This window comes from Bombina bombina, chromosome 5, assembly GCF_027579735.1.
Source record: "Bombina bombina isolate aBomBom1 chromosome 5, aBomBom1.pri, whole genome shotgun sequence".
NCBI classification, from domain to species: Eukaryota; Metazoa; Chordata; class Amphibia; order Anura; family Bombinatoridae; genus Bombina; species Bombina bombina.
In genome coordinates this window covers 300,793,600-301,081,957 of record NC_069503.1, presented here as the reverse complement: position 1 = coordinate 301,081,957, position 288,358 = coordinate 300,793,600, and the positions used below count along the sequence as shown (strand labels likewise).

General features: G+C 38.7%; 2 protein-coding genes across 3 annotated transcripts in view; both read left to right on the top strand.

Moving 5' to 3' along the window:
* LOC128660296 (serum paraoxonase/arylesterase 2) overlaps window positions 1-30,501 on the top strand; it is a 221,747-nt gene extending 191,246 nt beyond the window's left edge. Inside the window, exon 9 of the mRNA XM_053714070.1 lies at window positions 28,515-30,501. Within this exon, the coding sequence (XP_053570045.1) occupies window positions 28,515-28,676 (162 nt within the window). The 3' untranslated portion in view covers window positions 28,677-30,501. The remainder of the gene's footprint in view (window positions 1-28,514) is intronic.
* Window positions 30,502-91,250: 60,749 nt separating this feature from the next.
* LOC128660295 (serum paraoxonase/arylesterase 2) lies at window positions 91,251-243,758 on the top strand. Of its 2 annotated transcripts, XM_053714068.1 has the most exons (9): window positions 91,251-91,362; window positions 148,524-148,594; window positions 176,683-176,738; window positions 191,881-192,049; window positions 202,794-202,920; window positions 212,097-212,297; window positions 217,605-217,686; window positions 228,894-229,022; window positions 242,201-243,758. In XM_053714068.1, exons 1-9 carry the CDS (start codon window positions 91,289-91,291, stop codon window positions 242,360-242,362), a joined length of 1,071 nt encoding a protein of 356 aa, XP_053570043.1. In that variant the 5' UTR covers window positions 91,251-91,288; the 3' UTR covers window positions 242,363-243,758. The 2 variants fall into 2 exon arrangements, with proteins under 2 accessions (XP_053570043.1, XP_053570044.1); XM_053714069.1 differs by lacking the exon at window positions 212,097-212,297.
* Window positions 243,759-288,358: the final 44,600 nt, after the last annotated feature.

Genomic DNA, 288,358 nt, shown 5'->3' with positions numbered 1-288,358 from the left:
GAGAAGGAACAACAATTTCCTGATTGATATTCCTATTAGTAACAACCTTAGGAAGGAATCCAGGTTTGGTACGCAAAACCACCTTATCAGCATGGAAAACAAGATAAGGCGAGTCGTATTGCAATGCAGATAGTTCAGAAACTCTTCGAGCCGAAGAGATAGCAACTAAAAACAGAACTTTCCAAGATATAAGCTTAATATCTATGGAATGCATAGGTTCAAACGGAACCCCTTGAAGAACTTTAAGAACTAAATTCAAACTCCATGGCGGAGCAACAGGTTTAAACACAGGCTTGATTTTAACTAAAGCCTGACAGAACGACTGAACGTCTGGAACATCTGCCTGACGCTTGTGCAGTAGAATTGATAAAGCAGATATCTGTCCCTTTAAGGAACTAGCTGATAGCCCCTTCTCCAATCCTTCTTGGAGAAAGGACAAAATCCTAAGAATCCTGATCTTACTCCATGAGTAGCCTTTGGATTCGCACCAATAAAGATATTTACGCCATATCTTATGATAAATTTTCCTGGTGACAGGCTTTCGAGCCTGAATCAAGGTATCTATGACCGACTCAGAGAAACCCCGCTTGGATAAGATCAAGAGTTCAATCTCCAAGCAGTCAGCCGCAGAGAAACCAGATTTGCATGCTGGAACGGACCTTGAATCAGAAGGTCCTGTCTCAGTGGCAGAGTCCATGGTGGAAGAGATGACATGTCCACCAGGTCTGCATACCAAGTCCTGCGTGGCCACGCAGGTGCTATCAAAATCACTGAAGCTCTCTCCTGTTTGATTCTGGCAATCAAACGAGGAAGGAGAGGAAATGGTGGAAACACATATGCCAGGTTGAACGACAAGGCTACTGCTAGAGCATCTATCAGTACTGCCTGAGGATCCCTTGACCTGGACCCATAACAAGGAAGTTTGGCGTTCTGACGAGACGCCATCAGATCCAATTCTGGTGTGCCCCATTGCTGAATCAATTGTGCAAACACCTCCGGATGGAGTTCCCACTCCCCCGGATGAAAAGTCTAACGACTTAGAAAATCCGCTTCCCAGTTCTCCACTCCTGGGATATAGATTGCTGATAGATGGGAAGAGTGAGTCTCTGCCCATCAAATTATTTTGGTAACCTCTATCATCGCTAGAGAACTCTTTGTTCCCCCCTGATGATTGATATATGCTACAGTCGTGATATTGTCCGACTGGAATCTTATGAATCTGGCCGAAGCAATCTGAGGCCACGCCTGAAGCGCGTTGAATATCGCTCTCAGTTCTAGAATATTTATCGGAAGGAGAGCCTCCTCCTGAGTCCACAAACCCTGTGCTTTCAGGGAATTCCAGACTGCACCCCAGCCCAATAGGCTGGTGTCTGTCGTCACTATGACCCACGCTGGCCTGCGGAAACACGTTCCTTTGGACAGATGATCCTGTGACAACCACCAAAGAAGAGAGTCTCTGGTCTCTTGATCCAGATTTATCTGAGGAGATAAATCTGCATAATCCCTATTCCACTGTTTGAGCATGCATAGTTGCAGTGGTCTGAGATGCAAGCGAGCAAACGGAACTATGTCCATTGCCGCTACCATTAAGCCAATTACCTCCATACACTGAGCCACTGACGGCCGAGGAATGGAATGAAGAGCTCGGCAGATGGATACAATTTTTGATTTCCTGATCTCCGTCAGAAAATTTTTCCTGTCCACCGAATCTATCAGAGTTCCCAGGAATGGAACTCTTGTGAGAGGGATAAGTGAACTCTTTTTTTTACGTTCACCTTCCACCCGTGAGATCTTAGAAAAGCCAACACAATGTCCGTGTGAGACTTGGCTAGTTGGTAAGTCGACGCCTGACTTAAGATATCATCTAGATAAGGCGCCACAGCTATACCCCGCGGCCTTAGAACCCCCAGAAGGGACCCTAGCACCTTTGTGAAAATTCTGGGAGCTGTGGCAAACCCAAAGGGAAGAGCCACAAACTGCTAATGCTTGTCCAGAAAGGCGAACCTGAGGAACCGGTGATGATCTTTGTGGATAGGTATGTGTAGATACGCATCCTTTAAGTCCACGGTGGTCATATATTGACCCTCCTGGATCATCGGCAAAATAGTCCGAATGGTCTCCATCTTGAAGGATGGGACTCTAGGAATTTGTTTAGGATCTTGAGTTCCAAAATTGGTCTGAAGGTTCCCTCTTTTTTGGGAACCATAAACAGATTGGAGTAGAACCCCTGCCCCTCTTCTGTTTTCGGAACTGGGCAGATCACTCCCATGGTATATCGGTCTTCCACACAGCGTAAGAACGCCTCTCTTTTTGTCTGGTTTACAGACAATTGAGAAAGATGGAATCTCCCCCTTGGAGGAGAATCTTTGAAATCTAGAAGATACCCCTGGGTTACGATTTCTAAAGCCCAGGAGTCCTGAACGTCTCTTGCCTGAGCAAAGAGAGAAAGTCTGCCCCCAACTAGATCCGGTCCCGGATCGGGGGTTACCCCTTCATGCTGTCTTGGTGGCAGCAGCAGGCTTCTTGGCCTGTTTACCCTTGTTCCAAGTCTGGTTAGGTCTCCAGACTGACTTGGATTGAGCAAAATTCCCCTCTTGCTTTGCAGCAGGGGAAGAAGTAGAGGGACCACCTTTGACGTTTCAAAAGGAACGAAAATTATTTTGTTTTGTCCTCATCTTATTTGTCTGTCCTGAGGAAGGGCATGGCCTTTCCCTCCAGTGATGTCTGAAATGATCTCTTTCAGTTCAGGCCCGAATAGGGTCTTACCCTTGAAAGGGATGGCTAAAAGCTTAGCTTTTGATGACACATCAGCAGACCCGGACTTAAGCCATAACGCTCTACGTGCTAAAATGGCAAAACCTGAATTCTTTGCCGCTAATTTAGCCAGTTGAAAAGCGGCATCTGTAATGAAAGACTTAGCTAGCTTGAGAGCCCTAATTCTATCCAGAATATCATCTTATGGGGTCTCAACCTGAAGAGCCTCCTCCAGAGCCTCGAACCAAAAGGACGCTGCAGTAGTTACAGGAACAATGCACGCTATAGGTTGGAGAAGAAAACCCTGATGAACAAATATTTTCTTCAGGAGACCCTCTAATTTTTTATCCATAGGATCTTTGAAAGCACAACTGTCCTCAATAGGTATAGTTGTACACTTAGCCAGGGTAGAAATAGCTCCCTCCACCTTAGGGACCGTCTGCCACGAGTCCCGCATGGTGTCTGATATGGGAAACATTTTCTTAAAAGTAGGAGGGGGAGCGAACGGAATACCTGGTCTATCCCACTCCTTAGTAACAATGTCCGAAATCCTCTTAGGGACCGGAAAAACATCAGTGTAGGCAGGAACCTCTAGAAATCTGTCCATTTTACACAATTTCTCTGGAACTACAATAGAGGTCTCTAAAACCTCCCTAAGCAATAAGCGGAGGTGTTCTAGTTTAAATTTAAAAGCCGTCATATCTGAGTCTGTCTGAGGCAACATATTTCCTGAATCAGAAATCTCTCCCTCAGCCAGCAAATCCCTCACCCCCAACTCAGAACATTGAGAGGGTACATTGGATATGGCTAATAAAGCGTCAGAGGGCTCGGCATTTGTTCTCACACCAGACCTACTGCGCTTCCCCTGCAACCCAGGCAGCTTAGATAAAACCTCTGTGAGGGTGGGAGGCGGAGCGAGCGGTCTACCAAGATGGCCGCTACACATTAAGGCTCTTGAGACAGACCGGGAGCTAAGATAATAAACACTCTATTATTCAGCTTTGCTCAAGTTCTGATGGCATAACTAGAGGTATGAGAGTGTCAGGATCACACAGGTACCTCGTTCATGTTGGCAGGGCTTGGGAAAATGGAGAACGACATCGATTCTGGGAGCGGAGGCCTTAAATTTGTGACGCAGTCGGATGAGGACAACCGGCATGCTAACAACTTACTATTCTATATCTGGTGATGAGGAGGATCGTAAGAGCTGACAGACATACCAAGTTCATCATCATCTCTTGCGGTAATAACCGCTGACCACCCTCATAACCCGCTTCTGGTTGATGCCAGTCCGGAGGGTCGGAGCCCCGCTCCGGAGCGCAACTAAGATCCCGGACATACCACTCAAGGACAACGTTAAGAATGAGACGGTAATGCTACCTTAAATTGCTGTAGATCCGGAGGGGAAGTACAATTGATTTACTCAAGTATGCTTAGTACGAGGGCCACTATCTCCATACAAGAGGACATTATGTTTCCTTAAGCATTTGCAGAGCTTATTAACATTTATCTATCTGTCATAAATTTGAGAGGCACGGAATTTAGGCTGCTTAGAAATCCACTGTGTCATTAGGAAACTACGATTGCTGCGAAAGCCCACTGAAGTTAAAACCTGATAATTGACATTATGTTTAATTAAGGCTTAGGGCCTGTGAAATGATGAAAGACATATGACGCAGCTACACAGCAGTTTGCTACAGCTCCACTTATAACTTGGATATAATATTGAGGATATACAACTTTTTGATAAGTTCTATACCGGACCTACTAGGGAAAGTTTTTCTTGCTATGATCCACCTCCATAATACTGGATAGCTAAGTTACTCAGAAATACCCACACTAAGCTGCAGATCACTACAAATTCCTTGTTTCTGCCTCAGATTGACAGAGACACTAATGAGTAGTGGATTAGACGTGGGGCATTTAATTTGACACTATCCAGCCAGGCCTCCTAAGCGCCTATATAAGCCATTGCAATAAGAAACCAAAGGACATTAAGGGCCTAGTCACCTACACCTTTACTAACCATCAGCAAAGAGAGTTAGTGTAACTCTACAGTTCCAGTACCTAAATACTACTACTCACTTTACTAATCTGCTAGCAACAACCCTGCTCCCCCCCATTTCCCATTGTCCTTAGGGTTAGCGGGTCATATCCATCTCCCTTTTTCCGAGATCACTCTGTGAGAGTACTTCCCCTGGGGAGTGGGGCCTCCCATCCTCCGATAAACACATACAACACTTTCAAATCCAGAAATGTCGCAACGAAGGATAGTCAAATCAGACAAAATACCAAAGACGCCTCAAAAGTCACAGGAGGTTGTCAATGCCTTTTTTAAACAGGCGGAAAAGAATAAACAAAAAATTGGACCATCCACAATACTCCACAATGCCGCAGAGGAAAGAGAAGATGACTCTGGGAATTCCAGATGTTCGTCACCAGAAGCAAATGGAGCCACTGAAGATCCACCTATAACATATAGCGCAATTGCTGCCCTAATAGACCAAGTTAAGACCTGCATAAAGGAAGAATGCGCAGGCCTGAAAAAGGACATCTCCAACGTGAGCCGCAGAGTAGATTCTTTGGAGGAACATGAGTTTGTATTCTCGCAAAAGATGGCAGATCTAACCTCAAAGGTAACACACCAACATGAAAGTTTTGTAGAGATGGAAGATAAGATTGATCATCTCGAAAATCGCACGAGACGCAATAATCTGCGTTTCAGAGGGATACCTGAGACGATACAAAATAACAAGATACAAGAATTTCTGCAGGGTCTTTTTTCAGAACTGGCGACTGCAGAAAATGTGGAACTGTCAAATATCACTCTAGATAGAGCACACAGAGCTTTGCGCCCTAGGCCTGATGCTGATTCCCCACCTAGGGATATTATCGTCAGATTCCAAAAAAAACACAGAGAGGACATATACTCTCTAGCTAGGAAACAACAGGCGGTAGCATACCAAGGATACCGCATCCAGATCTTTCAGGACTGACTCTTCACCTTCGACAACTAAAGATCCCATACAGATGGGGCTTCCCCACCTCAGTGATCTCCACCAAAAATGGAGCAAGATATGAATGCCGAAACCTCTCTGATGTTGGAAAGTTCTGCAATATACTGGGAATCCCTCACCCTGACGGAGACCCAGAACAGTCACACCACAAGCTTTCAATGGAACGAACAGTCCCAAATCCACAGAGGAGACCCTGGCCACTGAAATCCACGAGCCAAGTCAAGAGAAAGCAGGACAGCCCGGCAGACAATGACCCGAATCAACCAGGATGATCACAATGTGGCTTCTTGTATCCAGTCCTACCATATAGGGGGCTACTATGGCTCCTACTGTTCCTTTTTGCTTAGTAAATAATCTTAGGTTGAGTTGGGATACAGCTTAACCTCCATTCAGGACATATAGCCCTTGGGTGGTTGCAGGACTGCAAGGACTAAACTGAGAGGTGGCAAGTATATTCTATGTTATTAGTATGTTGAATTATGCATAAGATTAAGTTAACTAAATACACAATGTTTAGTGTTGATGTTGTAACAGTTTGATGCCTTTGCTGTTTCATGACGTTTTGCTTCCTAAGTTATATGCTTACATAATTTATCATATACCAGAGTTCTTAATATGTTCCACTAAGCCCATGCCCATGGACATCACCAATTAGTTCTTCCGAACTAGCTCGAATACTTTACATATCCCCGTATGCCTTTATGTTTGATCTAGCTGAAGCTGAGGAGGCAAAATGGGGTGCGATCAACTAGGTGTGTCTTTAATCCCTGGAGATAGTCCAGGAAAGATAGATATACTAATGTTTATTACGTTAATAATTGTGAATGCAAATTTTAAAGCATGCCAAATTCCCCATGTATATAGGTCTGATCATCCACGAATTGAGTTGAATAATGCACTGTACTGTTAAGTATGAGTTATGGTAATCTCTGATGATAGGAATACTATTACTCACTTGACACAAGGCTGAGGATCATGCTAACCATTTATTTAGCTACCCGGTGTGTTAATATGCCTCCACTATTGTTGTTGAAAAGTTTTTTTTTCCTAAAGTTCAAAAAATTTGATTTGTAAATCAATCCATTTTTCTGTTTAAGGTATCCTCAGATAATACAATCAGTTATATCCCCCCCTGAGTGTTTGATCCACTTTTCCCCTCTTTTTCTCTCTCTTTTTCTCTCTCCTTCCCTCTGATTTTCCTTCCCTCCCCTCCGGTATAGGACCCTGAATATTAGACAGAAATATAGGGACAAATAAAACCAGTGCTTTCGTATACGCCCTCTAGACTGTAACGATGGTCACCATCACAGTAGCGAGTCAAAATGTTAAAGGATTCCTATCCGCTGAAAAACGTTCAATAGCATACTTTGACTTCCATAAGAAGGGCACAGATGTAGTAATGCTTCAAGAAACCCACTTTAAGAAAAGAAACGAACCCCAATTGGCCACCCGATATTTTGACAAACACTATCTTAGCTCAGGGCAGGGTAGGAAAAATGGTGTATGTATCTCAATTAAAAGAAATGTCCCCTTTGAATTGCTCCAGAAACATTCGGACAGAGAGGGTAGACTGCTGATTTTAACTGGGCTGCTATATGGCGCCGTAGTTACCCTGGTCAATGTATATGCCCCAAACAGACCCACGCCCCTCTTTTACAGATCAGTTATCAATAAAGTATTGGATGTTTCAAGAGGCCCAATTATCTTAGGGGGGGATCTAAATTTCACGATGCAACCTTCCCTGGACAACTCTACAGGTACATCTTATATTAGTAACAAAATTATAAAGGCTAATTGTTCCGCTTTATATTCAACTCTTTATTGGACACATGGAGAGTTGCGCACCCTACACAGAAGGACTACACATTTTTTTCTCACCCCCAGCATTCCTACTCTAGGCTGGATTACATAATGTGTAGCCAAATGCTTTTAACTAACCTAACACAATCCAAAATCACTCATACCCCATGGTCAGATCATAGTATGGTTATATCTACATTCCAATGGCCTTCCAAGCCAAAATATACTTTAAATTGGAGACTGGACGAGACCATTCTGACAAACCAAACAACCATAGAAGAGCTGACTAAAGCAACTGATGAATTTTTTCTAAATAATAAACTAGAAGATACGTCTACCAGTAACAACTGGGAGGCATATAAATGTTACATTAGAGGTCACTTAATAAAGCATACGGCTAACATTCGGAAAAAAAGATTGGCCCACTATATATCCCTGACTAACACTCTGGCTAGTGCAGATAGGTTACACAAAAATGACCCTACCTCCACCCAAAAACTCGCAGACCTCACATCAGCGAGAGAATGTCTTAATAAGTTTCTTATCCAAAAAGCACATTTAAGAGCATTAACTACCAAGGCTAAATTTTTTGCAGAAGGTAACAAAGCCGGCCGCTTACTGGCAAGATCACTTAAAAAACAAAAATACAACTCATTTATCAGATCTATCTCGCACCCATCCGGTAGATTAGTAAGCAAACATGATGAAATATAGTATCCTATTACACAAAACTGTACAACCTAAATCCCAACATCTCACAAGATAAAGCTGATGACATTTCCTGTTACCTTAATACATTAAAGACCCCAAAAGTCCCAGAGGAGGATAGTCATATACTAGATGCCCCTATAACGATCCAAGAAATTTCTAATACTATCAAGACACTTCCAAATGGGAAGTCCCCTGGCCCAGATGGGTTGCCAGCCAAATTCTACCAAATTTTCCAATCACAATTAAACTCTCCCCTACATGCGCTCTTCACATCAATAGATAAAGGTGATGTCTTCTCTACTTCCCTACTGGAAGCAACTATTACAGTAATTCCAAAAGCTGACAAGGCGGGGACCCTGGCGGGTAACTATAGACCTATTTCACTCCTCAATATCAACATAAAGATATATGCTAAAATTCTATCGAATCGCCTTAATAAAGTGTTGCCCAAGATTATACACCCAGATCAAGTGGGCTTTGTCAAAGGTAGGGAGGCAAAGGATAATACGATTAGAGTCCTGCATACCCTACAGACCTCAAACAAAGATAAATCCCCTCTGGTGCTCCTATCAACGGATGCAGAGAAGGCCTTTGACAGGGTCAGCTGGCAATTTATGTGGGGGGCCCTGTCAAAGTTTGGCTTTTCCGAAGCCTTTGTGGCCAGAGTTCAGGCACTGTACTCTGGCCCACAAGCCAGAGTGCAGGTGAATGGCACTACTTCCCAACCCTTCCCAATAACAAATGGTACCCGCTAGGGGTGCCCGCTATCACCTCTGCTGTTTGCTATTACTATAGAGATCCTAGCAATTAATATCAGAGCTAACAAAGATATACTAGGATTACAATATAACCATATACATCAGAAATGCTAACTTTTCGCAGATGATGTCATTTTTACCCTTAAATCGCCCTCTACTACCCTACCAGCGTTGCTTAAGACTTTAGATGACTATGGTCAGGTCTCTAACTTCTCCATTAACATGGAGAAGTCTGGGATACTATTATTGAATTTGCCCCAACGAGATACCGACTTTGTAAAAAATCAAACATCATTTTGAGTTGCTGACAGACTCCAATATCTAGGGCTAATATTACCACACAATTATCAGGATTTATTTCAGTTTAATTATATTTCCCTCCAAAACTCAGTTAAAACCCTATTGGAAGGCTGGCACAAGCAGGGACATCTATCTTTGCTAGGAAGGGTCAATACCATAAAAATGATGATAATTCCAAAATATCTATTCCTCCTTCAGACCCTGCCAATGGCCCTGCCAATCTCTTACCTGAGAGGCCAACAGAAATTGATTAACTCCTTCATCTGGTCCTATAAAAAATCTAGAATTTCCCAACAAACGCTTCACTTACATAAAGATGATGGCGGACTTAATGTCCCCAACCTCTTAAATTATTACAGAGCTGTACACATGGCCAGGGTGGTCACCTGGACACACTCCTCTCAATCTGCCCTATGGGTGCAGGTTGGAAAGCTCCCTATTAAAGGGTAAATGCATGAGGGACTTGGCATGGACTCCCAAGGGCCACAGGCCATCCCTAGCATATGATAATGACTTCATCAAGGCTACCCTCACCGTCTGGGATCATGTCTTAGCACACAGAACAGGAATTTCTACTCCCATTTCACCTCTTACCCCTATACTAGGCAACCAAATCTTTCTGCAGACTACTAATTTCACTCATATTAATGAGGTGGAGCACCTCCATAATCTACCAATCTACCTATTGATAGACTCAGGACGGATCAAAGACAGAACACAGTTAAATGACGAACTGGGGCCACCTTTCCATAATTGGTATTCGTACCTACAGATACGACATGCTCTCTATGACAACACACTTAAGACTGACACACTCAGACCGTTAACAGCATTTGAGAAATTATGCATAAACCCCGATATCTCACGAGCTCATCTCTCCCTAATATATAAAATGCTAAGGGGGTCTTTCCTAGAGCAGCGCCCTACCTTCACAGGGAGGTGGGAGGTGGAAATTCCAGAGATAATCACAGATGACGACTGGAAGGTTAGCTTTAAGATGTCACACTCAGTATCCGCCTCAACTTCCCTGTCTGAAATGAATTATAAGATACTGACTCGCTGGTATCTGACACCTGAGAGGATTAGGTACATTTATCCCACTGCATCTTCAGCCTGTTGGAGGAGCTGTGGGGAGGTGGGCACCATGTTACATATCTGGTGGAATTGTCCACTCCTATCCGAGTTCTGGAAGCAAATTGAATACAGTGACAACAAAATACTAGGCCTCCATATTGCCTTTGGCCCTAAACTAAAATTTCTGATGTTTAAATTTGCATGCAAATTAGAATTAATCATTTTCGGCTAGATTTAGAGTTCTGCGGCCAAAGGGGTGCGTTAGCTACGCATGCTTTTTTTTCTCCCGCACCTTTTAAATACCGCTGGTATTTAGAGTTCACAGAAGGGCTGCGTTTTCCGTGCGTTAGGCTCCAAAAAAGGAGCGTAGAGCATAATTTACCGCCACTGCAATTCTAGATACCAGCAGTGCTTACGGACGCGGCCAGCTTCAAAATCGTGCTCGTGCACGATTCCCCAATAGAAAACAATGGGGCCGTTTGAGCTGAACAAAAAACTAACACCTGCAAAAAAGCAGCGTTTAGCTCTTAACGCAGCTACATTGTTTCCTATGGGGAAACACTTCCTATGTCTGCACCTAACACCCTAACATATACTCCGAGTCTAAACACCCCTAACCTTACACTTATTAACCCCTAATCTGCCGCCCCCGCTATCGCTGACCCCTGCATATTATTATTAACCCCTAATCTGCCACTCCGTATACCGCCGCAACCTACATTATCCCTATGTACCCCTAATCTGCTGCCCCTAATACCGCCGACCCCTATATTATATTTATTAACCCCTAATCTGCCCCCCACAACGTCGCCTCCACCTAACTACAATAATTAACCCCTAATCTGCCGACCGCACCGCACCGCTACTATAATAAAAGTATTAACCCCTAATCCGCCTCACTCCCGCCTCAATAACCCTATAATAAATAGTATTAACCCCTAATCTGCCCTCCCTAACATCGCCGACACCTAACTTCAAACATTAACCCCTAATCTGCCGACCGGAGCTCACCGCTATTCTAATACATTTTTTAACCCCTAAAGCTAAGTCTAACCCTAACACTAACACCCCCCTAAATTAAATATAATTTAAATCTAACAAAATAAATTAACTCTTATTAAATAAATTAATCCTATTTAAAGCTAAATACTTACCTGTAAAATAAACCCTAATATAGCTACAATATAAATAATAATTATATTGTAGCTATTTTAGGATTAATATTTATTTTACAGGCAACTTTGTAATTATTTTAACCAGGTACAATAGCTATTAAATAGTTAATAACTATTTAATAGCTACCTAGTTAAAATAAGTACAAAATTACCTGTAAAATAAATCCTAACCTAAGTTACAATTAAACCTAACACTACACTATCAATAAATAAATTAAATACAATGCCTACAAATAAATACAATTAAATAAACTAACTAAAAGACAAAGAATAAAAAAGAACTAAGTTACAAAAATAAAAAAATATTTACAAACATTAGAAAAATATTACAACACTTTTAAACTAATTACACCTACTCTAAGCCCCCTAATAAAATAACAAAGCCCCCCAAAATAAAAAAATGCCCTACCCTATTCTAAATTAAAAAAGTTCAAAGCTCTTTTACCTTACCAGCCCTTAAAAGGGCCATTTGCGGGGCATGCCCCAAAGAATTCAGCTCTTTTGCCTGTAAAAAAAAACATACAATACCCCCCCCCAACATTACAACCCACCAACCACATACCCCTAATCTAACCCAAACCCCCCTTAAATAAACCTAACACTAATCCCCTGAAGATCTCCCTACCTTGTCTTCACCTCACCGGTTTCAGCGATCGGTCCAGAAGAGGGTCCGAAGTCTTGATCCAAGCGGCGGCTGAAGAACTCCATCATCGGGCTGAAGTCGGAAGTCCATCATCGGGATTAAGTCTTCTATCAAGCCACATCTTCAATCTTCTTTCTTCCAGGACCGGAGCCATCTTCTTCCCAGCCAACGCGGATCCATCCTCTTCAACTGACGCCTACTCGCCGAATGACGGTTCCTTTAAATGACGTCATCCAAGATGGCGTCCCTCGAATTCCGATTGGCTGATAGGATTCTATCAGCCAATCGGAATTAAGGTAGGAATATTCTGATTGGCTGATGGAATCAGCCAATCAGATTCAAGTTCAATCCGATTGGCTGATCCAATCAGCCAATCAGATTGAGCTTGCATTCTATTGGCTGATCGGAACAGCCAATAGAATGCGAGCTCAATCTGATTGGCTGATTGGATCAGCCAATCGGATTGAACTTGAATCTGATTGGCTGATTCCATCAGCCAATCAGAATATTCCTACCTTAATTCCGATTGGCTGATAGAATCCTATCAGCCAATCGGAATTCGAGGGACGCCATCTTGGATGACGTCATTTAAAGGAACCATCTTTCAGCGAGTAGGCGTCAGTTGAAGAGGATGGATCCGCGTCGGCTGGGAAGTAGATGGCTCCGCTCCGCTCCGGAGGAAAGAAGATTGAAGATGCGGCTTGATAGAAGACTTCATCCCGATGATGGACTTCCGACTTCAGCCCGATGATGGAGTTCTTCAGCCGCCGCTTGGATCAAGACTTCGGACCCTCTAGTGGACCGATCGCTGAACCCGGTGAGGTGAAGACAAGGTAGGGAGATCTTCAGGGGATTAGTGTTAGGTTTATTTAAGGGGGGTTTGGGTTAGATTAGGGGTATGTGGGTGGTGGGTTGTAATGTTGGGGGGGGGGGTATTGTATGTTTTTTTTTTACAGGCAAAAGAGCTGAATTCTTTGGGGCATGCCCCGCAAATGGCCTTTTTAAGGGCTGGCAAGGTAAAAGAGCTTTGAACTTTTTTAATTTAGAATAGTGTAGGGCATTTTTTTATTTTGGGGGTCTTTGTTATTTTATTAGGGGGCTTAGAGTAGGTGTAATTAGTTTAAAAGTGTTGTAATATTTTTCTAATGTTTGTAAATATTTTTTTATTTTTTGTAACTTAGTTAGTTTATTTCATTGTATTTATTTGTAGGTATTTTATTTAATTTATTTATTGATAGTGTAGTGTTAGGTTTAATTGTAACTTAGGTTAGGATTTATTTTACAGGTAATTTTGTAATTATTTTAACTAGGTAACTATTAAATAGTTATTAACTATTTAATAGCTATTGTACCTGGTTAAAATAATTACAAAGTTGCCTGTAAAATAAATATTAATCCTAAAATAGCTACAATATAATTATAATTTATATTGTAGCTATATTAGGGTTTATTTTACAGGTAAGTATTTAGCTTTAAATAGGAATAATTTATTTAATAAGAGTTAATTTATTTTGTTAGATTTAAATTATATTTAACTTAGGGGTTGTTAGTGTTAGGGTTAGACTTAGCTTTAGGGGTTAAAAAATTTAGTAGAGTAGCGGTGAGCTCCGATCGGCAGATTAGGGGTTAATACTTGAAGTTAGGTGTCGGCGATGTTAGGGAGAGCAGATTAGGGGTTAATACTATTTATTATAGGGTTATTGAGGCGGGAGTGAGGCAGATTAGGGGTTAATAACTTTATTATAGTAGTGGTGAGCTCCGGTCTGCAGATTAGGGGTTAATTATTGTAGGTAGGTGGAGGTGACGTTGGGGGCGGCATATTAGGGGTTAATAAATATAATATAGGGGTCGGCGGTGTTAGGGGCAGCAGATTAGGGGTACATAGGGATAACGTAGGTGTCCGCGGTGTACGGAGCGGCAGATTAGGGGTTAAAATTTTTTAATATAGTGGCGGCGATGTGGGGGGGCCTCGGTTTAGGGGTTCATAGGTAGTTTATGGGTGTTAGTGTACTTTAGAGCACAGTAGTCAAGAGCTTTATGAACCGGCGTTAGCCCAGAAAGCTCTTAACTACTGACTTTTTTCTGTGCCTGGAGTTTTGTCGTTAGATTTCTAATGCTCACTTCAGCCAAGACTCTAAATACCGGCGTTAGAAAGATCCCATTGAAAAAATAGGATACGCAAATGGCATAGGGGGATCTGCGGTATGGAAAAGTCGCGTCTGCAAAGTGAGCGTTAGACCCTTTCCTGACTGACTCCAAATACCAGAGGGCGGTAAAAACCAGCGTTAGGAGCCTCTAACGCTGGTTTTTACGGCTACCGGCCAACTCTAAATCTAGCCGTTTATTTGTCCAGTTACTCCTCCTTGAAGTCTTAATCTGGTCTTTTTAGCCAGTTGACTTAAAGAACATATTCTTATATGTCTGTTGTGGATCTCAGGAAGGCAACTAAATCTGAGATTCTTATGAAAGTTTCATTACCACTAAGCCTGCTATACAGCTTGATGATCAAAAATTTTCCAGCATGGAGAGAAATCATGAAAAATCTTTGGGGGCTATTTTCTCTCTTTCACGTTGATAACCCTGAATAGCTAGATGAACAGCTCACATGGTAAAATGTGCCTTTCTAATATTTTTTGTGGGACCTTACAGTAGTAAGATTATTGGGCTTTAGTCTGGGTGTCACAGTTTTACAAACCTATCTATTTAAACCAATGGCAGCGGGTGTGAGGCATTCTGGTGCTAGGAGGATGTAACGTGTTTGCACTTAGCAGTAGTGTCCCCGAGAAGACCACCGGAAAGCACTCTGTATCTCTGTATAGGCCCGGAAGATCACCTATGTGTATACTTCTTGCTTACTGGAGTGATTATCACTGTTCTTTTACTGTGTCAGTCACTATTTAATTGTGATTAAGGGACAAGGACTACCTTAATGGAGCTGACATATAGAAATTTTATGAATGTCTAACTTTACTGAACCTCTGTTTTTTCCATCTTTCTTCCACAACAAGACCAAAGAATATTTTATGCCAAGATAACTTGTCTTCTTCTTTTTGCTTTATCTACCATTTTGAGTATGCCTTCAAAGGCAATTTTTGGCAGGAAAGTTCTGCAGGTCACTGTGCCAGATTACTTATATACCTGCCTTATCTGTTTACACCCCTAATTGTATGATGTTCTTGTGGACTTCACTGATTTAGTATAAGATCCCACATGTAATGATCTTGCGGACTCTCAACATCATATGAAAGAAAAGACAATTTATGCTTACCTGTTAAATTTATTTATTTCATGATGGTGAGTGTCCACAAGCCCCAACCTTTTTATTCTATACATTTGGTGGCAGGACTTGTTTGCCCTTTATTTGCTCTGATTTGCTCTTTCTTGCTTTTCTGGTTTACTCTCTACATGGCCATATGTATGACTAAGGGATTCTGGGATAGTGGGGGGCTCTGGAATGTATTGGTGTATTTGCTTTTTCTTAGTGGATTGTAGTGTAATTCCACATGTAATGATCTTGTCAACTCTTATCATCATAAAAGGAGTGAATTTATCAGCACAAAAACACACCAACAGAATTGAATTTGCTGTAAACTGAATTAAATGTCAATAAACTGTGGAACAGCTGATAGATGCAGCATCAGATCACCAACAAAAAAAATCTTCATAATTCACCACTGGTACATAGGCCTGTATGAATAAACAGTCCTTCCATTCACTTTGTATAATAGCTTGTGATGTTCATTCTGGTTTAAAAAAATGTTTTGTTCATGTCTACAGACTCATTTTCACAAGTGAGATATGGCTTGATAGCCATTAAACCTCTCCTTCACAGTAGGTTTCATATCAATCACTGCAGTACTCATGGCTGTTAGCAGTATACCAAATTATTACAATATTTATAAAATACATAATAAAATAATATTTATATCAATGTTTACTCATAAAGTTACTTAGAAACAATATAAACTTAAAGGACAATTAAATACAGTAGAATTGCATAACCTTCCATTTCTCTGCCCGTATATGATGTGACGGCAATCTGCAAAAACTTGTACTAAATATTATAAATATATAACATTATTAACCCCACAGTGTAAAGGACAACACACCATCCTTTTGCACTAAGCTCAGAGATATTGGGGACCCTCATGCACTGCAACTGAGGAAGGCACTGCAGTCTCCTTACCCATCTTAGGTTTTAGTTGGAATTCCTGTGACATTTCTACGCATGTGTGTGACGGCATCACAGGGATCTGTTAGTTATGGCTGGGGTTAAGAGATTTAAAAGCCTGTATATCAGCTTGCAGATGACTTACATGGACAAGAGAACACTCATTTAAAAGCGGGGGGGACCATTCTTTCAAATAAGAAGCACCATGCCCCATAAAAAATGGTGATAACCTACAGCAGCAATTAAGGTGTTGTTTTCCATGAGGGGCTATCTCATCCCTCTTTATGCTAGAGAGACAAGTGGTGATAATGCTCTTTCATATGAGGTGTCACTTGTTGTTAATACCAATGATCCCTTGTTATACTAGAAAACAGATTGATTAATGAAATCACTCCTATTAAAAAGAGAATTCCCCTCTTTTAAATGAGAATCCACACTCCCCCCTCTAATTTTCTAATTTTTAATTAATAACCATGGTAATAGTGAACACCTGCCTTAACAAATCATCTCTTCTGGGGGGGGGGGGGGTACTTTTAAAGACCATGTTACTCATAACACAGAAAAGGATACAAGATCTTAGTTTTGGGAATACAATAACAATCTAATACATTTAACAATCAGGGTTTTCCAAGAAAGTTGGCAACCTAACCAGATTTTTGGAATCATCCCAGGATTACTTTGGACAGCTCTATTTTACAGAGAAAACATTTGAGTAGGATAGTTGACCATAAAGCTAAATATCAGTGGTCCAGGTGTTGGTGTTGAGAGATATCATCTACAGCCTATTCCTACTTTTCTATGTTATTATATATTTTAAAACTCCTTGCTCCCTTTGTTTTCTTCTCTTCTTGCACTGTATAGAGCACATGTAGAAAAGCACTGTTCATGGCAACTGGTATGAGGTTCGAGCGAGCATAATACCACCCAACACTTTGGAAATTGCACAATTCAGAGATAATTAAATTAAAAATATAATTTAAGTTGAGTTAGCCTTGGTACTCTCTTCAATCAAATATATTTATTTTACATGAATATGGAACATAACATATGAGATACTTTTAATCTTCTAAATCCCCATACAAATCATTATAATCCTAATTTGCATATATTGTTTATAAGTTTAATTTAATAGCAGTAAAACTGTATAGGACCAGTTATTGCTGGTCCTTCAGATAATTCCAGTATATTTATTAAATGGATAGCCAAAAGCATTGTTACTCTGTCCAGCATCAACTGTGACTTGAATTTCAGTGCAGAGTGAAAATGCTTCTAGTAACATATTACCTTTTAAAAACTTTTTGTACTGTGCTAACATTAGATAGACAGAGAGCACTGTAGATAAAAAGTAAAAGTTTAAAAAGGCTTTCTAGTGTTCAATTCAGTCTATATTTTTTGCACTCCTTACTAGAGGAAAAAAAGTATTATTAAAGAGACAATGCATAGTTTCCTGGGCTATAAAGAATTTTGAAATGCCGCACTTCTAAAGGCTTTCTTCTACAAGATACGACGAGTCCACGGATTTCATCCTTACTTGTGGGATATTATCCTCCTGCTAACAGGAAGTGGCAAAGAGCACCACAGCAGAGCTGTATATATAGCTCCTCCCTTCCCCTCCACCCCCAGTCATTCTCTTTGCCTGTGTTATACTAGGAAGAAGGTAAAGTGAGGTGTTAGTTTTATTTTCTTCAATCAAGAAGTTTTTTATTTTAAATGGTACCGGTGTGCACTATTTTCCTCAGGGGGTTATAGAAGAAGATTTCTGCCCTGAGGTTGATGATCTTAGCCGCTGTAACTAAGATCCACGTTGGTTCCCACAATACTTCTGAAGGTAACCATGAGACATCTTCAGTGTGGAGACCGGTTTCATGCTACAAGCAGCATTAAGGTATGTGCAGCCCTTTATTTCTGAAGAGACTTGATATATCAGAACTGGCTGGCATTTATTTCCCTGTAAGGGAATGGGGTAAGCAGTAGACCTGTTATACAGAGGGGTGTTACTGTAGTCCCTTGTTTTTATTTTTCTAAGTGACATTATAAGGGCATGATATGACACTCTGGGAGAGGCATAAAGGCAGTAAAACGATTGGTGTTTTTATTGTATAACCAGCATGACTTGCTGGGATGTGTTTGGGGTGTTTTAGTTTTCCACTTAGCTTGTGTGCAAAACCGCTTCTCCATGCGGTTGTGTTTGGGCCTACTCCAACATCGTCCATAAGGGGCGGGGCTTGTTTTTGCGCGTTCAGATGCGCACTTCCTTCTGACAGAGAAGCAGCAAGCAGTAACTCCAGTTGCTCCTGGACAGTGGTTCTCTGGTCCGGAGTGTTGGCTAAGCATTTCGAAGTACCCTGGGGGCAGGTAGGCGCAGGGGGGTATTTTTGTGTAAATTGATATTTTTTCTGATATAAGTCACTTTAGAGCCTTATTTCTCCCCTTATTCCTGGGGTGCAGTAATTTTTGGATAAACCAATAACTTTAAGTACATTTTTGAGACAAATTAACGTTATTTAAGCAGTTTTGGAAAAATTGTAAACTTTTTATCTCTTAAAGGCGCAGTACACGTTTTTCAAAATGTATTTAAAGCAATAAATAAAGTGTTTAAACGACTTCTGTGGTTATTACTAGTCTGTTCAACATGTCTGACATTGAGGAATCTCATTGTTCTATGTGTTTAGAAGCTATTGTGGAACCCCCTCTTACATTGTGTACCTCTTGTACTGAAAGGGCCTTACATTGTAAAGACCATATTTTAGGTCAAGAAAGTGTGCCTAAGGATGATTCTCAGTCTGAAGAGAATCAGGATATGCCATCCAATTCTCCCCAAGTGTCACAACCTTTAACGCCCACACAAGCGACGCCAAGTACCTCTAGTGCGTCTAATTAATTTACTCTGCAGGAGATTGCTGCAGTTATGTCAACTACCCTTACAGAGGTATTATCTAAATTACCAGTGTTACAGGGTAAACGCAGTAGGTCAGGTGTTAATGTGAATACTGAATCCTCTGATGCTTTATTAGCTATTTCCGATGAACCTTCACAGTGTTCTGAGTTGGGGGTCAGGGAATTGCTGTCTGAGGGAGAGATTTCAGACTCAGGAAATGTGTTACCTCAGACAGATTCGGACGTTACTTCCTTTAAATTTAAGCTTGAACACTTCCGCCTGTTACTTCGGGAGGTTTTAGCGACTCTGAATGATTGTGACCGTATTGTGATACAACCAGAGAAATTGTGTAAGATGGACAAATATCTAGAAGTGCCTACTTACACTGATGTTTTTCCGGTTCCTAAAAGAATTTCGGAAATTATAAAAAAGGAATGGGATAGACCAGGTATACCGTTTTCTCCCCCTCCTAATTTTAAGAAAATGTTTCCCATATCAGACACAATTCGGGACTCATGGCAAATGGTCCCTAAGGTAGAGGGAGCTATATCTACCCTGGCGAAGCGTACAACTATACCCATTGAGGACAGTTGTGCTTTCAAAGACCCTATGGATAAAAAATTAGAGGGTCTCCTAAATAAATTATTTATTAATCAGGGTTTTCTTTTACAACCTACAGCTTGCATTGTTCCAGTAACTACTGCAGCAGCTTTTTGGTTTGAGGCTCTGGAAGAGTCTCTGAAAGTTAAGACTCCGTTAGATGACATTTTGGATAGAATTAAGGCTCTTAAGTTAGCTAATTCTTTTATTACTGATGCCGCTTTTCAAATTGCTAAATTAGCGGTGAAAAAAGCAGGATTTGCTATTCTAGCACGTAGAGCGTCGTGGCTCAAATCTTGGTCTGCTGATGTGTCATCAAAAACTAACGGCTAGATTTAGAGTTTTGTCGGTAAAGACCCACGTAGCTAACGCTGCTTTTTTCCCAGCGCACCCTTAAGACAACGCTGGTATTTAGAGTTGTCTGAGTGACTGCATTAGGCTCAGAAAAGGGAGCGTTGAGCCTAATTTAGCTCCACATCAACCCTCAATACCAGCGTTGCTTACGGTAGCGGTAAGCTGGAAAAACCCCATAGGAAACAATGGGGCAGTTTGGGCTGAAAAAAAAACCTAACACCTGCAAAAAAGCAGCGTTCAGCTCCTAACATAGCCCCATTGTTTCCTATGGGGAAACACACTCTAAGTCTGCACCTAACACCCTAACATGAACCCTGAGTCTATTTCCCTTAACCTTACACTTATTAACCCCTAATCTGCCGCCCCGCTATCGCCGACACCTGCATTAAACTATTAACCCCTAATCTGCCACTCTGGACACCGCCGCAACCTACATTATCCCTATAAACCCCTAATCTGCTGCCCCTAACACCGCAGACCCCTATATTATATTTATTACCCCCTAATCTGCCCCCCCCAATGTCGCCGCTACCTTACCTACACTTATTAACCCCTAGTCTGTTGACCGGACCTCGCCACCACTATAATAAATGTATTAACCCCTAAACCGCCGCACTCCCGCCTCGCAAACACTAGAATAAATGTTATTAACCCCTAATCTGCCCTCCCTAACATCGCCGCCACCTACCTACAATTATTAACCCCTAATCTCCCGCCCGCAACGTCCCCGCTACTATAATAAAGTTATTAACCCCTAAACCTAACTCTAACCCTAACCCTAAAACCCCCTAACATAAATATAATTTAAATGAAACGAAATAATATTCCTAAATCTAACTAAATTAATTCTATTTAAAACTAAATACTTACCTATAAAATAAACCCTAATATAGCTACAATATAACTAATAGTTACTTTGTAGCTATTTTAGGATTTATATTTATTTTACAGGCAACGTTGTATTTATTTTAACTAGGTACAATAGCTATTAAATAGTTACTAACTATTTAATAGCTACCTAGTTAAAATAAGTACAAAATTACCTGTAAAATAAATCCTAACCTAAGTTACAAATACACCTAACACTACACTATCATTTAAATTAATTAAATAAATTACCTACAGTTAGCTAAATTAAAATACAATAAAATAAACTATTCTAGAATACAAACCCCCACCCACTAAATTACAAAAAAATAAAAAAGAATTACAAGAAGTTTAAACTAATCTAAGCCCCCTAATAAAATAAAAAATCACCCCAAAATAAAAAAATGCCCTACCCTATTCTAAACTACCAAAGTAATCAGATCTATTACCAGCCCTTAAAAGGGCTTTTTGTGGGGCATTGCCCCAAAGTAATCAGCTCTTTTACCTGAAAATAAAAATAAAATACCCCCCAACATTACAACCCACCACCCACATACCCCTACTCTAACCCACCCAAACCCCCCTTAGAAAAACCTATCGCTAACCCCCTGAAGATCTCCCTACCTTGAGTCGTCTTCACCCAGCCGAGCCGAATTCTTCATCCAAGGTGCGAAGAGGAAGTCCTTGATCCGGTAGAAGTCTTCATCCAAGCAAGGCAAGAAGAGGTCCTCCATCCGGTATAAGTGTTCATCCAGGCTGCGTCTTCAATCTTCATCCATCCGAAGCGGAGCCATCTTCAAAGGAGCCGACGCGGAGCCATCCTCTTCAACCGACGACTTCCCGACGACTGAAGGTTCCTTTAAGGGATGTCATCCAAGATGGCGTCCCTTCAATTCCTATTGACTGATAGAATTCTATCAGCCAATTGGAATTAAGGTAGAAAAAATCTGATTGGCTTATGCAATCAGCCAATCAGATTGAAGTTCAATCCGATTGACTGATCCAATCAGCCAATCGTATTGAACTCTGTCAGGATTTATGATAAGAATCTTCAGTAGTGCTCTCCAAATAATATATCAGCTTATGGAAGGGTTATAACACAATATATTTAAATAATTATCCTTTAAAATAAACCCTCAATCAATATGCATCTACTAGAAACCATACAATTAATATAAATACCTGAATTCTTTTATTTAGTTAATATCCATGAACATTTTGAAATATATTTGTAATACCAGAATATGAAACACTATTATACACGTTAAAACCAACTATTAAGATATGCTATCCTTCTTACAAAGCCCAGAAGAATGTACCTTTAAAAATCCAGCCTTATTTACAAATAGCCTTTCATTCAGTTAATACTGGGACTAAAATAACAGCTACTACTATTCAGCAATACAATTAACAGTGCTAATAAACAATAGAACAATATATATATATTCAGCTGTTTAACTGTAATTTATCCTAATTCAATTTTAATTCACAACATCAGAAATTTCACAAAAAAGTTACTTAACCTACGAGATATAAATTTAACACTATACAGGGCTATGGCTATCAATTTTAAAATACAATTTATTTATTTAAATCTGCCACACACAGCAACAATGAATTTTAAATGTTTTGCATATAAAAAGGCAAACTAAGAATTATTAAAAACTATGAAACACAGTCTAAAAATATAGTTTGCTCTTTAAATCTATTTGTTACAGTAATTTCTCAATACGTTACCAAGGTGAGCACCAACCAGTATCCAATATCTCTTAACAGGAATGATCTAACCTCAGAAGACCAAGATTGGGGGTATCTGCATATGGAGCATATAGATAGCCGTTTGCTTTGTAATAACTGTTGCAGTTATTTTCCTTCAGGGATAGCCAGAGATAGCAGCAGCCAGCCTCTTGCAGCCTCTATGCTTGGGGTTAAATCATCTGCTTTCACCCTTCCCCTTTTTTGATCATTACCCATCATTGGTTAGATTGGAAACGCCCAAAACGGAAGCTTGTCTCGGATTGGATATCTAATCGGATTGGCCCTTAACGGAGCTGAGCATGTTCACCATGGGAACGCCTCTTTTGAACAGCTAAATCCTTTAACTGTCATATTTGGTTTTGGCCCATGGGTGGCAGCAGACATACAACACAGCAATACATTTTTAACATTTCTAGCATTTAAAATATTTCTTTAAAGTGTGTAATAACTGCCATAATTTCTTGCATTAGTAGGTTATATGTATTGTATTATATCACATTATTTATTCTGATCAATTTGACATGAAACACAGTATGTCCTTAACACCATACCATATCAAAACAATTATACTGCTAATTTTTCCAGATTGGTAGTATTTAAAACTCCTGATATATTGCATTTATTCAGATACAACATGTTACATTTCTGTGTATTTCTTCCTGAATACATGAATCCTGTCTATGTAGATCTGAAATAAAAATAAATGTTAATAATCACTTCTCTTCAGGTCCATAAACATCTATTCATGTTCTTAAACACACAGAGGCTAAGATATTTTATGCTTTCAAAATATGCATGCATATACATAATACACACATACACACATATATATATATATATATATATATATATATATATATATATATATATATATATATATATATATACAAGGCCTAAACAAGAGAGATATAATTATGGAATTTCGACAAATTTCATAAAAAGAAAAGGGATTTCAGCACTCTTTTAGAGAAAAGTCATATAAGTTTATTTCAGAAAAAGATCCAACAAACAACGGACCCCTGTCTCATCCATGAACAGAGTACCTGTACATGATGATTAAAACAGATGCATTAGACACTTATGACTGGCCAGTCCTATCTAGCGATAACCCAATCAGATTAGAGTTACTCTTGAACAGACAACATAATGTTAAAGACACTGCCTGCTCAAAAAAGCTATCTGAATAAAACAGCTGATTATCAACCGTTCATAACGAGTAACAAAATATATCTCTATGGCATTATTACACGAAAATAGAGACACTAAACTGATTATGTACACAGCTGGTTATCACAACTTTGTTAAAAGGAATAGACAGTCCCACAGATATCTAGCATGTAATTTCAGTGAAAGTCATTAGAACTCCCCATGCTAGCATGACCGACGTTGTTGGTATATACACACACTTGGCACCATTTGTGGAAACAAACATGTCCCGTAAAGCAATAAAGATACAGCAAACAGTTCACTTTGTCACATCAATATCCTCATTCAGTATCACTCTTAACTTTTTCGTTACTGGCAAGTTGTTATGCTGTGAAGACAGTGTATCATTGTTACTGTATCATCTGCTGAGTCGTCTGTTAACTCTCCTGGTATACATACGCTGCGCTTAGTCCAGCGCTACTCCGCCTCTTCTAGGCTGTATGTCTCTCCGAGGTAGACTGTATGAAGCAAAGTGCACACATCCAGGCCGTAAGCAGTGATGTCCAAACCCTATATCTTGGGGTTGTCCCTGAGATGCCACACTGATTGACTTTTGGCAACAAAATCCCACAGACTGGATTGCACCACTAAACTAAGCACCCGAAGTAGTGGAAAACAACACCTGTTCACAAGCGTGAGTCAGTTCCTGATTGTAAGCAGCGCACACCTGAGCATCCCACAGAATGAGATGGCGGAGGAGGAGTGAGCAATCTGTTTGCTAGTCCTGGAAAGATCCCTGCCTGTGCAGCGAAAGTATTCACAGGAGCAAGATATAGGGTTTGGACATCACTACTCACGGCCTGGATGTGTGCACTTTGCTTCATACAGTCTACCTCAGAGAGACATACAGCCTAGAAGAGGCGGAGTAGCGCTGGACTAAGCGCAGCGTATGTATACCGGGAGAGTTAACAGACGACTCAGCAGATGATACGGTAACAATGATACACTGTCTTCACAGCATAACAACTTGCCAGTAACGAAAAAGTTAAGAGCTATACTGAAAGAGGATATTGATGTGACAAAGTGAACTGTTTGCTGTATCTTTATTGCTTTACGGGACATGTTTATTTCCACAAATGGTGCCAAGTGTGTGTATATACCAACAACGTCGGTCATGCTAGCATGGGGAGTTCTAATGACTTTCACTGAAATTACATGCTAGATATCTGTGGGACTGTCTATTCCTTTTAACAAAGTTGTGATAACCAGCTGTGTACATAATCAGTTTAGTGTCTCTATTTTCGTGTAATAATGCCATAGAGATATATTTTGTTACTCGTTATGAACGGTTGATAATCAGCTGTTTTATTCAGATAGCTTTTTTGAGCAGGCAGTGTCTTTAACACTATGTTGTCTGTTCAAGAGTAACTCTAATCTGATTGGGTTATCGCTAGATAGGACTGGCCAGTCATAAGTGTCTAATGCATCTGTTTTAATGTGTGTCCATCATGTACAGGTACTCTGTTCATGGATGAGACAGGGGTCCGTTGTTTGTTGGATCTTTTTCTGAAATAAACTTATATGACTTTTCTCTAAAAGAGTGCTGAAATCCCTTTTCTTTTTATGAAATTTGTCGAAATTCCATAATTATATCTTTCTTGTTTAGGCCTTGTATATCTAAATTCTGAAGGGTCTGCACCGCATGATTTGACTGCATCAAATGATTAATTTTATATACTATTGAAACTAGTGGTATACGTGATATCTCTCCCCTCTTTAAAAAAAAAAAAAATTGTGTATATATATATATATATATATATATATATATATATATATATATACATACACATCCACTTCTATGTAGTATCTTGTATTTATTTTCCTTTAGCCTCATCTGAAAAAAACAGGAAAATATGTTATATATATGTAATTCAAATATGGGATTATTACAAATTTCATTCAATCTATACAGATTTCAATCTATCTCCCAGATATATATTCAATATAGTCTGGGGCATTATTTGATATGTTTATCTGCAAAATTATCAATGTAGTTATTATTTATTTTTCAAAATGTATTTATCTTTATTTATGCTGTCTTTTAGCAATGGTTCCCAAGAGTATAATTTAAAGCATGTGTTTTCACTGTGTGTTATCCCAACCCAGACTCAATATCTACATTTTGTATATTTCAGTGTTAGCATTGCACAGCAGGGGTCATTTAACAGGTAGCTCTCAACAGCCATGATTTCCTTAATATGCCTGTATCTTCAGCTTTTTTTCCCCAGACACTTCGTCTTCACACACTGCATGGGGCAGAGAGTGTTATGCAATTTTGCATACTAAATGGGGGAAGAGCTGAACATGAGTTTGCACTTCCAATTAAGAGCAAATGTTGCCTTTCGAATAACTTTACATACTCAGTGGGGGAGAATTTAAACATGATTGAAGTCAGTTTGTCTGAAAGAAATGAATAATTTTCTACTGACCAGTCAGATCTGAATAAATATATATGTTTATTAACCTTAAAATATATGATTAAAATATATATTTATTAACCTTACATATACCTTGACAACTCGCATTCTATTGGCTGATCCGAACAATGATCCAGGAGGGTCAATATATGACTACAGTGGACTTGAAGGATGCTTACTTTCATATTCCTATCCACAAGGATCATCATCAGTTTCTAAGGTTTGCCTTCCTGGATAAACATTATCAGTTCGTGGCTCTTCCCTTCGGGTTGGCCACAGCACCCAGAATCTTCACAAAGGTTCTAGGGTCTCTTTTGGCGGTTCTCAGATCACGAGGAATAGCAGTGGTGCCTTATCTGGAAGATATTCTGATCCAGGCGTCAACATATCAACTGACAAAATTTCAGACGGACAGAGTATTGTCTTTCCTGAGAACTCACGGTTGGAAGGTGAACATAGAGAAAAGTTCACTTGTTCCACAGAGAAGGGTTCCTTTCTTGGGAACAGCCATGAAAATATTTCTGACAGAGGTCAGAAAATCAAAGATTCTAAATACTTGCAGAGCACTTCAGTCCATTCCTCGGCCATCAGTGGCTCAGTGTATGGAGGTAATTTGTTTAATGGTAGCGGCAATGGAGATCATTCCGTTTGCTCGCTTTCATCTCAGACTGCTGCAGCTGTGCATGCTCGGACAGTGGAATGGGGATTATGTGGATTTATCTCCTCAGATAAATCTAGATCAAGAAACCAGAGACTCTCTTCTTTGGTGGTTGTCGCTGGATCATCTGTCCCAGGGGACTTGTTTCCGCAGACCCTCGTGGGTGATAGTGACAACGGACACCAGCCTTCTGGGCTGGTGTGCAGTCCGGAATTCCCTGAAGGCTCAGGGTGTTTGGACTCAGGTGGAGTCTCTACTTCCAATCAATATTCTGGAACTGAGAGCAATATTCAGTGCGCTTCAGGCATGGCCTCAGTTGGCTTCAGCCAAATTCATCAGATTCCAGTCAAACAACATCACGACTGTGGTCTATATAAATCATCAGGGGGGACAAGGAGTTCCTTAGCGATGAGAGAGGTATCCAAGATAATCCGTTGGGTGGAGGCCCACTCTTGTCATATGTCAGCAATCTACATCCCAGGAGTAGAGAACTGGGAAGCGGATTTTCTAAGTCGACAGACATTTCATCCGGGGGAGTGGGCACTCCACCCAGAGGTATTTGCCTCATTGACTCTCCGATGGGCAGACCGGAATTGGATCTGATGGCATCTCGACAGAATTCCAAGCTTCCAAGATACGGATCCAGGTCGAGGGATCCTCAGGCCGAACTGATATGGGTAAGAAGTGAAGACATTGTTGTTGTAAATATATCTGTATGGGTAAGAAGTGAAGACAATGTTGTAAATGTATCTGTTTGGGTAAGCAGTGAAGACAATGTGGCCGATTTATCAATGTCTGTCCGACATGATACGCTGTTTGATTTGATACACTGTTTGTAGAGTATCATGTCTGACAGACATTGCTGAATGCCGACAACATACGCTGTTGGCATTTAACATTGCAAAAGCAGTTCTGGTGAACTGTTTGTGCAATGCTGCCCCCTGCAGATTCGTGGCCAATTGGCCTCTAGCAGGGGGTGTCAACCCGATCGAATAGGATTGGGCGGATTGATGTCGGCAGCCTCAGAGGCAGGGGACCAGTTAAGGAGCAGCGGTCTTAAGACCACTGCTTCTTAACTGCTGTTTCCGGCGATCCTTGCACGGAATCAGGGGCATCAGGGGCCATTTAGCCCTTGATAAATCGGCCCCAATGTTGTAAAGAAGGGAAGACAGTGTTGTAAATATTTTTGTATGGGTAAGAAGGGAAGACAATGTTGTTGTAAATATTTCTGTATGGGTAAGAAGTGAAGACAATGTTGTAAATATTTCTGTATGGTAAGAAGTGAAGACAATGTTTGTGATGTTGTTAGATTAATTTATGAAAGTGTTATTCACAAAGTAGAACACTCACCAAATATGTATCTTTTTATATAGGTTATTCGTATTCAGAACATACTTTCAGATGACCCTATAGTGACTCAAGTGTATGTGAACAATGGTTCTGTCATCCAAGGAACTTCATCAGCATCTGTCTTTGAGAGGAAGCTTCTTGTGGGCAGTGTGTTCCACAAAGCTTTATACTGTGAACTAGATTAACTGTGAGCACTATACATAGTTGTGACTGCTTGACAGATGTGCACTATGCAGTAAGATGAACTCACTTACCAATGCCAACATTTTCTTGTGCATTAGACCCAATATAATTTGGTTTTGCTATCAGACAAACAAATATAACTAAAATGCATTTGACAGTTCAACTTGGTTGCTATCAGGAGATCTTCTGATTGTGGCAAAAGCTTTTGATAACTCTAGTGGACTATAAATCAGTTTCAAAATGATTAGCAAATGAAATAAAGTAAGTACATTATATTAAAGATAACTGAATTTATAGAGGCACTTGCAAAAATCTTGTCATTTTTTCCTCATTTTAAATTATATTCTGAAGGTTTGGGTCTAGAGTTACTAACAGGATCTCAGTTTTTTTTTTAAATTAACCATTCACTAAACCAGAGGGGTTGCTAGGAGTCAAAGCATAAGGGTCTTCAGCTAATGCTTTTCTCCACAATTCTTTTAAACCTTTACCCTATAATCCAACAAAACCATTAATAACTTACAACTTATCAGTACATTTACCCCCTTGGCTAAAAGTTATCACATTTATGCTGTTACTTTGCTTTCAATAACTGCTATTAACATTTATAAAATCCGTTATTTTAATCCTATTGTTTGCCCAAAAAACACACACACAGAGAGCATTGATTTGACCACTTGGCTGCCATAAGCTTAAAACCAGCCGTGATTTTAGTGGACACATCAGTAATTTTAGCCCAACAATGCTAAAAAAAAGCTAGCACATCATTTAAACATATAAAGGTTGATCACAATCTATCATTTGATAATTATCAGAATGTTAAAGGAACATTAAACTTGAAATACATATTATAAGCAAAGTATTGAGGTTACTCCTCGCGTCCCTCGAGTCATGGGTGTTGCCATGATGAAATCTGTCTTTCACTACATTCCAGTGCTGACCTGTTTGCAGAAACTCTCCTTCAGATACCTGCAGTGAAACCTAGGTTACATAATGGTAGCATTCATGATTATAGGGAGGTGCATAAATGTTCTGATGAGCAATTTTTGATGTTGACATGATCACAATTAGGGTGACACTCTCTCACATTACCCATACTGGATGACATTAAACAGCAACATCACAAACACAAAACAAATACAGATGCTTTCTGCATGATAAATTGAAAACCCCAAAAACACACATGCCAAACTGTTATGATAATGGCCTTGTTTACAACTGGAGATGTGTATTTGGAGGTTTAACGAACCTCCGAATGCAGAAAAAGGTGACTCTTCGTGCCTCTTGGCTCTTTTCGTTGCCAAATTCATTTTTGTGTAATAGCAACACGCTAAAATCTGGATGTTGCTGTTGAACAAGAATGCATTTGGCAACGAAAATGTGAGAGAAAAAAAAAGAGAAATCAGCTTTTGAACCCTGAATCAGATGTAAATTCTCCAAATTAAAACTGAAAATAAATATTACAATTTTCTTTAAAAGTAAATTAACATCTATAATGAGGAGGACACTGACTTGTAAATTTTGTCAGAGGGAAGCCCACCGCCTAGACTATCCCATACTCAGGGCTTTAATGACCCCCAGCAATACCACTTCACTAAACCTTATGTAGCACTAATTAGTTTGGTGAGCGTTCAGGTTAATGTCATCTGTACATAATGTTACCATTTTTATCCTTAGCAAGTGCAGCAGCTGTTATATATTTGAAAGAGATCATGTATTTTAACAAATGACTATTCTAAATGATCAAACAGTTTCTTTTTGAGGGTTCATCAACAATACGTGTATTTGTTTAAATGTGAAAGCATAAAATGTTTACTTGCCACACTGAAATTTTGCATCTGTGTTTTCTTTTGTTGTCATATTTTTTTTTTTTGTTTTATAAGTTTTTATTGAGGTTATTGTCAAAACATTTTCAAATAAGCATGTTACATATATATTCAGAAACACTCTCTTATATTATGATATTACAAAAGAGTACATGAGTATGCTACAGTCACATATAGTTAAAAACTTTTCCTTAGAAGACATAAAGTGAAATCTCTATAATCATATGTAACAGGCTAAACTGAAACCTCATTTTATACTTTATTTTTTAACTCCCTCTCCTATTGCAATACGCCACTCTTGGGCTCATGCAATCTGAAATGGTATCTAGAGGGAATAGAGTGATAAAAATGGTCTCTCTTGGACCTATGGTATTTTAAAGTATGATTCTCTCATCTTAAACAATTAAGAACATTCAAGCAAAATACATTATTCATAGCCATATTCAACAGTATTTTAGGGATTAACACTGTAACTTCCCATCTCACCAGAGCTAAATGTGAAAAAAAAATTACGATGCTCTTCCACCTATAAATGTTTGTCAAAAGTATTATATATACATAGTACTATTTTTACAAAGTGTTAAAGTGAACAACTAATCAGGAGGACCAACTCATAACATCAATAAACTCATAATAAGTCTTGTAATCTGTGTCCTGAAAACCAATGCTGAATATGTAGTCTTTATTCAACACATATGTTTCTCAAAATAACAGTACAAAGGATATCCTCACTTTCACATCTAGGACTGAGAAATGTCTAGAACCTTCCTTATGAATCTAATACACATATGTTGAAATAAAATATTGATAATATGATTAAGATGCGATAAGCAATAATCTTGCTATGTACTTGTAAGTTATCTGGTAATAATAGGTAAATGAGATGTGGAATTGTTAGCAGAGAGGGTTAACAAAAACTAATCCTAATCTACAAACTTTTGAGTACCATATCTTTATAATGAATATGTAGCTGACTTAGAAGTTATATTACTTATACTGAATAAGTATGAATAGCCAGCCCACAGAACCACCCTACAATTATGGGGATACAGGTCACTATGCAATTCTAAAGCTATATATACTTTAAACATTACAGGATCAGTTTAATTTTCAGACTGGTAGTCTTCATATAAACACATCATCTATATGGAACTCTAAGTAGTAGCTGAACACGAATATGTGAACATTCCGATATTAAAAGGTTGCCGTGGGAAAAGTTATATTTGCCTTTTATCTAGCGAATCAAATTCACATAAAGTCCCGCCTCACAACATCTTTATCCGACCCCAACTTTGATGAAAATTGCCCCTTGTCAGTATATTTATAAAAATCTTCAGTAATTTTAAAACAACATTGCAACGTGTGCTGTTTAGCTGGTCAAAATTTTTTTTTTTTACTGCCTCACTATACAAATAAGGACTAATTTACACGTCTATGCTAATCACTGTGTATTCAGAATTTTACCTGTTTATCCCGTTCATAGGCCCAGAATGTGTCTCCGTGCAGAGCAGAAATCATTTACAAGTCTGTGTTAATTATCAGTTCCTTGGATTTTGACCAGCTTTTCCACTGCTGATTACAGACTCAGCGTCTCTCTCACCACAGCATGGGGCAAAGAGTGCTCTGAATTTTTGCACTTCCAACTAAAGAGCAAATGCTTTAGCGTCAAAGTCTCTGGAGACATCCTGTCTGCAATTGAGTCCTGAAATGTGTATTCAACTTGTGGGGGTTTTGTGAATCAAATCCTGACATCAGAATTTCAACCCTATTTCAGTAATATCTGATAAAATATGGCTTCATACATAATGCAATAACCCTAAATTCCCTTTTTTAGGATAAAGGTATATATGTAGATATTCCTATTTATACACTTCTCAATGAATAATGAGAACTGATACCTCTTAGGAATAACAATTGTAAATAATAAGCTGGTGTGAGATTGGAGTCACAAGTAATAAAGTAGTATATACTTGGACAATTATTACTCACAATTTGGTGAAAAGCAATAATGTTGTATTAGAATCTTCTCTAACATCAGAATTAGCCTTCTTCTCACATGTGTTAGTTATGTGAGTTTTAGTCTTTGTTAGTATCAGATAAATCAGAGGATTCAGGATTAACAGGATAAAGTAAGTATGAATGCAATTAAATTCAGTGCAGCTTATAACTCTCAGCATTTATAAGTCTTTTCAGAGATTAATACTATCATCAGAAGTAAACAGTTTTTGTAGGGAAACCGTTTGAGAGGAGATAGAGCTTGGCTGACACAGTATACAAACAATTAGGTTAGATGGCTAACGGCAGTTCGGCTGTTAATATAGTCAAGTAGGAAATGCAGACAGAGTAACTGTGTAAGTTAAAGTCTCAAAAGTAAATGATACTTGCGATTTTCCTGTCTTGTTCCGGTAGCGTAGGATGGCTAACCTTAGATCCGGTGTTTGTTTAGTTTACCCGCTGTGAGCGGTGCTTGTACAGACAGGTTGTCACGTATTCAGTCTCCACACGCTGTCTGAGTGATGACGTCAGCGCACGCTGGAATCTCCTGTTTGATAGGGAAAGTATCCTTGAGAGAATATGCCTTTACACACAAGCGGTTTGGTTTAACCTTTTAGTATAATCTGTTATACGTTAGAAAGGTGGGAGTTGGTGACTCTGAGTTAGTTTGTCTATAAATTCCTTAGGGTATTACAAGTTTGAGTAGAACTTAGGAGTACGGTATCTAATAGTTTCAGGGAGAAGTTGATACCACACACTTGCAATAATCAAGCAATTGTAAATTGCTTGAGTCCCTCCTTAAATAGATGTTCCGGTTTGCAGCAGAGGTATTCTTAAAGGGGCAGGTTATACAAATAGAATATGTCTTAAAGGGACAGAGAATATGACAGATCCCACCAGTCAGGATGCCCTTCACCGTTCCGCAATCCCTGGTTTATTCGGATATTTGGTATGAAAATCTGAAAGCAGTCGTGGAGCGTGAATATTAGTGTAAGGAACCCAGGAATCCTCCTCTGGACCATAACCTTTCCAGTGTACAAAATATTCAACTCTTCTCCACCGTATACGGGAGTCAAGGACCTTTTCTATTTCGTAATCCGATTGATCTGGTTCGGTCATATCAGGAGGATTTGCATCCATGACTTGTCCGTTGTCCTATCCAAGATAGGGTTTCAATAGCGATACATGGAAGGAAGGGTGTATCCGCATTGTAATAGGAAGTTTCAGGGTGACAGCATTAGGATTAATGACCTTTATGACTGTATAGGGACCAATGAATTGATTTGCTAGTTTTTTACAAGGTACTGTGAGTTTAAGGTTTTTTGTGGAAAGTAGGACACAATCTCCAACCTTGAATGTAGGAGGAGTACACCTTTTGGTATTGTAGTATTTCTTTTGTGTGGCTTTGGCCTCTTCGAGATGACTTTTCAGAAGATGAAGAGAGGACCTAATGTTTTGAGTGTATTCCGAAACAGTGGGGTTGATGGATACGAGGTCTCGGCCTGGAAGAGATTTTGGATGGTATCCGTAGGTGCCATAAAATGGTGAAGTTTTCGTGGAAGTATTCATAGAGTTGTTGTATGCGAATTCCGCGAGTGGTAACCAATCCACCCAATCATCCTGGAGATGGGAGATATAACACCGAAGATATTGTTCCAGGGTTTGGTTGGTACGTTCAGTCAACCCGTTGGATTGAGGGTGGAATGCAGTAGTAAGTCTTGATGAGATTTGAAGAATTCGGCACAACTCCTTCCAGAATCTGGAGGTAAATTGAGTTCCACGGTCTGACACTATGGAAGTGGGTAATCCATGGAGTTTCACAATTTGTGAAATGAATATCTTAGCTGTGGTGATGGTAGTAGGTAGAGATTTCAATGGTACGAAATGAGCTAATTTGGTAAGATGATCTACTACCACTAGAATGGTTGTAAACTGGTTAGAGGGTGGTAATTCAACGATGATGTCCATGGCTATCATACTCCATGGAATCTCAGGGATAGGTAACGAACACATAAGACCAAATGGTTTATGGTGGTCTTTTTTATTTCTTGCGCAAGTGTTACATTTTGTCACAAATTCCACTACATCTTGATTTAGACGTGGCCACCAGAAAGTTCTTTTAAGGAGTTCCATTGTTTTAGTAATGCCAGGGTGTCCAGAAAGGGGTGAGTCATGGTAATGTCGTATGAGTTCTTGACGTAGCGATGCTGGTATGTAAGTCTTACCGTTATATAAGTAATATTCCAGAATTTTAGTCTTGTTCACAGAATGAAGGAATTTCTGTGTCTGAATTTAGAGCTGTTATTATATCTGTGAGTAATGTAGTAGCAGAAGCGACGATTTTGTGGGGAGGAATGATATATTTTTTCAGTGATTGGTACAAGCAATCTGGAGAGAGCGTCGGCCTTTATATTCTTTGATCCAGGTCGGTAGGTGATTAGGAATTCGAATCTGTCAAGGAATAGAGCCCAATGGACCTGTCTTGAAGAAAGTGTTTTATTATTCCTGAGATATTGAAGGTTTTTATGGTCAGTAAAGATGTAGAATGGTTTAGAGGTGCCCTCAAGTAGATGCCTCCAATGTTTTAGAGCACATTTAATTGCTAACAGTTCTTTGTCACCTACAGAGTAATTTTGTTCAGCGTTTGTGAGTGTTCTTGAATAATACGCAACAGGATGTAGGGTTGGATTAGTCAAACTTTGTTGAGAGAGAACAGCCCCAATTCCAGTATTGGATGCATCAACCTCTACTGTGTATTGGTAATCTGGGTGTGGAAGCTGTAGGATTGGAGCGGTTGAGAATTTCCTTTTTAACATTTGGAAAGCATCTTGAGCTTCATTGTTCCATGAGAATTTTTGTTTTCCTGTTAATCTTGTTAATGGTTTGACAACTATGGAGAAGTTTTTTATGAATCGTCTGTAAAAGTTGGCAAACCCCAAGAATCTTTGTAAAGACTTTACAGATGTGGGGTTTGTCCAATTGATTATGGCCGAAACCTTTTCTGGATCCATAGTTATACCAGTAGGTGAGATTATATAACCTAGAAATTTTATAGTCTTTACATGGAAGCAACACTTCTCCATCTTAGCGTAAAGTTGATGCTCCCTCAGTCTTGCTAGGACCCACCTAACGTGTTTAATGTGTTCAGTTAAATTACGAGAGTAGATTAGAATGTCGTCCAAGTATATCACTATGCACACATCCATTAGGTCTTTAAAAATGTCGCTTATAAAATATTACAATGTGGCTGGAGCATTCGTGAGACCGAATGGCATGACGTTATATTGGAACAACCCATAACGGGTCCTAAAAGCCGTTTTCCATTCATCCCCGCTCTTCATCCTGATAAGGTTATATGCACCTTTTAGGTCTAATTTGGTGAATATTTTAGCTTAACTTAACCTTTCATGAAGTTCTGGGATGAGAGGAAGGGGATATCTATTCTTAATGGTTATAGAATTGAGAGCTCTGTAGTCAATAATGGGACATCTTGTGCCATCTTTGTTTGTGACAAAAAAGATGCCAGCTGCTGCTGATGAAGTACTAGGCAAAATAAAACCCTTACGCAGGTTATCATCTAGGTATTCCCTCAAATATTGTAATTCTTTTTGTGATAGGGGGAATATCCTGCCGAATGGGATGACTGCACCAGGTTTTGTGTCTATTGGGCAATCATATGGCCTGTGAGGAGGTAAATTCTCTGCTTCTTTTAAATCAAACATGTCAGAGAATTCTGAATATTCTGGTGGTAAAGCTTTTTCAGCATGGTTAATCTGTATATATGGAAAACAGGTTTGTGAACAATAGGAAGAATCAAATTCTATTTTGTTATTAGACCAATCAATTGTGGGGTTATGTTTTTGTAACCATGGGTATCCCAGGATGATGGGATGTATAGAACCTGGAATAATGTCATATGTTATATATTCTTTGTGGCCAGTTTTAGTTGTGGTGAGAAGTGGAATGGTGTGATGTGTAATGGGACCTTTTAAATAGTTTGAACCATCAATAACCTTAACAAAGACAGGTATATCTTTCAACACACACAGAATTTTATTTACAGTGACAACTTTTTGGTCTATGAACATTCCGAAGGCTCCGGAGTCAATCATAGCCTCGCTCTGGTAGAGGTGTTGGTCCCACTGTAAAGACATAGATATGGTCAAATGGGTATTTTCATTTGTTGAGATATTGGTAATACAGTGAAAAATCTTACCCTTCTTCTGACGAAGGAGAAGAGGACATGTAGACACACCATGATCTTTATTTGCGCAGTACATGCACAGGTTGGATAAACGACGTCTTGTCTTTTCTTCTTGAGATAATGGACCTTTTATAGTACCGATTTCCATAGCAACTGCAGGAGTAGTGGGTTTGTCATAATGTGTAATGTAATGTTTTCTCCCATAGGCTTCAGGGTGTTGTCTTTCCAACTTCCTTTCCCTGTAGCGCCGGTCCATTGAGATACAAACTTTTATTAAAGCATCTAGGGTTTCGGGTAACTCTATCCTGGAGAGTTCGTCTTTGAGGTGTTCCGATAACCCCAACCTGAATTGATTCTTCAGGCTAATTACATTCCATTCGGAGTCAGCAGCCCAGAGCTGGAATTCAGCTATATAGTCTTCTACCGCTCTTTTACCCTGTTTTAAGGATCTCAAGGCTTGTTCAGCGGTACTTTGTTTCTTGGTATCCTCATATAGGGTAGACATAGCTGTGAAGAAATTGTCTAATGAATCCAATATAGGATCCCCAGACTCGAAGAAACAATCCGCCCAAGCTCTGGGTTGCCCACTCAAATATGAAATAGTCGTACAGACCTTAATTCTCTCAGTACTGTACGTTTTATTTTTCATGTTAAATAACATACATGAATTCTTAAATTCTCAGTATTTAGAACGAACCCCTGAGAATGGGTGAGGTGGATTAATTTGGGGTTCGGGATGATCAGTAGGTTTCTGTGTAAAGTAATCATTCATCAAACGTTTGAGAGTGTTATTCTCAGTCTGTAGTTCAGTTAGACCTTGTGCAAGTAATTCAACCTTTTGATTAAGGGTGCCATTTTTATTGGACATTTGTGCAGGATGCATAATAATTCTTAAGGCTTGATTATTCTGCAATAACCCTAAATTCCCCTTTTTAGGATAAAGGTATATATGTAGATATTCCTATTTATACAATTCTCAATTAGTAATGAGAACTTATACCTCTTAGGAATAACAATTTTAAATAATAAGCTGGTATGAGATTGGAGTCACAAGTAATAAGGTAGTATATACTTGGACAATTATTACTCACAATTTGGTGAAAAGCAATAATGTTGTATTAGAATCTTCTCTAACATCAGAATTATCCTTCTTCTCACGTGTTAGTTATGTGAGTTTTAGTCTTTGTTAGTATCAGATAAATCAGAGGAAAAGTAAGTATGAATGCAATTAAATTCAGTGCAGCTTATAACTCTCAGCATTTATAAGTCTTTTCAGAGATTAATACTGTCATCAGAAGTAAACAGTTTTTGTAGGGAAACCGTTTGAGATAAGGAGATAGAGCTTGGCTGACACAGTATACAAACAATTAGGTTAGATGGCTAACGGCAGTTCGGCTGTTAATATAGTCAAGTAGGAAATGCAGACAGAGTAACTGTGTAAGTTAAAGTCTCAAAAGTAAATGATACTTGCGATTTTCCTGTCTTGTTCCGGTAGCGTAGGATGGCTAACCTTAGATCCGGTGTTTGTTTAGTTTACCCGCTGTGAGCTGTGCTTGTACAGGCAGGTTGTCACGTATTCAGTCTCCACACACTGTCTGAGTGATGATGTCAGCGCACGCCGGAATCTCCTGTTTGATAGGGAAAGTATCCTTGAGAGAATATGCCTTTACACACAAGCGGTTTGGTTTAACCTTTAAGGATAATCTGTTATACGTTAGAAAGGTGGGAGTTGGTGACTCTGAGTTATTTTGTCTATAAATTCCTTAGGGTAATATAAGTTTGAGTAGAACTTAGGAGTACGGTATCTAATAGTTTCAGGGAGAAGTTGATACCACACACTTGCAATAATCAAGCAATTGTAAATTGCTTGAGTCCCTCCTTAAATAGATGTTCCGGTTTGCAGCAGAGGTATTCTTAAAGGGGCAGGTTATACAAATAGAATATGTCTTAAAGGGACAGAGAATATGACACATAAACACATTTCCCTGTCCTATTGACATACATATATATATATATATATATATATATATAAAAAACTGGGTATGTTAAGGAGAAGGTATAAAAAATTTTTTTTTGCTTTATATTAATTAGTATCGGGTGCAGACCCTGTAAACAAATATTTTTACAGCTTTTAAGGAAGAAAAATCTGAAGAGATCACAGTAGTGTTCTCTCCAAAAAAGGGCAGGGATTTCAGCACTCCGTATAGTTATTGTGTGCTATACACACATATAATGATTATTTAAGAAATAGGTGTTACAGGCCTCCACGCAAACAATCAACTTCTGGGTCCCCTAAACCAAAACCACACAGTTTAGTTAAGAAAAAAATAATTTTATTTATGCAGACAAAAAATAAAAAGTATAAATTAAATCAAAAATATATTCAGTACAATAAGTACAAAGATAAAGCTGGCCAGCTCTCTCAGGTTGATATGATGCAGGTACAAGCCATAATATAGACTTTTGAGTTATTAAGCAACACCCCTACCAGGGGGTAGCCCTGTCAGCCAACAGGAATCTGCTACCATGGATAATACTGGGGATCCATGCGTAATCACTCATATGATACACAAAACGGAAATGACAACACCTATCTCAGAGGGTAACACTAAACAAGTCAGGAGTCTTGTTACCTTGAGAAAGAAATTAGGATCTATGCCAGTTACTTTTGTGCTTAAATATAACAATGTAACAAAGAATTACATACTTATATATTTACACATTAGTATTGAGATCACAACACCCTGACCAGAGGGTAGCACCAATGTTAACAGAGGTTCCGGCTACCTTAGTACTCAATAGGGATCTATGTATCTCTAATAAAAAATGTGTAATCACAGCGTTAGTAAGAATACTTATATAGTGCAAGCAGTATATACAATGTATTAAATGGAACTTGTCACATCCTCCATGATTGTATTTTAAAGCTTAAGTATATCAACTTAAGTGCATTTTCCAGAAATGTACATTCCATTGTAGACTCGTAAGTCCATGAATACTTTACAAATCACTTTGTTGCGTCTGTAGACCTTCTCCTTTTAAGCTTGGTGCCAGATCCGGATGCGGTGCTTGCTTGCTGTAGTTAGAAATGCTGTGTGCTGCATCAAATATCAATCAGGGGCTGGTTCTCAGCTGTGCAAATGACGTCACACGCCGTGTGACGTCATTTGCACAGCTGAGAACCAGCCCCTGATTGATATTTGATGCAGCACACAGCGTTTCTAACTACAGCAAGCAAGCACCGCATCCGGATCTGGCACCAAGCTTAAAAGGAGAAGGTCTACAGACGCAACAAAGTGATTTGTAAAGTATTCATGGACTTACGAGTCTACAATGGAATGTACATTTCTGGAAAATGCACTTAAGTTGATATACTTAAGCTTTAAAATACAATCATGGAGGATGTGACAAGTTCCATTTAATACATTGTATATACTGCTTGCACTATATAAGTATTCTTACTAACGCTGTGATTACACATTTTTTATTAGAGATACATAGATCCCTATTGAGTACTAAGGTAGCCGGAACCTCTGTTAACATTGGTGCTACCCTCTGGTCAGGGTGTTGTGATCTCAATACTAATGTGTAAATATATAAGTATGTAATTCTTTGTTACATTGTTATATTTAAGCACAAAAGTAACTGGCATAGATCCTAATTTCTTTCTCAAGGTAACAAGACTCCTGACTTGTTTAGTGTTACCCTCTGAGATAGGTGTTGTCATTTCCGTTTTGTGTATCATATGAGTGATTACGCATGGATCCCCAGTATTATCCATGGTAGCAGATTCCTGTTGGCTGACAGGGCTACCCCCTGGTAGGGGTGTTGCTTAATAACTCAAAAGTCTATATTATGGCTTGTACCTGCATCATATCAACCTGAGAGAGCTGGCCAGCTTTATCTTTGTACTTATTGTACTGAATATATTTTTGATTTAATTTATACTTTTTATTTTTTGTCTGCATAAATAAAATTATTTTTTTCTTAACTAAACTGTGTGGTTTTGGTTTAGGGGACCCAGAAGTTGATTGTTTGCGTGGAGGCCTGTAACACCTATTTCTTAAATAATCATTATATGTGTGTATAGCACACAATAACTATACGGAGTGCTGAAATCCCTGCCCTTTTTTGGAGAGAACACTACTGTGATCTCTTCAGATTTTTCTTCCTTAAAAGCTGTAAAAATATATATATATATATATATATATATATGTCATTTACCTGTACCCTGACATAATTTCCCCTTTCAAATTCAAATATATGTAGGACACATGTATTTGATCAAAGTCAGTGGTACTCGGTGAGGATGTTGGCCGTATACATCATAGACAGTCTTTCATGCAGAGTGTCCGTCATTTTTGAGCTTTCATGTTTATCAGTTAGGCATCTTTAAGCTACAATATGTCTTTATTTCATTTGGGGGTATGACACTTCATTCTCCCTCTGACTTGTAGTTGGGACCTAGGATGACATGCTCGCAGCTGATTGATATGGACCCATTTATCTATGAAACTTCCATTTTTGGGGATCCGTATTTTATAGGCCACTGGAGATATTTTGTCAGTAATGACAAAAGGACCTTTTCATGGTGGAAGAAATTTCTTCTCCCTAACCTGATCTCTTCCAAAGTTATAAAGATAAACTTTATCATTTATTTCATATTCCTTTTTGGACGTTTTGAGATCATAATAGGTTTTAGTGGCAGTTGCAGCTTTCTCTAAATTCCTTTGAGCAAATGCAAAGGCATATTGCAGGTGCTTTCTTAGGTTCTCCACATATTTATGTGTATTGGCAGCTTTTATCAAATTTTGGTCTGATGTACGGTATAGCAGATGCTGAGGTAGAACCATTCTTCTACCAGTCATCAGTTCAAAAGGTAACATCTTGGTAGCACTACTTGGAGTTGCTCTTAATGCCATTAGGATTAGAGGTAGTTTTACATCCCAGTCATTACCCGTTTCACTCACAAACATTTTGAGGATTTTCACAATGGACTGGTTGTAACGCTCTACACCACCACTTGAGGCAGCTCTATAAGCAATATGGAGCTTTCTTTTTACCCCTAGTATTTTCCACATTTTGGTCATCACTTCGCTAGTGAAGTGGGTTCCCTGATCTGATTTGATTCTTTGGGGTAAACCAAATCTGGAAAATACGTGGTTGATGAGCAAAGCCACGCATATTTCAGCACTATTGTTAGGTGCACTAATGCAATCTACCCATTTAGTGAACAGGCATGTCACTGTTAACATGTATTTGTTACCTCTTGATGACCTTGTTACTAGACCAATAAAATCAGTTTGTATATCTGACCATGGCATTACCATCCCCCTTTTCTGCAATAGCACTCTATGCATTGGCGCAGTGGGTTGGAACTGTGGACAGATTCAACAACCTTGACAGTAGGTTTGAACATCTTTCAACATGTGTGGCCAAAAAGCATAATCACGCAATATTTCATATTGCTGAATGCCAGTTTTTGAGGTTCTAATTAACAAACCATCCTGTAACTTGAATTGTGATCTGGATTTCATTAAGATTCTAAGATTTTCTTTGCCAATACAATCATCTTTTGAGATGGTGTTGCTTTCAGGATCTTCTATGTGTTTATAGAAGGTGCCTACAATGAGGTCTTCTTTTTGACTAGTGATCAGGTCCTCACTAGGAGAATCCTGACTCCATTGTACCAAGTTAGGCTCACTCTGTTGTTTTGCCTGATTTCTGGTAATGGCTTCTACCTGAATTGCACCCATTAAGTGGTCAATATTAAGGAGTTCTCCAGTTATGGCTCTTTGTTTGGCTAATGAATCCGCAAGATCATTGCCTTCCTTATCTGGGCCTAGAACCCTGGAATGACCCTTGGTCTTTTTCCAGTGTATGGTTAAATCATTGGATACCACCAGATTATCAATCTTGTAGAACAACTTGCCATGCTTGACTGGCTTGTTATTGCTTTTCTGCATGCCATTTCTTTTCCAAGTTGGCAGGTATTCAACAAAACTGTCACGCACATAATTTGAGTCAGTTATGATCACAAATTCATGAATACCATGTTCAATAGCCATTTCAATGGTTTTGAGAACAGCAGTGAGTTCTGCAACTTGACTGGATCTTGGTCCAATGTTAAAACCTAAAGATATATTTTAGAATCCACTTGCCCAAGTTATACCAATGCCAGCGACTAATCTGCGCTCATTATCAATAGTGGCATGGTAAGAACAACCATAAGACATACACCCAAGGTAATGTTTGGCAATTTTCCTCATTGTACATTTTATATGGGGAAAGCAATTGTTCCTCCAGGAAATCATCTTCTGATAATTCTTCCCCAGGATCTCTATCAGTACAGTCGTGGAGCTCAGCAAGCCCCTGTGCGACTGGGTTCTTTTTATTCTGCTTATAGCGAATTTCTACGGGCCAGCCTTGTAAGGAAAGAGTCCATGCTGTTATGCAGCTATTAGACAAATTCCCATCTCTTATTCTCTCACTTTGCAAATATATCAAAGGCTGGTGGGCCGTTTCTACAATAATTTTCTCGCCCTGTATATAGCTGCGGATATTTTGTAGAGCCCATACAGTAGATAAGAGGGCTTTTTCGTAATCGCTAAATTTTATTTCTACTGGGGATAGAGTTTTGCTCGCATAAGCAATGGCTTTGCTTAAATTATCATGCTTTTGGTATAAAACAGTACTCATGCTTACATCTGTGTAACCTGTCTCTAAGAAGAAAGGTTTACCACCTTCAGGGTATGCTAAGCAAGGTGCTTGTGTGAGTTTGCTTTTCAGCTCTTTTATGGCTGTCTCTTGAGACTCACTCCAGTGCCATTTCACTTCCTTCTTTAGAAGAAGTAGTAGTGGTTTAGCTAATTCTGCATAATTATCAATGAATTCGCGAAAATAATTTGTCATACACAGGAAGGATCTCAATTCCTTTAGGTTAGTTGGGTTTTTAGAATTTACTATAACTTCCACCTTTTTCTTCTGAGGATTTAGTCCTTCAGAAGTAACTTCATGTCCCAAGAAGTTTACACGAGTGCTGCACCATTGAGCTTTCTGTAGGGATAATTTGACACCTGCCCTTTTAAGTTGGCTGAGGACGTGTTTAAGCTCTGCTATGTGTTTTTCAAAGTCTGTGCTTTTGATCAAAACATCATCAACGTAAGATAAGGTCCCCCTTTCCAGTGCATCAGGCATAGCCTTATGCATAAATACAGCAAATTCATGTCCAGAATTTATGTAACCAAAAGGGAGTCTCTGAAATGCATATTGTACTTTTTGAAATGAGAATGCCAGCTTATACTGGTCCTCCTCATGTACCTTTATGGTCCAATATCCCTGTGCGCAATCAATGGCAGTGAATATTTTGGATCCCTGCATTTGTGCAAGGCACTGGTCAATGTATGGTACAGGCCAGCCAGATATGTACACTCGTTTGTTTAGCTGTCTTAAATCAGCACATAAACGCCATTGTCCATTGGGCTTAAGAACACCTAGAATAGGATTGTTATAAGAGCTGTGCACCTGTCGTATGATACCCCTTTCTTCCAAGTTCCTTATGATTTCTGCAAGAGAATCATATGAGGCTAAAGGAAGTCTGTATTGTTTAACAAAGACAGGTGGTGCATCAGGATCTGTTTGTATTCTTGCAATGTGCAAGTCTGTAGTACCACAGTCATAAGACTCCCTAGCAAAAATATCCTTGTACTCCATCAGGAGTTCTCGCAGCTGTAGGCGTTCATCATTGCTGGAACAGCCATTAGCTAAGGATATTTGCTCTTCGACTATTTACTGAAATCCTGGAAAGATTTCAGGCTGTCCTATCTCATAGGCCTCTTCCAATCTAGAGGTGAGATCCCATTGATTATACAGGGAGTGCAGAATTATTAGGCAAATGAGTATTTTGACCACATCATCCTCTTTATGCATGTTGTCTTACTCCAAGCTGTATAGGCTCGAAAGCCTACTACCAATTAAGCATATTAGGTGATGTGCATCTCTGTAATGAGAAGGGGTGTGGTCTAATGACATCAACACCCTATATCAGGTGTGCATAATTATTAGGCAACTTCCTTTCCTTTGGCAAAATGGGTCAAAAGAAGGACTTGACAGGCTCAGAAAAGTCAAAAATAGTGAGATATCTTGCAGAGGGATGCAGCACTCTTAAAATTGCAAAGCTTCTGAAGCGTGATCATCGAACAATCAAGCGTTTCATTCAAAATAGTCAACAGGGTTGCAAGAAGCGTGTGGAAAAACCAAAAAAAACTGCCCATGAACTGAGAAAAGTCAAGCGTGCAGCTGCCAAGATGCCACTTGCCACCAGTTTGGCCATATTTCAGAGCTGCAACATCACTGGAGTGCCCAAAAGCACAAGGTGTGCAATACTGTGAGACATGGCCAAGGTAAGAAAGGCTGAAAGACGACCACCACTGAACAAGACACACAAGCTGAAACGTCAAGACTGGGCCAAGAAATATCTCAAGACTGGTTTTTCTAAGGTTTTATTGACTGATGAAATGAGAGTGAGTCTTGATGGGCCAGATGGATGGGCCCGTGGCTGGATTGGTAAAGGGCAGAGAGCTCCAGTCCGACTCAGACGCCAGCAAGGTGGAGGTGGAGTACTGGTTTGGGCTGGTATCATCAAAGATGAGCTTGTGGGGCCTTTTCGGGTTGAGGATGGAGTCAAGCTCAACTCCCAGTCCTACTGCCAGTTTCTGGAAGACACCTTCTTCAAGCAGTGGTACAGGAAGAAGTCTGCATCCTTCAAGAAAAACATGATTTTCATGCAGGACAATGCTCCATCACACGCGTCCAAGTACTCCACAGCGTGGCTGGCAAGAAAGGGTATAAAAGAAGAAAATCTAATGACATGGCCTCCTTGTTCACCTGATCTGAACCCCATTGAGAACCTGTGGTCCATCATCAAATGTGAGATTTACAAGGAGGGAAAACAGTACACCTCTCTGAACAGTGTCTGGGAGGCTGTGGTTGCTGCTGCACGCATATTTTGTATTCTATGGGAGAGGCTAATTAGTGTTTGAGAAGTTTTTAATTTCTGACCTCTCTTTACCTGTAAGGGTAAAAGAAATGTATTAGCCCCTGCTGGAATTACAACATCTTTAGACACCTGCATATTCACAGCATATGGCAATTGCTGGTTTGATTTCAGGGCTGCATTTTCATCCTGAAATACTTCAGGGTCCCCCTTTAACCTGCTCCAGCGGCAAGAGTTAATCAAATCTATTTGTATGGCATATCTATGTAAGATATCATTGCCAATGTATATTTGATTATGGGGAGTATTTAAAACTAAAAACAGGTGCTTCACTGACTTATTACCTATAGAGACAGATAATAAGCATTTAGTTGTGACGTTATAGCTTTCAGACCTGTCATCCAGGTTGTGTACACAGTGGTCTCGGGAAGAAAGATATTTAAGCACTTTAGGTTCGGCTATCTGCGCTAATAAGCCTTCACTTATATAGCTAGCTTCCTGTTTTAAACTCAATTTGGCATATTTTGTTGTACCAAGGTCATCCATTTGTATAGGGATAAATAGATCCTCTTTAACTCTCTCAATCCCTGTGAGGTATTGAGCATGGCCTCCCCCCTTAGGAATTTTATGATCCCCCTTGTGGAGTGATAGGGTTAATACATCGCCATCTAAGGAAATATTCACAAGCTTTCCAGGCGAAATTTTAAAAGTAATACCATCAGAGCCACTTAAAGGAGTCTGATCATCTATTTGTAAAATAATAATTTCAGGTACAGAGTTATTCCTGAAATTAATCTCCACAGCATCTGGTTTCTCTTCCACCACGTGACAGCTATGTCAGTTGCGAGATATACCGGATTGCTCATAATTTATTGGCCGTTTTAATTGTGACCAAATTACATTATTTATGCAATCAATTATGGTGCTTAGTCGCTTCAGGAGATCACTACCAATAATTAAACGATCAGTTGGCAGGTCTACTATAATGACAGGGTGTCTTATGACCCTGTTCCCCAATTTAAATTTTAACCAGGCAGTACCGTAAACATTTAGGGAGTCAACCCCAACTCCTATTAGAGAACCATCAAATTCTTTTATTTTAGGTTTGTGGGGGTGTTAGCTCATTTAGCTGTGTGTAGTACCTGTGGGATAAGATAGTTGCCTGAGACCCAGTATCAATTAATCCCATGATAGGGTTGGAGGCTGAATCTTGCAGCTCAGCTAACGCATAATATCTTCCTGCAGTTTCTACCATTTCACACATAAAGTTTGCATTATTGTACATCATGTGCAGAAGGACTTTCATACCTACTGGTCTCCTTTATGACAGGGTTGGCTGGATTCTTGTGTACTGCATCTGTGGAAATAAGGTTAAAAGGACACTGCAAATGCAATGATTGGTTAATGCTTTCAGGCCGAGGTTGGTCGTCATCACAGCTAAATCGTCCATTTCCGGTCTGTGGGGAGAGAACATGGTTAGTATCATTGATATTTATTATTACATTTTGTATATCTCTCCCCTCCCTCTCAGGTGATACTGCAGTATTTATGACTGTGCCTGTGGTCCACTGCTGACCACTGGCTGTACCCCTAAAAAAGTATTGTTCAGTTGCTGAGCCGTAGAAGGTTGACTCATATTAGCTAATTGTTTGCTCAACTGATTTAACTGGGTAAAAAGCATATCTACCTGATTGTACAAGTTACCTCTACCCCTAGGCCTATCTCTTGATACCCTATAATAGTGATTCCTGGACCATTGGGTCCCCTCAGAATCAGGGCCGCTATTTCTATTTTGGCGTGGTTGCCCCTGGGGTTCAGCTTGTTCAGTATTATTACTTTGGGGAGCATTATATACTTGGGGTGTCTGGTTACCCTGAGAATATCTTCACCATCTATTGTATCTACCTTTGCGTGGGTACCAATTATTTGGTGAGTATTCTCTTTGTGAGTAATTATTCACCTGATTATGTCCCCCACTTTGGTTATAGTCTCTCTGCACCTCAACCCTTGTAGGGGAAAGGGCAGAGATAAACCTCTGTGGAGATGGCCCGTTTTTGACTGGCCACCTCCGCGTAGGTTTTCTTTTTAGACTCCAAATTGAGGGGGCTAGGTGACACCCTAGTTTCTGCTACAATTTTGGGTTTTGATTCCTTTTAACCCCCTGCTCACTGGACTGATGAATAGAGTATAATTTTGTACTCTCTTTGATCAGCCATTCCAATGAGCAGTCCTCGTCAAAATCTCTAGCTAAGTTAATTTTGATGGGTGTAGGCAGTGCTTCAAAAAATAAATTTACAAATTCTGAGCAATCAAATCTGGGATTATCTTCAGCCATACTATACGCATTTTTCAATTCAGAAAGGAATTCGATTGGACTCTGATTCGCACTACATTTTAAACCATATACCGCTATTTTTGCTGCAGTTTTAGTGCGATTCTTTTCTGCATTGTCGTTTTATTTCACACCAGGAATGAATGTTCATATCCTTTAGTGAAGTAAAGAATTTGTGATGTTTACTGTCAAATACCCAGGGCAGAAATTCAATTTTTAATTTCTCACTTGTTACATTCATTATAGCTAATGCATTTTCAAAAGCCTCTAAGTGATCAATTACAGATTTTGTTCCTTTATTGGAGAATATAGGTACTGCACCCTGTATGAAAGTAATTATTTTATGGGAGTCGTAGACCTTATTAGACTTACTTTGGGATTCTCTATTAGTTTCCCTCACCCTCACCGGCTGAGTTACAGCAGTTTCCTGGATTTACATCATGAGGTGACTGCCTATTTGGGAAATCTATTTCTGACCCATTAGGGGTCATTTGTCTATACTCTTCCATATATTTTTGCACTTCGTCCCTGACGCATTCTCTAAGGGAGTTAACATTATCTGCATTATTCTCACTATTAATATAAGGGTTTTCATTATGGCAATATGACCTTTTTAAATCACTTAATTCTCTCTGGCTTTGCGCAAGCTGTTTATTTAATTCTTGTATCTGTGCGAGTAAGTCTATGTTATGCTTATCTAAGGCGGTTAGGTTTTGGGCAAATTCATCCATTTTATTTTTGGCTATTTTTAAATCCTCTTCGCATCTGCATGAGGAATGATTACTACTTTCTAGCTCCTGTATCTACAATTGTTTGTCTATGTCACAAAGCGACATTTCGTCAATAATGCATATCATTAGGGGCCAAGATTTTAGTATTAGTTCGTCTCGCTTTTTGAGAGTCTTGCATTGATTAATCATTAATAATTCTAGGAAAAATTCATTGTTTTCATTCCACATATTATTATTAACGGTAATATTTTTAGCCCTAATTTCAAGCATATCCATAAAATCATTTAATTCACCCGCAATATTAAACTTCTCTTTAATGTGAATTATGATATCTTTCTTAAGGACCTGACCTCTAGTAATGGGTATTGTGATGGGACCGTTTTCAACGCTGTGTACAGAATTAAATGAGTCACTTCTGGCTACAGACATTATTATATTGGTTTAGTATTTAGTTAAATTAAAATGCTAATAAAATTTACAAATAAAAAGAGAGAAGAAAAAAAATTATATTTAAAAAAAAAAAATTAATATTAATTTTGAATTATGAAAAAAAATAATATTTTTATTAATCTTGAAATATGAAAAATTAATATTTTTGATTAATTTTGAAATATGAACAATTAATATTTTTATTATTTTTTCAAAAATTAATCTTTAACAATATTTCAAAATATCAATATCAATCTCGAGATATGAACATCAATATTTCAATCTTCAAAAAAAAAATATTTTCAAAATATTAATTTCGAAATATGATTTTTTTTTTCTCTTTTATAATAATTTCTATTTATTGCAAATATATGATATCAATATGATAAATATTAATAAATCTCATGCAAGTGCCTCCATACAATATGTCAGTATATTTATAAAAATCTCAGCAGTGCCTCCATAAAATATGTAAGTATATTTATAAAAATCTTCAGTAATTTCAAAACAATATTGCAACGTGTGCTTTTTAGCCGGTCAAATTTTTTTTTTTTTTTTTTTTACTGCCTCACTATACAAATAGGGACTAATTTACACGTCTATGCTAATCACTGTGTATTCAGAATTTTACCTGTTTATCCCGTTCATAGGCCCAGAATGTGTCTCCATGCACAGCAGGAATCATTTACAAGTCTGTGTTAATTATCAGTTCCTTGGGATTTTGACCAGCTTTTCCACTGCTGATTACATACTCAGCATCTCTCTCACCACAGCATGGGGCAAAGAGTGCTCTGAAGTTTTGCACTTCCAACTAAAGAGCAAATGCTTTAGTGTCAAAGTCTCTGGAGACATCCTGTCTGCAATTGAGTCCTGAAATGTGTATTCAACTTGTGGGGGTTTTGTGAATCAAATCCTGACATCAGAATTTCAACCCTATTTCAGTAATATCTGATAAAATATGGTTTCATACATAAACACATTTTCCTGTCCTATTGACATACACACACACACATATATATATATATATATATATATATATATATATATATATATATATATATATGTCATTTACCTGTACCCTGACACCCTTTTTTGAAAGCTTTTACAGGAGTTCATGCCAGACCCGGTAACCATTTGCTCTGGCTTAATGAATGATAGTGGCAAGTTCCGTGGTCGTGATAATTGTTAGGCCCACACAACCAGCCAGATCGATGATAAGTGTCTCTGTGAACTCCCAGACTGTAGTTGGGAACATTGCCTCCAGACCATCCCCAGTGCGACCGGCCGCCTCGCCCCGTGCAATAGCCGAAGACCACTGCTCCCCAGCATCACATTTCCAGGTCTGTAATGGTATTAAATAATTTCCAATGTCTGCTTGTTTAGATTCTCCCGATATCTCCTCTTGGACCTCCGTCATCGGCTCTGGCAAGCATAAGGACTCATCATGCTGTCTCGGAATGTCTTGTTTTATAGCCTTATTGTCTGAAAATCTCTCTCCGGGAAGTGGAGCTTGGCGACTGACTATATTGCGGCATAGTGCTGTGAGGTCAGCAAACCCACTGTCCAGCTTATATTCCAAGTCAGCCAATAAGGTCTGTAGATTTATATGTAATTCCTACATGATGAGGTATATGTAGAATAGACACAAGCTCACAATGATTGTTATACCCGGCTCACCGGGATGGGGGGTGTCGAGGAGACTATGTTTGTCCACTGCCTAAGGCCTCGACAGTCCGGTCCAGAGCCCAAGGTTCATAAATACAGCAAAGGAAGTATTTTTTTTGTTCTCTTGAGGATAAAGCAATGATCTCCTTCAATTATGTTCAGTATTTCAGTATTCCTGTCATAAGCCTGTTTAAATTGGCGGATTTAACAGGGTTCATCTGGAGCTTCTGAAAATGCGACTTTACACCGCCATTGCCCTGACACGCCCCGGTGTTGTCATATTTTAAAATTAAAATTTATGGATATGAGAAATAAAAAAAATAAAAAAATAAACTTGTTTCTTTTTTCCACCTTTACTTTCTGATTATTGCTAACTTTCACCTAGATTACAAGTTTTGCGTAATGGCTGTGCGCAAATAGCGCATGCGTAATGTTCATTGCGCACTCTTCATAATGTAGGTATTACAAGTCTGAAAAGAACATTGTTATGCATTGTGTTAACACGAATACCGTGTTTATTTCACTTGCGTAATCACAGCCGGGTAATGGATTCCCCTATAGAGATCAATGCAAACTGAAAAATAATCTGATTTTTTATCTAACACTCGATATCGCGAGAACTACACATTGCTCTGTCACATTACACATACAAATTAATGGGCACAAATAATAATCATGTCAAATGTACAAACAACAATCACTCACACAACATAACATTATACAAAACGAGGATTAAAAAAAAATAAGTTTGGAACTGCATCACGGAGCAAAAGAACAAGGAAAACTAATTACACACTTATACACAAACCAAACATTTGCATTGGAGATTAGGAAAGAGTTTTACAAATAAACATTAAGAACATTGTAACTTGTACTATCAGTGTATATAACAACTAAAAAAAGTACTATTTTATACATAAGTTTGTTGGAAACATTCAACACTCAATTCGGATATAAAATATTTGAAGGATTATAAGACTGACCGCAACAAACAAATATTTTTGCAGCTGTTGAAATTGTAATTTCTAAGTGTGGAGTAAGTTTATATTAAATGGATTAAGAACCGGCTTATATTAACAAAGTATCGCAATGTATTTCACAAAGACCACTGGTTACTAGCAGTGTTAGTAAGTATTTTCGTAGATAGCTTTGACAAATATGGTAGCCAATAAGGGAGCAGCAACAGGACACACACCCCCTTCCACGCAAGCAGCGGGAAGTTTAAAAAGGAAGCCGGAACGAAACACAATACTCGCCTCTGATCAAAAAGCTCTGAGTAGCTTTGAAACGCGTCAGGTGTTTTTGGGTGTTGTGTTCCGGCTGCTCACCTATTTTTTAAGCTAATTTGTTTTATAATATTACCCTTGGTTTTATACAATATTTGCTACCTTATCATTTTTATTTAAACCCTGTGTTTACATATACGACACGACATACAGACAGTGGTCCTTAAACACTGAAAACATCACTCTGCCTGTATATACGCAGTCCTTTGATTGCACACAACTGAAATAACTGTTGTACTTGGAACAGAACACAATTCATTATTATCAACCGCCTATGTGATACCTCATAGTGATTGAGGTTACTCTTTGTAAGTAGAACTCTGTATGTTAAATAAATAACTGATTATAACAGAGTTACACTATGTTGCCTTTTCTTTTGTCCCACTACATACTCTGAAAACTAACTTGATGGGAGAAAAATAGTAGCTATATGAAGGTTTTACCACACTCCAACGGAGCCTGTCAAGAAAGGATCAGAACCTCATAGACATCTAACGGAGGTTATCCGGGAGGAAATCTAAACTGGAATATCGAGCGGTGCAACAAACTTACCTCATATGATTGAGGTAGTCGGATGTAAGTAGGATAGAAGCCCAATAAGGGATACGTCATTTTGAAATCCAAGCAAGCTGTTTTACTGATTGTACCTGTTTAACACTGGACATTTTTTTCCCTTGCCTGATACAACTGTTTATCCATTTAAGTGTCTATCTAATTTCAGGCGCTGTCGAACACTCTAGTATTTCAAAACTATTTTAAGCGCATAAGATTGCTAGCATTGATTTACTCTACATATGAAGTATATGAGAGGAAAAGTCTGTTTTATTGCTTTTTAATACCTCTTCATTCCACAGTATATACGTTGTTTCTCAGGAGGGCAAAACATCTCTAGCTATATATATTCAACCCCGGTTTTAATGAATATATTATTATTTGCATAACTAGTAGTGATTTTGCATCTACCATCCTAACATTATAGGTGTATATATAATAGGTTATAGCGCAGTGAAGTGTGTCAATCTTAATTTACATATAACGAACTAGTGACAGATAGGAATAAGGGATTATCCGTTCAGTCACACTTATACACATACACAGCAGCTTTACTCTGTGTACAAAATTTTAAAGCGCCTCCCAGTGGTTGTTGAGAGGCAACTCCCAACTACCATTTAAATAATTCCTTTTCGTTTTTAAACATTAAGAACAGTTAACAAATACGATACGATCAAAAATCATAATTTGGATATTGCAATACTACATTATGATAATGTTATGCAAACTATCACCATGACCTCATCGCATTATACACATTCCCTAAAAACATATGTGGATTTAGAAGCTTATTATGAGCATGAGCAAATTCAAACAACTACTCCACATTGCACACATAAAAAATCTTCACAAAAGCACACCTGGACCTCGTTTACTTTGCAAACCAGTACATTATTAAGCATTTATATATGCTATATAAGCAAGCTCTGAACATGGCTACCTTGACTGTATTGCTTTTTTGAGATGGGTACAAGTCTAGGCGTTGGAGGTCAGAGAGAGAGAGAGAGATAGTGAGAGAGAGAGTGGGAGAGAGAGTTTGTGTACGAATCTGTCTAGGTGAGTATGTGAGTTCTCCTTTGTTTTTCATTCCTTACACATAGTTAAACATATTTACTTTCATTTACACGCAAACACATTCAATACAAACATACAAATAGCAGTAAAACTACATACACACACATACACTCCATACCCCATTCCCTTTAAACCTATACCCATCCCATAGTTATATTTTTTTCTTTTTAGACCAACTTATTGTTTACACACCCTTTAGTCCTTTTTTAATATGTTTGTCTGTTTATTACTAGCCCTTACCCTATTTTCTAAAACCCATTCACACTTTGAGCACTTTTTACTTTTATTTCCTTATTTTGACCCCCTTTCATTTTTTCACTTTCACCTTCTGAAAAGGTATGGCGGGAAGGAGGAGTAGGGAAGAGATTAGTGATGTGATTAGGGAGGAGATTAGGCAGCAGATAAGGGATGAGATGAGGCAGGAGATTAGGGAGAAGAGGAGGAGAGGAACTATAGAGGAAAGGGGAGAGGTCAGGGTGGGTGGGCACAGCCACATTGTTGTAGACGAGCAAGTGGCTGGGCCCAGTGGGACAAGGCAGGAGGGCAGAGAGGGCGAAATACAGCCTGGAGAACAGAGGCTCACATCACAGGGGAAGCCCAGGCAGAGGGAGGAGAGGTATACCAGGGAGGAGAAGGAGGCCCTTATAATTGCCTATATGAAGAGGGCTAGGAGGCTGCAGGCACTGAAGGTACCCCCTTCAGAGAAGAAAAGGTTGTGGCTGGAGATCAGGGATGCTGTCAAAGCAGTGGGGGAGTTCAGGAGGGACGTAAAATCTATACAGCACCGCTACTGGAACTGCAAAAGCGAGCTCAAGAAAAAAATGTTGAGGGAGAGGCAAGCCAATACCGGGACCGGCGGCGGGCCAGAGCAGACATTTGTCTACAGCCGCTGGGAGTCCCAACATCTCCGAGGTGGTCCTAGTCAGGATCGAAGGAGGGATCGATACCGGGAACCTGCACTTCTCATCTGCTGGTAAGCACATTTAATAATATCTTTCCATCCATCTCATTACTCATTTACACTCTAAATAAATAAATTATGCTGTTTTGAACATTATTCTGAAAACGCATTCAGAATTAGCATAAAAAATAGAATTGACCAGGAGCGCTAAAAAAAGCTAAAAGTGATATCCTAATACTAAAGTGCCAAGTGGTAGTGCAAATGAGTATGTGCAAAAAGTATTCTATCGAGTGAGAAAAAATTCAAATGTGAAAAAAATGTGTTCAACCAGGGTTATATATCTTAATATAAGCCTAAGTAATATATAAGTGGTCCAGATACGTCTGAAAAAAACTTTTTCAAAGTGCACAAATGTGATCCAGACAGGTCTATATATCTTAATATATGCCTATAAATACTAATGTCTCTAAAATTTATTTCTTAAAGTGCAAGAGTGTAAAAATGGTCCTCTGACCCAGCGTGTGTAGAAACCAGAACAGTAATTATCAAAATAATTCTATGAAATAGTGCAAGTGTAGGATATACATAAAAATTTATTAATACATGGCCAAATATGCAAACATTATATGCAATAAAAACAGAATATAGAAAATAGAATATAAAAAACGGACGTCTCCGTATAAAATCAGGTGGCCACCACACAAGATTTCCTAAATGCGTATAGTCATTCGAAAAAGCTTTCAGTTTTTGTGTAAAAAGTCACTTTTCTTAAGGGAAAGTTTTTTATTTGAAGGGAAAACCTTTTAGCTTACCCCCAGCAGTTCAGTCAGATCAGTCCGTCAGTGTGGAATTACCGCCGTGGCGGAGTGACGTCACTCTTATAGGCGTTGTCCTCAATCCGTGATCCGATTGGTCCTTAGATCCCAGCTCAAGTTTCTAAGCTGCCGTGTTCAGTAAACAATCGTATCCGCTCTTTAGTGCTGAGTAGCACGCAGGATACTATTTGTAGTATGCAGACAGTTAGAGTAAGTGCTGGAACTCCTGATTTCACTTTAGAGTTTAGTGGGCGCTATATCAGTGTTTAAGCGCAAATTCCAATAGGTTTGTGAATGTTCATCTGCCAAGGTATTAATATGACAGGAATAGGTCCACAGCTTAAGAAGAGTATTCAGCAACAACAGTACATAGCATCAACGCGTTTCTCCCTATACAGGGCTTTTTCAAGATCATTCAGCATTCAGAATTACCTTGAGAAAGTTGGATTTGAAGAAAAGCTATCACGTTAGTATCTAGTCTCAAGATTATGTGTGCATTTAAACATATTTAAGACGCACACAAAAATACATTAATATTGACCATCTAGATATCCGAAAGACGGGTTTTCAAATACGTAAATCGTATTGATTTCTTTTAGATAAAATTGAATTACTAAGGCAGACTTATTAATACACTTTCAAATATAACATTTAGATCTTTATTTGGAACTGTGCTAATATCTCTTATTTCTTTCATTTTAAAATATACAGAGTGTGAGGCTGGTGTGGAAGAATAACAGCAGGAACATGCTCCTCCTTTACCCAGGCATGAGAGTGGTGCAGAAGGTGACACGCCACCTTAGAGAGAACAGGAGGATACCCCTGCAGAAAATACACCTGCAGAAGCCCCCTGTGCAGAAGATATCCCTGCAGCAGCCCCCCGTGCAGCAGCCTGCCGTGCAGCAGCTCCCCCTGATGAGAAGATTCCCCCCACAATGCCCAAGGTGGAGTTGATGAGGGTCTTCCTACAGGAAATGCAGGACTCATGGAGGACACAACAGGTACACACACAGTTTATGACCAACGCAGTGAACACCCTGATAGAAGGTCAAACTAATATTGTAAATGTTCTAAAAAAACATATTTCAGGTCCTCCGGGAGGTGGCAAGCAGACCATATCCAGAAATGGGAAGACCATAAGAGCCTGGACCATCAGCTCCTGGATCATCAACTCCTGGACCATCATCTCCTGTGCCTCCTCCATCTCCTATTCTGCCTGGTCAATCCCCAATCACTCACAGTACTCCTCCTCCCCCTCTTCCCCAACCATCTCTAATGAGGACACGTCTGAGGAGGCATTTGACCACCTTAGAGCCCCACTGTCGTGGGAAGGAGAAAGAGGTAATTATGTTTATATATTATTTTAATATAAATATATATTAAAGTTAATGTGTAAAGAATAATTATGTGATGATGTTGTCTTCTTACACTTGTGGAGCACACTCTGTATATAGTCTGCTTCTATGGGACCGGGTCCATGGAGGCAGAGTGTTTGCAGAGTGTGTTTTACAAGTGTGTTGCGACAACATCATCAAATGCTGTCCTTGTTTATTAGATTGATTGTTTTTTTGTGATGTGATGTCCAAACGTGTTCTCCTAATACAAACCAACGACCATTACAATTATACATGATGGGATATCACTGTGTTGATGCAAACAACATAGCTTAAACAAGAACATATGCTAACATATACTCATTCTTATGGCTTATTGGTATATCAACATGTGCTTGTTAAATAAAGCAAATATTGATATATATTTTTTATCCCTTTGCGCGCTAAGTACTTTCCCACCTGGGTGAAAAGATTTTTTAATGTTTTTATTTTTTTTAACTTTTTTTTTATTTTTTTCATACCCCCAAGACTTACACATTTGGAAAAGTTAGGCGATTACCTTTCCAATGGTGGGTATTGGGGGTCTGTAGCTGCTTAGATGCCTGAGATACAGGCTTCTAAGCAGCATGCCCCCTGCTCCTATACTTAACATTGTTAAGTATAAATAAAGTTGCGCGTTAGCACTCAAGGGGTTAAAGCCTGTATGCCATATTTCTCTCGATGTGTTGACAACATTGAATACGTAAAATAAAGTGTATTTTTGGCAAGCTAGTTTAAAGTGTGTTACTTATTTTGGAAATCTATTTCATTTAAAATATGCATGAAAGCAGAAAATTCTCTTTCATGATTTTGACAGAGCATATAATTTTAAGCAACATTCAAGCTTACTTATATTATTTAATTTGCTCCATTATCTTGTTATCCTTTGCTGAAGGGTTTTTCTAGGAAGGCTCAGGAACCTAGTTTCTATCTGCTGATTGGTGGCTGTATATATATATATATATATATATATATACTGATTGTCATTGCCTCACCCATGTGTTCACTTAGAAACCAGTAGTGTATTGATGCTCCTTCAACACATAAGACCAAGAGAATGAATCACATTTGATAATAGAAGTAAATTTGAAAGTTGTTTTAAATTGTATGTTCTACATAACTAATGAAAGATACATTTAGGGTTCCATGTCCCTTTAAGAGTTACATTTGAATTTCATGCTCACAGTGCTATATTATTTGGATAAAAACAATGTTGAATCGATACATGACACATAAAATTTAACATTTAAATTAATAATAAATATCAGGACATAACATCTCTAAAAAGTATACATGATTTATTATGTTACAAAATTCAAATATCCTTTATATATCATATGATATAGGTGAATGGCATGTATATTGAAAAATAACTTCAAATACAAATGCGCATGTTTTGGAAATGACAAATTAACCACAACATATAAATTATTTGTTAATGAAAAAATATTGTTGCCAAACATATTAAACAGTATAGAGTATATTCATCGCTGAACATTCATGGATTATTACTTGCCTCAAAATATATTCGGGATCAACAACACATTGACTTAATTTGTTTCTTCCACGAGACAGCCATCAATCGAAATATTTGAGATCTTTTATCATCTATGTTTCAACAATGTAAAAGATTGACACAATCTATAAACTCAGAAAATCGTGGTTTTAAAATTGTGTTCTCATTCGCAAACATGGCACATCCAATATCACGGAACAACGCGATCCAATCAAATTACGGAATTTACACCTTTGCATGTGACGTATTACGCAACATGGCACATCCGATGTCGCGGAACAACGCAATCCTATCAAATTATGGTATTTACACCTTTGCATGTCAATAACAATTTTATTTCTATTTAAAAAACTAGCATGTGCTATATTGTTAAATATCAAGCGTTTTTGTTCTATGTAATTCACATCTTCACATAATCTAACGCTAGATAACATAATAATGTGATATGTGTAATATAATCCATTGTTGTTAATATATATATATTTCATTAGAATAGTAAGATTAGGAAATATTTAGGAAGCATCAAGGTTTAACATAGAAATAATGCTACTATATACATCATTAAAATGTGTATTGTTTATACATTATATGTTACCTATAGCAATATATCGTTTGATAATTAAATATAATAAAACATCATAGAAAGAGATTATTCATCTGAAATATGTGTGCATTACACACAGGGATTACTTATGTTCTACTACTACAATAAGATTTAATGAGTATTGGAATATATGTGCTGTCAACATTCAGATTGTCTGTTTTAAATATATTAGATGTGTATGTTGGTTAAAACTCAATTAGATATTGGGGGGGCTTCCGGGCGGCGGCCATGCATAAACACAAAATTTTGAGCTGCTCCAGTAGTCCTGCTACATCAAAATAATATCTTAACTTGAACTCTCCATCTGGACATCAATTTGCTGGCAATTTGAACTACGGAGGATTTCCTCTTAGCAGAGACTTTTCTTTTCAGGATTGCTGCCTGCTCTCAGAATCAGGAGCTTTTTCTCTGAGGTTTAGGCCTCAATACAACCCCCACCCCCCAGTGATATGTGAGCTGAACAGTAACAAACTTGGATACCAGCACATAGTTAGACATAGAGATTTAATATGGAGACTGCTGCGTATGTCTTAAAAGAATTGAGCCAGCTGCTCGAACGCTATCAAGCTGCATTCGAGGAGAAGCTAAAAATGGCACCCAGCCCTCTCAGTACTTGCTCTCCAGAGCGATTCCTCCAACCAGAACCTATCTGCTTAGAAGGGGAGAGGGATGAAGCTTCTCATCCCCAGTGCATAGTGCCTGCTACTAGACATCCCCTCACGCTCATAGATGCAGATCCTAAAACTGAAGATAATGCAGCGCTGAGGGAGATTCACAGCTCCTCTACGGTCGAGGGAAGATCTGTTCCTACAGCAGGAACGAAGGCCGTGATACCAGTATCCACAAGAGCCACAGCTAACGGCACTGTTAGACCGAATAACAATAATTGGCTGTTTACACTTTCATTACCTGGATCGGATGACTCCCGGAGTGGGCGAGACTTTGCTGTGAGTCTGTTGGTTTGCCCGCAGCCACCCTTTGCTCCCATGTTCACGGAGATGCTGAATACATACAGGGACTCAGGTACTGTTTTTCCATCTCCCCAATGACCCTATCTAGAGCAAGACATGCTCTATCTTGCTTTCTACTTTGTTTTTGTGTACTTATGAAAATGCATGTAGCTATGAAGAATGTAATCTGATTTCATGCCTGTAAACCATTTATTTTTCCTCAATAAAAAAAAAAAAAAACACAATTAGATATTAAAAAGTACCTTATAGTTGCATATCCATAAATTAACTGTTGTTAGCATCACTAAAAGGGACACAGAACCCACATTTTTTTCTTTTGTGATTTAGATAGAGCATGCCCTTTTAAGCAACTTTCTAATTTACTCCTATTAGCAAATGTTCTTCATTCTCTTGTTATCTTTATTTGAAAAAAAGAATGTAAGTTTAGATGCCGGCCCATTTTTGGTGAACAACCTGGGTTGTTCTTGCTGATTAGTGGATACATTCATCCACCAATAAACAAGTGCTGTCCAGGGTTCTGGAATTTTTTTTCAAATAAAGATAGCAAGAGAACAAAGAAAAAATAATAGGAGTAAATTATAAAGTTGCTTAAAATTGCATGCTCTATCTGAATCACAAAAGAAAAAAAAAATGACAGAACAGAATTAAAATATATCAAAGAGACATTGTACTAATTTAAATATAAATCATGATTATAATAAAATACTATTTCGAAGAAGAATTACTCATTAAATATGTTCTTCATAGATAAAACATTTAGATATAAAATAATCTATCGCCAAATCATTATTTCTTTAGTTTATGATACACAGGAAAGGGGATGTGATTAAATAAAACCAAAAATAAAATATTTTTTACATATTTGATATCCGAAATATAGACTATATCATTTTTAAAATAAAATAATGTTTAGATAATTTTAAAGAATGTAAATATGAAACATTTACATTCATATCAGAATAAAAAGTTTTAGAAATGAATGTTTTGAGTATAACTAATTTTAGGGATAATTAGATCAGTATAATGTCCCTTTAAGAATGTATGGTCTAATGTTGATTTGTAATGATACTTACATCTGTGGCTGTGAAGGAGACCAGGATACACAGGCCGAGGAAGGTGAGGATCAGGCAAAATGGGTTGTCGGGGAGGATGGGCGTGGCAAGGTGGGGCACGTTCAGTTGTGGAAGGTTTGGCCTGCTCATTTGGGGCCAACACAGGTGGGGAAGGTAGGGCCTGTGCAGTTGGGAAAGGAGCAGGACAGGAAAGACTGGAATGATGAGAAGATCAGCGAGGAGGGGCAGGAGGAAAGGAAGATGTGGCAGGGTGATGCCCAGAAGTGGATAGTCCATCTGAAATATATAATACAATTGTTTCAATACATATATTATCTGAAAATGCATTCTTTACATTTTAAATTAATATTCATCATCATTTGAAATATGTAATTATTTATTTTGCTCACAATTTAGACAAAGTCACAATAATGACTATGTTTAAAGGTATCAATTGGTTTGAATCAAGTCTAATTTCAAATATTTTGTTTGCTCACTGGTACTTTTTTCTTGAACGTTTAATAAATACATTCAAAAGCATATGTTGCAAAGTCTCCATTATGTGCTAATCTTTATGATTTTAAAATATTACATTTCTCTTTTTGATAATATATATCAGTACACATGTATGCATTTGATATAGAGAAGACATAGAGGTCCGTCTTATGTGATGTAATTGTCATTGGATCACATCTCGAGTGCATTATTAAATGTGAACAACATTTTTTAGACACATGCCCGTGGATTGACTTATGAGAGTCCACTAATTGGATAATATGGGAGTGTGTCATATGAGCAAATATAAATGGCCACTCCACCCACATAGGCTTTGAAACAAGGTAATCACTGATGACTAAATAGATTAAGATGATTGCCTTGGTAATGTTAAATATAATTATTTTAAGCTTGATGGTTCAATAAATTACTATTCCAAACATTTACACAGTAGACAGTGCCTTTCCTATTAACTATTAACAATAGAATGCTATCTTACATTACATTTCCATAGTATTTATTTTTAATATATCTTTTACATTCGGATTAAATGTATGTCATCCCAATATTAATAGACACATTCAGACTTAAACATTTTAGGTTATCGAAATATTAATGTTTGTCTTAGTGAAATTGACGGTCAACACATAAATCATGTTAAAAACCCTTTACTGATCATACATCATGACATTAAACCAATGAATTTTAACATGATTATGTTTTATGTATACTTAGAAATGGCTGACAAGCTCAGAACAATGATGACATAATGAGCTGGTCTGCATCTAGGCACTTATGCAGCGGGAATTACAAAAAAGAGGATGAATAGCAATGACTGTCTGTACAATTATAATATGATTATTGTGTGATTGGATGTAATATGCATGTGACATCATGATGTAATTTATGACACTTTATACCAAAATAAAAAATATATTCTGAATTTCTATGTTCATGCTGCATGATATAGAAAGGGGGCAGTAGTTTATTTGAAACTTAATGTGATAATATTTTTGAACACGACCAAGGTGTAGACTTTTTTTTATTTTTATTCAAAATTAATATTTCTAAACAATACATGTTATATAAATGTTGGCATATATATTTAACGTACCATTAGCCTCCAAGGGAACCACATTTTCCTCCATCCCACATATAACATCCAGATCTGTAAAACATAATATGTTGTGTACACGTTAAAATCTAAAATTAAGGACTTCCGGTGGGCGGGCATTGCGAGCGGCAGCAAGGGAAGAGAGCTCCGTGCTTCTATCCCCATATAACATCTACTGCCGCTCGAATCTAGCCCAACAAACATCCCCCTAGGCTTGGGGAAAGAGCCGGGACAGCGGAGTGACCGTTGATGCTGTTGGAGGCTGTGTTACACACCTCAGCTACCGGAGACGACATCGAAAAAAGGTCGCGACTAGGCCTTAACTACGCAGTAGTGCGTGCAAGAGTGCCTACACATCCACGCAAGTAACCAATCCCAGTAAAGAAGCCCAGCTCAGCATAAAGCAGCCAAACCTCTGTGATCCAGACTAAAAGTAAGGTGAGGGAATAACTCGCTCCTCGTGAGCACGGCAGTGGGGAACGTAAAGATCAGAATAAGAAGAGGCCACGCACTATACCCCATAGAACTCTCTGGGCCTATCCTGCAAGCGAAATTAAAGGGCAATTTATAACTGTTTACCCGATCCTCCATAATCGACACTTATGTACATCCCTGCAAGTAAAAGAAACATATCAAAGGGAGACTCAAGAATGTGATATAATTGTGTTAATAACAGATCACTCTGTAGGAGTCAGTAATAAGCATGCTGAGAGTAGCACAGTGATGTCGGCCATTACACTCAGAAAGACTGAATCGATTTGAACTTATGTCTGTGACTAAATAAATAAAACACTCGTTAACTGGAACACCCTCTTAGCTCTTAGACATTATTGTATTACAACTGCAATACTGGTGACTTGGTTTTTTTTTACTCAGCACACATTTCCCACTTCTGCATGCGCAAATATTATAACGCATACATTAAACTGACTGATAAAATGTTGCATAGACAAAAGCAGAATGAAAGGAAATCTAAACACCACTCGGACACCTCAGGAACAGAAAAGATCTCTACAGATCAGGATAACCCTGATTATTCAGACACACACCCTATAGTGTCGGAGCTTTCAGCACTATTTCTGCCAAAAATTGAACGACTTCAGACTGGAATAGACACTATGAGCTCGGAGTTCAAAAAATTTAATACGAGACTAACCCATGCAGAAAGAAGATTGTCTGATGTGGAGGACAGGCAGCAGGAAAGCAGAATTGCGGTGACCAACTTGCAGAAACAGAATAAAATTCTTATGGACAAGGTTGATGACCTTGAAAATCGGTCCCGCCGTAACAATATAAGAATTGTGGGGTTGCCTGAAACAGTACCCAGCTCAGCATTACTAAATTTTGTTGAAAATATACTTCCTAAACTCCTAAAGATCCCAGAAGAAGATACTCCCTGTGAAGCAGAGAGAGCGCACAGGGTAGGTGTTCGAGGATGACAGCTCAATATAAATGGCCCACCAAGACAAGTGATGGTTAAATACCTCAACTTTAAGGACAAAATACAGATTCTTAGGGCATACAGACAATCACCTGCGCTGGAATATGAGGGTAAACGCATATATCTCTTCCAAGATTATTCAGTGGAGATCACAAGAAGGCGCAAAGAATTCTCCCCCTACTGCAAAAGTCTGCTAGAAAAAGGGCGCACTCTCACCTTACTCTTCCCAGCGAAGCTGAAACTTCAAACTGCAAAAGGACCTACGTTTTTTGACTCACCCAAACACCTACAGAACTATCTTGAGAAAGACGAAACTGAGACAGGGCATCCACGCACTTCAGATCAACATGTAACCTGAAACACAGGAGACTTTGCTGCTTTCTTCCTTTATGTCCGGAAAAGGAACTCTCAAAGGATACTCACAGAGAAGACGCTGGAATTTTCAAAGTTTATAAATGGCCAATGTAACCTCCCAAATTCCTATAAGAGGGATCGAATGGGCTGGAAAGTCCTATCTAGACAGCCCTGAATCAAGGGGCATTACTGGAGAATGTTCTCTTTATGTTTATTTGTTGTTTTGTCTGTATGTTGGTTTATATGTTTGTAATATTATTTTTGTTCGAGGCTTGCAAAAAAGTAATAGCCTTATATACCTTGGCAAAATTCTGGTTTAATACTATGTTTCTCCCACCTTCTAGACTAAGTCTGACCCATCACTCTGACTCCCGAGGAAAGGAATAAATATATTATGGGCAAAATACTTGGAGTACCCAGTACGTGAGTTATATATTCCCACACCACACACCTTTTCTAACACCGACACTTAAACACCACACCTACAATACCCACCCATGACTGGTTGTACAAGTAAAATAGTGGCGTGGAATGTGGGCGGCATTACGTCGCCCATAGAAAGAAAGGCCATCTTGAGGCACCTGAGGTCACTACACACTGATATAGCAATACTTGAAGAGACTCATCTAACCACACAGGAACATCAAAAATTAAAACAAATGTGAGTAGCAGAGATACTTCACACCACATATGAGACACGCAGAGCGAGGGGTGTAGCTATATTGTTTTGTAAAAACCTAAACTATAAAATACTCAAATCAGAATGTGATCCTGAAGGAAGATATATCATAGCACACGTGACCTTAGAAGGCATGTCCATAGTGTTGGTAGGGGTTTATGCTCCTAACGACAGAAAACAGGAATTTTGGCAACACCTACAGCAAAAATTAATTGGTACCCAAATAGATACCATTATCTTGGGAGGTGATCTCAACATAGCACCTAAAGTCCCTGCAGACCGCTTTAGAGACCCCCACTCCACTTTAAGCAAGATCCAAATCCCAAAATACCATAAGAGAGACTCTAGAATACTAAGCAAATTTGCCAACACACTAAACCTTAAAGATATATGGAGGGAGCGTAATCCAGATTCCAAAGACTACACGTGTCACACCACAGCTAAAGACACTTTATCACGTATTGATCTGTTTTTGATAGTGGGGAGACTATGTAATAGAATCAGAGATGCTAAAATTCAGCCTATTACCTTGTCGGACCACGCCCCTATTTCACTCCTCCTCTCCACAGATAAACACACAACATCCAATTTGAGATGGAGATTCCCTGGTTTCCTACGCACAGACGTTAACTTACACAGATACCTCATCACACATTGGCAAACCTTTCATGCAGTCAAGGCTCAACATTATAATAAACCACTCCTCTATTGGGAAACGGCTAAGGCGGTCCTAAGAGGGGTTATCACATCTTATGCAGCGGGAATTACAAAAAAGAGGAAAGCTAGGGAAACTACTCTCTTGAGGCAGACGATTAATGCCTACAACAGATACCTAAGAAACCCAACAACACAAACTAGGACTAAATACATATAGGCAAAAACTAATAGAGATTCATTTATGAATCAAAAGGCAGTGTGCTCCCTTTCGTACTCTCAGGCCAAATTTTATAGATTCGGCAACAGGACAGGTAAATATCTAGCAAGGGCCGTAAGACTCACATGTAAACAAACTCAAATCCTGGCAATCAGAGAAAGGAACCAAACACTGACGGAGGTAAAAGACATACAAACCGCATTTACCAACTACTACACAAAGTTATATGACGACTGTCATGTCGATGTGATCTCAAAACAAAAATTCTGGAAAGACCTGACTATACCGCAATTGACTGAGGAACAACAAAATCAATTAAATGCGCCAATAACATGTCAGGAGACAGACCAGGTTATTAAAGACTTGCCGACCGAAAAAACACCAGGACCTGACGGTATGCCCGGGGAATTGTATAAAATAATACGGACAGAAATAAGAGAAACTCTAGCCAAACTATTTAACCATCTCATGCAGGAGGGAGCAGAAGTCTCCCAGAGGTTTACGGAAGCCACTATAACTATTATCCCAAAACCAGGTAGAGACCCACTATCCCCTAGTTCATACAGACCAATTTCCCTGCTCAATACAGACTACAAGATTTTCACCAAATTACTAGCCAATAGATTAGCCCCCATACTCCCCTCCCTGATACACCCTGACCAAACAGGTTTTGTTAAGCACAGATCTTCAGTTTGTAACGTGAGAAAAGTACAATTAATCCTCTCATACTATGAAAAATGCAGAAAGGAGGGAACTGTGCAAAACCTCCCAGAAGCTTGCCTTCTTCTGCTTGACGCAGAGAAGGCTTTTGACAAAGTCTTATGGGAACATCTTTACACAGTATTAGAAAAATCTGGGTTTAGGGGACAATTTGTATCTGCTATACAGACACTTTACACAAACCCGACAGCTTCTATAATTGTTAATGGGGACACTACCCCTTACTTTCCCCTCAAGCAAGGGACAAGGCAGGGGTGCCCATTGTCCCCCTATTGTTCGATTTAGCAATAGAGCCCCTGGCTATTAAGATCAGAAACACAGTTCCGGGACTGCGTTTGGGGAACACTACATTACAGCTCTCACTGTTTGCCGACGATAAGATACTATATATCTCTAACCCCCAAATCAATACGCCTAAGATCATGTTCTTAATAGAAAACTTTTGAAACATCTCCGGTTATCAAATTAATAAAACCAAGTCGGAGCTCTTATGGCTTACCCCGACTCATATTCAAACCATTGAAGATTTTGATTTTAAAATAATTTCGGAAAATTTTGAATATTTGGGAGTGAAACTGTCTGCAAACACAAACACCTGGTACGACTCTAATTATAAACCTTTAGTGAGGAATATAGTCGCTTTACTCAAGACATGGACTATTTTGCCCCTGTCCCTTATGGCAAGAGCCAACCTTATTAAAATGATAATTTTTCCTAAATTGCTATAATTTTCCCCCGCACCTTTTAAATACCGCTGGTATTTAGAGTTCGCAGAATGGCTGGGTTTTCAGTGCGTTAGGCTCCAAAAAGGGAGCGTAGAGCATAATTTAACGCCACTGCAACTCTAGATACCAGCGGTGCTTATGGAAGCGGCCAGCTTCAAAAACGTGCTCATGCACGATATCCCCATAGAAAACAGTGGGGCTGTTTGAGCTGAAAAAAAACCTAACACCTGCAAAAAAGCCGCGTTCAGCTGCTTATGCAGCCCCATTGTTTTCTATGGGGAAACACTTCCTACGTCTGCACCTAACACTCTAACATGTACCCCGAGTCTAAACACCCCTAACCTTACACTTATTAACCCCTATTCTGCCGCCCCCGCTATCGCAGACACCTGCATATTTTTTTTAACCCCTAATCTGCCGCTCTTAAACCGCCGCAACTTACATTATACCTATGTACCCCTAATCTGCTGCCCCTAACACCGCCGACCCCTATATTATATTTATTAACCCCTAATCTGCCCCCCACAACGTCGCTTCCACCTGCCTACACTTATTAACCCCTAATCTGCCGAGCGGACCGCACCGCTATTATAATAAAGTTATTAACCCCTAATCCGCCTCACTCCCGCCTCAATAACCCTATAATAAATAGCATTAACCCCTAATCTGCCCTCCCTAACATCACCGACACCTAACTTCAAACATTAACCCCTAATCTGCCGACTGGAGCTCACCGCTATTCTAATAAATGTATTAACCCCTAAAGCTAAGTCTAACCCTAACACTAACACCCCCCTAAGTTAAATATAATTTAAATCTAACGAAATAAATTAACTCTTATTAAATAAATTATTCCTATTTAAAGCTAAATACTTACCTGTAAAATAAACCCTAATATAGCTACAATATAAATTATAATTATATTATAGCTATTTTAGGATTAATATTTATTTTACAGGTAACTTTTTATTTATTTTAACCAGGTACAATAGCTATTAAATAGTTAAGAACTATTTAATAGCTAAAATAGTTAAAATAATTACAAAATTACCTGTAAAATAAATCCTAACCTAAGTTACAATTAAACCTAACACTACACTATCAATAAATTAATTAAATAAAATACCTACAATTAAACCTAACACTACACTATCAATAAATTAATTAAATACAATACCTACAAATAAATACAATATCTACAAATAAATACAATGAAATAAACTAAGTTACAAAAAATTAAAAAAGAACTAAGTTACAAAAAATAAAAAAATATTTACAAACATCAGAAAAATATTACAACAATTTTAAACTAATTACACCTACTCTAAGCCCCCTAATAAAATAACAAAACCCCCCAAAATAAAAAAATGCCCTACCCTATTCTAAATTAAAAAAAAGTTCAAAGCTCTTTTACCTTACCAGCCCTTAAAAGGACCTTTTGTGGGGCATGCCCCAAGAAATTCAGCTCTTTTGCCTGTAAAAAAAAACATACAATACCCCCCAACATTACAACCCACCACCTACATACCCCTAATCTAACCCAAACCCCCCTTAAATAAACCTAACACTAAGCCCCTGAAGATCTTCCTACCTTATCTTCACCTCGCCGGGTAATCACACCGATCCGTCCTGGCTCCGAAATCTTCATCCAAGCCCAAGAGGGGGTTGGCGATCCATAATCCGGCGGCTGAAGAGGTCCAGAAGAGGCTCCAAAGTCTTCATCCTATCCGGGAAGAAGAGGCGATCCAGACCGGCAACCATCTTGATCCAAGCGGCATCTTCTATCTTCATCCGATGAGGAACGGCTCCATCGTGAAGACCTCCAGCGCGGATCAATCTTCTTCCGAAGACGTCCAACTGAAGAATGACGGTTCCTTTAAGGGACGTCATCCAAGATGGCGTCCCTCGAATTCCGATTGGCCGATAGGATTCTATCAGCCAATCGGAATTAAGGTAGGAAAATTCTGATTGGCTGATGGAATCAGCCAATCAGAATCAAGTTCAATCCGATTGGCTGATCCGATCAGCCAATCAGATTGAGCTCGCATTCTATTGGCTGTTTTCGATCAGCCAATAGAATGCGAGCTCAATCTGATTGGCTGATCAGATCAGCCAATCGGATTGAACTTGATTCTGATTGGCTGATTCCATCAGCCAATCAGAATTTTCCTACCTTAATTCCGATTGGCTGATAGAATCCTATCAGCCAATCGGAATTTGAGGGACGCCATCTTGGATGACGTCCCTTAAAGGAACCGTCATTCTTCAGTTGGACATCGTCGGAAGAAGATTGATCCGCGCTGGAGGTCTTCACGATGGAGCCGTTCCTCATCGGATGAAGATAGAAGATGCCGCTTGGATCAAGATGGTTGCTGGTCTGGATCGCCTCTTCTTCCCGGATAGGATGAAGACTTTGGAGCCTCTTCTGGACCTCTTCAGCCGCAGGATTATGGATCGCCAGCCCCCGCTTGGGTTGGATGAAGATTTTGGAGCCAGGACCGATCGGTGATACCCGGTGAGGTGACGATAAGGTAGGAAGATCTTCAGGGGCTTAGTGTTAGGTTTATTTAAGGGGGGTTTGGGTTAGATTAGGGGTATGTGGGTGGTGGGTTGTAATGTTGGGGGGGGTATTGTATGTGGTTTTTTTACAGGCAAAAGAGCTGAATTTCTTGGGGCATGCCCCGCAAAGGGCCCTGTTCAGGGCTGGTAAGGTAAAAGAGCTTTGAACTTTTTTTAATTTAGAATAGGGTAGGGCATTTTTTTATTTTGGGGGGCTTTGTAATTTCATTAGGGGGCTTAGAGTAGGTGTAATTAGTTTAAAATTGTTGTAATATTTTTCTAATGTTTGTAAATATTTTTTTATTTTTTGTAACTTAGTTCTTTTTTATTTTTTGTACTTTAGTTAGTTTATTTAATTGTAGTTATTTGTAGGTATTGTATTTAATTAATGTATTGATAGTGTAGTGTTAGGTTTAATTGTAGGTAATTGTAGGTATTTTATTTAATTTATTTATTGATAGAGTAGTGTTAGGTTTAATTGTAACTTAGGTTAGGATTTATTTTACAGGTAATTTTGTAATTATTTTAACTATTTTAGCTATTAAATAGTTCTTAACTATTTAATAGCTATTGTACCTGGTTAAAATAAATACAAAGTTACCTGTAAAATAAATATAAATCCTAAAATAGCTATAATATAATTATAATTTATATTGTAGCTATATTAGGGTTTATTTTACAGGTAAGTATTTAGCTTTAAATAGGAATAATTTATTTAATAAGAGTTAATTTATTTCGTTAGATTTAAATTATATTTAATTTAGGGGGTGTTAGGGTTAAAGTTAGACTTAGCTTTAGGGGTTAATACATTTATTAGAGTAGCGGTGAGCTCCTGACGGCAGATTAGGGGTTAATACTTGAAGTTAGGTGTCGGCAATGTTAGGGAGGGCAGATTAGGGGTTAATACTATTTATTATAGGGTTATTGAGGCGGGAGTGAGGCGGATTAGGGGTTAATACATTTATTATAGTAGTGCTCAGGTCCGGTCGGCAGATTAGGGGTTAATAAGTGTAGTTAGGTGGAGGCAACGTTGGGGGCGGCAGATTAGGGGTTAATAAATATAATATAGGGGTCGGCGGTGTTAGGGGCAGCAGATTAGGGGTACATAAGGATAACGTAGGTAGCGGCGCTTTGCGGTCGGCAGATTAGGAGTTAATTATTGTAGGTAGCTGGCGGCGACGTTGTGGGGGCAGATTAGGGGTTAATAAATATAATATAGGGGTCGGCGGTGTTAGGGGCAGCAGATTAGGGGTACATAGGGATAACGTAGGTGGCGGTCGGCAGATTAGGGGTTAAAAAAATTTAATAGAGTGGCGGCGATGTGGGGGGACCTCGGTTTAGGGGTACATAGGTAGTTTATGGGTGTTAGTGTACTTTAGAGCACAGTAGTTAAGAGCTTTATAAACCGGCGTTAGCCCAGAAAGCTCTTAACTACTGACTTTTTTCTGCGGCTGGAGTTTTGTCGTTAGATTTCTAACGCTCACTTCAGCCACGACTCTAAATACCGGCGTTAGAAAGATCCCATTGAAAAGATAGGATACGCAATTGACGTAAGGGGATATGCGGTATGGAAAAGTCGTGGCTGGAAAGTGAGCGTTAGACCCTTTCCTAACTGACTCCAAATACCGGCGGTAGCCTAAAACCAGCGTTAAGAGCCTCTAACGCCGGTTTTGACGCCTACCGCCCAACTCTAAATCTAGGCCTTAAACTCTATTATCACCGATTTTGTGTGGAAAAAGAAGAAAATAGAATAGGCCTTCGCAAATTAACTATATCACCCATGAAGGCAGGTGTGGGACTCCCTAACTTACAATTTTACAATTGGGCAGCTCAATTAAAATATATTGTGGACTGGTGGTTAGATGTGGAAACCTTTACAATAAGGGACCTTGAAAGAGAGATGGTACAACCATGGTCGCTATCCTTCCTCCCTCACTCATCGCCTAGCAAATTAGAGCAAAAGATTCAGGGACTCATACCTTTTGTAGGTCCAATTAAGACATGGCAGAGAATATGCAAACATTTTAACATTCCCCCTCAGAGATCTAAATTCCTACCTCTTAGAGGTAACCCCGACTTTATCCCTGGGTTTACGACCCAGACTTTTACGACATGGGAACAGAAAGGTTTAAGACACATACAGGACATGCTACTCCCAGACAGCAGCACATTGCTTCCATTTTCCGACCTGATGAACAAGTATGATATTCCAAAACAACATCACTTTGCCTATCTACAAGCCAAACATTACATCCACACTTTAAAGAACCCGCAATTTTTGAGTTTCAATATAGACATAATTGACAGGATTGTTTCTTGGGCCAAACAGGGCAATCGCTTATTACACCTATTTATAAACTGATGCAGGACACTTACAGTACCAAGATGGTAGCAGACTTGACAGTAGACTGGTCAAATAGACTAGGGTCTGAGATCACAGAAGACTGCATTCTGAAGAGTTTTGAAATGAGTAGGAAGACCACATTGTCAATGGACATGAGGGAATCACACACAAAACTAATTCACAACGCACACATCACACCTAAAGACTTTAAAAAATGGAGCTCTAAAGAACCGCAATATTGCAGTAAATGCAGACTTCTAGGACCAGATCTTGTCCACATGCTGTGGAAATGTCCATGATTACAGAAATTTTGGCATATGACGGCACATTGGGTAGGCACACTAACCCACACCCACACAATATTTACTTTGGAAAAGGTGATATTTCTAGATTTGAGAGAGTACGCAGGTACAATGAGGAATCTAGTGGGTAACATTATACTAACAGCGAGGAAGCTCATCCTGTGTCACTGGTTAAAAGATAGACCACCTACACTAGCGAAACTCAAACACACTTTAACTACTCAACTATTTTGTGAGCAAGCTGACTCTTTGGGGGACATAATGATCAGAACAGCCAATTTTATTAAAAAGTGGGAACCATACATAACTTCCTTACCCACTTCGACTCAAAAACAAATCCTAACCCCCCTCAGAAACACAGAATATATTCTCAATGCACAACTCAGGGGAGAATGGAGGCTGTGGGACTGACTCTTTGCCATAGGGAGGGAAATACCCTTCGTCTCTCATAATGACAACATACGAATTCTCGGAGGTACTCGGGAGATCAGAGTGATTGGGATGTAAAGATGATAAGGTATCAATAATAAAACGACTAAGTAAAAACATTGTTTGTGAGTTTTGTTTAGTAAATGTTTTGTTCTGTTTTAGTTTAAAAAAAAAAAGAAAATGTTGAGATTGTTGGATATACAGGACTCACAAAAACCCCTGCAGATAGACTATATTACTAAATTTGAAGAAACCGCAGGAAATGATAGGGGGATCCGTTTGGAGACCACTGTGATTTTCATGAACTATTGAGCTCACATATATTGTATCACTGTAACATGCAAAGAAAATTGTTTTCTATCTTACTTAGCTTCTCTACTTGTTGTTACAAATGTAATTGAAGACAATCTAATAAAGATAATTATTAAAAATAAAAAATCTAAAATTAAAATGTGTTACTTTTGCTCAAGTACACACATCAATGTTGCATTAAAAAGATAATGAACAAAATTAAATGAATTTCATTAGATGGAGCATGCAATTTGAACTAAATATATAATTTTCAAAGATTAATATTTAAATGTAATTATCTCTATTTTGTAAATCATGAACCAAAGCATAGTACACATGTAATGCTTATCATGTGTGTATCGCTTGATGATTGTTCTCTAAATTTATACCCAAATCACCATGTGCTATCCATGTTCTGAAGCACAAAAGTGTAGACTACGAAGCTTTGAGATTTTAATATTAAACTAATAAAATAAATATATATAATTAGAGGAGTACATTATAAGATTATTCAAATTGAATGCTCCATCATAATCATGATCATCAAATCTTTGGGTAATATACATTTTAATGATATATGAATGAGTAAATTGACATCATCCTGCTCATGCAGTGCTGGACTGGTGCCGGATCCCTCAGGGCTTGTCAAAGTAACTTCAACTATTAATGATATAAATATGAATTATGTTACACAATTTGTACATATGATTTAAAAATACTTATTTTGCATGGATAAAAACTTATTGTAAACAAGTCTAAATAATATCTACCAAAATGTGAAGACTAGACCACTAATATGAAAATTAAATCTATTAGTTCATCAAGGTATTTGGAAAGAAAATGATTTCTTGCACAGATGTACTATTTCTTCAAATATTATACATCAGATTCTTATCATATTCATCTATGGAATATTTCAAAAGATCGATTAGTCCCTGTTTCAAAATCAATCCAGACAGACAATTAACACTTTGAATAACAACTGGTGACAACTATAGGATAATACATGTGGGACATATAAATAACTTTGTGCAATGTACAGAAATGTTGCTGACACAACACATATTGATCACAATGCAAGACATAATATATATTTAACACTATGTTATCATGGTGCTTTTAGAATATGCTTATATATAGGTAATCCTAGAGGGAAAGATGCTGTTTAAATCACAGTATTGTTTCATCAAAACAGTGTAATGGGTAAGAAAGATATTTTGCATCTTTAGATAAATACAATATCAATATTTGAGACTGTCCCTCTAAAGGAATAGTCTATTCCATATGTTAATGTAATGAATCGGATAGAGCATGCAATTTCGATCGAATATATAATTTCCTCCTATCATCATGAATATTTCATTCTCTTTATATCTTAATTAGAAGACTAAAAGATGTAAGCATATGAGATGTGTATTTTTATATTCAGCACCTGTGTACCAATTTCTGATTGTAGTCTAAATGTAGCCAACAACTGTCAAGGACTACCCAGGTACAGAATACAAAATTGCCCAGCCGTTAAGATTACATTCAAGTAAAGATAGCAAGATTATGAATTAATAAATTCTGATTTTGATTACAATGTAATTCTATATCAGAATCATGATTTTTTCTTTTAAATACACTTTATAATTAATTAAATTGTCCATGTTCATATAGATCAATGTGAATGTATTAGGCAATGTTATGTACAAAGTTTTAAGCCAAGAGTGAAGTATAATGAGCCATACCAGACTGGGACAAACCCGAGGTTGAGGGTCCAGCACTAAGATCCATATCTGTAAAATATTCAATCAAGATTTGATATCATTATTAAAAATCATAACCTTAACACGAACAATCATACATTTTTAAATATTTTGACAAGTTAAACCATATTCTTAATGGATGCGAGATCATTGTTTTGTAAAATATATGTATAAATGAGCAGAGATGATTTCCTAGTTTGTATTTGCCATTAAGTGATAACATAAACACAACTATTATGAAAATGGTATATATGTATATGAATGATTGATATTTACAATTTCAATCAATGATTTAAATCTCTGTTTGATCCATTTATCAAGGACCTATCAAACTAGAAGGTTGAATCAATGACCCCATGTGTTAAATTGACAGTGAATCAAAGAATACTATATTTTTATTCCAATCATTATTTTGATTTCTATATTTTAACTACAATGGAATTTGCTTAAAGGGACACTGAACCAAAATTTTTTCTTTTGTAATTCAGAAAGAGCATGCAATTTTAAGCAACTTTCTAATTTACTCCTATTATCATTTTTTCTTCATTCTCTTGCTATCATTATTTGAAAAAGAAGGCATCTAAGTGTTTTTTTGGTTTCAGTACTCTGGACAGCACTTTTTTATTGGTGGATGTATTTATCCACCAATCAGCAAGGACAACCCAAGTTGTTCACCAAAAATGGGCCGACATCTAAACTTACATTCTTGCATTTCAAATAAAGATACCAAGAGAATGAAGAAAATTTGATAATAGGAGTAAATTAGAAAGTTGCTTAAAATTTCATGCTCAATCTGAATCACAAAAGAAAAATTTTGGGTACAGTGTCCCTTTAAGAATTCTTATTTATTTATGTTGCTATCAGGAATTGCAACATAATCCAAGGTAGTCTCACATGTTATTTTATTATTATTTGAAGTGTGCCTCTTATGTTAAAGGGACAGTTTATTCAGAATCCATTGTTCATTAATTACATAGGGAATGCAATTGTGACATAATTTGAAGTTCACTTGTAACATCAAATTGTGTTTGATCACTTGTTATTCTTTGTTGAAAGCTAAAACAAATTCTGATCATATGCTATCATCAATATCCTTGAAATGGATTTCAATTAATTTTGCACTTTTCAACAGCTAGAGGGCGTAAATTAATGTGTGCCATTTAGATAACATTGTTACCACGCCCATGGATTCACAAGGGAGAGGGCACTGATTGGCTAAATGCTAACCTGTACAAAGGAAAAAAAAGTCTGCAATGGCCTAGATACAAGCTAATCAGATTTTAAAAATAGTTACAAAAAAATATAATTTTATAAATAAAACAGTATTTAGAAATAAAGGGATCATGTATGTTTTTAATTATTCATTTTTGTTGGTGACTGTCCCTTTGAATCATTTGATGTATTCTTGCATTGATATCAGTTGTTAGACATTTATCTGTGATTATTTATTTTCTGATTCCTAGTATAGATAATTTCTTTTGGAATCTTGAAACTCATAATACTGTAATTGTAACATTTATCAGAATTAATGTTTACATTTGAACAACATGTCTAAAGTAATGCCACTGTAACAGCAAACTCATGTTTATGTCTCTGCATTGTTTTTTATCGATGATGAGCATTGTGTAATAATTAAAAGCGTAATTGCGCATTCGTGATTATGAATTTATTGGCATCTAGTGTGTTGCATATATTTTCTAACTTTTTAAAATATATTAACCATTTTGTGTATTACGATATTCAAATATAATAATTGTAAATATTTAATCATGCAAATTAATATTTCAAAGTTATGTATGAATCAATATTCAATGGATAAAATGGCGGAGGAGTGGGAGTTCCGGAATGCGCACTTCCGTTTTATCTCTGTGAAGCATAATTGTAATTGCGCAATAAAGATCATTATTCCTATATGATGGTTGACAAATCTAAATTCAGATGTATAAATAAAGAATAATAATAATAATTGAAGCGACATAATTTATTTTTAAAACCATTTTATTGTCATTATTTACCAAAAAAAACAAATAGAGCAGGTATTTCTATTAAATATTCATATATACTTAATTTTAAAATGTCATTCTGATGGTGTATTTTATTTTAAGGAGCAGATATGCAATCCTGTGATGTATCTGAAGACATCTGGCTAACTATTGCAACTATGCATTGTTGGCCACCCACAAATAAGCAGATAGCTCCCAGTAATGCTTTGCTGCTCATGAGCTGATGTAGATTGGTTTCTGAACTTAGGATAGAGAATGAAACAAATATGATTATCAAAGGTAAATGTTTGACTTTGTAAAATTTGCTCTGTCGGAATCATGGAAGATTAACTTTGGGTTGCATGTCCCTTTAACTACAAATGAAATAGCCATCACAAGCTATTAACAACAACTAAATAGTTACATATTTACTTTTAGAATATTGTTCTTATGATTGATGAATGCATGTAATACACACTATTCTAATAGTAAATATGCAATGGTAATGTTTGAAGAAAATAAGATTTAGATGCAGTCATGTCTAAATATAAGAATACGTTTAACTATATTAGTCTAGACACCATCAAAGGTTATATACATTTAAAGGGACAGTCTCCACCAAATAGATATTTACTTTATTACCCATTCCACATTTTGGCCTACTCGACCCTGTTATATGATTATACATTGGACCTTTGTGAGGACCTTGTATGTAAGTCTATGTAAACTGGCCACTTATCTCTTAAATGGACAGTATACTATAAAATATTTGTCCCTTAAGATGTTTCAAATTACTGTTTATCAGCAGCAGAGTATAAAATGTATGAGATTTGCTTTCTAAGGTTTTTATTGTATTTGAATTATCTGCTTTTGGTTTTGAAGCCACAACCAAATAAAATGTAATAAAGTGGTACATAGTTCTGCATCCCTCCCCCTAACACAACTATTTCCTAAATTGTAATTAGCAATAGTTTACTAAGCATATGTAGCCTCTTCTGTGTTATGTTATAACAATCAAGTGGGAAGCTGAGTCACATACATTGTGCATACTCAACCTCTGATGTATGACTTTAGAGCATCCCTTTATCTGGTATCTGTGGCATTCATCCCTTTCAGACTATCTAACATCTAATAAAGTCTAAAATGATTAATACATGTAAACTAATTGTGTGCCATATGAGGGATCAGTGGCCCAAATACCCCCCCCCCCCCATACATTGCGGGGCCATAGGGAGACTTTGCAACTACACACTAAGTTAATCCTATAACTGGAAACCAACATTCCTAATATTTGTTCAAATTTTGGACTTAATTCTGTATCCTTACTGAGGACTATATAAGAGTGTATAAACTTATTATAATAAGGCAACAAAAACATAATTATTCACCTGTTAATACACTAGCAACTAATCAACACCATATATATTGCCTAGTATTTTGCATATAACACAATATAGTGCACACTTGTGATATGCATTTGGGTTTGTTAAAGGTGGATGCCGTATAAGTTTTTATTTGTTTCTTATTTGTATTACAAAGATGACTGGTCATATAGCAATATTGCATCTATGTATACTGCATTTTTTATAGATTTTTTAAAGGACTAAAATAAATATTTTATTTTGCATAATAAGCCATATTACATTGAATAGTACATAGCCCATAAAGTTAAAGAGTACAATCTACTTTATTTCTACACATCATTCCCTAGCTGTTAGCGCACATATACATCACTTTTCTATTATATTTATATCTATTTTTTCTGTTTTTTGGGAGCAGATTAGTATATGTGCAGGGGCCTTAACTTGCGCATCACTTAACCCTGTTTGTTTTGTACTTGATTCAATGGGGCCTATTTATGATGGTGCAAGCGGACATGATCCGATATTGTGGATCATGTCTGCTGCACATCGATAAATGCCGACAGCATACACTGTCGGCATTTATAATTGCTAAAACAAGCAGAAATGGATACAGCACCCACTACTCACAAAAGCACGGAGGGGCTTACCAAACCCAAGTAAATCAAATGAAAGGATAATCTCCAGCTGTAGTAAGCAAAGTGACATTTTTTTATTTTTCATAGAAGGTCAAACACAGCAACATTTCGGGCTAACAATAAGCCCTTTTTCAAGCATGACATTAAGTGAATAAAACAGTGTTTAAATAGCCTTATTGGCGCCAAACAATTGTGATAAATGCACAAATATCGCCCTCTGCTGGTGAAAGACGAATATTGCATATAAAATACAGAACATTATTTCATAAACTACACTGTTACAAAAAATACAATGTTACAAAAATTGTAATACAAAATGTGTTACTTCATATATTGCAAAATTCAAAAATCACCTCCTTAGTGCCAAGTGCCAAGTGATCCTATAAAATAAAATAAAATAAGTGTCAAATTCTAAATTAAAGTGCAATGTGAATATATAGATCATATAATTCAATATTAAAAATATTTAAATTATGAATTTTCAATTAGTCACAATACTCCTTATATTATAACATAATCAAATCTTTATTTTTTATATAGAAACACAATCACCTGAATGGATTATAATAATAGATTTAAAAATTGATATATATGGGGATCCTTCAACAAAAGGATACCCATACCTCAATATGTCAAGAAAATTTAAAAACTAATGAAAACTCAGTTTATGAATGGGATAATGCCAAGTTTATGTCTAATATTATTACATTAATAGATTCCAAACTATTAGGACATAACCCAACAGGATACAAAATTTAAATACATAGGTAAAGTAATGCATACCTTTAAACCTACCAAAGTAGAGTAAAACACTTCATTTCTAAATCCTAAATGTTGTCCAATTACATTCCCTGTTAAGGCCTTTAGGCCATAAGGTGTCGAGTTCATTAATCCAAAACGCCTCCCTTTTGTTTAACAAAGCCTCTCTATCGCCGCCTCTCCTGGGCATGTGTACTTTTTCCAATATTTGAAAGCGGAGTTGGGTGATATTATGATCAACTTGTAAAAAATGAGAAGACACCGGAGCATCCTTACCACATCTGATATTTGACTTGTGCTCAGAGATCCTCTCACGTGCCTCTCTAATCGATTGTCCAATATATAACAATGAACACGGGCATTTATAATATTTATATATATTTATATATATTCTGGTGAACTGCTGGTGCAATGCTGCCCCTGCAGATTCACGGCCGCTAGCAGGGGCTGTCAATCAACCCGATCGTATTCGATTAGGTTGATTTCTGTCCACGGCCTTTAGAGCAGTTGGACAGGTTATGGAGCCGGGGTCTTTAGACCGCTGCTTCAAAACTTCTGTTTCCGGCCAGCCTGAAGGCTCTCCGGAAACACGGGACATTAAGCTCCATACGGAGCTTAATAAATATGCCCCAATATAATCTTAAACTGATAGCTCAAAGCGATAGTCCACCTAACATTAAACTGTATGTAAACATAAAATGTATTTCTTCTTCCTCTTGAATTTCTTTTTCAGTAAGAAATGTCATCTTATATGCCAGCCTATTTTATAACACCTGTGTAGGGGTGGTTTTTAAAACTATATAGTAGATTGCAATCATAAAGGGTTACACAGGTACAGAGAGAAAACTGGCCCAGCTCTTAAAATATCTATTGATTGCAAATAAATTCATATGATACCATGATTACACTATATACATATAGTGGTATAAATAAATAGAGATATGAAAGACAGCATTGTTTAGAACAAAAAAAAGATTAGCTTTAGAGAAATGTGCTTGTTCATAGACAGTAATGAAATGGTATAAATAATGTTGGGAAAAACCCGAATAACAGTGACATCCATAACTGTTAGTTAACAACAGTCCAATGCTCTTTGTACCGTACTTGACACGCGTGTTTTTCACGACTTTGATAAATAAGGGTATTGTATTCAGATCTACATCAGCGATGTCTGGCAAGCATATTGACGCCGTTGAATGCACTGAAATTGACGCTTTAATAAATTGGCCCCAGAGTGTACAATTAAAAAAAAAAAATCAACACACTTTTATAATCAAGTTTTCTTGGTATCCTTTGTTGGAGAGCATGTAGGAAAGCCCAGTGCACATGTCTGAAGTACTATATGGCAACAGCTTTTCAAGGATGCTTTTAACAATGTTATAATTTTTTGAAGATACTGCTGATATCAAGTGCTCAAAAGCATTCTTTATTTATTATTATCATTTATTTATAAAGCACCAACACTTTACGCAGCACTATTCAAAGTTATATTACAATCATGAGGGTACAATACAATAAAAACTTACAATGAGACATTATGTAAGACTGTACATTACTACACTGACAAACTTAAGTAAAGGAGAGGATCATCCTGCCCTTGAGCACATTCAGTTATAGATGCACTTTATACAAAGTGAACTACAGTTAGAGAGGCTCTCAAGCTTTCAATCTAAAGGAAATACCTAGGGAAGTTGAGGGAGAGAGAAACATAAGTAGTAGAGACATCTTAAAGTTTTATGCGTTTTTGAACATATATGTTTTTTAGGAACACTTGGGGGTATATTTATTAATGTGCGAGCAGACATGATACAATGTACCGTATCATGTCCGCCGCACATCGATAAATGCTGACAGCATCCGCTGTCGCATTTATCATTACACCAGCAGTTCTTGTGAACTGCTTGTGCGATGCCGCCCCCTGCAGATTTGCGGCCAATCGGCCGCTAGCAGGGGGTGTCAATCAACCTGATCATATTCGATTGGGTTGATTTCTGTCTGCCGCCTCAGAGCAGGCGGACATGTTATGGAGCAGTGGTTTTCAGACCGCTGCTTCATAACTTCTGTTTCCGGCGAGCCCGAAGGCTCGCTGGAAACAAGGGGCATCAAGCTCCATACGGAGCTTGATAAATCGGCCCCTTGAAGTTTATGAGACTAGAGGCAAGTCTGACTGAGTGAGGCAAAGAGTTTCATATGATAGGTGCAGTTCTAGAAGAGGCTTGCAGCCGTGAGGGTAAGTACTGAGAGATGAGGAAAGAAGAAGGTCTTGGGCAGAGTAGAGGAGGTGGGTTGGAGAGTATTTACAGACAACAGAAGAAATATATATGTGTGCAGTTTTAGTGAGGGCTTTGTAAGTTAGGGTAAAAATTTTGAATTTTATTGTTGAGGCTAAGGGCCACCAGTGGAGGTGTTGGCAAAGAGGTGCAGCAGATGTGGAGCGACGCTTAAAAAAAGAATGAGCCTGGCAGAGGCATTCATGATGGTCTGCAGTGGGGACAGGCGGTAGCTTGGGAGACCAGAGAAGACAGAATTGCAGTAGTCAAGGCGGGAAATGATGAGGGAGTGAATAAGAAACTTAGGGATAGTTTCTATTGAGCTGGTAAAGTGTGGAAACTGGTAACTTAATTTATCTCCATTAACTTCTATGGAGATTTTTTATTTTATCCCTGGTTTCCACAATTTACCACCTCAATGGAAATGATCCTGTAGTTGTGTCTTGAGTTAGGAAGTGATGAATTTTAGAGATATTTTTAAGGTGGAATCAGCAGGAGTTAGCTAAGTGCTTAATGTGGGGAGAAAAACAAAGTTCTGAGTCAAGTGTGACCCAGAGGAAGCAGGTTCACACTTGACTCAGACGATTGACTTTTGCAAAATTGCTGCAATATAGTACTCTAGAAACATGCAACTACTGACCTTAGTATTCTCTTAATGAAAGAAGGCCATGAGAACAAAGTACATTTAATAGTAAATTGGAAACTTATTTTTTTAATTGTACTCTCTCTATCTGGGGCATATTTATCAAGCTCCGTATGGAACTTGATGCCCCTGAAGGCTCGCCGGAAACAGAAGTTATGAAGCAGCTCTCCATAACTTGTCTGCCTGCTCTGAGGCAGCGTACAGAAATCAACCCGATTGAATACGATTGGGTTGATTGACACCCCCTGCTAGCGGCTGATTGGCCACAAATCTGCAGGGGATGGCATTGCACCAGCAGTTCACAAGAACTGCTGGTGCAATGATAAATGCCGACAGCGTATGCTGTCAGCATTTATCAATGTGCGGCGGACTTGCTACGCTACTTCATATCAGGTCCACTAGCACATTGTTAAATATACTCCTCTGAATCATCAAAGAAAGAATTAGAGTTTCAGTCCTTTAACTAAGCAACAGAATTATAGGCAAAACATGATGGGATTATAAGACAAATTTATTACATATCTAGTTTTAGGACAGAAATTGCAAAAATATGTTTTTTGCTAGGGAAGAGGTTATAAATGTAACACTCTAAGAACAGTAAATAAATAAACTGTATTTATAAATTTGTCAACTTGCCTTAGGCATAGGGAGGAAACTTCAAAGGGTTGGAGGTATTCACTTGTGAGTGTACATTTAAAATGTGACCTTTCTGTCCCTTTAAGTCTTGTGCTAAATGCACTTATAGCATCACACTTTTAACCTATTTATAAAATGTTATTGTGGTAAGCTCCAATTCTGTTTCTCATAGCAGTTACCTAATTAATATGAGTTTCTGAGTTGTAAACATAGTTTTTTTGAGTCACATTTTGCCCTCCATAAAGACTTAGGGGTAGATTTATCATACCCTGGGCGGACATGATCCGCTATATCGAATCATGCCCGCCCTGCATCTTTAAATCCCGACAGCATACGCTGTCGGCATTTAACATTGCAAAAGCAGTTCTGATTAACTGCTTGTGCAATGCCGCCACCTGCAGATTTGTGGCTAATTGGCCGCTATCAGGGGGTATCAATCAACCGGATAGTATGAGATCAGGCAAATTGCTGTCAGTCTCCTCAGAGGCGACGGACAAGTTAATGAGCAGCGGTTCTAAGACCGCTGCTTCTTAACTCCTGTTTCTGGCGAGCCTAAATACTCGTGCGGAAAACAGTTATATTCAGGGTCATTCGGCCCTAGATAAATCGGACCCAAAGTGTTGTTTTTTGGTACTGTCTGAGTTTTTCCCTAATGTCCTCTCAAAATCTCATTCAAGCCAGGATATTGTCTGACCAGCTTCCAATCAATATCAACTATTTGTAAAAGACAGACATTTGTACAATCTTGATAAGTTGTTTCAAGGGAACTAACACCTGTACTGTGGCATGCCGGAGGGGGATCCATGGCAAAACTCCCATGGAAAATTACATAGTTGATGCAGAGTCTGGTTTTAAGCCATAAAGGGCATTCCTAAATTGTTTGGAATAACGTGCTTTAAAACATCAGATATGATGTTGTATCAATCAGGTAGTGTAAGGGTTACGCCCGCTTCACAGTGACAGACCAAACTCCCCGTTTAAAGGGACAGTCTACACCAGAATTTGTATTGTTTTAAAAGATAGATAATCCCTTTATTACCCATTTTCCAGTTTTGCATAACTAACACATTTATAATAATATACTTTTAACCTCTGTGATTATCTTGTATCTAAGCCTCTGCAAACTGCCCCTTTTTTCAGTTCTTTTGACAGACTTGCAGTCTAGCCAATCAGTGCCTGCTCCCAGATAACTTCTCGTGCACGAGCACAGTGTTATCTATATGAATTACGTGAACTAACACCCTCTAGTGGTGAAAAACTGTTAAAATGCATTCTGAAAAGAGGTGGCCTTCAAGGTCTAAGAAATTAGTATATGAACCTCCTAGGTTAAAGGGACATGAAAGCCAATGTTTTTTTCTTTAGTGATTTAGAAAGAGCATGTCATTTTAAACAACTTTCTAATTTACTTCTATTATCTAATTTGCTTCATTCTCTTGATATCACTTGCTGAAAAGCATATCTAGATATGCTCAGTAGCTGCTGATTGGTTGCTGCACCTAGAGGCCTTGTGTCATTGGCTCACACATGTGCATTGCTATTTCTTCAACAAAGGCTATCTAAAGAATTGAGCAAATTAGATAATAGAAGTTAATTTGAAAATTGTTTAAAAGTACATGCTCTATCTGAATCACAAAAGTAAAAAATTGGGTTCAGTGTCCCTTTAACTTTGTTTGGATTCATATAAAAGTAGATAGCTTACAATGCACCAATTTAATGTTTTTGTAAAAAATTTCTTTAAAATGAAATCCATGTTATGTCCCTTTAAGCACATGATGAACCTGTAGTAATCAGAATACATATGTTACATGACAGGTGACGCAGGGTACGGCTGCAGACCATGGCTGTTACCCCCTTTGGTGCACCCCCTTACAGAGCCTCAACTCAGGTACCAGGAGGCCCACATATGGACCCGAAATGTCATCAAAAGGAGCTTTGGCCTGCTCAAAACCAGATTCCGGTGTCTGGATTTGACAGGTGGAGCTTAACAGTATAACCCCAACAAAGTGTGTTCCATTGTCAATGCATGCTGTATTCTACACAACATTGCTGTGGACACACGTATATTGGGGGACATGGAACCAGAAGAACAGCAGCTGGTTCCTGTACCTGAGGATGTGGACAGGGGGACACTGAGGGGGAATGAAGTGAGGGACTTTGTGATCCACAAATACTTCACCTGTAAGTTACTTGTTCATAAGTACAGTAAACTGTAATATTCACATGTATTATGATGTTTGACTGTACCTCACCAACCATTGCATGTGTATATATCATGTCTTGCAGAATTACATACTGCGGATTTCCACTGCATGTAAGTGAAACTACTACATCCCACCCCCCTTCCCTTAACCACCCTAAATACTGTAAATTTCACATTTGTTTAATTCATGTTTAGGTCACTATGATTTATTGACTATCATTAATAAGATGAAAATGTATGTTTATACCTTATGTTCACACCTTCTGTAAATACATTATTATTTAGATATACCCATGTATCAATTTATATTGGATGTGAGAGACCTTGATTTACATCTTATAAGTGAATATTACTATATGTACCCTTCATACACAACTATGTGATGTGGTTTATAAAACATGAATATGTCATAAACATGATAATATGACCTTTTTTGGGCCAGTTCCACACAGGTCTTATTATATTTTTTAACAATATTACTGTACTAAAACACACCTCACATGGATGTGGATGACAAATATATGGTAAATAACAGAGGACAAGATTTATGGTGAACTATAAGAATATTTATTTCTTTTTTGGCTTCTTGTATGAGGGAGCTGATGTGGCTGTAGTGGATTGCCTTGTTCTCCTGGTTTGAGAGGATTGTTCTGTTTCTGCTGGTGTGCTGGACACAAATGATAGTCTGGAGGCAGTGAGTGTTCTGCTGGTGTGTAAAGTGCTCAACCAACACACCCAAGAGTTGGTTTTGTTCCCGCCATCTGTTGTCAATCTGCATCTGCATATCAGAAATAACTCTCATCATCTGCGACTGGTTTTGTACTATACCATTTAATGATGCTGCCATGTCCCTCTGCAGCTCTATGGTGAAACCTGTGAAACCTGTGTTGGCCTTTTTGTCTGCTCTCGCAGCTTGTTATGAGCCTCCTCTGGAGTGAAATGTATTCTTCGCACAGGGGAGAATACAATGGATCTACAGGCTCTTGAGCAGCAGTGATTCTAGGTGCAGGTTCAGCTCTATCTGCTGGTGCATCATGGCCAACTTCAGCTGCTGGTGCATCATGGCAAACTTTAGCTGCTGGTGCATTATGGCCAACTTCAGCTGCTGGTGCATCAGGGACAACTTCAGCTGTTGGTGCATCAGGGACAACTTCAGCTGCTGGTGCTTCATGGACAACTTCAGCTGCTGGTGCTTCAGGGACAACTTCAGCTATATGCTCATCTGAGGATGGTGGAGCTCTCCCGAGGGAAGCGGATGGTGGAGCTCTCCCAAGGGAAGCGGATTGTGGAGCTCTCCCAAGGGAAGAGGATGGTGGAGCTCTCAGGCTGGATTGGTAGTCCCATTGATGACTAGTGGATGACCACTCAGCCTGTCCAGTTTGCATTTCTTGCGACATCCCCTGTGTGTAAAAGCCATGACTGGCCTGATATTGTGTTGGGAGGGGGGTAAAGACATGGACCCTTCGTGGCTGACTTGGCTCCCCCTCAAAGCCAAAAGAATATTCCTCAGGCCAGGTATCTTGCCAGGGGTCGTATGCCAATGGTGGTGGCATCACTTCTGGGTCCTCAACAGAGGCAATCCAACCCTGCTCATGCCTGGGAGCATACTGTCCATGTTGCTGCCTGAAGACTAGTGGTGGAGGTGGCTGCATGGCTGTGACTGGTGGTGGAGGTGGCTGCATGCCTGTGACTGGTGGTGGTGCTGGAGGTGGCGGCATGCCTGTTTGCAGCCTGGTGACAGGAGGTTCTGTGGAGGAGTCAAATGATGATAGGGATTAGTACAGTCATATATATGTCCATGTGGGCATACAATTTACATTGATACATGCTAGGGACAATACTCATTCTCATGTCAAACTGTATAACATGCATGTGCACAATGTGATTTGTGATATGCGGGATTTTAATCTGCACAGTATACAGGTATGCGTTTCATACAATAGTTATGTGTACATGTCAGTGATGGAGAAAATGTGTTCTTCAAGTGACACTATGGTCACACAATTTACTTTAGCCTGATGTAGGCACAGAACCTGCTTTCGGAGCTAAAAGTATTGTGATGGCTATAGTGTCCATTTACTGAAAACTCAACATGTGGCTTGTGGCCTGTGTTACTCTGAGACATGTTAGTATTGCACTATTCCACCTCATATCATGAATTGCATTGTGTTAAGTAGCATTAATGTGAAATATAATTGTAGATGTTTTTGTTAGTAGGCCAAATACCATGCTCCTCATTGTGTGCATGAATGTGTGACATTAAAGAATGTTATATCTCAAATAAATATAATACTGGTGTGTGGGATGTTATTCCCCAGCATGAGGTGCTGTGGTTGCAGCCCCTGAGTCACGAGCCCCTGGAAGTCCATGGACTGCTGTGATACTCAGGGAGCTGCGTATCATCTCCTGCCAGGTGTTGTATTCGGTTTCCAGGGGTGGACCACCACCTGTTCCCCTCTGGTGCATGGCTTCCTGCCCCATCTTCTCTTTCACCTGCCTCTTACAATTGTTCCAAGTTTTTTTAAATCCCTCAACAGTCCTCCTCTGCGGGGCCACACTGTTTACAGCATCCTCTACCGGCAACCATGCTGCCTTACGCCTTCGGGCAACGTCTTTGCCCTTCTCCTGGCCAAAGAGGGCACTGTGGTTGTCCATGATGGCCTGGACTAGCGCAACATTCTCATCGAATGAGAAGTTTGGGCATCTCATGTGCTCATCCTCTGTGGCCACCTGGCTTGCTCCCTGGGATGTCCCTAGTGTGGGTTCCTCCCTATCCTCTGCCTCCTCCCCCCTTCTGTCCCCATGTGCACCCTCTGTCCCTCTTCTAAATGTGCCTGGTCTCTGGGCATCTCCCCTCCCATCATACCTTCTAACTCTCCCTCTCCCCACTCCACTTACTCCCTGACGGGAACCCCGCTGCTCCTCCTGTCCGCTACAATACTCCTCTCCCTGCAACTCCGCTCCCCTCCTCCCCTCCGCCCTACCTCTCCCTGACATCCTCACACTACACACACTCACACTCACTCCCAGTTCAATCACACACAATCACAACCAAACAGCCTATTACACTGTAAAATTGAAATAAAATGTGTGAGATGTTAGAAAAAAAAAAAGTGTTGTGTATTTTGTATATGTATGTATGCAATATGTGTGCAATATGTAAAAATAAGTTTAAGTAAATGTACAAGCTTACCCAAACAAAAATCCGACTTAACTTACTATTATGCTGCGTCTCTCTCACTACTCTTACTAATACTGTAGTGTGCTGTAGCTCAATGAACCATCCAAACACACTGAAGAAAATGGTGGCTGCGCATGGGTTTATATATGACTTTTGAATAGCGTAATTACGTTGCACATTTTTAGATGGAGTCGCGGGTAAGTTTTACGAGTGTTAGCCTAATTTGCATAAAACTACACTTTATTGAGACTTTACGTGGACAAAATACTGGCGTAAGTACTTGCGACGACTAAAATGTGTATTTGCGCACTTTTTGGAACAACGCCAGTTTGTCCTACTCACGCCACTTTAGCATCTGACGGCACCGTATATTGGATACCCCGATGTGCAAGGTGAAATTACGGCCGGCGTGGGTTCCCTCGCTTGCGGCAAATACTATGCCGTATATCGGATCGCACTTCTTGTCTTGTTATAGAATAACATATCAGCCAAGTCTGACCATTTGTAAAACACATTAACATCTGGCATGCTGCAATTCTTTTTCAATAACCAAACTCCACCTACCTTTTGCCTTATTTGGAGGAGCCAATCCAGGCTTTAGTCTGCAAACAACAAGGCTAGCCATGGTCATAATGTTAGTATAAAGTAAATTGTTTTGCTATTGTTATCTGCTAAAGTAAATTAGGAAAACATATTTAGCAGGGTTATATAGCAGAGTTGATTTACTATACAAAAGTAAACATTTTGTATAACAATCTCAAGGTGTTTGTTGTCTAACAAATTCTTACCATTCTAATATTGTAAGCAACTTTTTTTCTCACCCAAACACTCCCTGGCAACCATAAATGAACATTCTGATGACACCAGTTTAGTTATAGTCAAGTTTCATAACAGTAACAACAGCCAAGATAAGCAGCTGGTAACAGTTAGACTGGCTTTCAAGGCTGTTTAATTTCAAAAATACCCAAAAACAACAATTTTACTGCAGAATTGTTTTCCTGTGGATTGGAATATTTGTGTATAGGGGATCTTAATGTGTCACAGATTCATATGAAAAGCTGTCACAATTTGGTTACTGTGAGCTTTTTAAAAACAAAAAAGCCCTGCATAAAATGCACATAAGGCTCAGCACCACACAATTCACACACCTAAGATTACGGTCACTGCATGAAAGGGCCATGAAACCCAATTTTTTTATTTCATGATTTAGATAGAGAATACTATTTTTAAAAAAGATTCCAATTTACTTCTTTGATCAAATTTGTATTTTTCTCTTGTTATTCTTTGTTAAAGAGATATCTAGATAGGCAGCATGTACATGCCTGGAACACTACATCACAGCCATCTAGTGTATGATATTGTTGCAAAATTGCCACCATATAGTGCCGCAGACACACACGCTCCTGAACTTACCGTCCTGCTTTTCAACAAAGGATAACAATTTTTTTTTTTAAAAAAGATGATCGTAGAAGTAAATTGGAAAGTTGTTTAAAATTGTTTGTTCTTTCTGAATCATGAGAGACAAAATTTGGGTTTTATGTCCCTTTAAGGGGATATAAAAGTACACTACTGGGAGCTAGCTGAACACACCTAGTGAAACAGTGACAACAGACAAATGTCTGTAGCCACCAATCACAAGCTAGCACCTAATAGTGCATTGGCGCTGCTGAGGATATGTACATATTCTTTTTAACAAAGGATATCTTTGAATTACAGTACATGCATACATCTGAATAATGCAAGTTTCATTTTTACTTTCCTATTCCTTTAACCCCTTTGCCCAATCAGATGTAGATCTGCGTCATGCACCGCCAGGCCCAGCGTACAGCATAGTGTAGATTTACAGTAGACTGATTAACCCCTTCACTGCCGGAATATGATTGTGTTTGCCAGCCAAATAGTGGCATCAAATATACCAAAATGCAGGGCCTAGATTAATACCTTGGGTTATCTACTTTAGGGGGAATATATATATATATATATATATATATATATATATTATTATTATTATTATTATTATTATTTATTTCTGTTAAATCAAATCTCTATTTCTGTTTAAATGTAGTGATAGCATAAATGCTACAAATTCTCTAGTACTTTTGTCAGGTTTTTCTCTGAAATTTCTGGTAGCTACCAAGACAACAAACTACTCAGTACTGTGCTGTTTGTTGTATCAAGAAATCCTGAAAGGAATTTTGCACAAATATTCTGATGGATTAGAATATGGCAAATCCAATGTCTCTATATACACGCACCTGGGCCATCCTGGTGTATAATGTAATAGAGCTGTAAGTCTCATGCATACTGAAGCAGAGTTCTTATTCATTAAATAATATTACAGCACTTATACAACCAGAGCTAATTCTACCAGACTCCCATACTATGTACAGTGCAGAGTGGAAATTCTCATTCTAGCTCTCATCTTGTGCAAAATAAATTAGTTCCACAGTCCCTGGAGCCGCTCCAGGTTCCTCCCTCCTGCCTGAGCCCCAGTCTCTTTTTACTCCCTGCACACAACCAGGAAACACCTAACTGTCTCTGCTTTGCAAGTATGGGGAAACTACTGAAAATAACGCTGGTTGGCATTGTGATTGCATTTATAACTGAAAGGATAGTGAGATTAAGGTAAATACTTTTAGTTTCTTTACTTTGTTTTGTTTCTCCAAAAAAGAGTTGCTTTGTAATCAGCAGCTGCAGACTATGATTCAGAAGATGACATTACCTTAAAATGTCTGTGTAAATTGGAGCTTTGTTTTATTATGTGCACTTATAGTATATGTGAATCCTCTCTGCTAAACAATCCTTTTGAACCCAGGCTTAGTCACAGTATGAGATAACTCATAACTGAGATCACAGTTCAGTTGTCTGACATGAGAGCTCTAATTATAACTGATGGTGGAATTTGTTATGACAGATAGGACACAAGCTATTTTACAAAATGTTTTCTTTTTGCAAAGCTTTAAATGTATTTCACCTTATATAATTACTTGCCTTATGGCACTTTAATATCTATTTTTATACCATATTATATTTTTTTTACACATCAAATATATATATATATCATAAACAGTATGGAATATTTGCTGGCCTAAACTAAAACTTTATGCCATACCCCAATATGGATACCTTGTAACTGTTATTGAGAGTTTGTACTTAATTTGTTATATTCAGTATATTATTTGACACCTCTGAGTTTTTTTTAGTTATTTAGTATCTCATTATATCCCACTGTGAAACACCTCTAAATTGTTTATAAAGAAAAGCAAGTTTATGGGATCATGGCGATAATATTCTGTATGCAGTGCCAGATTCCCTTTAGGCAATGCAAGCAACTGCCTTCTGCCTGTCTGTCTGGGAAGACCTGCTATAAAAAATGGCAATCAACTTCTCTCTCACATTTAAGCAACATGGATGTGAAAATTTAAAATTCCATGATCCAATTTACCAGTCACTTTAATTTTGATATTCATGTGCTGCACATTCAGTTTAGTAGAACCTAAAAAAACTCAGGTTATGCATAGACTTTTTATTGAGATACCTGTGCTCACAGGTGTTAACACTTTAATTCCATTTCCCTGGGTATAAGGAATGTTCTGTGTGACTGGTATTTCCTCTGACAGTTATTTATTTTATTGTTTATTTAGAGCAATGAACAAAGGAGTTTTTATTATTGGTGGTTTAAGTACATTATACATTTACATAAGCTGGAAATGTCCGCCTAATGTAACAATTAAAGGGGCAAGCAACTCAAAATAATACTTTTATGATTCAGAAAATTAAATTTTGTCTTAAAGGGATATGAAACCCAAATCTTTTGTGATTCAGACAGAGCATGTCATTTTCAAAAAAGTTTCCAATTTACTTATATTATTAGTGATGTCACGAACATAAAAATTTGGGTTCGCGAACGGCGAACGCGAGCTTCCACAAATGTTCGCGAACGGGCGAACCGCCATAGACTTCAATAGGCAGGCAAATTTTAAAACCCAGAGGGACTCTTTCTGGCCACAATAGTGATGGAAAAGTTGTTTCAAGGGGACTAACACCTGGACTGTGGCATGCCGGATGGGGATCCATGGCAAAACTCCCATGGTTTTAATCCATAAAGGGCATAAATCACCTAACATTTGTAAATTGTTTGGAATAACGTGCTTTAAAACATCAGCTATGATGTTGTATCGATCAGGTAGTGTAAGGGTTACGCCCACTTCACAGTGACAGACGCGCGCGTACACAGGGAGGGAGCGGGTGGGAACCGCTACACTACAGCAAATTTTTTTTTATAAGTGGGAGAAAGGGGTGCAAAATATTTAGTACTTGTAAATCTAAGTGATCTGGGAGCGGGTGGGGGATTGGTCTTGGGGGGGGGGGGGAAGCTACACTACACTACAGAAAAATGAAATAAAAAAAAAAAAAAAAAACATTTTAATTGCAAACTGGGTACTGGCAGACAGCTGCCAGTACCCAATATGGCCCCCAATAAGGCAGAGGGGGAGGGTTAGGAAGCTGTTTTTGGGGGGATCAGGGAGGTTGGGGGCTAAGGGGGGGATCCTACACAACAGCATATGTAAATATGCTAATATATATATATATATATATATATATATATATATATATATATATATATATATATATATATATAAGATAGCTTTTATTTTAGCACTGGCAGACTTTCTGCCAGTACTTAAGATGGCGGGGACAATTGTGGGGGAGGGAAGAGAGCTCTTTGGGAGGGATCAGGGGGGCTGATGTATCAGGTGGGAAGCTGATCTCTACACTAAAGCTAAAATTAACCCTGCAACTCCCTACAAGCTACCTAATTAACCCCTTTACTGCTGGGCATAATTCATGTGTTGTGCGCAGTTGCATTTAGTGGCCTTCTAACTACCAAAAAGCAACGCCAAAGCCATATATGTCTGCTATTTCTGAACAAAGGGGATCCCAGAGAAGCATTTACAACCATTTGTGCTATAATTGCACAAGCCATTTCTAAATAATTTCAGTGAGAAACCTAAAGTTCATGAAAAAGTTGACAATTTTTTTTAATTTGATCGCATTTGACGGTGAAATGGTGGCATGAAATATACCAAAATGGGCCTAGATCAATACTTGGGGTTGTCTACTACACTACACGAAAGCTAAAATTAACCCTACAAGCTCCCTACAAGCTCCCTAATTAACCCCTGCACTGCTGAGCATAATACACGTGTGGTGCGCAGCGGCATTTAGCGGCCTTCTAATTACCAAAAAGCAATGCCAAAGCCATATATGTCTGCTATTTCTGAAAAAAGGGGATCCCAGAGAAGCATTTACAACCATTTGTGCCATAATTGCACAAAATGTTTGTAAATGATTTCAGTGAGAAACCTAAAATTTGGAAAAATGTAACTTTTTTTTTATTTGATCGCATTTGGCGGTGAAATGGTGGCATGAAATATACCAAGATGGGCCTAGATCAATACTTTGGGTTGTCTACTACACTACACTAAAGCTAAAATTACCCCAAAAAGCTCCCTACAAGCTACCTAATTAACCCCTTCACTGCTGGGCATAATTCATGTGTGGTGCACAGTGGCATTTAGCGGCCTTCTAATTATCAAAAAGCAACGCCAAAGCCATATAAGTCTGCTATTTCTGAACAAAGGGGATCCCAGAGAAGCATTTACAACCATGTATGCCATAATTGCACAAGCTATTTGTAAATAATTTCAGTGAGAAACCTAAAATTTGGAAAAATTTAACTTTTTTTTTTATTTGATCGCATTTGGTGGTGAAATGGTGGCATGAAATATACCAAAATGGGCCTAGATCAATACTTTGGGATGTCTTCTAAAAAAATATATATGCATGTCAATGGCTATTCAGGGATTCCTGACAGATATCAGTGTTCCAATGTAACTAGCGCTAATTTTGAAAAAAAAAAAATGGTTTGGAAATAGCAAAGTGCTACTTGTATTTATGGCCCTATAACTTGCAAAGAACATGTAAACATTGGGTATTTCTAAACTCAGGAGAAAATTTAGAAACTATTTAGCATGGGTGTTTTTTGGTGGTTGTAGATGAGTAACAGATTTTGGGGGTCAAAGTTGGAAAATTTTTGTATTTTTTCCTCATATTTTATAATTTTTTTATAGTAAATTATCGGATATGATGAAAATAATGGTATCTTTAGAAAGTCCATTTAATGGCGAGAAAAATGGTATATAATATGTGTGGGTACAGTAAACGAGTAAGAGGAAAAATAGCCCTGGTCACAAACGGTCAGAAAATGGAAAAGTGCAGTGGTTATTAAGGGGTTAATGTACACTACTGTTACACCAGATATGAGTTGCACTGGTGTGACACTGGAGGAAACTGACTGCTATTATTTCACAGTCAAAAAAGTGTTGTTTTTTTTAAATGTACACTACTGTTACACCAGACATGAGTGGTGGCACTGGGCAAGTGGGCACAGTATACGCTGTGAGCCTGACACACACGCTGGCAGGCAGGCAACTGCAATTAGATTACACAGGGAAAAAAAAGCAGACTGATGTTCTAGCCCTAAAAAGGGCTTTTTGGGGTGCTGTCCTTACAGCAGAGATCAGATGAGTCCTTCAGGACTGTAGTGGACACTGAATACACTAGCCTAGCTATCGATTTCCCTATTAAATCAGCAGCAGCTACACTGTCCCTCCTCTCACTAAGAATGTAGCTTCCAAATGAATCTAAAATGGATGCTGTCCAGGAGGTAGGAGGGTCTGGGAGGGAGGGTCTGCTGCTGATTGGCTGGAATGTGTTTGCTGACTGTGAGAAAGTTTTACTCAATGATGACTAATAGGGGGCGGATCGAACATTGCATATGTTCGCCCGCCACGGCGAACGCGAACAAGCTATGTTCGCTGGTAACTATTTGCCAGCGAACTATTCACGACATCACTATATATTATAAAGTTTGCTTTGTTCCCATGGTATTAACTTGAATACATAATACTCTTTCATATGTAAAATAGTTTGCATTTGTATAGTATCCATTTAAAAAAAAAATTAAATGGAGATGTTAAGAGCATCAGTATAATGTAGCATGAAAATGTAGTGGCACATCTATGTGACTAGTTTATTTATTAGTTTAACACATGGCTATAAGCTTACACTGTAATAATGTTCTTTCCTTGCCAAACATGCTTTAGATATCCTAGTTTAAAGTTACTTCTCAAATTCCCCATTATCTCAAGATCAAATCTCACTGCCTGAAGGGACAGTAAGCTCTAAAAACAAATAAAAGTAAGATTACATCATGCATATGACCGAGCACTATTAAACATGTTAAAATATGTCTTTGAGAAATATTGTGAAAGCTGTTTGCTTAGTTTGAAGCTAACAGGAAGTGCCTGTCTTTGTACGGCTGAACTCTAGGGACTGATTGGTCTCTGAATAATAGCAGAAATACCACTGCTTTATTGGTAGACAGTGATATATAAGCCTCACAAGTATAAAACCGTTTTTTTATTTTGCAGTACAGGAGCATCTATTAAAAAAAAAAACTAATACATTTTAAAACTTTCCCTTTTAGATCCAACACAGAAAAATACTGTATTGTTCTTTAAAGGTACATTAACATCTGCACAATGCTTTTAGTGCAGATAATGACCACACGTAATCCTGGGAGGGGGGTGCTTTCATAACAAATCACGCACCCCTTCGCAATTACCGAGACAGGATGAGGTGGTCGTGTGTTGGCATCACCAGGGGAATCCAGGGATGTCAGTGAAGTCTCCATGTGTAGGTGTAGTGCTATCACCAAGCCCCAGAAAACAAGTGGGTTGCTAAAGAGAGCTTAAAGTGCCATAATAGTAAAAAATGTATGCTGTAACGAATTAGAACATGTCCTTTTTAACACTATTGATACTGCATTACAGTGTGTTAAACTCCCGCAATGGGGTTACGCACACAGAAAAAGTGCCTCTCAGACCCGTGGAGCACTGCTGGTCTCGAACTGAAGCTTCCACTGATCCAATCAGCAGCGCTAGTTGCACAACTCAGCTGTGTATTTTTATTGTTAACAATTATATACACTTCTAACAGGCCATGAAAAAGGCCTAGAGAACTCCACGGCCACTTGTTTTAAAGCTAAGAAGCCCCTTTTTAAAATAAAGCCCTTATAAGTTTTAATAGCCAGATAATATTGTGGTTAAAAACACAGATAATGGTTTGCATCCATGTTTTTAAACATCTTAATAAAAATATACATTTTCACAATTTTTGTTGTAGTGTTTTTACATCATGATAAATACCTAAATTAATAGTAAAGTTTACTGCTGAATATATATAATGCGTGCATGTGAAAAGCAGCATCTAATAACTTTAAAGCAGCTCAGTAAACGTCCAGTAAGTCCTCTTACGAGGCTGAAAGTAATGATGGAAAAACATCAATATGCAGGGTACATAACTTCTGCTGACTCTTCTACTTTCCTATTATTATAAGACATCAATAAAGGTCAAGTGCAATCCATATTTCTTCCATTTTTGTGATTATACGTCAAAAGTTATCATTCAAGCAATAGTCTAGTGTTGGTGTACCTATCTCAGCAGTTGCCAACCAATAAATGTTGTATATCTTTGTAATTATGAATATTATTAATTAATAGCAGTATAAAACTATTGTCAGTGATAGCTACAATTAATATAGTAGACATTTTGTAGATACACTTCAGTGAGGTCTCTGTTGTGTACTCCAAAATATCACTTTATAGATATCCTATAAATTTGACAGCAATATTATTCTTAAAAATCAATATTTAATCCTTTGTTCAGATTAGTTATCTTTATAGACACAATGACTATATTTACATAGTAAATATCATCATATTACTTATGGCCAATGTAAGTATACCTATGCTGTTACTATATTCTATACAAAACAGAGCATAAAATATATCTCTAAAAGTTAAACTTATTCACAATAAATCACTTATTAATGAGAATACCAGAACAGTCTATAAATAGCCAACAATTCTTAGTCCGATGCCAAAATATGGACTGCTAACTTAACAGTGCTTAGTTAACAATATAACAATATACCTCACACAAATCTTACTAAATCTCAATAAATCTAAGATAACTTTCAGAAAAGTATAATTGAATTATTTAGCCCACAAATGGTTATATATATATATATATATATAACATAATTTATGTAAGAACTTACCTGATAAATTCATTTCTTTCAAATTAGCAAGAGTCCATGAGCTAGTGACGTATGGGATATACATTCCTACCAGGAGGGGGCAAAGTTTCCCAAACCTCAAAATGCCTATAAATACACCCCTCACCACACCCATAATTCAGTTTAATGAATAGCCAAGAAGTGGGGTGATAAGAAAGGAGCGAAAGCATCAAAATAAGGAATTGGAATAATTGTGCTTTATAAAAAAATCATAACCACCACAAAAAAGGGTGGGCCTCATGGACTCTTGCTAATATGAAAGAAATGAATTTATCAGGTAAGTTCTTACATAAATTATGTTTTCTTTCATGTAATTAGCAAGAGTCCATGAGCTAGTGACGTATGGGATAATAAATACCCAAGATGTGGAACTTCCACGCAAGAGTCACTAGAGAGGGAGGGATAAAATAAAGACAGCCAATTCCACTGAAAAATAATAATCCACAACCCAAAACAAAAGTTTTAATCTCAATAATGAAAAAAAAAAAAACTGAAATTATAAGCAGAAGAATCAAACTGAAACAGCTGCCTGAAGTGCTTTTCTACCAAAAACTGCTTCAGAAGAAGAAAAAACATCAAAATGGTAGAATTTAGTAAAAGTATGCAAAGAAGACCAAGTTGCTGCTTTGCAAATCTGATCAACAGAAGCTTCATTCCTAAACGCCCAGGAAGTAGAAACTGACCTAGTAGAATGAGCCGTAATTCTTTGAGGTGGGGATTTACCCGACTCTACATAAGCATGATGAATCAAAGACTTTAACCAAGACGCCAAAGAAATGGCGGAGGCCTTCTGACCTTTTCTGGACTAGAAGTCTTTCTAAAATCTTTAGTAGCTTCAACATAATATTTCAAAGCTCTTACTACATCCAAAGAATGTAAAGATCTCTCCTTTGAATTCTTAGGATTAGGACACAATGAAGGAACAACAATTTCTCTACTAATGTTGTTAGAATTCACAACCTTAGGTAAAAATTTAAATGAAGTCCGCAACACTGCATTATCCTGATGAAAAATCAGAAAAGGAGATTCACAAGAAAGAGCAGATAACTCAGAAACTCTTCTAGCAGAAGAGATGGACAAAAGGAACAGAACTTTCCAAGAAAGTAATTTAATGTCCAGAGAATGCCTAGGTTGAAACGGAGGAGCTTGTAAAGCCCTCAGAACCAAATTAAGACTCCAAGGAGGAGAGATTGACTTAATGACAGGTTTGATACGAACCAAAGCCTGTACAAAACAATGAATATCAGGAAGATTAGTAATCTTTCTGTGAAAAAGAACAGAAAGAGCAGAGATTTGTCCTTTCAAGGAACTTGCAGACAAACCTTTATCCAAACCATCCTGAAGAAACTGTAACATTCTACGAATTTTAAAAGAATGCCAGGAAAATTTATGAGAAGAACACCAAGAAATGTAAGTCTTCCAGACTCGATAATAAATCTTCCTAGACACAGATTTACAAGCCTGTAACATAGTATTAATTACTGAGTCAGAGAAACCTCTATGACTAAGAATCAAGCGTTCAATTTCCATACCTTCAAATTTAATGATTTGAGATCCTGAAGGAAAAAAGGGCCTTGAGATAGAAGGTCTGGTCTTAACGGAAGAGTCCAAGGTTGGCAACTGGCCATCCGAATGAGATCCACATACCAAAACCTGTGAGGCCATGCTGGAGCCACCAGCAGTACAAACGAACGTTCCATTAGAATTTTGGAAATCACTTTGGAAGAAGAACTAGAGGCGGAAAGATATAGGCAGGATGATAATTCCAAGGAAGCGACAACGCATCCACTGCCTCCGCCTGAGGATCCCTGGATCTGGACAGATACCTGGGAAGTTCCTTGTTTAGATGAGAGGCCATCAGATCTATTTCTGGAAGTCCCCAGATTTGAACAATCTGAAGAAATACCTCTGGGTGAAGGGACCATTCGCCCGGATGTAACGTCTGGCGACTGAGATAATCCGCTTCCCAATTGTCTACTCCTGGGATATGAACCGAAGAGATTAGACAGGAGCTGGATTCCGCCCATACAAGTATCCAAGATACTTCTTTCATAGCCTGAGGACTGTGAGTCCCACCCTGATGATTGACATATGCCACGGTTGTGACATTGTCTGTCTGAAAACAAATAAACGATTTTCTCTTCAGAAGAGGCCAGAACTGAAGAGCTCTAAAAATCGCACGGAGTTCCAAAATGTTGATTGGTAATCTCGCCTCCTGAGATTCCCAAACCCCCTGCGCTGTCAGAGATCCCCATACAGCTCCCCAACCTGACAGACTCGCATCTGTTGAGATCACAGTCCAGGTTGGACGAACAAAAGAAGTCCCTTGAACTAAACGATGGTGATCTATCCACCACGTCAGAGAGTGTCGTACATTGGGATTTAAGGATATTAATTGTGATATCTTTGTATAATCCCTGCACCACTGGTTCAGCATACAAAGCTGAAGAGCTCGCATGTGAAAACGAGCAAAGGGGATCGCGTCCGATGCAGTAGTCATGAGACCTAGAATTTCCATGCATAAAGCTACCAAAGGGAATGATTGAGACTGAAGATTTCGACAGGCTGAAACCAATTTCTTTTCTGTTAGAGACAAGGTCATGGACACTGAATCTATTTGAAAACCCAAAAAGGTTACCTTTGTCTGAGGAATCAACGAACTCTTTGATAAATTGATCCTCCAACCATGTCTTTGAAGAAACGACAAAAGTTGATTCGTATGAGATTCTGCAGAATGTGAAGACTGAGCAAGTACCAAGATATCGTCCAAATAAGGAAATACCGCAATACCCTGTTCTCTGATTACAGAGAGAAGGGCACCGAGAACCTTTGAAAAGATCCTTGGAGCTGTTGCTAGGCTAAACGGAAGGGCCACAAACTGGTAATGCTTGTCTAGAAAAGAGAATCTCAGAAACTGATAATGAGCTGGATGAATTGGAATATGAAGGTATGCATCCTGTAAATCTATTGTAGACATATAATGCCCTTGCTGAACAAAAGGCAGAATAGTCCTTATAGTTACCATTTTGAATGTTGGTATCCTTACATAACGATTCAATATTTTTAGATCCAGAACTGGTCTGAAGGAATTCTCCTTCTTTGGTACAATGAATAGATTTGAGTAAAACCCCAGACCCTGTTCTGGAACTGGCACAATTACCCCAGCCAACTCTAGATCTGAAACACATTTCAGAAACGCCTGAGCCTTCACTGGGTTTATTGGAATGCGAGAGAGAAAAAATCTTCTCGCAGGCGGCCTTACCTTGAAACCTATTCTGTACCCTTGTGAAACAATGTTCTGAATCCAAAGACTGTGAATCGAATTAATCCAAATATCTTTGAAAAAATGTAACCTGCCCCCTACCAGCTGTGCTGGAATGAGGGCCGCACCTTCATGTGGACTTGGGAGCTGGCTTTGACTTTATAAAAGGCTTGGATTTATTCCAGACTGGAGAAGGTTTCCAAACGGAAACCGTTCCTTTAGAGGAAGGGTCAGGCTTCTGTTCCTTATTCTGACGAAAGGAACGAAAACGATTAGCAGCCCTGTATTTACCTTTAGATTTTTTGTCCTGAGGCAAAAAGGTTCCTTTCCCCCCAGTAACAGTTGAAATAATAGAATCCAACTGAGAACCAAATAATTTATTACCTTGGAAAGAAAGAGAAAGCAAAGTTGACTTAGAAGTCATATCTGCATTCCAAGTTTTAAGCCATAAAGCTCTTCTAGCTAAAATAGCTAAAGACATATACCTGACATCAATTCTAATGATATCAAATAAATTTATTAGCATGTTGAAGAAGTTTAACAATGCTATGAGTATTATGGTCTGACACTTGTTGTGCTAAAGCCTCCAACCAAAAAGTGGAAGCAGCAGCAACATCAGCCAAAGAAATAGCAGGTCTAAGAAGATTACCTGAACATAAATAAGCTCTCCTTAGAAAGGATTCAAGTTTCCTATCTAAAGGATCCTTAAAGGAAGTACTATCTGCCGTAGGAATAGTAGTACGTTTAGCAAGAGTAGAGATAGCCCCATCAACTTCAGGGATTTTGTCCCAAAACTCTAATCTATCAGATGGCACAGGGTACAATTTTTTAAACCTTTGAGAAGGAGTAAATGAAGTACCCAGATTATTCCATTCCCTAGAAATCACTTCAGAAATAGCATCAGGGACAGGAAAAACTTCTGGAATAACTGTATGAGGTTTGAAAACCGAATTTAAATGCTTAGTAGATTTAGTATCAAGAGGACTAGACTCCTCCATATCTAATGCGATTAACACCTCTTTAAGTAAAGAACGAATAAATTCCATTTTAAATAAATATGAAGATTTATCATTGTCAATATCTGAGACAGAATCTTCTGAACCAGATAGATCCTCATCAGAAACAGACAAGTCAGAATGATGACGGTCACTTAAAAATTCATCTGAAATATGAGAAGTTTTAAAAGACCGTTTACGTTTACTGGAAGGAGGAATAACAGACAGAGCCTTCCTAATAGATTTAGAAACAAATTCTTTTACATTAACAGGAACATCCTGAGCATTAGATGTTGAGGGAACAACAACAGGTAATGGATTATTACTAATGGAAATACTATCTGCATTAGCAAGTTTATCATGACATTCATCACAAACAACAGCCGGAGGAACAGTTACAAGTTTACAACAAATGCACTTAACTTTGGTAGAACCAGCATCAGGCGGCGTCTTTCCAGAAGTAGATTCTGATCCAGGGTCAAGTTGAGACATCTTGCAATATGTAATAGAAAAAACAACATATAAAGCAAAATTATCAAATTCCTTAAATGACAGTTTCAGGAATGGGAAAAAATGCCAAATGAACAAGCCTCTAGCAACCAGAAGCAATGAAAAACGAAACTGAAATAATGTGGAGACAAGAATGACGCCCACATTTATTGGCGCCAAAAATGACGCCCACATTATTGGCGCTAACGCCTAAATTTTTTGGCGCCAAGTATGACGCCACATCTGGTGACGCCGAAAAAAATAACGCCCACATTTTTGGAGCAAAAAAAAGTAAAAAAAATGACGTAACTACGAACAACATCCGGAGTCAATTAGGGCCAAAAAAAGTCTGCGCCAAAAATGACACAATAAATTGAAGCATTTTCAGCCCCCGCGAGCCTAACAGCCCACAGGGAAAAAAGTAAATTAAAAAAAAATTTAAGGTAAGAAAAAATAATCATTCATATGCATTATCCCAAATAATGAAACTGTCTGAAATAAGGAATACTGATTACCCTGAATCATGGCAAATATAAGTTTAAACACATATATTTTTTATTAATGCAACAGCCAATTTATATGTCAATTAATCTGTGCTGAAATAACCTCTTATTTAGCCACAATAAACTAAATTCTAAAATATATCGCAATAGCTGTAACTAACTTATGACATTAAAATACAAAAATTATTTCTAAATATTAATATTTAACACCAGTATACCCAATACCCTTGGTCTAATTATTCTTAAATATAAGAATAAATTACCGTTTAACTCACAGCTATAGTTTAGCTATGCTATAAAGAATGTCTTTGCTAAAATCTGTTAAAATATATAAACCATTAATACATTATCAAATACCAAATTGAAGGTTTCAGCTTTTTCAGATAGATCCGTTCACCGTCATATGAGAGGTATTTGCAATTTTGAAAATAAAGGTTAGGCCCAATTTTGCTTTATAGAGACTGTGATTCAAAGCCAGGTTGTCAGTCATTCAAAATTCAGCAGCATGTGCCTTTTTTTTTTCCTCTTGCATGAGTCTACCTCCATTCTGTATCATTATCATTGGTCAACGTTTTAGATACAACCTATCAGTGCTTGTCTTCTGATAGGCCCTTTGAAGCTGAACATCTCATTGGCCCCTGGAGAGGCATGTATTTTAATAACAGCCAACCCCTTTTGTCTGCAATACCATTTCTGAACCATTAGTGGCAGCAGACACTGTCAAACAGTTTACCTATCAAATTTATAATTTCCAGTATCAGCAAACACTATGTCCAATATGTATGGGATTATTTAATACTATTTAACCTGAGTATTTTCATTAAAAAAATAGTATATTCCACTTCATTATAGCACTTAAAATTATTTTTTAATACTTTCAGCATGAATTTAATTAGTATTTTAGTTCATATCCTGATATATTTCCACCTCTTCCAGTTATCATCTTAATATCACATATATACCTTGTGAGTAGCAGTCTGATGTAATTTCATATAGCTATATTTACATTTGATTATTATCCCATATTAATATAAATATTTCTTATCTGTGGATATTATTTTAATATTTAGTGTATATGCTATATGATATGATTCAGGGCACACATTATATAGGCATTCATCAGAGGCCCAGGTGCAAGAATCTAAGAAGACCCCCCACCCCCAAAAAAAAGTGAATTTGATACATATCTTCTTCTTCTTCTTCTTTTTTTTTTTTTACATTTAACACAGAAAAAAAAGTGAATCAGATTACATGTCTGCAAAAAGAGGTACCCTATGCCCAAAGTCTGTGATATGGTCTGACTCCCTATTACTGTATATAGTGACACTGTTTAACAGAAGAGTGTCCAGCACCTATACACTCAGTGGGGTGCACGCTGTAGGGTCCTGTATTGACCCAATCTCACATTCAGTGCAAAAAAGAAGCAGCACCACTTTACAGCAAGGCTATGTTTTTATTGGAACATAAACAAAATAGTACATTCTAGTACAATAGTTGTACTATTTGGGTTATGTCCCAATAAAAACATAGAAAAAAAGGAAAGAAGAAGAGCTAAAGGGTGCTAAGATCCTGCTAAACTCTGTTATTCCCCTCAAAGAAAAACAAGAAATGACATATGTAGAGTAAACAATAAAACAAAATTACAGGGTGACAAAGTTTCACGGTCAATGCCTGAGGGCGAAACGCATTGACCTTGATACTTTGTCACCCTGTAACTTTGTTTTATTGTTTACTCTACCACCCAACTTTACACCCTGGAGAGTTCTTATTTGGAATGGAGGGAGTTGGTGTGAAAAACCAGATACACTGCAACCTGATATACTACATTTGAAAAAGACATGGTCAAATGTTCCTGCAAAAAGAACAAACAAAAGGGCGCCTCCTGTGTGTATCAGCAATTCCAAATGGTACTCCTATTGTGGTTTGTATATGTGCAGGGTACTCGCATTTGGTAGCAGCACTTAATTGTACTTATAGGCGCAGACTGAAGATTTGTAGTGCTTCAGCTCACTATTCTCCAGCTGGCAGCTGCAAAATGTTTTTATGTTTGTATATATGAAGGTAGCTTAGAAGGTTAATATTATATGCCTGAAGAAACTGCTGGGAAGCAGAGAAACGCATTGCATTAAGGGTTAACCAGTCTGTTAATACCCTGATCTTTGTGGGTCTATATGACCTTTTTATCTATTTTATCTTTATGATTAAATTCACATTTCAATTTTAAACAAACTGTTTGGTCCCTGTTTTGCTACGTTCGGTATCATTGGAGTTCCAGATTGCTGAAGCACTACAAATCTTCAGTCTGCGTCTATAAGCACAATTGAGAGCTGCTACCAAATGTGAGCAACCTGCACATATAGAAACCCCAATAGGAGTACCATTTGGAATTGCTGCTACACACAGGAGGCGTCCTTTTGTTTGTTCTTTTTGCAGGAACGTTTGACCATTACCACTACCTTTAGGGGTTAAGAAAAGGAGCAGCCGTACCCTGGGGTTAAGATCCCTTTTCTTAATTTATATACTTCAAGATTGATTTATTCAAAATTCACATTACCTTAGGATGGACTATATTGAACATCTTTTGGACTGAAGTATCTGAACTTTTAATATTATTTATATTATACATTTTATATACTTTTAGTTTTCTGATTTTTACGTTTACTTTTTTTTAAGGTTTGATTATATTGCAATTACTAGTATCATCAAGTACATAGCGCAACCTTGTGCTCCCAGAGAGCAGTTCTGTCATTTGAAGAAGACAGATTCACTGTAACATTAAGATCCCTTTATTTAGTCACAGGGAGTGACCGCAAAGTCTTTTGCCTACTATCTGCACCCACCCCTAGGAGTCCTTTCTGGATACAAGGAAGGAGGGGGCACGGGTTGTATTTACCACTTTTAGGGCTTGAAAAACTCTCTGAGTTCAGACCCCTTGTGACACATTGTGTCATTGTACTGCAAGGACTTGCTACACTTTTCTGTTACTTTACAACAAAGATTGGTAACAAGCAATCAAACACCTGACCCAAGTGATATAAGAGGAGTCACGTGGGTCTGGGAAAGAGCCGCATCCAGGTCACGGCCACAAGCGCTAAAGCGGAGGATAGCCGCAAGACCTGTTTACATCCAAGGAAACATCTCACCAAAAGGCAATACTCGAAGGTACACTTTGTCCCCGTACACAGGTCATAAGAGGATTGACGACCATCGGGTCTAAAGGTATTAATCAAATTCCTTTAAGCAAGCCAGTACGCTCGATTTTGCTTTTATTTGACTTTCATTTTTTTCACTTGAGAGACTGAGTACTCGGTTTTACAGTTTCTGTTTTAACTGCCGCCTATTAAGGTTTTTTTATTATTCATTTTCGCAACCCACTGTTTTACTTATGTGTCATTAAGGGAGTCGTCGCTTATCTGTTTATCATTTTATTCTATACATGTTGCATATTTGATTATTAAATATATGGATTGAATTCAATCGTTTACTTCCTTTCATTTTTTATTTGGTCCTGCTATTTCTACTTTAGCTTAGCATAGTTCACTTGATTAGAGTTAAAATATTAAACGGCTAATATTGAATTGGTGTTTTATACTGTATTTGATCGGTGCTTTTAACTAACTATTTCTTTTTACACCAATAAAAACATAGCCTTGCTGTAAAGTGGGGCTGCTGCTTTTTTGCACTAAATTTATTGATCTGCATTTGCAGCTTTTTGTGCTATGTGGAAAAACCGCTACTTTTTCCTCTCCACCACCACCACAGAGGTGATGAGATCAATCAACCCAACACTCACTCATTCAGGGTGATTGACATGCCCTGCTATAATAGTGCAATAGGTTGATCATGGGGTGGCATTGCACAAGAAGCCTCTTGCACGATGCAACATTGCAAGTGGTGATTGCAGGAGGACAGGTTTACTACTTGCAAACCTATCCATCTGCAGGGATGGTAAATTTACACCAATAAATGGTATACAGTTCTTGTATGTCTTATATTAAAGGAGCATGACATTTCACACTAAATTAGACATTTACATGTAATCATGTTTACCTGAATGTTCTTATTGTGATTCATTTATTATTTTTTAACCCTTTTGCCGCTGAGCCATTTTCATTTGATCTTTATTGTATTTACAAATAAATTTAACTTTTTTTTCTGTAAAGTAGCCACTCAAATTATACCAGTTTTTTTAGCAGGCCATTAGACCAACCCTTTTTAGAAAATAACTTTAGTTACAGAAATAACCTAACCTAAGAAAATGTTACTATATTAAATGCAGAATTTTCATTTTTCTGTCATTTTCCCTGTTCTACATAGTAATCAGCACATGGGAGTCTTTATTATCCCACATTTAGCATCAGTTCACTTTCCCAAAACGGCAACATTTATGATTTTACACGTTATGGTTTAAATTAACAATTAAAAACCAGAAAAGAGAATATTTTTTTTATTTTGTCACATTTCCCTATCTTTCAATTTATGCAGAAAATAAGTAGGAATATAATATCTAACTATACAAATATTACATATACAGGTGCAATCCCCAAATCCGGAATTCCAAAATCTAAACTTATTCTAAAATCTAAACTTTTTAATTCATTTTTTTTTAAATAAATTTATAAAAAATTGCTCTTTTTCCCCACCTGTAAGTCCCAATCTTTTCTGTCTGTGTATTTTGATTTGTTTTGTTTTTTTATTTTCTAAAATGCAAATAATAGTCTACATTTTATTTTAAATAATAACAACAAATATTACTTTTGTGAATAAAGTACTGTACTATCTTTTTAAAAAAAAAATATTATTATTGAGGTATTAACAAAAAACGTACAGACAATATATATCACAGCTAATAAAGCCTGTTTCTGCACAGTCTGTATACTTACAACGACATTTACACATTAGGCTAGTTCTGCCGCAGCAGTTTGCCCTAAAAGTATTTAAAACAAACTTTATAGATATAACATCAGGATAAAGACATTATAAAAGAAATGTTATTAATACCAATCATGTCTATATAGTCAAATAAAATTAAATTAAAACTGAAGTCAATAATGCCTCATTAACCTTTTCCCGATGTTAGGACGTTCCATGCAGCCCTAACTGCGCTGGGCTTTAGCGCTGCTAGGGCGGCATGGAAAGTCCTAGCCGTTTGGCTGTACTGAAGCCAACGGCACGTCTAGAATGTGAATGCGGCCTGGAGGACATACCTAGCATCATAGGGACGCCCCCCTGACCCAATCCCATCATTGAAATCTCGTGATTGTATGCAGATGTAGACAAATTAGACCGAACATGAAAGGGTTAATATAGATTTACATATACTAAAAGATCCTAGGGTTTGTTGACTCGGAACATAAGGAACAGGCAGCAGAACTACAATAATTATATAAACATAAATACCTATTTTTTTATTCTTATTATTTTTACTGTAAGTGTAATATATCACTAAAATAACAGAAATAGATATCCCCATCAAAGATAATTAAATAACTATCAAAATATTATCTCCATATAATAAACAGTGAACTCTCATGGGCCCCTAAAATATTGTCTTTGACTTAAAAGGGAATTCTGGGGGAAATAGGACACTCAGGGACACTCTTACCCATAAAAAAATATAATTAACATGAATAAGAAAAATATCACCTCCCTATGATTAAAGGTCACTCATGGACCCATCTATATTGATATGCCTTAAATGGACATGAAACCCCAATTTTAGACAACTTTCTAATTTAATATAGAAGAAGGAGTTCAAATCCGTGGTACGTAAAAGAAGCTTTATTGATTAGACATCCAGATAAAAACACATGTTAGAATAGGACTTACAGGTTTTACGCGTTTCGGCTGGGAGCCGTATTCATAAACCTGTGAGTGCACTAGCTGACAAAGTTTAAAAAGCGTGCTCTAAGAGATAATTGGCTGGTGTAGACACACCTACCAAAAATGTTAACTCATACAACACCAATAGCATAATTGCATATATACATAAAAGGTATTCAAGAGCAGAACAGTAGTTTTGTAATAAAGCATTAGAGAATGGAGTACAATGTGTTAAATTACAATATGCAGTTTAGAGGAGACTAAGGACAAGATAATATAATATTGTTGTACACTCCAATAACAACATTGATTAAATATGTGTAAGGGAATATTCCATAATGTTTTGATCCAAGAGCACGATCATATAAACATACATATATACAAAAAAATATAAATGGTAAATATGTATATATAAGTATATGTTTATGTTTAGTAGGGTTTAGTGACAATAAATAACTAAGAGCATGTACCATAAAAACATTTTCCAAAGAAAATCACAAAAATCTAATACAACAGTTATATTGAATACAAAACCATACGGGAAAAACATATAGTGTTTAACAATATCATACTATGCTATGTTGTATCATATTATATCGCGAAACATTCAAACCCCTTCCAGATATATGACTATTCAATCAAGAAGTGTGGAATCTTAAACAGACCCAGTGGAAAGTAAGAACGATCCTCAGATGTGCAAGTATGGTTCTAATGTATAAATAGATGGATGCATAATTAATATTAGTAAATAGATAAATAATTTCTATAATTAGAGAATAGTAATTTAATTAATTATATAACCAGCACAAATGAAAGGCATCCTTACTGCATACATCTGGAAAAGATTTTTTAAAAGAAAAAAATATTTTTATTTTCTGGAAATAATGGTAATGATAGTAACAAAAAAGTGAAAATCTTAGTTACTTGAATATAGCTCTAAATTAGAAATAGAAAAACCTACTCAATCCATTAAAAGATATAAATTAAATTAAATTAAATTCAGGACCCCTAAATGATGTAATATTAATATAATGATGGAAAAAATGTTAAATAATCAAGGTGTGTATGATGTCCTAAAAGGGAATTGATAATATATATTAATTTAAAGTGATCTTAACCTATTTCCAACGATTGATTATGTCGTATTCTGAATTAAAGCCATGTGGAATTTGTGTTATCAGTTTCATGATCCAATAGACTTCTTGTCGGGCAAGGAGGTTATCTCTATCACCTCCTCTTGTGGGCAATGTGACCACCTCTATTGCCCGCCATTTAAAAGATGTAACATCTTTTTGATGGACTTCTAAGAAGTGTCTCGATAGTGCTGAACAAGGTTTTTCATATTTTATGTAGCCTAAATGCTCACGTATGCGGGTTCTGACATCCTGACTAGTCATGCCAACATACTGTTTCGAGTGATCCGTACATTCAATAAGGTATATTGCATAACTAGAAGAACATTTTACACATCCTTTTGTGAGAAAGGATTCACTAGATTGACAAGAGTAAAATTCTCTGCCCTCAATCACATAATCGCATGCTTTGCATCTACGATTACCACATTTGTATGTGCCATTGACAAGAAGCCATGAGCCAGCATTTTTCTTTGTGTTAGGTAATTGGCTGGGGGCAAGAATGTTACCCAGGGTAAGATTACGTGAATATACACACTTGAATCCTTTCTCAACTGTTTCTTTTAGACAGTTATCCCCCAATAAAATTGGGAAATATTTCTTCACAATATCACACACTGATGAATAATCAGGGGAGTATTTAGTGATAAAGGATAGATCTCTATCTTCACTATTCTTACATGCTTGGTTGTGTAAAGAAGGTCTGCCATCTTCCCAAGTTTTTTTGGCCAGATGGTTGAGTATTCTAAGTGGATACCCACATGATTTGAGTCTATCCATTATGTTTGTGCTTTCAATTTGGAAATCCTGATCTCTACTACATATCCTACGTGTCCTGAGGAATTTACTTTTAGCGATTCCTTTGAACACATGTGAAAGATGGGCACTTTTTTGTGTAGGATAGTGTTAGCAGAGATCGGCTTCCTGTAAAGAGTAGAATGGATTTTATTATCTGTACAATTTCCACTTAGAGTGACATCCAGAAAATTCACTTGCGTTTTGTGCCATTTGAAGGTGAAATTGAGGCCATTGTAGCTACTATTTAGGCATCTGACAAATCCAGAAGCTCTGGTTTCCGTAGATGCCCAAATGAAAATAAGGTCATCTATAAACCGTTTGAAAACAACTATTTCCTCTCTGAAGGGGTTTCTCTCATTGTATAGGAATGTTCGTTCAAGCCAGCCCATAAATAAATTTTCAAAAGAGGGGGCAAATTTCGCCCCCATTGCTGTACCTTGTTTTTGTAAATAAAACACCCCCTCAAAGAGGAAATAGTTGTGCTTCAAAAGAAATCGAGTAACTCTCAGTAGATACTCAATAGTTGTATCAGACATACCTTGATCTTTTAAGAGAAAGAATTTTATGGCTTCTAAGCCCATGTCATGAGGGATACTGGAGTACAGCGATACCACGTTCTAATTTATTCCTATTATCTAATTTGTTTAATTTTGTTGATATGCTTTGCTGAAAAACATATCTAGATATGCTCAGTAGCTGCTAATTGGTTGCTACACATAGATGCCTCATGTGATTGGCTCACCCATGTGCATTACTATTCCTTCAACAAAGGATATCTAAAAAATGAAACAAAATATATCATAGAAGTAAATTCGAATGTTGTTTAAAATTGAATTCGCTTTCTGAATCATGACAGAATTTTTTGGGCTTTAGTGTCCCTTTAAGGTGATGGAGCGACTGAAATATATGTCTCACAAGGTTACCTCTTGGACTCTGAAAAACTATATATATGATTAAAGTATGAAAAATCAGCTTGGATTAGGCTTAAGACACCATTTAGGTGTGTGTGTGTGTGTATGTATATATATATATATATATATATGTGTGTGTATATATATATATATATATATATATATATATATGTGTGTGTAAACAAAAGACTTGCGCTCGCTGGATTTTTCAAACGCCAATTTTACTGTAACCGTGTAGTAACGTTTCGGGGATAATGTTTCCCCTTCCTCAGACACATGTGTTACAAAGTGAATTACATTTATAGCAAACAAATAATAACCCCACCCCCCAATTTGACCAGAAAAACCGCCAAACAGCAGTTGTCATGGTAACCACTGAGTCATAACAACAACAAAAGTGATAAGCTTAAAACGTCTGAGCCATAATCAGTGTAAACTATACAATATTATTATTAGTGACTCTTAGATTAAGGGAGAGGGCTGAAGGAGCATAGAAGCAGAATAAGGAGAACAGCACAGTTCAAAAGGCACGAAAAACCATTATGCTGATAAACCCGCCCACTTACGGGTCCACCAGAAAACATAAGACCAAACCGGACCGTGCAGTATATACCTTATATACACATTGAGATAAATTGGCTCGCAAGTAGCACATTCCAATAAAGTGAATATACTGATGTATGCAAACTGCAGCACCTTATAATAGTCTATCCGCACAAAAACCTGCCCTGAGAGTAACCAGGAAGTTCAAATTGAATTGTAGAAAGCAGCCAATCAGAGCGCTGCAATTGCGGTCACATATAACTATTACATCTGTTTAATGTAGAACCTAGTTATAAGACTCAACAAATGGATTAGCGGTTTAACACCATACATGTACACCATAACTCACCGTAGTGATGGTACTGATCCATCGGTGCATGCAGCACTCGCTGCAACTGTACTTTGACACTGGAGAAACCATCTACTGGATGTGATTGGTGGACCAGAGCCCAACCCTCCAAGGTGTCATAAGCTCACGCAACAGTCACCATGGACACCATCAAAACAATAGTCCTGTATTGTGTGCTGCACTGGTAAATGAGCCCCTCTTCCAAAAAACCTTTACGGGCATAAAACTGGGAAGAGAGAAAAAAGGTAAATTATTGCCAAAGCCTACGCACCAGTCTATGATGTTACAACTCCGAAATTTTTCATATGAGAGCTGGATTGCTTGTAATGCAAATGCAACCCGACAGTGAAAGCTCAATGCGTGACATGAGGTTGCCATAGAAACTTGGATGCTATAGGTGCTTTGGGTGCACAACTTGTAGTGCAATGATTCAAGGATCATCATTTGGACACCCACACCATAATAAGAGGTTCCAGATTCGACACTTTCTTTCCTGCATCATTATTTTCGTAGTGTATTTGTTGAACTGTAGCTGTGGGATTTTCTATGTGGGCAAAACCATCGACGATGCAAGGACACGCTTTGCCAACCATCGGTCTGCCATCAGGTTTGCTCTGAAGAATGGATCAAGTGAGCAACCTGTCGCCAGACATTTTCTTGAAAAAAGGACATGGATTACAAGATCTACGGTTTATCCTTATAGACCATGTCCCTCCACCTAGGCGAGGTGGTGATCGCAGCAAACTCCTTCTTCAGGTTGAAGCTAAATGGATATACCGCTTGAACACTTTACAACCCCAGGGTTTGAATACAATGTTCGATTGGCATTGCTTCCTCTGATTGCATTGATGAGAGTCCACGACCAAACCCACTGATGAGAGTTCATGACCTAATCCATTTAATGGGAGTCCACGTCTAGATGGATCTAACATTGGCTAGTGTCTCTGTTCTCAAAGGCTTCTTCCTTTCTTTTCTTTTCTCTCTGTAAGGCTTATTACTTCGCCACTTTGCCTCCCCATACTTATCTATGATTTATTTTTACTATGGTCTCTCTCCTGTGCTGTAGATAGAGTTACTATCTGTTGGTAGCAGTGCTACACTGCATCTGTAATTTTTGAGTATCGATGACTATGACGTGTGAGATTGGTGTGTAAATACTTTGTGTAATACTCAAGCTGACACAATTTGTCAAAATAGTTTTGCCTTGTATGTTATGTTAACATAGGTATTAACAAGTTCCATAATCCTTTCTACACTAGCAATGGTGTTCTGTTTAAACTCACTGTTTCCTCAGTATTGAGTCTCAGACTGTCATGTTACTTGATCCAATATATACAATGTTCGACTGACCCAACCATAGAGGATTATGTGTTCAAAGTCTGGGCAATTTTATTTATGGTGTACTTGCTGGGGATGTCCCCAAGGTTGTTCAAGCCTGCCTCTAGTAGCCTGTTTGTTATGGGCTACGATACTGGTCAAACGCTGTTTGGGTGTTTCTATGGCAACCTCATGCCACGCATTGAGCTTTCACTGTCGGGTTGCATTTGCAGTTCTAGCAATCCAGCTCTCATATGAAAAATTTGGAACATCATAGACTGGTGCGTAGGCTTTGGCAATAATTTACGTTTTTTCTCTCTTCCCAGTTTTATGTCCGTAAAGGTTTTTTGGAAGAGGGGCTCGTTTTCCAGTGCAGCACGCAATACAGGACTATTGTTTTGATAGTGTCCATGGTGACTGTTGCCTGAACTTATGACACCTTGGAGGGTTGGGCTCTGGTCCACCAATCACATCCAGTAGGTGGTTTCTCCAGTGTCAGTACGGTTGCGGCGAGTGCTGCATGCACCGATGGATCAGTACCATCACTACGGTGAGTTATGGTGTACATGTATGGTGTTTAACCGCTAATTCATTTGTTGAGTCTTATAACTAGGTTCTACATTAAACAGATGTAATAGTTATATGTGACCGCAATTGCAGCGCTCTGATTGGCTGCTTTCTACAATTTGGTTTGAACTTCCTGGTTACTCTCAGGGCAGGTTTTTGTGTGGATAGACTATTATAAGGTGCTGCAGTTTGCATACATCAGTATATTCACTTTATTGGAATGTGCTACTTGCGAGCCAATTTATCTCAATGTGTATATAAGGTATATACTGCACGGTCCGGTTTGGTCTTATGTTTTCTGGTGGACCCGTAAGTGGGCGGGTTTATCGGCATAACGGTTTTTCTTGCCTTTAGAACTGTGCTGTCCTCCTTATTCTGCTTCTATGCTCCTTCAGCCCTCTCCCTTAATCTAAGAGTCACTAATAATAATATTGTATAGTTTACACTGATTATGGCTCAGACGTTTTAAGCTTATCACTTTTGTTGTTGTTATGACTCTGTGGTTACCATGACAACTGCTGTTTGGCGGTTTTTCTGGTCTAATTGGGGGGTGGGGTTATTATTTGTTTGCTATAAATGTAATTCACTTTGTAACACATGTGTCTGAGGAAGGGAATACATTATCCCCGAAACGTTACTACACGTTCACAGTTTGAAAAATCCAGCGAGTGCAAGTCTTTTGTTTACTTGTATATTATACTTCACTAGCACCCTGGTAGTTGAACTTAAGTGAGAGTGCACTCCTTTGCTATTATATATATATATATATATATATATATATATATATATATATATATATATATATATCTCAACTATGGATTATGGCATAGACTATAGAGTTAACAAAAGGCAAGCATACAAGTATAAGGTGCCAAGCTGAAACTCGCATGGGGAACACCATAAATTGAACAATATAATGGTTAAATCACTAATAATAACACAGCTGTGTGAATATGTGTACATAAGAACCATATTGAGTATAAAAAAGGCTTATAAATATCAACTAAAGACTAGGCTTTGGATTTAAGGTACCCAGTGTGTATTATATATATATATATATATATATATATATATATATATATATATATATATATATATATATATATCTCAACTATTGTCTAGTGTAAAGTCTATAGGGCCAGCATAGGGTGGGCATATAAATAAAATATATCAAAACTGAAGTTTTCACAGGAGACACAATACAGAACTACATGGGGTATAAAAGCCCTAAGACTTTATCAAGAGGATTATCATCAGAAAAGTACAATTTCTCTATCATTTACAATATAGTTAATAGAGAATATATGCCTTCGAATTAGCAGTACACATAGCCATGAAGTCAGTACTTAGCAATACATAAATGCTAGAGAATATATCTTCATTAGTGGGAATTACAAATAATAAAGCAAACAGAAATAATTTTATACAAAATCTTCATTAAGTTAGCACTTCTGTAGAATATCTATACATTATTTATACATTTTGGTTTCTAAATAAACTAGCTCAAAAAGGGTAGTAATAAAGGAAAGACAGTGTATAAACTGGCTTAAGAAAAATAATAGGTTATTGGGGCAAACAACATAAAAGCAGAGTGATAAAACTATAAATCAAGATATACAGAATAAAAGGTAACCAGGTACCCTGTATTACGGCTTTAGTAAATTCACTGAGTTTAGCTAAGGCCTGCTCTGATTAACAAGACCAGTCTAGTCCAGATATGAGCTCTTTTATACTGGGCCAGAAACATATCTTACATGCAGCATGCAGGATCTTCATACCAGGCCCATGCAGCCCACAAATGTCCCTTTCCTCTCCCAAACAACTCCAGAATTGAGTCTGATGAATAGTCCCCGTCAGATTGTCTTTGAGAATTTGATTATCACCATGGATCCACAAAACACTTAGGGGGGTTTGCTGAACCCCCCCCCCATGCAAAGGGAAGCTGCAATCCTCTATCAAACTGGGCCATACACCTAAGCATCAATAGAGACTCCCTACTACCAACATCCGAAACCCACTGAAGAAAACAACATCCTCTGCCGTCTACCACCTGGATATTCTGGGACTTCGGAATAGGTATGTCCACAAAATGGATAGAGAGGGGATTAAGTGAGTGATCTGGGCTGCTATATGTAGTTATCCATTCTACTGTGGATTTCTTCCTCTCTGAACAATGCAGAGAAGAAGCTGACCATAGAGGACCTCCATACGTGGCACTACTAGAGGTTTTCATACCCAATGATCTGAATATGTCATCTATTGTGCTGCAAATTCTTTGCTCAAAATCTTCTAGTAACACCTTTTTATAAACATATGTCCCCCATGTCTAGCTATATATATATATATGTGTGTGTGTGTGTGTGTATGTGTGTGTGTGTGTGTATATATATATATATATATATATATATATAATGTATATGTATACAGTCGTATGCAAACTTTAGGCACCCCTGACAATTTTCATGATTTTCATTTATAAATTATTGGGTGTTTGGATCAGGAATTTAATTTTGATCTATCAAATAACTGAAGGACTCAGTAATATTTCAGTAGTAAAATGAGGTTTATTGGTGTAACAGAAAATGTGCAATATGCATCAAAACGAAATTAGAAAGGTGCATAAATTTGGGCACCCTGACAGAAATATTGCATCAATATTTAGTAGAGCCTCCTTTAGCAGAAATAACAGCCTCTAGATGCTTCCTATAGCCTGTAATGAGTGTCTGGATCTGGATGAAGGTATTTTGGACCATTCCTCCTTGCAAAACCTCTCCAGTTCAGTTAGGTTTGATGGTTGCCGAGCATGGACAGCCTGATTCAAATCAACCCACAGATTTTGAATGATATTCAGGTCTGGGGACTGGGATGGCCATTCCAGAACATTGTACTTGTTCTTCTGCATAAATGCCAGAGTATATTTTGAGCAATGTTTTGGGTCATTGTCTTGTTGAAATATCCAGCTCCAGCGTAACTTCAACTTTGTGACTGATTCCTCAACATTATTCTCAAGTATCTGCTGATATTGAGTGGAATCCATGCAACCCTCAACTTTAACAAGATTCCCAGTACCGGCACTTGCCACACAGCCCCACAGCATGATATAACATCCATCAAATTTTACTGTGGCTATCAAGTGTTTGTCTTGGAATGCTGTGTTCTTTTGCCATCATGCATAACGCCCCTTGTTATGACCAAATAACTCAATCCTTTCATTAGTCCACAGCACCTTCTTCCAAAATGAAGCTGGCTTGTCCAAATGTGCGTTTGCATACCTCAAGTGACTCTGTTTGTGGCGTGTGTGCAGAAAAGTCTTCTTCCGCATCACTCTCCCATACGCTGAATTGTTGAACGATGCACAGTGACACCATCTGCAGCAAGATTATGTTGTAGGTCTTTGAAGGTTGTCTGTGGGCTGTTTTTGACCGTTCTCACCATCCTTTGCCTTTGCTTCTCCGATATTTTACTTCTGGCCTTAACAAGAACTGTGCCTGTGGTCTTCCATTTCCTCACTATTTTCCTCACAGTGACAGCTTAAATCTCTGCTATAGCTTTTTGTAGGCTTCCCCTAAACCATAATGTTGAACAATTTTTGTTTTCAGGTTATTTGAGAGTTGTTTTGAGGCCCCCATGTTGCCACTACAGAGGAGAGTCAAAGAGAACAACAACTTGCAATTGGCCACCTTAAATACATTTTCTCATGATTGCATGCACCTGTCTATGAAGTTCAAGGCTTAATGGGCTCACCAAACCAATTGTGTGTTCCAATTAATCAGTGCTAGATAGTTACAGGTATTCACATCAACAAAATGACAAGGGTGCCCACATTTATGCACCTGTCTAATTTTGTTTTGATGCATATTGCACATCTTCTGTTAATCCAATAAACCTCATTTCACTACTTAAATATTACTGAGTCCTTCAGTTATTTGATAGATCAAAATGAAATTGCTGATCCAAACACCCAATTATTTATAAATGAAAACCATGGAAATTGTCAGGGGTGCCTAAACTTTTGCATACGACTGTATATATATACATATGTGTGTGTGTGTATATATGTGTGTGTGTGTGTGTGTGTTTGTATATATATATATATATATATATATATATATATATATATAAAAATCTCAATCAACAGTTTGGAGTGATGTCTGTGGCTGTTTACTCTAGCCCCCGGTTTCCCGGGAGGTGGTGCCTGGAGTCTTATCCTATCTGGGCTGCTAAAAAAAGGATAAGCCTGGAGAGTTCTGTGCTATTATAACATTAATATCTGCCAAACCAGTAAAAAAAATCCCCAATCTGATGCAGTAAAAGTTCCAGCTTGATGGCTTCAACAAACTAAGGCCTAGATTTGGAGTTCGGCGGTAGCCGTCAAAACCAGCGTTAGAGGCTCCTAACGCTGGTTTTGGCCGCCCGCTGGTATTTGGAGTCAGTGATTAAAGGGTCTAACGCTCACTTTTCAGCCGCGACTTTTCCATACCGCAGATCCCCCTACGCCATTTGCGTATCCTATCTTTTCAATGGGATCTTTCTAACGCTGGTATTTAGAGTCGTTTCTGAAGTGAGCGTTAGAGCTCTAACGACAAAATTCCAGCCGCCTGAAAATAGCAGGAGTTAAGAGCTTTCTGGCTAACGCCGGTTCATAAAGCTCTTAACTACTGTACCCTAAAGTACACTAACACCCATAAACTACCTATGTACCCCTAAACCGAGCTCCCCCCACATCGCCGCCACTCGATTAAAATTTTTAACCCCTAATCTGCCGACCGCCACCTACGTTATACTTATGTACCCCTAATCTGCTGCCCCTAACCCCGCCGACCCCTGTATTACATTTATTAACCCCTAACCTGCCCCCCACAACGTCGCCGCCAGCTACTTAAAATAATTAACCCCTAATCTTCCGACCGCAAAGCGCCGCCACCTACGTTATCCCTATGTACCCCTAATCTGCTACCCCTAACACCGCCGACCCCTATATTATATTTATTAACCCCTAATCTGCCCCCCTCAACGTCGCCGACACCTGCCTACACTTATTAACCCCTAATCTGCTGAGCGGACCTAAGCGCTACTATAATAAAGTTATTAACCCCTAACCCGCCTCACTAACCCTATCATAAATAGTATTAACCCCTAATCTGCCCTCCCTAACATCGCCGACACCTACCTTCAATTATTAACCCCTAATCTGACGACTGGAGCTCACCACTATTCTAATAAATTGATTAACCCCTAAAGCTAAGTCTAACCCTAACACTAACACCCCCCTAACTTAAATATAATTTACATCTAACGAAATTAATTAACTCTTATTAAATAAATTATTCCTATTTAAAGATAAATACTTACCTGTAAAATAAATCCTAATATAGCTACAATATAAATTATAATTATATTATAGCTATTTTAGGATTAATATTTATTTTACAGGTAACTTTGTATTTATTTTAACCAGGTACAATAGCTATTAAATAGTTAAGAACTATTTAATAGTTACCTAGTTAAAATAATAACAAATTTACCTGTAAAATAAATCCTAACCTAAGATATAATTAAACCTAACACTACCCTATCAATAAATTAATTAAATAAACTACCTACAATTAAACACAATTGCTACAAATAAATACAATTAAATAAACTAGCTAAAGTACAAAAAATAAAAAAGAACTAAGTTACAAAAAATAATAAAATATTTACAAACATAAGAAAAATATTACAACAATTTTAAACTAATTACACCTACTCTAAGCCCCCTAATAAAATAACAAAGCCCCCCAAAATAAAAAATTCCCTACCCTATTCTAAATTAAAAAAGTTATAAGCTCTTTTACCTTACCAGCCCTGAACAGGGCCCTTTGCGGGGCATGCCCCAAGAATTTCAGCTCTTTTGCCTGTAAAAGAATAAATACAATACCCCCCCCAACATTACAACCCACCACCCACATACCCCTAATCTAACCCAAACCCCCCTTAAATAAACCTAACACTAAGCCCCTGAAGATCTTCCTACCTTGTCTTCACCATACCAGGTTCACCGATCCGTCCTGGCTCCAACATCTTCATCCAACCCAAGCGGGGGTTGGCGATCCATCATCCGGTGCTGAAGAGGTCCAGAAGAGGCTCCAAAGTCTTCCTCCTATCCGGCAAGAAGAGGACATCCGGACCGGCAAACATCTTCTCCAAGCGGCATCTTCAATCTTCTTCCATCCGGTGCGGAGCGGGTCCATCTTGAAGCAGGCGACGCGGATCCATCCTCTTCTTCCGTTGTCTCCCGACGAATGACGGTTCCTTTAAGGGACGTCATCCAAGATGGCGTCCCTCGAATTCCGATTGGCTGATAGGATTCTATCAGCCAATCGGAATTAAGGTAGGAATTTTCTGATTGGCTGATGGAATCAGCCAATCAGAATCAAGTTCAATCCGATTGGCTGATCCAATCAGCCAATCAGATTGAGCTCGCATTCTATTGGCTGATCGGAAAAGCCAATAGAATGCGAGCTCAATCTGATTGGCTGATTGGAGCCTCTTCTGGACCTCTTCAGCACCGGATGATGGATCGCCAACCCCCGCTTGGGTTGGATGAAGATGTTGGAGCCAGGACGGATCGGTGAACCTGGTATGGTGAAGACAAGGTAGGAAGATCTTCAGGGGCTTAGTGTTAGGTTTATTTAAGGGGGGTTTGGGTTAGATTAGGGGTATGTGGGTGGTGGGTTGTAATGTTGGGGGGGGGTATTGTATTTATTCTTTTACAGGCAAAAGAGCTGAAATTCTTGGGGCATGCCCCGCAAAGGGCCCTGTTCAGGGCTGGTAAGGTAAAAGAGCTTGTAACTTTTTTAATTTAGAATAGGGTAGGGAATTTTTTATTTTGGGGGGCTTTGTTATTTTATTAGGGGGCTTAGAGTAGGTGTAATTAGTTTAAAATTGTTGTAATATTTTTCTTATGTTTGTAAATATTTTATTATTTTTTGTAACTTAGTTCTTTTTTATTTTTTGTACTTTAGCTAGTTTATTTAATTGTATTTATTTGTAGCAATTGTGTTTAATTAATTTATTGATAGTGTAGTGTTAGGTTAATTGTAGGTAATTGTAGGTAGTTTATTTAATTAATTTATTGGTAGGGTAGTGTTAGGTTTAATTATATCTTAGGTTAGGATTTATTTTACAGGTAAATTTGTTATTATTTTAACTAGGTAACTATTAAATAGTTCTTAACTATTTAATAGCTATTGTACCTGGTTAAAATAATTAAAAAGTTGCCTGTAAAATAAATATTAATCCTAAAATAGCTATAATATAATTATAATTTATATTGTAGCTATATTAGGATGTATTTTACAGGTAAGTATTTAGCTTTAAATAGGAATAATTTATTTAATAAGAGTTAATTTATTTAGTTAGATGTAAATTATATTTAACTTAGGGGGGTGTTAGTATTAGGGTTAGACTTAGCTTTAGGGGTTAATACATTTATTATAGTAGCGGTGAGCTCCGGTCGTCAGATTAGGGGTTAATAATTGAAGGTAGGTGTCGGCGATGTTAGGGAGGGCAGATTAGGGGTTAATACTATTTATGATAGGGTTAGTGAGGCGGATTAGGGGTTAATAACTTTATTATAGTAGCGCTCAGGTCCGCTCGGCAGATTAGGAGTTAATAAGTGTAGGCAGGTGTCGGCGACATTGAGGGGGGCAGATTAGGGGTTAATAAATATAATATAGGGGTCGGCGATGTTAGGGCAGCAGATTAGGGGTACATATGGATAACGTAGGTTGCGGCGGTTTACGGAGCGGCAGATTAGGGGTTAAAAAAAATATGCAGGGGTCAGCGATAGCGGGGCGGCAGATTAGGGGTTAATAAGTGTAAGGTTAGGGGTGTTTAGACTCGGGGTACATGTTAGAGTGTTAGGTGCAGACGTAGGAAGTGTTTCCCCATAGGAAACAATGGGGCTGCGTTAGGAGCTGAACGCTGCTTTTTTGCAGGTGTTAGGTTTTTTTTCAGCTCAAACAGCCCCATTGTTTCCTATGGGAGAATCGTGCACGAGCACGTTTTTGAGGCCGGCCGCGTCCGTAAGCAACTCTGGTATCGAGAGTTGCATTTGCGGTAAAAATGCTCTACGCTCCTTTTTTGGAGCCTAACGCAGCATTTGATTAAACTCTCGATACCAGAGTTAAATTTATGGTGCGGCCAGAAAAAAGCCCGCGGAGCGTTAACAGCCCTTTTACCGCCAAACTCCAAATCTAGGCCTAAGACACATGGCAGAATGTATGCTTCTGAATCAGAGCACCAAGTTTTGTGGCCATCTTTGGCCACAGCCTGGACACACAGCCACACTGTACTATGTTTTTGATGGTACTATGTATAAATAAAGTAATAAAAATGATATAAAACTACCTATAGTTGCATGTATAAGCAGTATTATGACATGTAAATATTGCCTACATGACATAGATATACTCGTTCTATCACCTCTGCATACTGTCCCAGTTTTTAGATGCAAATATTCTGAAATCCAAACCTTTTCCGGTCCCAAACAATTTGAATACAGGGTTTCTATTGGAAATAAAATTACAAAAACATTTAAATTATCAGGGAGGGTGATTTAACCCATTTTCAACTGTATACATGGTCATATCCCTGTCCAAAATCGTTCGGCATAGCAAAAAGATATAAACAAAAAATATTTGTACCAAAAGTCATCCTATATAGAATTTCACAAAATATCAACCATTTTTACATTCTCTTAGTTTTCCCATTAATTCTATTTCTTAATTTTTTTGAATTAGTTCAGACAAACATATGGCTAGCTTTAAATTTCATGTTTTATGTGAAGTTGTCAGCACTGTGGGTATGATAAGGTAACATAAACAAGTTCACTTGAGACGGATAAGAATTTATTTGTGGTTTAATGTGCAAACAGACTGTGAGCTTTGGTATCATGAATACTGATTATAAAAGAATCAGTACAGTATATTAAAATAAACAGAGTTTGTTTTTTTTTTTACGCCATTGTGCTCTTATCTCATTGTCACCCATATGACTTTAACCACCAGCTCATATTTCATATAAGTTTCAGTAAGTATGTAAATGTGCCTTTCTTCCATAGCACTGCAGTTTGTTGGTAAGGCCTGACGTATGCTGCTGTCCCTCCTGTTTAAACAAAGATTCTAGTGAAGAAAATACATGCTGTAATAAATTTGATAATGCCATTTTTTCTTTACTTAACATATGGGGGACGATTCATTAAGATGCTGTAGCAGATCATGTCCGCCCGACATCGCTAAATTCCGACAGCATACACTGTCGGCATTTATCATTGCACAAGCATTCCTTGTGAAATGCTTGTGCAAAGCTGCCCCATGCAGATTCGCAGCCAATCGGCCGCTAGCATGGGTGTCAATCATCCCGATTGCATCTGATCGGGATGATTGCTATCCGCCACCTCAGAGATGGCGGATGAGTTAAGGAGCAGCGGTCTTAACTTAACTTAAGTTTCCGGCAAGCCTGAAGGCTCGCACAGAAACAGCTGCATTTGCAGCTACATAAATCTACCCCATGAGCTTGATTACGAGTGGAGAAGTATTTTGTGCTTTCACTCAAGTGTAATTTACTTTGTCACAATCTCATTTACCCAAATACTGCGATTGGTGTTTTGCGCTAGTATTACAAGTTTAAAGTAGGAGTGTATGTGCACAATTAACGCAAGATCAGAAATTATCGCCACCTGATTTCCAGCGCAATCACCTTTGCGTGAGACTTGTTGTGCGCTAAACGTCCTGCTTGTTCATGAACAGCATTTCTTTAGGGTATATAAAGACGCTCTTATGATGTACATGTTGACTGTAATGCCTTGCACAAGTTCGATACAGGTTTTGGGGTTGGAGGTTTAGGAAATAGAGAGATAGTGAGTTGTTGTGAGTCAGTTAGTTAGTGTAGTGTGTTGTTAGTGAGTATTTGGTGGGTATTTGTTTTTTCTCATTCTTTGAAGTGAACCTGGTAGTGTAGTTGTCCAGTGTATGTCTGTGGCTGTGTGAATGTATGAGTGGTGCTGTCATTTGTCTTTATTTTCTTGGTTTTACATATTATTTACATTTAGAGGAACATTATACATATTACATGCAAACTCATTAACTATGTACTTACCCATAGCACTACATATACACACACTCCATACCCCCTTCCATTTAACCCTTTATCCTCCCCCATATAACCTTCCTTATATCCTTCCACTTTTTCTTACCCAAACCTTTATTTATTTTTGGCCAGTCCCTTTTTTTCTGTTGATTCGTTAACTCCTATTATGTCATCCTCTGCATTTCCCTTGGTTAGTTTGTCAAGTTTGTCTGTGTTTGCATCTTACCCTAGAAACCAATTCACATTTTGGTCACTCTTTTTGTCCATTTATTTATTTTTACCCCCTTACATGTGTGCACTTACACTTTGTTTTGTGTAGAGCATGGAGGGAAAGAAAACCAGTCCAGAAAAGAGAGTAGAGGACAGAGAGGAGAGGGATAGCGGAGAGGAGAGCAGCAGGAGGGAGGAGAAGGGGGGGGGGGCAGGAGAAGAGAGATGACAGGGACAGAAGAGGAGACAAGAGAGAGCACAGGGAAAGCATAGATGAGGGGGAGACACCAGTGACAGAGGAGAGGACAGAGACAGCAGGGGGCGAGGAAGCAGAGACAGGAGAGGGACAGCAGAGCAGTCATCAAGAAGGGCTCTAGCCGCTTGGTAATAGATGCCGAGGTGGCTGGATGCGGTAAGCAATGGACAGAGCAGAAGCACAGAGAGGGTGCAAAACAGCCCAGGAAACAATAGATTGCACAGCCATCACAAGTGAAAGCCTGAGTGAGGGAGGAGACGTACTCTTTGGAGGAGAAGGATATTTTTATTAAAGCTTACATGCAGAGGGTAAGGAGGATGAAGTTCACAGCAGTGAGCAGCCCAGCTAAGCAGAAATAGATTGTGGATGCCGTCAATGCAGTGGGGAAATGTAGGAGGACCGTGGACACAGTCAAGCACTGCTACCCAGAATGTAAGAGGGAGCTCAAGAGGAAGCTGGCCAAGGAGCGGGCAGCGGCTTCCAGGACTGGTGGTGGTCCCGCACAGGTCTTCACCTACTGTCAGTGGAAGGAGATGCTACAACAAAATATCTCTGAGGTGACGGTCATCTTTGTCCCAGGAGGGATTCATACCGGGGAGAGGCACTACATATCTTCTGGTACAGAAAAATAATTTTATTATTTATTAAAATATCCGCTTGCATTTGTAAGACTATCATTAAATCTTCATAGTTCAGATTTAAAAAAGAAAAAATGTATAGGTGTCTGACAACTGCACTTTCACATTTATTGCATTTAAACATACCATGCCTATTAAATATACAGAAATTGGTGTTTGAAAGTCTTTTGGTTACATTTACATTTCTGGTCAGGTTTACATACTGGGTAATGTATATGTCTAGCTTCTTTAATAATATATTTTTCTGATAACTTAAAATGTGCAGGATTCAAAACAAAACATACAGTAGAATTTTAAAACATGTTTGTGCAATGCACAACGTCATTTGTGAGATGCTAAACCTTCGGTTAAATGCAAATTAGTCTTCACTATTGCAAAATATACTGTATGTAAAACAAGTCCGAGAGCAGAATCATGCGTTAAATAACACTTTTGGATAAACATTGATAAAGAAGCACATTAATAAAGTTGCGACAAAGGGCTGATGCTGTGTTTGATAAATCATTTTTGGATTTTACATTTAATTGTGTAATAATGCTGTTATTATGTATTTGTCATAAAACTCGACTTGCGAATAGCGTAAACTGATATGTTTGTGATTTCTCATTACTAACACACATTCCAGGTGTATTACTACAGTATTAAAGATTGACATTAACATTATGAGCAAAAATTTAAGATTCAACAATTTCTACATTAAAGATGGGCCACTCTGCCCAGCTTAGAAATATTATCTAGCCCCTCATGACACAAGGAGACAGAGGATCAGCCTAACACTTCTCCTGGCCCTATACGTGTTGCTGAATGGGCCTCGCCTCTGCTCCTCTCACTTGATGAATCCCCTGCATACTCCACAGAACATTCTGGACCCTCAGATAGGGAGGAGAACCCCCCTGCTGAAGAGTCACCCTCCCCTCCTGCAGCACCTACAGAAGCTCCTGAAGACCTAACACATCCAATCCTGGAGGTTGAAATACTAAGGAAATTCAGTAAAGATTTCAGAGCCTCCAGGAAAGCTACAGAGTGACAGCACGTAACCGCCTGCCGGTTTTATACAAAAATGATCAACAAGCTTTGACTCCTCCAGGAAGAAATAAAACAGGTCCCTCAGGGAATCGTGGAGCTAACGGTGCAGCGGGCAGCCCGATCCTCCCAGGATCCTTCTAGCCCTTCTGCATCACCACCACTGCCTACTCCATCTCCAACTCCTCCCCATCTGGCTCCTCCATCCCCTACCCCTGAGAGTCTTCCTCCTCCTCCTCCTCTTTCATGTTCCCAACCACCATCTCCAAGGAGGACAAGACAGAGGAGGCCCAAGCCACCCATAGAGCCTCTCTGTCTTGAGGAAAAGGGGAAGGAGGGTGAGTAATTTCTTACCTTTTAATCTAATTGGTTTTGAATAAATATAAGTTTATGTGATAATGTGGTATATTTACACCTGTGGAGCATACTCTGCATTCAATAAGCTTCTTTGGCACCGTGTCCATAGAGGTAGATTGTTTGCAGGGTATGTTCTACAAGTGTGATCCAGCCACATGCATCCCCTGTTGTTGTTTTTTTGTGATGTGATGTGCAGACTCTTGTTCTCTTAATATAATTAAACTCGCACATAATATAGTATTATGTTTCTAAAAAAAGTGATAGGATAAACTCAACTGTAAGATATGTATACATTTGAATTCATTGGTTTGAATGAAATATGTGGTTGAATGAAATATATGGTTCTACAATTATAGAAAATAATCCTTCTTAACAGAGCAATGTCTACTTATGTAGTATGCTTGTTACATGTTTTTGGTCTCTAATAAATGTCCCTTGTGGTCTGCATACATTTCTTACATATTTGTAAAAATGAGACTTGTATTTTCAGACAACATTGTTAATGAAACCATTTTGCATTCTGGTTTTAAAATCTGACTATATTTTGATGAAAAACATACATGTATTTATGGGAGATAAAAAATTAAGATCAACAATTTTAATAACAAATTAGCAAAATAACATGTATGATTAATTTATAGTTTAGGTAGGCGAAATAGCTTGCAGTGTGCTTGAGTTCACAATTCCTTTAAAATGGTGGCTTTTTATTTAAAATTTAAAAAAAATCTGTACACACTCACTTACTTTTTGTAATATATTTATAACATTTAAAAATAACAAATGTATATGTTAATTATAATATGTATCTGTCTCAATTCACACTGGGAGTGACACTTTTTCAGAGAGATGTGTTTACAAATGCAAATATAAAGAAGGGATTTGTTGCCCATTTGAAAAAAGATTAATAGACTTTTCTGCATGTCAAATGCATATTTAAGATAGTTCAAATTAAAGGTAAGCTGTCCTTTTAATTGTGGCTCTCATTTTAGCAGAGTTTAGAACGAACGAATGAATATAAAGGTGAACGCTATTTGTATTTATTACTTTATCATTGAGAAGTGACCATTTTGTCATCTATACATTCCTAAATTCCTAAAATTCCTATCAGGCTAATTCCTGATATAGAACTACAGATGTTAAAAACGTCTCTCTCGTGCGCACACATAAACATAGTGACATTGAAAACATGATGTACGCGCTTTGTATTTCTTACTATAGCATTGTGAAGTGACCATTTTGTCATCTATACTTTCAATGCTTTTAATAATGCCTGATTGAGTGAGAACTACACGTGGCGTATGCCATGTTGAAAACTCTATCTATTCGCACGCACACACATAAACATGGTGACATTTATAACGTGATGTACATTCTCTGGGGTTGATTTATCATGGCCCAAATCGGCCCCAATGCAGCTGTTTCCGTGTGAGACTTCAGGCTCGCTGGAAAGAGGAGTTAAGAAGCAGTGGTCTTAAGACCGCTGCTCCTTAACTCATATGCCTCCTCTGAGGCTGCGGTCTGCAATCAGCCCGATCGTGTACGATTGGGATGATTGACGCCCCTGCTGCAGCGGGTGGCATTGCACAAACAGTTCTCCAGAACTGCTTGTGCATTCAGCGATGTCTGGCTGACATAATACGCTACAGCAGATCATGTCCGTCAGACATTGATAAATCGGCCACTTTGTATTTCTTACTATAGCATTGAGAAGTGACCATCTTGTCATCTATAATTTCAATTCACAAGAACTGCTTGCTTGTGCAATAATAAATGCCAACAGTGTATGCTGTCTGCACGTATTGATGTGCAGCGGACATGATATGCTACATCGTATCATGTCTGCTCGCACCATGATAAATCTACCCCAATATATTAATTAACAAGACAAGCGGATTTAAAGCATTGCTGCAGTGTAGTCTACACAGCACATCATCAAGTTTTTACATATTATATTTTTGTAGATGCTTAAGTGCTATGTAAATACTGCTACTGTCAAATTTAAACAGCGCAATCCCCCATGTTGGCGACCCCAACATATGACTGTGCGCGCATTGTGATTATGCTTTAAATTACGGCAGTTGCGCTATGTAGTTTACAAACACTGCTTACATAGCACTTGCATGTACAATGATTTAAAATGCGTTTGTAGTCTATATGGCATGCCCTTATTCTATAAGGCTCCGCCCCCCACTATCCTCCCCACTTCAACTATAGCGGCTCTTGTCCGCTGAATCTCCTTTTCCCCTCCCATGCTAACTTGGTCCAAAAGAGGCCAACCAATTTTATTCCACACTTGCCTCGCCTTAGTCTACATAATTCTTTGATGGTTAGTCAGAACAAGGTGGAAGTCACTTACTCTTCATAAATTATATAAAAATGAGGTCTCATTATTCATCCATGATATTTCTGCTGAGCATGTTATACAATATCATTTTTATGATAGCGACATATTTCATAGCTATGGTACCCCTCTGCTTCACTTGATGCTCAGAATTCATACCCAGAGTTTTTTATATGTTTATTTACTATCTATGTGCCTGGGTATATGTGTTAAATCTCATTGTTTTGTTTATATTGTCATTGGATGACTATTATATGTAACATTCCTTATAACCTCAATAAAAAAAAAAAAAATTAAAAAAAAAAAAATGCGTTTGTAGCATGTTGCATGCTCAATGCAGAGTTGCTCCATTTATTTATCTTACTCAATGAACATGGTTTTCCTCTTTTTTGTTTTTTACTATGCGTGTATATAGCAATAATAATTGTGCACAAATGAAAAACATTTATTGCTTGAAGCTTTTGTTTTTAAAGTGAAGGTCAATTTTGAGGAATTAGTGCCCGTTTTTTAATAATCCTATTAAAAACAAGGGCACTTTAATTCATCAAAATTGACATTTCACGTTTTCTTAAAAAACTTACCTTTTAATCCTGGCAGCCGCTCCAGCACTTCCTCCACCCGTCGCAAGTCGTCTTCGCGGGTCCAAAATGATGAATCCGGCTTCCTCCAATCATGGCGTTGCATCAGGCCAAGATTCCCCGGTGGGGAAGACGTGATTGGAAGAAGCCAGGTTTGTCATTTCTGACGTCTGCAGAGGCTTCTGACGGCCGGGGGAATCGCTGGAGTGGCTGCCAGGATTAAAAGATACGTTTTTGAAGAAAAGAAGTGAAATGTCAATTTTGATGAATTAAAGTGCCCTTGTTATTAATAGCATTATTAAAAACCGGGCACTAATTCATCAAAATTGACCTTCACTTTAAAGGGCAAGTCAGTGTAATATATTGTTGGATCTCAAATAGAACTGGTAATAGACCTTTATTAACTTTATATTGTGTGATTGAAGGGACATGAAACCCATTTTTGTAAAATCACGATTTAGAAAAAGCATGCAATTTTACTCAACTTTTCAATTTAATTATATTATCTAATCTGCTTCATTCTCTTGATATCCTTTGTTAAAAGAGCATATCTAGATAGGCTCAGTAGCTGCTGCTTGGTGGCTACACATATGTCTCGTGTGATTGACTCACCCATGTGCATTGCTATTTCTTCCATAAAGGATATCTTGAGAATAAAGCAAATTAAACAATTGAAGTAAATTTGGATGTTGTTTAATATTGTATTTTCTATCTGAATTATGTATGAAAAATGTTAACATATTATTGGAGTCATAGATAAGATAGCTATGAATTAATTAATTTATTTTATTTTAAAAAACATATTCACTGTTTAGATGAAAACATATTAACCTAAATATTTTAAGCAACATCATACAATTAAAATCTTCTGTTGTTTGAAATGACCTTTGCAGGCACATGAGGGATATACTCCTTTCAAAATACACTGTTCCTTTTATTAGCTTGAGTTTTTCTTTTATTGATATCATTACTAAATATTTGCACATGCATGCTAGTTTAAACATTAAATGTATTAGAGATGTGAGAATAGGCGATTGCATAAGATTTAAACAGGGGCCTCAGTCACAGTGTGTCCTGTCTTTAAAGGGACATTAAACACTAAATACATGCTAGATAGAATGATGCATTCAAAGAAAAGATTAGTCCATGACTAACATGTAGATGTATTTTTTAAAGTTTCATTAGTTGTTTAAAAAGCGACAAAATAAGTGTAAAGTTTTAAGGCTGTGACACACTGCAAGCGGAGCGGTGCGCAGCGTGTAGATGCAGCTGTGCGCGCTCAGTGTGTCCTGCCTTTTCATCTCTGAGCACTCTGCTGCGTCAGGTCGCGTAGCTGAGCGCTCAGAGATGAAATAATTAAACTTTAGAAGCGATGCGACGCGGTGCGAAGCAGCTGCAGCGCCGCATCGCTTGCAGTGTGTCACAGCCTTTAGTGTCTATAAAACACTGGGAGCTGCCATGTTGTAACTTGTGTTACCTTCTCTGCTGTGGCCAATTAGAGATAGTTATAAATAGGTCACTAGAGTGTGCAGCCAATGGTTGTGCTGGATTTAACAGTGTGCTGCACTTCCATTTCCAACTGGAACTGAAAAGCTCACAATTTCAGAATGAAATTACAGGCAAAGAGGACAAAATAAATAATGAAAGTATATTGCAGAGCTGTTTTATATATACAATTTATCATTTTATATTACCATCTCAAAGTGTTTAATGTCCCTTTAATTCTGATATTGATTGCAAATTTAAAAACAAAAAACAAAAACATCTGCCAGGTTTGCTATGACCTTCCTTTACTAGTTACATTCTCTTTTTGCAATACCTCCTGCTCTCTCTCTCTCTCTCTCTCTCTCTCTCTCTCTCTCTCTCTCTGTCTGTGTGTGTCTCTCTCTCTCGTCTCTTCTTTTCTTTCACCCCTTCATTCTCACTCTTTCTATTCACTATCTCTCTCTCTCTCTCTCTCTCTCTCTCTCTCGTCTCTTCTTTTCTTTCACCCCTTCCTTCTCACTCTTTCTATTCACTATCTCTCTCTCTGTCTCTGTGTCTCTCTCTCTCGTCTCTTCTTTTCTTTCACCCCTTCCTTCTCACTCTTTCTATTCACTATCTCTCTCTCTGTCTCTGTGTCTCTCTCTCTCTCTCTCTCTCTCTCTCTCGTCTCTTCTTTTCTCTCACCCCTTCCTTCTCACTCTTTCTATTCACTATCTCTCTCTCTCTCTCTCTCTCTCTCTCTCTCTCTCTCTCTCGTCTCTTCTTTTCTTTCACCCCCTCCTTCTCACTCTTTCTATTCACTATCTCTCTCTCTGTCTCTGTGTCTCTCTCTCTCGTCTCTTCTTTTCTTTCACCCCTTCCTTCTCACTCTTTCTATTCACTATCTCTCTCTCTGTCTCTGTGTCTCTCTCTCTCGTCTCTTCTTTTCTTTCACCCCTTCCTTCTCACTCTTTCTATTCACTATCTCTCTCTCTGTCTCTGTGTCTCTCTCTCTCGTCTCTTCTTTTCTCTCACCCCTTCCTTCTCACTCTTTCTATTCACTATCTCTCTGTCTCTGTTTCTCTCTGTCTCTGTTTCTCTCTATCTCTCTCTCTCTCTCTCTCTCTCTCGTCTCTTCTTTTCTCTCACCCCTTCCTTATCAGTCTTTCTATTCACTATCTCTCTGTCTCTCTCTCTCTCACCCCTTCCTTCTCAGTCTTTCTATTCACTATCTCACTATCTCTCTCTCTCTCTCTCTCTCTCTCTCTCTCTCTCTCTCTCTGTCTCTCTCTCATCTCTTCTTTTCTCTCACCCCTTCCTTCTCACTCTTTCTATTCACTATCTCTCTGTCTCTCTCTCTCTCTCTCTGTCTCTGTGTCTCTGTCTCTCATCTCTTCTTTTCTCTCACCCCTTCCTTCTCACTCTTTCTATTCACTATCTCTCTGTCTCCCCCCCTTCTCTCTCTCTCTCTCTCTCTCTCTCTCTCTCTCTCTCTGTCTCTGTCTCTCTTTCTCTCTCTCTCTCTGTCTGTCTGTCTCTCTTTTCTCTCTCTGTCTCTGTCTGTCTGTCTCTCTCTCTCTCTCGTCTCTTCTTTTCTCTCACCCCTTCCTTCTCACTCTTTCTATTCACTATCTCTCTGTCTCTGTATTTACTCTGGGGGGACAAAAGGGGTTTAACTGAGGTCTATATTGGGAATTTAGCTGACTTGAATGTGTGGGTCTTTCAAATGACCTTGGAAAGAACGAGGAGGCTGTAAGGTGAATAATATAGTTTATTACAAGTGCACAGGGAGATACCACAACAGGGTTATTACAGAATCTGTGGGAGGGCACTACTCACTCAGTATAAATTTATATCACATACACGTATAAGTTACAAACCAATAAGCATTAGTGGATATCTATCACCTAAGGCCTAATCAGCGCCTGATCAGTTCATGATGTATCTTCTTAGAATGTCCGGAACCTTACTATACCATATTTGTCTTTTGTACAACTGACATGTTGTAGCTCTAAGGCAAGGATGTCTGTTTCCCCCATTTACACTCATAAGAGAAGTACTAACTGAATCTTACTCAGATACATATCCTAAAAGCTATGGGACCCTGATACAAATTTAATGCTCACAAAGTAAACTCATTCATCACCATTCACACACACAAGAGAAGACACTTTAGTTAGTAATGTTCACACATGCACATATACACAAACACATGCACACTTCATACATACAATATACATAAATTATAATGATTTTTGAAACAGGAATCATTTTAATATATAACACTTTAATTTCTTAGTAGGAACCATTTTCTAGTTTTAAGCAGTTGTTCTGATATTCACCTCAACTTGGAAACTTGCAAACAATCCCACTACAACTGTCCTTTGCACCCATTGCTTGATCTGTCAGTTTGGTAAATATAATCTGTTTTATTATGGATTTGTTTTACTTTTAGGCATCTCTAGCTCTGCCTGCCTGGCTCTCACCTCCAGGGGAAGGGACAGCTGTCTTCCTGCCAGACCTTAGCTGGGATTAATGCACAGAGAGCAGCAGCTCATCATTGTCTAGGTGCTGCTCTCATTCTCAGGGCTGCCTGCTCATTCCAGCATGAGGGAGGAGGGGCTCTCAGTCACAAACAGACCGGAGGCAATAAATCGGGCAGAAGTAGCCCTACTCGCTTAACTCACCCAGCCCTCCGTAGCAGCAGCTGTTAAGTCTGAGTCTGGGATGCAGCAGATTTTGTGCACTTTGCTTGCTGCAATCCCAGGCTCACTCAGGGCAGGCTCTGCAGCTCCCCTGCAATCATGAAACTATTATGAAGTGTCCCTGCAGGGCTGCCATCTTGCCTTAATATACAGGAAAAAAATGTGCACGTTGCAATTGCAGCATGTAATGGTTTTTGTATAGCTTTAAAATAAACATTTCTCATACCTCCCTGCTGTAATTGCTTCTTTACTTTGAACAGTGATTGCAGTGTGTGAATGTGAACAACACATCTTGCTGTGCCTATCTGTTCTGTGTAAGCTCCCCCAGGCTCCCTCCTATTGGCTCAAAGGAGCATGTGGAGGTCCCACATGCAACTTTCAGCCAATAGGAGCATAGAAGACCGTCTGTGACTAGACGTCCTAATGCTAACAGATGGGTGACTTCAGAAATCTCTTAAAGGCACAGACCAAGCATGTGCAAAGTCCTCTCAAACAGGGCAGATTACCAAAATGTACTTTGCAAATGCAAGGTTTTTACAAACAAAAATACCCATTCCTAATTTCCACCACAATGGTATTTTATTTTATTATTTTATTTTTTCCTTTATGGAAGGGCGTTGCCCATACTGTCCTTATTGAGGAACCTCTACTGCTTGTTGCTTTCACCTCCAAAATAAAAGAGCTCACAATAGTGTAGCAGATTTCAGACAATGTGGTAGGCGCACAAACTGGTTATACTCACAAAATTGCAGTTAAAATAAGCCTTTTATTAAAATCATCACAAAGGTGTCTTCAGGTGCAGCTTCAGGTTTAATTTAAAATGCAGCTCAACGCGTTTCAGCAAAAAGGAACCTTTATCAAGAGCATAAAACTAAAACAATTTCTGGAACAATACCATTTGTTCCAGAAATTATTTTAACTTGATATATTTACATATTTCGTGCCATTTTTATTTTTTTTTAACACCCCACTTCCGCCAACTTTAGCCCCTTAACTGCTTAGAGCAGTTATTTTTTTAAAAATGAAAATGATACCATTTTTATTTTTTAATAAAATACACTACACTGTATTTTGGGGCACAAGAGATCTGATCTCTTGTTAATTTTACAAGCACCGAATTGCTACCATGTGCTTGCGGTAGCAATAACCAACCACAAATTTGCCTGTTTGCGGGAGCAAGATAAATTAGCACTACACTTGTAATCTAGCTCTTAGTATTTTAAAAAAAAAAACACCTGCTAATGCGTTGAAACATTTTGAACAATTTCATAACTTCAAATATGATAAAAGCAAAGAATGTGCTTTGCGATACACTATTCGCAAGCAAATCTTAAAATGTTGTTATAGACCGTTTATAACATACAAGACAATTCCTAAGCAACGAGTAATACTTCTGAATGATTTATTAAATGCTAATACGCTAAGATATTGGGGCCCATTTATCAAGCTCCATATGGAGCTTGGGGGCCATGTTTCTGGCGAGCCCTCAGGCTTGCCAGAAACACCAGTTATGAAGCAGCGGTCTAAAGACCGCTGCTCCATAAACTGTCCGCCTGCTCTGAGGAGGCGGACAGACATCGCCGCAATTCAACCCTATCGAATACGATTGGGTTGATTGACACCCCCTGCTAGGAATCTGAAGGGGGCAGCGTTGCACCAGCAGTTCACAAGAGCTGCTGGTGCAATGCTGAATGCGGAGAGCGTATTGCTCTCCGCATTCAGCGATGTCTGTCGGACATGATCCGCTGATCGGATCATGTCAGACAGACACATAATAAATAGGCCCCATTGACTTTGAAAGAGTCTGCCCAAATGCAAATACATTGTCTACTTAAATTAATACAGCTACACTGTCCTTTTAAGTGTAGTGTGCACTGTCCTGGAGGCTAGCACATGCAATATTAATCTGTATTGCTAAGTCTGCCTAGACACAGGGGGCCGAAAGAGAGACAGTGAGAGGGAGATTGCTAAAGAGAGCGTTAGAGAGCTTCATATCTGTGAAGACTGCCTGAGAATGTAGGAGTCATGAGTGGACCCATGAAAGGCTGCAAACACGTTCATAATATGCTTGTGTGTGTCGTACACAAACTGCACATTAATAAAATGAAAGTGTTTGAGATTGCAATATACCATTTTTTGGGCCCTTTGGAGCATGAGGAGCAATATGGTGGCAGACAGTCTATTTCCCCCTACACATTAGGTATACCACCTATATTATAGAACTCCCTCTTGAGATCTTGTTATGCGTCCTCAGTGTGAAGGAATCGTATAAAAAGATGGCACTCAGAAACTCTGCAAATACCATAGAGAAAGTTCTTTGAGACAATCGGCTCAAATACTCTTCTGTGGACTGAAAATGTTCAGATGCCAACACATGTATGCAGCAGAGCATTTTGGACATGCCAGGAATAGCAGTGCGCATACACTTGCGTCGCTCCAAATGGTCCTTTATGACATCATATAAGCTAACAAGCTGCTGCCTGTTGAGCCTACTGTCATAAATCTGGGTTTCACTCATAGCATCCAAGGTGAGCCTCTCCCTGTTTACTGGTGCTGCCTGCACCCTGGGCAAGTGATATAAAAATCCAGTATAAAACCTTTTAAAAATGTACTTAGAAGCTCCCAATCTTGCACTCTTGATAAGGTTAGGCTGGGACACCCACTGAAAAGGACTGAGAGCAGACCCTCCCCTGCATATGAAAGGAACCATTATACAAACAAGAAATCTGATGTTTGTATACATCAGCATACATCTAAAACTTTGGGGGCTTGGTTAAAAGCCTGAAAATCAGCTAAATTAAAAATAATCTAAACAATACATTTTTACAAAAACACACCCAGATGGACTATATAAATTGATCTATTGACTGTATAAATTGATCTATAAAACATTTATGCAAAGAAAAATCTACAGTACAGAGTACAATGTCCCATTAACATTAAGTCAAAGCTGGTGTTAGCATACCAGCTGGTGTACAAGCATACCAGCATGAAGCTGAGTTGTGATGTCATTACAAAATTGCTTTAGCTTATAGAATGTGATGTTAGCTGCTATTTCTTGTTCACTAAATTTAAGGATATTTTGAGTAATTATTTTAGCAACTGGATTTTGAGCCCTGACGAAGCCCCATTGCTCATGCAATTCAGAGGTGAAACGCGAGTAGGCTCTCTGAGATGACAGTTATCTGTGATAATAATTTGTGAAGAATGCTATCTGTGGTTAACGTCACTATCCTGACCATATGCCTGCCAATACTGGTTTGATGGATAGACTTCAGATTTCTTTTTGGATTTTTCTATTATGTTATGCAATGAGTGAATTTCTTAAAGGGACACTAAAGTGAAAATTAAACTTTCATGATTCAGATAGAGTATCCAGTTTTAAGAGACTTTCCAATTTACTTCTATTAACAAATTTTGCACATTATATACACACTTTCTGAGGCACTAGCTCCTATGGAGCATGTGCACAAGTTCATAGGGTATACATATACTAGTCTGAGATTGGCTGATGGCTGTCACATGATACAAAGGGCAGGCAAATGGGGGAAAAATAAATTGGTAAAAAAAAAAAATCTACTGGTTATTGCTATTGCATTGTCTTTTTATTATGCACCTGTTAATTATGTAATCCTACTGTATTTAGTGGTCCTTTTTAAATGCTACAATAAAATTATATTGTTGGGGCATAAACATGTGCTGAATTCCCTTACATTGTTTTGGATGTATTACCACCCTTTTTGTCTTCTTTCTCTTATTGAATATAATAAAGTTTGTGTGCTTGTGTATTAATTGTCACAGGCATGGATGCTCATATCTGTTTTTTATGTTTTAGGTGTTTATTTTAGGTGTTTATAAGGATTTTAATTTTAAATAAAATGGAGACATTTTGAATATGTTTTTTAATTGAATTTACATATTTTGCAGTGTGCTATTAAACTACTGGGAGCTAGTTGAACACATCTAGCGAGCCAAGGATGAGGCATATATGTGCAGTTAGCACTCAGTAGTGTATTGCCCCTCCTAAGCCTACTTAGGTATGCTTTCAAACAAAGGATAACAAGAGAATAATTTAAAAATTGAAGTAAATTTGAAAGGTCTTTTAAAATTGTATGTCCTATCTGAATCATAAAAGTTTAATTTATAAACAATGAGGAAGGCTGTTAGTCCCAATAGTTATTCTCTCTCTCTGCAAATTTTGCTCAGCAGCTGATTCCCCACAGCCACAGTTTTTTTTGCATCTAGTCTTTATGTTCACAATCATACAAGGATTAGTTTATCTACAGTACATTTAAAGACACCTGATAAATCAGTTACTAAGTCATTGTTGCTGGGTAGGGATATCCTGAGATCTTGGCATCTTATTTCCTGATTATAGGTTTTGTAACTAGCACATTCTTCAATTTGTCCTACAGTTTGTGGGATTGTCCCAGATTCGAAGCTCTGTTCCTCATTGTCTTTCCTTCCTCTAACCTCAAAAACCTTATATTCCATTTTTTAATATAATAGAAATGCCAAATCCCACTCAGGAATTCCCAAACCCTACTAAGGAATGCATGAAAATTGCTCTTGACGGACTACACTAAGACTAGTATCTCTTGGCCAGGTCCCTAAAAATCCTGCTTTACACAAAGCCATGCAGAGCAAAAAAGTATACATCATTTTAGTTTAAAATATACAAAAAGGGAACTCAGATTGTTAAAATGAATGTAAATTTTGATGCTAAAGTGCCAGGTTTTTAAGAATTCGTTTAAAAACAGATGCACTTTAATTAATCAAAATTTACATTTCACTCGTGTTGTGAAAAAAAAAACTTTCCTTTTAATCTTGACAGCTGCTCCAGCTTCCTCCGCCCATCGCAAAGCCTCTTCCTGGGTCTAAAATGAGGAATCTTGCTTCCTCCAATCACGGCGTTGAATCAGACACTGATTCCCTGGGGGGGGGAAGCTGTAATTGGAGGATGACCTATCCATAATTTCTGACATCAGAAATGGCTTGTGATGACCGGGGGAAGCTGGAGCAACTGTCAAGTTTAAAAGTTAAGTATTTTTTCACAACACGAGGGAAATGTAAATTTTGATTAATTAAAATGCCCCTGTTTTTAATTGAATTTTTAAAAAATGGGCACTTTAGCATCAAAATTTACATTCACTTTATGCATTTCCGTGCACTATGGAAACTGTGCTTTAAAGACCATGCAATTTTAGGAGACTTTCGGTCTACTTCTGTGCAAATTTACTTTGTTCTGGCTAGCTTTTGATTATTGGCTACACACATATGCCTCCTTTCATTGGCTTACCAGATGTGTTAAGCTTTGTCCCAGTAATGCATTACTGCTTTGGAGCTGACTATTGGTTTAACAGGGGTTAAACAATAGGTTTATTTCAAGATATAGGGCCAGATTACAAGTGGAGTGCTAAATATTGCTTGCACGCAAGCAATATTAGCGCTCCACTTTGTAATACCAGCGCAATATAATACGATAATGCATTAATGATAGCGAGAGCACACTTCCATAGGATCCTTTGGCTTATTGTCCTGCTGGGTCTTACAGCAGGACAATTGCCCAAAGCACACGTCAAAAAGCACCCAGAAATGGTTTAACCCTTTCCGGTCCTATACATTTTTAATAAGTGCACCAGCAGGTCTTATTTATTTTACCATCAGCCTTAAGGATACAGATGGGAAAGTGTGCAGTTATTTTATTATGGGAAAGTTATGTGTCACATTATTATACAGTATAAATATATATATATATATATATATATATGTATATATATATATATATATATCCACAGACTGACAGCAGATTGACAAATAGGCTCAGCCACTCAGCATATCACACACTGTCAGGGTTGTGCTTCCAGGCTCCTCCCTCCCATCTCCTCCCTCCCGGTCTCTCATTTTTCCCCATTCAGGGACAGCGGGGAATCTCTGATGGCTGTTGGCCAGTGCCGTCTGGATAGTTCCACTTCCTGCAGCGGTCCCTGTGCCTGCGGTGTCCGTCTAGTACCAGTGATCAGTGCACAGCACCACATCTAGCCTAGCTGTGCACCGATCACTAATAATGCCACTGGGAACTTCGTCACCTTTCCAGTCCTATGTTGGAATATATCCAAGCAGTAAAACCCTTTGTCGGATATATTCCGACATAGGACCGGAAAGGGTTAAGACAAAGCACTGGAGAGTACTGAACTGGCCAGCAATGAATCCAGATCTCAATCCCATAAAGCCCCTGTGGAGAGATTTTAAAACAGCAGTTGGGAAAAGGAATCCTTCTAATCTGAGAGACCTAGAGCAGTTGGCGAAAGAAGAGTGGTCCAAAATTCCAGTAGAGAGGTGTAAGAAACTCATTGATGATTACTGGAAGCGATTGATTTCAGTTATTTGTTTCCAAAGGGTGTGCTACCAATAATTTTGTCCAGTCCATTTTTGTAGTTTTGCATCTGTGTCAGATTTGGCTTTTTTTCTCCACTTTTTTTGTGTCATACCAATACAAACAAAATAAATAAACATGAGAATGCCTAAACATTTGTAATTGCAACAATTTTCTGGGCGAAATGGTGCATTATCTGACAGAAATGCAGTGGTGTCAATATTTTTGGCCATGACTGTATGTGTGTGTATATATAAATCTATTTTAAAATACATAGAACATATTATTTTTTATTATATATTTTTTTTTATTAGATGGTGTTATGAGTGTAACTGTACGTTGTAAAGTATTTTTGATGTGTTTTGCGACACTTTTTTGCTTGGCAAAACAGTTATCCAGAGCTCTGAGGTCACGCTATCCCGACGATCTTTAATTTAATTTGTGCTCAAGCAATCACGTTTACTTTAAACCTGCAATATCTGTGAAAAACCCAACGCACCTGCAATAAACCCCTTTCGCTTGCGCATAACTGGTAGTGCGCCATTTGTAAACTAGCCCTTTGTTAGAATTAGATTTCTGATCCAAAAAACATGTTGCAAGCATTTGGCGATGAATGTCTCTTATTTGGATTTTTTTTTTCTTTTTGATGTCACTTTTTTCCCAACAGATTAGGATACATTGTCCAACATCTAGTTAAATAATACATATTTGTTCTTAGCTTTAGACACATACAAAGAAAACTGCAATATCATCTTCAGTACAGTTTACATTGAATTTATTTGCCAAGTTTGACAACCATTTTTTTTTTTTTTTTTAAAAGACATTCACTAAATCTAAATGTTGCCAAATTTTCAAGGGTTTAATTATAATGGCTTTGGCTAGAATTCATGTGTGAAGGTGGATGAATGTTATCTTACTCTATACATACTACTTGCTGAAACTTGCTAAGCACTGAATAGTTCAAGTGTACAATCAGTTAGTCCAGTTTTCAAACCTACCATCAGGCCTCCCTAATAGGCCAGATTTTCAGGATATCTGAAGCACAGGGGAAATAATCATCTAATTAGTAAACATGGTTACTAACCTGCTTTCATCCAAGGTAATCCTTTGAAAACCAGTGAGTTGGACTTATACTGAAAAATTCATGTATTAACTAAAAAGTAACAACCCATGCTGGGACTGGAATATAGATTATAATAGAAATGCAATACAGAGATAATTGTACCATTCACTTTTTGTTAAATGTTTACATTATTTTTATTATTATTATCATTATATTTAAATTATATTAGTAGTAGTAGTAGTAGTATTATTTTATTAGTACTACTAGTCCTAAAGCCGTGTACACCGGATCATTTTTTTAAGTACCGTGGTCCCACCCCTTGCTCTCTCTCTCTCTCCACTCTTGTTTGCACTCTCTCTCTCTCTCTCTCTCTCTCCCTCCTCTCTTTTGTGCTCTCTTTTGCTCTCTTTCTCACTTTCCCCTTTCTTTTGCTCTCTTTCTCTCTCCCCCTCTATTTCTTTTGCTCTCTCCCCCCCTCTCTTTTGCTCTCTCTCCCCTCTCTTTTGCTCTCTCTCACATCTCTTTTGCTCTCTCTCCCCTCTCTTTTGCTCTCTCTCCCCTCTTTTTTGCTCTCTCTCCCCTCCTTTTTGTTCTCTTCCCCTCTTTTGCTCTCTCTCTCCCTCCTCTCTTTTGCGCTCTCTTTTGCTCTCTTTCTCACTTTCCCCTCTCTTTTGCTCTCTTTCTCTCTCCCCCTTTATTTCTTTTGATCTCTTTCTCCCCCCTCTCTTTTGCTCTCTCTCTCCTCTCTTTTGCTCTCTCTCCCCTCTCTTTTGCTCTCTCTCCCCTCTTTTTTGTTCTCTTCTCCCTCTTTTGCTCTCTCTCTCTCTCCCTCTATTTTGCTCACTCTCTCCCTCTATTTTGCTCTGTCTTCCCCCTCTCTTTTGCTCTCTCTTCCCCCTCTCTTTTGCTCTCTCTCCCCCTCTTTTGCTCACTCCCTCTCTCTTTTGCTCTCACTCCCCCTCTCTTTTGCTCTCTTTGCCCTTTTTTGCTCTCTCTCCCCTCTCTTTTGCGCTCTCTCCCCTCACTTTTGCGCTCTCTCCCCCTCGCTTTTGCTCTCTCTCCGCTCGCTTTTGCTCTCTTTCCCCTCGCTTTTGCTCTCTCTCCCCCCTCTTTTGCTCTCTCTCCCCCTCTTTTGCTCTCTCTATCCCACCTCTCTCTTGCTCTCTCACCCCTCTTTTGCTCTCTATCTCCTCTATTTTGCTATCTATATCCCCCTCTCTTTTGCTCTCTCTTTCCCCCTCTCTTTTGCTCTCTTTTTCCCTTTCTCTTTTGCTCTCTTTCCCCCTCTCTTTTGCTCTCTCTCCCTCCTTTCTTTTGCTCTCTCCTCCCCTCTCTTTTGCTCTCTCTCTCCCTCCTCTCTTTTGCTCTCTCTCCCCCCCTCTCTTTTGCTCTCTCCCCCCCCCTCTCTTTTGCTCTCTCTCCCTCCTCTCTTTTGCTCTCTCTCTCTCCTCTCTTTTGCTCTCTATCCCCCTCTCTTTTGCCCTCTCTTTCCCTTTCTCTTTTGCTCTCTCTCCCTCCTCTCTTTTGCTCTCTCTCTCTCCCCCCTCTTTTGCTCTCTCTCTTTCCCCCTCTCTTTTGCTCTCTCTCCCTCCTTTCTTTTGCTCTCTCTCCCCTCTCTTTTGCTCTCTCTCCCCCCTCTCTTTTGCTCTCTCTCTCCTCTCTTTTGCTCTCTATCCTCCTCTCTTTTGCTCTCTATCCCCCTCTCTTTTGTTCTCTCTATCCCCCTCTCTTTTGCTCTCTCTCCCTCCTCTCTTTTGTTCTCTCTCTATCCCCCCTCTTTTGCTCTCTCTCTCTCTCTCTCTCTCCTCTCTTTTGCTCTATCTCTCCTCCCTTTTGCTCTCTATCCCCCTCTCTTTTGATCTCTCTATCCCCCTCTCTTTTGCTCTCTCTCTCTTCCCCAACTCTCTTTTGCTCTCTCTCTCTTTCTCTCTCCCTCCTCTCTTTTGCTCTCTCTCTCTCCCCTCTTTTTTGCTCTCTCTCTCTCTTTCTCTCTCTCTCTCTCCCCCCTCTCTTTTGCTCTCTCTCTCCCTCTCTTTTGCTATCTCTCTCCCCCCTCTCTTTTGCACTTTCTCTCTCTTTCCCCCCTCTGTTTTGCTCTTGCACTTTCTTTTCCCATCTCTTTTGCTCTCTCTCTCTTTCCCCCTCTTTTGCTCTCTCTCTCCTCTTCTCTTTTGCTCTCTCTCTCCCCCTCTTCTCTTTTGCTCTCTCTCTCCCCCTCTTCTCTTTTGCTCTCTCTCTCCTCCCTCTCTTTTGTTCTCTCTCTTGCTCTCTCACCCCTCTTTTGCTCGTTTGCTCTCTCTCTCCTCTATTTTGCTATCTCTATCCCCCTCTCTTTTGCTCTCTCTTTCCCCCTCTCTTTTGCTCTCTCTTTCCCCCCTCTCATTTGCTCTCTCTTTCCCTTTCTCTTTTGCTCTCTCTCCCTCCTCTCTTTTGCTCTCTCTCCCCCCTCTTTTGCTCTCTCTCTTCCCCCCTCTCTTTTGCTCTCTCCTCCCCTCTCTTTTGCTCTCTCTCTCCTCTCTTTTGCTCTCTCTCTCCTCTCTTTGGCTCTCTCTCTCCTCTCTTTGGCTCTCTCTCTCCTCTCTTTTGCTCTCTATCCCCCTCTCTTTTGCTCTCTCTATCCCCCTCTCTTTTGCCCTCTCTTTCCCTTTCTCTTCTGCTCTCTCTCCCCCCCTCTTTTGCTCTCTCTCTCTCCCCCCTCTTTTGCTCTCCCTCTTTCCCTCTCTCTTTTGCTCTCTTTCCCTCCTTTCTTTTGCTCTCTCTCTCCCTTCTCTTTTGCTCTCTCTCTCTCTCCCTCTCTTTTGCTCTCTCCCCCCTCTCTTTTGCGCTCTCTCTCTCTCTCCTCTCTTTTGCTCTCTCTCTATCCCCCTCTCTTTTGCTCTCTCTCTTTCCCCCTCTCTTTTGCTCTCTCTCCCTCCTTTCTTTTGCTCTCTCTATCCCCCTCTCTTTTGCTCTCTCTCTTTCCCCCTCTCTTTTGCTCTCTCTCTCCCCCTCTCTTTTGCTCTCTCTCCCCTCTCTTTTGCTCTCTCTCTCTTCCCCAACTCTCTTTTGCTCTCTCTCTTTCTCTCTCTCTCCTCTCTTTTGCTCTCTCTCTCCCCTCTTTTTTGCTCTCTCTCTCTCTCTCTCTCTCTCTCTCTCTCTCTCTCTCTCTCTCTCCCCCACTCTTTTGCTATCTCTCTCCCCCCCTCTCTTTTGCACTTTCTCTCTCTTTCCCCCCTCTGTTTTGCTCTTGCACTTTCTTTTCCCCCTCTCTTTTGCTCTCTCTCTCTCTCTTTCCCCCTCTTTTGCTCTCTCTCTCCTCCTCTCTTTTACTCTCTCTCTCCCCCTCTTCTCTTTTGCTCTCTCTCACCCCCTCCTCTCTTTTGCTTTCTCCCCTCTGTTGCTTTCTCCCCCGCCCATCCACGCCCACTCTTCATGCCTGCTGGCCACCCCCCATCATGGCACCCCCACTCTTTTGCTCTCTCTATCCCCCTCTCTTTTGCCCTCTCTTTCCCTTTCTCTTCTGCTCTCTCTCCCCCCCCTCTTTTGCTCTCTCTCTCTCCCCCCTCTTTTGCTCTCCCTCTTTCCCTCTCTCTTTTGCTCTCTTTCCCTCCTTTCTTTTGCTCTCTCTCTCCCTTCTCTTTTGCTCTCTCTCTCCCCCTCTCTTTTGCTCTCTCCCCCCCTCTCTTTTGCGCTCTCTCTCTCTCTCTCTCTCTCTCTCCTCTCTTTTGCTCTCTCTCTCCTCTCTTTTGCTCTCTCTCTCCTCTCTTTTGCTCTCTCTATCCCCCTCTCTTTTGCTCTCTCTCTATCCCCCTCTCTTTTGCTCTCTCTCTTTCCCCCTCTCTATTGCTCTCTCTCCCTCCTTTCTTTTGCTCTCTCTCTCCCCCTCTCTTTTGCTCTCTCTCTCCCCCTCTCTTTTGCTCTCTCTCCCCTCTCTTTTGCTCTCTCTCTCTTCCCCAACTCTCTTTTGATCTCTCTCTCTTCCCCAACTCTCTTTTGCTCTCTCTCTCCCCTCTTTTTTGCTCTCTCTCTCTCTCTCTCTCTCTCTCCCCCTCTCTTTTGCTATCTCTCTCCCCCCTCTCTTTTGCACTTTCTCTCTCTTTCCCCCCTCTGTTTTGCTCTTGCACTTTCTTTTCCCCCTCTCTTTTGCTCTCTCTCTCTCTCTCTCTCTCCTCCTCTCTTTTGCTCTCTCTCTCCTCCTCTCTTTTGCTCTCTCTCTCCCCCTCTTCTCTTTTGCTCTCTCTCACCCCCTCCTCTCTTTTGCTTTCTCCCCGCCCATCCACGCCCACTCTTCATGCCTGCTGGCCACCCCCATCATGGCACGCCCGGCTATGCCCCCATCATGACACACCGATCACGCCCCCATCACGGAACTCCTGTCCAGCCACGCCCCCTCCACGCCAGCTTCCGAACACTTTCTCTGCTGCTCAAGGCCAGGTATGTTTGTCCTCGCGCAGTATCTACTGTGCATGACTGCATCTGACAAACATACCTGGCCTTTTATTATATAGGATTATTATTATTAATTTATTTTTATTATTTGTATTATTATTATTATTATTTTAGTCCATGTGTAAAGTGTTTTACCAAAGGTGTCACTTGTTGGTAAAGGGGCATAAAAGTGCAAAAACAAAAATGTGCTAGAGCCTTTTCTTATTGTAGTAATGCTTTCATATAATTATGGGGTTGATCATAATCTAATTGAAAATTACAAATTCAATGTCTAATTTATAGCTTTAGATATTACATTAGGGACATAACTACAGATGTCTGAATTGAGACGGAACCGGCTCCTCTAGGGGACACTCCTGTTCCTGAAATAATTTGAGATATAATATAATGGGGCCTGGTGGTGCATGAGCTCCACCTGCATCATGGATAGCCCCTTTGTGTGTGTCCCTGTAAAAAAAATGTGCAGTGATTTGCCTTTAACCCCTTTAGCACATGTGACATCATGTGGTTATCATCCACACTGTGTTTAGTGCAGGTAACGACCATGTGTTTTTAAATCACCAACAATTGCTTCAGAAGTCAGATGTGAGTAACACATGTAGGGTTAAATGGGGTAACTGAAATAAGCGTGTTTTACTAATTAGTGTGCACGTTTTAGGGGCCTGCATGCAGAACAATGTAGCGTGCCTATCATGCAGCATGCATGCTTTAATTAACATAGAATCTAGCTTGTACATTTCATGACTAACTCAAATATAAACTGTATAAGGGCAAAATTGTTTAATGCTGTGTAATAAGGGCCCAAGTGCTATATATTGTACAGCCCCAGTTTGCCATAAGAAAACTTTTATAAATCACCTTGCGTGATTTTTGTTTTCTATTTCGTATTCTATGGCACTCCAACCTCTTATAATTGAACTCATTTAAATCTGCTAAGCTGATTGCTATATAAACCATTTATATGTTTAAATTAGGTAACCAAGTAAGAAAATATTATTGTAGTAGTTTTATATTTTGTTTTACTTTGCTTTTTCGCACAATGTCTGCAATTATTCACAGAACCAAAATAAATCTGGGCCATGCCAAAATAAAATAAATTAGCTAATTAATTCAGCATTGATGGCAGTGCTACAGAATTTAGCAGTGCTTAACAAGAAACAATAATGATGATGATATATGTTTTTAATGCAGTTTGTTTTACTTTACCAATTATATTAATTCAAGTGTGCAATTATAAACTTCATACAATTTTGTGTAATATTATAATAAACATTTTTTAAACAAATGACACGTGTATTGGGAGCTTTATGGAGCAGTGGCTTCGTCCACTCTGTGGTAACAGTCTATGGTAAACTAAGCTAATGAATAGTTGTATGGATTGAAGCTTGTTTAATAAAGAAGATCCAAACAGTTAGTGTAAGGAATAGTAAGTGATGGTAGAACTTGTGGTGTCCCCTGCTGTCACTTCTGCAACTAAAGCTTTTTCTACAGATTGCTTGTGACACATTACTACACATACTGCTGTCATAAAATGCTCAAACCACATGCACTTTTCTGAATCAACCTCATTATGCTCTCATGGAAAGGGGCCAAGTTTTAATCCCTTAACGACCAACGTACCCTGTACGTTGTGCAGTCTTAAGTGGTTTAATAGCACGGCATGGCCAACAGTGGCGAAGCAGCGCTAGTACTGTGTGCCTCAATTCCAGAGCCATGCAGATATAGTGCAGCCTTGTTGACATTGGCAAGACCAGCGCTATTCCAGAGTAAAATAAGGGGGTATGTGAATAACCGCTGACGTACGGGGTACATTGGCAATCACAGTGTTCATTAAGAAGACCAAAAAAGAGGTTGGTTTAATAAGTGTTTTTTTTTTGGTGTTTTTTAAAATTGTACACTGTCTGAATTATTAAAAAGTAATTTTGATTTCCATATCCCTATAATATAACAAGATAAACAAGTTGGGAAAACAATGCACTCACCGTCACCACTGCACGGTGGCTGGTATCATAGTTATTATGTCCTCTAGGTCCTTCCTTTCATGGGCCTCACTTTAAATACAAACAAAGCTTTACCTTTCAGTTAGAAGATTAGGTAGTAAACACCACCCAAATGTGCAGCATGTCACAATATTGTGAGTAAGCCCAAGGGGTTTAAAATCAAAATACTTTCTTGTAATGTGTTAAAATTCAGACACTATGATCTTAAAGCCATACTCACTGACGCATTTCGCACAGAACAACCTGCATTTTATCCCTATAATAGTGTGTCAGCACACTTGCTTTACCAAATGTTAAACAAAAATATTTATGTTGCAGTGGTCGGCTTCATTTTTATCTGGAGGTTCAGCAAATACATCTTCCTCATTGCCAGCTCTTAAAAGGAATTGGTATGTATTCTTATTATTATTAATATTGTTTCTATTAAAATTAGGGTTGCACCGATACCATTTTTTTAAGACCGAGTACAAGTACCGATACTTGTTTTCAAATACTCGCCGATACCAATTACCGATAAATTTTTATTTTAATGTCATGTGACAGTTAACCAAGCACAATACAGACTAATTATTTAAGATTCCTTCTTTATAATTATGAAGGACTGTAACTTAAAAGACATTATGAAATAATAAAACACTTTTATTTGTCATAAAGTTCACAGAACATGTTTATAAATAAAAATATTACAATAAAATATATTAATAATAACAACAAATAACAAATATAAAATCACAACCAACCAAAAGTGCAATACAGTGAAAAATAGTAAAAATAGAACAGTGCACTGTTTAATCATGGGGAACAACAATATGGGCTAAATTACATTTGACTGGTAAGTTTTACCAATGCTATGCTAAAGTCTATGGAGTTGGAAATGTGAACAAAGTATTGATAAAGCTTACCAATCAAATGTAATCTAAATCTAGTCCTATAATTGCAGGATGAGTGTTCATTGGAATTAACTTAATTTTTGCCATGAGTACTCTTCCTGCAATTATTTAAGCTAACCTATGGATGTTCCTCAGAGTACAGTATGTTTTGAACATCATTGTGCAAGATGAGAACTAGCAGTAAAAAAAGGCAATTTAGCAATTAGAATAATTTTTCAAAAGTTAGTGGCAAGTTCTTTTTAAGGAACAGAACAGATATTTTTGGACCATTTTATCCAGAGCTGGAAATCTCAGTTTATTAACTGACCAGTACTTCAGGGGTTTGTCTGAATGAGGTACAGTGATCTCTCCTACAATAATACAAATAACAGCAATTTGTATTGGCAGAACAGTAGTAAACAATTTTTAGTTTAGTCTCCACCTCAGCTTAAAATGGGAACATGCAGTTTGAAAAAACGCCACAAGATAGCATATGGGTAGGAAGTGGAGGTATCGGTATAAGTATCGGTGCATTTGCACGAGTACAAGTACTCATGCAAATACTTGGTATCAGTACTGATACCGATACTAGTATCAGTATCGGTGCAACCCTAATTTAAATAATTAATTAACTGACACTGTAAATAAATTTCAAATATTTTGTCATCCTCACAAGATTGATGTTCACAGTATTGAAGACCTGTTACTAGAAAAATGAGTCCCAATATCCATATGTTTGGAAAACCCTTTTAAAATAAAATCAGCTTTATCTTAATAGTTGCTTTTCTTTGGGAACTCTTAGAATCTATAAAATGGAGATTTGTTATGGGATAAAATGTGTTGTTTTAAATATTTATAAAATGGCTTTCTAGGGTGACTAGGCTTTGAGGCCTATTTATTAAGCCGTCAACCGCAAATACGCTGGAATTCCGCAGCGTAATTCTGGCGAGCCTGATTCGTCTTATTTATCAAAGCCTACAGACCGGCATACGTAACATACGATCCACCGGTCTCAGTCCAACACAGATCGATGCTTACGTCATTACAGATGTTCTGAATACAAATTTGGCACTATCTGGCTACTTTTGCAAGTTATCAAACTTCTAACAGGTACGCTCGCCACTATTTCGGCCCAGCGTACCTGCTTTTCAATCCGCAACCCTGGAGGCCACGGATGCCATAGGAATCAATGGGAGTCTGAAAGCAGCGAAAGCTTATGTTTGCTGCTGCCAGATATCCCATTGATTTCTATGCTAGAATAAAAGTTACGTTTGCAACTAACAACCTAACATAAGCCCCGAGTCTAAACACCACTAATCTGCCGCCCGACATCGCCGCCACCTACATAATATTAATAACCCCTATCCTGCTGCTCCCCGACACCGCCACAACCTAAATAAATGTATTAACCCCTATCCTGCCGCTCCCTGACACCACCGCAACCTAAATAAATGTATTAACCCCTATCCCGCCGCTCCCCGACACCGCCACAACCTAAATAAATGTATTAACCCCTATCCCGCTGCTCCCCGACACCGCTGCCAACTACATAATGTTATTAACCCCTATCCCACCGCTCCTGGACCCCACCGCAACTAACTAAATGTATTAACCCCTAAACCCCTGGCCTCCTACATCACTACCACTTACTAAACCTATTAAACCCTAAACCGCCAGTCCCCCACATCGCCATAAACTAAATTCAGCTATTAACCCCTAAACTTAACAACCCGCTAACTTTACATTAAATATTAACTCATCCCTATCTTATAATAAATTTAAACTTACCTTTAGAAATAAATTAAACTATATTAAACTAGTAATGAACCTACCCTAACTATTATACTACAATTACATTAAACTATATTTAACTATGAATTAACCTATCCTAACTATTATACTAAAATTACATTAAACTACAAATTAAATTAACTATATTATATACAGTATTTAAAAACCTACCCCTTCTCAAGTTATTTAAATCTACTATAAAGAATTACTAAATTACAAAAAACTAACAACTAAGTTACACAAAATAAAAAAAACACTAAGTTGCAAAAAAATAAACACTAAATTACACAAAATAAAAAAAATAAATTATCAAATATTTAAACTAATTACACCTAATCTAATAGCCCTATAAAAATAAAAAAGCCCCCCCAAAATAAAAAACCCTAGCCTACAATAAACTACCAATGGCCCTTAAAAGAGCCTTTTGCGGGGCATTGCGCCAAAGAAATCAGCTCTTTTACCTGTAAAATAAAATACAAACACCCCCAACAGTAAAACCCACCACCCACACAACCAAACCCCCAAATAAAACCCTATCTAAATAAACCTAAGCTCCCCATTGCCCTGAAAAGGGTATTTGGATGGGCATTGCCCTTAAAAGGGCATTTAGCTATTTTTCCACCAAAAGTACCTAATCTAAAATTAAAACCCACCCAATAAACCCTTAAAAAAACCTAACACTAACCCCCGAAGATCCACTTACAGTTTTTTAAGACCCGACATCCATCTTCAACGAAGCGGCAGAAGTCCTCAGCAAAGCCGGCAGAAGTTTTCATCCAAGCAGACCGAAGTCTTCATCCAACTAGGCAGAAATCTTCATCCAGACAGCATCTTCTATCTTCATCCATCCGGCGCGGAGCGGCTCCATCTTCAAGACATCCAGCGCGGAGCATCCTCTTCTTCCGACGTCTTCTTTACAATGAGGTTTCCCTTTAAATGACGTCATCCAAGATGGTGTCCCTTACATTCTGATTGGCTGATAGAATTATATCAGCCAATCAGAATTAAGGTTGAAAAAATCCTATTGGCTGTTGCAATCAGCCAATAGGATTGAGCTTGTATTCTATTGGCTATTCCAATCAACCAATAGAATGCAAGCTCAATCCTATTGGCTAATTGGATCAGCCAATAGGATGAAAGCTCAATCCTATTGGCTGATTGCAACAGCCAATAGGAGTTTTTCAACCTTAATTCCTATTGGCTGGTAGAATTCTATCAGCCAATCAGAATGTAAGGGACACCATCTTGGATGACGTCATTTAAAGGGAAACCTCATTGTAAATAAGACGTCGGAAAAAGTGGATGCTCCGAGACGGATGTCTTGAAGATGGAGCCGCTCCACGACGGATGGATGAAGATAGAAGATGCCATCTGGATGAAGACTTCTGCCGCTTTGTTGAGGATGGATGTCGGGTCTTCAAAGACTGTAAGTGGATCTTCGGGGGTTAGTGTTAGGTTTTTTTAAGGGTTTATTGGGTGGGTTTAGGGGTTAATAACTTTATTCAGTTGCGGTGGGCTCGAGGAGCAGCGAGATAGGGGTTAATAACTTTATTTTGTTGCGGCGGGGTCCGGGAGCCCCGTGATAGGGGTTAATAACTTTATTTAGTTGCCGCGGGGTCTGGGAGCGGCGGGATAGGGGTTAAATATTTTAGTATAGTGGCGGTGTTTAGTGACAAGGTATAAATAGAGCTGGGAAAAAGCTGAATAGCAGCGAGATCGATGACTGCTAGTTAACAATATTCCGCTGCTCATCATCCCGTACTTGGTGCGCAACTTTTTGACAGCTTTTTTAATAAATATGGAGAGCGTATTCAGGTCCGCGGCCGCAATGTGCCGGTGAATGCAGCATAGTTGACGGCTTGATAAATAGGCCTCTTTGTCTAGTTGCATTTATAGAAAATTAACCATTAGCACCTGTTTAGAAGAAAAGTGTTTGAGATCCATTAGAGAATAGCCGGTACAATTTAAATTTCTTCAAAAAATTTTCAACACCATACCGTTTTATAGCTGTACTGTAATAGACAAAAGATGTTTTCTCAATGCAGTTTTTCAGATGCTACATCCATTATTGGAATTAGTTGAAATGATGGATTTTAGGCTTTATTGCTAGTCATTTTGAGCATTGCAAATATGAAGCTATTTGATTAAGTAGCGAAGAAAACAATAAGTACATTTTCCCATTGTAAACTACCGAGAAACCTTCTTCAAAACTACCACAGAATATGCCTAATGGGTTTTAATACAATTTTGCAGAGACTGGCTGGAGAGCAAATGTAAAAACCTTTAAAATCAATTTAGAAGACTTTTCCTAAAAGCAGTAAGTTTGTAGTGTTCTCTGGCACAAACAAAATTTAAAAGCTAAAAAATATAATTTAAAATGCATGGTAACAGCTTCTAAATATAGGTTCAAACAGCGATACTGGTGGTCAAAAGCAATGGCACATGTCTAACACATACTAACATAGTGCAATAAATTCATATTTACATAACTGAATGGCAAATTGCAGAAAGTGTCAGAATAAGAAATAATAATAAAAAAAAAGATTTTTACACTTTGCAAATCTAGCTTGCAAGTTATGTATTTTTAGTGGTTGCAGAGAAAAAAAGTATAATATTGTTAAAAATCCATCACTCAAACCAATATGGCTATGCTAGGCTATGTAGCATAAAGTCTCTATATTACACACAATAATGGTCTCCATCCTGATACATTTTTGTCCACCCAATTTCATTTCAAGGGACTACACCAAAAGGAGACTTACTTTATTGGATTCCTTGCCCTCTGATGACACTAATACATTATCCCAAAGATCGTCATTTTTTTGCATTCTTTGGAAATAGAGTTTGTTTGCCAGCATTGGCCATTTTGATTTGGCCACCAGCCTTCTAGTGATGTCTTCATGTCTCAAGGGCTTGTAGAGTCAAATATACTGCGTGTCGTGCACAACGATTCATGTTAGTACACGGAGAGTCACTCATGCGCTGTGTGTGGAATTGTCTCAGACAGCCTTTTAGTACCTGGAACTCAGTTGAAGGTCTCATTTCAATAGCGAACATTTATATGTCAAAGCATTTCCTTTGCACAACATGAATCATGGGTCCCTCTAGTGACTACTTTTGCTCCTCTCACTTCACCACCTCCCTTTGTGTATTGTAAGGACACACACAGAACATGGAGCAGCTGCTAACAAATAGACAACAAGCAGAGAGAGACCAGCCAGGAGTGGGTACAGAGCACTAACCAGGGGATCTGATGATCACAGGGCCTTCCCTAGCCATTGCGGGGCCCAAGGCAGGATGACAAAATGGGCCCCCTTTTCTCTATACCTCCAACCCCGCCCCATCTCTGCTTCATTTTTAAAATGAAAAAAATGGGAGAAAAATAATTTAAGGTAATGCACACCATTTTATAAAAAACAAACACGTACAAATCCACTAATGTGGAGCACTATAACATTGTATATATTGCAATATACCATTTGAACTATTGGAACAACTGTTTATGTATGTAATGAAGAATTATGCTGACAATTAGGGACAATTTAGTTGAACTGGGCCTTATTTTTATGCATTTCTTATGATAACAAGAACATTACACAGATGCCAGGGCCGGCCCTAGCAAGTGCAGGTCCATAGGCAGAATGACAGCGCAGTGGCCTCTACCCAGAACAAAAAATACTTAAAGAAATGGGGAAATGCACTGTACCACACAGATATAATACACACAGAGAGATACATACAGTATATACACATACATCCACACTCAGACACATACACAGATATATACATACACAGGTGTATACACACACACAGCCCACACACACACACAGCCCACATACACACACACACAGCCCACATACACACACACACAGCCCACACACACACACACAGCCCACACACATACACACACAGCCCTCACACATACACACAGCCCACACACATACACACACACAGCCCACACACACACACACAGCCCACACACACACACACACAGCCCACACACACACACACAGCCCACACACATACACACACAGCCCACACACATACACACACAGCCCACGCACACGCACAGCCCACGTACACACACACAGCCCACGTACACACACACAGCCCACGTACACACACACAGCCCACGCACACACACACAGCCCACGCACACACACACACAGCCCACGCACACACACAGCCCACGCACACACACACACCTCACACACAGCCCCCACACACACACAGCCCACACACACACAGACACTACACACACACACACAGTACACACACACACACAGAAGCAGAAAAAAACCTCTGTAAATGTGGTAAAGAATTTGGCAAACATTTAGTTAATAGCCCACACACACACAGCACACACTACACATACACAGTACATGCACTACACACACACACACAGCACACACTACACACACACAGTACATGCACTACACACACACAGTACATGCACTACACACACTACACACACACAGTACACACTTTTCAGTAATAAGAGACAGAATGAGAGAAGAGAAAAGAAAGAGAGGAAAGATTGAGGGGGCAGATATGAGCAAGGGAGAAAGAGAAGGGTCAGTAAAGGGAAAAAGAGTGGATAAAGGAGGGGGGAGTGATGGGGAAGTAAAAGTGGGAGCAAAAAGAGAAGGTGAGAGAGGAGCTGGAACAGAGTGTAGAGATTTACGGAAGGATAGAGATGAGAGCATGATAGACAGTGGTGAGATTAAAGGGTGAGAGGGGAGAAAGGAGGAAAGAAACAGAGTAAAGAGGAAGATTGAGAGAAGAGAAGGTAGAAACAGGAGAAAGGAGAAAGGAAAGTGGGGGACAGAAAATACAGAGAGAAGAGAGGATAGACAGAAGATATTAATAGATCTGATAATCAATAATTATGCCAGTTATACAGTGTCATATTCCTTTCCTAAAATACAGAGGGGTCAATTTAACAAGGGTTGCTGCTCCATAAATTGTCCACTGCCTCTGAGGCTGCGGTCTTCAATCCGCCCGATCCTATACGATTGGGCTGATTGACACCAATGCTAGCGGCCAATTGGCCATGAATCTGCAGGGGGCGGCATTGCACAAGCAGTTCTGATGAACGTATCATGTCAGAGAGACATTGATACATCTACCCCAGAGTGTTAACTGCATTTTAAGAATCATTTAACCCTTTTAACATAAAGAAGGTATATAAACGGAAGGTCTTCCATTATGAGTAACCTGAAAAAACAGCCTGCACATTGTAATAACTCCTTTAGTGCTGCAATTTAAAGCTTGATATACCTGCATGTTTATTATAGCTATTCAAAGAAAAAATGTTGTGGGCAGTTATGTAACTAATATTAATTTAAATCAGAGTTTTAGTGACAGTTGCAAAGATATCTGCTTGTACAGTGGGGCAAAAAAGTATTTAGTCAGCCACCAATTGTGCAAGTTCTCCCACTTAAGAAGATGAGAGAGACCTGTAATTTTCATCATAGGTATACCTCAACTATGAGAGACAAAATGTGGAAACAAATCCAGACAATCACATGGTCTGATTTGGAAAGAATTTATTTGCATGTTATGGTGGAAAATAAGTATTTGGTCAATATCAAAAGTTCATCTCAATACTTTGTTATATATCCTTTGTTGGCAATGACAGAGGTCAAACGTTTTCTGTAAGTCTTCACAAGGTTGTCACACACTGTTGCTGGTATGTTGGCCCATTCCTGCATGCAGATCTCCTCTAGAGCAGTGATGTTTTGGGGCTGTCGCTGGGCAACACAGACTTTCAACTCCCTCCAAAGGTTTTCTATGGGGTTGAGATCTGGAGACTGGCTAGGCCACTCCAGGACCTTGAAATGCTTCTTACGAAGCCACTCCTTCATTGCCCGGGCGATGTGTTTGGGATCATTGTCATGCTGAAAGACCCAGCCATGTTTCATCTTCAATGCCCTTGCTGATGGAAGGAGGTTTGCACTCAAAATCTCACGATACATGGCCCCATTCATTCTTTCATGTACCCAGATCAGTTTTCCTGTTCCCTTTGCAGAAAAAAAGCCTCAAAGCATGATGCTGCCACCCCCATGCTTCACAGTAGGTATGGTGTTCTTTGGTTGCAACTCAGCATTCTCTCTCCTCCAAACACGACTAGTTGTGTTTCTACCAAACAGTTCTACTTTGGTTTCATCTGACCATATGACATTCTCCCAATCTGCTTCTGGATCATCCAAATGCTTTCTAGCATACTTCAGACAGGCCCAGACATGTACTGGCTTAAGCAGGGGGACATGTCTGGCACTGCAGGATCTGTGTCCCTGGCGGCGTAGTGTGTTACTGATGGTAGCCTTTGTTATGTTGGTCCCCCCATGTGGTTCTGGGATGTTTGCTCACCGTTCTTGTCATCATTTTGACCCCACGGGGTGAGATCTTACGTGGAACCCCAGATCGAGGGAGATTATCAGTGGTCTTGTATGTCTTCCATTTTCTAATTATTGCTCCCACAGTTGATTTCTTCACACCAAGCTGCTTGCCTATTGCAGATTCAGTCTTCCCAGCCTGGTGCAGGTCTACAATTTTGTTTCTGGTGTCCTTCGACATCTCTTTGGTCTTCACCATAGTGGAGTTTGGAGTGTGACTGTTTGAGGTTGTGGACAGGTGTCTTTTATACTGATAACAAGTTCAAACAGGTGCAATTAATACAGGTAATGAGTGGAGGACAGAGGAGCCTCTTAAAGAAGAAGATACAGGTCTGTGAGAGCCAGAAATCTTGCTTGTATGTAGGTGACCAAATACTTATTTTCCACCATAATATGCAAATAAATTCTTTCCAAATCAAACAATGTGATTGTCTGGATTTGTTTCCACATTTTGTCTCTCATAGTTGAGGTATACCTATGATGTAAATTACAGACCTCTCTCATCTTCTTAAGTGGAAAAACTTGCACAATTGGTGGCTGACTAAATACTTTTTTGCCCCACTGTAAGTTAGACACTTTTCCATCTACCCAGTGACTAGCTAATAAGGGTTAGTACCCCAGGTTTCAAAAAGTGCTAGGGGAGACTAGTGGAGGGCTTCAATTAGCAGGAGAGGCCGCTTCAAGCTTACACACCAAACTCCGGTGATCGACTCCCAGGGATGACGTCACTAACACTGACGCTAAGGCTTCCGGATTTCAGTTTACACACACTATTGCTTGCGGTGATCAGGTGCAATGCCCATGAAGCAACGGATTACTTGCCAATAATGTCCAAAAAGAAAAAGTTCTGGCAGCACATAGTAGTGATAAAATTTTTCACTTTATTAAGCAATCTTACAAGCACACAGGTACATCATGGACCGAACGTCTGACGCGTTTCACGCCCCCTAGTGGCGCTTCATCAGAGACAACAGGTGTTCTAGCCACAACCTTCTTATACACAGGTAGTGGGCAGGTACATATTTTAACCCTTCAATGTCACAATCAAACACAGTAAACATTAAAAAGGATACTTTTATATATATATATATATATATATATATATATATATACAGGAGAATATGTAAATATGCTCATATGTATATATCAGTATCCAAACGAATCACTGATAATTTTAAAATACACACGAACATAGATGTATACATGTTCATGTGTAAGCACAAATGTTCACAGTTCCAGATGTTACAAATTATCAGATTTGATTTATTTTGTTTTAATGTAATTTTATTAATTAGTTTTATTTTTAATTTTATTTTGTTTATTTCTTTGGTCTAATTTTGTATTGATGACTTACTTACCCTCAACTATATATACAAAAGGAATGATAATGATTGATATCCTATACAAAATAGCTAATGTCCCATTCCAAATTGAGGCCATTGGGGGTTCTAGTTTTCAAATGATAGATCCAGTATAATTCTTTTTTATCTAAAATCTTATAATTATTTCCCCCTCTTAATGGGACCTTTGCTGCATCTATAATTTTCACTCTAAATTTCCCTTCATGGGTGAAATGTATCAGATTAAAGTGCCTGGCAATAGTTGAGTCCCTGCAATAATTTTTCACATCATTGACATGTTCCCTGACCCTCACATTGACCTCTCTGGTCGTTTTTCCAACATATTGGATCTTGCAAAGACTACATTCCAATAAATAAATCGCAAACGTAGTTTTACAATTTGCATAAGACTTTATGGGATAAACATTATTATCCACTGTGGATTGAAAAATATTTGTTACATCCATCATAGGACATGTTAAACATGTTTTAGCTCCACATTTGAAACACCCTACCTTTCTTAGCCAGTTATCTCCTCTATTGGCTCTCACACTTGGAACCAAACTGGGAGCTAGCTGGGCCGCCAATGTCATTGGTTTCTTGGGTACGAATCTGCAACCAGGTATATAATTCTGGAGTGTTTGATCCCCACCAAGTATTAGCATATGTTTCTTTAGGATTTTAACTGATTAGTATACTCTGTTGTGAATACAATCGTATCTTCATTAAATTGTAAAGGATTAGTTGTATCAGCTTTTTTTCTTATTTTCACTTTGCTGATTTCCAAGTTAGTCTTATTCAATTTCTTTTTGATCATAACCCCTGGCTATCAACCTTTTTGTTAATTCATCTGCCTGTTGATTGTAAATGGCATCATCCTCAGTATTTCTCCTTAATCTAATGTATTGGCCTCTCGGAATAGCTCAAACCAAATGAGGGGGATGGCAGGAACTCGCATGTAAGATTGTATTACCCGCGGTGCTTTTGCGAAAAGTTTTGGAAACAATCTTTCTCTCCTCCACATTCCCCTCCAAGGTTATATCCAAGAAGTCAATACATTTATGATTATAACCTCCTACAAATTTCAAAAACATTTCATTGTCGTTCAAACAATTGCCAAAATCCTTAAATCTAGTATCATCCAAGCGTTCATCCACGATCATAATCAGATCGTCGATGAATCTTTTATAATACAGTATTTTCTCAGTGTGATCTTTAAATGCATAATTGTATAGGTACTTAATTTCCCAGAAACCCACATACAAATTTGCAAAGCAAGGGGCAAATTTTGCCCCCATTGCTGTGCCGCAACATTGCAAATAATATCTGCCATCAAAAATTTGAAAATTGTGGGTAAGGACAAATTCCAAAACAGCACATATATACACTTTAATGTTGTCTTCATATGCAGAGAATTTATCAAGAAAGTATCTCACAGCCATTATCCCTAGAGTGTGTGGGATAATAGTATATAATGATACTATATCCACTACTACCCACGAATATTGGTCCTTCCATTCAAAATCTTTCAAATATTCAAGCAAATGTGCAGAATCTTTTAAATAGCTAAATAGACTTTTCACTATTGGCTGCAAAATCTGGTCCAACCACTCAGAGAGGGGCTCAAGTAGTGACCCAATGCCCGATACAATGGGCCTACCTGGTGGTTGCAAAGGATTCTTATGGACCTTGGGCAAATAGTGAAATAGTGGTACTATTGGAAACTCTGGAACAAGTAACTCTATATCCGCCTGTCTAAATAGCCCTAAATGTACACCATCATCAAGTAGCGATAGCAATTCTCTCTTAAAGATCAAAGTTGGATTTCCGCTAAGCAGTGTATACGTAGTTCTATCACTTAATTGGCGAGAGGCTTCATCAAAATAATCTTGTTTGTTTAAAACAACAATATTCCCTCCCTTATCGGAGTTCCTAATTACAATTTCTTGATTATTTTTGAGTGATTCCATCGCCAATTTCTCAGATTTGTTAACATTACTCCTAACTGTTTTTTTGTTTGCAGACAGATGTAATATATCTCTTTCCACAATTTTTTGATACAAATTAATCGCTTGTCCCCTAAATTGTATAGGATAGAAATCTGAGCCATATTTCTTAGGCCCTAGTGATATAGCTTGTTGACATAGTGTATCATGACCTGTTTGCAGATCTATCATTGTGCTAAGTGTGCAGGCATCCTGAAAGGAGACATCTTGTGTATGTGATGTTGTATTAGTATCAGTGGATCTCACCTCCCTATCAGCACCAACATTAGGTTGTAAGCAGAAAAACCTTTTTAAAGTTAACTTACGTATAAACCTATTAATATCTATTAATGTGTTGAAGGGGGAGAAATCCCTGGTAGGTGCAAATCCTAACCCTCTACTAAGCAAACTTATTTCATCTTTCTTGAGAACATATGAAGATAAATTGATCACATTTAAATCTAATTGTCCCACATTTTGTTTTCTCATTTCTTTTTTCTTTTTGCCTTTGGATCTCCTGACCCGTCTAAAGGGACTTTGGATCCTTTCTTGGGCTCTTTATTACGCTCTTTTCTTGAATCTCTGGTCCTTGTGGATTGCCCCTCATTCTCCGTGTCTTCATTGCTGTTTACCTGCAGAGAGTGAGAGGAAATGGAGGAAGAGATAGATGAAGAAACAGAAGAAGGAGAAGAGAGGGAGAAAGATGAAGATTCTGCTGAATCTGCTGATTCCTGGTCTGAGGACTCTGCTTCTGTTGAGGAGAAGACCACTTTCTTTGCTTGCTTATTTTTCAAAATTGGCTTCTGATTTTTATTCTCATCCTTCTTAGCCTTGTTTTTGTTGTTATTGTTATTCCATCTTCTTCCTTTACCAGGAAAGGACTTCCAGGAATTCTTTTGGAGCTGTGGCCAAATATAAACCTTGTTGGTCTCATAGTCCAATCTGTCTCGATTAAACTTCTCTCCCTTACGTTCTGCCAGGATAGAATCCAACTTGTCAACACGTTCCTTCATGTGTTTCTTTTGTTCTAAGAACTCCTCATGTTGTTCAAATTTTAAAAGTTCTTTTTCAATTTCCAACATCCTCTCCTTCAAATTCAATCTTTTATTCACTTTGCACTTTATCAAGATGTTTAGTAATAAAAGTGCCTCATTCCATTCTTGTACTATATCCGGGTTCTCTACCTCAAAGGTAGGAAATTTATTAAGCCTTAATCCCCTTGGGATCCTACAGAGCTCCACGTAATGCTCAAAGGCTTCAATATCCCAGGTTAAGCGTAAATCAGCCACCAATAACTTTTCCAAAGCTTTGAACTGTGATTCCATACAGGGACTAAATCCCTCATATTTATCAGCTGAAAAAACTCGTCTGAATAATTCCTTCCTTGATTCGGCATTATACAGAGAGCTAGACAAAACTGTATTATCCATTTCCATGATAGTACCGTGTCTTTTATACATATATCAATGCATTCACTACTATAAACCGATTCACCAAACAAGCATGTGTTGTGCAACGTAATGAATCATCAATTCACACTGTTCAAAAACATATGAATATGTAAACTTTTTTCTTTTTACTTTTTTGCTGAAATAGAGCCGCAACCTTTATCCTTAATCCTCTTTAGCTTGCATAAGCTTAAAAACAGGTTCTCTTATTACCACAATGTTATTCCTTATATTGTATTGGTATTATTTATCCGTTGTGAGACAAGGATTGCAAGCAGGCGTGTTGGCCATTCAAACCTTTGCCTCTTTTACTTGACGATTATTTCCTTAGTCACACACTATTATCCCACACAATTAAACAAGGAATACCTCTTCAAAACTGTTACAATATCATTGTTACCTTTGTTAAGAGCTCCTGTAGAGGAACGGCATACCGGGTAGAGAAAGCGAGTCAGGCCTCCAATGTAATCCACGTCGAATACTTCAATTAGCAGGAGAGGCCGCTTCAAGCTTACACACCAAACTCCGGTGATCGACTCCCAGGGATGACGTCACTAACACTGACGCTAAGGCTTCCGGATTTCAGTTTACACACACTATTGCTTGCGGTGATCAGGTGCAATGCCCATGAAGCAACGGATTACTTGCCAATAATGTCCAAAAAGAAAAGGTTCTGGCAGCACATAGTAGTGATAAAATTTTTCACTTTATTAAGCAATCTTACAAGCACACAGGTACATCATGGACCGAAAGTCTGACGCGTTTCACGCCCCCTAGTGGCGCTTCATCAGAGACAACAGGTGTTCTAGCCACAACCTTCTTATACACAGGTAGTGGGCAGGTACATATTTTAACCCTTCAATGTCACAATCAAACACAGTAAACATTAAAAAGGATACTTAATGACAAAATATGCTACAGTTCACAATGTCACACAACCCTCATATAACCCTTATCAAGGAAAGAAAATTGTTTAAATATTTAAATATTTAACCTTTAACAATTCTTTTTCTTTTAATTTTAACAGTTCACTAAAAGTACTTATTAGGTAAGCCTATGACTGTATCCATTAGTATAGATGTCCAAAAAGAGGAATTCAATATTATTTTATTAGAGTCAATTAACTCTTATTCAGATTGTTGGACCTACCAAAAATATATATATATATATACAGGAGAATATGTAAATATGCTCATACGATCAGTATCCAAACGAATCACTGATAATTTTAAAATACACACGAACATAGATGTATACATGTTCATGTGTAAGCACAAATGTTCACAGTTCCAGATGTTACAAATTATCAGATTTTATTTATTTTGTTTTAATGTAATTTTATTAATTAGTTTTATTTTTAATTTTATTTTGTTTATTTCTTTGGTCTAATTTTGTATTGATGACTTACTTACCCTCAACTATATATACAAAAGGAATGATAATGATTAATGATTGATATCCTATACAAAATAGCTAATGTCCCATTCCAAATTGAGGCCATTGGGGGTTCTAGTTTTCAACTGATAGATCCAGTATAATTCTTTGTTATCTAAAATCTTATACTTATTACCCCCTCTTAATGGGACCTTTGCTGAATCTATAATTTTCACTCTAAATTTCCCTTCATGGGTGAAATGTATCAGATTAAAGTGCCTGGCAATTCCTCTTTTTTGGACATCTATACTAATGGATACAGTCATAGGCTTACCTAATAAGTACTTTTAGTGAACTGTTAAAATTAAAAGAAAAAGAATTGTTAAAGGTTAAATATTTAAATATTTATACAATTTTCTTTCCTTTATAAGGGTTATATGAGGGTTGTGTGACATTGTGAACTGTAGCATATTTTGTCATTAAGTATCCTTTTTAATGTTTACTGTGTTTGATTGTGACATTGAAGGGTTAAAATATGTACCTGCCCACTACCTGTGTATAAGAAGGTTGTGGCTAGAACACCTGTTGTCTCTGATGAAGCGCCACTAGGGGGCGTGAAACGCGTCAGACGTTCGGTCCATGATGTACCTGTGTGCTTGTAAGATTGCTTAATAAAGTGAAAAATTTTATCACTACTATGTGCTGCCAGAACTTTTTCTTTTTGAGACTAGTGGAGGGCACTGGCGGGAGCCGCCGCACACATATACCCTATCGTCTGCCTTGCCTTAGTAAATATAAGTGGTGGATTATACTTGTGTCTGACTGTGCTGTGGAGTTTGCTGAGGAGCCGAGGTACCGCTCGGCAGAAGGGATAAAACACAGTCACATCCAACCCCTGCACGTCAATATCCGCTACCCTGTCACACCCTCTCAGCATGTGGTCATTTGGTATCTAAGAGTACTGCCTGCCCTGGTGCCGCCCCCTGTAAAGTGCCACCAAATAAATAAATTAATAATAATGGTAGCATTAAATAAAAAGAAATAAATTGCAGCAAATGTTTGCACCAGCTTGCACGAGTACAGTGCCCCCCTAACCGTGGGGACCTAGGTGGCCGCCTTGCTTGTCTTGCCCTAAGGCCGGCTCTGGATGATCAGATGATCCGTGTTGCTGTCTGTTTCTTAGCAGCTGCTCTGTGTTCTGTGTATGTCCTTCACTAGAAGGCAGAGTCTGGAGGCCATTTCAAAACGGCTAACGCTGGCAAACAAAGAATGCAAAAAAAGGATGATCTTTAGGATAACGTATTACAGTGTCATCAGAGGGCAAGGATTCCAATAAAGTAAGTTGCCTTTTGGTGTAGACAGTCCCTTTAATTGAATGAATGTGCACCAAATAATATAACCAATTGCCTTACCTTGAACAAATCCGAATCTACATTATAAAATAACTCTACAAACAAAATGTAATATCTGACTCATTGTAGATATTTTGTTTAGTTGGTTTAAAACTGTGTATACAAAACAAAATGTCTGCCACACAGTGTAATTTATGGCTTTCATATTGCACATACTGAACCTCTACTTCTACATGATCTTTCAAGAATTTTTATTAATCTTTGAATTAAAGTTGGCAACCTTTTAATAATCAAAAGCCAGATTCTCAAAAACGAGTTTTGTGGTAACAGGGGTGCATTGCTAACGCTTAGTTTCAGCTCACCGCTCACCTAAAGTAACGCTGGTATTACAGGTTTTTTTAACCCCGGCGTTAGCCGCAAAAAGGTGAGGGTAGAGCAGAATTTAGCTCCACATCTCACCTCAATACCAGCGCTGCTTACGGTAGCGGTAAGCTGCCTAAACGTGCTTGTGCACGATTTCCCCATAGGAATCAATGGGGCTGATTCGGCTGAAAAAAACCCAAACACCTGCAAAAAAGCAGCGTTCAGCTTCTAACGCTGCCCCATTGATTCCTACAGGGAAATAAAAGTTAAGTCTACACCTAACACCCTAACCTGAACCCCGAGTCTAAATACCCCTAATCTTATACTTATTAACCCCTATTCTGCCGCCTCCAACATTGCCGACACCTGCATTATATTATTAACCCCTAATCTGCCCAGACACCGCAACCACCTACTTCATACTTATGAACCCCTGATCTGCTGCCCCCAACATCGCCGCCACCTACATTATATTTATTAACCCATAATCTGCCGCCCCCAATGTCGCCGACACTTACCTACATTTATTAACCCCTAATCTGCCGCCCCTAACGTCGTAGACACTATAATAAAGTTATTAACCCCTAAATATAAGTCTAACCCTAAGTCTAACCCCCCTAACTTAAATATAATTTACATAAAATGAAATAAATTACTACAATTAAATAAATTATTCCAATTTAAAACTAAATACTTACCTATAAAATAAACCCTAAGCTAGCTACAATATAACTAATAGTTACATTGTAGCTATTTTAGGATTTATTTTTGTTTTACAGGCAACTTTGTATTTATTTTAACTAGGTACAATAGTTATTAAATAGTTATTAACTATTTAATAACTACCTAGCTAAAATAAATACAAAAGTACCTGTAAAATAAATCCTAACCTAAATTACAATTACACCTAACACTACACTATCATTAAAATAATTACCTAAATTACCTACAATTAACTACAATTAAATAAAATAAACTAAAGTACGAAACCCCCCCCACTAAATTACAGAAAAAAATAAAATAATTACAAGAATTTTAAACTAATTACACCTAATCTAATCCCCCTAATAAAATAAAAAAGCCCCCCAAAATGAAAAAAAAATCCCTACCCTATACTAAATTACAAATAGCCCTTAAAAGGGCCTTTTGCAGGGCATTGCCCCAAAGTAATCATCTCTTTTACCTGTAAAAAAAAATACAATACCCCCCAACATTAAAACCCACCACCCACACACCCAAACCTACTCTAAAACCCACCCAATCCCCCCTTAATAAAACCTAACACTACCCCCTTGAAGATCACCCTACCGTGAGACGTCTTCACCCAGCCGGCCCAAGTGCTACTCCAGAGGGGCAGAAGTCTTCATCCGATCCAGGCAAAAGAGGACCTACAAAGGGGCAGAAGTCTTCATCCAGGCGGCATCTTCTATCTTCATCCATCCGGAGCGGAGCGGGTCCATTTTGAAGCCAGCCGACGAGGAGCATCCATCCAGACCGACGACTACCCGACGAATGACGGTTCCTTTAAATGACGTCATTCAAGATGGCATCCCTTGAATTCCGATTGGCTGATAGGATTCTATCAGCCAATCGGAATTAAGGTAGGAAACATCCTATTGGATTAGTTTAAAATTTTCGTAATTATTTTATTTTTTTCTGTAATTTAGTGGGGGGGGGGGGGTTGTACTTTAGTTTATTTTATTTAATTGTAGGTAATTTAGGTAATTATTTTAATGATAGTGTAGTGTTAGGTGTAATTGTAATTTAGGTTAGGATTTATTTTACAGGTACTTTTGTATTTCTTTTAGCTAGGTAGTTATTAAATAGTTAATAACTATTTAATAACTATTGTACCTACTTAAAATAAATACAAAGTTGCCTGTAAAATAAAAATAAATCCTAAGAGCTAGCTACAATGTAACTATTAGTTATATTGTAGCTAACTTAGGGTTTATTTTATAGGTAAGTATTTAGTTTTAAATAGGAATAATTTATTTAATTGTAGTAATTTTATTTCGTTTTATTTAAATTATATTTAAGTTAGGGGGTTAGACTTAGGGTTAGACTTTAATTTAGGGGTTAATAACTTTATTATAGTGTCTGCGACTTTGGGGGCGGCAGATTAGGGGTTAATAAATGTTGGTAGGTGTCGGCGATGTTAGGGACGGCAGATTAGGGTTTAATAAAATGTAATTAGTGTTTGCGAGGCGGGAGTGCGGCGGGTAAGGGGTTAATATATATATTAATGTTTCGGCAATCTCCGGTCGGCAGATTAGGGGTTAAAAAATTTATTTTATTGTTTGTGATGTGGGGGGCCTCGGTTTAGGGGTTAAAATGTAGTTTATGGGTGTTAGTGTACTTTTTATCACTTTAGTTAAGAGTTTTATGTTACGGCGTTAGCCTATAAAACTCTTAACTACTGACTTTTAAATGCGGTATCAGTCTTGACAGGAGAGGCTGTACTGCTCACTTCTTCCAAGACTCGTAATACCGGCGTTAGGCAAATCCCATTAAAAAGATAGGATACGCAATTGACGTAAAGGGATTTGCGGTAAGCTCGAGTCGTGGAAAAAAAGTGAGCGGTACACCTGTACCTGCCAGACTCGTACTACCAGCGGGCATTAAAAAGCTGCTTTTTAAGGCTAACGCAAGACTCGTAATCTCGCCGTTGGTATGGAGAGGAATCATCAGCTTATTTTGCTGAGCATTATATTTTAAAGTAAGTTTCTCTCTTTTTAGATAAAGCATATGATTCAACTCCCCTTAAAGAAGTACATAGTTCCCAAGGTAAAAAAATCTGCCTTTAAAAGAATCCCTCATAATACTGATGAGACATCTTACAGAATCTCACCATACTGGAGAACTTTAGAGAATCTGGACTAAAGTGTCTAATACACTGTAACATAGTTTAATAACATAGTTTAATATGTAGTAATAGTACCTGAATGCTTACACTGCATCCAGGTGGATTCAAAAAATGGCAGGGTGGTGAAGGAATCCACATCCATTTTTTTTAATCCACTTGGATGCAACTCTCTCTCTCCCCCTCTCTTTTGCTCTCTCTCACCCTCTCTTTTGCTCTCTCTCACCCTCTCTTTTGCGCTCTCTCCTCCTCTCTTTTGCTCTCTCTCTCCCCCCCTCTCTTTTGCTCTCTCCCTCTCTCTTTTGCTCTCCCTCTCCCCCCTCTCTTTTGTTCTCTCCCCCCTCTTTTTTTGCTCTCCCTTCTCTTTTGCTCTCCCTCCCCCCTCTCTTTTGCTCTCTCTCCCCCTCTCTTTTGCTCTCTCTCTCCCCCTCTCTTTTGTTGTCTCTCCCCCTCTCTTTTGTTCTCTCTACCCCTCTCTTTTGTTCTCTCTCCCCCTCTCTTTTGCTCTCTCTCCCCCCTCACTTTTGCTCTCTCTCTCCCCCTCACTTTTGCTCTCCCTTTCCACTCTCTTTTGCTCTCTCTCTACACTCTCTTTTGCTCTCTCTCCTCTCTTTTGCTCTCTCTCTCCCCTCTCATTTGCTCTCTCCCCCCTCTATTTTGCTCTCTCCCCTCTCATTTGCGCTCTCTCTCCCCTCTTTTGCTTCCTCTCCCCCTCTCTTTTGCTCTCTCTCCCCCCTCTCTCTTTTGCTCTCTCTCTCCCCTTCTCTTTGCGCTCTCTCTCTCCCCCTCTCTTTTGCTCTCTCCCCCTCTTTTGCTCTCCCTCCTCTCTTTTGCTTTCTTCCTCCACTTTTTTGCTCTCCCCTCTCTTTTACTCTCCCTTCCCCCTCATTTGTTCTCTCTCTCTCCCTCTCTCTGCCCTCTCATTTGCTCTCTCTCTCCAGATCTCATTTGCTCTCTCTCCCCCCTCTCTTTTGCTCTCTCTCTCCCCCTCTCGTTTGCACTCTCTTTCCCCATCTCTTTTGCTCTCTCCCCCCTTTATTATGCTCTCTCTCTCCCTCTCTCTTTTGCTCTCTCTCCCCTCTCTTTTGCTCTCTCTTTCCCCTCTTTTTGCTCTCTCTTTCCCCTCTCTTTTGCTCTCTCTCCCCTCTCTTTGGCTCTCTCTCCAGCTCTCATTTTCTCTCTCCCTCTCTCTTTTTCTCTCCCTCTCCCCTCTCTTTTGCTTTTGCTTTCCCTCTGCCCTCTCTTTTGCTCTCTCCCCCTCCTCTTTTGCCCTCTCCCCCCTTCTCTTTTGCTCTCTCTCCCCCTGTCCTTTTTTTAATCGGGGCACTCCCACTGCTTCACCTTCACTGCTGAGCCGCCATTTTGTTTGTTTTTTAAATTAGGGCACACTCACTGCCTCCCATTCTCTGCTGAGCTGCCCACCTGCCACCCGTCCACACCTCCCACCGGCACCAGCAGAAGATCGTTACGGACGGTGACACACACAATATCACCATCTGTAAAGATCAGGCATCTGGCATTTAAGAGCACTGATCGCACTCCGGCTCCATATGCAGCAGATGCCTGAAGCTTCAGAAGCTCCAGCTCTCAGCTGTTATGTTACAGCTGAGAGTTGGAGCTCCTGAAGCTGTCTGTCGCCGCGAGGCGGCTGCACGCGCATCCAACATTCCTTTGAAGATGCGTGCACAACTGCCAATGGCGACAGACATTACAAACACAATTATAGTATAGATTTTAAAGTTAGTTTAATTTTCCACCCCTTGCATTATGTGACTGCCATCAGCCAATCACAAAATGCATATACCTATATACTGTGCATTTTTGCACTTATCCTATTGGCTGATTTGAACAGCCAATAGAATTTCAGTAGCTCTCATCCAATTGGCTGATTTGAATTTGAAGGCTCAAATTAGCCAATAGGAATTCAAGGGACACCATTTTTAATCGCGTACCTTGAATTCCTATTCAGTGTACGGTGGAGATCGTATGAAGAGGATCCTCCACGCTCCATGGCTCCACGGTCGCCGGTCTACACTTCCAGGCTCGCCGGTCTTCAGTTCCAGAGTCGCCGGTCTTCAGCTCCGCGATCATCGGTCTTCAACTCCGCCCTCCGCTCCACGCCGGCTGGTTCCTGGAAGAAGAAAGAAGAGGTCGCTGCTTGGAAGAAGACTTCACCGCCTGGAACAGGATCTTTTCCGCCGGTCTTCAGGACAGGTGAGGACCACTTGGGGGTTAGACTTAGGGGTTTTTAAGTTTTTTTTGGGGGGGGATTATTTTATTTAGATAGGGTGGGCAGAAAAAGAGCTGAATGCCCTTTTAAGGGCAATGTCCAACAAATGCCCTTTCAGGGCAATGGGTAATTTAGGGTTTTTAGTGTTAGGTTATTTTTTGGGGGGGTTTGGTGGGTGGGGGGTTTTACTTTTAGGGGGGCTTTGTGTATTTTTTGCAAAAGAGCTGATTATCTTGGGCAATGCCCTGCAAAAAGCCCTTTTAAGGGCTACTGGTATATTATTAGATTAGGGGGTGTTTTTATTTGGGGGGGCTTTTTTATTTTCATAGGGATTAGGTATAATTTTTTTTAAAATTTTGTAATTTTCTTTATTATTTTCTGTAATCTTAGATTTTTTTATTTTCTGTAATTCTAGCTTAAAGGGACAGTGTACTCCAGAATTTTGATTAGACTGCCTCTTTAATTTATACTTAGTTTATTTGTATTTTGAAAGTAGTGTTAGTTTTTTGTAATTTAAGAGTAACTTTAGTATTTTGTAAATTAAGTAATTTTGGTTCATTTGGGGGGGTTAGGTTAGAGGTTAGGTTAATTGCGTTGTGGGCTATGGCGATTTAGAGGTTAATACTTTAATAGGTGTATTGCGTTGTGGGCTATGGTGGTTTAGGGGTTAATACTTTAATAGGTGTATTGCATTGTGGGCTATGGCGGTTTAGGGGTTAATACTTTAATAGGTTTATTGCGTTGTGGGTTAATGGCGGATTAAGGTAATAGTTTTAATAGGTAGTTTGCGATGTTGGGGTTGGTGGATTTAGGGGTTAATAATTTAGTTATTACTTGCGGTGTGGGTTTGATGGCGGATATAGGGGTTAATAGACTTTATTAGTTATTACGGTGGGGGATTGCGGTTGACAGGTAGATAGACATTGCGCATGCGTTAGGTATTAGTTTATTTTTGCAGGCATTTTCGGGAGTTACGGTGCTCCCATACTCAGCACAAGGCTTGCTATGGCTGCCTTTTATGGAGAGGTAAAAATGGAGTAAGATTTCTCCATTTTCTCCACGTAAGTCCTTGCACTGGATATTGGATACCGATTTGCGAAGCAGTTCTATGTTAGCTTATGGGAGTAAAAATTGCAGGCGACGGGTGAAATATATGCGCGTAACTTGTATGTTACACCGTATATGTGATACCAAAACAGCACAAAAACAGGCGTCACCGGCTTTTGCGGGCGACGCTGCATATTGGATCGAGCCCCAAATGTCATCTATATATTCTGCAGCTCCTCATATGTCGTGTTCACATAGACTCATATAAAACTCTGTTTACTAAGAGATTATGTGGGAAAACAGGTTTTGTGGCTTCTATGCTTCAATTACACAATGAAACCAACAACTCTATTCAATACTGGCAAAGCAAACATATCACAACCTTTCACAGTTTTATTTAAATTTTTCCACCCTACAGTGTGTACTATTGAAGTGTGTTTAGTTACCATTCTTACTATAAATTATATATATATATATATATATATATATATATATATATATATATATATATATATATATATATACACACACATTTATCAACAGTACTGTGCAAATGTCTTAGGCCACCACCAGCTTTGTTGTTTTAGCAAAGTTTTAATGACCATCCATATTTATTTCTCAGTCCTTTATTAAGATACAAACAGAAAATACAGGAAATATGTACACAAAATAGAAGGAAAAAAAATCAGAACAAAATAGCTTCTTCAGGCAAGTCAGTATTTAGTATGACCTTGGCACTAAGTACATCTTGAACTCTTTTGGGGTGACTGTCCTGAAGTTTTTTGAAGTAATCTTATGGTATATTATACCAGGTTTCTTTCAAACTTCCCAGAGTTCTTCTTTAGATTTAGGTTGTCTTTTATTTCTTTCTCTGTCCAGATGATCTCATACTGCCTCTTATATTCAGGTCTGGACTCTGTGGAGGCCAGTCCATGACTATCAGTGTTTTATCAGCTGTTTTTCTCTCATATATGATTTCACTGCATTAAGAGTGTGCTTGGATTTGTTATCATGCTGAAAAATAAAACCATTCCCAATCATGCACTTTCCAGAAGGAATGGCATGATGAATTAAAACCGGTCTGTACTTTTCAGCATTCATTATCTCATCAATATGGACAATATTGCCAACAACACAGGCAGAAATGCAACCCCAAAACAGGACAGACCCTCAACCATGTTTCACTGAAGGCTGCAAGCACTCATTCTTCCATCTCTCTCCAACTCTTTTTCTCACATATTGTCGACGATTGGACCCAAAAATTTAAAACTTGGATTCATCACTCCATAATACTCTTTTCCGTTTATCTTCATTCCAATCTTTGTGAGCTTTACAATATCTTAGCCTTTTCACCCTGTTCCCTTTCGGAAAAATAAAAAGTGGTTTCTTGGCTGCTATCCTTCCACAAAGACCATTCCTGATCATGTTTCTTTAGACTGTAGAATGGTCAACTTGGCATCCCAATGAAGCTACTAGATGCTGAGCTAGGTCCTTACTGGACTTCTAGTCTTTCAAAGAAGCCTCCTCAGGTTTTTGAAAGTTTTCAAACACATCTCGAGTATCTAGTTTGTTTGCTGATTTCCCTTTGAGAGTAGCCTTGCTATATGATTTTATGTCTGTCAAATTCTGTGATCTTTGGCATTTTGAATAATATTATGTTATTGAATGATGGTCTTATTAGCAAGCTTCGAATAAATTAAACTCATACCACATGTGTATGTAATGCTCAAGCATGTCTTGCACAAACCTGGTGTAATAGGCCTTTTTCACAGCAGTCATTTTGACATGAAATAGCAGGACAAATACAGGTGCTAGCATGCCATTAATTAGGGTACAATTCCATTTGGGGTTTACAAGTGCTCATCTATATCTTTCTGCAGCCTGGGGGGACCTATTTGAAGTGAGCCTACACATCGCAGATGGGGTGCTCACTGAAAATAAAAATAGTCTCATTGTAGGTACACTTCAAATATCGCATGCGGGACCTACGTTTTAATACACCTACGCTAACTAGCTCAGGCAATGTAGTTTACAGTTGATAGCTGGTGAGGCAAACATGGCCACTACCCTCTTTACAACCTGCACTTCGCTGATTTGAACATATCAGTTTTTTGTCGATGTGTCAGAATCAAAGTGCAAGCTACTCCCACTAGCACGCCCTGCTAACTCCCCCTTAATGCCTTTATCTATGCACGCCCAAGCCAAGATCCCCCTGCTCCACCGCGCTACCTCCCACCAACCACTTACACCTGCTTCACAACTTACCTACACTCCCCCTGCACTGCCCAGATAACTCTCCCTGACTGCCTACACCTACGTCACGCCTGACCTACACACCCCCGGAACACCCAGCTAAGTCCCTAATAACTTCTACACTAATGTAAACTACACTCCCCTGGAATGCCCCAGCTAACTCCCATATACTGCCTACTATCATAAAACAACTTACTATTAGAAAATATACTAAATAATAAACCTCCCCATAATAACTATGAAGCTAAGTAAATAGGGGGAAAGAGAAATAATCACCTAATAGCGCTCACAAATATATATATATATATATATATATATATATATATATATATATATATATCACTGACTGGGAAAGGACACTTAAAATATAACTCTTATTGATAATAACATTGGGGAATGACCCCTCATCCCCTGTGTACAAACCACCTGAAAAGGAAAAATATAAGTGCAGTTATGGGGCAATCAGCCACGGTTGTCCCATCCAACAATCTCAACCCAAATGAAGAGCACACCTAATCTTACAAAGAAAGACACAGTCCCTCAAGAAATAAACTATTCTGAAAGGTTGAGAGTGTGGGATTATTAAAAATGGTTGGGTTCAGGCACCCATACACTGCAAAAATAACTCATACTGATGAGGATAATATCTATAAATTCACATGTATACAATAGTCCAAGTGGAAATACACAAGGGGATAGTTTAAAATGCCTGATACATATTTCGCCTACAGCTTTTTCAAAGGATCCCCTGCACCCTACTTGATTGGCACCACTTTTAAGAAGCAGTGGACCGGTCTCAATTACGGTCACGCTGAGTTCCAGTGACCTGGTTTTGCCAGCCCTCTGGCGTTTACCTAATCTCCTTGACAATGTATTGTCATGTACAATGTAGATTATGTAATGTATTGTAGATCTCTTAAAAGCAATTTGATGGTTGCTTGCTATTATTTCAAACATAAATATATATGTGAAAACAAAAGTTGTGGCCACAACTTACAACACATTAAAAAACAGCATACATTTATCCATATCATATTAGAGAATCAAAAAATCCCAAATGTTCAAATGAAATGACACTCTGTTTGTAACAAGATCCTATCAGTACAGATGCAGCATAAGATGCATCCAGGTGGATTCTTTCACCACCCTGCCATTTCGGAATCCACCCTATAATATAGCCACTAATTGTCAGGCAGTGTGTCCTGGGACGATACGTCAGTGTAAGCGAATACGCTGAATTTGTGCCCTGAGTGAATACACATCAAGAAATATGGCATTGTGATTGGATCAGCCAATATGATTTTTTCTACCTTAATTCCGATTGGCTGATAGAATTCTATCAGCCAATCGGAATTGAAGGGATGCCATCTTGGATGACGTCATTTAAAGGACCCGTCATTGTTTCAGTCGCCGTCGAACGAAGAGGATGCTCCGGGTCGGATGTCTTAAAGATGGACCTGCTCCGCCCCGGATGGATGAAGATAGAAGATGCTGCCTGGATGAAGACTTCTGGCCATCTGGAGGACCTCTTCTGCCCGGATAGGATGAAGATTTCGGACCGTCTGGAGGACCACTTCTGCCTGGTTGGGTGAAGACGTCTCAAGGTAGGGTGATCTTCAAGGGGGTAGTGTTAGGTTTTATTAAGGGGGGGTTGGGTGGGCTTTTAGAGTAGGGTTGGGTGTGTGGTTGGTGGGTTTTAATGTTGGGGGGTATTGTACTTTTTTTTTTACAGGTAAAAGAGCTGATTACTTTGGGGCAATGCCCCGCAAAAAGCCCTTTTAAGGGCTATTTGTAATTTAGTATAGGGTAGGGATTTATTTTATTTTGGGGGGCTTTTTTATTTTATTAGGGGGATTAGATTAGGTGAAATTAGTTTAAAAAAATTGTAATTATTTTATTATTTTCTGTAATTTAGTTGTTTTTTTGTCCGTAGTTTAGTTTAATTTAATTGTAATTAATTGTAGTTAATTTAGGTAATTTATTTAATTATAGTGTAGTGTTAGGTGTAATTGTAACTTAGGTTAGGTTTTATTTTGCAGGTATATTTGTATTTATTTTAACTAGGAAGTTATTAAATAGTTAATAACTATTTAATTACTATTGTACCTAGTTAAAATAAATACAAATTTGCCTGTAAAATAAAAATAAATCCTAAGATAGCTACAATGTAACTATTAGTTATATTGTAGCTAGCTTGGGGTTTATTTTATAGGTAAGTATTTAGTTTAAAAAAGGGATTATTTATTTAATGATAGGAATATTTATGTAGATGTATTTAAATTATATTTAAGTTAGGGGGGTGTTAGGGTTAGACTTAGATTTAGGGGTTAATAACTTTATTATCGTGGCGGCGATGTTGGGGGCAGCAGATTAGGGGTTAATAAATATAATGTAGGGTTTGGCGATGTTGGGGGCAGCAGATTAGGGGTTCATAAGTATAATGAAGGTGGCGGCGGTGTCCGGAGCAGCCAATTAGGGGTTAATAATATAAATCAGGTGTCAGCGATGTCGGGGGCGGCAAATTAGGAGTTAATAAGTGTAAGATTAGGGGTGTTTAGACTCGGGGTTCATGTTAGGGTGTTAGGTGTAGACATAAATGTGTTTCCCCATAGGAATAAATGGGGCTGCGTTAGAAGCTGAACGCTGTTTTTTTGCAGGGTTTTTTTCAGCCAGCTCTGCCCCATTGATTCCTATGGGGAAATTGTGCACAAGCACGTTTTGCCAGCTTACTGCTGCCGTAAGCAGCGCTGGTATTGAGGTGAGATGTGGAGCTAAATTCTGCTCTACGCTCATTTTTTTGCGGCTAACGCCGGGTTTGTAAAGCCCCGTAATGCCAGCGTTACTGTAGGTGAGCGGTAAGGAAAAACTGTGCGTTAGCACCGCACACCATTACCGTCAAAAACACGTAATCTGGCCGATTGATTTTTATCCATCCTGCTTGCAATATGAATTGACTTGCAAAATGCTTCTAGAAAGATTTACCGAAGGTTTTGTGGTCCGTAAAGCATATGGAAAATGTTTAGTGGGAATGAATGGTTAGTAGGTCATATGTATGTTTCAATTTTACTTTCATGTGTTTTTAAGATGTATCTGTTTTATTTTAATATACACGTTGAGAGCTCTTATCTTACAGTTAAATCAAATGTCTGTTTTCTTTGTTCTAGAATTTGGATCTGAAGATATTGATATACTTCCAAATGGTCTAGCTTTCATAAGTTCTGTAAGTACTCACAAAGATTGATTAAAGCAACACTGAGAGAGCAAAGAGTTCAAATGCTTGAGTATCATAACTTTTGTATCTTCATTTGTGAGATGTAGATATAAGCAATACTAGTTCATGACAACATTTTTATTATTATAAGTTATTTTACAGTAGATTTCAGTTTACAGCTAATGGTGAATTTGTAACTTAGGGTGATTATAAATTATATATAGAGTTAGATCAGATCTCTGGTTAATTTTCCAAATGTCGCCCAATTGCCCCAAAATTTAAGAGTCTTGAAGTTTTTCTAAACAAAGTGGCCGGTGTGGGGTGTTAGAAAAAAAATGGCACTGAAAATTGTCTTTACAATGTGGTCTATAAGGGAACTGTGAGGAAAAAAAATATTTGATCCCCTGCTGATTTTGTATATTTGCCCACTGACAAAGAAATGATCAGTCTATAATTTTAATGGTAGGTTTATTTGAACAATGAGAGACATAATAACAACAAAAATTCCAGAAAAAAACGCATTTCATAAAAGTTATACATTTTGCAAAACATCACTTAGTACTTGGTGGCAAAACCCTTGTTGGTAATCACAGGGGTCAGACATTTCTTGTAGTTGGCCACCAGGTTTGCACACATCTCAGGAGGGATTTTGTCCCACTCCTCTTTGCAGATCCTCTACAAGTCATTAAGGTTTCTAGGCTGACGTTTGGCAACTCGAACCTTCAGCTCCCTCCACAGATTTTATATTGGATTAAGGTCTGGAGACTGGCTAGGTGTGATGCTTTTTTACAATCTGAAATAGAGTGAGGTGTCAGTGTGAACCACAGCTGCTGAGATTGATGTAAGTGGTGTGGTGTAGCAAGGATAATATTGGGTGGTAACATAAATCACAGTTCATGCAATGTGAAAACCCACATAATATCTCAGCTATGTTAATATGAGGTAAACAATGCTGCTGTTATTCTAAGGCTGCTGTGGAACTGTTACACAACTTATGCAGCAAAAATAAAGACAGCATACATACCAGGGTGAGTTGAAAATATTACAAGATATGTAGCAGGACAACTAAGGTGAAAGGTATGATTTGACATATCTAGGTAAAACTAAGCAATAGTGAGCGGAACATGCGAGAAGTCAGGTGGCAGAGAAACTCCGTATATATATATATATATACAAATATTTGTTATGTCAGGCAATATGTTCATTGGTAATATAGACAATACTTGCTTACTCATGGAATGCTAACGAAGCTGTGGCAAGATTACCTAGTGAAAGGTAGAGTGGATGCAACCAGGTCTGTTTGAGAACGGAGATCCGGAGGAATGGAGGAGCTGCAGCGTGGAGTTGGCGTGTGACGTCACCGCAAGGAGATCCGATGTGGGGAACAGCTGACAGGCAGCAGAGCGTACTCAGTTCCGTCAGTGCAGGAGCTTGAAAGCAGGAAATCACAAAGAGGCTAAGAGTGATGACTGTAGTAGGAATACCACAGTCCAATACCAAGCACTGTGGAGCGTGAGAGGCGGCTTTTTATAGGGCTGTAGAGTGTTTTATTTTTAAAGGTGCAGTAAACTGGTACACAGAGATATATGTATTCATCAGAAGGAAGGAGATCATGACAGGACACACCCTCCAAGGAGCCACTCCGGGGTTCATGGTCGTGGACGGTCAGGATTCTGCTGATGGAATCTAGATACGAGACGTGGGGCGGAGATGTTACTCGCCGGTTCCCAAGAGTCGTCCTCTTCTTTGTAACCCTTCCATCGTATGAGGTACTGCAGAACTCCTTGGAACCTCCTGGAATCCAGGATAGAATGAACCTCATACTCAATGTTTGGGTCGATAGAGATAGGTGGTAGAGATTGTAGTGCAGGAGGTTTCCGAACTGCTCGATATGGTTTCAGGAGAGCAACATGGAAGGTAGGATGGATTTTAAGCATATTGGGTAACTGAAGTCTTACAGCATTGCTGTTTATTATTTTGACAATGGGGAATGGACCAATTTATAGAGGTGAGTGCTTCCTGGATGGGGTGTTGAGACGTAAGTTCTTCGTGGATAACCAAACAAGATCTCCTATGGCATACTCTGGTGAGGGAATTCTGGTTTTATCGTAATATCTTTTGTGTGTACGTTTTGCATCATCAATAGTTAACCGTACTGCAGTGAAATTAGAGGTGATATTATGTGTCAGATCATTGATATGAGCTGAGCTACTATTTCCAGGTAATATCTGGAAACTTGGGTGATATCTGTAATTAACAAAAAAACGGGGTCTGTTTAGTGGTAGAATGCACTGTGTTATTGAATAAAAACTCTGCGAAGGGTATGAGAGTGGACCAAGAGCGCTGGTTGGAATGACAGTAGGTTCGTAAGAATTGTTCGACCCATTGGTTACATCTCTCGGTTTGACCATTAGTCTGTGGATGGTATGAGGATGAGAGTCTTTTGTCTATCAAGAATCTATTGCAGAATTCTGTCCATAGTGCGCTAGTGAACTGGGAGCCTCGATCAGTAAGAATTTTTTGAGGTAATCCATGTAGCCGAAAAACATTGGTGAGGAGGATTTGTATTGTTTCAGCTGCTGTAGGGAGCTTGTGATATGGTACAAGATGTATCATTTTACTAAATAGGTCTACAATTACAACAATGGTATTGTTGTTTGATGATCTGGGTAGATCCACTATGTAGTCCAATGCTATGTCAGCCCATTGTCTAGTTGGAGTTGAAATTGGAAGTAGTAAACCATAAGGTCGGTGTTTAGAACATTTAGAAGTAGCACATGTTGAACAACTGTTTATGTATTTTATAGTCATGAAAGGCCACCAGTAAGATCGTTTTAGCAACTCCTGAGTTTTGTAAATACCGCTGTGTCCAGCTAAATACGAATCATGAGTGGATTGGAGAAGGGGGTCTCTGATGGATGGTGGTACGTACAGTTTCCCGTTATGATGGAATAATGCATCTGAGTTTATTTGTAACTGATGATGAGGCTTGTTCAGGTCGTTTTGTTGTTCTTGTCTGAGTAGATTGGTAGAATCAATAAGGAATAGCAGGAACTTCTCCTTGGGTATCACGGACTGGGGTGCATGAATGTAGGCGTCTTTGGTTGGTAATCGGGAAAGGGCATCCGCTTTACCATTTTTATTTGCAGTTCTGTATGTTATGAGAAAATCGAATCTGGAGAAATACAGGTTCCAACGAACCTGTCTGGCGGTGAGAGTTTTAGTTTAATTTCAAATACTGCAAGTTCCGATGGTTAGTGTACACAATGGTCGGAAAGATGGCACCCTCCAGTAAGTTTCGCCATTGTTCAAAGGCAGCTTTGATAGCTAGAAGTTCCTTATCTCCTACTGGATAATGCGTCTCAGGTAAGGTTAAACATCTGGAATAAAAGGCAACTGGATGGAGGGGTTGTTGTAGCTGTTCTCTTTGGGAGAGAATAGCTCCGATTGCGAAGTCGGAAGCGTCAACCTCTAGAATGTATTGAAGCTGATTATTGGGGTATCGTAGGATTGGAGTTGTAGTATATTTCTTTTTTAGAAGATCAAAGGCAGTTTGTGACTCTTGTGTCCAAAGGAACTGGTTGTTTTTAGTTAGGTTGGTAAGAGGTTTTGCTATAGTAGCAAAGTTATGTTTAAACTTACGGTAGAAGTTTGAAAAACCCAGGAAACTCTGGACTTGTTTCCTGTTAGTAGGCTTTGGCCAATTGAGAATGGTTTCTATCTTTGTGTTGTCCATTTGGATACCTTTGTCAGAGATCTGATATCCCAAGAAAGTGATTGTATGGGAATTGAAAATGCACTTCTCTGCTTTAGCGTAAAGGGAGTGACCTCTTAAGCGAGAAAGAACTTGTCTAACATGGTTGATGTGTTCAGTGGGTGTTTTCGAGTATATCAAGATGTCATCAAGGTAAATAACTACAAAAACATCCAGAATGTCACTAAAAACATCATTTATAAAGCGCTGGAAAGTGGCAGGGGCGTTGCAGAGACCGAATGGCATGACGGTGTACTCGTAAAGACCATACCGAGTACGGAACGCTGTCAGCCATTTGTCTCCTGCCCTCATACGGATAAGGTTATAAGCCCCCCTTAGATCAAGTTTCGTAAAAATGGTGGAACCTTCTAATCTCTCGATTAACTGAGAGATGAGAGGAAGGGGGTATCGATTCTTTATGGTAACCTTATTCAATTGCCTATAATCTACTATTGGCCTTAATGTTCCGTCTTTGTTTTTTACAAAAAACATCCCCGCAGCTGCGGGTGAGGTTGATGGGCGTATGAACCCCTTCCTGAGATTGTCATCTATATACGATTTCAGATGTTGCAACTCAGGGTTTGACATGGGGAATACGTGGCCACAAGGTATGACTGCTCCAGGTAAGATGTCAATTGGGCAGTCATAAGCGTGATGCGGCGGTAGATTCTCTGATTCTTTTTCGAGAAATCTGAGTAGTCTTGTGGGATGTTGGGATCCTGAGTGTCAAGAGTGGGTTGTAGTAGTAGAGTGGGGAAGCAAGTAGTGGAGCAATATTTTGATGTGAATTGTAATGTGAGGGTAGACCAAGAGATGTGAGGATCATGTATACGCAACCATTGCAAGCCTAGTATTATAGGGAAAGCTGGGGATGTAATCACATCAAATGATATGTATTCCCTATGGTGGTCTTGTGTTGTAACTAGTAGTGGTATAGTCTCCAATAATACGGGTCCCGTTGATAAAACCTCCCCGTCTATTCCCCTTAAAGGTACAGGACACAATTTCTTTATAAGTGGAATTTTATTCAAACTAGTGAAACACACATCTATATATGAAGCTGTAGCACCAGAGTCAAGAATCCCTGTGACGTTGACTCGTAGTTGTTCCCACTGTAATGAGAGGGACAGTTTACAATAATTGGAGGAATTACCATCTGCGTTAATGGAATGATATATGTGAGAATTCTTACCCTGTTTTTGCCTTTGTAGGATTGGACATGCATTTACGAGGTGTTCATCAGAGGCGCAGTACATACATAAGTTATGTGAGCGTCTTCTGAGTTTCTCCTGAGTAGACAACGGCCCTTTTAGGAATCCAATATCCATAGGCTCACTGGTATTCTTTGTTGGCACATAACTAGGGCTTATGTTTGTGGATCTTTTTGCACAGCTGTCATGGGAGCCCCTCTCGTGTTGTCTCTCTCGGAGGCGTCTATCAATACTAATGCTAAGGTTTATTAATTCTTCTAAGTTCGCAGGCAACTCTGTGCATGAAAGCTCATCCTTTATGGCGTCAGAAAGACCTAAGCGGTACTGGTTCCTTAACGACAGGTTATTCCACTGAGTGTCTTTCGCCCACCTCTTAAAGTCAGTAATGTAATCCTCTACATCCCTTTTTCTCTGCTTTAAAGATCTCATGGCAGTTTCAGCCGTCAGTTGCTTATAGGGGTCATCATATAATTGACCCAAAGCAGAGAAGAAGGACTCCAGAGAATTTAAAATGTCATCATTACTTTCTAGGAAGTTATTCGCCCAACTTCTGGGTTCTGCTCTCAAATAGGAGATAGTAGTCATAACCTTGACTCTATCTGTTGGGTATGTATAAGGTTTTAAAGTAAAGAGTAATAAACAAGAATATTTAAAGTCTCTGAATGTTTTCCTGTCACCTGTGAAAACATCAGGTAAACTGACTTGGGGTTCTTGGAAACGTGATTTTGTTTCCACGTAATCTTTAATATAGGCTTTCAGAGCTCCATTTTCTTGCTTTAGGGAATTTAGCCCATCTGTTAACAAATCCACTCTTTGGGTGAGAACTTGAATTTGATTAGACATCTCAGCTGGGTCCATTTTTTATTAGGCTTGGTATTCTGTGATGCTTTTTTACAATCTGAAATAGAGTGAGGTGTCAGTGTGAACCACAGCTGCTGAGATTGATGTAAGTGGTGTGGTGTAGCAGGGATAATATTGGATAGTAACATAAATCACAGTTCATGCAATGTGAAAACCCACATAATATCTCAGCTATGTTAATATGAGGTAAACAATGCTGCTGTTATTCTAAGGCTGCTGTGGAACTGTTACGCAACTTATAAAGACAGCATAAATACCAGGGTGAGTTGAAAATATTACAAGATATGTAGCAGGACAACTAAGGTGAAAGGTACGATTTGACATATCTAGGTAAAACTAAGCAATAGTGAGCGGAACATGCGAGAAGTCAGGTGGCAGAGAAACTCTGTATATATATATATACAAATATTTGTTATGTCAGGCAATATGTTCGTTGGTAATATAGACAATACTTGCTTACTCATGGAATGCTAACGAAGCTGTGGCAAGATTACCTAGTGAAAGGTAGAGTGGATGCAACCAGGTCTGTTTGAGAATGGAGATCCGGAGGAATGGAGGAGCTGCTGCGTGGAGTTGGCGTGTGACGTCAACGCAAGGAAATCCGATGACAGGCAGCAGAGCGTACTCAGTTCCGTCTTTGCAGTGCAGGAGCTTGAAAGCAGGAAATCACAAAGAGGCTAAGAGTGATGACTGTAGTAGGAATACCACGGTCCAATACCAAGCACTGTGGAGCGTGAGAGGCGGCTTTTTATAGGGCTGTAGAGTGTTTTATTTTTAAAGGTGCAGTAAACTGGTACACAGAGATATATGTATTCATCAGAAGGAAGGAGATCATGACACTAGGCCACTCCAGGACCTTAATGTGCTTCTTCTTAAGCCACTCCTTTGTTGCCTTGGCTGTGTGTTTTGGGTCATTGTCATACCGGAATACCCATCCACGACCCGTTTTCAATGCCCTGGCTGAGGGAAGGAGGTTCTCACCCAAGATTTGACAGTACATGTCCCTGTCCTTTGTCCCTTTGATGCAGTTTAGTTGTCTTGTCCCCTTAGCAGAAAAACACCCCCAAAGCATAATGTTTCCACCTCCATGTTTGATGGTGGGGATGGTGTTCTCGGGGTCATAGGCAGCATTCTTTCTCCTCCAAACATGGCGAGTTGAGTTGCTGCCAAAGAGCTCGATTTTGGACTCATCTGACCACAACACTTTCACCAAGTACTCCTCTGAATCATTGAGATGTTCTATGGCAATCTTCAGATGGGCCTGTACATGTGCTTTCTTGAGCAGGGGGACCTTGCGGGCGCTGCAGGATTTCAGTCCTTCACGGCGTAGTGTGTTACCAATTGTTTTCTTGGTGACTATGGTCCCAGCTGCCTTGAGATCATTGACAAGATCCTCCTGTGTAGTTCTGGGCTGATTCCTCACCGTTATCATGATCATTGAAACTCCACAATGTGAGAACTTGCATGAAGCCACAGACAGAGGGAGATTGACAGTTATTTTGTGTTTCTTCCATTTGCGAATAATCGCACCAACTGTTGTCACCTTCTCACCAAGCTGCTTGGCGATGGTCTTGTAGCCCATTTCAGCCTTGTGTAGGTCTACAATCTTGCCCCTGACATCCTTGGACAGCTCTTTGGTCTTGGCCATGGTGGAGAGTTTGGAATCTGATTGATTGCTTCTGTGGACAGGTGTCTTTTATACAGGTAACAAGCTGAGATTAGGAGCACTTCCTTTAAGAGAGTGCTCCTAATCTAAGCTTGTTACCTGTATAAAAGACTCCTGGGAGCCAGAAATCTTGCTGATTGGTAGGGGATCAAATATGTATTTCACTCATTAAAATGCAAATCCATTTATAACTTTTTTTAAATGCATGTTTCTGGATTTTTGTTGTTGTTATTCTGTCCCTCACTGTTCAAATAAACCTACAATTAAAATTGTAGACTGATGATTTCTTTGTCAGTGGGCAAACATACAAAATCAGCAGGAGATTAAATAATTTTTCCCTCACTGTATATTTATATATATATATATATATATATATATATATATTTATGCGTTAATATGTGTATATAAACATAAATATATATGTATATAATACATATATATTTAAGATTTGATGCCCATCGCTGCGTGACTTACCTCCTTCGCTGCGCTAGCTTCTCATGCCTTGTCTCATTGCACTAACTTGTAATACTGCGCTGGTATTTCTAAGTGGAGCACAAATATTGCTTTTGCGAAAAGCTATATTTTGCGCTCCACTTGTAATCCAGCCCGTAGTGTTTTAGACATTAGAGTACTTACTAGTATATAAAAGGACATACTCCCCAAAAGCTAAATTACATAAAAGTGAAAGCATACCTGTAAAAAGCTGTATAGAAAAAAGAAAATATTTCATGAACATCTCTATGTAAAAAAAGTTATGTATTTTTCTCAGGGCTAGATTTATTAACCCCTGGATGGTCACGGACGGACATCTCCACCCCTATCCATCTGGCATAGTGGCTATCAGGCAGCAATACGCTGGCCGCATTTAACATTGCACACTTTGCCTCCTGTGCAATGCCACACCCTGCTTACCCGCAAGCAGGGGCTGTCAATCTTCCTAATCTGAAATGAGAGATTATGGTGAAACTCCACCATATCAAAGTAAAACAAAGTGTAAACTTTGCAATGATGGGGCTCACCATTCAGATAACAGTAACTGTAACTGATTACATAGCACTTACTCTGGTGAGCTAAATACATTTTGAGGTAAAATACATTTCTGTTTTGCAAAGAGATGTTAACATGATATTTTCTGGTCAGTGTTTTACAACTTGCTTAAATTGTCACCATTTCGGCAAGCCTGTCTCTATCTCTCCATCTCTTGGGAAGTAGCCTTATAGCTGATGCAAATTATCTTGGTCTTCTATGACCCTAATTCTGTTTATAGCTGAAATTTTAACTTTACTCCAGAAAGACATCTTACAAGTATATTTAAAGTGATTTTAGATGTTGGCTATTGAATCAACACTATCTGTAATTATTATTATTATTATTATTATTATTATTATGTAATACCAGTGCACATTTTCACATAGATACATATGTATACATATATGTGTGTGTGTGTGTGTGTGTATATATATATATATATATATACTGTGTGTGTGTATGTGTGTATATATATATATATATATATATATATATATATGTGTGTGCGTGTGTACACATTTTTTCACTAATTAATATTTAATAACGCTTTTAACTGTGTAGGTAGAGTAAATATCTTCCATTCCAATGTTCCTCACATAGGGGAAAATGTTCTAAGCATTTTTAAATAGATATTCCTATATCTATCTGTTTATATCTATACCTATATTATATATAACCATATTTTACCAAATAATCTTTGCATAAATATTTACTTAAAGAATAAATAGAACATTGAAATGTGAAATATTAATAATTAATTCCGGGTATAGCACACTTGAATAAACTCAATCGGGTTAGCGCACGGGTATGGGTGTTAACTATTTTTCCCCCCCAATTTTCACGCTCCATTGAACTCTATGAGAGAAGTTAACATGGTTGCAACTATTTTTTACCGTTTGTTAGGTCTTTGCTTGAGATCTAACTTTTTACTTTCAACTTTTAATACGAGCGCAACCCAGATGCGCACAAAAAGCCTCCATCTAGCGTAGTTTATGCTCAAGTGGGAACGTTAATTTGCGCTTTACTCGTAATCTAGCTCTATATTGGCCTATATTATTAGAGGAGCGCAATATTGCGCTTTTGTGAGTGCAATATTTGCGCTCCACTCAGTAATACCATTGTACACAAATGTGCACTGGTATTACAAGTTAGGCGTAATGCAAACGCAATCTCCCGTTCACATTGCCTGAAAGTCTTGCAATCATGGGAGCCTCGTTCTCATGCCATGAGACATGGCAAAGTACTTTCCACAGCAACGGGGGCAATTTGCACAGTGTTGGGCAGCAAAATAAAAATATATCTGTATATGAATATATAGATATATATGTATGTGTTTATATGTACACATATTAACACATAAATATATATGTATATAAGCATATACATAAATATTTATAGTAAAAACACAGTCCCCCATTCACCTCTATCTAAAGGCACTTTCAGTGCTGTTTTTTTTTTTTTTCAAACACCCAACATCCCCTCAGATTAACCCCTTATAACTGCTTCATGCAGTGTTTTATTTATATATATATATATATATATATATATATATGGCATTGTCCACTTTATTTGGGGGGCAATTCGCCCAATTTTTTTTTTATTAACCAGAGGTCTGACCTCTGGTTAATTGCGCTAAGCACAAAATGCTCCGGTGAGCTTGCAGGAGCATTAACCAGCCATTTGTAATGGCTGGTTATTTAATGTGCGCTGTAAAGGGACAAATTTACCTCTTTACGGACGCACATTAAAATAATTGCTTTGATTTGCTTTATATTGAAAGGGATATGATAGTGAAAAGGTTAAAGTATGTTCATTAAAATTACTTAGCAGTGAAAAATACCCGTAAATATGCCTCTGATTTATAAAGTAACAAGTACATCATCTTTGATTGCTAATTGTGGTACTCAGTTTTTTAGTATTTTAAAATCTTTAGCAATGGCACATGTCAATTATACTTTATTTGTGAAAAAATAATTTATACTTACCTGATAAATTATTTTCTTTCTTTGCATGGAGAGTCCATGAATCCATTCAACTACTAGTGGGAATTTAGCTCCTGGCCACCAGGTGGAGGCAAAGAACACCCCAGTAAAGCTTCAAGTATCCCCCCACTACCCACAATCCCTAGTCATTCAGCCGAGGAATTATGGAAAGAGAAGACACAAAGAGTATAGAGGTGCCTGAGGTTTAGAAAAATGACAAAAAGCTGTCTTAATAATAAGGGCGGGTCGTGGACTCTCCATGGCAGGAAACAAAATAATTTATCAGGTAAGTATAAATTATGTTTTCTTTCCAATGGCATGGATAGTCTACAAATCTATTAAATTACTAGTGGTAATCAATAACAAAGCTAGAGTCCACAGAATGGAAGGGAAGGATACACAAGACATGCAAACCTAAACAGAAGGCACCACCGCTTGAAGAACTTTCCTCCTAAAAGAAGCCTCAGCTGAGGCAAAAACATCAAATTTGGAAAATTTGGAAAAAGTATGCAATGATGACAAGTGGCAGCCTTGGAAATCTGTTCCATAGAAGCATAATTTTTAAAGGCCCAAGAGGAAGCGACAGTCCTAGTGGAGTGAGCCGTAATTTTCTCTGGAGGCTGCTGTCCAGCTGTCTCATAAGCCAATTGAACAACACTTCTTAACCAGAAGGAGAGAATAGAAGAAGTGGCCTTCTGACCCCTCTGTTTACCTGAAAAGACAGCAAAAAGAACAGAAGATTGATGAAAATCTTTCTTACCTACAATGTTACACAGGCAAAGAATGACTGGGGATTGTGGATAGTGGGAGGATACTTGAAGCTTTGCTGGGGTGTTCCTTGTCTCCACCTGGTGGCCAGGAGTTGAATTCCCACTAGTGATTGAATTGATTCGTTGACTCTCCATGCCATTGGAAAGAAAAACTAAATTCAGTAATGTTGATTTTTCTAATTTTAGTTATGCTAAACATTGAATAAATAGTTTTAGAATAATTGAATACTGCATTTATTTGCCTTTTGAAGTGATCATGTTAATGTTGATTATCCCAAAAAAATAAAATAAAATAAAATGTGCAAACCAATATTCCTTACTGTTGTTATTCCACCAGGAAGAGACAAAGACACCCTACACCAAGAGCTTTAATGTCCCTCCTACTTCCCTGACACTCCCAGTATTTCTTTGGCTCTTTCAAGGAGAAGGTGAAGATGGAGGTGCTCAGAATTGTATTTCGAATTTATAGGGACATTAATCCCATTTTCTCTCATAAGGTAACACTTGGAAGAGAGGGACATAGGAGAGTACTGGCTGTTCAATGAAAATCTTGCAAGAGTTATGGTCACAAGGAGTTACTGGGACAGTGCCTTTAGCCTCCTCCTGCTTGGCCATGAAGTGGTACTCCCTCAGTATATCCTCTGTTGTAAGTAACAGTACAGGATGGGCTCTCTACTGTATCCTTGGGTTCAGCAATCAGGTAAGAACAGTGGAGGGGACATTTGCTGGGTAAGTACCTGCATGTCTCACATAGCCCACAGGCTATCAGTAGATACATATTGGTATGCATATCATAGCCAGCTGACAGTATGTTAGCACACAGTAGAACCCTGACACATTCCTCTTGGCTGGGTATTATAGCAGCTTTAAACACAGAAAATTTGGAGCACTTATTATAAGACTCACGTTGATTTACAGTGCAGGAGGTTTGTACTCAAGGAGGTTTAAGTAACTTTTATTGATTGATTATATACCTCACTTGACAGTTATGTATGTCTTATGTACGGAAAAGGACATTTCAAACTTTATTGCATAATAATGTGTGTTTTTGATGCGCTTCACTTTTACTGTACATAGTTAAGCTGTAAAGGCCTCTTTAAATTTCACCACTCCTCACAGCAGCCTGCGGCCTTTGCACTCCACTCTTTGCCAGACTGTTTTAGAAGCAAGAAGACATTGGGCGCAGGCACCTTCTCCATGAAGAGTAATACAACAGGGTGCAATGAAGAGTAATACAACAGGGTGCACTGTGGAGCTGGTACGCAAAACTGGGGGTTAAGAATTTTAGCTTCATTCAGCTTTTTGGAGCGCTTTCCATCTCTTCCTGTCAGTTTGAATGTGGTCTCATCGCAGTAGGAGACCTGTTCTTCATGGAGGTGATTTTGGTACCAGATGGGGTAAGACTGTATGTCATGAGCTGAGAGGGATATTTTAGATGTTATTTAGTATAACAAATAGCGTTATTTAGCTTTACTTATTTTCCGTTTAGTTTACACTTAATTTTAGGTGTATTAGAAATGTGCCGGATCCTTTATAGTCAGTGCGTTTACCACATTTCACACACATTTTCACCAGTGTAGTACTGTATACTTTAGTTTACAGGTGTACTGCAGATCAATTATAACCGTGTTTATTACTCTGCTGTCTCTTTTTAATATGGATCAGATTGGAACTCTCTACTCTATGCTGGATTAGACCCCTTAGAGGGTTGATCAACAGACTTTGTTTTCCCACCTAACAAAGGTTGGCTCCTGCTTAACCTTGCAGCACTTGTCTAATCTCTGTTTCACAAACCCATTTGTCTACAACTTCTAATACAATTGCTGTTTGTCCGCTATCTGTTTATACTACTCAGAATGGTATTATTGATTTTTCTAAGATTTAATTAATATTTGAGGTCTATTTCTGAAGTTATGGCCATAATGCCACTTCTTGGTAAGTGTAAATGCAAATGCTTCTCTTTTAAGTCATCTACGAAAGGTAAGGTTACTCCTGTCCCTCTGGATACCAGGAAGTTCAGATGGCAGAGTATGATCACTCTTTTTATCCTTCTGAGGGTGAACTGTCTTCAGAGAAATTTTTCTTAAATTCTGATCAGTAATGTGAGGATCCAACTTTTCATTTGAAGCTTGAGCATATTCGTTCCTTACTTAAGGAAGTTTATGAAACCTTAAGGGTGCAGGTCTCCATGCCTGCTGAGGTTAAAGGACCAGTAAATACAATAGATTTGCATAGCCAATGATAAAAAGACAAAGCAATAGCATTTTATCTGAACTTCAGATGAGTAGAAGATTTATTTTCTGACAAATTTCAGTAATGTCTATTTCCACTACCCCTGTACCACGTGACAGCCATCAGCCAATAACAAATACATATACATACTGTATATTCTGTGAATTCTTGCACATGGTCAGTAGGAACTGGTGCCTCAAAAAGTGTAAATATAAAAATGATTGTGCACATTTTATTAATGGAAGTAAAGTTATTTTGATGTGTGTCCCTTTAATACTGTAAAACAGCTAGGTAAGTCTGTTGAAGTTTTTCCAGTTCCTATCCATGTTACAGAAAGTATTTGTTAATTTTTACTTCCTCCAAATTTAAAAAAAAATATTTTCCTGTTTCAGATACTAATTTGGAGCTTTATGAAACAATTCCTAATATAGATTAAGCAATCTCTATTTTAGCTAGGCAAACCACGATTCACAGGTTTTACTTGGAGAAAGGTTGATTCACAGGTCTTACTCGGAGGAGGGTCAGCCATCGCCTTTATGCTTTACAGTTTACTCAACTCATTCTGTGTCTACTTCTTGGGCCTTCAAGACTGGAGCTTCTGTAGAGCAAATTTGCAAGGATGCAGCTTGGTCTTCTTTGTGCACTTTTGCTAGTTTACTAAATGTTATCATTTTTATGTAATTGCCTCAACAGAGGCAACTTTCAGAAGGATAGTTCTTTAGGAGGTGGTTCCTGGTAAATAGGTGCCTGCATTTCCTTTTTTCTCCCACCCATTTTTTGTGGACTCCACAGCTTGGTTATTAGTTCCCAACAGTAAGGAATTATGGGCTCTCACCACCATATGAAAGAAAACATAATATATTCTTAACTGAAAATTCCTTTCTTTCTTAGTGATGAGAGTCCACAAACCCACCCAATTTTTTCCTAGTTTGTGGCAGGTATAGTTTGCTCCTCTTTACTCTACTATCTTTCTTACTTATTCCTCCTTTTCTTGGCTATATGTAATACTAGGAGGGTTAGGATAGAAGAAGGGATATTAAAGCTCTTGGTGTAGGGTGTCTTTGCCTCTTCCTTGTGGCCAGGTGATGAATTCCCAACAGTAATGAATCATGGGCTCTCACCACCAAGAAAGAAAGGAATTTATCAGAAAGAAAAAAATATGTTTTTATGAATCTTGTTTCTATTTTGTGGTTGGAATCCAGTGTTTCAAGGACACTGTGGAATTACTAAAAAAGTTCACTCACTGGTCATTTTCAAGATGGTAAGTGTCATCATTTTATGCTGCTTTATTCAGTTTTGAAAACCTTTTGGTGTTATTATTCTGATCCTAGTGACTATTCTGTTTGCTGTATTATTAGTAAGGAGGGAGTCTGGCCAGGCTGTGCTACAGACTCTGCAACAGCTTTGTTTTAGTGCAAGTATATCATTTTTTAAATTGTTAGTATACATTTGTTAAGCAACATATTGATTGTATTACAACTTTAATTGTACTGCAAGTAACTTTAATTGAATAACAGAAAACTTGCAAATTTAATTGTATATATTAGTGATCTTTTTAAGATTAAAATTGGTTTTATTGGTCTATAAATGTAAGAGCTGTTTGTGTTTTTTTGGTGTATGAATTATTATACTTACATGTGTTTTAGGGTCTGAAATATCCAGGTCTAATTTCCTTTGCACCTGAAAAACCAGGAGAAATATTTCTATTGGACCTTAATGATGAAGAACTACGTCCAATTTCATTACGTTTCAGCAGGGATTTTGAGTTGGCTTCATTTAATCCCCATGGAATCAGCACATACATTGAGGAGAAAGGTAGAGTAATCCTTTTCTACTGAGCTGATTTACACTGACCTCTTGAGTCAAATTTCGCCTCCACCCCACTTTAAATAATGACACAGGACTCCCGTGCTGGTATAAACTTTTGGCCGCAGCTCCTTTATTAAATAAATATTTTAAATAACTTTAAATAACATATAAACATACAATCAACCAGTACAACAAACCATTTTATAACTTATAACCTGACCAACCTTCACACCTATTTCGCTAAACTGGGGTGTTAGTTCATCCCGTTGATAAATATTGCCTTCATTCCACTGGGCACAACTTTCATCTCTGTTGAACCCGTTATTCCCAATCTTTTACCACCTGGCTCTAAGGAACCCCTTGTCCCCAGAAGCCCTACACGTGCTCTCTCACTCCTTGGAGAGGCCCCAATTTCGCCCTTTTTCACTTGACCAAATTTACTGCCCCATGTAAAGAACTAGCACCCAACGCCAACGACTGGCCTGACACCCTCAGTCCAGTCCCGCCAACCCCCTCAATGTTTCCTTCAAATCCAAATTGAATAGCTGCAGCCCAAAATCATTAAGCTGGACCCCATCACCCAAGTAAAATGCCCCTTGGCCCACCTCCTGATGAACCACGACACCCCCAAGTTTACGAACAAATGATCCAATCAACTTATTAACTTTCCTTCTATTCCTATCCAACCTCACTGGGTCCCATGCAGCCCGCCACACCCGCCTGGGAACAATATCAGATCACACAATCCTCATTTGAGGGTACAAATCCTGCAATCTCCCCAAATCCCTCTTGATTTTTCTGACTAGCTCTTGCTGGGGCATAAAACCTAAGTCGTTAAAACCGTTAAAACCACCAACACTTCAGGGTGAGGATATTGCTTACAATAATCAACTACCATTAACAAAACCCTTTCCCAACGAAGGCCCCTTACCCCGAACCATTTTACCTCCCATGATTCCGCTGGAAAACCTAACCGTAAACCATCAGTTTTCATAGCCACAGCTCTCTTCGCCCAATACACAAAGGAATGTCCAACAGCCCATATCCTTCTCAAACCTAGGACACCAAAAGAAAAACACGTAGCGGTTACCAGCCATGAAAACTAAACTTTCAAATCAGGGTGGACATACAAACAGTACTTATTAGTAAATAAAAAATAATAAATCAGATGTGCCCCACAAATGCTAAGAGACAGATGACCTACTGATCTCTGTGATAATAACCAAATATGTGACATACACTAACACTCAGACAAATTTAGCGTGGATCATTCAACCTAACTGAAATCTCCAATAATGTTTGTGTGTGTATATAACAATGATAAAACAAATAACATAAGATGATATAATGACCGTCTCAATATGATAGATATATAATGTCCACACTATAGGAGAATTGTCAAGAGACTCCAGGCAGCAAACTCATTCCAAAACGATATTGGCCAGTCACGTAATCTGTAGATGAGAAGAAAAGAAGAGGCGCCAAATAGTGTGTACCGTTATGCTACAAGAGGCCAAAACCCCATATAACAATTCCTACTTACAAGATATTCAGCACTTGAAAAGTGCCACATGAGCCTTCTGAACAATTAGCAGCCGTCCAGCAAGCTGTGTTGGCAAATATATTCCTCCAATTGCGGGCTGTAGGATTGACAAAAAGACACAAAAGCGCCACAATGTGTGTATCGGTATAATGAGAGGCTAGTGCGCATAAGATGAAATATACTCACAAGATGTAGAGCACTTGATAAGTGCCACAAAGACCTCCTGAACACTTAGCAGCTGTCCAGATCACTGTAGCCTTAAGCAGCCCTCTGCAGTCTCCCAATGTGATGTACGTGATATCCCCAGATATAACACAGGAATTCACTCACCAATGCGGCAGAAGGATCAAACAGGTAAAAAGCTAAAAAGCCGTGTTAACTATATAAAAAAGTGTTTACTAAAAACAAATAATGCCACAACGCGTTTCCCGGTTCCTATGATCGTTTCATCAGGTGTAATTAACAATAGAAAGTAACACAGCTTATAAAGCCCTAGTCGGCGTCTAACCCAACTTAGAGCGCATGCGTGAACAACCTCACCAATGATAAACCAATCAGGACCACTCTAACGAACCGGCACATTACCGATTGGGTAACAAAAAAGGCTTGGTGTACCACGCCTTACTTCCCAACTATCTATATCGCTACTGATTGGATATCTAATGGTTGTTCACACATTTACAAACATATGCCTAAAAACATATATAAAAACATATATAAAAAAGCAACATAATTCATATTCTATTAACTTTTTGAATCATTAAGATACATATAATATTATTCCATAGTATGTGCTGAAAATTAATGAAATGGGGCACATAAAGTCTATGAACAACCTAAACAAAACTATATAAAATTACATGATAGATTACCACTAAAATCTTTTTAATTTTTTATTTTTATGTGACATTTACTAAAAAAGTGGACCAGCAATGTATCTATGAAACTGACCACCTTAATAGTAAAAAATACTAAAAAAAAAATATATATTAAAATACACAAGAAAGCTCTAGCATTGACATGCCTAAAACAGGCTTGACTCAATTAAAGCAACCATGTCAATATTTTCATTAAGGCCGTGTGGTACAAGGGTCTTAAGCTTCCATATCCAAAACGTCTCTCTCTGTCTTAGATGGATCAACCTGTTTCTGCCCCACTTAGGGGCAATATATTCTAGAGGGAAAATACTAAATAGGTCAGTGTGTCCATCATGACAGTGGATACTATGTCGTGGGACGCTATGATTCATTATCCCTTTCTTAATATTTCTATTATGTTCCCCCCACCTTTTCTTAAGGGGTCTTGAGGACCTCCCTATATATTGAACCCCACACTGACATTCAAGGAGATAAACCACATAACACGAATCACATATGAATCTAGACTTGATCTCAAATTCTTCCTTTGTTGAATAGGACTGAAAATTCAACTTAATTCCTGAAGTGTGATTACACAGCCCACAATTGGGTCGATTGCACCTAAAAAAAACATTTTCCCTATAGGCCAAATTTCCTTATTTGCTCTCATATTATTCCCTTTGATATATTTATTCATTACCACCTTACTCGGAGCTAATTTATTTTTTAATGTCGGAGCTCTCTTGAAAGTGTATATAGGAAATTCATCTAAGATGTTCTTCAAAATGCAATCATTACGTAGAATATACCAATGCTTACATAAAATATGTTTAATCTTATTGTGGTTACTAGTGAACTTGCTTATAAACCTCAGATTATTTTATGAAGAAGGTAGAATACGATTGTCCAAATCAACCTTAGTATTTTTTATAAATAACTCTGATCTATCTTTATTCCTGGCTCTTCTAAACCCTTCTTCTACCAATCTACTAGGATAACCTTTTTCAAGAAATCTAGACCTCAGGATCTCTGCCTGGTCATCAAAAGTATTCAGTGTAGTGCAATTCCTACGAACCCTAGAAAATTGGTTATAGGGTATATTATTTACCCAAGCTTTATAATGGTTACTTCTGAAGTTTAAATAGCTATTAGTATCCACTTATTGGAAAAAAGTTTTTGTACTCACATGTCCACTACTGTCCCAGCTTAAAACTAAATCTAAAAATTCAATGCTATCTTTATTTATATTGGAGGTGAAACTTAAACCCATATTATTGTTATTAAGGGATGAAATAAACTCTTGGATGGTTTCCTCTGAACCATTCCAAATAATTAACAAATCGTCAATGAAACGGCCATAGAACACCAGGCTCGCCCCAGTGTGGAATTGTAGATATATTTCTCCTCAAATAACCCCATAAACAAATTAGCAAAACTGGGGGCAAACCTGGTGCCCATGGCCGTTCCCCTGATCTGTAAAAAAAACCTTTCCTGATAGACAAAATAGTTGTGTTTCAACACAAAAGATATAGCCTCTAATAAAAATAGCCTTTGTTTGGAAGGTAAAAATTGGTCTCTTTTTAAAAAATCATCCACTGCATCCAAACCTAAATCATGTGCTCTATTTGAATATAAGGAGGCTACATCACACGTACACCAAATCAGATTTCGGCCTGCTTTTTCAACATTTGAGATCATTATCATGTGTAAAAGAACAAACTTTAGATAATAAACCTCTTGGTATGTGACCTTTAAGTTTGTATTTCTTTAAAGTATCAATGTCCCACCAGTGTCTATGCTCACATTTTAAAGCATCTTCTAATTTGTGTAAAAGTTGTGTGAAAGTGAGTTTCTCATCCTCCCTAGAGAGTTCTTCAAGTGGAGTGTCTAAATTACTAAGTGAGTGACGAAAACTAATCCTCTGCTCTTTACTTTGCATATTGAAAAATAATAGTGCTAAAAAAAGAGTGAAAATAATTATAATAAATTATATTAGTGCTGGAAATATCAAATGTGCAATAAGCACAAGGTATTAAGTACAAGGTCGCTCTCTGACAAATGCCAAGTGGTAACTGAAAGTAAATAAAAAATAATAAATCAGATGCACCCCACAAATGCTAAGAGACAGATGACCTACTGATCTCTGTGATAATAACCAAATATGTGACATACACTAACACTCAGACAAATTTAGCGGGGATCATTCAACCTAACTGGAGTCTCCAATAATGTTTGTGTGTGTATATAACAATGATAAAACAAATAACATAAGATGATATAATGACCGTCTCAATATGATAGATATATAATGTCCACACTATAGGAGAATTGTCAAGAGACTCCAGGCAGCAAACTCATTCCAAAACGATATTGGCCAGTCACGTAATCTGTAGATGAGAAGAAATGAAGAGGCGCCAAATAGTGTGTACCGTTATGCTACAAGAGACCAAAACCCCATATAACGATTCCTACTTACAAGATATTCAGCACTTGAAAAGTGCCACATGAGCCTTCTGAACAATTAGCAGCTGTCCAGCAAGCTGTGTTTCATTGACGATTTGTTAATTATTTGGAATGGTTCAGAGGAAACCATCCAAGAGTTTATTTCATCTTGTGTATTTTAATATATATATATTTTTTTTAGTATTTTTTACTATTAAGGTGGTCAGTTTCATAGATACATTGCTGGTCCACTTTTTTAGTAAATGTCACATAAAAATAAAAAATTAAAAAGATTTTAGTGGTAATCTATCATGTAATTTTAAATAGTTTTGTTTAGGTTGTTCATAGACTTTATGTGCCCCATTTCATTAAGGTTTCAGCACATACTATGGAATAATATTATATGTATCTTAATGATTCAAAAAGTTAATAGAATATGAATTATGTTGTTGCTTTTTTATATATGTTTTTATATATGTTTTTAGGCGTATGTTTGTAAATGTGTGAACAACCATTAGATATCCAATCAGTAGCGATATAGATCGCTGTTATAATCTCAAAAATAGTACTATGATATAGTTTTTTAGGTATCATATATTATCTGCTTGTACCAGAATCAACTAATACTATTGGCGATTTTATCCGGCAAAGCACAAAGTGTTCTATCTGTACATAGTTTAGAACTTGTACATTTAAATAATCTGACAGCGGTAGTTAGACACTCAGTCAGTTAGGTATTTAGTATTTATCTATTTAACGCCTATTGGTTGGGAAGTAAGGCTTGGTACACCAATCCTTTTTTGTTACCCAATCGGTAATGTGCCGGTTCGTTAGAGTGGTCCTGATTGGTTTATCATTGGTGAGGTTGTTCACGCATGTGCTCTAAGTTGGGTTAGACGCCGACTAGGGCTTTATAAGCTGTGTTACTTTCTATTGTTAATTACACCTGATGAAACGGTCATAGAAACCGGGAAACGCATTGTGGCATTATTTGTTTTTAATAAACACTTTTTTATATAGTTATCACAGCTTTTTAGCTTTTTATCTGTTTGATCCTTCTGCCTCATTGGTGAGTGAATTCCTGTGTTTTATCTGGGGATATCACGTACATCACATTGGGAGACCGCAGAGGGCTGCTTAAGGCTACAGTGATCTGGACAGCTGCTAAGTGTTCAGGAGGTCTTTGTGGCACTTATCAAGTGCTCTACATTTTGTGAGTATATTTCATCTTATGCGCACTAGCCTCTCATTATACCGATACACACATTGTGGCGCTTTTGTGTCTTTTTGTCAATCCTACAGCCCACAATTGGAGGAATATATTTGCCAACACAGCTTGCTGAACGGCTGCTAATTGTTCAGAAGGCTCATGTGGCACTTTTCAAGTGCTGAATATCTTGTAAGTAGGAATCGTTATATGGGGTTTTGGCCTCTTGTAGCATAACGGTACACACTATTTGGCGCCTCTTCTTTTCTTCTCATCTACAGAGTACTTATTAGATCTCCACCTCCCAATGTGTTTTACTCCCCTTTCACCCAGACCCTGCAAAGATGCTTCAGTAGCCGCCCCAATCCTAAATGAATGGGACCCGAATTCAGAAGTATCCAACCCCAAAGACCCTAGGGCCTTAGCCAACACTGCCCGAAACTGGAATTGGGATAAGAAAGACCCGTCAGAATGAATAAACAACGGGCCACGTCTTCAACCAACAAACCTCCAGGACAGACCCTACTCTTGCACACCAACTCTGATATCCTGAAGGCCCCAAAAAATGCCAATATAAAGACATCCCAAAACAGGAAAACCTCAAACTGCGACGAGCACACGTGCTGCAATACATTGCAAACACTAAGCTTTAGTGAAAAGGTGATGGGCCTCCTCCCATCCAAACACCTAACCCTCTTCTTCAAACGTTTCAAGACTTGCCTCACACAAAAACTTTGGTTACATCCTGTAACCCTAACAACTTAAGTCTAAAAGCCAACACAGACATCCTTTTCTCCACTACCGAGACAGACAAACCCTCACCTTTCAAATGCCACAACTATTCCAACACTGGACCACACAAATCATCCTCCAACTCACTAACCCTTAGAAATGACAACCACGCTTCCCAGTCAAGCCAAATTTTTTCATAAGCTGACCAAGTACCTGGGGTTAAAGATTCTTTTACTATCCCAGCCAATCCTCCGTTCCAAGCCTCCAGAGGTGAACCGGACACTCCTGCCCCTCGGCGTCGGCCTCTGGTGCCAAGTCTAGAAACCGCTGCCACTGGAAACGAGACAAAGCATCAGCTATAGAATTACATACCCCAGGGATATGCTTTGCCCTAACCAGAACATTCTCAAACACTGCAGGACTAACAATCTCAGTAATCTTAACACAGGCAACAATGCCGATGTAAGCCCATTCAAAGCAGCCACTACCCCCATATTGTCAGCGTAAAACAACACCGATTTGTTCGCCAACTCCCCTTCCCAGATGAACAATGCCACAATTATCGGGAACAACTCCAAAAACACCAGGTTCCGAATAAGATCGCACTCGAACCATGGTTCAGGCCATGCAGCCGCACACCAATGACCCTGAAAATAAGCCCCGAACCCACATGAGCCTGATGCATCAGTGACCAAACCCAGGTCCTCATTGGACCTCCTGACTTCCTGAAACAAGGCCGCTCCATTAAATTCTCTCAAGAACAAAATCCACACCCTCAAATCATCCTTTAGCTCCCTCCTTAGCCTCACGAAGTGGTGAGGTTGCAACACCCGGGCCGTAGCCAACGACAGCCTTCTGCAAAAAACCCTACCAATCGGTATGATCCTGCAAGCAAAATTCAATTTCCAGATCAATGACTGCAATTCTCTTAGGGTCACCTTAGGAGTAGCCAAAAAACTTTCTGGCCATAGCAGTATCAGCCACTTTATCCACCGGAAGCCTGCACTCCATCCCCACATGCAAACCTTTTCGTTGAATGCGAAACAAAATCCCTTTCTGTCCGCAGCCGACGTCCCTCCAGAGGATTGGCCACCGACACTAGCTCGAAAGGGCTGTGAGGACCTAAGTGGGGTCATCATCTTAAGCCATAGGCCCATGTCCCTATCATCCCAATTCATGTCAGGCTTGACCACCAACCTCTGCCTGAACTTTTCATCGTATGACCACCAGGCCATACCCCCATAAGTCCTCTGGGCAGCCGTTATTTTGTCCAAATAACAAAAAAGCGCATCCCCCTGCTCAGGAAACTTTCCTGTGTACACACTTGCGTAGATCACAAATGCCTTGAACCAATTTGTGAACGTTTTGGGCAGTTTCCTGTAACGCTTCTTCCTCTCCTCCTCCTCCTTTTTTGATGGATCCTTCTTAGGATCCTCTGGAACTTCAAAAGATTGTTCCAAAGGCAGGAGCGAGAATAGTTCCAAAAATTCATGTTTGTGAATCTTTTCCCTCAATTCAATTGACAGGTGCATGCCCAGCAGGCCAATTGAGCAAAGGCATTACACCCAGGAGTGGCTTCAGCCTGCCCAAGTGGAACCATTACCTGAGGGCTCCCCACAGGCACTGCGGCACTACCAGTCACTGTGTCCACAGGCACCCCAGAAACTCCTCCCCCCATTAAAGCCCCTTCTCCAGCACCTCAATCCTAATACTATCGCCTGCGACACATTATCACCCTGAACACTTGCACCACACACATTACGCCCAACAGAAAACTTCTCTCACCTGTCCAAGAGTCCACTGCCGGATGATCCCGAGCCGTACTTTCTAGATGATGCTCCAGGCCTCCAGCCCTAGACACTCTCCTTATTGGCTCTGGAATCCCGGCCAGGGGACGATATTCCTCAACAGCAGCACCGCTTCCTGTCATCCCGGCTGATGCTGCTGCCGTGGACAATTCTGCAAAACAGTGACACTCATTAATAATGACAGGAGAGATAATAGGGTGATATCTGGTGTGAGCTCTGAAGAATTTACCTAAGACATGATTTCCATTTTATTAAATAAGTGTCTGTCTATCTACCTATCTGTCTGTCTATCTTTCTATCGCACATAGTACTTTATTTTAATAACGCAGAGCTTCTATAACATCCAGTAGTAATAAGGATCTAACAGTCAGATTAAGGAACATGCATTGTAGACCTATGAAATCTACTTTATGTATCCATCTTCAGCTTCTCAGAATTAGCAGCCACAGAAGTTAAAACCTTCCCTTCTGGTGCAAGTTTTTATGAAAAGTAATGACATTTTAAACCCCCTCCTTTAATGGTCCATTAAACTCATATTCCCCTTATAGAGACAAAGTATTTTGTAAATAGCTGTCCAGAGAGGCTGGAGTGCATACTGCATACTTAAAGATGCTACAGCTTACTTGGATACATCCTACACAGTGATTGGTTAGATTCATGCAAAACGTAATTGATATCTGGCCAGGTAAACCTTCTCAAGGAATTTGCAATTGTTGTATGACTGAACTACTCTAGATTTGCAAATACTTTTTAAAATATTTTAAGCGCAGGGCACCACAAACCCAGGAGCCAGGGAGCCACTGGCTCCTAACTATTATGGGTACAAATACCACTGTCTAGCTACTAAATTTTCTTATTGGCTCCGAATTTTTAATCAGATTTGTTTTAGCACTTGTTTTAGCAATCATTTTTAGCATTATTAGCAATGCATTGCATAATAAAGTACAATGTTCATATGAACAAATGGCTTTGTTTTAATGTCAGTGTTTATCTACTGCAGATGGTTTTATTTATCTGTAAAAATAAATGTTTAAGTTACACTTATTTCCTTGTAGACTCTACTTCTATATAGACAACTTTAGATGCAAATTAACTTCAGCGGTGATTAAATAGTATATTAATTCCTTTGCTATGATCATACATTTTGTGCGATTTTTTTTTTTTTTTTTTTTTACAATAATTTTTATTAGATAGTTCTATTATGAGTGTAACTGTTCTTTTTTATGTATTTTTATGTGTTTTCTGACACTTTTTAGTTTTGTGAAACAGTTGACCAGAGCTCTGAGGTTGCGCTATCCCAACGCGCGTTAAATTCAATTGAGCTCAAACTTGTAATACGTGCGCTACATCCATTCCAAGCAAACAGCCGAGATAAAGCCGACATCACTTGCGCGTAACTGTTAGCGCGCCACTCAATCTTTCCCTTAGTGTTTAAAGACCCTTTAAAGTGAATGCTCCTCTTCCATGGACCTATAAGCTATCAGTTTTTCATTTGTACTTTTTTATTATTATTCTTTATTTATAAAGCGCCAACAGATTCCGCAGCGCTGTCCATGGGTACAAAGATAAAAGTACAGTACAATACAATATAAAAGAAACCAGACAAAGTTTAACAAACAAATACAGGGAGAATTGAGGGCCCTGTTCCCGTGGGAACTTACAATCTAGATGGTAGGAGGGTGAGAAACAGGACGTGAGGACTACAAAGGTGAGAATGATGTTAGTGTGGAATTAGTTGGGGCAGCAGTTAGTAGAATTCATTTGCATGTCCTATCCAGAATCCAGTGCAGTGGAAGTACTGTATACTAAGGGAATCTAAGGGGGAATTGGGTCTCTTGATAGATTTTGTCTGTTTTATGAAAGTAAGCTCCATAATGCCTTCTTTAAAACATACAGAGCTATTACTTTGTGTGATTTGATATAATTTTAGATCAAAAAGTATTTGTAATGGTGCAGTTACGCTGAATAAATATGATTATTGTTCATGTCTAAGGCTCAGGGGACCCCAAACCCCAATCACATGGCCCTCTCCTCTGCATCCAGTTCATGCCTGCCCTCTCTGTGTAAACATGATGTAACAATGTTTAGCTTTTTCTTGGTTTGTGGTAAAAAAGGTCAGGTACTCTAGGACAATAATGCCATATTTGCATATTCTTTTCAGATGATACAGTATATCTGTTTGTTGTAAATCACCCTCATTATAAGAGCACTGTTGAGATATTTAAGTTCCTGGAAGAAGATAATGTTCTTATGCACCTGAAGACAATTAAGCATGCACTTCTACAAAGGTACTGTAATCTGCTTTACTGCTGTCTATCATCCACAAGACTCTTGTGTACAAAAGCATTTAAAGGGTCACTAAACCCACATTTTTTTTCTTTCATTAGATAGAGCATGCAATTTTAAGCAACTTTCTAATTTACTCCTATTATCAATTTTTCTTCGTTCTCTTGCTATATTTTTTTAAAAAGCAGGAATGTAAAGCTTAGAAGTCAGCCCATTTTAGGTTCAGCACCCTGGATAGCGCTTGCATATTAGTGGCTACATTTAGCAAACCAATAAGCAAGCATAACCCAGGTTCTGAACCAAAAATGGGCCGGCTCCTAAGCTTTATATTCCTGCTTTTTAAAGAAAGATAGCAAGCAAACAAAGCAAAAATTACAATAGGAGTAAATTAGAAAGTTACTTAAAATTGCCTGCTCTATCCGAATCATTAAAGAAAAAATGTGGGTTTAGCATCCCTTTAAAGGGACAGTCAAGTCCAAAGAAAACTTTCATGATTTAAATAGGGAATGCAATTTTAAACAACTTTCCAATTTACTTTTATCACCAATTTTGATTTGTTCTCTTGGTATTCTTAGTTGAAAGCTAATTCTAGGAGGTTCATATGCTAATTTCTTAGACAATGAAGACTGCCTCTAATCTGAATGCATTTTGACCACTAGAGGACATTAGTTCATGTGTTTCATATAGATAACATTGAGCTCATGCACGTGAAGTTACCCTGGAGGCAGCACAGATTGGCTAAAATGTATGTCTGTCAAAAGAACTGAAATAAGGGGGCAGTCTGCAAACAAGGTAATCAAAGCAGTAAAAAGTGTATTTCTATAACAGTGTTGATTTGCAAGACTGGGGAATGGGTAATAAAGGCATTATCTTTCTTTTTAAACACCAAAATTTCTGGTGTTGACTGTCTCTCTATCTACTGTGTTGACTATTCCTTTAAGCACAATGGGACCGAATTATCAAGCTCCAAATCGAGTTTGATGCCCCTGTTTCTGCGCAAGCCTTCAGGCTCACCAGAAACAGCAGTTATGAAGCAATAACTGATCCGCTGCCTCTGAGGCTGCGGTGCAATGCGCCTGATCCTATACGATCGGGCTGATTGACACCCCCTGCTAGTGAGAGTGCCCGTCTGGAATTTTTTATTTTTATTATTTTTTTTTAAATTATTTCTTTGGCATGAAATAGAAAGACATGTGATTTATTTAACCCTTTTTTTTCACTGATTTTCCCTGCTTTTTTGGCATCCAGAAGATTACAGAATGGTATAATAAATACATGTCCATGTTTATAAATTTGCTTACAATATGAGTAATCATTATGCTGCACATTAGAGTGTCAGACATAAAGTAATAGTTATTTTCTATGAATCATCTTTTTTTATGACTTTCACCCAAATGAGTTCCATTTGAAAATTTCGTTTTCATTAGTTAAAAAAATAATTTTGTTTCGGCAAATTAGTTTAAGTTAAATAGTTTTTTTCGGATCCGTTCATTATTTTAGATCCATTCTTTATTCTTATTCATTATTTTATTCTAAAGTTTAGAATAGAATAATGCATATGAATTAAGAATGGATCCTAAAAAAATGAAAGAATCCGAAAAAACGATTTAACTTAGCATAACTAATTTGCTGCCGATTACCGAAACAAAATTATCTTAAACCGCCGTCACCCCACATCACCAACACTAACTAAACTTATTAACCTCTAAACCGCCATACCCCCACATCAACAACACTAACTAAACCTATTAACCTCTAAAGCGCCGTACCCCTACATCGCCAACACTAACTAAACCTATTAACCTCTAAAGCTCCGTACCCCCATATCTCCAACACTAACTTAACCTATTTACCTCTAAACCACCGTACCCCCACATCGCTAACACTAACTAAACCTATTAACCTCTAAACCACCGTTCCCCGACATCGTCAACATGAACTAAAACACTAAGTAAAGGTAATAACCCCTAAACCGCCGTACCCCCATGTCGTCAACACTAACTAAACCTATTAACCTCTAAACCGCCCCCCCACATCGCAACTAGCTAAAGTAAACTATATTAACCTCTAAACCTAACAACCCCTAACTTTAACATAATTAAAATAGACCTAAATTAAAGTTACAATTATTAACTAACTACCTATTTAAAAATAAATACAAACTTACATGTGAAATAAAAATAAAACTCTAAGCTAGCTACAATATAACTATTTACTAACTACCTAGTTAAAATAAATACAAACTTACCTGTGAAATAAACCATTACAAAAAATAACAAATGAAATGATCCAAAATAATAAAATTATTCCTATTCTAATACCCCGTTTAAAAAAACACAAAAAAAACACTGCAAAATAAAAAAAAACCTAATCTATAATAAACTACCAAGGGCCCTTAAAAGGGTGCTTTGTAGGGCATTGCCCTAAAGTTAACATCTCTTTTGCAAAATAATTTAAAACGCACACCCCCTAACATTACAACCCCACCCCAAACCAACAAAATAAAAAAAAACTAATCTACTTATTGCCCTGAAAAGGACATTTGTATGGGCATTGCCCTTAAAAGGGCATTTGGCTTTTTTAAAGCCCTTTAAAAATAAAAAAGCCCTAATCTAAAAAAAAACACCCCAAAAATAAATAAAACCTCACATTCCACAAAATAACAAACGAAAATTATCCAAAATAATAAAAATTATTCCTTTTCTAATACCCCGTTTAAAAAAAAAACAAAAAAAAAACCTAATCTATAATAAACTACCAATAACCCTCTAAAAGGGCCTTTTGTAGGGTATTGCCCTAAAGTTAACAGCTCTTTTGCAAAACCCACACCCCCCAAACCCACACAAAAAAAAACCTTACAAAAAAACCTAATCTACGCATTTGTATGGGTATAGCATTCAGCTCTTTTACTGCCCTTTAAAAGGGCATTCTGCTCTTTTTCGGCCTATTAAAATAAAAAAAGCTCTAATCTAAAAAAAACACACCCAAAAAATAACAAAAAAAGACACCTAACACTAACCCCAAAATCGGTACTCACAGTTGCAGAAGTCCAGCAAAAGATCTTCATCCCAGCAGCAAAGCATCTTTATCCAGGCGGCTCCATCTTCATCCATCACGGGACGACATCTTTTATCTTCTTCATCCCAGCGAAGGCGGAGCGGTCGGTGGATGTGCGGAGGCAGAGGTCCAGGTGGAGGTCCAGACAGAGGTCCATCGGTCCGATGTGGAGGTCCTCTTCATGCGATCGTCCACCGCACACTGAGGATTCAATATTGGCTGAAAAAATCAAATCAGCCAATAGGATTTAAGCAAAGCAATTTTATTTTTTTTCTACATTTTTCTATATTTTTATTCTATTTTTCACCATTTTTGGATTTGGATTTTTTGTCATTTTTTGACACATTTTTAGGATCACCATCTTATACTGTTTTTATTGTATTTGTATTTTTTGGTTTGGAATATTCACGGAAACACACCGGAGCTCCACAACACTGTAACTTTTGGATATCATTCTGTTACGACTTTGCCTTTTTCTTACTGAACGACAGGGATCAGAGACTATCAAGTATTTTTATCTTTATTTCTAAGGTGCACCTTATTGCTTGTTTTATATTGATATAGCATTGTCTATTGCATTGTGTGTTTTGTTATGTGATTTTATTGCTACTCTATCCATAGCTGTTAAGGATATGTGATTTGTACCCTTTGTAATTTTTTATATATACCAGATAAATTACTCTTATCATATCTTTTGGCGCTCTTCACTATACATTATATGTTAGTTTCCCCTCAGGTGAGCTAGAGCACCTATGTGTAGAGCGACTTAAGTATTGCCCGAAGCGCTTGGTCTATCCTTCCACACGCTATTGCAAGTAAATAAATAAGTGATTTAGTGGCGCGTGGTAACTGTGCCGTGCTTGTGACTGGTAATTGCTTGCAGGGAGGGACAGAAGTTGGTGTGAAAGGGCTACATACTTGCTGAAGCTGAAAGTATCCTGAGCGCTAGCATAGTGCCCTCAAAAGCTGCTTTGACTTTTCCTTCTGTGTGCTGTTTACTTCCGGGAGAGCTGCTGTATGTACACTGTCTGCAGCATGGTGTACACCATCTGACTGTAGGATGTTTGTAAGTAGCTAACTGTTGCCTGACTGGGTTAAAAAATGTGAACCATCTAAATGCTCCGTGGAAGCAGTGTGCCCTCCATCTGACCCACCCTGCACATTCTTTTAAAATCGTCAATTGCTCTGAATTCAAGATGGGTGATGGGGCAGCACAACTCTCTATCTTTAAACTGCTGGCAAATGCTCTCTGGCAATGTGCTCCTAGTGATTTGTGATAGCAATCAGTGCTGGTGGTGGTGGTGGTGGTGTGGGGGGGGGGGGGTTCTGGTGCCACTGATTACCCTGCCTATATAAATCATTATTTTCAGTGCTTTCAGCCTTTTGGCTGCCAGATTTATGTAAGTTGTAGTAAGTTAGTAAGTAATGTGTTTCAGCCCTGTCTTTCACCTAAGGGTTAAATTAATAATAGCTAAGTTTTTTTATGCAAAGGAATAATATTCATTGACTGGATTTTTCAGACCCCCTCTCCATGTTCTAAATATTGTAGTATATTTGCTGTAAAAAAATATATATTTTGTGTGTCATAAAAAAAATGTTGTGCAAAACCACTTACACACTCACACACACGCAGTATAACATCACTATAAATATATAGTGAGAGAGAGAAAGTGAGTGAGAGAAAGAAAGTGAGAGAGAAAAAGTGAGAGAGTGAGAGATAGAGAAAGAGAGTGTGAGAGGGAGAAAGAGAGAGAGAGAGAGAGAGAGAGAGAGAGAGAGAGAGAGAGAAAGAGAGAGACAGAAGGAGAGTGAGAGAGAGAAAGAGAGTGAGAGAAAGAAAGTGAGAGAGAAAAAGTGAGAGAGTGAGAGATAGAGAAAGAGAGTGTGAGAGTGAGAAAGAGAGGGAGAGAAAGAGAGAGAGAAAAAGAGAGAGAGAGAAAGAGAGAGACAGAAGGAGAGTGAGAGAGAAAGAGAGAGAGAGAAAAAGTGAGAGAGTGAGAGATAGAGAAAGAGAGTGTGAGAGTGAGAAAGAGAGGGAGAGAGAGAGAAAGAAAGAGAGAGAGAGAGAGATACAGAGAGAGAGAGAAAAAGAGAGAGAGAGAAAGAGAGAGAGAGAGAAAAAGAGAGAGAGAGAAAGAGAGAGAGAGAGAGAAAAAGAGAGAGAGAGAGAGAGAAAAAGAGAGAGAGAGAGAAAGAGAGAGACAGAAGGAGAGTGAGAGAGAAAGAGAGTGAGAGAGAAAGAGAGTGAGAGAGAAAGAGCATGAGAGAGAAAGAGAGTGAAAGAGAGAGTGAGTGAGAGAGAGTGAGTGAGAGAGAGTGAGTGAGAGAGAAAGAGAGTGAGAGAAAGAGAGGCAGATAAAGAGAGTGAGAGAAAGAGAGTGAGAGAGAGAGAGTGTGAGAGAGTGAGAAAGAGATTGAGAGAGAGAGAAAGACCGAGAAAATAGTGGAACTGCATTTGCCTTTATAACTAAAATTTAATTAGTTTCTTACCTGTATGTGTGTGTTGTAAAGAATGCTAATCATCATTGTGCAACGTGCCAATTTAATAGGAAATTTAAGCTAACTCTATTAAGTTCATATATGTGCCAGTGCCTCACCAGCCTCTGATTTCACTGCACGTCACTGGTGTACGCTGTATGGCGGTTTAGAGGTTAATAGGTTTCGTTAGTGTTGGCGATGTGGGGTTACGGTGGTTTATTGGTTAATAGCTGTATTTAGTGTTTTAGTTAGTGTCCGAACGGTGGTTTAGAGGTTGATAGGTTTAGTTAGTGTTGGCGAAGTGGGGTTACGGTGGTTTAGAGGTTAATGGTTTAGTTAGTGTTGGCGATGTGGGGGTACCGCGGTTTAGGGGTTAATAGCTTTATTTAGAGTCTTAGTTAGTGTCGCAATGTTGGGGAACTGCGGTTTAGATTAGAACAAATTCCGAATATGAATAAAGAATGGATCCGAAATTTCGGAAACTGATTTATTCATTTTCGGAATTTTAGTTATAGTGCAAATTCGGAAATTTGGATTCATATGAATCTCCGAATGGCCAAAATTAGTCCGAAAACGAAATTCAGCTGAAACGAATTGCACATGTCTGGTATAGTTTGCATGCTAATTTTGATGAACTTCTTCAAGTTTTTTGAAGGATTTTGTCATAAGAATTTGGTAAAATAAACATAATTACTTTCTTTGTTTAATATTTAGCATCTTAAGTGTCCTACTATAGAATGATACTCATTGTTGATTGTTTAATTAATCATTCAGGGTCTTTTATTCTGTTCCTCTTTCATAATACATCCATTAACTAAGGCAGACGTGTGCTGCATCTGGTGTCTAATAAACAGTACAAATATAATCAGATTTATGTCTCTGCAGACAATTAAAGGGACAGTCTTTTCAAAATTAAACTTTCATGATTCAGATAGGACATGCAATTTTAAACAACTTTCCAATTTACTTTTATCATCAAATTTGCTTTGTTTTCTTGGTATTCTTGTTGAATGCTAAACCTAGGTAGACTCATATGCTAATTTCTAAGCCCTTAAAGACTGGCGGCGGTGTAAGGGGCTCACTTTAGGGGGTAGGTAAGGTAGATGGCGGCGGTGTAAGGGGCTCACTTTAGGGGGTAGTTTAATATATTTGGCGACGGTGTAGGGGGATCACAATAGGGGGTAGTTAATGTAGGGGGCGGCGGTTTAAGGGTTAAATATTTTATTAGGGATTGCGGCGGAGGATAGCGGTTGACAGGTAGATAGACATTGCGCATGCATTAGGTTTTATTTAGCAGATCGCGGTTGACAGGTAGATAGACATTGCGCATGCGTTAGGTGTTAGGTTTATTTGGCAGGTAGTTTAGGGAGTTACGGGGCTCCAATAGACAGCGTAAGGCTTACTACGGCTGCTTTTTGTGGCGAGGTGAAAATGGAGTAAGATTTCTCCATTTTCGCCACGTAAGTCCTTACGCTGTATATTGGATATCAAACTGCGCGGGTTTGGTATACCTGCCTATGGCCCAAAAAACTACGGGCGACGGCAGAAATATACGGGCGTAACTTCTAGGTTACGCCTTATATAGGATACCAAACCAGCGCAAAATTCAGCGTCGCCGGCATTTGCGGGTGACGCTGCATATCGGATCGGGTTTTACCTAATAGAACGAAATAGAGTACTATGCGTAATATAAGCGGAACGGAAACAACTTGGCTTATTATAGTTCCGCTTTTAGTGTTCCTAGTGTATCGCGCATGCGCTAACGGCCGTGAACGCGCTTGGATTTCAGTCCGAGGAATGGGCTATCATTGGCTGCTGGTTTGAAAAAGAAGCTGAATACGTCACGGTGGGGGGAGTTAGGAAGCCATGTTAGTACACCAATTTTGAAGTTATCGTAGACGATTCAACAGTGAAGGCAGGAAGTAAGAGAAAGGGGGCACGTTGCAGCTTGATCTTTATTTATAGTTTTTCAACATAGATTAATGTTGTGGGCAGTGTTGAATGTCCCTTTAACAGTGCTTTACATTTTTGATTAGAAATATTTGTGCAGTATATTTCTATTTGCAGAACTGCTCCTAGTAATAGCTTGCTCTGATAGAATTGGCAGTACACATGGCCAAAGGAAGATACAGCAGTGGGTATGTGAACTTACCTTTTCCTGATTGTAGTGTGCTTTGCATTGACAGTACCACGTTGCCACTGTTGCAGTACGCATCATGGCTGGCTCTCCAGACTTGCACAGTGAAGGGAATGAGAGTGTATGTGACCTATTGCTGTATGTTTAGCTTATTTGAGCATACAGTAAAATTGATCACTGAAGTTTTAATAGTTTTACTAGAAGAATTTTTGCAATTACATGTATTGGCGTAAAGGTCAAGATATATTTAGTTGATTGGATTTAATCTGTGTACAAGTTTCATAGTTTGACAATTCATTTTTTATTATTTTTTTTAAATAACACATGAACTAAGTATGTGCATGAACTTTAAAGGAATAGTCTAGTCAAAATTAAACTTCCATAATTCAGATAGAGCATGCAATTTTAAGCAACTTTCTAATTTACTCCTATAATCAATTTTTCTTCGTTAAAATTGCATGCCCTATCTTAATCATGAAAGTTTAATTTTGAATAGGCTGCCCCTTTTACATTGGAGAGAAAAAAGACATAGGGTCTGATCATCTAAACCTCTCAGCTCTGGTGAGATGATCTAATAAGTCTCGTCAGTATAGCGAGATCCCTCAAAAACATTTTTTTTTTCTTGAGAGTTGCTCATCTCTATAGACTTTATTCACAACACAGGATAATATATAACATAGTTGCACTGCAAAGAAGTTTGGAGTAAAGGTGAGGTGAGGTACTCCATAACCTGCTGACGTGTTTGTGATTTTGGCTTTGTCAAACTATGGATGAATTATGGAGTGACCAATGTACTCAAATATAGGAGCACTATATGGCAACAGTTTTGCAAGAAAGTTATCCATTTGCAAGAGCACTAGAAGGCAGCACTATTTCCTGCCATGTAGTGCTCTTGATGCCTACCTAGGTATTAGTTCAATAAAGAATATCATGGGAAGTTGAGAACAAAGCAAATTTGATAACAGAAGTAGATTGCTCTTTCTCAATCACAAAAGAACATTTTTGGATTTCATATCCCTTTAAGATAATTACTCCCATATTAGCTGTCAGAATGCTCGCAGAAATTCAAGAGCAGATATGACAATAATTTACAGAAATGCTCATTTGAGCTGTGCACAAGGCTGTCTTTTGCGCTTTTAGAAGCAAAGAGAATATGTTCAGAGACAGTAAATATATTTAAAACAACTGAGCTAGAGGTTATTACAGGAATGGAGTAAAAATACTTAAACCTTGTGTATTACCCACCTAAAATACTGTGATTTAAACTCAATGGAGACTTAAACATATTGAAATAGTGAGGTTGATAAGCCATATTGTTTTGTTTCTTTAAACCTTTTTTTTTTTTAATTTGTTTTAGGTTTCCAAATATATTATTTTATGGTCAATTTAACAAACCAAACAGTAAATATTGACATTTTATCAGTACCAACCAGGCATACTTGAATACTTGTAGTGTACTTGTATAATGATCTATTTTATCTTATATATTTTTTTTATTCTTTACAGCATGAATGATATAATAGCTGTTGGACCTGAAAGCTTTTACACCACCAATGATTATTACTTTACTGATTATACCATGAGACTTGTGGAGATGGTCCTGGGATTAGCGTGGTCAAATGTGGTATATTATAGTCCTGGTGAAGTTAAACAAGTGGCATCTGGATTTTATTATGCTAACGGGCTCAATTGGTCACCTGAAGAGAAGTACATATTGTTATAATATCTTACACTGTTGCTAAGTTTCTACAAAGTTGCTTGGAAAATGAAAAAGTCTGTAGACTGTCATAAACGCTTAGTTATCAATTATAAACATATTTTAACTTCCATATCATATAAATGCAGTTGATTCTGGTTTTTTTTGGAGATAAAACAAGTAGAACTACATACATACATATGTACATACATACGTACGTACGTATGTACATACATACATAGATACATAAGTATGTACGTACGTACGTATATACGTACATACATACATACATGCATGCATGCATACATACATACATACACTACATTTTGTTGGGGGATCGGCATCTGATTAGAAGTATGGCCTATTTTTTAAAAAAAGCCTCCATGGGCTGCTGGCAAAGTATATAAACAAGTACTGCCCACTAGGGATGGGTGAATGTGTTTATATTCAAATTCGAATGTTAGAACGAATGCTATTGTAGAAATTCAATTTTCATAATAGAATGTTGATAAGAACGAATATTCTTAAAAATTCTATTATTGAATGTTATTTACAGTTTTCGAAATGTTTTTTGAATATTACATTTATAAAACACAGTTGTAGACTAGAAATACTATTTTGAATTTGAATGTCACATTAGAATTTGAATATTACATTTATAAAACACAGTATTAGACTAGAAATACTATTTTGAATTTGAATGTTACATTCAAATTCAGTGTAGCATTCAAATTTGAATATTACATTTATTAAACAGTTGTAGACTAGAAATACTATTTCGAATATGAATGTTACATTCAAATTCGAATGTAGCATTCTAATTCAAATATTACATTTATTAAACACAGTAGTAGACTAGAAATACTATTTTGAATTTGAATGTGACATTCGTATTCGAATGTCACATTCAAATTTGAATATTACATTTAAAAAAGACACGGCTAGATTACGAGTTTTGCGTTAGGCTGAAAAAGCAGCGTTAACAGGTCCTAACCTTGCTTTTTCACTACCGCTGGTATTACTAATCTTGCAGGTTTAGGGGCATCAGCCAATAGGATTTTTTCTACCTTAATTGCGATTGGCTGATAGAATTCTATCAGCCAATCGGATTCTAAGGGACGCCATCTTGGATGATGTCACTTAAAGGAATCGTCATTCAGTAAGAAGACTCCAGATGAAGAGGATGCTCTGCTTTGGATGTCTTGAAGATGGAGCAGCTCCGCGTAGGATGGATGAAGATAGAAAATGCCGTCTGGATGAAGACTTCTGCCCGCCTGGAGGACCACTTTGCCCGGCTTGGATGAAGACTTCTCCCAGCTTCGTTGAGGACTTCGGCCCGGTTGGATGAAGACTTCTGCCGCTTCCTTGAGGATGGATGTCCAGACTTCAGAACAGTAAGTCGATCTTCAGGGGGTTAGTGTTAGGTTTTTTTAAGGGTGTATTGGCTGGGTTTTATTTTTAGGTTAGGGCTTTGGGCCACAAAAGAGCTAACTGCCCTTTTAAGGGCAATGCCCATCCAAATACTCTTTTCAGGGCAATGGGGAGCTTAGGTTTTTTTAGTTTGTATTTTATTTGGGGAGTTGGTTGTGTGGGTGGTGGGTTTTACTGTTGGGGGGGTTGTTTGTATTTTCTTTTTACAGGTAAAAGAGCTGATTACTTTGGGGCAATGCCATGCAAAAGACCCTTTTAAGGGCTATTGATAGTTTAGTTTAGGCTAGGGTTTTTTTTTATTTTGGTGGGGCTTTTTTTATTTTGATAGGGCTATTAGATTAGGTGTAATTAGTTTAAATATTTGAAATTTGTATTTTATTTTCTGTAATTTAGTGTTTGTTTGTTTTTTGTTATTTAGCTAATTTAATTTATTTAATTGTATTTAATTTAGGGAATTGATTTAATTGTAGTGTAGTGTTAGGTGTTAGTGTAACTTAGGTTAGGTTTTATTTTACAGGTAAATTTGTATTTATTTTAGCTAGGTAGTTATTAAATAGTTAATAATTATTTAATAACTATTCTACCTAGTTAAAATAAATACAAACTTGCCTGTAAAATAAAAATAAACCCTAAGCTAGATACAATGTAAATATTAGTTATATTGTAGCTAGCTTAGGGTTTATTTTACAGGTAAGTATTTAGTTTTAAATAGGAATTATTTAGGTAATAATATTAATTTTTATTTAGATTCATGGTAATTATATTTAAGTTAGGGGGTGTTAGGGTAAGGGTTAGACTTAGGTTTAGGGGTTAATACATTTAGTATAGTGACGGCAACGTTGGGGACGGCAGATTAGGGGTTAATAAATGTAGGTAGTTGGTGGCGATGTTAGAGACAGCAGATTAGGGGTTAATAATATTTAACTAATGTTTGCGAGGCGGGAGTGCAGCGGTTTAGGGGTTAATATGTTTATTATAGTGGAGGCGAAGCCCGCAGCGGTAGAATAGGGGTTAATAAGTATAATGTAGGTTTCGGCAATGTCGGGGGCGGCAGATTAGGGGTTAATAAGTGTAAGATTAGGGGTGTTTAGACTCGGGGTTCATGTTAGGGTGTTAGGTATAAACATGAATTTTATTTCCCCATAGGAATCAATGGGGCTGCGTTACTGAGTTTTATGCTGCTTTTTTGCAGGTGTTTTTTCTCAGCCGGCTCTCCGCGTTGATTCCTATAGGTAAATCGTGCACAAGCACGTACGACCAGCTCACCGCTGACTTAAAGGGACAGTCTACACCAGAATTTTTATTGTTTTAAAAGATAGATAATCCCTTTATCTTTCTTTATCTTTAACCTTCAGGGGGTTAGTGTTAGGTTTTTTTAAGGGTGTATTGGCTGGGTTTTATTTTTAGGTTAGGGCTTTGGGCCACAAAAGAGCTAACTGCCCTTTTAAGGGCAATGCCCATCCAAATGGTCTTTTCAGGGCAATGGGGAGCTTAGGTTTTTTTAGTTTGTATTTTATTTGGGGGGTTGGTTGTGTGGGTGGTGGGTTTTACTGTTGGGGGGTTGTTTGTATTTTCTTTTTACAGGTAAAAGAGCTGATTACTTTGGGGCAATGCCCTGCAAAAGACCCTTTTAAGGGCTATTGATAGTTTAGTTTAGGCTAGGGTTTTTTTATTTTGGGAGGGGCTTTTTTTATTTTGATAGGGTATTAGATTAGGTGTAATTAGTTTAAATATCTGTAATTTGTTTTTTATTTTCTGTAATTTAGTGTTTGTTTGTTTTTTGTGATTTAGCTAATTTAATTTATTTAATTGTATTTAAGTTAGGGAATTGATTTAATTGTAGTGTAGTGTTAGGTGTTAGTGTAACTTAGGTTAGGTTTTATTTTACAGGTAAATTTGTATTTATTTTAGCTAGGTAGTTATTAAATAGTTAATAACTATTTAATAACTATTCTACCTAGTTAAAATAAATACAAACTTGCCTGTAAAATAAAAATAAACCCTAAGCTAGATACAATGTAAATATTAGTTATATTGTAGCTAGCTTAGGGTTTATTTTACAGGTAAGTATTTAGTTTTAAATAGGAATTAATTAGGTAATAATATTAATTTTTATTTAGATTTATGGTAATTATATTTAAGTTAGCGGGTGTTAGGGTTAGACTTAGGTTTAGGGGTTAATACATTTAGTATAGTGACGGCAACGTTGGGGATTGCAGATTAGGGGTTAATAAATGTAGGTAGTTGGTGGCGATGTTAGGGACAGCAGATTAGGGGTTAATAATATTTAACTAATGTTTGCGAGGCGGGAGTGCAGCGGTTTAGGGGTTAATATGTTTATTATAGTGGAGGCGAAGTCCGGAGCGGTAGATTAGGGGTTAATAAGTATAATGTAGGTTTCGGTAATGTCGGGGGTGGCAGATTAGGGGTTAATAAGTGTAAGATTAGGGGTGTTTAGACTCGGGGTTCATGTTAGGGTGTTAGGTATAAACATAAATTTTATTTCCCCATAGGAATCAATGGGGCTGCATTACTGAGTTTTATGCTGCTTTTTTGCAGGTGTTTTTTCTCAGCCGGCTCTCCCCGTTGATTCCTATAGGGAAATCATGCACAAGCACGTACGACCAGCTCACCGCTGACTTAAAGGGACAGTCTACACCAGAATTTTTATTGTTTTAAAAGATAGATAATCCCTTTATTACCCATTCCCCAGTTTTGCATAACCAACACAGTTATATTAATATACTTTTAACCTCTGTGATTATCTTGTATCTAAGCCACTGCAAACTGCCCCTTTATTTCAGTTCTTTTGACAGACTTACAGTTTAGCCAATCAGTGCCTGCTCCCAAATAACTTCACGTGCACGAGCACAGTGTTATCTATATGAAATACATGAACTAACACCCTCTAGTGGTGAAAAACTGTTAAAATGCATTCTGAAAAGAGGTGGCCTTCAAGGTCTAAGAAATTAGCATATGAACCTCCTAGGTTAAGCTTTCAACTAAGAATACCAAGAGAACAAAGCAAAATTGGTTATAAAAGTAAACTGGAAAATTGTTTAAAATGACATGCTCTATCTGAATCATGAAAGTTTATTTTGGCCTAGACTGTCCCTTTAAGCAGCGCTGGTATTGAAGTCAAGTGTGGAGCAAAATTTTGCTCTACGCTCACTTCTTGTCTTTTAACGCCGGGTTTGTAAAAACCCGTAATACCAGCGGTGTAGGTAAGTGAGCGGTGAGAGAAAACTGCTTGTTAGCACCACATAGGCTCTAACGCAAAACTCGTAATCTCGCCCACAGTATTAGTCTAGAAATACAATTTCGAATTTGAATGTCACAGTCGAATTCGAATATTACATTTCGAAATTGAATGAATACATAGTTAAACATTCTATTATTTGAGCAAACATTTTCGAATTTTATAGAAAAATTCAAAAATGAAAATTCGAAAATAGAATGTTAGAATGTTATATAAACATTTGAAATTCGATTAGAATGAATGTATCAAAAGTCGTTTTAAATTTCGAATTTTTAGAAACATACGCCCATCCCTACTGCCCACCAAGGAAGTTAAAAAAAAATCTTTAGAATAGGAGTCAGACAGATATGTAAACACCCACAGTTCGAATAGTTTGTACATTTACTATCTTTGAGTCTAGTGCATAGGTTCTAATAAGTATTATTGCTAACAAGACAAACAAAGAATAAACATAAGTGCATGCATTACATTATGATTTGTCATTGTGTCCCAAGTAATTGTTACTATTAGAATTTGTGTAGCACATATTATTATTATTAATGGTTTGACAGGTTAAAGTAAACTAATATAACTTATTTTTGTTAATATGTTTTGTTTATAAAAATGTTGTTTTGTTTGTGTTTTTGAGGTATGTCTATGTTGCTGATTCTATGGATCATAAAATTCATGTCCTGGAAAAACATGCAAACTGGTCCCTAACACCAGTAAAGGTGAGATGTGTTACCTTCCATTAATGTAGCAAAGAAGTGACAGTATTGATGTTCATGCACAAAGTAGGGTGTGACACAGTAAGTAGTCAGCTAGAATTATATACAAAAACATTGTGACAATTGTAATCAAGAAGATTATACAATATAACCTGTAAGTAGCAGGCTGGGCTGTTAGCAGTGGATGAGCTCACTGATAATCCGCTATCTGGAACAGTTGCTGCCGCTCACACTAATACAAATGCTAAAGTCCAAATGATTCCAGTACATGAAGATTATATAATTTGGGTTCTAAATAAGGTTCCAAGATGTTATAAAGGTGTTTAATCCTTTATCTATGTGGTTTGGATACTAGATCCTGGGGAGGCAATTTATTTCACGTTGTGAAATAATTCCTTGGGGTAGGAACTTGTCAATCAACAAATGAGTACAGACTTTCCTTCTTCGTTCAAGCTTGGATTCAGGATGTTCAGGATCCCTGGGCGATAGAAATAGTCTCTCAGGGATACAAATTGGAGTTCAAAAGTTTTCCTCCCAGTAGCAGGTTTCTGCTTTCAAGATTATCTACAGACCAGATAAAAGGAGAGGCATTCTTACATTGTGTAAAGAACCTCTCCGCCTTGGGAGTGATTGTTCTCATTCCAGTCCAGGAACAGGGTCAGGGTTTTTATTCAAATCTGTTTGTGGTTCCCAAAAAAGAGGGAACATTCAGACCAATTTTAGACCTAAAGAGTCTAAACAAATTTCTCAGGATTCCTTCCTTCAAGATGGAAACTATTCAGGAGGGTCAATTCATGACAACTGTGGATTTAAAGGATTTAAAGGACACATACCTACATGTCCCTATTCACATGAATCATCACAAGTTCCTAAGATTTGCCTTCCTAGACAAACACTTCCAGTTCGTGGCTCTTCTTTTTGGCCTGACCACGGCTCCCAGAATTTTCACAAAGGTTCTGGGGTCTCTGTTGTCGGTCCTTCGGTCATGGGGCATTGGGGTGGTGCCTTATCTGGACGACATTCTAGTCCAGGCGCCAATTTTTAAGCAAGCAAGATCCCACACCTACATGGTGTTATCTTTCCTAAGAACTCCCTAAGAGTTCCCTAGTTCCAGACACAAGAATCACTTTCTTGGGAACCATAATAGGCTCCTTATACATGAATATTTATCTGACAGAAGTCAGGAAATCAAAGATTATCAATACTTGTCTAGTTTTTCAGTCCACTCCACGGCCTTAAGTGGATCAGTGTATGGAGTTAATCAGACTGATGGTTGCGGCAATGGACATCATCCCATTTGCTCATTTCCATCTCAGGCCTCTGCAGTTAAGCATACTCAGGCAATGGAACGGGGATTACGCAGACTTGTCTCCTCTAATAACTTTGGAGCAGGAGACAAGGGACTCTCTTTAATGGTGGTTGTCTCTGGATCATCTCTCCCAGGGAACCTGCTTTCTCAGACCGTCTTGGGTGATTGTTTCAACAGGCGCCAGCCTTCTGGGGTGGGGAGCAGTCTGGGGCTCTCTCAAGGCTCAGGGAGTTTGGAATCAGTCAGAGGCTGCTCTTCCTATAAACATTCTAGAGCTGAGGGCAATCTTCAATGCCCTTCTGGCCTGGCCCCAGTTAGCCTCACTCCGGTTTATCAGGTTCCAGTCGGACAACATAACTTCAGTGGCTTACATCAATCATCAAGGAGGAACTAGGAGTTCCTTAGTGATGACAGAGGTAACCAAAATAATCCAGTGGGCAGAAGCCCACTCTTGTTACCTGTCAGCGATCCACATCCCAGGGGTGGACAATTGAGAGGCGGATTTTCTGAGCAGGCAGACTTTTCATCCGGGAGAGTGGGAACTCCTTCCGGAAGTGTTCTCCAACCTGATTCTCAAGTGGGGTCAACTGGAATTGGATCTCATGGCATCTCAACAGAATGCCAAGCTCTCGAGATACGGGTCGAGGTCCAGGGACCCCCAGGCGGAGCTGATAGATGCTCTAGCGGTTCTTGGACATTCAGTCTAGTGTACCTATTTCCTCCATTTGCGTTCCTTCCTCTGGTAATTGCTCGAATGAAACAGGAGAGGGCTTCGGTGATCTCATAGCCCCGGCCTGGCCTCACAGGATTTGGTATGCGGATCTGGTGGAGATGGCATCTCTGCCACCATGGAGACTCCCGTTGAGAAAGAACCTTCTGATTCAGGGGCCCTTCCTTCTCCCAAATCTATTTTCTCTGAAGCTGACTGCTTGGAGATTAAAAGCTTAATTTTATCCAAGCAGGTTTTTTCTGATTTGGTCATAGAGACCATGATTGAGGCTCGTAAGCCTGTGACTAGAAGGATTTACCATAAGCTTTGGTGTAAATACCTTTATTGGTGTGAATCAAAGGGCTACTTATGGAGTAGGGTTAGGATTCCTAGAATTTTGTCTTTTCTTCAAGAGGTTTTGGAGAAGGGTCTATCAACGAGTTCCCTAAAGGGTCACATCTCGGCTTTATCTATTTTGTTACAGAAACGTCTGGTGGGTGTTCCAGATGTGTAAATCTATTTGTCAGTGTCACACCTTTATTAATAACAAAAAAATAATAAAAAGTCCACAAGTCAAATAACAAGCCAGGAGTCAAAACCAGAGCTGGTAGTCAGGTGAGCCGAGTCAGGAGCCAAAGCAAATAGTCAGACGAGCCAGAATCAGGAACAAGGAAAACAGCAGAGTCAGGAACAAGCCAGGGATCAGGAACCAGGAAGGACGTCGGACAGCCAGGTAAAACACAGGAACTCTCACAAACAGGTCTGAGACAACGCAAAGGCAAAGCATACTGAACAGAGGCCTTAAAATAATAAGTGATGACATCAAAATTCTGAGACTGCATCCTGTCTCACACAGATGATGCACACCAGTCTGGCCATAAAAGGAAGTGCAGGAAATGAGCAGCATCCCCCACAATGCACCATAGTCAGCAAGAGAGGTGAGTAAAATGGCTGCCAACATCACATGGCAAACAAAACAGGGGGAAAAACCCTGACAGTACCCTCCCCTCAATGACCCCTGCCCCACGGGAGGACAAAAGGCTTATTGGGGAAACAGGCATGGAAGGCACGGAGGAGGGCGGGAGCATGAACATAAGAGGAGGGAACCCAAGAATGCTCCTCCGGACCGTATCCCCTCCAGTAAGCCAAATACTGTACACGGCCCCTGGACATACGAGAGTCAATAATGCTCGGAGACATGAAAAACATTGGAGATGCGCATTGCAGGAGGAAGGTCAAGAGCGTAGGCCACAGGATTGACCTGTCGGAGTATTCAAAAAGGACCAACATAACGGGGAGCCAGTTTATTGGAAGGCACATGAAGGTTCAAGTTGTGGGAGGACAGCCAAACTCTCTCACCAACCTGGTAGGAAGACTTGGGCAGACGCCTACGATCAGCCTGGATCTTTTGGCGCTGTATAGAACGAAGAAGGCAATCCTGAATCTGCACCCACGTGGAGCGGAGTTGCCAGAGATGCTCCTCCAAAGCCGGAATACCCTGAGACATGAATGAATTGGTTAATAAGTATGGTTGAAACCCATAATTCGCCATGAACGGGGATAACTTGGAAGAAGCATTAATAGCACTACTACGAGCAAATTCTGCCCAAGGTAACAGTTCAGACCAATTATTTTGGTGATCTGAGACATAGCAACGGAGGAACTAATCTAGAGCTTGATTAGACCGTTCCGCAGCCCCATTGGATTGAGGGTGATATGCCGAGGAGAAGGAAAGCTGGATCCCCATTTGAGCACAAAAGGAACGCCAAAATCTGGAGACAAACTGGCTACCCCGGTCTGACACTATCTCCTTGGGTAACCCATGTAAACGGAAGACCTCCCGGGCAAAAATTGAAGCAAGCTCCTGAGCGGTAGGCAACTTTATCAAGGGAATGCAATGTGACATTTTAGAAAAACGGTCAACCACAATAAGGATAACAGTATTGCCATTGGAAACAGGGAGCTCGACAATGAAGTCCATGGAAAGATGTGTCCAAGGACGCTCACCATTAGCAATAGGTTGAAGAGCAATAGGTTGAAGAAGACCCACAGGAAGACGTCGAGGAGTCTTATTCTGTGCACAAACTGAGCAGGAGGCAACATATGCAGCAACATCAGAACGAATACCTGGCCACCAGAATTGTCGAGTGACAGACCAAATCATTTGTTTCTTACCTGGGTGACTTGCGGCTTTAGGATAGTGGTAAGTGTGCAAAAGTTAAGTTTGAAAATTCTCAGGAACAAAACACTTACCACTAGGTTTCTCAGGAGGTGCATTGGTTTGTGCAGCCAGGATCTCTTCCCCCAAGGGAGAAGTCAAATTAGTATGTATGGTAGCTAAAATATGGTCAGGAGGTATAACAGGAGTAGGTACAGACTCCTCCTTGGACAGAGGCAAAAATTGTTGAGAGAGGGCATCAGCCCTAGCATTCTTACTACCAGGTAGGTAGGAGACCACATAATTAAACAGAGACAAAAATAGCACCCATGTGGCCTGTTGCGCGACAAACGTTTTGCTTCAGATAGATAAGTTAAATTCTTGTGGTCAGTAAGAATGAGCACTGGCACGCTAGTAGCATCGAAAAGATGCCTACATTCCTTGAGTGCCAAAATTATAGCCAGTAATTCCCTGTTGCCAATTTCATAATTGCACTCCACTGGAGACAATTTCTTAAAAAAGAAACCACATGGAGGCAAGTAACTGTCAGGCGTAGGACGTTGAGACAAGAGGGCACCTACTCCAGTCTCAGACACATCGACCTCAAGAACAAAAGGCAGGACAGGGTTAGGATGAGCCATGACTAAGAACCAGTTGCTGGTTTGAAACGTTGTTGTACTATGGACCCTATGTGAATAAAGGTTTTTTAAATATATTTTTGGAGGCTGGAAATCCTTTTGATTAAATGTTATTGGGGTTTGGCAAACCCTTTTCCTGTGCCCCAAAGACTTTGCAAGAGGTGCTGTCTTCCCCTGTGAATTGTGAGTGTATGAGGATGTCGTCTAAGTACACCACAACACACTGTTGCAACATATCTCGTAGGACATCATTAATAAATTCCTGGAAAACAGCAGGAGCATTACATAGGCCAAAGGGCATTAAAATATACTCATAATGCCCGCCCCTGGTGTTAAACGCTGTTTTCCATTCGTGGCCCTCCTTAATCCTAATCAGATTGTACGCTCCTCTCAAATCAAGTTTATTAAAGACCGTAGCTCCCTTGAGGCAGTCAAAGAGTTCCGTAATGAGCGGAATAGGCTAAGTATTCTTAATAGTAAGACGATTAAGACCCCTATAATCAATGCATGATCTTAACTCGCCACCCTTTTTCTTCACAAAGAAGAAGCCAGCCCCTGCAGGAGAGCAGGATTTGCGGATGATCCCCAGCGACAGAGCATTGGCAACATACTCCTCCATAGCACTATTCTCTGCAACAGACAGAGGGTAAACCCGGCCCCGAGGAGGAATGGCTCCGGGTTGCAGGTCTATGGCACAATCATAAGACCGGTAAGGAGGCAACGTACCGGCACGCACCTTGTCAAAAACGTCTAGGAACTCTCGGTACTCCTCTGGCAATTGAGATACCGAAGAAGTGCACAAGACTTTAACTGGTTTCCGAAGACAAGTGGAAATACATTGCGGGGACCACGACAAAATTTCGGACCTGCGCCAGTTGAGACTGGGATTGTGCTTTTGAAGCCAGAGATAACCCAGAACAACCGGAAAATGCGGAGAGTTTATCACCTGGAACTGGAGGGTTTCAAAATGGAGAGCCCCAACAGCCATGGACAACGGAGCAGTTTTGTGAGTAACGAGTGCGGGCTGAAGGGGCCTGCCATCAATGGCCTCAATAGCAAGCGGAACGGACCAAGGCAAAACAGGAATGGAGTGCTTTGATACAAAAGCACTGTCAATGAAATAGCCCGCAGCACCGGAGTCAACAAGAGCCTGGGTGACTATGGAGTCCACCCAGGAAAGGACAACCATGACCAAAGGTTTCTCCTTAAGTGGTTCCGGGGACGAGGATAAACCACCCAAGGTCTGCCCTGACAGGACCTTAGGTGTGAGCGTTTCCCGGCCGTGTAGGACAAGACTTCAAAAGGTGGCCCTGTAACCCACAATAGAGGCAGAGCCCCTCCCTCCTCCTAAAGGCCCTCTCCGCTGCGGAGAGACGCGTGAATGCCAACTGCATCGGCTCAGCAGTACCTGGTGACTCGGGACCAGGAGGCATGGGAGGAGAGGGAGGCATGGGTGGGAACAAACACATAGGAGACAAAGGAAGAGGAGGCTTCCGCAAGCGCTCCTTGAAAGAGGGCCTCTCTCTGAGTCTGATGTCAATTAGGATCAAAAAAGACACCAATGCCTAGAGATCCTCTGGTAAATCTCTTGCAGCAACTTCGTCTTTAATCGCATCAGAGAGACCATGAAAGAAGGAGGCAACAAGGGCTTCATTGTTCCAAACAACCTGTGTGGCAAGCGTACGGAACTCAATAGCATACTGAGCAACAGATCTTGTACCTTGCTGAATGGACATGAGTCGTTTAGCAGTAGAGAAGGAGCGAGCCGGAACATCAAACACCCTTCGAAAGGAGGCCACAAATTCAGGGTAATTTTAAATCACAGGGAGAAATCCCACCTTAGCACTGTCAGAGGGAAACGCCTGAGGTAACATCTTAAAGTAAATGCCCATCTGGTTTAAAAACCCTCTGCACTGAATAGGATTGCCTCCATATCGCTGAGGTAGAGGTGCAGAACCGGACATGCTCCTGGTAGGACTTGGTGCAGCAGTGGAAACAGGAGCAGCCATAACTTGTGGGACACTTTGGTCCAAATGTGCAGTGCGAGTCAGCAGGGTTTGAAGGGCTAGTGCAAATTGATGAAGCAGTGATTCTGTTCATCCATCCTGGAAATGATGGCAGGTAAAGGTGGATTATTAGCACCATCAGGATTCATGGCCTTTGCATAATGTCAGGGTGCCAGGAATCAGACTGAGACGAGAAGTGCAAAAATAATCACACCTTTATTAATAACAAAAAAATAATAAAAAGTCCACAAGTCAAATAACAAGCCAGGAGTCAAAACCAGAGCTGGTAGTCAGACGAGCCAAGTCAGGAGCCAAAGCGAATAGTCAGACGAGCCGGAATCAGGAACAAGGAAAACAGCAGAGTCAGGAACAAGCCAGGGATCAAGAACCAGGAAGGATGTCAGACAGCCAGGTAAAATACAGGAACTCTCACAAACAGGTCTGAGACAACGCAAAGGCAAAGCATACTGAACAGAGGCCCTTTAAATAATAAGTGATGACCTCACAATCCTAAGACTGCATCCTGTCTCACACTGATGATGCACACCAGTCTGGCCATAAAAGGAAGTGCAGGAAATGAGCAGCATCCCCCACAATGCACCATAGTCAGCAAGAGAGGTGAGTAAAATGGCTGCCAGCAGCACATGGCAAACAAAACAGGGAAAAAACACTGACAGTCAGGCCTTGGTTAGGATCAAGCCTGTGTTCAAACCAGTTACTCCTCCATGGAGTCTTAATTTAGTTCTTAAAGTTCTCCAAGGATCTCCGTTTGAGCCTATGTATTCCTTAGATATTAAGTTGTTATCCTGGAAAATTTTATTTCTTGTGGCTATATCTTCTGCTCGGAGAGTGTCAGAGCTCTCGTCATTACAGTATGAGTCTCCTTATCTTATTTTCCTTTCAAATAAGGTAGTTTTACATACTAAATTAGGATTTCTTCCTAAGGTTGTTTCTGACCGGAACATTAATCAGGAGATTGTTGTTCCTTCCTTGTGTCCTAATCCTTCTTCTCAGAAGGAAAGACTTCTGCACAATTTGGACGTGGTCCGCGCTTTAAAGTTTTATTTACAGGCGACTAAGGACTTTCCTCAATCTTCTTCTTTGTTTGTGGTTTTCTCAGGAAAACGTAAGGGACAGAAATCTATGGCTATTTCTCTTTCTTTTTGGCTGAAGAGTATAATACGTTTTGCATATGAGACTGCTGGACAGCGGCCTCCCGAGAGAGTTATGGCTCATTCCACGAGGGCTGTTGCTTCCTCATGGGCGTTCAAAAATGAAGCTTTTGTGGATCAGATTTGCAAGGCTCCAACTTGGTCTTCTATTCACACTTTTTCAAAGTTCTACAAATTTTACACTTTTGCCTCGGCTGAGGCAGCTTTTGGGAGAAAGGTTCTTCAAGCAGTGGTGCCTTCCATTTAGGTTCCCTGTCTTGTCCCTCCCGTATCATCTGTGTACTCTAGCTTGGGTATTGAGTCCCATTAGTAATAAAGATGATCCATGGACTCATTGTGTCATAAAAAAGAAAAGAAAATGTATGCTTTACCTGATAAATTTATTTATTTTTTGACACGATGAGTCCACGGCCTGCCCTGTGTTTTTAGACAGGTTGTGGGTTATTGTAAACTTCAGACACCTCTGCACCTTGGCTTTTCCTTTCTCTTCCTAACTTCGGTCGAATGACTGGAGTGGGAGGGAAGGGAGGAGCTATTTAACAGCTCTGCTGTGGTGCTCTTTGCCTCCTCCTGCTGACCAGGAGGTGAATATCCCATTAGTAATTAAGATGATCCGTGGACTCATCGTGTCAAAAAAATTTTTTTTTATCAGGTAAGCATAAATTTTCTTTTTTTTTTCTCTGTAAATTTTGCTGTTTTCTTTTGCCTTATTATTGATTTTTGTCTTCTGCCTTTTATTTGGTAAGAAACAATTTAACCCTTAATAAGTATGGCCCTCACTCCAAAATGTTTTTAGACTTTATTCTTGAAAAATTTTAATCACACATGGGGATCTTTTCTCACAAATATTTTAATATTAGCTTGTATGGCATTTTAGTAAATGTATTAAATGTACATAAAATAATTAGAATTTATAAAAACATAAAAAAAGTGTAAAAAAATTTTCTCACTCGTTTTCTCTCATTTTCTCTCGCTCTCTTTCTCTCGCTCTCTTTCTCTCTCATTGAAAACATTTATACAATTACAAATATATATTTAAGAATTGTATGTTATTTTAACATGTCCGGTATAGTTCATAAAGCCCTTATACACTTTCTTCTCAAAAACACTATGGGAGAGCTTTAATAAGCAGTGGATGGTGCTTTCTCCGTTCCAATGTTTCCGGCTCTCCGGAAACATAAGTTAAGAAGCATCGGTCGCAAGACCGCTGCTCCTTAACTTGTTCGCTAGGTGGCGGACTGCAATCATCCCGGTCAGATATGATCTAGATGATTGACACTCCCTGCTAGCGGCCGATTGCCCGCGAATGTGCAGGGGGCAGCATTGCTACAGCGAAACATGTCCACCTGGGGTTTAATAAATTGACCCCCATGTCTGACTTACCAGGTAACATCAGTAGTACAAGAACTGCAGAATTGTAGTGAATTTTGTTGCTACAATGTTTTTGCACCGACCATAGGATGTATAATCGGTTGCTAGCTGTCACTATTTAATGCAACTGCCTGGCTGCTGCAATAACTTTTTATTAAGGTTGGTTAGGCTGGAAGTTGCTCCTTGTAGTCTCAGCTGGTATACCAATGTAACAAAAAGGAGTACATGGTTTAATATCTAGATATATATGCTGGGCATATCCCAACCATAAAATTGCCTGTATCATTATTATTATCGGTTATTTGTAGAGCGCCAACAGATTACGCATATCATAAATATTTCAAATGACAACACCTACTCCAGTAACTCCTGAATTATTGTTACTTCCCCAACCTAAATCCTCCTCTCTGTACTGCAACTCTTCCCAGTTATTTTTACCCAAAGACCTTCTAATTGGTGCCCATGTAAGGAAAACCGTACACAAAGAACCACTCACACAAGGGACCCTCCTCATAGCACCTCCACTGTTAAAGGGCCATTATAGTGGGAAAAATGGCATGGTCAAGTTATAACATATCATTTTAGCACTAGTGACTAGTGTTTCACACCCACAAAATACTGCCTGAGAGCTGCAGAGAACTGCTTTTCCTGAGCATAAACTACATGTGAGATAATCAGAAACCGCAGTTGCACAGCTGGGTCATGCTACTACTGCTGCTTATTGGCCCACTGTGGGTTAAACAATATAGTTGCAGGGTCAATAGTGCTAAAATTAAGTGCTTTAATAAATTAGAGACAGTCAGTTTTTCACTATAACGGCCCTATAAATTCTCTCAGCACAAGAATAATAAATAAAAAGTAGTTTCAGCCATGTTCTGTAAGTATGCACTTTAAGGCTTGGATCCTTATCTTCCGCCACATCAAAAAAGGGCTCTTATATCTTGATGGATTCCCTCAATCCTCATGTCCTTTTTCTGCTTCTTCCAGTTGTAAAGAAAATTAGTTTTTGGGTGCACTTAGGGCGAGATTTAATATAGTCCGGCGGACAGGGGCATATATGTACCCCTGTCCTCCCAACACTGCATCTAGTGGGCAGCAATACGCTGCCATCATTTATCATTGCACACTATGGCAGCCAATTGCATGCCACATTACAGGTGGTGAAGTGGGTTATTAACTAATGACCACTGCTTCTTAAATCTCGGCTGCAGGTTCACTCATGGGAACCTGCAGCTGACAACACTACGACCCTTTGATAAATCTGAGCCTTATTGGCAAGTTTGAAATCTATCCCACTGAGCGTCATTAACAGTTAAAAAAAAGTACCATTTATTTGCATACAACTTTTGAATATATTATTCATGAAAGGTTATTCTTCTTAATGAGTTGTACTGTTTGCTAGTGTTTGTTTCTTTTCATGGTATTATTATTATTTTTATTATGTGTTTTAAAGGATTATTAAATAGAGTAGAATAGCATAGTCAAAAAATGCATAATTAATTTCAAATGATTGCTGTTTTTCTTCTGACAAATTTCTGTCCCATTTTTCTTCCCCTGTATCATGCAACAGCCATCAGCCAATCACAAATGCACATATATATATATATATATATATATATATATATATATATATATATATATATATAATGAATTCTTGCACATGCTCAGTATGAGCTGGTGCTTTAAAGTGTGAAAATAAAAAGCTTGTGCACATTTTAATAATTAAAGTGAATTGAAAACTTTTTTTTAAATTACATGCTTTATCTTAATCAAGAAAGTCTAATTTTGACTATGGTTTTCTTTTAATTGTTGTGACCTAATACCCTTCTAATTCACTTTTATACAAGGAGCTGGAGGTAGAAGCAGGTTTAGACAACCTATCGGTTGACCCACATACCGGGGATATTTGGACAGGAGCACACCCTTATTTATGGAAGTTGTTTCATTACAATAAAGAAAATCTTCCTTGGTCAGAGGTTAGTATCACATTCATTTTATATTTAAAACATAACTTGAAAATATAAACAACAAATATGATTCCATGCATATAATGTAGCTACAGCTATATCTAAGCTAATGCCACTCTAATTACACTGGTAATATTCCAATACAATTATATAAATAGATATAGCATGATTGCATTATAATCTTCAAAACGTCTCATCTCATTGAAGTGCTGTAGCGCTTTTAATTATGGTAAACTTTAACTTTTTTCTCAATAACTTTATCATTTTTCAAATTACTAGTAGCCTACAGATACTAAGGAGGATTTGGGTGAAACCAAATTGCTGTAACCGTTTATGTTTAACTCTTGAAGAACAGAAAAAAACCACCTACAAACAGTTGAAAGCGCTAAACACCGATCAAATTTATATTGGAAGTGATTATTGAATAATAAGCTTCCCATAAACAATGCTTAAAATGAATATTTATTTTTCTCTCATAAAATGGTGAGAGTCCCTGAGATCATTACACTCCAGTCCTCTAGTAAAAGACAAAAACACCCTTACAGAGCTTTAGTCCCAGCCACTATCCCAGAATCCCTCAGTCAATTTTTGCCTGCAAGGGTTCTCTAACCAATAGGGTTCTTTCCCCACCAGAGTGTCTATTAAGGTACCAAGGGAAAAATAGAAGTTTCAGCCAGGCAGTGAGAATCTTCTGACAGTGCGGAGATGTCACAGACCTCCCAGATGAAATGCAAATTTATCTTGCAATCCCCTGGTCTACAGTTTTCTGCTCCTTGTGAGATCTTCGGCACTGTGCTTGTACTGCCCCGGATCAGCCCATCTACTGAAAGCTGTTATCTGCAGCTGAGATAAGCACAGTAGACAAAGGTGCTGACAGGTAAGTACTTTGTACCTTCATGGCCCACCAGCTATTAGCATGAACATGTAGACATGATTCACATAGCCTGGGGACATGTACACACAACATTTTTTTATCCCTTTTGCTTTAAGAATACCACAACTGGCTTTAGCAGATCTCATACCTATACAAGTGCTATGAATATCACCACTGTACCTGGAAATTTATTTAAGGCTCTCCAGTAACCCATAGTGCTCTAAAAATATTAAAAAAATATATATTTTTTACTGTGGAAAGGCTTTACTACTTTCCATATTTCAGGGTGTGGTAAGGGTTAAATTGTTGCCGCAAAGTTTGTGCTCCTTTTTCTGACTTATCTCTGAGATACAGAAGCCATCTTGTACCAGAAGATTTCTTACCTGTGCCTGTACAGTTCTATGAGAGAGTGTCTTTTAACTCGGAATATGCATTATTTAAACATTTCTGTTCTGCTTTTACAAGGGACTAGTCTATTGACTTATTACCTATAATAAAAGGTGTCACAAATATCTATATTTCCCTGCTGGAGTTATCCTGTTATGCTGTGTGCCTCTTTTTTTTACTGCTAACTGTACTTAATTACTAAAATGCCTTCCCATCTACAGATCCAGTAAACCCCTCATATTACTGCTTACTTCTAAGGATATTATTGTGTGTGTGTCCGCCATGCTCAGCAGTACTTCTCTGGTGTTGAGTTTACATATATACTAGACAGGAATTGCTGCTCTACCATTGGGCTAGAGTTGTCAGCTACCCCTAAAATTAAAAAATAATAATAATATTCAATCTCCCATTTCTGTGCTGATGGCTGCCATGCCTCCTTCAATGTATTACAGACAGACCCACACATGTGGCAGAAGGTGAATCTTCACAGCCCTTTAGTTTTCCAGGATCTTCCTTACTGAGGGACTTATCTAGCCCCCCCAACAGTTAATTGGGGTGCTTTGCAATCAGACATGTCCTCTTCTGATGATGGCTTCTGACACTCAGGACCTCCCCTCCAAAGAATGAGGATAATGTGTCCTTTAACTCAGGCTGAAACAATCCTACCGTGTTGTAGGAGTGTAATGTGCTTGCAGATGGTTGAAGTTACACTACTCCTGACAAGCTAGCTTCTATAAGGATTATATAAATTCCTTTTGTCTGCTACTTAGCAGCCCTCTGACTTCCCTGTGCCTGAGTCAGTCACCGGAATAATGACCAAGGTATGGAACAGGCCTGGACTGCCTCCTGTTTTGTCAGTTCTACTACTGCCTTTCAAGTTGGAGGTGTGAGAAACAGTCCAACACTGAATGGGCAATTCTACAGATGGACCACAATTCCTTTAGAATATAGTACCTTTTTTTAAAGATCCATTGGGTATGGATCCTCATAGATGGTCTTTCCAGCTAGAGGAATTCCAGTTCACCTAGCTGTAAGTGTGCCTTTTGTTTTTTTTAATAACTTTATTTTTGAAATTTTTCTCAGGGTAAACCCGATCAGCATCACATAGCATTACACAATTATATTCATCATTTGACACAACAGTGTATAACACAGTATAGACTTTTCAATGCGGCTGGGTCTGTTTTAAGTTCATAAAGTCTTTTCTTGAGCCATGTGAGGCGGTCAGGCCCCTTTTGTACTTAAAACAATTATAACAAAACATAACCTCAATAACAAGAAGAAAAAAAAAAAGAAAATAACTAAGAATAAAATAAAATAATGAAAATAAAATAAGAATAAGAATAAGATAAATAATTAGGTAAGAGATAATGGCAATCAGCATCAAAGAGATCAGTAACATTGTAAGATTATACATTTCGAGGTATATTAGAAATTTACTCCTAGGCACCAACCGCACATTGGTGAATACTTCATCAATACCCATGTAAGTCACATCCTGCGTTAAGTATGATTGTGCGTGTGCAGGTCTGTTACATAGTTTGCAAATATTGAAAAACCTTGAACATCCCTAAAATCAGATGCAGTATTGCCAATAATTAACACCAGATACAAAACATGAGACATAAAACCATCTAGGTACCTTCGCTATGTAAGTGTAATTATATTCAGGCTTCTGCTACGGCGGATGGCTGTGGTCCCCATCCATGGGTCTCCTTACTTGACCAAGGGTCCTTCAAGTCAGTCAGTCATGGTCAGTTTAAGAGTCAGAGTCAGATTCTGAGGTGTACCAGCGTCCACGCAAGTTTTCAGTCAGCAAAGGGACGTAATACTTTTTTCCTGAGGCCCTTCGGTAGGTACATGATGTATGCATCCCACTTGTTCATAAATGATTTAATTCTAGCATCTTGGTCACTTTGCGTGTCTGCAAGTTCTGCCAGGAATTGCTGGTATATTGCGTGGATTAGTTTTTTGAAGGGGGGTTCCCTATTTTTAACCCAGTATTGCAGGATCAATCTCCTAGCCATGAGCACCACGAGGTTAAAGAACCTCTGGTGGTTGGGAGATGGAGAGGTGTCTTGAAAAAGGAATATATTAGCTACCGTTATAGTTATATCTGTAGTGAGTACTTTTGACAGCCAAAATCTGGTCTTGCCCCAAAATCTCCGCAGTTTCGGGCAGTCCCATACCAGGTGTACCAAGTCTGGGGTATGAGCTGAGCACTTAGGGCACTCATCTACAGCATCTTGAACCCATTTGGATCGGATGTGGGGTGTTATATATGCATGGTGCAGGAATTTAGTTTGTGTTTCTCGTAGGCTCTCTGAAAGGGTGGCTACTCTGACCCTAGTTATGCTCTGTGTGATATGTTCTTCCGTGATTTCAGGGATCCTCTGCTCTTGCCACTTAGTAGTGATGTCATCCATTGTTTGTGGTTCGTGATGTGCGACTATCAGTTTGTAAATGGGGGATATGGAGTGTTGTCCTTGAGCTGCCATGTTGCAGAGGGAAGTAATCTTGGTTAGTAGTCTGTCAGTAGGCTTTGCACATAGTGTCTACTCTGGAAAATAAGCAAATCTGTGTGTGATAGGGAGGGCGTACTGCGTTCGTAGGTCGTTGGAGGGGTGCATCTGATGTGTCAGGGGGTTAATCAGTTGTGCTACTGTGGTCAAACCCTTTTGTTCCCAGTGTTGAAAGACAGTTGTGGTATACCCTGGAATGAAGTTAGGGTTCCCTTGGAGCGGTAAGTATTTGCTAAGTGTGAACTTTATCCCCCATGTTTTGCATAGTTTGGCCCAGGCTCTCAGCGGGTCTCTGAAAAGTATGTTTTGCTTTATGTGTGGGGGAAGTGTCGCCACCGATGTGTGTGGGAGAAAGGCCGGGTGTATGGGTGTCAGGAGTTCTCTTTCCACAGGAGGAGAGAAGTAATCTGATTGGGTCAGCCATCCCACCACTATCTTAGATAGAGATGCCCAATTGTACCATTAGGGAGACCAAGTCCACCCGCCCTAAATGGCATTGCCAGATGAAGTCTATTAATTCTCGGTTTTCTATGTTGCCAGACAAATTTGCCAAACAGAGCCGACAAGGTGCTAAGATCTCATTTGGTCAGTAAGGCCTAGATTTGGAGTTCGGCGGTAGCCGTCAAAACCAGCGTTAGAGGCTCCTAACGCTGGTTTTGGCCGCCCGCTGGTATTTGGAGTCAGTGATTAAAGGGTCTAACGCTCACTTTTCAGCCGTGACTTTTCCATACCGCAGATCCCCCTACGCCATTTGCGTAGCCTATCTTTTCAATGGGATCTTTCTAACGCCGGTATTTAGAGTCGTTTCTGAAGTGAGCGTTAGAGCTCTAACGACAAGATTCCAGCCGCCTGAAAATAGCAGGAGTTAAGAGCTTTCTGGCTAACGCCGGTTCATAAAGCTCTTAACTACTGTACCCTAAAGTACACTAACACCCATAAACTACCTATGTACCCCTAAACCGAGCTCCCCCCACATCGCCGCCACTCGATTAAAATTTTTAACCCCTAATCTGCCGACCGCCACCTACGTTATACTTATGTACCCCTAATCTGCTACCCCTAACACCGCCGACCCCTATATTATATTTATTAACCCCTAACCTGCCCCCCACAACATCGCCGCCAGCTACTTAAAATAATTAACCCCTAATCTTCCGACCGCAAAGCGCCGCCACCTACGTTATCCCTATGTACCCCTAATCTGCTACCCCTAACACCGCCGACCCCTATATTATATTTATTAACCCCTAATCTGCCCCCCACAACGTCGCCGACACCTGCCTACACTTATTAACCCCTAATCTGCCGAGCGGACCTGAGCGCTACTATAATAAAGTTATTAACCCCTAATCCGCCTCACTAACCCTATCATAAATAGTATTAACCCCTAATCTGCCCTCCCTAACATCGCCGACACCTACCTTCAATTATTAACCCCTAATCTTCCGATCGGAGCTCACCGCTATTCTAATAAATGGATTAACCCCTAAAGCTAAGTCTAACCATAACACTAACACCCCCCTAAGTTAAATATAATTTTTATCTAACGAAATAAATTAACTCTTATTAAATAAATGATTCCTATTTAAAGCTAAATACTTACCTGTAAAATAAATCCTAAAATAGCTACAATATAAATTATAATTATATTATAGCTATTTTAGGATTAATATTTATTTTACAGGCAACTTTGTAATTATTTTAACCAGGTACAATAGCTATTAAATAGTTAAGAACTATTTAATAGTTACCTAGTTAAAATAATAACAAATTTACCTGTAAAATAAATCCTAACCTAAGATATAATTAAACCTAACACTACCCTATCAATAAAATAATTAAATAAACTACCTACAATTACCTACAATTAACCTAACACTAAACTATCAATAAATTAATTAAACACAATTCCTACAAATAAATACAATTAAATAAACTAGCTAAAGTACAAAAAATAAAAAAGAACTAAGTTACAGAAAATAAAAAAATATTTACAAACATAAGAAAAATATTACAACAATTTTAAACTAATTACACCTACTCTAAGCCCCCTAATAAAATAACAAAGACCCCCAAAATAAAAAATTCCCTACCCTATTCTAAATTAAAAAAGTTACAAGCTCTTTTACCTTACCAGCCCTGAACAGGGCCCTTTGCGGGGCATGCCCCAAGAAGTTCAGCTCTTTTGCCTGTAAAAAAAAACATACAATACCCCCCCCCCCAACATTACAACCCACCACCCACATACCCCTAATCTAACCCAAACCCCCCTTAAATAAACCTAACACTAATCCCCTGAAGATCTTCCTACCTTGTCTTCACCATCCAGGTATCACCGATCCGTCCTGGCTCCAAGATCTTCATCCAACCCAAGCGGGGGTTGGCGATCCATAATCCGGTGCTGAAGAGGTCCAGAAGAGGCTCCAAAGTCTTCCTCCTATCCGGCAAGAAGAGGACATCCGGACCGGCAAACATCTTCTCCAAGCGGCATCTTCGATCTTCTTCCATCCGGAGCGAAGCGGCAGGATCCTGAAGACCTCCAGCGCGGAACATCCATCCGGACCGACGACTGAACGACGAATGACTGTTCCTTTAAGGGACGTCATCCAAGATGGCGTCCCTCGAATTCCGATTGGCTGATAGGATTCTATCAGCCAATCGGAATTAAGGTAGGAATTTTCTGATTGGCTGATGGAATCAGCCAATCAGAATCTAGTTCAATCCGATTGGCCGATCCAATCAGCCAATCAGATTGAGCTCGCATTCTATTGGCTGATCGGATTAAATATTAATCCTAAAATAGCTATAATATAATTATAATTTATATTGTAGCTATATTAGGGTTTATTTTACAGGTAAGTATTTAGCTTTAAATAGGAATCATTTATTTAATAAGAGTTAATTTATTTCGTTAGATAAAAATTATATTTAACTTAGGGGGGTGTTAGTGTTAGGGTTAGACTTAGCTTTAGGGGTTAATCCATTTATTAGAATAGCAGTGAGCTCCGCTCGGAAGATTAGGGGTTAATAATTGAAGGTAGGTGTCGGCGATGTTAGGGAGGGCAGATTAGGGGTTAATACTATTTATGATAGAGTTAGTGAGGCGGATTAGGGGTTAATAACTTTATTATAGTAACGCTCAGGTCCGCTCGGCAGATTAGGGGTTAATAAGTGTAGGCAGGTGTCGGCGACGTTGAGGGGGGCAGATTAGGGGTTAATAAATATAATATAGGGGTCGGCGATGTTAGGGCAGCAGATTAGGGGTACATAGGGATAACGTAGGTTGCGGCGGTTTACGGAGCGGCAGATTAGGGGTTTAAAAAAATATGCAGGGGTCAGCGATAGCGGGGGGGGCAGATTAGGGGTTAATAAGTGTAAGGTTAGGGGTGTTTAGACTCGGGGTACATGTTAGAGTGTTAGGTGCAGACCTAGGAAGTGTTTCCCCATAGGAAACAATGGGGCTGCGTTAGGAGCTGAACGCTGCTTTTTTGCAGGTGTTAGGTTTTTTTTCAGCTCAAACAGCCCCATTGTTTCCTATGGGGGAATCGTGCACGAGCACGTTTTTGAGGCCGGCCGCGTCCGTAAGCAACTCTGGTATCGAGAGTTGCATTTGCGGTAAAAATGCTCTACGCTCCTTTTTTGGAGCCTAACGCAGCATTTGTTTGAACTCTCGATACCAGTGTTAAATTTATGGTGCGGCCAGAAAAAAGCCCGCGGAGCGTTAACAGCCCTTCTACCGCCGAACTCCAAATCTAGGCCTTTGAGAGGTAGCATCTGTAGGGGATAAAGTAATTTCGGTAGTATAATCATTTTCAGGAGTTGGGTTCTACCCGTGAGTGATAAAGGTAGATTCCTCCAGCCTGTCATCTGATTTTGAATGTGAGTTATTGTTCTGCCTATATTTAGGTGGTACAATTTGTTCACATCGATATGGAGATGTATTCCCAGGTATGTGAAGGTGCCCTTAGTTACTTTAAAGTCAATGCCCTGCAGTTGTGTTTTATTTGTATTACGTAGCCATGTTAATTCGGATTTGTCTATGTTGATTTTATAACCGGAAACATTACTGAATAGTTCTAAGATGCGTAATATTTCGGGTAGGTTAGTGTGTGGATTGGGGACATATAATAGGAGATCATCAGCATATAAAGATAAGTGTACAGTCTGTCTGTGAATTTTTAGGCCCTCACTATGTTGGCGGATGTAGCATGCCAGGGGCTCAATTGCCAAATTGAAGAGTAGTGGCGACACTGTCTGGTTCCTCTTTCTAGGCGGAATGAGGGGGATATTTGACCATTAATGAGTATGGAAGCTGAGGGTGAAGTGTATAGTTGTTGGAGTGCTTGAAGGAAGTGCCCATTTATGCCAAACTGTTCTAGAGAGGTATAGAGGTGGTCCCATTCTATTCTATCGAATGCTTTTTCGGGGTCGATGGCGAGTAAACATGCATCTACATTGGGTTTTTGATGTTCTGTATAATATGAGTTGCAGTAGTGAGCTATGACAGCAAGTGTTTTCCTAATGTTAATTACTGAGGATCTATTCTTAATGAAGCCAGTTTGGTCTGAAGTGTGCCTTTTGTTGTTGCAGCTATTTTGGTCTAATGTGACGTATCCTTGAAAGATATTCAGGATCCATTAAGCTTCTTATGACCACTAACATTTGTGATTCAGCTGTGAAGATGGTGCGTGTTATTGCTAAAACCATCACTGTGGCAGCCAGATGTGCCTTACGGCTTAAGTCATGGTTTGCAAATATAACTTCTAAAATCAGACTGTTGACAGTTCCCTCTCAGTGCAATGCCCCATTTGGCCCAGGGCTTGATCAGGCCAAAGGCACTGGTGGTAAGGAAGCATTCAAAAGTACAAAGGTAAAATAGGCCTTTTCATTCCCAAAAGCCTACCTTTTTATCCCAGAGGTCAAGTTCACTCTAGACTTCTTTCAGGCCTACCACGTTTTGGTCCATGACCAAGTATGCCAAGAACTCTACTCTCACCTCATAGTCTTCATGAAAGTGTGCCACCTACTGTGAACAAGGTTATTGCAGGGCAGATTAGAGCTTTTTGAAAAGCATGGAAAGGTCTATTCAACCTGTTAGGTATTAGAGATTGTATCTTAAAGATACAGAATCACATTTTCATTCAAATATCTCGAGAAGTTCTTCTCTCCCATGTTGCCCAAGATCTAATAAGGCCAGGGCCCTGCTATTGCTGTAGAAGACGTATCAGTAAAATAAAAGTGATTGCCCTGTTTTCCTAATAGAACAGGGTCAGGGATTCTACTACAACCTTTTGTAGTCCAAACAAGCAGGTTACCTTCATCTTTTTCAAGATGTATAATCTCTCTAAATAAATTCCTGAAGGTTCTTACCTTTAAGATGGATACCATTGCACTATTCTTCCTGTAGTGCGAAAGGCTAAGTTTATGTCTACCATAGACATGTCTATGGCATATTCCATTTCACAGTATCCATGTGAAGTTCTTAGGTTTGTCTGTCTAAGCAGGCATTAACAGTTGTGGCTCTATCATTTTTGGCCTTGCTACAGTCCCCAGGTTGTTCACAGTTGTTCTTAATAATGGTGCCTCAAGTCAAGGGCATCTCAGTAGTGCCTTATTTGGAAAATAATTATTTATCTATCTTGAGAAATTGGAATTTTTTTAAATTTTGCTCATATATTTTTATGGTCTTTGTTCCCTGTGGAATTTAGTTTTGTTTCTATGGATTTTATGTAAAAACAGGAATACATTATACTACTTCCTTCTCTTTATAACTTTGATTAAATAATTAAATGTTATTGCAAGGCATGCTGTAGTGTATCTCTTTTGTGTCAATATTTTTCAATATTAATATTAGATTGTGTGATAGGGGTTATTCAAAATCCATAATTTTGCCACAGGGCTCACTTGTTTCTAAGACTCGAGTCTCCTCCTAAAATAAATTTTAGACAGAAAAATGCAGAGAAAAACAATAACATTCTTAGTATTCTTTGTTTGAAACATTTCATGAAAGTAGTGGATTTGATGGTTGCTGCTCTGAAGCAGTTCCCTTTGCCAGATTTCATCTTCAAATACTATAGCTGTACTTTCAACAGCTATAGACAGCTTATTTTTATTAATAAATTAATTTTAAAAAAAACACATAAAAATATGTATAAACTGGTTACTAGCATACAGCTGCCAGCATCGAAGATGGTGGAGACCATTAGGATGGGGGGAGGGTTAGAAAGATGTTTGGGAGGGATCAGGGAGGTAGAACGCTAATGACGGATCCTACACTGCAGAAAATAAAAAATAACTTTATTAAAAAACAAACAAAAATCTGTCTGCCAGTACCTAAGATGGTGGTGAGGAGTGTGGGCTGTCAAGCTGCTCTTCTAATTACCAAAAAGCAATGGTCATGCATGTCTGCTATTTCTGAAAAAAGGGGATCCTAGAGAAGCTTTTATAACCATTTGTGTTTTGACTACATACACGGTATGTAAATAATTTCAGTGAGATATCCAAAGTTTGTGAAAAAGTTAGCTATTTTTTTAATATGATCCCATTTGGAGGTGAAACAGGGGAATAAAATATACCAAAATAGGCCTAGATCAATATCTTTGGGCTGTCTACAAAACCAAAAGGCATGGGTTGTACTTTTGGAAAGTTAGCCTTGCCTTGGCAAGGAAGGTGCCTGAGTTTCTGCTCATTTTTTTTTTATTTCACAAGAATCACTAAGCTACTGCAGTTCTTGGCTTTTTGACGTAATACCTTTCACTTATTACTGTTCATTTCACTAGAGCAGTAAGACCAAAGAATATTTTCCGCCAGGCTATTTAGTTTTCTTATTTTTGCTTTTTCTACCATTTTCATATGTATGCCTTCAAAGGTAAAGTTATGAGGGTCAATTTGCTGGATTATTAACATGCCTGCCTTACCTGTTTAGTCCCCCATTTCATGCTGTTCTTGTTGACTTCATTGCTTTGGCATAATAGTCCATATGTAATGATCTTGTGGACTGTCAGCATCTTATGAAAGAAAACACAATTTAAGCTTACCTGCTAAATTAATTTATTTTAAGATGGAGAGCGCCCACATGCCGCAACCTTGTAATTCTATACAGTTGGTAACAGCACTTGTTTGCACTTCATTTGCCCCAATTTGTTCTTTCCTGTTTTTGTGGTTTCCTCTCTATTTGGCCATAGTATTATTATTATTATCAGGTATTTAAAGAGCACCAACAGATTCTGCAGCGCTATAAACATAGGCAGGATCCAAGATAACATTTATAGGGATCAAATGGCTAGAGGGCCCTCCAGAGAGTTGCACTGTTATAGTTGGCTCTTATGAGGGTGATCTGAAAACAGCTGGGCTCATAGGCTTACATTCTAAGGGGTTCAAGGGAAAAGCAATGGAGTTAGGATAGGTTATCCCTGAATAGTAGAGTCTTTAGGGAGCATTTGAAGCTTTTAAAACTAGGGGAGAGTCTTGTGGAGCAAGTTAGAGAGTTCACAAGAGGGAGACAGTCTGGAGAAGTCATGTAAACGGGAATGTGAGGAGGTAATAAGAGAGTAGGAGACTAGGAGAGAGAGCAGAGTGAAGGGGACGGGAGGGAGGGTATTTGGAGACAAGTTCTGATATGTAGGGGGGGGGGGCATGTAGGTAAGACCAGTATCATATGTCCCAAATGACGTGAAGCTTCTATCACAACCTCTGTTCCATATGTTTGCTTATTCAAATCTACCACAAACAGAAACGCATCCACAATTCACAGCAGTATTTATCACCACAAAACCACACCAACAGAATTGCATTTACTGTAAACTGATTTGAATTTCAATAAACAGCTGCAGAGGATGATAATTGTATGTCCCCTTTCCGATGTGGTTCCTAGGGATATTTTCCATGAGAGACAAGTGGAGAGAATGCTCTCTTTCAAATAAGGTGTCGCTTGTTGTTAATACCAGTGGTCACTTGCCCCACTAGACGCCAGGTAGTTTATAGTGATGGGGGTTATTATAGAGCCCCTGTCTCTTTTCCTCTGATTCAGTCATTAATGAAATCACTCCTATAAAAAAGGGAATTCCAATATTTTAAATGAGAAATTACACCCCCTCGAATTTTCAGGTGATCACCATGATAATAGTGATAACCTACCTTAATAAATCACCTTTGCTGGGGGAATACTTTTAGAGCCCCTGTTCCCAATAAAACTGAGAAGGGTATGAGACCTCAGTTTGGAAGGAAGAAAAACACAACAAAAACGGTAATACATTTAAAAATCAAGGTTGTCCAAGAAAGTTGGAATCACTCCAGGATTACTATGGACAGCTCTGTTTTACAAAGTAAACTTTTGAGTGAGAATGGGGCTACAAAATAGTTTACCACAAAGCTAAACATCAAGGGTCCAGGAGTTAGTTTAATGAGATTGTATCTTTTATTCTAATTCCCTACTTACACTGAATAGAGCAAATGACGTATAAAAAAACACTCATGCAAAAATTATTTCTAGTGTTTAATTCATCCTAACTAGTTGAAAAAAAAGTATTATTAAAGATTAATAAAGAGTCAATAAATAGTTTCCTGGGCTAGACAGGATTACTTACCAAACTGCTTATGGGTATATAACTCCATGCGCTTGCACATTAGTTTGTATGGAGCAAACCTCCCAATCACCCTCCATGTAAGCTTAGAGCATGCACATTCACCATAGGTTCCCAGGAGTTTTTTTGAGTACCATAACTCTGCTACTCCATCAAATATTGAAAATGTCCACAATAGATACGAGAGTACAGCATCTTTTCAATTTCAAACCCATCTGCACCAGCCACGGAAACGAGCAAAGGAGGGGACAGCGCTGACCAACAGGATTAACACACATTAAACACCTCTTGCTTTTGTAAAAAGGGGCCTAAAATCAAATGATACAAATAGCCTAAGCCAGCTGTTTGATTTATAGCATTTTGAATAAATCCTAGGATAATAAATTTGCTTTTTGACCTCTCTAATGACCATGGGAGAAGCACACTTTTTACACAAAAGCAAGTAGTGTTGTATGTCCATTTATGCACTCATTGCTTCTATGACCACTACCTTTGTGGTATTTTATTTCCTCTTCTTATTTGTGGGACATTAGTAAAAAAGCAGATCTGCTTTATTCCCTTCCAGTTGTCAGCTTGTGCACATACAACCTCAGCTGGGCTATTTGAAACAACTTGCCCCTTTTTACTTTTAAACTGAACAACAAAACAGGGGAAGATGATTTGGGTTGGATTAACTCCTCAGAGAAAATGTGATGAATGCAAACTACTTACAGATTTAAATATGAAATATTTCTGTATGGGTAAGAAGTGAAGATAATGTTTGTGATTTTGATAGATTCATTTATGAAAGTGTTATTCACATAGTATCTCTTTTTTATATAGGTTATTCGTATTCAGAACATACTTTCAGATGACCCTATAGTGACTCAAGTGTATGTGAACAATGGTTCTGTCATCCAAGGATCTTCATCAGCATCAGTCTTTGAGGGGAAGCTTCTTGTGGGCACTGTGTTCCACAAAGCTTTATACTGTGAACTAGACTAGCTGTGAGCACTATACATACTAGAGCACTGTACATACTAGAGCACTATACATACTAGAGCACTATACATACTAGAGCACTATACATACTAGAGCACTATACATACTAGAGCACTATACATACTAGAGCACTGTACATACTAGAGCATTATACATGACTGCTTGACAGATGTGCACTATGCAGTAAACTGAACTCACTAACCAATGCCAACATTTTCTTGTACATTTGACCCAATGGAATTAGGTTTTGCTGTCAGACAAACAAATGTAACTAAAATGCATTTGACATTTTAACTTGGTTTCTATCATTTTTCCATTATTTGGTTAATGCAAGAGGGTGATTGCATAAACTGGTTTATGTTTTCTTGACTAATAACAGATACATCTGCATATGGTGTTATCACCAAATTTGAACCCAAGTAAGAAAATGCTGTAACTGTAAGTGAAAAAACCCTTAGACATTTTGTGTGTCTACTTAAAGGGACATGGCACCCACATTTTTACTTTCATGATTCAGATAGATCATACCATTTTAAACAACTTTCCAATTTACTTCTATTATCTACTTTGTTTCATTCTCTTGGTATCCTTTGTTGAAGAAGCAGTAACTACTGGGAACTAACTGAAAGCCAGCAACAAGAGGCATATATGCGCAGCAACCAATCAACAGCTTCTGAGCCTACCTAGGTATACTTTTCAACATAGGATACAAAGAGAATGAAACAAATTAGATTAGAAATACATTGGAAAATTCTTTAAAATAGCATGCTGTATCTGAATCATATAAGAAAAAAAATGGGTTACATGTCCCTTTAAGGAAGTGATTCATTGATAGACACACACTCTCTTGATGTTTATTAGATTCCTCTCATGTAGCTTAGTCTCTCTTCCAGGGATATAACTACTCCAGGCTCATCCTGCCCCCTCCTGGTCAGCTTTGGAAGCTCCCACAGTGAAAGTAACACCAGTCACATGACAGATCTCTAGGCTGTGCCCACCCTCTGTTTACCTAACCCAAGGCCTTCTCCGGTTCAGCACTGTTACAAGAGAGTGGGTGCTGTAAATGGGTTTATGATTGAGATGGAACTAGGCTGTTCCATACTCAGGGCTTTAATACCACCAGCAATACCACTTCACTAAACCTTATTTAGCACTAATGTTAAGGTTAATGTCATCTGTACATTATCCGTTACCATTTTTATCCTTAGCCTATAATATTTGAAAGAGATTGTATATGTTAACAAATGAAAATTCTAGATTATCAAACATAATCATTTCTTTTTTTTAAGGTAAATTAGCAACATGTGAAATTATTAAATGGTTGTCACACTGAAATTTCGAATCTGTGTTTTGTTGAGTTATGGATATCTGAAATAGAAATAAAAAACTTTTTAAAGAACTTGTTTGTTTTTATGTTCAGTTTTACTTTCTGATTATTGCTACATTTTGTTTTGTTTACTTAGGAAATTGTGATTGTTCCTTTTATAATCTGGGGCGTGATTACATATACGGCGCAGGCTTCAGCGCAAGCGCTGCAACCTGCACCGCCTGTAATTTCACCTCGCACATCAGGGTATTACATATACCCCGCCGGCAGCTCATAAAGTGCTGTAAGTCTGATAAACTAGCGATGTCCAGAAATGAGCGTAAATACAAATTTCTGGAGTTGCCAGTGACTTACGGCACTTTAGAAACTGCCGGCGCCTAAGAAAATTAAAGAAAATAACAAATCTCCCATAAAAGTCTAACATGCCTCCCAAAAATAAGCCCGACACGTAAAAACCCCTATATCCACAATCCCCCCTCTCACTACTAATAATAAATGTATTAACCCCTAGACCGATACCCCTCCACAATGCAATAAGCCTAATTAAACTATTAACCCCATTATCCGCCATCAAACCCACACCGCAAGTAATAACTAAATTATTAACCCCTAAATCCGCCAACCCCAACATTGCAAACTACCTATTTAAACTATTAACCCCTAATCCGCCATTAACCCACAACGCAATAAACCCATTACAACTATTAACCCCTAAACAATGCAATAAACCTAACCCCTAGCCTAACCCCCCTAACCTAACACCCCCTAAATGAACCCAAATTACCTAATTTACAAAATACTAAAGTTACTATTAAATTAAAAAAACCTAACACTACTTTAAAAATACAAACAAACTAAGTATAAATTAAAGGGACAGTCTAATCAAAATTCTGGAGTAGACTGTCCCTTTAAGCTATAATTACAGAAAATAAAAAAAAATTAAGATTACAGAAAATTAAAAAGAAAATTACCAAATTTTACAAAAATTATACCTAATCCCCCAAATAAAAAAAACCCCTACTTTAATAAACTAACAGTAGCCCTTAAAAGGGCTTTTTGCAGGGCATTGCCCATGATAATCAGCTCTTTTACAAGAAAATACACAAACCCCCCCTAACAGTAAAATAAAATAACCTAACACTGAAAACCCTAAACTACCCATTGCCCTGAAAATGACATTTGTTGGGCATTGCCATTAAAAGGGCATTCAGCTCTTTTACTGCCCACCATATCTAAATAAAATTAAAAACCCCTTAAAAAACCCTAAACCTATGCCCCAGGTTGCTACTCACCGTTCCTGAAGTCCGGCGGAGAAGGTCCTGTTCCATGCAGTGAAGTATTCTTCCAAGCAGCAACCTCTTCTTTCTTCTTCCTGGAACATCCTTCGCGGAGCGGAGCTGAAGACTGCGGAGCTGAAGACCGGCAACCCTGGAACTGAAGACCGGCATCCCTGGAACTGAAAACAGGCGACTGTGGAGCCATGGAGCGTGGAGGATCCTTTTCATACGATCTTCGCCGCACACTGGATAGAGAATTCAAGGGACTTGATTAAAAATGGTGTCCCTTGATTAAAAATGGTGAGCCTTCGTTAGGATGTAAATGTGGAAGAATTCAGGTGCTCGTGGGATTCGGCTCTTTCCGGGGCTGCATTTATTCTTGTGAAAGTTCAACACACTAGTACCTGTGCAAATCCAGATCTTAGTGTGCTAAACTTTCAGAAGAATAAATGCAGCTCCAGAAAGAGCAGAATCCCACGAGCATCTGACTTTTTCCATATACGGGTCCCCACAAAGGATCCAAACGCACACCTCTAATTAAAATTACTTAAAGGGACACACTGTACATGCCAAACGTTTTATTTCATAGTTCCCATAGAGAGTGCAATTTAAATTAAAAAATCAATGTACTTCTATAATAAAATTTACTTTGTATCCTTTGCTGGAGAGCAGATAGGTAAGCTCAAATGTCTGAAGCACTATATGGCAGCACTTTTTCAAGAATGATTTTAACAATGTTATACTTTTCGGGGATCAAGTGCTCAAAAACAGTGTTTCTCAACCGCGGTCCTCAAGTACCCCCAACTGTCCGGATTTTCATTATAGTTGAACCAGTGCACAGGTGAAGTAATCAGCTGATCAGTATCACTATGGTCACTAACCTGCTCTTAACCATAAGCTGATTATTTCACCTGTGCACTGGTTCAGCTATAATGAAAATCTGGACAGTTGAGGACTGCGGTTGAGAAACACTGCTCAAAAGAATTCTTGCAAAATTGCTGCTATATAGTGTTCCAGATACATGCAACTACCTACCTAGGTATTCTTTTAAGCAAAGAATAGCATGAAAACAAAGTAAATTTAATTTAAAATTGGAAAAAATAATAATTTATACTCTCTATCAGAATCATCAAAGAAAGAATTTTGGTTTTAGTTCCTTTAACTGAACAACAGAATTATAGGCAAAACATGATGGGATCATATGAGACAAAACTATTACATATCTAGGTATGGCACAGGAATTGCAAAAATGTATTTTTTGTTAGGGAAGAGGTTATTAATGTAATACTCCAATAACTATAAATACATTAACTGTATAGGGAGTAAACGTCAAAGGGCTGGAGGTATTAACTTGAGAGTGCACATTTCAAATTTGACCTCTTAGTCCCTTTAAGTCTTGTGCTAAATGCACTTATGACATCACACTATTAACTACTTTATGCATTTTATTGGGGTAAGCTTCAATTGTGTTTCTCATAGCAGTTACTTCATTAAGATGATTTTCTGAGTTGCAGACATTTATTTATGAGCCACATTTAGAACAAAACAAAGACAAATTGTCGTTTTGTTTTTTCTTTCATGTAATTGGCAAGAGTCCATGAGCTAGTGACATATGGGATATACAATCCTACCTAGAGGGGCAAAGTTTCCCAAACCTCAAAATGCCTATAAATACACCCCTCACCACACCCACAATTCAGTTTTACAAACTTTGCCTCCTATGGAGGTAGTGAAGTAAGTTTCTGCTACGATTGACATGCACTTCTCAGCATTTTGAAGCCCGATTCCTCTCAGAGTACAGCGAATGTCAGAGGGATGTGAAGGGAGTATCACCTATTGAATGCAATGATTTTCATAACGGGTCCTTTTCATAGGCTCTCTGTTATCGTAGAGATTCATCTCCTACCTCCCTTTTCAGATTGACGATATACTCTCATATACCATTACCTCTACTGATAACTGTTTCAATACTGGTTTGGCTATTGCTATATGTGGATGGGTGTCTTTGGGTAAGTATGTTTTTATTACTTAAGACACCTCAGCTATGGTTTTGGCACTTTATGCATTTGTATAAAGTTCTAAATATATAGTCTTTTTTTTTAAATTTCAATTTCCAAATGCTACACTTTGTGTCATTCTTGGTGCGAGAATTGTTTGGCACGAAAGGCACATCCGTTGATGCAAGTTCGTCATTTCCGGCGTTGTAATTGACGCAGAGGTTTCACACAGGGTTGCGTCGTTAGTGTCATTTCAGGACATGTTGGCTCCAAAAAAAATTTAAGTTACGTTGTGCATCATACTTGGCGCTAAATTTTTTTCATTATTTATTTACCCCATTGCTGTTTGCCTCTTGCCTTTTTCTATGTCAGAGGGCTATGCTATTTGCATTTTTTCCCATTCCTGAAACTGTCATATAAGGAAATTGATCATTTTGCTTTATATGTTGTTTTTTCTTTTATATTCTGCAAGATGTCTCAATCTGATCCTGCCTCAGAAGTATCTGTTGGAACTTTGTTGCCTGACATCGGTTCTACCAAAGTTAAGTGCATTTGTTGTAAAATTGTGGAGATTATTTCTCCTAATGTCATTTGAATTAGTTGTCATGATAAACTTTTACATGCAGATAGTGTGTCCATCAGAAATAGTACATTGCCGGTTGCAGTTCCTTCAACTTCTAATGTACATGATATACCTATGAATTTTAAATAATTTGTTACTGATTCTATTCAGAAGGTTTTGTCTGCATTTCCACCTTCTAATAAGCGTAAGAGGTCTTTTAAAACTTCTCATAAAGTTGATGAAATTTCAAATGACCAACAACATAATGAATTATCCACCTCTGATGAGGATCTATCTGATTCAGAAGATCCTTCCTCAGATATTGACACTGACAAATCTACTTATTTATTTAAAATGGAGTATATGCGTTCTTTGTTAAAAGAAGTGTTAATTACTTTGGATAAATTCTGTTTTTAAACCTTCTGTGGTTACTCCAGAGGTTTTTCCTATTCCTGATGCTATTTCTGATATGATTTCTAAGGAATGGAATAAGCCGGGTACTCCTTTTAATCCTTCTGTAAAGTTTAAAAAATTGTATCCTTTACCAGCAATTTCAATAGAGTTTTGGGAAAAGATCCCCAAACTTGATTGGGCTATTTCTACTCTTGCTAAACAAACCACTATTCCTATGGAAGATAGTACTTCCTTTAAAGATCCTTTAGATAGGAAGCTTGAATCTTATCTAAGGAAAGTCTATTTATATTCAGGTCATCTTCTTAGGCCTGCAATTTCTTTGGCTGATGTTGCAGCTGCTTCAACTTTTTGGTTGGAGAATTTAGCGCAGCAAGAATTGAATTCTGACTTCTATATAATTGTTCGTTTACTACAACATACTAATCATTTTATTTGTGATGCAATTTTTGATATTATCAAAATTGATGTTAGATCCATGTCTTTAGCTATTTTAGCTAGAAGAGCTTTGTGGCTTAAATCTTGGAATGCTGATGTGACATCTAAGTCTACATTACTATCTCTTTCTTTCCAATGTAATAATTTATTTGGTTATCAGTTGGATTCTATTATTGCAACTGTTACTGGGGGGAAGGGAGTTTTTTTGCCTCAGGATAAAAAACCTAAGGGTAAATCTAAGGCTTCTAATCGTTTTCGTTCCTTTCGTCAAAATAAGGAACAAAAACCTAATCCTTCCCCCAAGGAAATTGCTTCCAATTGGAAGACTTCCTCAAATTGGAATACATCCAAGCCTTTTAAGAAACCAAAGTCAGTCCCTAAGTCCGCATGAAGGTGTGGCCCTCATTCCAGCTTATCTTGTAGGGGGCAGATTAAGGTTTTTCAAGGATGTTTTGGCAAAGTCTGTCCAAAATCAGTGGATTCAGAGCATTGTCTCTCAGGGGTACCGAATAGGATTCAGAGTAAGATCTCCTGTGAGAAGATTTTTTCTCTCACACATCCCAGTGAATCCAGTAAAAGCTCAGGCTTTCCTGAAGTGTGTTTCAGACCTGGAGGTTTCAGGAGTAATCATGCCGGTTCCTTTTCAGGAACAAGGTCTGGGGTTTTATTCAAATCTATTCATTGTCCCAAAGAAAGAAAATTCATGTAGACCAGTTCTGGATCTGAACATTTTGAATCGTTATGTAAGAGTACCAACTTTCAAGATGGTGACTATAAGGACTATTCTGCCTTTTGTTCAGCAAGGACATTTTATGTCTATAATAGATTTGCAGGATGCTTACCTTCATATTCCGATTAATCCAGAACATTATCAGTTTCTGAGATTCTCTTTTCTAGACAAGCATTACCAATTTTTTGCTCTTCCATTTGGCCTAGCAACAGCTCCAAGAATCTTTTCAAAGGTTCTGGGTGCCCTACTCTCTGTAATCAGAGAACAGGGTACTGCGGTGTTTCCTTATTTGGATGATATCTTGGTACTAGCTCAGTCTTTACATTCTGCAGAATCTCACACAAATCAACTAGTGTTGTTTCTTCGAAAACATGGTTGGAGGATCAATTTACCAAAAAGTTTCTTGATTCCTCAAACAAGGGTCACCTTTTTAGCTTTTCAGATAGATTCAGTGTCCATGACTCTGTCTCTAACAAAATGAAATTGGTTGCAGCATGTCGGCACCTTCAGTCTCAGTCATTCCCTTCAGTGGCTATGGTGCATGACTGCAGCATCGGACGCGATTCCTTTTGCTCGTTTTCACATGAGACCTCTCCAGCTTTGTATGCTGAATCAATGGTGTCAGGATTATACAAAGATATCACAATTAATATCCTTAAATTCCAATGTTCGACACTCTCTGACGTGGTGGTTAAATCACCAGCATTTAGTTCAAGGGGCCTCCTTTTTTTTTCGGCCAACCTCCACTGTGATCACAACAGATGAAAGTCTTTCAGGTTGGGGAGCTGTCTGGGGATCTCTGACAGCACAAAGGGTTTGGAAATCTCAAGAGGCGAGATTACCAATCAATATTTTAGAACTCCATGCAATTTTCAGAGCTCTTCAGTTCTGGCCTCTGTTGAAGAGAGAACCGTTCATTTGTTTTTAGACAGACAATATTACAACGGGGGCATATGTCAATCATCAGGGTGGGACTCACAGTCCCCAAGCTATGAAAGAAGTATCTTGGATACTTGTTTGGGCAGAATCTAGCTCCTGTCTAATTTCTGCGGTTCATATCCCAGGTGTAGACAATTGGGAGGTGGATTATCTCAGTCGTCAGACTTTACATCCATGGGAGTGGTCTCTCCATCCGGATGTGTTTTCTCAAATTGTTCAGATGTGGGGTCTTCAAGAAATAGATCTGATGGCTTCTCATCTAAACAAGAAACTTCCCAGATACCTATCCAGGTCCAGGGATTCTCAGGTGGAAGCAGTGGATGCGCTGACACTTCCTTGATGTTATCAACCTGCTTATATCTTCCCACCTCTAGTTCTTCTTCCAAGAGTGATCTCCAAAATCATCATGGAACAATCATTTGTGTTGCTGGTGGCTCCAGCATGACCCCACAGGTTTTGGTATGTGGATCTTGTTCAGATGTCCAGTTGCCAACCTTGGCCACTTCTGTTAAGGCCGGACCTACTGTCTCAAGATCCGTTTTTCCATCAGGATCTCAAATCATTAAATTTGAAGATATGGAAATTGAATGCTTTGTGATAAGCAGGGGCGTATTAACGCATAGGCCAACAAGGCCGGTGCCTATGCGACAGATTTGGGGGGGGCGGCACTTGGCCGCTGCTTCACTGAATATGTAGGGTCAGGTTTTTTTTTACATTTTCACAAGGCAAAGCAAAGGCATATTATTTTATATTTAAAAAACTTTTTTTTGGCCCGGGAACTTTTCTGGGGGGCGGGGCAGGTGCGCGCTCAAATGTGCAGTACTGTGGACTCTGTGGAGGGCTGGAGATATGAGCGGAGAGTGCTCTGTCCAAGACCGTCAGTCAGCTGTGAAGCTATGAAGGTAGTAGGTAAGTTAGGTTATGTAACATAACCGTTACCGTTACCGTGGCCATGGCATGCACTGTGGCTGGAGGTATGAGCGGCGAGTGCTCTGTCAAGTAACTTTCCTCCAGATACATACAGAATATGTTGGATCAATCTGGCATTGTTTAAGTTTTTTTAGAGCAATATTGTCCAAATATTATTGTAACGTTTAAATATATTATATCTGTAGTGGGGAAACAGGAAGGCGCCAATAGGGTGATAACGTATAGACCCAGACAGGTGAGTATAAGGAGAGAAAAGGTACTCACAAGCAGGGCGGCACTTGAACGTGCCTAACCAAGCGGGCCGGGACCACAGCGTCGCCCGGGAGACTCACAACGGCAACAACACCAATCCTCGAGCCGGACCAAGTTCCGTGTGGCCAATCAGGAACGCTGGATGATGACACACCTCCCTCTTCGTATGCCGATACTGAACACAGGCATAGAGGGTAGGAGACAGGAACAAACTGTGTAAGGCTCTCCCGAATACCGAGAGCTTGATTCACACAAGCCAACAAGCTTAGCGTGAAATTTCCTTTCCTCTATCTATATGAGGTGACCTTTTGTCAGACGCAGCTTATTGTACTCCTGTATTCAGAAGCTCATCTCTGCAGAAGAAAGGTGACTTTGCAGACAGGGTGTCCATGTTGCTTCCACATATGTTTGCATTTCCATGAAGGGAAGGAAAATAACTGTGTGGAATGCAAGTGTAAATACTGGTAATAGGACCTAAGCTGGGGTTCAGTCAGCCCTTGGCATATGTTAAGGGCTGACTGAACCCCAGCTTAGGTCCTATTACCAGTATTTACACTTGCATTCCACACAGTTATTTTCCTTCCCTTCATGGAAATGCAAACATATGTGGAAGCAACATGGACACCCTGTCTGCAAAGTCACCTTTCTTCTGCAGAGATGAGCTTCTGAATACAGGAGTACAATAAGCTGCGTCTGACAAAAGGTCACCTCATATAGATAGAGGAAATGAAATTTCACGCTAAGCTTGTTGGCTTGTGTGAATCAAGCTCTCGGTATTCGGGAGAGCCTTACACAGTTTGTTCCTGTCTCCTACCCTCTATGCCTGTGTTCAGTATCGGCATACGAAGAGGGAGGTGTGTCATCATCCAGCGTTCCTGATTGGCCACACGGAACTTGGTCCGGCTCGAGGATTGGTGTTGTTGCCGTTGTGAGTCTCCCGGGCGACGCTGTGGTCCCGGCCCGCTTGGTTAGGCACGTTCAAGTGCCGCCCTGCTTGTGAGTACCTTTTCTCTCCTTATACTCACCTGTCTGGGTCTATACGTTATCACCCTATTGGCGCCTTCCTGTTTCCCCACTACAGATTTCCTAACCGTCTACGCACGCTACAGAAGAGCAGCCTTATATCGGATTGTTTGCTACATTCGTCACCATAGGCGCACCTCCATCAAGGACTTATTTTGTTTTTGATAAATATATTATAGTAATCACTCTTGTGGAGTTCCACAAATATCTGTATATTCGAGCATCAAAATAAAATTAAATTGGGTTTGGGTCTACTGAAATAGAGTTATGTTGTGCTTGTACACGTGTGTTTGTGGTCTAATTATCTGGGATCAGAATATTTAACACTTAAGTATCATTTGAGTGTTTTGCATGCTTGTATTAGTGCTCAGTACCTACGAGTCACCTGTCAAGACCAACTAGTCGGTAAGGCTTTTTTTCACAAGGCAAGGAGAATGCATATTATTTTATATTTTTAAAACATGTTTTTTTTTTTGCCCGGGAACTTTTCTGGGGGGGCGGGGCAGGTGTGCGCTCAAAGGTACAGTACTGTGGACTCTATGGAGGGCTGGAGGTATGAGCGGAGAGTGCTCTGTCCGGGACCGTCAGTCAGCTGTGAAGCTATGAAGGTAGGTAAGTTTACATAACTGTTACCGTGGCATGCACTTTAGCAATCCAGCCTGCCTGGGGTTGTTTAGTTCTGAATGCAGTAAAGTTAAGTAATCTGTACTGAAGGAACCTGCCGTGCAGTTGTTGTTTTTTTTTAAATTCCCCTCCCCGCATTCCTCTTCTTATCCAGTCTCTGCCTGCTTGTAATTGCCAGACAGTGCATAACTTTAATTATGTGTGTGTGTGCTCGGCTCGATTGTAAATTGAATACACAGAATGAGAGGTCAGACACCTGAAAGCCAGCCAAGTGCTGGGATAACTCCTTGCTAAATCCAATCTTCTTTCCTTTAACCCTTCAGAAACTGCAGGATTTCAGTGTTCTGATGCTCTAGCAATTTAAATAAGGATCAGTTGATCACAAGACCTTTTTTATTTATAGTCTCCAGATTTTACTAATCGTATTCAAATATTAGATGCTGGTGTTTGTGTATTGAAATTCAAACAATTGTATTTGTTTTGATGCACGTAAAACTGAAAGTGAAAAAATTGTTTGCTGTTAGTGAAATGTAAAACACAGTATAATAGCCATCAATGTTCTGTTTTGGTTTTTTTTGTTTGTTTTAAAGCATTTCTAGATCTGCCTTGTATTTACAATCTCATGTGCTTAAGGTGTATGGAAAATCACATTTGTATACATAGCTTTATATATTTATTTATTTAATAAACTTAATACATTGTATAACTCGTTCTGCCGCTTTGTGCTACAATATAACTACAGGACCCATCATTGTGACATGCTAAAAGAACTAAACTGGCTGTCACTGGAATCCAGATGCACCCTCCATCTTTCCAGCCTTGTGTTTTAGAGCTTTTCTGGGAAGCTCCCACCCTACCTGAGCAGAATACTCTCACCGGTTATTCCCACCTCCTATAACCTCCGATCCAGTACCAGCACATTATTTAGTCTGCCTCCATACAAAAAGAAAGCAGCTTGATCCTCCTTTTCCTACAGAGCACCACAATTATTGAACAACCTCTCGCACACTTTCAAACCTTCCCCAAGCCTAATATACTTTAAGAGATCCCTCTCTACATATCTCAAAACAGAATGCAGCTGTCATGGTTGATTATTTCCTACCTGTTCTATGTTGAATTTTTGCATATATTATGTATTAATATTGTTTCTGTATTTTATTGTACCCTATTGTGACAATGCAATGTTTTTTGGGCCCAGGACATACTTGAAAACGAGAGAAATCTCAATGTATCCTTCCTGGTAAAATATTTTTTAAATAAATAAATAGCAACAAAAGAGAAAAAAGCTTCTGCAAAGATCACTATTCCACTGGATTTTTCAATGCATTAGGACAACCATCTGAAGAAGTGTGCTGTCCCTGAAGAGATCAGGGCTTAGTCTACTGGGGCAGTCTTTACATAATGAACAGTTGAGTTGGATGTTATCTGAATATGTGAATCTCAAGTTGGATGTGTGACTGGGAGTAGATGCTAACAAGAAAAAAAAAAACACCTTCTACTTAATTTGCATTGTTTGTTGTTTGTCTTGTCTTTTTTTGTCCATCAATCTTTGGTGCTGTTTATGGAGCTGTTAAATAAAATGCACAGCAATTTATATATCTTGAATGATATATTTACACTTACTAACTAGGCTCCCACCTTTTCCTGTCTTGTACATGACCAGTTGCTAGCACATTTAATACAGCGAATTAAGGAGAAATCTGGTTTCATCCGTACTCTTGGTACACATAGTAAATAATTTGTGCATTATATTTTAGTGCTCCATATTTGTTACCTATTCACTTTCCCCAAAGCACCAACATATAGAATTAAATATCTGTTTCCACTTCAAAAATAAGGAACTACAAATGAAATAACATTTTTAGTTTTTGCTTTGCACCATCTTGCACTTCATGCAGAAAAAAACTAAATTTATGCTTACCTGATAAATTTATTTATTTCATAGTGGTGAGTGTCCACAAGCTATTATTCCTGGAATTTAACTCTTGGCCACTAGTAGGAGGCAAAGATTTTCAAACTTCTAAGAACACTTAAAGGGACAGTCTACTCCAAAACTGTGATTGTTTTAAAAAGATAGAAAATCCTTGTTTTACCCATTCCCAAGTTTTGTATAACCAACACAGTTATATTAATACACTTTTTACTTCTGTGATTACCTTGTATTGAATCCTCTGCAGAATGCCCCTTATCTCGCCTGTTTACAACTTGTATTTTAGCCAATCAGTGCGGTCTCATTTGTAACTCCACAGACAGTGTTATCTATATGGTACACATTAACTAGCTCTTGATGTGAAAAGCTTATAAAATGGACTGAGATGAAGGCAGCCTGCAGGGGCTTAAAAACAGGCAGAGATTTATCGTTTTAGATGTTATAAAGTATATTAATATAACAATATTGGTTATGCAAAGCTGGGAATGGGTAGTAAATGCATTATTTATCATTTTAAACAATAACAATTTTGGAGTAGCCTGTCCCTTCAATCCCTCCCACCTCTCTGGTATTTTAGTCTGACTTATTGCCAAGAAAGGAGAAGTAGAATGGTAGGGAACATGAGGCGCAAACTTGAACTGCTGCCAGAAAAAAATAATTAAGAAAAAAATTAAAATGGGTGGGTCTCATAAATTCTCACCACCATGAAAAAAATGAATTTATCAGGTAAGCATACATTTTGTTTTCTTTCATAAGGTTGTGAGAGCTATTACTCCTTGGCTGGGAACTAATACGCAAGCTGTGGAGTCCACGAGTAATTGGGCAGGACAAACATTTTTTAAGGCAGGAACTAACTTACCAGTCACTGCTGCCTGAAGGACTTTCCTACCAAACACATCAAAGTGGTCGAATTTAGAGAAAGTATGTTTCTGCCTTGCAATTTTATTCTATATAATCATCATTCTTGAAAATCCAAGAAGAAGAAACTGATTTGTTGTGTTTTGGAAAAAAAGACTATGCCATCTCCAAGTAAACCTTGGTAACTCCAGGGAAAAAAGCTAAAGCAACTTGTGTGGCCCTATTACCTTTAAGCCAATGATTGGAGAAAGCTTGACATCTAAATCAGATTTGCAAACCAATTTTGACAGGGCCTGACTGGAGGATTCAGATTAATGAAGAATAAATTCAATTTGAACTATGACTCTTGGAAACAAAAGTCATCAGGTCTGTCAATGTTCTACAATCTGTCGCAATCGCTCAGCTGCTGATCGCTTCCTTCTTCCCTGTGTCAGCGCGGTAGCGCTTTCCTGGTTGCTTAGCAACCCTGTTCACGTCGGCCCTTCTGCTGACGTCAGAAGGCCTTCTTATTCCGGCGTCTCCTCTCCTCTGGGCCTGTTTGTTCTAATTCCTGGCTTGTGAGTACTTTCTGTATCCCTTGTTTGATTAAGAATTGCTGGCTTGTTTGACTCCTACCCTGCTTAACCCTTCCTGCCTGATTCCTGTTATCTGGACTATTGCTTGTTTGAACATTTCACTGTTTAAACCCAAACTGCTTGTTAACACGTTGCTGGGCTTTGCTTGTTTGACCATTCTACTGTATTACCCCAAACTGCCTGATTACACGCTGCTGGAACTTTACTTGCTAGACCATTCTACTTTTTAACCCTAACTGCCTGATTACACGCTGCTGGAACTTTGCTTGCTAGACCATTCTACTGTTTAACCCCAAACTGCCTGATAACACGTTGCTGGACTTTGCTTGTTTAACTATTCTACTGGTTAACCCCAAACTGCTGGATTACACGTTGCTGGAACTTTGCTTGCTAGACAATTCTACTGTTTAACCGCAATCTGCCTGATAACACGTTGCTGGACTTTGCTTGTTTGACAAATCCTTCTGGTTAACCCCTTCCTGCCTGATTTCAAGTTGCCGGTTATTGCTTGATGGATTACTCTTTTGGTTAACCCTTAACTACCCAAAGTTTCTTCTCCTGACCCTGCTGTACCATCTTCCAGTTTATTTCAGTGAGTATATTATTGCAGCTGTCGCAGGGTCAGGTCCTGGAATATACTCACAGTGCTAGAGTGTTATTCTAACTTCATTCTAGCATTTGGGCCTAACTCTGGACTTAACCTATCCTGACATTACAAACAGGCCATATAATGGACCCTGGTGAGTTATCCAGAGCTGTGGCTCTACAGGGACAGCTTCTAGGAACCCACTCTGCACACCTGCAATCCCTGGATTCTAAATTGGATCAAATTACTGCTCTTTTCCATAATCTCTCTCCACCTTCTCAAGTCTCTGCAACACCTGTTGTTCCTGCGGCCAGTTCTAACCCTGCATTTAATCCGCCACAACCTGCAGAACAGTTTATTCCCAGAATTCCGCTACCGGATAAATATGACGGCAATCCTGAAGACTGTCGAGGATTTCTTAATCAGTGCTGCGTTCACTTCAGAAATAATCCTCAGATGTTTGTTTCCTCTTCCTCCAAGATCACCTTTTTAATTTCTCTTATGAAGGGTAAAGCCTTGGCTTGGGTTTCTCCACTGTTGGAAAAGGATGATCCTTTGCTCCATGATATTGACACTTTTGTATCCATATTTTCTTCTGTGTTTGATAAACCTGGTAGATCAGCGGCTGCCGAAGCAGGACTTTTAGATTTAAGACAGGGATCACTTTCTGTAGCACAATACGCTATAGAATTCCGGACTTTAGCTGCTGAAACTATGTGAAATCATGGGGCCCTGCGTGCAGCGTTTCGTAAAGGTCTTTGTGATCGTTTGAAAGACGAACTGGTTTATAGGGATCTTCCTGATTCTCTAGAAGAACTTATCAACTTATGTATCAAGCTAGATGCTCGTTACTCTGAGCGTCTCCATGAACGTGACCGTAACAGAAGATCCTTTATCAGATCTTCTTTCCGTCCTATGCCTCGTTCACCAAACCTTCCTACTCCTAATACTTCTATCTCTGAGTCAAGTGAACCCATGGAGGTTGGTGCAATCAAATTATCCGAAGCTGAACGTCTCAGAAGGCGTAATCTGGGACTATGTCTTTACTGTGGTATTAAGGGGCATATGTTAAAAGATTGTCCAACTCGTCCAGTAAAAGCCAGGGCTTAACTCCAGAAAGAGGGACTGAGTTAAGCCAAAGATCTTTTTCTACCCTCAATCCCAAGCTGTTTGTTCCAGTCACTGTCCGCTTTGGCAACACCAAATTTCAGGCTCAAGCACTCATCGATTCTGGAGCTGCAGAATTGTTTATGGATTCGGATTTTGTCAATGCTTTTCGTATTCCTTTGCTTTCCAAGAGCCAAGTAATTAAGGTCACTACTGTCAGTGGTCAACCCTTAGGTTCTGGTTTCATTCAATATTCTACGATACCACTTCTCATGTCTGTAGGAGTACTTCATTCCGAAACCATTTGTTTTGACATCATCTCTTCCCCACAGTTTCCTCTCATTTTGGGACTCCCTTGGCTTCAACTACATGATCCAGTTTTTTCCTGGTCTAAAGGAGAACTTGTTGCTTGGGGATCTTCTTGTTTCAAACAGTGTCTTCGAATACTCTCAAAACTTCTAGTACAGTTGTGGCAGTTTTGGACATTCCTGATTCCTTGCCTGAACATTATCATTCTTTTTGTGATGTCTTTTCTAAAAAGGATGCTGAAGTATTACCTCCACACCGGACCTTTGATTGTCCCATTGACCTATTACCAGGAGCACCTCTACCTAAGGGTAAAATGTACCCACTTTCTCGTCAAGAAAATGTTTCACTTGAGGAATATATCAAGGATAATTTGGCCCGAGGTTTTATCCGCCCTTCTTCTTCTCCAGTAGGAGCAGGTTTTTTCTTTGTGGAAAAAAAAAGATGGAGGTCTTCGTCCTTGCATTGACTATCGTGCTCTTAATCAAATTACAATCAAGAATTGTTATCCACTTCCTCTCATTCCCGAATTATTTGATCGTCTCCAGGGTGCTTCCATCTTTACCATATTGGATCTTCGTGGGGCATATAATTTGGTCAGAATTCGTAAAGGGGACGAGTGGAAAACTGCCTTCAACACTAGGTTTGGGCACTATGAATATTTAGTTATGCCTTTTGGGTTATGCAATGCCCCTGCAGTTTTTCAACATTTTGTTAATGAAATATTCAGAGACTATCTTAATCAATTTGTTATCTATCTTGATGATATTTTGATTTATTCCCGGACTTTACAGGATCACGTTCATCATGTTACACTAGTACTTCAGGGATTACGTGAAAATTCTCTTTTTGCCAAGCTTGAAAAGTGCTCTTTTCATCAAGAATCTATTCATTTCCTGGGTTACATTATTTCCCCGTCTGGATTCAAGATGGATTCTGACAAACTGTCGGCTATTATAGATTGGCCTAGACCTACTTCCTTAAAATCTCTTCAAAGGTTCCTGGGGTTTGCCAATTACTATCGTAAATTCATAAAAGACTTTGCTAACATCTCGGCACCCCTTACAGCTCTTACTAAGAAGGGTCAGGATTGCAAGCATTGGTCTGATAAAGCCTGACAGGCATTTGAATCTCTGAAGTCTGCATTTACTTTGGCTCCCATTCTTTGCTATCCTGTTCCGAGTCTCCAATTCATCCTTGAAGTGGATGCTTCTCTGATCGCTGCTGGGGCTGTACTATCTCAGCGAAATCCTGTTACTAGCAAGATCCTTCCTGTGGGATTTTTCTCCAAGAAGTTCAATAATTCTGAACTGAATTATGACGTTGGTAACAAGGAACTGTTAGCTATTAAGATGGCTTTGGAAGAATGGAGACATCTGCTTGAAGGCACGGTTCAACCATTTCTTATTCTCACGGATCATAAAAATCTTCTGTATCTTCATACTGCCAAACGCCTCAACTCACGTCAAGCCCGATGGGCTCTGTTCTTTTCCAGATATAATTTTGTCCTCTCTTATATTCCTGGTTCTAAGAATACGAAAGCAGACGCTTTATCTAGACAATTTCTGGCCTCTGATTCTACATTTTTGGATTCTGAACCCATTCTCCGCCCTGCTAAAGTTCTAGCTCAGTTATCTACTTTTCCTTTCCAAGCATTACAGTCTGCTCAAGCCTCTGTTCCTTCATCCTTTAACATACCTCCTGGGATCTTGTTTGTACCTACAGAATTCCGCCTAAAACTTCTTTGTTGGGCTCATGATAATGTTCTGTCTGGACATCCAGGAGTGCGTAATACTTTGTGGAGACTCAAACAACATGTCTGGTGGCCTTCCATGGGCAAAGATGTCAAGGATTATGTTGCAGCTTGTCATTCCTGTACCTCTAATAAACAGTCTTCGTCTTTACCTCTTGGACTCTTACAACCTCTGCCTGTTCCGTATTATCCCTGGTCTCATGTTTCCATGGACTTTATTACAGATCTTCCTAATTCTGCCGGAAACAAGACCATATGGGTTGTGGTAGACAGGTTTTCCAAAGCAGCTCATTTTGTTCCATTACCTGGATTACCATCGGCCCAGAAACTCGCTGAATTGTTTATTCTCCATATCACCAGATTACATGGTTTTCTTTTGGACATTGTTTCTGATCGAGGAGTTCAATTTGTCTCAAGATTTTGGAAATCTCTGTGCAAACAGTTTGGAGTTACCATATCTCTTTCTACTGCTCATCATCCTCAGTCCAACGGTCAAACTGAGCGGGTAAATCAATCTCTTGAATCCTATCTCAGACACTATGTTAATCATCAGCACTCCAATTGGTCTCAACTTCTTCCCTTAGCTGAACTTGCTTACAATTCCCATTTCAATTCTTCTTTACAGACTTCTCCTTTTAAGGCAGCCTATGGATTTGTACCTAGAACTTTTCCTATGTCTTCGGGAGGTTCTGGAGTTCCTGGAGCAGATCGTACTGTGAGAAATCTTTGTAAACACTGGAAGAAGATTCGGGAAATTCTTCTTCTCTCTTCTCAAAAGTATAAACGATTTGCTGATTGCAGACGCCGTAAGGCACCCTCATTTCGGACTGGAGACAAGGTTTGGATTTCCACCAGATTCATTCGACTCAAACTACCTAGTGCTAAATTGGGTCCTAAATACATTGGACCATTCAGGATTGTTTCCAAGGTATGTTCTACTGCCTACAGGGTGGCTTTACCAGACAACTTGAAGATTCACCCTGTCTTTCACGTATCTCTTTTTAAACCAGCAGTCTCTAACCGGTTTTCCACCAAATGTAAAGTTCCCTTTCCGTTCCTTGTGGATGGTACTTCAGAATTTGAGATCAGTCAAATTCTTGATTCCAGATTACGGGGTAACCGTCTATATTATTTGGTCCATTGGAAGGGATATCCCATCACTGAACGTTCTTGGGAACCTGCTTCTCATGTCCGTGCCTCTGCTTTGATCAAACAGTTCCACGCCCAGAATCCTTCAAAGCCTGTTCCTGTTCCCCGGAGGGGTCCTTGAGGAGGGGGCACTGTCGCGATCGCTCAGCTGCTGATCGCTTCCTTCTTCCCTGTGTCAGCGCGGTAGCGCTTTCCTGGTTGCTTAGCAACCCTGTTCTTGTCGGCCCTTCTGCTGACTTCAGAAGGCCTTCTTATTCCGGCGTCTCCTCTCCTCGGGGCCTGTTTGTTCTAAATCCTGGCTTGTGATTACTTTCTGTATCCCTTGTTTGATTAAGAATTGCTGGCTTGTTTGACTCCTACCCTGCTTAACCCTTCCTGCCTGATTCCTGTTATCTGGACTATTGCTTGTTTGAACATTTCACTGTTTAAACCCAAACTGCTTGTTAACACGTTGCTGGACTTTGCTTGTTTGACCATTCTACTGTTTAACCCCAAACTGCCTGATTACACGCTGTTGGAACTTTGCTTGCTAGTCCATTCTACTGTTTAACCCCAAACTGCCTGATTACACGCTGCTGGAACTTTGCTTGCTAGACCATTCTACTGTTTAACCCTAACTGCCTGATTACACGCTGCTGGAACTTTGCTTGCTAGACCATTCTACTGTTTAACCCTAAACTGCCTGATAACACGTTGCTGGACTTTACTTGTTTAACTATTCTACTGGTTAACCCCAAACTGCCGGATTACACGTTGCTGGACTTTACTTGTTTAACTATTCTACTGGTTAACCCCAAACTGCCGGATTACACGTTGCTGGAACTTTGCTTGCTAGACAATTCTACTGTTTAACTCCAATCTGCCTGATAACACGTTGCTGGACTTTGCTAGTTTGACAAATCCTTCTGGTTAACCCCTTCCTGCCTGATTTCAAGTTGCCGGTTATTGCTTGATGGATTACTCTTTTGGTTAACCCTTAACTACCCGAAGTTTCTTCTCCTGACCCTGCTGTACCATCTTCCAGTTTATTTCAGTGAGTATATTATTGCAGCTGTCGCAGGGTCAGGTCCTGGAATATACTCACAGTGCTAGAGTGTTATTCTAACTTCATTCTAGCATTTGGGTCTAACTCTGGACTTAACCTATCCTGACACAATCTAGTACAAAACATTCCTGTGGAAGGGATTAACTGCTAAGCAAATCTGCTTCCCAGATGTACATCCTGAAATGCAAAATATAGAAAAAAATTCTGTGTCCCTGAGACTCAACCCCAATTCCAGAGAATGTTGTCTGCAGACATAATTTTCCAAGTTGGAAAACTATCCACTGGGACAAAGATTACCTCACTGAAAAATCCCATTGGATTCTTTGAAATAGTTGAGTGAAAGTTTTGTACCATTGTTGAAGCATGCAAAGTTAATGAGGACTCATATGGAACTGTGCAAAAGGAAGGACATCTGATGCTGAAATTGAGTGTTGTGAGCAAACTGTCTAACTTTGATCCCTGATATGTTAAGAGAAAGCTGCATAGTCACTGAGTCTATAAAACTTCTAGAAATAAGACTATTGATAATTGAGAATTAGAACTCTTTTAAATTAATTTTCCGACCATGTCTGCGTAGAAACAATAGCAGACTATTGGTATGAAATACAGCTGAAACTACATGTGTTATTACTACAGACAAGAGAGTTCCTAGAACCTTCATAAAATTATGGGAGCTGTAGATAGACCATACAGAGCCACAAACTGAAAAAAATTGTCCTGAAATACAAATCTTAGTAACTGGAGATGGTCTAGGAACAGGAAGAAAGGCATCCATCAAATTAAACATTGACAAAAATTGACCCTGTTGAATAAGGGTAGAATTGTCCAGATTGTTACTTTTTTGAAAACAGGAACTCTGAGAAATTTGTTTAAAACCAGAATAGTTCTAAAAATTCCCTCTTTCTTGGGAATAATGGAAAAGTATGGAATAAAATCCTTGACCTTGTTCCAAAACATAAACCACAGCATGAGACAGAAGACACCTTCCTCGAGTAGGCCTTGATTTGAAACCTATTTAGTAATCCTGGAAAACTATGTTCAGAACCCAGAGTTCTTGGACAGACTGGGATAGGCCTTATAAAAAAAAAAAAGAAGGTATAAACTGCCCTAACAAAATAAAAAATGGATTTATATTATATATTATAAGTCAACAAAGGGATCACAAAAGTGAATTAGTAGACTTTAGAAGTTTAAAACAATTATTAAATTCTTCATCCACAGTCTTCTGCGATTTGCTCAGACAAATTGTCACACCAAAGAGCAGGCACAACTGCTGCAAATGCATTTGATGAAAGGCTAACAATTCCATGCGCCTATGGTCCCTTAAAAATGTACTATCCTCTAAGGGAATAGGAGTGTGTTTGGCTAAAGTGAATAGCACTATCCACCATTGGAAAAGCTCCCCATAGCTCTACATTAGAAGCCGGTAAAGAAAACATACTATTAAATTTAGAGGACGGATTAACTCTCTGAAAATGATTTTAATTATAGCTTCAGGAACCAGAAAAACCTCTTGTGACTTTTAGTTGTTGACAGATTTTTTTTTTTCCTCAGGTGATTTAGGACATCTAAAATACATAAAACCTCTTTTTACACAAAGAACTAAGATGTTCAAGCTTAAACATGAAAGAGGTAGACTCTGTGACCTGATTAGTAAAAACAACTCCTGATTATCATAAAAAAAACTCACTTTCAGAAAACAGGTCTGAAAACTAAAAGCTCATCCTACGGTGTTCTGATCTATGATGATGATGAAGAATCTGATAATGTAACTTTAGGATGGCTTTCAGACATAGAACTTTTGTGCATATTTGAAGGAGGCATAGTTGGCACAACTACAGCACGCACAAACCTTTAAATCACTAAGAAAAATCTAAAGCACTTCCTTGTATTGAGAAAACAGAGAGAGGACAGAGTTCTTTAGTGCAAGAGCAGCAATTATACTGTAAGAATGCCTAATAAGATCCCATTCAGGAATTGGAAGTAAAACTGGAAACAATCCTGCAAAATAGGAAATAAAATTGTTATCATTGGATCTACCCTCTTAAGGTAATGGAGACTAATTTCAATAATAATACACTGCATAAAAATCTAGCCAGGTATTATAATTTATATATAATATCTTACCCTTAAATAATAAGAAAAATGGCCATTGTGCTCAGCAACAAAGTAGCAGCTAAATAGACGTGCAACGCTAAAAAATTTATTTAGTTTTGTCTCGTTTTCATAAGGTTGATTAATAATTTCAGTCCGGCAAATTAGTTATGTTAAGTTTAATCGTTTTTCGGATACATTCGTTATTTTGGATCAGTTCGCTATTTCGGATCCATTCTTTATTCATATTCATTATTCTATTCTAAAGTTTACAATAGAATAATGAATATATGAATAAAGAATGGATCCGAAATAATGAATTAACTTAAAGGGACACTGTACCCAAAATTTTTCTTTCGTGATTCAGATTGAGCATGAAATTTTAAGCAACTTTCTAATTTACTCCTATTATCAAATGTTCTTCATTCTCTTGGTATCTTTATTTGAAATGCAAGAATGTAAGTTTAGATGCCGGTCCATTTTTAGTGAACAACCTGGGTTGTCCTTGCTGATTGGTGGATAAATTCATCCACCAATAAAAAAGTGCTGTCCAGAGTATTGAAACCAAAAAAAGCTTAGATGCCTTCTTTTTCAAATAATGATAGCAAGAGAACGAAGAAAAATTGATAATAGGAGTAAATTAGAAAGTTGCTTAAAATTGCATGCTCTTTCTGAATTACAAAAGAAAAAATTTGGGTTCAGTGTCCCTTTAACACATAACTAATTTGCCGAAACAAAATTATCTAAACCCCAATGCTAAATAAAGCTATTAACCCCTAAACCGCCACCCCCCACATCGCCAACACTAACTAAACCTATTAACCTCTAAACCGCTGTTCCCAGACATCGCCGACACTAAATGATGCTATTAACCCCTAAAATGCCGCCCCCCCCATCGCCAACACTATCTAAACCAATTAACCCCTAAACTGCCACCCCCACATTGCCAACACTAGCTAAACCTATTAACCCCTAAACTGCTGTTCCCCGACATCGCCAACACTATATGAAGCTATTAACCCCTAAACCGCCGCCACCACCACATCACCAACACTAACTAAACCTTTTAACCTCTAAACCGCTGTTCCCAGACATCGCCGACACTAAATAATGCTATTAACCCCTAAAATGCCGCCCCCCCCACATCGCCAACACTATCTAAACCAATTAACCCCTAAACTGCCACCCCCCACATTGCCAACACTAACTAAACCTATTAACCCCTAAACTGCTGTTCCCCGACATCGCCAACACTATATGATTCTATTAACCCCTAAACCGCCGCCCCTCACATTGCCAACACTAACTAAACCTATTAACTCCTAAACCGCCACCCCCCACCCCCCACATCGCCGACATTAAATAAACCTATTAACCTCTAAACCGCCGTTCCCCGACATCGCCATCACTAACTAAACCTATTAAACCCTAAACTGCCATTCCCCGACATCGCTGACACTAACTAAACCTATAAACCGCTGCCCCCCACATCGCCAACACTAACTAAACCTATTAACCTTTAAACCACCGTTCCCTACATCGCCAACACTAACTAAACCTATTAACCTCTAAACCGCTGCCCCCCACATCGCCAAAACTAAATAAAACGATTAACCCCTAAACTGCCATTCATCCACATTGCAAACACTAACTAAACCTATTAACCCCTAAACCGCCGCCCCTCCCACCGCCAAAACTAAATAAACCTATTAACCTCTAAACCGCCACCCCCCCCACATCGCCAACACTAAATAAACATATTAACCTCTAAACCACAGCCTCCCACATCGCCAAAACAAAATAAACCTATTAACCCCTAAACCGCCGTCCCCCACATCTCAAACACTAAATAAAATAATTAACCTCTAAACCGCCACCCCCACATCTAAACTAGCTAAATTAAACTATTAACCCCTAAACCTAACACCCCTAACTTTAACAGAATAAAAATAGACCAAAAGTAAAGTTACAATTATTAACTAACCTATTTAAAAATAAATACAAACTTAGCTGTGAAATAAAAATAAAGCCTAAGCTAGTTACAATATTACTATTTACTAACTAGTTTAAAAAAATACAAACTTACCTGTGAAATAAAAATAAAACCTAAGCTTAAACTAAAATAAAAAACTAACATTATTTGTTTAAAAAAATCTAATAATACCAAAAATAAAAAACCTAAGATTACTAAAAATAATAAAACCTTACATTACAAAAAATAATAAACACTAAAATTACAAAAAATAAAAAAACTACCATTACAAAAAATAACAAATTAAATTATCCAAAATAATAAAAGTTATTCCTATTCTAATACCCCCGTTAAAAAAAAAAAAAAACACCCCAAACTAAAAAAACCTTATCTATAATAAACTACCAATGGCCCATAAAAGGGCCTTTAGTAGGGCATTGCCCTTAAGTTAATAGCTCTTTTGCCAATAAATTTAACCAAATAACCCTAACATTACATCCCCCAACCCCCCAAATTAAAAAAAAAAAATAAGTAAAAAACTAATCTACCCATTGCCCCGAAAAGGGCATTTGTATGGGAATTGCCTTTAAAAAATAAAAAAACTACCATTACAAACAATAACAAATGAAATTATCCAAAATAATGAAAATTATTCCTATTCTAATACCCCTGTTTAAAAGGGCCTTTTGTTAAAAAAAAATAATAATTAAAACAAATATCCCCTAACATTATAAACCCCCCAACCCACCAAAAAAAAAACAAAAAAACTAGCAATTTTTTATTTTATTTACCCATTGCCCCGAAAAGGGCATTTGTATGGGTATTGCCCCGAAAACAGCATTTGTATAGGAATTGCCCCGAAAATGGCATTTGTATGGGCATTGCCCTTAAAAGGGCATTCAGCTCTTTTAAAGAACATTAAAAATAAAAAAGCCCTAATCTAAAAAAAAAAAACACCCCATAAACAAAAAAACACCTAACACTAACCCCAAAAGCGGTACTCACTGTTTCTGAAGTCCAGCAAAAGATCTTCATCCAGGTGGCTTCATCTGTATCCATCGTGGGACAGGCATCTTCTATCTTCATCCCAGCAGAGGCGGAGCAGTCAGTGGATGCATGGAGGCAGAGATTCAGGCGGAGTCGGAGGTCCAGGCAGAGGTCCATCTGTCCGATGTGGAGGTCCTCTTCATGTAATCGTCCACAGCACACTGAGGATTCAATACAAGGTACCTCTTTTATATTGATTTACCGTTGCATTCCTATTGGCTGAAAAATTCAAATCAGACAATAGGAATGATAGCTGCTTAAATCCTATTGGCTGTTCAAACCAGCCAATAGGATTTAAGCAGCTCTCATCCTATTGGCTGATTTAACTTTTTTCAGCCAATAGGAATGCAACAATACCCCAAAATAAAAGGGGTACCTTGCATTGAATCCTCAGTGTGCAGTGGACAATTGCGTGAAGAGGACCTCCACGTCAGACCGATGGACCTCCGCCTGGACCTCCGCTTCAGCGGATCCACCGACCGCTCCGCCTCCGCTGGGGTGAAGATAGAAGATGCCGGTCCCGGAATGGATGCAGATGGGGTCGCTTGAATGAAGATGCTTTGTCGCTAGGATGAAGATCTTTCGCCAGACTTCAGGAACTGTGAGTACTGATTTTTTGGTTATTGTTAGTTTTTTTGGGGGGTGTTTTTTTTTTTTAGATTAGGGCTTTTTTATTTTTAATGGGCTGTAAAAGAGCTGAATACCCTTTTCGGGGCAATGGGTAGATTAGTTTTTTTTTAGTTAGATTTTATTTATTTTGGGGGTGGGGGTTTGTAATGTTTGGGGTATTTGTTTAATTTTTTGGGACAAAAGAGCTGTTAACTTTAGGGCAATGCCCTACAAAAGGCCCTTTTAAGGGCTATTTGTAGTTTATTATAGATTTTTTTTTTTTTTTGGGGGTGGTTTTTTTTTTTAAAATGGGGGTATTAGAATTGGAATAATTTTTATTATTTTGAATAATTTCGTTTGTTATTTTTGTAATTGTGTTTTTTTATTTTTTGTAATTATAGTGTTTATTATTTTTTGTAATTGTAGCTTTCTTTTTCTGTAATGTTAGGTTTTATTATTTTTAGTAATGTTAGGTTTTTTATTTTTGGAATTATTAGATTTTTTAAACAAGTAATGTTGTTTTTTTTTAGTTTAAACGTAGGTTTTATTTTTATTTCACAGGTAAGTTTGTGTTTATTTTAAATAGGTAGTTAGTCAATAGTACTATTGTAACTAGCTTAGGTTTTATTTTGATTTTACAGATAAATTTGTATTTAATTTTAAATAGTTAGTTAATAATTGTAACTTTACTTTAGGTGTATTTTAATTATGTTAAAGTTAGGGGGTGTTAGGTTTAGGGGTAAATAGTTTAATTTAGCTAGTTGCGATGTGGGGGGATGGCGGTTTAGAGGTTAATTATTTTATTTCATTTTGACGATGTGAGGGGGGCGGCGGTTTAGAGGTTAATAGATTTAGTTAGTGTTGGCGATGGGGGGGGTGGCAGCTTAGGGGTTTATAGGTTTAGTTAGGGTTGGCGATGTCGGTGAAAAGCAGTTTAGAGGTTAATAGGTTAGGAAGTTTTGACGAAGTCGGGGAACATCGGTTTAGAGGTTAATAGGTTTAGTTAGTGTTGGCGATGTAGGGGTACGGCGCTTTAGAGGTTACGAATATGAATAAAAAAATTGATCCGAAAATTCTGAAACTGATTTATTCGTTTTTGGAATTTTCGTTATGGTGCCAATTCGGAAATTTAGATTCATCCTAATCTCCGAATCGGCCAAGATTTGGCCAAGAACTAAATTCGGCCAAACAAATTGCACATGTCTACAGCTAAATCATTTTGAAAAAGAGAGGGAAAAAGTTCAGTTACTAACTGTGACAGCGATGCTAAGTCAGTGCACAAAAAAACTTAAAATACACTGAGACTCTCCCTCACATTGCCAAACCATGAACTCCCCTTTACTGTGTATATAACAGGGGGTATAAGGTTTAATTGAAATGTAACTCCTAGGTGAATAGTAATTAGCAGCTATTACCATATTATAATAGTTTCTGTAATCACTAGACTAAGAATGAAAAGTCTGGAATTAGTCTATTACATGTTTATGTCCCCTGGCTAGGATGTACCTCAAAACTGGTGTACTTACAAGCCTGCTGGCTGTCTGAGGGCAAGAAAAGACTGCATTTACCTCAGATTCACCCACTCTATCATGCATACTGGCTGCAGAAAATGCTTCTTCCGGTAGAGAGCCCATCTAGTGCTCTGTATGTCACAGCAGAGGATCTACGTGTGGAGTATAGTGACGACCCAACATTAGGAGACTTAGGGATCGGACCTTGCAATACCTGTGGCAGGCTTGTAAGTTACTCCTTCACTGGGAGTAATTATGTCACTACCCAATGCTCCAATATCCCCTAATGTCTCTCAGTAGCAGTTCTCTGAGGGGAAAATGAGCCGCAAATCCGGTCTGAATACCCCTCTCAATGAAGATCCTGGAGTACCTCTATTCTATTGCTCCCATGAGGCAAAGAAAAGACAAGAATACCAGAGATGTGGGATGGATTAAAAGGACAGTCAAGTCTAAATTAAACTTTACAATTTACTTTTATCATCAAATGTGCTTTGTTCTAGTGGTATTCTTTATTAAAAGCTAAACCTAGGTAGGTTAAAAAAAATCATTTCTAGGGGGCGTGTCCAAGCAGTGTTCCTGAGCGGACACACATCCAAGAGCTCTGAAGGAGTTTTTCATAATCTGCTGATTATTGAGCACATTTCACAGCAAATACCAAGGATAAAAAGTACTATTACTAGCTTTACATAGTGAGGCCCGGATAAAAGATTTGCTTGCTGTATTATTGACTTTGGAGATCAGGTTCCAACAGCAAGGGCCTATAGCGCTGACCCCCCCCCCCCCCCCAGCAGGCCGGGTTACTTTCCCACACTCTGACCACAGGGTACCGATCTTTACAAACCTTCATTCACAAGCTGAACCCTCAAAAGACTGGCAGACAATCTCCAAATATATACCCAGGATCAAAAATTGAGGATTCCTTTTCGTGCCATGACAAACAGTTGAAAAAGATAGAATTTTTTTCTCACCATGTTTGCAAAAGCTCCATCTAGCTATGCCTTGGAGCGTGGATGTTTAAGATGCTCCGACCTTCCTTGTAAAGAAACACATTCCGCCAACAAACCTAAAGTAGAACGGTTCAGCAGTGACCCAGCATATCCGAATCAACCCACTATAACTGGCATTACGGCTATAGAGGTTAGTAATCGCAGATGGGAAAATGAGCCTAACTGCACATTCCTAATATTACAAGGGAGAATCACCAACATTTATAACAATGCAAGTGAGATGCATACACAAAAGGTGCAACATCACCCATAAAAACTGTGGATCTCAAGAGAGGCAAACAACGCACCACATTCCTCATCCCAAAATAGATTAGCTTTGAGATGGAGCAAGCTGAACCACGTGGAACATTAATGCTTACTCTGCATAATACGAGTGGCCTGGTCGCCTACCTAACATAACCTGCCACACGTCATCCACCTCCCGATCCGCAGATAGTGGAGTTTTTTTACAAGTGATCTTGCTTCAGAGGGACTACATTGCAAACCACAATAACGATCTGCAATTCCTCCAGTGTCAAACTTATGTTTCTATTATTGGGACTGAGTCAGATTGAAAATGGCGTTACCCAATATGCAAGGCGTGATTATAGCATTACCCAAGGACTTTATTATGATATATTCTTCATGCAGCACATGCCTGGGACTGACACTCAGAAAAGGTGAAGGGACAGCAACAGATTGGTCCTACTTAAAATTTAACAGCATAAATACCTGTTACAGTTAAATATGGCAGCTAATCTTTTAAATGTTGATGCATAAATGTTTCTATAACTGACCATCTAGTTTATAGTTTAGTGTGTATTACTTGATTGGAAATAATATTTTTATAATAGATGTAATTGGCAGCTTCTCAGCAGATGCCAGTTAATTTTTGATGACATGCAAAGCATATGAGGCTAAACGAATATATATATATGTGTATACAATAGTAGGGCTCGGCTGGAGTCCTCTGGCCAGCGGCTGGGGTGGAGGAAGCTGGTCGGCCAATTACATTATTTTTACATTATGTCACCAAATATTATATATACCATGGAACACGGGATCGGGTTGATTGACACCCCCTGCTGGAGGCCTATTGTGAGCCTCTTGTGAGCCGCTGGTGCAATGCTGAATACGGCGAGCGTATTGCTCGCCGTATTCAGCGAAGTCTGGCGGACCTGATCCGCACTGTCGGATCAGGTCCGCCAGACTTTAATAAATATGCCCCAATGTGTTTATTCTGTGTGGTCTAGTTACACTGAGATTTAGCCTTAAAGATACAGGTTTATCTATATAATTACTCTTTACTTTATGATGTCGTTCAGATGTGGTTTCTATACCAGTTAAACAACCCCTTATTAAGCTTAATACTCACAACTCAGTGGTCCAAGAGTGGCCTAGTTAACATAGAAAGGGGATAAAAAATAGGGACTAACAGATTGCATGTGCATCTTTGCAGATATGACATGAATACCTGATATGTGCAATGTTTTTCATTTTTATCTTTTGTATGTTTTACTTTAAAGGACCATTAAACGGACATGAAACCCAATTTCTTTCTTTCATGGTTTAGAAAGAGCATGCAATGTTAAACATCTTTCCAATTGTATTCTCTATATGAATCATAAAAGAAAAAATGTGGGTTTCATTTTCCTTTAAGACCTCAATAAAAGAAATAAAATAATAATATATATATATATATATATATATATATAAACATAAAAATAATTCTAAGTGATTTAAGGCCACCTCTTATCTCAGTGCATTTTTACAGTTTTCACAGTTAGACAATGCTAGTTTATGTGTGGCATATTGATAACATTGTGCTCACTTCCATGGAGTTTAGACTGATTGGCTAAAATGCAAGTCTTTTAAAAAGAAATTAGATAAGGGAGCAGTCTGCAGAGGCTTAGACACACGGTAATCACAGAGGTAAAAAATGTATTACTAATATATGTGTTGGTTATGAAAAATTGGGGAATGGATAATAAAGAATTATCTTTTTAAACAATAAAAAATTCAAGTCGACTGTCCCTTTAGGTGCTCTTATAGTTTTGGGAATCTTTGCCCCCTCCCAGTGGCTTGTGGATTCTAACCATCTTGTAAAAGAAAATGTTGGAAATAAGGGGTAGATTTAATAAGTAGCGGATGCTGCTTTCTACCCGTGAAGTTTCTGGCTCGCCGGAAACTTAAGTTAAGAAGCAGCGGTCATAAGACCGCTGCTCCTTAACTTGTCCTCCACCTTTTAGGCAGCGGACTGCAATCATCGCGATCAGACACGATCAGGATGATTGACACCCCCTGCTAGTGGCCGATTTGCCGCGAATATGTAGGGGGTGGCATTGCACAAGCATTTCACTAGAAATGCTTGTGTAGTGTTAAATGTCAACAGTGTATGCTGTTGGTATTTAGCGATGCCGCGGGGACATGATTCGCTACCCCACAATATCTAATCTTACATTACTAGATTTATTTTAAAAGTGATCACAAGTCGACTTGGCAATCAGCTTCAGGGAAGCAGGCTCATGTGTAAGAGAAGGAGATCTGAGGGGTGGCTTAGAAAATACTGTCTTTCATCTCCACTCTTTAATGCTTATGTTGGGTCAGCTGTCTGAGATGTCACCAGAAGTACATCCTACAGCAGGAAATTATCTCTAGACAGTTGCCGCGTATCTCAATACGCTCTCATTATTTATGAAAAAAGCCGGCAAAAAGACGCGCACCAAGTAATCATCGATCTCGCGTCTATTCGGCTTTTCCCCAACTTTATTCATTCCCTGTCACTATCCCGCCGCTTCCTGACATCGCCGCAACCTAAATAAAGTTATTAACCCCTATCCCGCCTCTCCCCAACATCGCCACAACCTAAATAAAGTTATTAACCCTTATCCCGCCGCTCCCCGACACCACCGCCACTAAATAAACGTATTAACCCCTAAACCTCTGGCCTCCCACATCACTACCACTAACTAAACCCATTAACCCCTAAACTGTCAGCCCCCCACATCGCCAAAAACTAAATTAAGCTTTATAATAGGATTAGAGCTGCTAAAATTCTATTGGCTGTTCAAATCTGCCAATAGGATTTGAGCAGCTCTCATTCTATTGGCTGTTCCAATCAGCCAATTGGATTTGAGCTCTATCCTATTGGCTAATTGGAACAGCCAATAGGATTTTAGCAGCTCTAATCCTATTGGCTGATTGAAATCTTTCAGCCAATAGGAATGCAAGGGGCGCCATCTTGGATGGCGTCACTTGCATTGAAGTTCCAGTTTATGGCGGCGACCGTATGAAGAGGATGCTCCGCGCCGGAAGTCTTCAGGATGGACCCGCTCCACGCCGGATGGATGAAGATAGAAGATGCCATCTGAATAAAGACTTCTTGCCGTCTGGATGAGGACCTCTCCGGCTGGATGAAGATGGAAGAGGCCTCCGGATGAAGACTTCTTGCCGCCTGGATGAGGACTCTCCAGCTGGATGGATCCTTCAAGCAGGACTTCAAGAACTGTAAGTGGATCGTCGGAGGTTAGTGTTAGGTTTTTTAAGGAGTTTTTTGGGTGGGTTTTATTTTTAGATTAGGGTTATTTTATATGGGTTTTATATTTGGGCGGGTTGGTTGGTTGGGTGGGTGGTGGGTTTAACTGTTGGGGGGTGTTTGTATTTTTTTGCAATGTAAAAGAGATGTTATCTTTGGGGCAATGCCCCACAAAAGGCCCTTTTAAGGGCTATTGGTAGTTTATTGTATGCTAGGGTTTTTTTATTTTTGGGGGGCTTTTTAATTTTGATAGGGCTATTAGATTAAGTGTAATTTTTTTTATTTTTGATAATTTGGTTTATTATTTTTCGTAATTTAGTGTTAGTTTGTTTTTGTAACTTACTGTTTGTTTTTTTCTGTAATTTAGTACTTTTAATAATGTTTAATTGTATATTTAAATAATTTGAGTAGGGTTAGGTTTCTTAAATATGTAATTTAGTTTATTTAAGTGGTATTTTAATTTAATTGTAGTATAATAGTTAGGGTAGGTTAATTAATAGTTTAAAATAGTTTATTTTTATTCTACAGGTAAGTTTTAATTTATATTAAGATAGGGATGTTGTAATTTTAATATAAAGTTAGAGTTTGTAAGATTTAGGGGTTAATAGCTTAATTTAGTTTTTGGCGATGTGGGGGGCTTACGTTTTAGGGGTTAATATGTTTATTTAGTGGCAGCAATGTCGGGGAGTGGCGGAATAGGGGTTAATACATTTTATTTAGGTTGCGGCGATGTTGGGGGCGGCAGATTAGGGGTGTTTAGACTTGGGGTTTATGTTAGGTGTAAACATAACTTGTTTTCTACCATAGAAATCAATGGGTTATATTTCTTTGTCTTGCAGCATCGAACATAAGCATTCACTGCTTTCAGACTCCCATTGATTTCTATGGCATCCGCGGCCTCCAGGGTGGTGGATTGAAAACCAGGTACGCTGGGTCTGAAAAGATGCAAGCATACCTGTTAAAAGTGTGATAACTGGGAAAAAGTGTCAAATAGAGCCGAATGTGTACACGGAACACTGTAATATGTATTCGGAACACTGTAATGACGTAAGCATCGATCTGCGTCGGATTGAGATTGCCGGTTTGTATGTTACGTCACAAATTTCAACAACTACGATGCAAAATTCCGGCGTATTTTAGGTTGACAGTTTGATAGATAGGCCCCAATGTCTTACAATGGATAGACAGGTGTCTAATGGGTCCCTTTGTCTCACCAAAATCTCCCTAGGGCCATTTGCTTAATTTTTAAGGCAATCCTAGATTCCCCTGCAATGAGCAGTGTGGAGGTCCCTAAACTTCTAGGTATGTCACAAAGGTAATTTTGAATATCCACGGTGCAAGATTTTGTGGGATTTTAATTGCAACATTTTAAATGTCCCCTTCCTAACTGCAGAATTCTAACAGTAAACCCAACCTGTAACTGTGAGGTTGCTATTTATTTACATTAATGGGAGGGGAATATGCGGGTTAATTTTATTTCACTGGTACAGCCTTTCATACTAGGTTCCACAAACACACAATAGAAACTTGATACAGGCCAGAAGTAAAACTAGACATAAAGTTCAGGACTAGCTGACACTAGCCTTAAGGACATATTGTTAAAGGGACAGTCTAGTCAAAATTACAGTTTCGAGATTCAGACAGGGCATGCAATTTTAAACAACTTTCCAATTTACTTTTATTATCATATGCTAATTTCTAAGCCCTTGAAGGCCGCCTCTTATCCCAGTGCATTTTGACAGTTTTTTTACAGCTAGACAGTGCTAGTTCATTTGTGACATAAAGATAACATTGTGTTCTCTCCCATGGAATTACTTAGGTATCAGCACTGATTGTCTAAAATGCAAGTCTGTCAAAATAACTAATATAAAGGGGCAGTCTGCAGAGGCTTACATACAAGGTAATCACAGAGGTAAAAAGTATATTAATACAACCATGTTGGTTATGCAAAACTGGGAAATGAGTAATAAAAGGATTATCTATCTTTTTAAACAATACACATTCTGGAGTAGACTGTTCCTTTAATAGCTCTCTGCGTTTTAAAATTTATAGAGCTTATATTGTCTGAATTTCCCAATAATTTGTGTTTTGACAGATTTGTTTTTTCTCTATTTATATTTAATTACAGTTTCTCCAAGTAACCAAGATACATATGTTTTCTTTTTGCTAATAATAAAGTCATAAAAACTAACAAATAAATTCTGTTTCTTTGCAACTAGCAGAAAAGTATAGTCCTTAAGGCTTCCTAGGGCTATAAGACGCTAGGCACAGTAAATCCCCTTGTCCAGGTAATAATAATGAAAAAGATGTATAGACTTGCTGCACTAATCCATTGCTGGAGAAGCACAGGTGCATACACTGATAAGAAGGGCACTCTATTGAAGAATCAACAAGAAGGAAAATAGCCCTTCACTTAAATATAAATATATAACAGAACCTCTGGAACATTATGTGGATAAATACTGAGCTATATAGCACTGGCAGCAAGCAATTTATACTCGCTAACATGTTTTATGATTAGGTGAGAATTTGATCATAGATAAAAGAATATTATTCATGTAAAGAATAATAATAAAAAAAAGTAATAATTTATGTCTGTCAGCCAGACTCTTCATATATGCATCAAAATGAAGAAGACAAAACAGAAGAAATGAAATAACTTCCGTTTAGCCATCATGAAGATAATTAAATTATGTGGTTTAACTGTAATTTGTTTAATGCTAACGCTCCCGCTTGCACCCTAAATCCGCTGGAAGTAAGGTTTTTGCGTGCATTAGGTAACGATTGTATTAGCATGTTAATGTATTCCCCCATAAAAGTCAATGGAGCAAAAAAGTGGATAAAAACCTAACACCCTACTCACGCACAAACCCGATTGCACCAGCAGTTCTTGTGAACTGCTGGTGCAATACCATCCTCTGCAGATTTGCAGGGGGTGTCAATCAACCCGATCATATCCGATCACGTTGATTTCTGTCCGCCGCCTCAGAGCAGGCGGACAGGTTATGGATTAGCGGTCTTTAGACCACTGCTTCATAACTTCTGTTTCTGGCACACACGGAGCATCATGCTCCGTACAGAGCTTGATAAATTGACCCCATAGGGGCCTATCTATCAAAGTGTCAACCGCAAATATGCCAGAATTCCACGTTGTAATTGTTGCGAGATTGATCCGACCTTGTTATCAAAGCCTCAAGATTGGCAAATGTTGAAATTTGTGACATACGATCCGCCGGTCTCAATCCGACGCAGATCGATGCTTACGTCATTACAGATGTCTTCGGCACTATTTGACACTTTTTCCCATTTATCAAACTTTTAACAGGTATGCTCGAGACTATTCGGATGCATCATACCTGGTTTTCAAGCCACCATCCTTGAGGCCGGGGATGCCATAGAAATCAATGGGATTATGAAAGCACCGAAAGCTTCTGTCCGATGCTGCAAGAAAATTAAGCATACCCCATTGATTTCTATGGTAGAAAAAAAGTTATGTTTACACCTAACACCCTAACATAAACTCCGAGTCTAAACACCCCTAATCCTCTGCCCCCAACATTACCGCCACCTACATAATGTTATTAACCCCTATTCCGCCGCTCCCTCACCCCGCCGCAAGCCAAATAAACTTATTAACCCCTAAACCTCTGGCCTCCCACATCACCACCACTAACTAAACCTATTAACCCCTAAACCGTCAGCCCACACATCGCAAAAAACTAAATTAAGCTATTAACTCCTAAACCTAACAACCCCTTAACTTTAAATTAAAATTACAACATCCCTATCTTAATATAAATTAAAATGTACCTGTAGAATTAAAATAAACTAATTTTAAACTATTAATTAACCTACCCTAACTCTAATACTAAAATTAAAATAAACTACCAATTAAATTAAATAAATTACATATTTAAAAAAACCTAACCCTACTAAAATGATTTAAATATACAGTAAAACCTTATTAAAAGTCCTAAATTACAAAAATAAACAAACACTAACGGCTAGGTTATGAGTTTTGCATTATGAGTAAAAAAGCAGCGTTAAGGCTCATAATGCTGCTTTTTTTTACTACCGCTGCTATTACGAGTCTTGTAGGTACAGCTGTCCCGCCCACTTTTTTGGCCGTACCACAAATTAAGTTACGCAATTTGCATAAAGTCTTTTTTTCAATGGGACTTCCATAGCACTGATATTACAAGCTTTTTTTTGGAGACCAAAAAGTAAGCTGTACAGCCTATCCCGCAAGATTCGTAACGCATTATAAAGTCAGTAGTTATGAGTTTTACACTAACACCCATAAACTACCTATTAACCCCTAAACCGAAGCCTTCCCGCATTGCAAACACTAAAATAAAATTATTAACCCCTAATCTGCCGCAACTGACATCGCCACCACTAGAATAAAATTATTAACCCCTAAACCGCCACACTCCCACTACACAAACTCTAATTAAATATTATTAACCCCAATCTGCCGCCACTAACATCGCCACTACCAACCTACATTTATTAACCCCTAATCTGCTGCCCCCAACGTTGTCCCCACTATATTAAATTTATTAACCCCTAACCCTAACACCCCCTAACTTAAATATAATTAAAATAAATCTAACTAAAAATTCCTATCATTAACTAAATAATTCCAATTTAAAACTAAATACTTACCTATAAAATAAACCCTAAGCTAGCTACAATATAACTAGTAGTTATATTGTATCTAGCTTATGGTTTATTTTTATTTTACAGGCAAGTTTGTATTTATTTTAACTAGATAGAATAGTTACTAAATAGTTATTAACTATTTACTAACTACCTAGCTAAAATAAATACAAATTTACCTGTAAAATAAAACCTAACCTTAGTTACACTAACACCTAACCTTACAGTACAATTAAATTACCTAAATTAAATACAATTAACAAAATTAAATACAAATACCTAAATTACAAAAAAACAAACACTAAATTACACAAAATAAAAAACAAATTACAAGATATTTAAACTAATTACACCTAATCTAATAGCTCTATCAAAATAAAAAAAGCCCCCCAAAATAAAAAAAACCCTAGCCTAAACTAAACTACCAATAGCCCTTAAAAGGGCCTTTTGCAGGGCATTGCCCCAAAGAAATCAGCTCTTTTACCTGTAAAAAAAATACAAACAACCCTCCAACAGTAAAACCCACCACCCACACAACCAACCCCCCAAATAAAACCCTAACTAAAAAAAACTAAGCTCCCCATTGCCCTAAAAAGGGCATTTGGATGGGCATTGCCCTTAAAAGGGTATTTAGCTCTATTGCTGCCCAAACCCTAATCTAAAACTAAAACCCACCCAATAAACCCTTAAAAAAAATAACACTAACCCCCAAAGATCCACTTACAGTTTTGAAGAGCCGACATCCATCGTCAATGAAGCCAGGAGAAGTCCTCAACAAAGCCGGGAGAAGTCTTCATCCAAGCCAGGAAAAGTGGTCCTCCAGACGGGCAGAAGTCTTCATCCCTATGGCATCTTCTATCTTCATCCATCTGGCGCGGAGCGGGTCCATCTTCAAGACATCCGGCGCAGAGCATCCTCTTCTTCTGATGACTCCCGACTAATGAAGGTTCCTTTAAGTGACATCATCCAAGATGGCGTCCCTTAAATTCCGATTGGCTGATAGAATTCTATCAATGCAATGCAATCAGCCAATAGGATTGAACTTCAATCCTATTGGCTGATCCAATCAGCCAATAGGATTGAGGTCACATTCTATTGGCTGTTCCAATAGGATTTAAGCAGCTCTCATTCTATTGGCTGTTCCAATCACCCAATAGGATTTGAGCTCTCATTCTATTGGGTGATTGGAACAGCCAATAGGATTTTAGCAGCTATCATTCCTTTTTACTGATTGAAATCTTTCAGCCAATAGGAATGCATTGAAAATCCAATGAAATTCCAGTGTGCGACCGTATGAAGAGGATGCTCCGTGCCGGATGTCTTCAGAATGGACCCGCTCTACGCCGGATGGATGAAGATAGAAGATGCCGTCTGGATGAAGACTTCTTGCCACCTGGATGAGGACTTCATCGGCTGGATGAAGATCGAAGAGGCCGCCTGGATGAAGACTTCTTGCTGCATGTATGATGACTTCCCCGGCTGGATGGATTCTTCAAGCGGGACTTCAAGAACTGTAAGTGGATCCCCATAGAAGTCAATGGAGCAAAAAAGTGGATAAAAACCTAACACCCTACTCACGCACAAACCCGATTGCACCAGCAGTTCTTCTAAACTGCTGGTGCAATACCATCCTCTGCAGATTTGCAGGGGGTGTCAATCAATCCGATCATATCCGATCACGTTGATTTCTGTCTGCCGCCTCAGAGCAGGCGGACAGGTTATGGATTAGCGGTCTTTAGACCACTGCTTCATAACTTCTGTTTCTGGCACACACAGAGCATCATGCTCCGTACAGAGCTTGATAAATTGACCCCATAGGGGCCTATCTATCAAAGTGTCAACCGCAAATATGCCAGAATTCCACGTTGTAATTGTTGCAAGATTGATCCGACCTTGTTATCAAAGCCTCAAGATTGGCAAATGTTGAAATTTGTGACATACGATCCGCCGGTCTCAATCCGACGCAGATCGATGCTTACGTCATTACAGATGTCTTTGGCTCTATTTGACACTTTTTCCCATTTATCAAACTTTTAACAGGTACGCTCGAGACTATTCGGATGCATCATACCTGGTTTTCAAGCCAACATCCTTGAGGCCGGGGATGCCATAGAAATCAATGGGATTATGAAAGCACCGAAAGCTTCTGTCCGATGCTGCAAGAAAATTAAGCATACCCCATTGATTTCTATGGTAGAAAAAAAGTTATGTTTACACCTAACACCCTAACATAAACTCCGAGTCTAAACACCCCTAATCCTCTGCCCCCAACATTACCGCCACCTACATAATGTTATTAACCCCTATTCCGCCGCTCCCTGACCCCGCCGCAAGCCAAATAAACTTATTAACCCCTAAACCTCTGGCCTCCCACATCACCACCACTAACTAAACCTATTAACCCCTAAACCGTCAGCCAACACATCGCAAAAAACTAAATTAAGCTATTAACTCCTAAACCTAACAACCCCTTAACTTTAAATTAAAATTACAACATCCCTATCTTAATATAAATTAAAATGTACCTGTAGAATTAAAATAAACTAATTTTAAACTATTAATTAACCTACCCTAACTCTAATACTAAAATTAAAATAAACTACCAATTAAATTAAATAAATTACATATTTAAAAAAACCTAACCCTACTAAAATTATTTAAATATACAGTAAAACCTTATTAAAAGTCCTAAATTACAAAAATAAACAAACACTAACGGCTAGGTTATGAGTTTTGCATTATGAGTAAAAAAGCAGCGTTAAGGCTCATAATGCTGCTTTTTTTTACTACCGCTGCTATTACGAGTCTTGTAGGTACAGCTGTCCCGCCCACTTTTTTGGCCGTACCACAAATTAAGTTACGCAATTTGCATAAAGTCTTTTTTTCAATGGGACTTCCATAGCACTGATATTACAAGCTTTTTTTTGGAGACCAAAAAGTAAGCTGTACAGCCTATCCCGCAAGATTCGTAACGCATTATAAAGTCAGTAGTCATGAGTTTTACACTGCAAAGCTGTAGCATAAAACATATAACTAAAGTGCTAAAAAGTACACTAACACCCATAAACTACCTATTAACCCCTAAACCGAAGCCTTCCCGCATTGCAAACACTAAAATAAAATTATTAACCCCTAATCTGCCGCAACTGACATCGCCACCACTAGAATAAAATTATTAACCCCTAAACCGCCACACTCCCACTACACAAACTCTAGTTAAATATTATTAACCCCAATCTGCCGCCACTAACATCGCCACTACCAACCTACATTTATTAACCCCTAATCTGCTGCCCCCAACGTTGTCACCACTATATTAAATTTATTAACCTCTAACCCTAACACCCCCTAACTTAAATATAATTAAAATAAATCTAACTAAAAATTCCTATCATTAACTAAATAATTCCAATTTAAAACTAAATACTTACCTATAAAATAAACCCTAAGCTAGCTACAATATAACTAGTAGTTATATTGTATCTAGCTTATGGTTTATTTTTATTTTACAGGCAAGTTTGTATTTATTTTAACTAGATAGAATAGTTACTAAATAGTTATTAACTATTTACTAACTACCTAGCTAAAATAAATACAAATTTACCTGTAAAATAAAACCTAACCTTAGTTACACTAACACCTAACCTTACAGTACAATTAAATTACCTAAATTAAATACAATTAACAAAATTAAATACAAATACCTAAATTACAAAAAAACAAACACTAAATTACACAAAATAAAAAACAAATTACAAGATATTTAAACTAATTACACCTAATCTAATAGCTCTATCAAAATAAAAAAAGCCCCCCAAAATAAAAAAAAACCCTAGCCTAAACTAAACTACCAATAGCCCTTAAAAGGGCCTTTTGCAGGGCATTGCCCCAAAGAAATCAGCTCTTTTACCTGTAAAAAAATACAAACAACCCTCCAACAGTAAAACCCACCACCCACACAACCAACCCCCCAAATAAAACCCTAACTAAAAAAAACTAAGCTCCCCATTGCTCTAAAAAGGGCATTTGGATGGGCATTGCCCTTAAAAGGGTATTTAGCTCTATTGCTGCCCAAACCCTAATCTAAAACTAAAACCCACCCAATAAACCCTTAAAAAAAAATAACACTAACCCCCAAAGATCCACTTACAGTTTTGAAGAGCCGACATCCATCGTCAACGAAGCCAGGAGAAGTCCTCAACAAAGCCGGGAGAAGTCTTCATCCAAGCCAGGAAAAGTGGTCCTCCAGACGGGCAGAAGTCTTCATCCCGATGGCATCTTCTATCTTCATCCATCCCGCGCGGAGCGGGTCCATCTTCAAGACATCCGGCGCAGAGCATCCTCTTCTTCTGACGACTCCCGACTAATGAAGGTTCCTTTAAGTGACATCATCCAAGATGGCGTCCCTTAAATTCCGATTGGCTGATAGAATTCTATCAATGCAATGCAATCAGCCAATAGGATTGAACTTCAATCCTATTGGCTGATCCAATCAGCCAATAGGATTGAGGTCACATTCTATTGGCTGTTCCAATAGGATTTAAGCAGCTCTCATTCTATTGGCTGTTCCAATCACCCAATAGGATTTGAGTTCTCATTCTATTGGGTGATTGGAACAGCCAATAGGATTTTAGCAGCTCTCATTCCTTTTTACTGATTGAAATCTTTCAGCCAATAGGAATGCATTGAAAATCCAGTGAAATTCCAGTGTGCGACCGTATGAAGAGGATGCTCCGTGCCGGATGTCTTCAGAATGGACCCGCTCTACGCCGGATGGATGAAGATAGAAGATGCCGTCTGGATGAAGACTTCTTGCCACCTGGATTAGGACTTCATCGGCTGGATGAAGATCGAAGAGGCCGCCTGGATGAAGACTTCTTGCTGCATGTATGATGACTTCCCCGGCTGGATGGATTCTTCAAGCGGGACTTCAAGAACTGTAAGTGGATCGTTGGGGGTTAGTTTTAGTTTTTTTTAAGGGTTTTTTGGGTGGGTTTTATTTTTAAATTAGGGTCTAGGCATGTAAAAGAGCTAAATGTCCTTTTAAGGGCAATGCCCATACAAATGCCCTTATCAGGGCAATGGGTAGCTTAGGTTTTTTTTTTAGAGTTAGGGTTTTTATTTGGGGGCGTTGGTTATGTGGTGGGTTATACTGTTGGGGGGGGTGTTTGTATTTTTTTTTTTTTTTTACAGGTAAAAGAGCTGATATCTTTGGGGCAATGGGGACTTTTAAGGGCCATTGGTAGTTTATTGTAGGCTAGGGTTTTTTTTATTTTGTGGGAGCTTTTTTATTTTGATAGGGCTATTAAATTAGGTGTAATTCTTTTTTTGTTGTTGATAATTTGGTATGTTATTTTTAGTAATTTAGTGTTGGTTTTTTGTTAACTTATTGTTTGTTTGTTTTTGTAATTTAGGACTTTTAATAAGGTTTAACTGTATATTTAAATAATTTTAGTAGGGTTAGGTTTTTTTAATATGTAATTTATTTAATTTAATTGGTGGTTTATTTTAATTTTAGTATTAAAGTTAGGGTAGGTTAATTAATAGTTTAAAATTAGTTTATTTTAATTCTACAGGTACATTTTAATTTATATTAAGTTAGGGATGTTGTAATTTTAATTTAAAGTTAAGGGGTTGATAGGTTTAGGGGTTAATAGCTTAATTTAGTTTTTTGCGATGTGGGGGGCTGACGGTTTAGGGGTTAATAGGTTTAGTTGTTGATGGTGGTGATGTTGGAGGCCAGAGGTTAAGGGGTTAATACGTTTCTTTAGGTTGCAGCAGTGTCGGGGAGCGGCGGGATAGGGGTTAATAAGTTTATTTAAGTTGCGGCGGTGGCAGGGAGCGGCGGGATAGGGGTTAGTAACTTTATTTAGGTTGCTGCGGTGGCGTTGAGCAGCAAGATAGGGGTTAATAACTTTATTTAAATTGCGGCAGTGGAGGGATAGGGGTTAAACATTTTAGTATAGTGGCAGCGTTTAGTAAAGTTGGGAAAAACACGAAAAGTAGCATCATCAATGAATGTTAGTTAACAACAGTCCGATGCTCATCGCCCTGTACTTGGTGCCCATATTTTTGACGGCTTTATTTATAAATATGGAGATCTGCGGCCGCGATATTTGGCGATGCTAGGCGAGCGTATTGACACCCGCGAATGCAATATAGTTGACGCTTTGAGACCTATCCCCCATTTTTAAGGGCTCTAACCCAACATGAAAATTTGAATATTTCACATTCCATTGTTCTTCGCATAGCAGAATATGTTCTATGTATTCATAAATATGCATTTCTACATATATCTGATGGTATTTTGGTACAATATAGGCCAGATTACAAGTGTAGCACAAAATATAGCTTTAGCTAAAGCGATATTTGCGCTCCACTTTGTAAAACCAGCGCACGGTTCCATAGGCTCCTATTGGAGCCTCGTTCTAATGCCATAACAGAAAGCATCAGAACCTTGCGCAGTGAAGAGGTAAGTAGCGCAGCGATGGGCAGCAGTTAGTAAATATGTATAATACAAACAGTGAATGCACTGTGTCGTTATAGAACAACTGAAGGAGGAATCTTTTCTTTATATAAACAGGATAGATTGACATTTGGCAATGACTTGTTTCAATTAACATACATACAGTGTGACTGTTCATCTAAACTCTGTTTGTATTTGGCTCCATATATTGCCTTCTTTAACAATAAAAGTTGTGTTTTATTTAACATTCGAACACACTGCGTGATATAAACAACAAATGGACTGTGACTCTATTTAAATGAGTAACTATTTCTAGCCTGAAGAAAGTACATATGGAAACTAATTAAAGCAAATAATATCTAATTGGTTACTAAAGCTGTCTTTGGCATGGGGTTTCTTTTTGATGCTATACATACACTCCATATGGAAACATATCATATTCTGTAACAAATAAGTGCGGATTGGACGTTTGAAGTTGTTCTTGTGTGTGGCTGTGCATGCTGCTTTTACTCATGCTTGTATTTTGGGTAGAGGTGAATTTAAAACCCTGTGAATACTGAATACATATAAGGGTGAAAAGAGTGTTCTTTAACATTGCTTTGAAAAAGGTGACAATTTTCTTTCCTCTAACTATAACTTTGTGTGGAGGAAATGCTTATGTAAAGAGTCTATAACAAATTAAGATAAACCGTGTACAGTATTGGGGAATAACTTTGCCGCAAATTAACCCTCACTATGGATAATGAGGAAGCCTCCTATGTATTTACCAATTTTGAGGATGAAATATCAAGATATGAAACCGAAGAGGAAATTGTTTATACTATTGATAACTTGTTTTATGAGATTGATACATTGAGGAAAAAAGATCTAAAGCTTGAATTAGATATCAAATCATTTCTCATTTATAAATACAATAAACGTATTCCTAGAGGTTTAAGGATCAGGAAGTTTCCATCATTTAGAGTTACAGATAGTGACTTTATCAATAAATGGAATGCCATAGTGGATGTCTGCTCATTTGCTCTTATCGATTTATTGATTGAATTCAAACAAAAACAGAAACAAGATCTACTTCAAGAAATTAAGGAGATCCAAGAAAGGCTAAAATCAGTACGAAAGGATCCTGAATTAAAAAAATATGATAAGTAATTTAAACAAAATATGATCACCTTTAGGCAAGAATTATGTGAGTTCAAGTCTAGGAAAATTGCACGTGACAAATATGACTATGACCATAACTCTGTTTATAGATGGGACCATCAAGACAATCCCAATCTGGGAGGAACCAAATATAAAAGATGGCAGAAGAACAAAACAAAGCAATCAAAGAATGTCACTTTTTCAGACACGGAGTATGAGATTGAGTCTTTGGACTATGAAGCTGAAATAGAAGAACATGAACCAGCTGTTTTACAGTTAACTGAGGAGCAAACCGTAAAAACACAGTCAAAAAACGGACATGCAAAGACTCTAACAAATGTAAGAAAAAAACCCGGAGAGGTAAACGAGGAAAAGGATTATCCACACCATCAGGACAATGGTCGAGAATACCAACAACAGAAGGAAAAGAAAAAGATTCAGAAAAGAACATATGTGACGAGATCAAGGGGGCATCAGAAGAAATATGCCTAGAAGAAAATAAAAATAATAATATCTTGAATTCATCATGCGTAGAACTAACAGATGTTGAAGTCTCAGTTCTCTCCAGGGGACTTGGCTTATTCGTTAGAAAATTGGTATTACGCAAACACTTTATTGATGCTGAGACGGCACAGGACCAAGAAAAACTGGATTTGGACACAAAAGATGTAAATGAACCAATGCCATTTACTGACATATGTGCTATCATTAATTTGCAGGAATTACAAGCTGAAAGTGATGGTACAAAGGATGATTTAGTTAATTAATCTCATATTGATTTTAGTAACTGTAGAAAAAAGAGCAATTTTTATCCTGTACACTCTAGATCAAATGCGATAGAAGTTTTTCAAAAAGTAGTTGAAGAAAAATTAAGGAAACTGAATGATACAACTAACATTAAGACAACACATTTGGCAAAGAAAGAAAAAGAGGCACTAACAAAGCTTTCGCAGGATAGCAGAATAGTGATTAGACCATCCGACAAGGGTGGGAACGTTGTGGTATTGGATAGAGTAGCATATATTAGTGAAGCACAACGACAACTAAAGGACAGAGAGGTATACTTAAAGTTAAGGGAAAATCCCACTGAACAATATAGAAACATACTGAAAGAAATAGCCATTTTAACTATTTCTTTCAGTATGTTTCTATATTGTTCAGCTATTGAAGAGAGTCTCATTCCAGAATACCCAATAACCCCTATATACCACTACTTTCCTAAAGTCCACAAAGATCTCACAAACCCCCCCAGGTCACCCAATAATTGCGGGAATTGAATCACTAAATGAACCACTATCAGAACTTACGGATAATTACCTTCAACCGCTAGTAAAAATACTTCCTAGTTACATACTAGACACAACATCGCTGCTCTTACAGCTTAAACAAATTAAGTGGAAACCAACTTATCGGTTCTTTTTTTGTAGCTGATGTATCATCACTCAACACTTCCATTCAACATGCCAGAGGGCTAGAAGCTGTGGAATATTTTTTAGAAAGATATAGCAATTATGAGAATAACACTAAATTCATATTGAGATCTATTGACTACCTCTTGACACATAATTTTTTTATGTTCGATGGGGGCTTCTATCTCTAGAGACGTGGGACTGCTATGGGGGCAAAATTTGCCCCCTGCTATGCCAACCTTTTTATGGGTTGGTGGGAGCAGTCCCACGTATATGGAGATGGGAACCCCTATCGTGACAACATCATTCTATATGCTCGTTATACAGATGATTTGTTTTTTGTTTTGGATTGCAGTGAACAAACATTTGAGAAATTCTGTACCTATCAAAATGGGAACAATAGAGGTATTAGTTTCCTAGGGGAACAAAACAAAATCAGATTAATTTCTTAGATATAGTAGTATCAGCAAATACTGAAGAATGTGTCATTGAGACTGATCTCTTCAGAAAACCTACGGCAGGGAACACTATCCTAGAATTTAACTTGAGTCACCCCCGACATACACTTTGGGGCATTCCAAAGGGTCAATTTATACGTGCGAAACGTAATTGTTCAAACCAAGACAATTATATTAAACAGGTTAATAACCTGACACAGAGTTTAAGGGAAAGAGGCTATAGTGAAGATATTTTGAACAAAGCAAAAATGGAAGTTGACCAAATCCCAAGAGAACAACTTCTGGGGTATA

Bases quoted from the DNA above. Each gene is read 5' to 3' on its own strand.
- LOC128660295 (XM_053714068.1), top strand. From the start codon at position 91,289: ATGGGGAAACTACTGAAAATAACGCTGGTTGGCATTGTGATTGCATTT. The intron at 202,921-212,096 runs GTACTGTAATCT...TATTCTTTACAG, and splicing joins AAGCATGCACTTCTACAAAG to CATGAATGATATAATAGCTG. The intron at 217,687-228,893 runs GTGAGATGTGTT...CTTTTATACAAG, and splicing joins GGTCCCTAACACCAGTAAAG to GAGCTGGAGGTAGAAGCAGG.